A 288,358-nucleotide genomic window follows, 5' to 3' on the forward strand; every position below is an offset into this window, starting at 1 on the left:
ATATGTGCAACTTTTAATCACTCACGGTTGCTATTGTGACAGCAGCTGTTAATTCCTGCCATAGCAGCTCAGTGACATTTTATATACAATTCAAACTCTGCTTATTTTAACAATGCTTAGAATGGCTAAGAACTGCCAAAATAAATACAAGGTTTTGCTTTGCACTCCTGACAGCGAGGTAACCATTCAAGTTAATTCCTTGCTTAATAGACAAATTATTTTAAGCAATTGCCAGCACAGTAGTGGACTAATTGATCAATAGTGAATCTTTTCGAGCTTCACTGAAGTGACCTACAAATTAGAACTTGTGCATTGGAGGTTTATTCGTAGCCTGCTTTTGAGTTTCAATTTGTTTTAAGTTACAGCGAAAATGACTGAGATCCTATACAAAGGAAAAAATATGATTGTAATTCGTGTTGTTCATCAGGGGAGATAAGATAACGCTAGTCTCTAAAGAACGGCATTATTTATTCATCCAAGTGTTCCAAAGCATTAAATGTCCTTTTACTACAACTAGACCATGAGGAAAGTGTATACTGCAAATTATTACAGAACTCCTGCCAAGTATACTGGTCTCGGGCCAGTCAAACAAATCACTTGGGAATCCTGAATCCAACAGGAAATTCCAAGCATTTGCCTTGCCATTTGTTCTGTTTCCATTCCTAGAACAAGTTTAACAGTGGTTATTAAGCTTGACTCGTACAAATATTTAGAGGGTGCTGGGAATATTTATAAATATGTAATCTCTATTTTTATTACTACTACTGATAGGTTTGTATAATCAACAAAAGGCAATTGACACTCAAATATTTTTTTTTACTGCCCATATAAGCAACTCTTGGTTTAAACAGAGCTTTTATCACAGAGACTAAATCTTGTGTACCAGACACTGGAATCACTGCAGGAGTCTTGCAGAATGAGCATTTATCTGCTGTTGGTGCAGAAAGGAATGGGTTTGAAAGTAAAATCTTACGTGTATGTGTGTTAAATCGTCAAGATATAGAATTTTAACAGATTTAGATTGAACTGCTTTGTGGGACGTGCATTTAATCCTGTTGTGATGTTGGGAATCTGGGTTTCAATCCTGCTTGAAGTCATTTTCATTGTTGAGCTAAATGTCATTTGACACTTCAGATTGCTGCATCGTTTCAGTCATCAAATAAGCTCATTTGTTTGAATTCAATTGAAGAGTGAGAATTCCTTTAGATGACGCGATGCAAATGTGCAGTCCCCTGCATGAAGCCTTGGATCGAGTACTGACAGTGGATTGCACAATGAACAAGACGGAACATGAACGGTACGGCAGAGCAAAAGCACTCGCTTCAGGGGCAATGGCACAATTAACTTTCATGGGGACTGGGGTGTGCCTTAAATCTATGGCAAACTGTAGTTAGTGAACTGCCCTAACTGCCTAACCCCCACCCCCCTCCCCATCTGTGCATGTTATAGCCAGAGGATGTAAAAATAAATGATGTTTGAATAACGGCTGTTGAATACAACAGTGTGTTTTTCTCATCAGCCGTGTGGTTAACATATCACCAGCAGATGGATGACAGCCAAACATCAATGAAAAGGAATTTATGTGGAATTCAAAACTGCATTATGATTTGATAATTATGTTTCTGTTGGCATTCACACCACCTTCTTACAGCTAACTCATTTTTTTTTGGTAACAGTGCAACTTCAATGTTGTAAATGGTATAATGTTTTGTACATATGTGTGGTTACATTTGTATGTAGCTCTGCATGTACAAAGATGCATGCTGTAAGCTAAGTGTGCTGGAACCATGAGCGCATTTTCCATAAACAGGCTTATGGTTTTGCTATACTTGCCCTACCGTGCAGAGGCATTTTTTTCCCAAGAGGAAAACAAAAGTGTGTTCCCTTGGCTAAGTACAGCAGGAACTTGAGCACTGCCAGTTTTGGGAACCTTATTTAATAATTGGTTCCTCCACACCACCCCGGCCACACACTCATTTCACTCCTGCCATTGGAAAGAAGATATAGGATCCTGAAAACAGTAACGTCCAGGTTCAGGAGCAGCTTCTCCCCGACAGCCATCAGGCTATTACTACAACCTCCAAAGAAGCTTTGAACTGCAAATACTTGGTTTTGTCTATTTGCACTATTATTGTTTGTTTGTTTATATGTGGATGTATTTGTGTGTAATATATATACACACAGAATTTTTTCTCATTTATTATATTGTTTATAGATTACTATGTTTACATATCTGTTGTGCTGCAGCAAATAAGAATTCCATAGTTCTGTACGGGACATATAACAATAAAACACTCTCGACTCTTGACAGTTAGATGGAGCTCTTAGGGCTAACGGAATCAAGGGATATGGGCAAAAAGCAGGAACAGGGTACTGATTTTGAATGATCAGCCATGATCATATTAAATTGTAGTGCTGGCTCGAAGGGCCAAAAGGCTTACTCCTGCATCTATTTTCTATGTTTCTATGTTTCTTGAACCAGAATAATTACCTAATCTTAGATTGAAGATTACTAAAGGGCCTGTCCCACTGCGGGGACCTATTTTGCGAGTTTAGAAGAGTTGAGGAGAGTTTAAAAAAGTGTCATGGTCTTGTTGTATCGCCAAAGTAGACCACCTCCTATGACCTCCTTTGACTACGTAGAGAACCTCCTACGAATATGTAGAAGACCTCCTTCGATCTCCTTCGACTATGTTGAAGACTAGCTTCGACTAGCTTCGGGAAAATTGGACACCGAATAGTGGAGAGTGAAGACGACCACCTTCGACTACCTTCGACTATACTAACACTAGCTACAACTACCTTTGACTACCATTGATTACCTTCGATTACCTTTGATTACCTACGAATAACAAGCCGACCTACTACGACCTACTTCGACTAAACCTACGAGTAAAAAAAATATCGATTTTTTCCATGCCGACCAATTTTTACTCGCAGACAATTTTCAGCATGCTAAAAAAAACGCCTCTACCTAACTGAGGCCTCGAGCATGCGGGAACTTCTCTCGAGCATGAAGGAGAGTTACATAGACCTCCTAGGATCACATGTCGACCATGCTGCGAGTTTGAGTCGAGCGCAAACTCTTCTAAACTCGCAAATTAGGTCCCCGCATTGGGACAGGCCCTTAAGTATAACTCAGGACAACATTTCACAAGAGATTTGAATAGCACCTGTTGAAAAGGTGTTTGAAGCCACACTGTGTTTGACAAATCATTGCCCAAAGTTAGACTTATTTTGAATACCTTTTAAAAAATATCAACGTTTGATGAAATCAATCACACATTAGAGGTGATACATATATTTTGCTTACAACACCCATTTTATTCATAAAAAACATGTTGCATATCTTCCAAAGATAGTTCTTCATATCACAGGAGTAATACACCGTTGTGTATATCAGAAATCTGAAATCTCAGATAAGGAGAAAGAAAAAGTTTTATTTTGAAGTCGAAGATGGACACAAAAAGCTGGAGTAACTCAGCGGGGCCGGCAGCATCTCTGGAGACAAGGAATGGGTGACGTTTTCGGGTCGAGACCCTTCTTCAGACCGAAAGTCACAAGAAAGTGGGTGGCTGGAAAAAGAAAGGAAGAGGCGGAGACAGTGGGTTGTGGGAGAGCTGGGAAGGGGAAGGGAAGGAGGGAGAAAGCAAGGACTTCCTAAAATTGGAGGTCAAAGTTCATACCGCTGGGGAGTAAACTACCCAAGCAAAATATAAGGTGCTGCTCCGCCAATTTGCGGTGGGACTCACTCTGGCCATGGAGGAGGCCCAGGACAGACAACTTGGTCGGCATAGACAAGTTGAGCCAAAGGACTTTGTTTCTGTGCTGTATAGATCTATGCCTTTATGCTCTCCACATCTACATCTCCAGATTCCCAAAGCCTACAAAAATAGACACAAAATGCTGAAGTAACACAGCGGGACAGGCAGCATCTCTAGTGTTTAATAAAATTCAAAGACTTGGCTCTTGAACGTGTTATTGTTTCAAAGAATTACTTAAGTTGGTGAAGGCAGGGTGCTGAATGTGCATGGTGACTGGTGGCTGATGTTTGGTTGATAAGCCTAAAGGTGTATACTTTTAATTCAGATCTTCAGTCTGAAGAACGGTTTCAACCCGAACCGTCATCCATTCCTTCTCTCCAGAGATGCTACCTGTCCCGCTGAGTTACTCCAGCATTTTGTGTCTACCTTTGAATTCAGATACGTCAGATTCAGAAGTCTAACACTTTAATCTGTCATGCTTAATCAAAATGAGACTCGTATGCAGTACAAGCACATTGTGATTCGTCTAAAGACAAACTCAAAATGCTGAAGTAACTTAGCAGGCAGCATCTCTGGAGAAAAGGAATAGGTGATTCCCTCCAGATCTGTTAAATGGAAAGGCGTAGATGGAAGTGAATCATAGCATCAATTAAGTATCGCAAGGGAATTTTAAGGTGACTATACGTAGACTGGTTATGAGCTGGTCCAGAAAGATTTTCGTTCACAAGGCAGAAGTGAGAAATATTAATCAAACACTTGTCCAACTCCAGTTTGGTCACTTTTCTCCCTGACGTGTCTCACTTGTGCGTCACATGTTGGGAATCATGAGAATGAGCGGAGGGGAGGGGGAAAGGTGAAAAGTGCTTTGATTACGGTGATTAACAAAGGTGGCAGTATAATTTGTAGACATTTCCTGCCTCAATTGTTTGATGAAAGATTGCAAGAAGTTTACAGCTCTAGTCCATTGCTGGTCAAGAAAAGCTCATATCACTTTTCACTAGATAGGCACAAAAAGCTGGAGTAACTCAGCGGGTCTGGAATCATCCCCGGAGATGCTGTCTGACTCACTGAATTACCCGAGCTTTTTGTGTCTATCTTCGGTTTAAACCAGCAAGTGCAGTTCCTTCCTAGACATCACTTTTTTTTAGAGACACAGCGTGGAAACAGGCGCATAGGGCTCGCGCCCGCCAGTGATCCCCGCACATTAACAATATTCTACACACACTACGGTTGTTTTTTACATTTACCAAGCCAATTGACCTGCACGTCTTTGGAGTGTGGGAGGAATCCAAAGATCTCGGAGAAAACCCACGCAGGTCACGAGGAGAACGTACAAACTCCGGACAGACAGCACCCGCAGTCGGGATCGAACCCGGGTCCCCAGCGCTGCAAGCGCTGTAAGGCAGCAACTCTACCGCTGCGCCACCGCTCTGCCTGTTCAATACTTGGCTCAGATCTCTGCAGCTCGTGGTCCTTCAAGTATGTGTCCCTGGTGAGGGTTTGTGTCAGCCACTACTTCAGACATATCCTCACCACACCTTGGGTGAAGAACGTTTTCCCCAAGTGCCTTGCAATTCTTCTGTCATTTGCTGCAAATTTATATTCCATCATCAATTGATTTCTCTGGCAGGAGAAGTTGGGCCTATCTATTCACCGTGAGTGGCCCTCTCACCATTTGTACTTTGAAGTCTAAATCTGAATTAAATCTCTCCTCAGCTCAGTTATTCCAGTGAAGATAATCCAAGCCTATCCAATAGCAACATTATTGAGCCAAGGAACGAGTCTTGTCAGCATCCTCCCCACTGCTGCCACATCTAGTAGTTAGTTGGCTATCAAACTCAACAAAACATTGTTATATATATTGTAATGTACAGTAATGTATTGTATATCGTAATGTATAGTTCTGGCATGCCCTGACAGCTGTTGTATTCCACGTATTGGTCAATAAAGGCAAGTAGCCTCTAAGTCTTTTATCCACCTTGTCTATCTGTTCTGCTGCTCCTGAGAATTTGTGGTCATGCAGTCCAAAATTCTCTGTTCCTCAACATTACTCAAAACATTTTTTTGTGGACTGCATAGACTTGTCCACAAACTCATAACCTACATTTCTCCATATTGCATTTGATTTCCCACTCTTCTGCCTGCTTAACCAGTCCATTGATATTTCACCCCAGCCTAAAACATCTTCCTTATCATCAATGCCTTTACCAATCCCAATCCCTTTGTGTTTGACTTGCAGGCAGGAGAAAATAGTGGAATGATTTGCAGACTGATCAACAGACATTCTGAAGAAGGGTCTCGACCCGAAACGACACCTAATCCTTCGCTCCATAGATGCTGCCTCACCCGCTGAGTTTCTCCTGCATTTTTGTCTACCTTCGATTTTTCCAGCATCTGCAGTTCTTTCTTAAGCAGTTTAAGGCAAGAGCGTTTTATTGTTCCAGTTAGAACAACAAAATTCTTACGTGCAGCAGCAAAACAGAATATATAAACATAGTACACTGTAAACAATATAATAAACGCGAAAACAATGTTCAGTGTGTGTGTATATAATCCACAAACATATATATATATCTATATACACACACATACTGTATACATATACATTCATACATATACACACATGCATACACATATATTATATATGTCATCGTATATATATACATGATATATATATAATATACATTATATATATATACTGTATATGTATTGCATATATACTGTGATATTGAAAAATCCCTGAATACTTATAACCACTCATTTTACCACTGATAGGGTGGTTAGTCTTTTAACAGTTCTTACAACACAAAGAATTGGATGTGGGGTCAGAGAAGGCAATCCTACCCGTCTCCACTCACGAGACATCAATCCAACAGTCCTCGCCAAAGCTGCAGTTTCCACTTGCCAAAATGGCTCAAATGTTGAAACTCCTGGCTTAGGAGCAGGAATGATGTCATTAACCCAGAGGCTTATATCCTGCATTCAGTATGGCATGTGAAGCTAGAACTATGTTTTAAAAGAAAGACTTTGCAGAAGAAATGTTCACAACCACAGATACCTCACCACTATAGGTCAGAAGCAAATAGATCCTTCCCCTGTGGTGATTACTGTGGCTACAGACAGTAAATCAAAAGTAAGTTAGATAAATGCACCTTCCTTGGTTTAATAATATCTCTCAAATTGGATGCCACTATCCTTAAGTTGATTTTCTTTTGTCTTGGAGCTCCCTGTATATATTTTTGACAGAATTCTTATCTTGAAATCTTTTGCAGCCAGCCACTAATGTTCATATATGACAAAATCAAACAAAAAACAAAACACAAAGAAAAGATATATCATTTTTGCTACAGTTCCTTTTTGCATTTTGAATGAATGATAAAATCATAACTGATAATATTTCTTTATGAGTGTGAAGTAAAGAATTTGTTCAGCAAAGCAATTATACAAATTGGGATATATTGTTTCAGAAAGCAGAAATGGAAACATTTTGCATGTAAAAAACAATTTGCATTTATTAGATCATTCAAATGATCATTTCCTGGCCGATTAGTAACCATAAGGAAATTAGTCTGGACACGATTGACTTTAACACGCATAATGTTTACCCTTAACTGGACCTGCGTCTAATGACTTTATTCAATGCATGGCAGCTAGATCTGTGTTTACCAACAGAAACCGGCTGCGGCCTTCATCTTGGTTCTTCGCCCTTCAGTAAAACAAGGAACAAACCCCACAATAAGCTGTGAAAAACCTGGGCATTGATTTCTTTTTTCTCCACAGTCTGTTCCAGATATTTACTGTTTGTTACATCTAGCAAGATTGATATACATAATTTCTCTTTCATGTGATGCTCCTAGATTGTCGTATATATCCTGTATGTGTCTTGCTGATACCTCCTTATTAATGGCCTCTATTATATTTCATCACTGACCAACTTTCGGCTAACTGGCTTATAGCCCACTTCTTTCTTCAAGAGTGCCATTACTTTTGCGGTTTTCCTATCCTCAGGGAACTCCCCAGAATCTTTGACAGATTACGATCAAATAATCCATTAACCCTGCAGCCACTTCCTTTAAAACCCTAGGATGCACTAATAATGGAAATTGTTTTAAGTTCCTCTCTCCCCTCAGTCCCTTGATTATCTATTATTATTAGTTTTTTTAAGCTTCTTCGATCATAAAGATTGGTCCAAACATTATTTAGTATCTCTGCTGTTTATTTATTTCCTACGTATTCATTCCATTGTCTTTTCTTTGAATTGAACAATGTATGCATTGGCTTTTTACATACCAGTAGAAAATTGCTTATTTTCATATTCTTTCCTAGTTTCTCCCTCATTATCACTCCCTCTCCCTCAGAGGGCAGTGGAGGCAGGTTCTCTGGATGCTTTCAAGAGAGAGCTAGATAGGGCTCTTAAAAATAGCGGAGTCAGGGGATTTGAGGAGAAGGCAAGAACGGGGTACTGATTGGGGATGATCAGCCATGATCACATTGAATGGCGGTGCTGGCTCAAAGGGCCAAATGGCCTACTCCTGCACCTATTGTCTATTGTCTATTATAATCTCCGTAGTTACACTTGCTAGTTTTTCTAGTTGTACTTTACTAGTTTCTAAATATTTCATAATGCTCTGTCCATGCACTAATCTTCCAAAGATAGACACAAAAAGATGGAGTAACGCAGCAGGTCAGGCAGCACCTCTGGAGAAAAGGAATGGGTGACATTTTGGGTCGAGACCCTTCTTCAGACTGGGCACCCGCTGACTGGGCTCAGTCTGAAGAAGGGTCTCGACCTGAAATGTCACCTGTTCCTTTTCTCCAGAGATGCTGCCTGACCCGCTGAGTTACTCCAGCTTTTTGTGTCTATCTTCGATGTAAAGCAACATCTGCAGTTATTTCCTGCACATATTAACCTTCCAATGTTCTTTCAATGTAATGCCAAGCTTAACTTGCTTAGTTGTCTAGAGATGGGACACCCTTCACCTTTCTTTATTACCTGAATAAAGCTTTGCTGAGAATGATGAAAGATTTCCTTACTAATCCACCATCTTAACACTAAAGGGCCTGAGGGGTGAAGTCTGTATGGTTGTGAGTAGTCGCCCAAAGAGTAGTACCTTTTACTGGTCGCCGCTGGATTTTCAACATTTTGAAGAATTTTGGCGACCTGCTACGACTCTGCAAGTCGACGAAAAAATCGCGTAAGTGGGATAGGCCCTTAAATCTGCTTTCCCAATCCACTTCCACCAATTCTGTCCTTATACCATTGTAATAAATGGGAGAGTAAAGGGACAGAGTAATAAAGATCAGGCCTGCATCCAGAAATAGAAGGATTCAGGATTATCAGGAAAAGATCATCTTGTGGCCAAACTTTAAGAGAAGGGGAACAGGGAATCAGGACATCGAGGTGCAAGGCATTGCAGGAGGACAAAAGATCATATGTTCAGGGGATGATATTGGAGTCACAATCGTGTACTGGAGGAAGTCATAGAGATGGAATCCGTAGCCTTAGCAGCATTGACCTTGAGAGTGGAGTGGGTTTGTGAGAACAAATTACAAGATAATTCCTGAAGGAAACCTATCTCCAAACTTAGTATTCAAGAAGGAACTGCAGATGCTGGAAGATCGAAGGTACACAAAAAAGCTGGAGAAACTCAGCGGGTGCAGCAGCATCTATGGAGCGAAGGAAATAGGCAACGTTTCGGGCCGAAACCCTTCTTCAGACTGATGGGAGCGAATGGTTTCGGCCCGAAACGTTGCCCATTTCCTTCGCTCCTATCAGTCTGAAGAAGGGTTTCAGCCCGAAACGTTGCCTATTTTCTTCGCTCCATAGATGCTGCTGCACCCGTTGAGTTTCTCCAGCTTTTTTGTGTACCTCCAAACTTAGTACCATGACTTCTGGGCACAAAGTTAGTAAAATTGGAGATAGACACAAAAGGCTGGAGTAACTCAGTGGGACAGGCAGCATCTCTGGAGAGAAGGAGTGGGTGACGTTTCAGGTTGAGACCCTTCAGACTGGTCTAATGGGTGACGTTTTGGGTCGAGACCCTTCTTCAGACTGGAGTAAAATTAAAGCAGAAACGGGCTTCAGAAACACAAATGAATCTTTGTTCACGTGATATCAAAACATGAATCGCAGACTGTGCACCCAATGCCCTTAAGCATTTGTGCATCATATGCACGAAAAATCAGGAGCAAATTTTGAAAACTGGGTGACTCACAAACAAAGGACTCATCACATATAATAGTCAGGTTTTAAAGTAAATTCCTTCTCTTAGTCCAGAGAAATGTTTTCTCATGCGCGGGAATTTCTAGCCATTAATGTATCCTTTCCCCTGGCAAGTTTCGGAAACATGGTCTGCAAAATATACATTTCCTTCTTTTAGATCTTGAATTCGAGGGATTATTCTCATAATCACAGACACTCTACTGAAGCCAGTCTCATAGCAGCTTTACTGTGTGTTTCAGTAGCATCTCACAGTCAGACAACTCTTTATTATTTCCATCTTGCAAGTATTTGTAGTTACTATTGTTAGGGTTTAAAGTCACTTTCAGGTGAAGTCTTACAGCAGCAAAGAAAGCTCCTCATGCTATCTTTGTCTTGATGAAACAGCCCATGTGATCTATAAAATGTAGTCTGCTGAAGGACGCCACAATTCCTACCAGTTCCAAATTTATCGTATCAGCAGTTGAGATCACCAATGCAAATCTGCCATGCTGAAGTAATTTAAATACCACAGAGGACAAGCCATTTTAGACATCAGGAAATCAAATCCCATTTCCCAATTTAAATTGTTTATTCTCAGGATGAGTAAAAGACTCAGATTTGACCTGTAACCCTGAAGGGTGATAGTGGGGCATTTGACAAATGTTTTTTGTTGATTCTTTTTTCTTCCAGATGAGAGATAGTGCTGTATTCACACAAGCAGTCGTCTTTTCTTGAGGTGAAGTGTTAAATACGAGAATGATCTTCCCTGTGATTTTCACAACAATTATGGCTTTCTAGCTGCTACACCCCCTCAGGCAGGCAGACAACTGCACATTTACGTGACTTGATCATGCTTATTTCAAACAATCTTTATGCAAATTCCACTTTTTTTTAAATCTGACTATCTAAGTGAAAACAAAGAAAGTATTATATCTGACTGCTATCTATTAGAATAGCTCATTTTTTAACTAAGGGGCTCAGGTGATGTCACACACCAAGGAAATTAAGTGGTTTATGGACATTATCTACATCCAGATCTAATCTTTTTAAAGCCATTTTATTTTGACACATAATATTATTGTGCAATCTCAATAAAATAGAAGTATCCCGAATGAGAATTTTGAAAAGTGCTGACATTAGATTGAATGAGGACTGCAGGAAGCCATTGTTATGGCACCATGATAGAATAAATAGTATGATGAAACATATAAGGTGGCATTACAGAGGAATCAGGGATGGTCAGGATTAAGAAAGAGGGCTGTAATTCAAGTGAAATAGTCAGATGACATTATAAACCGCACACCTTAGCTTGTTTATGGTTATTATCTTCTCCTAGAGATTTAGACAAATTTGCAGTCACAGTCAACTTGTTGGTTTATAAGCTGCCAGAGGAAGCTGCTTATTGCAAAATCGTGTGTATTATCAAATGGGAGCTCAATTGTTGTAATCAAGAAAGTGGGCAACTCTGTTCAAGTACAGGAGGAGTAATCAGCACAATATGGAATTTGCTGCAGTTCTCCACTTTCGTTTGATGGCTCTAATGCAAAAAAGGTGTTGCATTCATTACTACTTTAGCTTGTGAGCCTGTAAACTTGACCTGAAAGTGGCTGCATGTTGCACGGGAAGGACTGGGATCTTGAGACTGACTGTTTCCTGTAGCCGAACTCAGATGAATGTTTTGAAAGTGCAATTAAGAGAAACAATCTGTGTGCTGACAGGGATTAAGTGCTCTGTGACTGGAGGCATTGGTTTGCATTGATCTGTGAGGCACATTCCAGTGCTCTTATGCCTGAACAATGGAAGAATTGATGAGCATTCACTTTTTCACTATAAGCAGATACTAATTTCACTACGGGAAGAGAACTGTACTATTCATTTTATTCAAAATGATCGGAGAAATCAGAAACATTTCACTAATGGCATTTTGCCATATTCCGTCTAACCATTTTTAGTTACAATGAAACTGGTAATTCTAGTTAATTGATTCAGTTGCTTCAATTAAGTGATAATTTATCCTTCCAGGTTTTGTCAGTTCAGTGACCATGGTGACATTCTTTGATATACTATCGCTCGATCTGAAAGCAGAAACATGTACAACACTATTTCTATTAAGCACACTTTCCAACAAGTTTATAGACCTTATTATTTGGGTATTTCCGTAGATAATAAATGAAATAAGGTTTCAACCTCATATTAAGGCAGAATTAAATACTTTATCATAGCCTAAAATTATAACCACATCTCATTCCACCATTTTAGGTTTGAACGTCTAGACCAACAACTGTAAGGAGATCTGAACTATAGTGAGTTCAAGGGACATGCTGGTAGGTCATAAACAGGGATTTAAAGATGACCCTGTGCTTTTGAACATAAGTGGAAAGATCAAAGGTCCAAGGTCCAGACTTGTATCGCACTCAGAAATGAACTTGAATTATTGCAACTTGCCTGGACAAGATTAATCAGCAACACAACCAGCACTTTAATTGGCAGGTTTCGTGAAATACATTTTCAGTAGTGCATATTTAAACCATTAAAACATTTCCAAGAAATCTCTTTAAACAGAAGGCTGAAATCATGGAAATCGGCAGGACTGTATAATCCACTTACTTTGTTATTATGGTAACAAACCATATTCATTTACAAATGTTTTTTTTAACATCCACCTTCGACATCTCCATTGAAAAATAAGCTAGCATTTGGAAACAGCTATAAAATACAATTAAATGTGAATCCGATATATATTTATTTCACATAAAGAACAAACTATATAGGTTTTTTTAGTAAACTCAATGGCAAATCAATGCTGCCTTTTGTGAACTTCTGAAAACTAATAGTACCTAGTGCCTTATCTTGCATTTACAAGGCATTTGCTTTTATAATGGCACTTAAAGACAAACTTGCCTATGTTTTTCAGTGATCTAGAAAATCATTCTTAAAAAGGTGGATGCACAAATTTTTCTCATTCAACCTCAACATGCTGAACCATATAAATGAAGGGGGATCGTGACGAGCTTTGATCTATGCTCAGTTAGATGATTTTCAGCTGGCAGTAGTTGGGGGAAGGGGAAGCAATGGGCTACAACTGGATTGGTTTGGGTCTGAACTTAAGGCTGCTATAGGCCTGAGAGTGGTAGCTGTAGATTTGAAAAGCTCAGCAAGCAACATTGTGCACGCCAGCCAGTGTCTGCCTTCTGGTGGTATAACAAATGCTCTCAATACTAGTCCCAGGAAATACTACGGGCAGCCTCCTCTTCACAATGGATTACAATTGTACTCCAAAATTAATTTACACAAGTAATGAGTGACAACTTTATGCAGTAAGCTTCACACAGCTTAGAGTCATAGAGTCTTACTGCGTGGAAACAGCCCCTTCAGCCCAACTTGCCCATACTGGCAAACATGTGCCAGCTACACTAGTCCCACCTGCCCGTGTTTGACCCATATCCCTCTAAACCTGTTCTATCCATGTACCCCCCATCAGTCTGAAGAAGGGTTTCGGCCCGAAACGTCGCCTATTTCCTTCGCTCCATAGATGCTGCTGCACCCGCTGAGTTTCCCCAGCAATTGTGTGTACCACCCTATCCATGTACCTGTCTAGCTATTTCTTAAATGTTGCAATAATCCCAGCCTCACTTACCTCCTCCAGCAGCTCGTTACATACACCCACCACCCTTTGGGTGACGAAGTTACCCCTCAGATTCCTATTAAATCTTTCCCCCTTCATGTTAATCCTATGTCCTCTGGTTCCCAATTCCCCAACTCTGGACAAGATGCGCTGTGCATCTGCATGATCTATTCCTCCCATGACTTTGTACAGCTTGGGTTGGTGCTTGTACCCAGCAGGCAGGTTGGGTGTAGACTCCCAACTTACACAGTTACTATCTTGGCATAACAAGATGGCATCTAGTATTCAGTATTGCAAAGGTAGGCACATATCTGCAACATGCTGTGATCTGCACCTTGCACCAATATTGCCAGGACTCAGAGTAGGTGCTGATCCACAGATAGATGACTGGAAACATTTAGCCTGATTAGAGAGCATCTGGGCTGGATTTATGCTTTGAAGCGGCATTAACTGAAAGCAGAAAGTGACTTTCAAACCAGTGAGTAATCCCACTAAATACATTCCAAATTCAAATATATGTATATTTGTTGGCCTGATTTACACATGTGAAAGAAAAATGTTCACTGAAGCATTGATGATGTTTCTTTTCTAACCAAGGGGGTAACACATTACAACTGGTCATCCTTTCTTCTAGGTCTATTTAGTCAGCTTACATCAGCACAGGCCCAAGGCAGGTTCATTGATTAATTGATTGAAAGATGCAGCATAGAAACAAGCCCTTCGGTCCGCCAAGTCCATGCCGACCATTGATCACCTGTTCATGCTAGTTTAATGATATCCCACTTTCACATTCATCCCTACACACTCGGGGCAATTTACAGAGGAAAATTAACCTGCAACCCCGCAAGTGTTTGGGATGTGGGAAGGGACAGGAACACCTGGTAGTAACCCGTGCGGTCACAGGAATAATGTGCAAACTCCACAGAGGCAGCACCTGGGGTATGGATCGAACCTGGGTCTCCCTGACTCCAGAGTCAGAGAGAGTAGCTCCACCCTTGTATGCTGATTGAAATCAAAGGATTAATTAAAAGCTTTTGAAAAATATCTCTTAAACACCTGATGAATATAGAAATAGATATAGATAGATAATTGTGTACATTTGATTTCATGAAGATATTGCAACACATGCAAAACAATTCTATACATCAGAACTATTTTTGTACTACAACGCACACCAGTTTCAATATTTGCTGTTATATTTCATCCTACTGTATTTGTCATCTACATTTTAAAATGTATGCGTTGTTAATTCTTAACTCATTCTAAAGTCAATGACTGTAAACCTCCTTCAGCCACCATCATAATTTAGTTTAGCTTATTATTGTCACGTGTACCAAGATGGAGTGAAAAGCTTGTTCTGCTTTATACATGTGAACGAAAAATGTTCACTGAAATAAGTATGTTTTCTGAAGAAGGGTCTCGACCCGAAACGTCACCTATTCCTTCTCTCCATAGATGCTGCCTCACCCGTTGAGTTTCTCCAGCATTTTTGTCCACCTTCAATTTTTCCAGCATCTGTAGTTCTTTCTTAAACTGAAGTATTGGTCGTGTCCCTTTTCTAACCAAGGGGTTAACACATCACGACTATCCAGTGGTGTATGATTTGCTATCCAGTCAAATCATATACAAATAATAGAGTGGAACAGTTGCAGGTAGATCCTCTCCTGGGACAACACTCAAAGAGTCACCACATTCAAGTGCCACCTTGCAACTTTCAAGTCTCAAAACTCTGAAAACACTAATCATGGCCACAGGTGAAATGTAATTTCTTATTTTCTCACTGTAAGGCTTGGTGCCCTGGTGGCACTAGGTTGAATATGCAGTGAAGATAGACACAAAAAGCTGGAGTAACTCAGCGGGACAAGCAGCATCTCTGGAGAGAAGGATTGGGTGGTACGTTTCGGGTCGAGACCCTTCTTCAGACTGAAGAAGGGTCTCGACCCGAAACGTACCACCCATTCCTTCTCTCCGGAGATGCTGCCTGTTCCGCTGAGTTACTCCAGCTTTTTGTGTCTATCTTCGGTTTAAACCAGTATCTGCAGTTCCTTGCTACACACTTGAATATGCAGTGGCCAGCCTGGCGCAGCACAATGCAGCTGGTTACTGTCACCACTGATCCGTGCAGCTGCTGCAGGCTGAGTTTGATCTGCTCACTCACCCAGCTGCTGTAGGGCCCCCAAAGGTCACCGCTGCCAACACCACGACCTGTGACCACTCCAACTGCGACGTTCATTAACTCCCACAGCCACCCCATTGCTTCTGTGCACCTATGTCTCGCTTCCTGACCTGACCACGGGTTTTAGGGGCTCATTCCCAAGGTATGGGACTTAACTCGCTGACCACCAACTATCCTTTCTGCTTCCAATGTCAGAATTGGGAAAGTGAGAAAAACCAAGGCAGTGGGCGAGCTGTCCAACTGGATTCCAACCCGAATGCTGAATTGGAAGGTATGTCTTCGAGAACTGGGAATATTTAAACCAGCAAGAGGAGTATCAAGAATGATCTTGTTAAAGTATTCAAAATCCTTAAGAATGTCGATGGGAGAAATTCCATTGCTAATTGATCTGATTGTAGAATCAACACACAGGCTCAACAGTCGAACGATTTACGGGTGTCAAGGGTTATGGGGAGAAGGCAGGAGAATGGGGTTAGGAGGGAGAGATAGATCAGCCATGATTGAATGACGGAGTAGACTTGATAGGGCAAATGGCTTAATTCTGCTCCTATCACTTATTACCTTATGACCTTATTTGACTGATTAGCATGCAGATTTCACTGTATCTTGGTATACAGTATGTGACAATACTAAGCTAAACTAACTTGATTAAGAATCATTGAATTGAAACTAACTAAGTTACTCTCTTCAGACGCTGCCTGACCTGCTGATTTTTATTATAGCAATCTTTTTATTTTGCTAGATGAAGATCTAATTTAAAGATGGAAAGGCAGGTTGGGTGTAGACTCAACCTAAAGCGTGAGATTCACAAAGATAAAACATGTACACATACATTGGTGGCTATGCATTTATTCTCCAATAAGTTAATTTAATAAAAGATAATATATTCTGGAAACATAATCCGACATTTAGCAGAAGAAGGATGAGAGCCCATATGTAGACGGTTTTATGGAACCATTAGCACAGTGTGTGGCAGTGTTGTAGTGAACTAGTGGGATATTGGCCTCTACACCCAAAGGATTCAAGCACAAATTTCAAGCAGTGATTGTAAATTTTACCTACTTGTTAAAGATATATTAGCAGAGGCAGACCATACTATTTGATAGCAGAAGCAGACATTATTTCTGTGTTTTGACAGATAATATTTCCACTGGAGAAAAGATTTACAACGGATAATCTTGGTGAAATATCCAAAATCCTGAAAGCCACAGATAAGATAAACTTTGATATGTTTGATGATATCACATATGATGAAGTAGGGCTTTTAGCTTCAAACATACATGTGGTTGCATAGGCAGATTAGATGTAATTACTTGATGAGAAAGTGGGGAATACATCGAATGGATACTATGACTTCAATGGTTGTAATAATTAGCCAGGCAAATTCAGATGGAGAAGGACCTGGAGAAAATGTGTTACAAGAGATATTATACAAAACTATAAATAACTGTCAAAATTATTAACTTTATTTTATATTAAACTTTTAATTTTTAAAATAAGCCAGAAAATGTTGCAAATTCTTTCAAAAATCTGTTTTGCAGCCAATCCCCTACATTGGAATCAACAGAGAAGGAGATTGCATTCTGGATTCAATCTGGCACAAGATGTTTGCATGGATTCTCCACCATGAGTCGTTGCTGCATCTTTGGGCTCTCCCTCTGGACTGCTTTTAGTGAAAATCAAACTCGTGACAGAAATGAAATGAAATCGTGCATCTTTAACTTTAGCATCTATGCAAGCTGAACCTGGTTAACACTGATGTTACAGCTGCAATGTTAATGCATCCTGGGAATAGCTGCACAGCTGAGGATCCGCTATCCTTCGTTAATCTAATCCTTGACGAACAAATGTTAACAGTGGGCTAATGTTCCAGAATATGAGAAATAAGCCACTGCATAATGGTATTTCAAGATCTAATCACTTGAATTTCTACAATTATGTTCTTTTCATAGCAGTCTTGCAATCTCATGACATATCATATCCAAACTACAGGCTCAAAATAGTGCTGTGTGGGAGTTTTAGGTCATTGTTGATACCCTGAGGAAAAGAAATCTATTGTGCATAAGGACAATAGGTGAAAGTAAGTGGGATTTTTACTGATTCGATGGCATCACCAACATTGCTAATTTAACCCAGTGGTATTGATTGCATTGGCTATTTTCCTACTGGTACACCATGCCTGTTAGTACTGACTAAAAACCACCATTGTATGAAGCTTAAGGCAAAGTGAAAGGCTGATGGGAGAAGTAGAGATTTGGTAGAGTATTGCAATAGGATTTCTTCAACCAGAATGGGGTGGGGTGGCAGAGGGGGGTGGGAAGTTCACAAATTGGTTGGAGACGGAATGTGTCCAAGATTGCATGGAGAGGAAGCATTAAGGAGTCTTGGGCCTTGGTTGTCTCAGGTGGGGTCAGTCAGAATAACAAATGGATGGTCGTAGAGTTATCCGGAATAAAAACAGGATGCGTAGGAAGGAACGGCAGATGCTGGTTAGCACCAAATATAGACACACAATGCTGGAGTAACTCAGCGGGACAGGCGGCATCTCTGGAGAGAAGGAATGGGTGACATTTCGGGTCGAGACCCTTCTTCAGAAACAGGATGTTCAGCTGACTTCAAGCACACATCTGCACTAGTTCCATTCACTAGCATTTGGCCCACAGCCTTCTATACATTTAAGTGCTATCTGTTGTGAAAGTCTCGGTCTACATCGCCCACTGTGGAATCAAGATTCCTGAGGCCATCAGTAATAAGAATAGAGGTTGAATACAACCACAAATTAAAGAACACAAAGGAAGACATACCTGGAAGGTCATGGACTCCCAGGCTGCAGTCCTGACCAAGACAGCTCCTTGACAATTGTCTTAGCCCCTCAGTGCAGCCTGCATTTTTGAGTTTGGCCTCCTTTCATTTATAACGGTATCTCACTGTGGAAAAGTCAGGCAAAAAGTAATTATCATTGAGTCTGTGCCACTCAGTCTTGCAACAAACAGGCAATGTGAGCCTTGACATGCAATGGCCCCCTGCAGCCCTATAATGCTCCCAAAGCTAACAAAAATGTCTTAAATTACTTTAAAATAAAATTATTAATGTGGTTAAAAACACATACGACAAGTAACAGTGACAATGAAATACATACAGTGTGGCTAGGATGGCTTGGAGAGGAAGCAGCTCAATCCTAAAGGGTCTTTGGTTTTGGTTGGCTCAAGTGGGGTCAGTCAGAGTAGCAATTGGATGATCGTAGAGTTATCCAGCATAAAAACAGGATGTGTAGGAAAGAACTGCAGATGCTGGTTTGCACCAAAGATAGACACAAAATGCCGGAGTAACTCAGCGGGACAGGCGGTATCTCTGGAGAGAAGGAATGGGTGACGTTTCTGAATATCGCATCAAAGGTATGCCTGCTCGATCCTCAGCCACTTCCAGAAATTTATGCAGCCTTCGTTGCAGGAAGCTGCACACGCTGCATGAAGTGACAGTGGTCAGTGATCCTTTGTGAAAAGAGAAACCGCCTGACATCTAACCTAGATCTTATTTGTGGTAATTGGGAGTTGAGGCCTCGGTGAATTGAGGAGAGAGGCATGTTTAGGGGCCTGGTGTTAGTATTTGTGTGGAAGGAACTGCAGATGCTGGTTTAAACCAAAGATAGACACATAAAGCTGGAATAACTCAGCTGGTCAGACAGCATCTCTGAAGAAAAGGAACAGGTGATGTTTTGGGTCTGAAGAAGGGTCTCAAGTTGAGATGTTGCCCGACCTGCTGAGTTCCTCCAGCATCTTGCGTCTCTCTTTGGTGTTAGTATATGATGGGTTTGGTGGTGGTTGGTGTTTCTGGAGGAGAGGGCAAGTGGGGATTGGTGCCAAAATGTTAAAAGGTAAGCATGGGACTTATCTTTGTGGGACCTAACATGCAATGAAAACTTTGTTGTTTCAGTTGTCCTGCCAATAACAGTCACTCTCAGGACAGTTTAGTTCCAATTCCCTCATTTGTTCAAAAGGAGGCTTACGCAGGCACTGGCACAGATTGTGCAAGCCCAACACCTGCCAGGAAATGCTGAATCGAATTTCGGGAGTGGCTCAAAACGATTCACAATTGGTCCTTAATAAGTTTCACTCCCTGGTAAATACAACTCCAGCAGTGTGGCATGGAAATAACAGCGATACCCAATCTAATTTTGAAACATCTGCATCAAAGTCAAATGCAGTATACTTCACCAAACAACACTAATAAAGAAATATTCTAAAATTAGATCTGAGTTTCCAATCCACTTCAATAATTGATATTTGCACGTATAACCTTCTTTGTGGATCTGAATTTGATATTGGACATGCATTTAAAAGACTGAAAAAAGACTTTCTTAATAACTGCATCCGTGTGTTAAAGATATTACTTTTAAATAGGTTTTGAAGAAAACATGCAAATAAATGCTAGAATGGCAAAGACAGATGAGAAGAATGAGTCCCTGTCCACTCCTCTGCTTCACTAATGCTATGGCATGATGTGCACTTCCATCTGTTACAGTAGAAAAATCAAAGACACTTCATGGTTTTCTTCCAAAAAAAAACATTGCCAGCTTTTGGTGTAAAGTTACAAAATAATTGCAAATATTTACTGTTAGTATATTGTGAAGTTTCATGAATCCACCTGCTGATATTTAACTGAGATTTAGCCACCTAATTCTGTCATTTTGAAAGATAAATCTCTGTAGATATCTGATGAGTTGGTCAGCATTCAGAGTCTGTCAGACTCTAACAAGTAGAAGTAACAGTGGGCGGCGGTAGAGTTACTGCCTTAGAGCGCCAGAGATACGGGTTCAATCCTATCTACGGATGCATATGGAATTTGTACGTTCTCCCAGTGCACCCCGTGGGTTTTCTCCGGGTTTTCCGGCTTCCTCCCACTCTCTGAAGATGTACAGGGTTGTAGTATCTGTACAACCTGTAGTTAATTGGCTTTGGAAAATTTGCAAATTGCCCCTGGTGTGTAGGATAGTGTTAGTGTACTGGGTGATCACTGGTTGGCGCAGACTCGGTGGGCTGAACGGACTGTTTCCGCATTGTATCTCTAAAGTCGAAATTCTGAAGTCTAAAACATGCACTCATTAAATTAAATTTCTACATGCACAGGAAAATAATTTGGATATATGATTATTAAATTTGTTCTACACTCATTCCAAGTTTAGGAATGCACTGGGTCACAGCAGTATTAATAGATTATTCATGTAGATTTTTGTAAAGTTAGCAACTACTGAAATTGGCAATAAAGCTATATTTTAAAACACCAAATTTCTGATAATGTGAAATCTTTGCAATTAGTTTAGTTTAGAGATACAGCACGGAAACAGGCTCTTCAGCCCACCGAGTCCGCACCGACCAGCGATCACCCCACACTAACACTATCCTGTACACACTAGGGACAATTTTACATTCATACCAAGCCAATTAACCTACAAACCTGTGCATCTTTGGAGTGTGGGAGGAAACCGAAAATCTCGGAGAAAACCCACACAGGTCACGGGGAGAACGTACAAACACCGTACAGACGGCACCCGTAGTCAGGTTCGAACCCGGGTCCCTAGCGCTGTAAGGTAGCAACTCTACCGCTGCACCACCATGCCACCTGTCAATTGTCTTCTTAAGGTGATGTAAGTAATGACCAGCAGGCCCAATCTTCCTCTCACCCACTTTACTGTTACACCATGAACCCCCTCTCTCCTCAACTCCCTTGTCCCCTTCCAACCACCGACTCTTATCTCCTAAACCCTCATCTACTGTAATTCCCGTCTTTATTTTTGGTGTTACATTTCATTTTATTTACATAACCTTATAGTAAAGTTAAATTGTCACAAACAACATGATAAAGAATACTGTGAAGAGTTTTTCAGCAACATTACTCCTGTCCAGAACAATAATTATTGGAATTTAAATGTTTTTTGATCTGACCAAATTGAGAATGACCAATATTTTCAACAATGAGAAGAAATATAATTCTTATGAATAAGTATCACCAAGTCAAGTACTGCTCAGTCAAATAGTCTTCAAAGATTTTGCATACTATTAACAATATCTGCACATACTTGCACCTAAATCTTGTGCACCATTGTAAAGTATAATTGGACTAATGTATACTGTTGTGTAACACTGAACAGGGCAAATAAAGTAGATTATTGCATTGTACTTCAAATATGATGCAGCTATGTATTCAGAGGTTAAAGAAGGTAGTCTGTAGCAAAACCACTCAACAGAATTTTGCAAACTATCCAAACTATCTTAAGAGCAAGACATGTTTATCCAAAAACAGTCATTTCACAGTGGCAGTGGAGGCTTTCTGTTTGTGTACAACTGAACTTGGTTTTCCTGGAAGCTGCTTCACTTTTCTTGATAAATGATTATTAATTTCCTAATGTGGTGCTCTGATAAATGTACTAAAATATGTGGGTCTACTATAGTTATGATTTACATTGTAGACATTTCAGAATCTGTGCAAGCATTTTAATGTTTGCTGAATAGATGAACAGATTTAAAGTATGTTTACAATGAATATGATTTGTTGCATGACTCAATTTGGCTCGATTTGGCTTTGTTTCATGTTGTGTAAAACCATTGTGACATAAAACCCCTATTATACAAGTTAAATACATCAATAAAGCAACATGCAAAGTATGTAAATATTTACAATTAATAAAACACTTGACTGCTAGTACCAATAATTTGAAGTGAGTGCATGCATCATAGTTCTGAGCAGTAGTCCCTCCCAGTATTCATATTACGAAAACATTTGTTTTCATACATATGCACCAGCAAACCTTTGTGATGAATTTTGTCTCAATGTTACAAAGCAGTGTCCTTTAGACCGTAAAGATTTTTCCTGATTATATTTTTTTTTTTAAAAATCACCTTATATTATTTATTGTACTGAAAAAATACTAATGGACTCCTCAAATTATTAAACTACCATCATTTTTATCTATTGACAGTGATGAAGTACTAGATATCAATAATGCCAACATGTTCAAAATTAATCTAAAGACCATTCTGACAAGGCTATCGGTAGAAATGTAGAACAGAAATATTAATACAGGTACAGCAATCTTAAGACCATGCATGTGAAATGTCTATAGAAGGCAATGTTTTAAAGTAAGTAATTTTAAAACATAAATTTTATTTTATCCTGCAATTGGATACAAAAATAGGCTATTTGGCACTTAAAGATTAATTATTCGCCTATAGTTATATTTTATTTAGTGGAATTAAACAACAGCTATTACTATCACTGCATGATGGATGATTAACCTCAGTTATTTCACATCTAATATAAAAATCTTTATTTTACAGGGTAAAAACCTGCAAAAATCTAATGAAAAATGTAATTTGTATCCAAATAAAAACCAGGAATAGAAATACAATATTTCATTAAAAGTAATTGATTTCGGAAAAAAAACATTTCAACGTGCATTGTTACACGAGGGAAAAAACAACCAGGAGAAAATAATCTTGTTTTAATATTGTGCTTTTACTGTCATGTGGCCGGCCTATCTTTAGATTAATTGTCAAATAGCAATAGCATCGGAAACAATTGAAGCAATATGCTGTGACTGATTACTAGTTTTATTATAGCTGTTGTTGAAAATATTTCTGGATGAGCAATCACAAATCCATTTTGAGAGTGCTGGAATATGTTGTTACAGATGTTTTTATTTAGTCTTATCAATATGTGTCACTTAAGAAAACTTGGTTGCAGTTTTAAATAACATCTGAAGGGAATCACACAACCTAAAAATTATCATGATAATACTTTCCTGAAATAAATTGCTATAATTTATCAGTCCCATGTCAATAAACCAAATGCGATCCTTTAATCTAGTTAAGTCCATTTGCGACATTAAACAATCCATTTTTAGACATTAAGAGAAAAATGAATAGCTGTTATATGATTTGGTTAAAGAATTTGTAATATGTTATAATTTGATAGAATGGCATAAATATTCACAATTTGAGTATTAAAAAAAAGCTTGTAGGAGATGTGTGTTGGATTTAATGCAGAAACGGATTGCTAATTTTCCATGAATTTACACAATTTTATCAAGAAGCTGAAGCATCCTGACGTTGTATATCTGACCAAGTATCAATTATAGTTCAAGGCTGTGATGTGTCCACAACTATTCCTTTTAGTAATTTTTGCATGCGTTTTATCATTATGTTTGATATTTTTAGTTATGCAGAGTGAATGGAAGGTGCAAAGACATAGAAATGTGAAGTAATATGGTAGCTGGGAACAGGCAAACAGCTGAGCTACAGTACATAATATTTACAAGCTGAAAAACATTCCAAAGCTAGCAAAAATAAGTAGCAACTTGGGGAAGTTATGATTCTATACATTATGGGCAATTGATAACCTGGATAACAGACTTTTTGCAGACATCCCATTTTTGTGTAATATGTTGAAAGATTAAACATAAATGTATTTTTAGATGAGTACATAGATTCAATACATTATAACACTGGCATCTATGCTAGCTTAGAATTTGGCAATAACCTAATGGCAAAAAGCAAAGGTCAGCACCATAATTACATAAAGTGTGTCTTTCTGAAATTAATTTCTGCTGCAAAGCTTAATATTGTCATCAATTATGGGAAATGCATCAATTAAAAAATGAATTAAGAGATTTTTTCTTTTTAAAGTATCCTTTCTTATATAAATCTCCTTGTGCCATATATTATTCCTGTTGAAAAAATTGGCAGTTTATCTTTTCCAAGGCATCTGCCGATGCCACTGTGTAAATGCCTCCTAAGAAATTAATGAAATTAGGTTGAAGAGATTTTCTCTTTCATATTATTCTCCCCATTGAAGAAAACTGCCGAGCCTAAGTGCTGTTAGGTTTAAAAACTATTTGAAATAAATATTTACAAATTTGAAAGTCCCTTGTTAAAACTTGAAATAATTTGGGCTCAGGATAGTTCCACGAAAGATTACATGAAAGATTACCTGGAATACCTTTCACTTATTTCATAAATTACTTTTAGGAATTATTTGGTTAAAAAAAAATAATAAACTAGGTTCCACTTCTGTGAAAGATGTTATCGATAAAAGTCTGGAAAATTTAGACCTATTACTTTCAGTTAATTCAATTTTCTTGTTGGTTTAAATTGATTGAAATAAATGTTAAGGACAGTACTTAGTCTTTCCCTGGAGTCATCAAATATCAGGGAGTGTCCTCGTTAATATGTTGAGTCGGAGAGATTCCCCCATTGCAGAAGTGTCTCCTGCTGATATTTTTGGCTGAGTCCAGGTTATATGTTTGGCTGTTTATTTATTTTGTTCATTTACACACTATCAACTGTGATCCCAGAAATCATTATTAATGTTCAGTTTCAACAAATTGGGTATCATCTTCATTTAGTGATTTATAGAATGTAATTAAAGACATAAAATAGATGTAAAATTCTGATAAATGCTAGAATATCTCACAGCAATCATTGTGAATGGCTTAAAAGTGAAATAGAGCAAGATAAATGTGGAGTTAAAAGGAAAGATGCCCCTTGTTGACCTTCACATGGGAGACTTTCAACCAATTTACGGTTTTAATGGATGACAACCATAATAGTGCAAACAAATAACCCAGTTAACACTATTGTGGGCTGTAATTAAATTCTGAAGGAGGACATTTTTTAATGAATTTATCAGATAATGACTAGGGGTAGATTTAAACTGAGTGCAAAATTACTTCAGTCTTTGGAAAAATAAGAGGTGCAAACCTCTTGCAAAGCTTAATATTGTCATCAATTCTGGGAAATGCCTCGATGAATTAAGAGATTTTCTCTTTTTAAAGTATCCTTTCTTTTACAAATCTCCTTGTACCATATATTATTCCTCTGCTTGAAAAAATTGGCAGTGATGTAATAAAAAGTGCTTTTTTAAATTATTATTATTTTTTAATTAAAAGTTTGTTAATATCTCACCTTATGTTTTTTTCCCCCCTAAATGGTTTTGCTGTCAATGTTGGCACAGATGAGCCAGGCCAGGGTGTTGTGTGTGTGTGTGTTGAGTGAGTGTGTGTGTGTTGTGTGTGTGTTGATGGTGAATGGCTGATTGAGGGGCGCTCAGCAGCGCCACCAGCGGGCCGGCCCCGCGTCCTGAGGCGGCCGGCGGCCGACGTTAGCCTCGGTGCTGGGGAAGGGGAAGGCAAGGGAAAGGGGGCGGAGGAAAGGAAGGGAAAGGGAAGGGAGAGCGCGGCCTTCTCCATGTGACGGCGGGGCGGCCAATCCTTGGCGGGGGAAACGGCGAGCGCCTCCTCGCTGTCGCCATTACGCCGTGTGTGTGTGTGTGTGTGTGTGTAAGTGAGTGAGAGAGAGAGTGTCTGTGTATTAGAGAGAGAGAGTGAATGAATGTGTGAGGAGAGAGGGAGCAGCTCAACCCCAGCCACAGCCAAGCGAGAGAGAGAGAGACAACAGAAGCAGCAGCAGACAGACAGACAGACAGAAGCTTCAGCCTGCAACGGCGGCAGCAGCAGCAGCGGCGGCGACGGCCAACACCGGATTCCTTTCATTTTTATTATTATTATTACCATCATCATCATTAACGTGTGTGTGAACGGACGCAGAAGACAACGCCACTCTTGTGCGTGGAAGGAAAAAAGAAAATATATATATATATATACCATTAAACCTCTGGGAGCCTCCTGAATTAAAGCGGACAGCCTCTGGGCGGACGTCACCTTCTTCCATCGCTGAGGAGATTTTTTTTTTCTCTACCTTATAATTTTTTCACCACAGAAAAATATTTATTTCTCGTTTTTCTGCCTGTGTGTCCGCGTGAGGAGGAGGTGGAGGCGCTGGGGGTCTGAATTTATTATTTTTAAACTTCTACACGTCTCCCCCCCACCACACAACCCCTCTCCTCCCTCCCCACCCCCCACCCCTTCCCTCCCTCCCTCCTCCTCCTCCACCTCCCTCCCTTCCTCCCTCCTTCCTCCTTGGATCTCGTCTACATATTTATTTGATTTTTTTATTGTCGTTGCAAAAAAAAAAAAGCAAGACGGGATCTTTAATTCGACCTCCGGAGAGAAAGTCATGCACGGAGCATGACTGCAGCAAACTGGGTGGCCAACGGTGCTAGCTTGGAGGACTGCCATTCGAATTTATTCTCTCTGGTGAGTGGAGTGAGTGAGTGAGTGAGAGAGAGTGCTGGAGAGAGAGAAAGAGGGGCCTAAGGCTGTGTGGGAGCAGCCATTTTCTGCTAATGCTTTAGCATAACCGTTTACATGGCCTTATTTTCCTGTCTGGAGTTTATTCCCCAGCCCACCCCTCCTCCTCCCCCTCCTCCTCTCTTCCTTCTCCTCCTCCTCCTCCTCCTCCTCCTCCTCCTTGCTCCTCTATTTTTGATGCTCACGCCCCTCCTCCTCCTCCTTCTTCCACCCTCCCCTCCCTCCCTAAAAAAAAATAGCCTCCACTACGTATTGCACATTATTATTTTTTTCCCCCTTAACAGTGCTGGAAGCTTTTAATCCACCATCTTGAAGTGGAAAAATGTCTGCATATTTCAAGCCGAATTAAAGCGTGCTCTTTTTCTTTATCAATTAAAAAGAAAGGGGGTGGTGGTAGCGAGCGTTTAAACGCAATCTAGATGCAACTGATGCTCTTTGGCGTTTATAGGGCAATTATTCTCCTTTTTTATTCTCCTGCGCCCCCCGCCCCCCCTCCCGTCTTTACATTTTCCGGTGTGCGTATTCTCTTTTTAAATACTGTCTGTAGTAATAAATCATATCACTTCTCTGAAGTTTTTAATTGTAAACACTTTTTGCTGCAGTCATTCACTGGTTTAATACGATGCATTCTTTAATGTTTTAAAGTATTTTAAAAATCTTGACACCCTGATGATTAAACCGCTTAAAACATTCACAATGTCATCTAATTTGCAGATAGTGTTAAACAGTAAAAATGTTTAAAACATATTCATGATAATACATTTGGTATTTTTCCAGTGATGATTTTGCGTTATATTACACTATACACTTCGCATCCATTATATAAACTATCAATTGCTGATCAAAGTATATTAAGTAACTATCGTGAGTTGCTTGACAATGACAATGTTGTTTTTTCGGACATTCATATGTTGTAATTGATTATGGTTGTAATGGTATGGACTTGCAGTCAGGATGATCCTGTCATATTACGTATTGTTGCAAAGTTCATATTATTCTTGTAACCATGTTTTGAAATGACACAATTAATAGTTTTTGCTCTGAAAGATGATTGTACACTTTTCTTGAGACGTTTTTGAAATCTTTCTCAACCAACAGGCTGAATTAACTGGCATCAAATGGCGTAGGTACAGTTTCCAGGGACTTGGGAGCTGTGGTCCCATCATCTCAGCACCAGCTCAGGATGATCCTATTTTGCAGACCTTTATTAGATGTCTACAGGCCAATCTGCTGTGTGTATGGCGACGAGATGTGAGACCTGAAGCCAAGGAATTGTGGATTTACTGGTGGGGAGAGGAGCCAAATCTTGTTGATATAATTCATCATGAATTACGAGGTGAGTTGCATCTTCTTTCTTTTATAATGAAACAGTTGAGGTGGAGCAGGCGTTTACCTGATTGATGACTGTTTTTCAGGCTTGCACTGATATTTTGAAGATTCATGTATGATGGATGAATTTGTGGATGATATTTTTTTATTGTAAAGCTGTTTTGACTTTTATTTGACATTTTCATGCTTGACTCTAAAAATGGTGTATGACTTAATTGCAGAGTTTTATCAGTAATATATTAAATAAGATTTTCACTGATTTTCTGGAAATGGGAGGAACCTTCAATAGAACTGTTCAGGGACCGTTGGTCGCAATATCAGTAATTGACTTTGTTCTTGTTTTGCGTTTTTTGAAATTAAATTGAAAATGTGTGCAGAAACCTTTCCCACTCACCTGCGGAAGCTCTTGTTGATTCTAGTGTGGTGGATATTTTTGGTGCTTTGTGTTCAGATAGAGATGCATTGTTTTAAGTGGCTGGTGTTTTACAGCCTTTGGCCTCTGGAAAGCTCCAGAGGGGCCTTCTGCAAGGTAATTTGACTCTGTCAGCAGGATAGTTGTATACTATTTACCGAGGGAATTCTTGGAATTCCTAACTATTCTCTTCAACATTTCAGATTGTCTTCCACATTATAAATGCTTCTTTATTAAATCATGTAAATTGTTTACTTGTTGCTGCATCTTGTAGTGTTTGAACACCAGATATACTATTATATTTTATGGAAATACAAAATTGCTTTTTCACATGGAAAGACGAGTAAATTGAGTAGGAACTTGGTCTGCACAGTAAAAAATTTATGGATAGTGAATTTAGCAGCCTGGAAACACATTTCAGCTGTTGTGGAGCCCCCTTACTATGAGATCAAACACTTAGCAAGAAACTTGTGGGGGATGATGTGGTCGACAACAGCTGTGAATTTATTTTGTAGCGCCAGGCCATGGCTGTGGATTTTTGCTTGTTTCTTGCACACTGATGAGAAATAGTAACGTGATGTAAAATAAAATCGAAATGTAATTTTGTTGAGTATCCTGCATTGTAACAAGCCAGTGAATTGTTTTGCCTGTTGCAAGAGGTTTTATAAGGAGTACTATGGCACATGTTGCAGTCACATGCCAAAACTAAGAACTGGTTTGGAATAGCTATTAATCAGAACCTTGGAAACAGGCCTGTGATCTCATCTGTCCTCTATTTAATATATTTTGGTAAATTGTTTGAGTTTTGGCTTCTATTACTTTGCCTTTCTGTCATTATGTTGTACTTTGTTTAACATTTATGAACATAGATGACACTTGATTTTGTGGACATTAACTGTAGATTGGTAGTTTAAAAAAAAAATTGGCTTCAGTGCAAAAATGAAATACAGTTTCCAGTTATAGTTCTGTCTGGTTAAATCTTTTTTCTGGAACTTTCTGTTAAAGAATATAGATACCATCCAAATTTTTACATGAATTGAGAATTGCCAGGATAATCTTGAAATGAAGGTAGTAGTTAATGCATTAACAACTTTTTTTGTGTACCTTTATCTACTAGGTATTGTGATATTATAGTCAGAAGCCAGATGAAATACTTTGAATTGAAGATTAGGACTCTGCAATGCTAACTGTTCTATGATGGGAATTAAGTAGAAATAGCAAAACCACAAAATTTGCTCTGATACGCAATGTGTCACCAGGCCAATGCTGATGTAAGCATTTTGCAGTTGAGGAATTTTTTAGTCTTCTAATGTGGCTGAGCTGGGTCACATTAATATCGGTATTTAAAAAATATTTACACTGCTTTTTATTTAACTGGCATTTTCTTTATACTAACACATGTGAAAATATTAAGCTTTTTAAAAATTTCTTGGTTTTGTATGTGAGCAAGGCACACGCCTTTGAAATGAAAGCATGAATGAATAAGTTTTGATTCTACGACCTGAACTTTGTTCTTTATATCTTATCTTTAAAAGATTAAATGTCAGTGACGTTTGTATTGACGTTTTCTTAATCAAGGAAACTGATGCTGTTTGTTTATCAAATTGAGTTACTTACAGTACCTTGAAATTGGGTGTTGAGTATTTTCTTGCCGCTTTAGTTAAAAATATTAGACTATTTGGAAGGCTTTTATTAATTTGGTTCTGTTTTTGGATTAGTTAGATTCAGTCTTGTACTTGCTGTGATGATTTTCCTGTTTTCTTGGTTAATTATTTACAAACAGTAAAAACTTATTATTCATGAAATTAATTAGAGAATTGCAAAGTTTCTTTTTGTAAACTTAAACAGTAATATTGCATTTGTGAAATAATTTGTTGCCCTGCTTGTCAGACACCTTCCCACATTGGATAAAGATTTGAAATAGTCTTGGAAAAAAAAGTTTAATATGTTTGAAGTTGGAGACACTATTTAGTCGCTTTGAGGAGCTGAATTAAGATGCATGGCCATAATGAGATGCCATTGTAGCTGCTCATTGTGGGTGGAGTTTGTTTTAAGGATGCAGAACTGTAAGTGTATTGTCTGAATGTGCAGTCTGTTTCATTTCCATTCAGACTAAACGGCACTACAGGGGTCACGGGGATAGCTGCAGGTATTACGTGCTATTTAAGTGAAATCATGACAGCTTCAACTATAGCAAAATGTGCAAATTGATTTAAAACATTTAAAATCCAACATTTGTTTCGTGAGTGAGGATTTTGAGCTTTCATGAAAACTATAATTTAATCTGTGAGTTTTTATATTGAAGATAAAGTAAATTGCAAAATAAAGTTTGGGGATTTGCCCCACCCATTCTAAAGAGAAACAAGAAACCCCAGTAAATAATGTTGGAATTGATGAAAGTTTGCTTGCCTTCATATTGCATTCAGCAGGGCATCACTGTTCCGTCATCAGTGTTGATCCTTTTACTTTTTTTATTCCCTTTCCATTTGAATGTTGCGGCATTGGAGGCAGCCACTAACTGCTGCAGAGGCCTTGCAGGCTCAGACTTGTGCTTCCCTTTCAATCACTGCTTTCTGAGCTCTTATGGTGCCCACCATTCCATTGGCATTTGTTGTGTTGCCCACCGGCAGAAGTCTCACAACCTTTTGATAATAATGTTCTTGCATATTTGCATTGTATTTGCTATCATTTTCTTTCTTGCTTTTTGTTTTGGTCATTTCTCGTTCATTTTTAAATATTAATCAAGCTATACAATTTAACAATTGTTTCCCCACAAGCTGATTAAAAACATGTTGATTATAATATTTTGCCTTGAAACATAGGCAGTTGGTTCATGGTTTACAAACATTATGTTGTGAGAAATTTTTAGAAACTATTAGAATTTATACAGTTTTCCAACCCAGAAAATTTGGTACACAGTAAGTGTTCAGACCACACAATCCAGACATGAACTTGTAGTCATTGCTCCAGGCTAAATTTGGGGGAATTATACTACAGACATTGGAAGATTGAGTGATATGAAGAAAGACTGGATAGACTCGGTTTGTACTCGCTAGAATTTAGAAGATTGAGGGGGGATCTTATAGAAACGTACAAAATTCTTAAGGGGTTGGACAGGCTAGATGCAGGAAGATTGTTTCCGATGTTGGGGAAGTCCAGAACAAGGGGTCACAGTTTAAGGATAAAGGGGAAATCTTTTAGGACCGAGATGAGGAAAACTTTTTTCACACAGAGAGTGGTGAATCTGTGGAATTCTCTCCCGCAGAAGGTAGTTGAGGCCAGTTCATTGGCTATATTTAAGAGGGAGTTAGATGTGGCCCTTGTGGCTAAAGGGATCAGGGGGTATGGAGAGAAGGCAGGTACAGGATACTGAGTTGGATGATCAGCCATGATCATATTGAATGGTGGTGCAGGCTCGAAGGGCCGAATGGCCTACTCCTGCACCTATTTTCTATGTTTCTATGATACATCTAATTATGCAATATCAAATTTATGAATTTTATTTAGCATATTGTATTATTTGCTGGCGTGTGTGTGATTGCTTGCTGGGGGAGAATACATTGGCTAACAGTGATTTGCAGCTACACTGACTAGATTCTGCAATCTGATGTTATGTCCTTGCAGGAAGATAGCATCTGTTTGTCACATTATGACAACTTACCTTTCAAAGTACTTTCATAGTGCCACCTGCAGGAATATCAAGTACTGCAGGTGTTTGAGTTTTCAATAAAGTCTCAAAAATGATTTTTATAAAAGATTTGGATTGGTTACCTTGCACCATAAATTTGCTATATCCGTATCCATTTTGGCAGCAATTTTAGTGTAGGTGGAAGGAACAATAACTATGTACATTTCACTATTTTCTTAGCTGTTAAAGATGTAATTCAGTTGATGCATTATCTGTTTTGCATTCTTTTGCATTTATTTTTTTTGTTCCTAACATATATAGAAGGTTGGTTAACCTAGACAGATAACTAATGGTGCCTATTTGTATTTGTATTGCCTCTAGTACAGAAACGCATTCAAAGTGATTATAGCATTATTGAATAAAGAAAAATGAGACCTGGACTGATGGGCAAAGCTTTAGTCAAATAGTTGGGATTTAGGGGTCAGCAGCATATCCTAAAGCACAGGGTTTTGACAAGTGAAAGGAGGTCATTAGTGCTGAAATTCTTAAATTTGAGTTGTACGTGGTCATACTTGGAGGAAGGTGGATTTTGATGATTATGTAGCTGGAAAGGCTTGAAGTGGGTGAAGACTATAAAATTTGACCATCATTTTCTGCATTTCCAGTCGTCTTCTTCTTTTCGTGTCTTTGAAGCTGGTTGGCTATATGACAGTTTCCCATTCCTTTACACAGTCCTTTGCGTTTTTATTGAACACTGCAAGATCCTTTGAGCTGCACTGGTTGGGTAGTAGGGGGCAGACAAGGCAGTGCTGCATTGTATGGTCCTCTTCTCCACATTCACAGGCGGTTTGGCCAGTTTCATAGCCCCATCTGGCCATGGCAGCTTTTGATCGCCCTGTTCCTGTTCTCAGGCGGTTGAGCGTCTTCCACTGGACCCATGGTGCTTCTGAGCCCGGAGGGAGGGCTTCAGAAGGAGGGATACCCATGTCAGTAGGAGGGGGGTCGTCCTCAAGCCTTTTTGTCCATAGTTGGAGTCTGGTTTCTTCCCGTGATGCTATTAGGGGCTGGACATGGCTGAGAAAGCTTCTCCTGGACTTCAGCCGTTGGGCCGGGGGTACACGTCCGTAGAGGAGGTGGTGTTCATCACTGGTGGCCTTGGTCATCTCTACTCGGCTAGCGACTTCCCGTCTCACATCAGCTGGGGCAATGCCAGCGAGGAGGTGCAGGTTGTTTATGTTGGTGGGCTTCAAGCAGCCAGTGATTGAGCGGCAGGTGTTATTCAACGCTGGGTCTAGTTTATTGGCATGGGATGATCTCTCCCAAACAGGACACGCATACTCCGCAGAGGAGTAGCACAGGGCCAGAGCAGTAGATCTTAATGTGTGTGCTGTGGCTCCCCATTTGGAGTTGGTCAGCTTCCGGAGGATGTTATTTCGGGAGTTAACTTTCAGTTTGGTGTTTTTGACGTGTTCCTTATAGGAGAGAGTGTGATCCAGTGTTACACCGAGGTAGGCGGGGTTGGTGCAGTGCTCAAGAGGTGTTCCAGACCATGTGATGTTAAGGGGTCTGTTTGCTTCCCGGTTCCTGAGATGGAACGAGCAGGCTTGGGTCTTCGCAGGGTTTGCATGTAGGTGGTTGCGCTCGTAGTAGAGGTGTAGCTCATCTAGGGCTGAGGTGAGATTCGCTTCTACAGCTTCAAACGTACTCTCTTGGGATGTTACACAGAGGTCGTCGGCGTAGATGAACCGCTCAGTGTTCTGGTCCATTGGCTGGTCATTGGTGTAGATGTTGTATAGTAGTGGAGCCAGCACACTACCCTGAGGCAAGCCATTCCGTTGTCGTCGCCAGCGACTTTGCTTGTTGTTGCATTTCCAGTGTTCAAAGATTAGTTTCTAAAATGCTGACTCAAATTTTGAGTGTTTTAAATGTTATCTGCTGCTCAAACATTCAGAAATAAGTTGGTGGACAAAAATGCTGGAGAAACTCAGCGGGTGAGGCAGCATCTATGGAGTGAAGGAAATAGGCAACGTTTCGGGCCGAAACCCTGCCTATTTCCTTCGCTCCATAGATGCTGTCTCACCCGCTGAGTTTCTCCAGCATTTTTGTCTACCTTTGATTTTCCAGCATCTGCAGTTCCTCCTTAAACATTCAGAAATAAGTTGTTTTGTTGTTAGTGGAAAAGCTTTTTGTGATCGCATAATGGTTGCCTATTCTGATGGTTAGGTATTGCAAAAATTTAGAAGATTGTTTCAATTTGTTCAGCAGCTGAAACTAAAGGGAATCCCCAGTGATTTGTTGCTGAATTTTGTTTTCTAAATAGAAGTTTATTTTTGGTATCTATCTACTGAAGCAGTATTCCTTGGTTTGTAATAGTTTTCAAGAATTGTTTCACACTTTAGGGTAGTAATTAGCTCTTGCGTTATTTACTGTTTTGGGGGCTCGCTATAAATGAATGAAACGGGCTATGTTGGTGCAGTATTGTGGGGATGTCAGTTTCTATGATGTTGAACACATTGCTTACCTCCAGATTAATCTGCAGGATTGTCGCTTTTTTGTTGGCTGAACTACATGTTGAAGCTAATTCAATAAGTCATGTCGTGGATTATAGAGCTGTAGTAATTTTTCAGTTTCTGTGAAGGATTTTATTTTCGCCCAATAAAAACACATCTAACCCATAGTCCATAAAGTAATGTTTCCCAATGCTCTGCCAATACTTTGACACAGCATTAGCAATGAGAAAAACAGTGTTTCATTTTTTTAATGGGGGAGCATTTTGCCTTCCTTCACAGAGAAAGCAATGAGAACAGCGTTTGCAAAATGATTCCTAAAGTGCTGTGCAGTGTGTTGTGGACACCCTAATACTTTTTTTGGTTTAGATTTAGATGCTTTCAGAGAGCGCGTTATTTTCACCACATAAATAATAGTGCAAAGCCTTGACTTTATTAATAGCAATTGTTGCAAGTTTCAGGAATGTCTTCGCATTATTGTGGCAAATCATGGACGTGATGACCTGATTGATAGTGTATTTAAAAAAAATTACTTGTTCCCTTATGACAAATGTTCTGCATTATAGTAAATCATAGGCTTAAAATTAGTCGATGAGGTAATGCATTATTTCGATCCACAAGACCTTCCTTGACAAAACAATAATTATCCTTTACTCTTTGGCATCTTTTATTCGCGTTTCTTGTCACTTTTCCCTTAACTCAAATATTTGTGAAACATAATCTTTTAACTGCAGGAATAGATACATCTTGTAGAAATAATCATTCTATTGTTTTGATGGTCGACTCTTTAAATATTGAATCATATGTTGTATGCAACTGCTTAAACACCATTCACAAAACTGTGGAAACGGTTCTAGTTCTGTTTAAAGAGGTGCATGCTCAAGGTTTTTTGAACATTTAAAAAATGCATCTTTGAAATAAGCTACATTTTGGTGTATATTGTTGATTTCCGCATGGTGAACAAGCTTACATTTTGGAGATTGTTGATCATTCAGGAGACAAATAACAATGCTTTGTAAGAAGGAAACATTGCAAATACAAATAAACAACTGCTACTTATTTAAACCTTAATGTGCAGTTTCTTTGTCTTGCAGAGTCAATAATCAGTCTGTTAAATTGTGATTTGCCAACCCACATCAGAATTATACTTGTCTGATCCTTTATTTTGATTCTCTAATTTGATTATGCAATGTGCTCATTCTTTTTTGATTTTTGTCTTGTGCTTACGATGGACTACTGACGCAAGGAAAATTGTAAACTTCCCAGTTGGATTGTACAAAAACTCTGCTTCCTGCAGTATAATTTTATCTACTATGTTAATTGTAGCTCGCGTTGATTAGCGAAACTGCTGATTTTATTTTGATAGGGTAATATTGCCCAGGGCACTGGGATACAATGACTACCTTTTCTACAGTTTGCTCAGCACAAAAGTCGTAATGTCTCATTCTTATCTTTTCTCAACCCATCCCATCTCCATGTCGCCTCCTTCCCTATTTCCAACAAACCATTGTCTGCAAAACTCCTTGTTGCTGGTAATAGTTACTTGGTGTGAAATTGACATGTATTTCACTCAGAGGAATAAATTGGGTTACTCTTTTGCCCAGAGTAGGGGAATCGAGAACCGGAAGACATGGGTATTTAGGGTGAGGAGGGAAAGAATTAAGAGAAACACGAGGGGCAGCTTTGTATATGCAAAAGTTACTAGGTGTTTGGAACAAGCCGCCGGATGAGGTAACTGAGGCGGGTACTATCCCAATGTTTAAAAATACATTTGGACAGGTACATGGATAGGATAGGTTGAGAGGGACATGGGCCAAAAGCAGACAGGTGGGACTAGTGCAAATGGGGCATATTGGTTAGCGTGGGCATGGTGGGCCAAGGAGCCCATTACCACACTGTATGACTGACTCTGAAGTGCAGCAATCCTCGTGATGTGTTCTATGTTCATTTTGCTTATAGTTCTATATTTTTCCTTTTAAATGATACTAAATTTAATTTATTATGCCCTTTAACATTAGCTATAAGTTTCTTATCAATGAACAGTTCTAGTGATCAAAATGAAGTCCAAGTGTTAGGGCTGATGGACTGGCATTTCTCAAATTATATGTTTTTTTTCCCAGTGGAATTACTTTGAACCCAACTGAAAAAGAACAAGGGTAAAAATATAAATAAACACAGCACTGACCAAGACTCTAGATTAAATTGCTGATGTGCTATACTTTAACATGTTTTTAGTATTTGTAAGAAAGGCTTTTTTTGGCACAAGGCTACTTGCACTTTAGTTTTAATTTGCTGAAAACGATATCTTAGACGATTCTGTGGATGTAAGATAACAAGTTTGAGCTGCGTACAGCTGGCATACTAGACATAGTAGTTTTTATATGGTTTTCATCTGTCTAATTAAAGCTGATCCATGGTATGTAATTTGACTTTATTTTAAAACTAATATTTAACGCACACACATTCCGTAATCCATACATGAATTTTAATCCAAACTTTGAAAAATCACTTGAAGATGAACTGTACAATGTATACTTGAGAGTAAAATTGTGCTCATCTGACATTTGATTGTTCCTGTATCCTGATCATCTGGCATCTGCCTCATTCATTGGTCTGGAATGTGAGCCAGGGGTTTAGTCATAGAGAATTGAAATGGGCCATTCGCCCCAGCCTGTTCGCACCAACTATCCCTATTAATCTCGTCAAGACACCGTTTAAATGTTGTTAGTGAATTCCAGCACTTTTGTGGTGTACACCAGGAATTTGCCACTCTGGGTGAAAGTGTTCCATCTCGGGTTTCATTTAAATCCCTTGTCGCTTACCTTAAATCTTTGCCATTTATTTTTTTTTCTCTTCATCTGGTAATGCTAGTCATCAAGCAACATCCTGGTGAACCTCCTCTGGTACTTATCTAGTGCTATCACATTCTTCCTACAGTGAGATGACTAAAGCTGCACGCAGTACTCCAGCTGATGTCATGATCAAAAATCAAACTCTTTACACCTCAGAAGCCCCTTTTAGGGCATCCAAAGGCCTTGAAATGTTTGAGATTAGTCTAGACCTTCTACATAGGTTGATTTACGTGAGTTTAACAAGAATTGATACACAATAATTAATGTAGGCATCGTCTATAGAAATCCATTGTGTAGCATTACAAAGATCAGATCTGGATTCAGTGATTTGAAGCTGTCGGAGGAAAGGTTTGTTGCTGCAATTTGACTGAAGAATTGTTTGGTGTGGATGTGCTTGTACGACTTTAGGACCCCATAAAGTGTTATTTAGTTTTATGGCACAATACAAGTATATGTGTCCCTCTAAATTTAAAGAGTAGATTCTGCATTGTGCAACAGCAGTGAAGTAATAGCGGGTTGTCTAAGGGTGAATTATAGAAAAAGCATTGATCTAACTGTAAAGTACTATAGTTTAATTTTATGCGCATAGTGTGCAACGCTAAACACCACTAGTGTATTGAGGCACCCGAATACCTGCACCAAGAGAGCACTCCCAACTGTAACCAAACCAGTTTAGCATGGCTTCAGATGCCTATGTCAGGATTAGGTTTTGCAGCTCCTTGAGTCATGTACATGTTACAATGTGGAATATAACGCCAGTAAACAGGCAGCACCGTGAATTGTTGAGGGCTTATTTTGCCTGCTTTTGTACCAAACAATAGAACATTTTGAAAAGCTGTGAATATATCTAGACATTGTGCTTAATTTTTGTTCAACCCGTCTAGTAAAAATAGTTTAGTTTGGAAATTTTGCAATCTTGTATGAGTAGAATAGATAAGTGTTGTGCCTTTTTAAACTGTCTGAACCTTGGTCTCTGCCTTCCTTACACCCTTCATTACTTCTATACTTGTTTTCTCTCTTTTTCGACTAAGGCATCTTATGATGTTCTTACCTCTCTTCGTGCGTAGCATTTAATAAAATGAATCACAATTTTAGCCTGAAGGGTAGGCAGGAAAAATAAAATAGTTTACATTGCCTTGGTGTGATAACTTTTCCTAGTATTTGGTTTGGGGGTGAGTGAGGTGGGAGAGTCTAATTTTAACTTGGCAAGGAGAGTGATCACATTTCCTTTAAACTGGGGAAGCTGGTGTGAATATTTATCTGTGTCGCCTATTTCCTTCGCTCCATAGATGCTGCTGCACCCGCTGAGTTCCTCCAGCAATTTTGTGTACCGTGAATATTTATCTTTTGGTTTGGTGTTAACTGGATATATCCAGGCATAATTTTGATACACCATTGAATTCTTCAATAGATGATGCATGCCCACATTAATTATTTTGGTAATCAAAAATACTGGTGCCTCACAGAACTCTAATTTGTTATTGTGTTCTTGGACTTCTTATCCAAACGCCCACAGACAGTTTGTTCTTGTACTTTGAGAAGGGAATTGGCTGCAGTAGCACGTTGTGTTGCTGGGAACTCAGTGCTATCCCTGCCCTGCTCGAGCACTACTCCAAGGAATTGCTCGATTGCTCGGAATGGAAGGCTGCCCATGAGGATTGATGATGAGTGGGCCAGATATACCCACTTGTTGCAGAAATGTGAGATTCGGGGCTGCACGTGATTAGCTGCCAATGAGCAATCTCCAATTGAGAAACTGAATTTTGAATTATCGCTGTTAGATGTGACCGAAGACTGTCTCCTCATTGTTTGGCTGTAGAGCAATATTCATTCTAATGAGCTACTATCTTAGAGAAATTCATATGCACCAGTTTTTATCCTGTCACTTAATTGTTATATTGCATTACGAAACTGGTTGCATTTGTTTTCCAGCTGTTAGCTTTCGTTTCAAGATGTTTTGACATAATTGTGCTTGCGTGTTGAGACTGCAGCGTGGATACAGTTAAATTGTAGTTTGAATTACATTCCAGTGTGTGTGTGCTTTATTGAAAGGATTGTTGTGTAGGAAACGTCAAGGGAGAACGATATTCCATGGTAAATTAAGCTTAGAGAACATCCTCTGTATCTAGGATAATAGGAAATCAACCAGGACTTTTAAGCAAGTAGTTTACTGTCTTTGTGTCTTGAGTCATTTATGACGTTGACATTTTCGAGTACTTTTTAGTGTTTCTTTTTGAAGCAATATTTTTGAAGCCAGAAGTACTGTTGAAACTTTTCCCGTAGCTGGATGCTGTCTGATCACCTAACTGATCGTCATAGTCTGTGCATTGCTGTAAACTTATCACAACTGGATCTTAATTTTGACAGGTTATTGCGTGACTGGAGGAAGCATGTCTTGTGCCGTACAATGTGGGGTGATGGGAAGGCTTTTGGAATGCGGGCACTCTTGTATACATGGTCATGAATGATTGTATGAGTGCACGTCTTGAACAAAATTGATTTGATATGTGAAAGCATCTTGTCATGTGAAGTGGACTGCAGGAAGTCTGCAGTTTTCTATTCAATGTGGAGTATTATGTGTCTGTGTGTATGAGGAACATCTGGTCTTTTGGACCTAGACTGCAGAGCAGAAAAATAACTTCCAGTTCCTCTGCCAGATCTCTGTCGGGAAGCTTCTGCTGAAGTATGCGAGCTAAATTTTGTTTTGCTTTGATGCACCTTTTAATCAAGTAGCCCACATAAATTTATGTTTTATTATTGAATTAAAAAAAATGATGTTTCAAATCTATAATAAATATAAATCGCCATCACTGAAATAAATTAAAACGTTTGAGAACATTATGAAAATGAAAGAAATTCGAGATGTTGGAAATTGCAAGTATAAACAAAATGCCGGAAATTTGTTTTTATTATTTTCTCTGTCTAAAGAAAAACGGTTAACGTTTCAGCATGAAGACCTGAAATCATAATTGGGAAAGGGAAAAAACAAATTTCAAATCGCAAATATTGAGGGAGGGATGGATTCTGTTAAGGGAATTAGTGCAGGAAGGAACTGCAGATGCTAGTTTAAACTGAAGATAGATACAAGAAGAAGACACAAAGCTGGAGTAACTCAGCAGGGCAGGCAGCATCTCTGGAGGGAAGGAACAGGTGACGTTTCGGGTGAGAACCTTCTGAAGAAGAAGGGTCTCGACTCGAAACGTCACCCGTTCCTTCTCTCCAGGGGTGCTGCCTGTCGTGCCGAGTTACTCCAGCATTTTGTGTCCATCTTTGGGCAAAAGGAATACTTCTGTGCAAGATTTCCCAACCCAGGGTGTAAATTTCGCCTACCCAGGGGGTAAATTTGTTGATTCTGGATTTGTACATATTTTTTCTCATTGACTGACTGTGTTTGGTTCTGTTCATCATTAGTTCATGAATAAGTGAAATAGCATTGTTATGTACTATTAAAGTTGCCAGGGGTGAATGGGACAAAAGGTTGCCCAGTTAGAATGAGGCCTATGTAATTTTGATGTTTAAGGCTATCTGATTAATAGACTAATGAGAGTGGTTAGAAAACAAAGGGATGTGCTAAACCTGTGATATGCAGATCAGAGCTGTTGCTGATACATGAAACCAAAAGGAAAGTGCTAGAAATGCTTAGCGAAAACAGGCAGAATCAGTGGATGGAAAAACACCGACTTAGCATCGCATTAGCAAAGGTACAGAAATGGCCAATTCTGATACAAATAAAACTGATGGTGCTCAATTCAATACAGAGTCCCTTGGGCTGAAAATATGACCAACATGTGCCTGTGTGGAAGATGAGATGCTATTCGACAAGTTTATATTGGGCCTCATTGGAAACTGCAGGAGGCTACCGACAATCTGATGGCGGTCCCCCCACGCCGGGACCCCTTTGTTCTTCATGGCGATCCCCCAATGCCGGGAACCCAATTTCTTCCCCTCCCCCCCCCACACGCTCATCGACTGTTGATCGCAGGTCAATTGCCATGGCAGGCAACTGAAAAATCATGTGTCATCCAGGTCGACTGTATGGAGATGCTTTGGAAAGTAGTAATCCAATCTGCATTTGTTTTCTCCAGTGTGGAGGCTACCATGTTATGAAAACTGCATTCAATTCACAAGATGGGAAGAAGTGAATCATTGCTTCACCTGGATGAATTACAATCTCTTGTACGAAGAAAAGACATAAAGGGGCAGGTGATATATCCTTTGTGGGTGATGGGGAAACTGCTGTGGGAAGGGCAGTACAAGCAAGCAGTTCCCACCCCTCCTGCACTGCAGGATGGTTACATTCTTAGGAAACAGTTCGTTTTGTATTACCCCCCCCCCCCAAAAAAAATTTGAAGTCACATTGTGTATGTGTGTGTATTAAGAATAAATGTGTAGGAAGGAACGGCAAATGCTGGTTTACACGGAAGAAAGACACTAACTCAGTGGGACAGACAGCATCTTTGGAGAGAAGGAATCCCTTCTCTCCAGAGATGCTGCCTGTCCCACTGAGTTTCTCCAGCATTTTGTGTCTTATCTTCTTGGGTGTTAAGAAATACGCGTTGAAAATATTTGATTTTTGATTTGTTTTCAGTGGTGCTTTTATTTTGCACGTGCAGAGTGCAAACGCACAGTGAAATTCTTTGCATACAATCAATCCAGTCGAGTATTGCCATACCTAAGCACCCACCCGATTAGCAAAGTGTACAGACATAGTCTATTGATCCCATGTGTAAGAGGCGGCATGTTTTGGTCTAAAGTCCAGTCCCTGCTCTAGGTATTATGAGCGGTGCCCGCTCCAGGCAAGCCCAGAGCTGCTGTGGGCCTCCAGCCATCACCTACCCTTGGACTTCCCAGTTGACCTGTGAACTAACGTCACTCTCCTAACCCATCCATCTTTGTGCCCTGGGGGTGCCTCCAGCAGCAGACCTCGAGGATGCGGTAGGCCAGACCCCGGTTCCCTCTACCCTCCAACCCGCTTCACTCTTTGCTGGTCGCGTTTGTCATTGTCCGCCACTCCATCCTCTCGTTCATGAGAATGAGGAAGATGACTGAACTTTATTGCCTTCCCTCACAGTGGAAAACGTTGATTCAGCTGTATGGGGATGTTTACGTTAAATTCTATTGTGTATTGTGTTTTTTTTAAAATTCGTATGGCTGTATGGTAACTCAAATCTCACTGTACCAATTAGTGCATGTGACAATAAATGTAACTTGAACTTGGATCGGCTTGGCGAGCTCACCCTTCCAGGCCTTGGTCAGCCGGTTTCCCTGGGTAGGGACTGGCTTGGTGGCTTCTCCCTGGAAGTTGTTGTCCCGGTCTTGCATTTGTCTGTGGGGACCGGCTTGGCCTTGGTGCTCTGGGAGTTTTGATGTAAAGGATATGTACGACAATATGTAGGAGGCCACATTAAAGGCACCAAAATAATAGATAAGATTGGAGGAAGTATACGTGAATCTCTCTCTCATCTGGAAGAACTGTTGATGTCCTTGGATGGAGGTGAAGAAAGAGATGTAGGGATGGAGGGTAAACCAATGTTTGCAGGGGAAAGTGTCTGGAGAGAAGGGATGACTGAACCAGGGAGTTATGGGCAGAGTAGTCCATGTGGAGAGTAGAAAGGCGTGGTATGGGGAAAATGTGACTGCTGGTTGGATCACGTTATAGCTGGTGGAAGAATGATGTGCTGGATACCAAATGATGGGGTGAAATGTAAAGAACAAAGCAAGGTCTAACCCGGTTCTGTCTGCGGGCAGGTGGGGTGAGAGCATAAATGTGGGAAATAGAGGAATAAGGGTAAGGATTTAGTTGACCACAGTTGGGAGGGAAGTGCGTTTCTTGAAGGAGAATCGTTCAGATGCACTGAAGTGGAAAGCCTCCTCTAGAGAGAATGCAGTGGAGATAATGAAATTGAGAGAAAGGGATAGCGTTTTTCATAAGAGACAGGGTGGGAAGAGGGACACAAAGCTGGAGTAACTCAGCGGGATGGGCAGCATCTCTGGAGAGAAGGAATGAGTGCCGTTTCAGGACTAGACCCTTCTTCAGACGAAGTATACTGCAGGCAGATGTGGGAGTTGGTAAATGTAGTAATTATCAGTCAATAGTTTGTCTCCTGAGGGTGATAGAGAGATCAAGAAATGGCTGAAATGGTCAAAGCAAAATTGAGGGCAGCGTGGCAAATTTGATTAAATTGATGAGACCTGCATGGGTGCAGAAAGCAGCGCCAATGCAGTTGTCATTATAGTGGATAAAGAGTTGGATAATAGAGTTGGAGTAGGCTTAGTGCAAAGACATAGCCAATGAAAGAGACGGGCATAGCAAGGGGCTATGTGATGCTCATGGCTAAAGTGGTGTGGGAGTGAAGGAGCATTTATAGGTTGGACATCACAGGCGCGTGGTGTGACTGGCTGCAGGGGAAGAGTGGCAGGACCCCCAACATTGTGCTGGGACTCTTGGCTGGGCAAAAGGGGGTGGTCGGTCCAAGTGAATTTACCCAGTACTTTGACTCTGAACAAATATCTGTAAACAACTCGTATTGCTCAGTGTTGTAGAGTAGAGGGATCTAGGATTACAAGTGCATGGTTCCTTGAAGGTCGAGTCACAGATAGATAAGGTGGTCAAAAAGGCTTTAGGCACTTTGGCCTTCATCTGTCAGAGTATTGAGTATGGAAGTTGGGAGGTCATGTTGCAGTTGTATAAGACGTTGGTGAGACCGAACTTAGAATATTTTGTTCAGCTCTGGGCACCATGTTATGGGAAAGATATTGTCAAGCTTGAAAGGGTTCAGAAAAGATTTACGAGGATGTTGCCAGGACTAGAGGGTGTGAGCTATAGGGAGAGGTTATGTAGGATGGGTCTCTAATCCTTGGAGCGTTGGAGGAAGAGGGGAGCTCTTATAGAGGTGTACAAAGTCATGAGAGGTATAGATTGGGTAGATGCACAGTCTTTTACTCAGAGTAGAGGAATCGAGGACCAGAGGACATAGGTTCAAGGTGAAGGTGAAACTATTTAATAGGAATCTGAGGGATAACTTTTTCACACAGTGGGTGTATGGAACAAGCTGCCAGAGGAGGTAATTGAGGCTGGGACTAGCCCATCGTTTAAGAAACAGTTGGACAGGTACATGGATAGGACAGATTTGGAGGGATATGGACTAGGGTAGCTGGGACATTGTTGACCAGTGTGGGTATTTATTAAACTTTGTTATGGTTCGATCCTTAACGCAACTAGTTGGTACATACCTGTAACTTGTGCTTCCACAGTATTTAGGAATCACTTTAAGTCTGGGTTAATGAGTCAAGAGTAAGCAATATAAGAGTTATTTTGTGAGTGGTATTAAACTGTGTAACAATTGTGCCTGGTAAACATGGGTGCTGTGCAGTTTTTCCCCTGAGCAATTCCATATTAGAGACAAATGTAGTTGGCACAGTCTGGGCTGGAACAAAAAAGCTGCATTGGATACAAGTAATAATAAATGGTTAATGTCATGTTATCTTATATGAATCTCTATCTTAAAAAAATTAGGATCTTAAAAACTTCTGGGAAAAATTGGTTTGTGCAATTTGTCTTGCATGCTTGGCAATGATAAAATTATTGCCCAGCTCTTCCATGCAGACCAAAATCTCTGTCTTTGCTGGTCCCATTCTGCCCATGTTTGACCCATATCCCTCTCTGCCTTTCCTGTCCAAATGTTTTTTAAATATCTGCTATCAATAGTAATGGCAAATCTGATATTTTGCATTTCCTCCTGGATTTTTTACAGATATTCATTAGGTTGCACTGAAAACCAAGTTTAATTTATAGTATGTTGTATCAGTTTTGTACATCGTTAGGATATAAAATGGAGGCAAATTTAATGTTTCTCCTTTTCTCCGTGTATTATTAGAACAAAACCAAACTTGAAATTCCAATGACTTTAATTTCTCCATTGAGGACGGTTTAGTTTAGAGATACGGCTACGATGCAGGCTCTTCAGCACACTGAATCCACACTGATCATGATACCCCATTTTCTCATACACTTCCTACACACCAGGGGCAATTTACATCTGCCAATAAACCTAAAAAAACTGCGTCTCTTTGGGATGTGGGAGGAAACCGGAGCGGTCACAGGGAGAACGTGTAAACTCCACGCAGGCACCCCCCGAGGTCAGGGTGGAATCCGGGTCACTGGCACTGTGAGGTTGCAGCTGCGCCACTGTGTTGCTCTTATCTGTATATCAAGTAGCATGAGAAAGTTAGCACTGTAGGACTAGCTTATCCTGAACCTGGCTTGGTGCTTGTAGTCCCTACGCCCTTATCTTCCTGATGCAGAATGCTGAACAAACTCGTCGCTCTGCATGATGGCTCTACAATGTCCAAACCACACAAAAAAACATAAACATCATGAATGGCTGTTAAAATTGTTAATCTAATTTTTAAATAAAAAAAAGTAAAACCTTATTAAACGTGAATTCAATCAAAATGGCACTGCGCTGTGGGAATAAAGGGCAGGAAAGTTCTTTGCTCAATTCCCACAGCGCAGTGTCAGTGACGATTTTTGTTCTATTATAATTAAGCATTTCTGTATGAAGCTTTACAGCTCCAGTCTATGTTTAGCTGTCTGGATGTCCTTGACTAATCCAGCCAATGTGAAAAACTCAATAACGTTGTCATTCCTTGGCATGCCATTCCATGCATAATGCTGAGCGATGGATGAGCAATGATTCCCTCATCAGAATCATTACTCTGCTTTGGGGTCTAACCTAATTTCTGTGTTTGATTGCAAATCTACAAAAAGTCTGAGGCCTCTTAAGACCAAAAGCGACTCACAAGCAGTTGCCAAGCACAATTCAGTCCATCATTTTGAGCAATGGACTTTTTTTTTTAAGGATGAATTTACGCTTGAGGAGGAATTTACACTTGGGCTGGTTACTGTGAAATATTTACACTAATGTTCTGCTTTTCAAAAATTGATTTTCAAAAGATAAAGTTTTAAATGATTTTCCTTGTTTTGTTAGATAAGCTTGCAAGTGTAAAAAATCTAGGTTATGTGATTTTTTTTTTTGTGGGGGGGGGGTTGTTGAAATAAACTATTGCAATTTTCTGAGCACATTATTTTTCTTCAAATTGACAATCTTAAATGTGCATTTGAGAAGGCACCCATTTGGTCCATACTGTTTGGACTCGTCATTCAGTTCATTCTACAGGGCCAATACTGCCTTCAAAAAGTGCCCTTTAAGCAAAATGCCACACAACTCTACCATTTACCATCCCTCCCTTCATACAGTGGGTTCTAGATTCCTCGCTACTTTCTGAGTGAAAATATTCTTCCTTTTATCTCCTTTGATCCTCTACCAGTGACAAATCACTGTCCCTAATATCAATTATTGTCAGAAACTATTGGAAATTTGGATTGGTAAATGATTAAATAAATGCAAAATGATTAAATCTGAACCTGAAAGTGCTGACTCGAGCTACACTATATAACTATTTTCTAATCAACTCTTGTCATGTGTGAGCTATTGTGTTTATTGGGACTTTTGTGTGGGACATTGCAGCTGGGTAACTGGGGCATATTCCATCTTGGGTTGTAGCCTGTGCTTCAAGATACGTTCCATTGGTCCTGTAACTTTGGTCCGAGTGGAATTACATAAAAAAATTAAGCCTGTTTATAAAATTGGCCCTCTTGAGTACATCATGAACAGATGTCAAATAGTTTAAATGCTGAAAATTATCCTCCCTCTAAGCTTGTGATTTTAAATTTACCAGCCAACAAAAAAGAACAATAAATTTGCATCAGTATTTTTGGGAAATAACAGTTTTGCACTTTGCAATGATTCTGAATTGCTGCAGCTGATCAACTATGGATAGAAATGGTAACCTCATCTAAATGGTGAAAGATGGGGAATGTGGTTTATCTTCAGTTTCTCATTCACAGCTACCTTGTAAGCAATTTGCTGACTGCTGCACATGGGAATGTGATTGATTGTGGGTACAGTTAAGTAGCCATCTAGCATGGCATGGTGTGATATACAGTGTATTCAGAAAGTATTCAGACCCCTTCACCTTTTCCATATTTTGTTACATTACAGCCTTATTCCAAAATGAATTACATTCATTATTTTTTATCATCAATCTACACACATCATTATATAAAAGTGAAAACGGGTGTTTAGAAATGTTTGCAAAGTAATTAAAAAGAAATAACTGAAATATCACATTTACATAAGTATTCAGACTCTTTGCTATGATACTCAAAATTGAGCTGAGGTGCATCCTGTTTCCATTGATTATCCTTGAGATGTTTCTACAACTTGATTGGAGTCCACAAGTGGTAAATGAAATTGATTGTACATTTTTTGGAAAGGCACACACCTGTCTATATAAGGTCCCACAGTTGACAGTGCGTGTCAGAGCAAAAACCAAGCCATGAAGATGAAGGAATTGTCCATAGACCTCCGAGACAGGATTGTGTCGAGACACAGATCTGGGGAAGGGTATAAAACAATTTCTGCAGCATTGCAGGTCCCAAAGAGCACAGTGGCCTCTGTCATTCTTAAATGGAAGAACTTTGAAACCACCAGAACTCTTCATAGAGCTGGCCGCCCGGTCAAACTGAGCAATCGGGAGAAGGGCCTTGGTCAGGGAGGTGACCAAGAACCCGATGGTCACTCTGACAGAGCTCCAGAATTCCACTGTGGAGATGGGAGAAACTTCCAGGACAACTATATCTGCAGCACTTCACCATCAGGCCTTTATGGTCGTGTGGCCAGACGGAAGCCACTCAGTAAATGGCACATGACAGCCTGCTTGGAGCTTGCCCAAAGGCACCTAAACAAGATTCTCTCGTCTGATGAAACCAAGATTGAACTCTAGTCTGAATGCCAAGTATCACGTCTGGAGAAAACCAGGCTCCACTCATCACCTGGCCAATACCATACCTACGGTGAGGCATGGTGGTGGCAGCATCATTCTGTAGGGATGTTTTTCAGCGGCAGGAACTGGGAAACTAGTCGGGATCGAGGGAAAGATGAACAGAGCAAAGTACAGAGATATCCTTGATGAAAACCTGCTCCAGAGCGTTCTGGACCTCAGACTGGGGCAGAGGTTCACTTTCCAACTGGACAATGACCCTAAGCACACAGCCAAGATAACGCTGGAGTGGCTTTGTGACAAGTCTGTGAATGTCCTTGAGTGGCCCAGCCAGAGCCCGGACTTGAACCCGATCGAACATCTCTGGAGGGACCTGAAAATAGCTATGCATCGACGCTCCCCATCCAACCTGACAGTGCTTGAGAGGATCTGCAGAGAAAAATGGGAGTTTTTACCCAAATACAGGTGTGCCAAGCTTGTAGCGTCATACCCAAGTAGACTTGAGGCTGTAATCGCTGCCAAAGGTGCCTTAACAAAGTACTGAGTAAAGGGTCTGAATACTTATGTAAATGTGATATTTCAGTTTAAAATTTTTTTTTAATTTCAAAACTTTCTAAACGCCTGTTTTCGCTTTATTATGGGGTATTATGTGTAGATTGATGATAAAAAAAATGAATTTAATCCATTTTAGAATAAAGCGGTAATGTAACAAAATGTGGACAAAGTGAAGGAGTCTGAATACTTTCTGAATGCACTGTAATTGTTTTTGCATGCAAATTTAAAATTATTGTGCAAACATTGAAGAAAGTCCTTGTGTATATAATTTGCTTCACCCTAAAGTTCCATTTGTTTACCAAGGAATACTTTTGGGTCCGAGGATAAGATTGATCTAGGATTTGCATACTTGCTACAACTTGGATATACACTTCAGAATAGAAGTATGTGTTTGCGTTTTCCTGGCTTTCGTATGATTATTGGATAAAATAGGATAGCAAAGTAATGCCGCAATTAATTTCTAGGTGTAGAATGCTTTTATTATAGCAAATGTTATCGTTGGCTGAGACTTCTCCATGTACAGTGCCCTCAGTAATGTTTGGGACAAAGACCTATCATTTATTTGTCTCTACTCCACAATTTGATATGTGTAATAGGAAAAAATCACATGTGGTTAAAGTGCACATTGTCAGATTTTACTAGAGGCCATTTTAATATATTTTGGTTTCACCATGTAAATATTACAGCACTGTTTATACATAGTCCCCCCCATTTCAGGGCACCATAATATTTGGGACACATCAATGTCATGTAAATGAAAGTAGTCATGTTTAGTATTTTGTTTGCATATCCTTTGCATGCAATGACTACTTGAAGATTGCGATTCATGACACCAGTTGCTGGGTGTCTTCTCTGGTGATGCTCTGCCAGGCCTGTATTGCAGCCATCTTTACCTTATGCTTGTCTTGGGGAGGCTAGTCCCCTTCAGTTTTCTCTTCAGCATATAAAAGGCATGTTCAATTGGGTTCAGATCGGGTGATTGACTTGGCCATACTGAATCGACCATTTTTTAGCTTTGAAAAACTCCTTTGTTGCTTTAGCAGTATGTTTGGGATCATTGTCTTGCTGTAGAACGAACTGCCGGCCAATGAGTTTTGAGGCATTTGTTTGAACTTGAGCAGATAGGATGTGTCTATACACTTCAGAATTCATTATGCTACTACCATCAGCAGTTGTATCATCAATGCAGATAAGTGAGTCTGTAGTAGCCATTTAGCTTAACTCAGTATGTTATAACTATAACCAGTTATCTTTAAATTTTATCTGCCTGTAATTATGTGGGTGGAATTAAACGTAGTGTGGGGCGTGGTTTGCTGCTGGGATTCTGGCACAGACTCCCAAGGCATTTAGTTTAGTTAAAAGAAGATCGGAGAAGAGACATAATTTTCGAACATACACGCGCATGACCACGAGTATGATTGAAATGTACTTATACAAGAAGAATCTTTTATGAATTATCTTACTGTTTCTACTACAATAAAGAAACTATTAATCACGAGTGTTTTAGGAAGATTTATCTTTTGACGGCATTGTGGAGAGCTCGTGGGTGCGTATAGATTACCTTCTGATCCACGGTCATCAATTAAAGTGACATATCGAGGGCTAAATCCTTGAGACGTTCTAAAAAACTGTCACTACAGAGCCAGTACCTTCAGCACCCGTACATGCCCAGGCCATAACACCCCCACCTCCGTATTTTACAGATGAGGTGGTCTGCTTTGGATCTTGGGCAGTTCCTTCTCTCCTCCATACTTCGCTCTTGCCATCACTCTGATATAAGTTAATCTTTGTACATTCTGTCCACAAGACCTTTTTCCAGAACTGTGGTTGCTTTTTTAAGTACTTCTAGACAAACTGTAACCTGGCAATCCTATTTTTGTGGCTAATCAGTGGTTTGCATCTTGCAGTGTAGCCTCTTTATTTCTATTCTTGAAGTCTTCTGCGGACAGTGGTCATTGACAAACCCACACCTGACTCCCGATGAGAGTTTCTGATATGCCAGACAGGTGTTTGGGGATTTTTCATTATTATAGAGAATTATTCTGTTATCAGCTGTGCAGGTCTTCCTTGGCCTGCCAGTCCCTTTGTGATTAGTAAACTCACCAATGCTCTCTTTCTTCTCAATGATGTTCCAAACAGTTGATTTTGGTAAGCCTAATGGTTGGCTGATGTCTCTAACAGTTTTATTCTTGTATCTCAGTCTCAGGCTTCTTTGACACAACTTTGGTCCTCATGTTGATAAACAGCAATAAAAGTTTCCAAAGGTGATGGAAAGACTGGGGGAAATACTAGGTGCTGAGAGCTCTCTTATACCTGCATTAAGGAGGCAATTAAACACACCTGAGCAATTACAAACACCTGTGAAGCCATGTATCCCAAACATTATGGTGCCCTGAAATTGGGGGGAGAGACTATGTATAAACACAGCTGTAATTTCTACATGGTGAAACCAAAATATATAAAAATGGCCTTTAATAAAATCTGACAATGTGCACTTTAACCACATGTGATTTTTTTTTCTTCTATTACAAATCTCAAATTGTGGAGTACAGAGGCAAATAAATAAATGATGGGTCTTTGTCCGAAACATTATGGAGGGCACGGTCGGTATGTGAACGCCTTGTCTATAAAATAATTTGTGCTCAAACATTCCTAGTTAAATGAATCAATGAGATTTGGACTCCCACCTAGAATGCCGTGCTCTTTGTAAATTGCCCTCACTTTTGGAAGGAATTGGATTGCAAACTGTGATCTCTTTGGTGCTCACAGTACATCAAATTGAATGTTACACAATTACATTGTTTAATACCCATGGATTTTTTGAGGGAAAAAATTCAGACAACATATTGCATTTTAATTGTTTTTGTCTTTCAGGGTTCTTATCATAGCTTATACTAATTTGGATGATACCTAAGCTCAGGAATGTGTATTAATGTGTGAATGCAGCATTCATTACAATGAATACAAATTCTATTCTGTCAGCCAGAAACGTTTACTCGCATTTCCAAATGTGAATTATAGATATTTCAATATTTTCTCTTGAATTGCTCTCTTCACATTGTCATATTCAGACTTCTAGTCTGAATAGCATGCTTGTCTGTTTTTGTATCTTCATTTTAAAGAAGTTAATGGTTTGGGTTATCCTGAGTCAATTTCTAATACTTCTATCTATCTGGCAAGGATATTCTAACATGGCAATGCTTCATGAAATTAAGCGCTGAAATTAATTGGGAATTCTGTGATGAATTCTGTCAAGAAATCAATTGGGTGTTTTTCTTACATTGTGTCTTGTGGCAGTTCAGTGAGTTATTATTGCCAGAGATTCTACTGTAAGAGAAATGCCCAAAAGCTGAATACCTGGACAGTTTTAAAGTAAGGCAAAACCCTGCTAATTTTTCCAAGCTATGAGTAGTCGAATTACAACTAAATCAAAAAATAGGACATTAAAAATGTAGTTTACTTTCTTTTTGCTTGTTGAGACACAAGCTTGCAATTCTCATTGAAATAATTTGGTGCTAGGGTAATCCTGGTGTGGTCAATAATGGGTCTCTTTCCCCCCCCCTTTCTATCTGGGACATCTTCATTCCCTGTCATGTGAAGGAGTCTCAGCAATGTATTATGGATTCCATGTAGAATTCTGTAGTGGAGTGAAAATGCAGACCAGGGCTTCAAATCTAATAGCAAATCCTTCAGTGTTTGACAAATATCAATAGGATTACACAGTGATTATATGGCAATGGATTTCATGTACTGCACATTCCAGTTGCAGGTAAAGTTTACAAAGTGTGAAGTACGTTGTTATTAAGGAAGTAGAGATTTGGGGAGATTAAAGCATCGCCCAAAATCAACACGGCAAGTGTATGCTCTGTGGAACCATTGGATGAGTGTAATTTTGTGTTTGTATTAGGACCAAAATCTACAGTGGTATTATTATGAACATAAACATATCTTCAGGTACTAAATACTTTAGATATGTAGGCTTTGCAATTATATAATGACCTTAATATGCTTAAAGTTGTCCCAGAAGTGGAATATCAACAGTGAATTTGAAAAAAGAAACCAGTCTTGCTACTGATTATGTAGATGAATAAAGCAGCTAATTTCTCAAGAGTCCTTTGAATTGTAAATGTAAAAATAATCATCAGCTCTTTGGAAGTCTTCAGAAGAGAGTATGGGTAGAGCTAAAAGCAGCCTTGCATTGAAAAATTCCTTGATTTTATTTTTCTGCTTGAAGTACACTTTTTCACTTTCGGATTTGCGCTGAAGTATTAAATGTGGAGGGAATTTTCATTGTGCTTTCTGAATGTCACTTCAGAATATGTATCAGATAACATTTCCCTCAAAGTTATCACCACAACTGTTCCTATTTAACTTGTTGGAGCAACTTTTATTTAGAAAATGTGTACAAAGTTACACCAAATACCTTCCAGAGGGAACATGGACTGGACCAATTAAAAAATAATTGGGGAGGGGGTGGTGTGATGAAGGAGGGGGGAAATAGGGAGCAAACCAAAAACATTGACTTTTCAGGTGCTTCTTGTGAGAGAAGGCATGAAAGTAAACAAAACAGAAAATAGGATCTTTTCACATTTTAATTGATGCCTAAAAGCACGGCTCACAGCATATTTAAGGGAAAGTAAAATGTAAAATAAACTGGTATCATGGGATATAAGGTGAGCAAATAGATTGATATCATATAATATCCCAAGGGTGAAAAGACTGTTAGCTTTCTGCAATATCCCAAAACAATTGAATGTCAGTTATGTTATTACTATTTTCTAGTCATGTTATTTTATTTTGAAAAATGCCTTTTCACCACTCCATTGGCATTCAAGTCTGCAATGACGGATAATTCCATGACATCGTAATTAGTGCAGAAGCATTGGTTTAAAACCTGTTTTGTTACAGATGCTCTTTTTGAATCCTGCCATGGGACATTCCTTTCTGAATTTAAATAAAAGCTGCCAAATGCGCAACCTCTCAATACTTTCTGTAAATATTTGAGGAGATGTGAGTGTGTGGAGGCTGTTGCTCTCACCTGAAAATCCTTGCCCTGCAGATTGCTGTCTTGGCTGCTTTTGTTGTACCAGATATTTGCAGAATTAGCTGTCTAATTGGAGCTGATGGCCCTTCTTGCTAGAAATACAACCTGGTTTCCACGTCCATATTTGCCTCATCGAAATAGGTACGGTCTATTTTGGTTGGGTAATACTCAGTATTTTTAGTTCGCAGTAACAAAAAAAATGTTTTTGCTGTTAAAAATAACTTGATGCAGTCAGCAGATCAGGCAGGCAGGTGCCTTTGGAAGGAGAAATGGAGTTAATGTTTAAGGTCGCTGTCCTTCCACCCTGAAATCGTGGTGGTCACTTGGTTGTGGAAGTCTCACGTACAGCGGAACAAGCTTCCTTAACCTGCCATACTCAACCCCATTGCCCCAGACCTCCCATTTTGCGCACAATCTCTGAATGTGGAAATCGGCAGCAGGAGCAACGGTTATTGCCGTTCTCAAGCTGCGCTGGACAAGGTGGTGCTGGGTCTCCCCACCCCCACTCTCCTTCCATCTATCCAGAATAATGAAATTCCTACTGGCAGCAGAATAGGTAAAAGTAATACACTGTAAACAACATAATAAACACACACACGGACACGGACACAAGCACAGACACAGATGCGCGCATAGGCACACGCACAGGCATGAAAGTGTCCAGAGTGGTTAAAAAGCATATTTTCTTTTTCCTCTGCAGCCTCGTTGAAATCCTTTGGACTCTCGATTTGTTAGAACGTTCAGGATTTTCATGTTTGGCAATGCACGTTCTGGAATTAGCTCTGTTTAAACAATGGAAGTGCTAGAAACTTTCTGGGCCACTAAATAATTAAGCTGATTTTTTTTTTCATCGTTTAGTCACGAAATGCAGTTTTAGAAATACATTTGAATGTGTTTGTGGAGGCACAAGAGACTGCAGATGCTGGAATATTGAGTAAAAAAAACCAAACTCAGTGGGAGAAATATGGACAGACGTTTGGGCCTAATTGCGGCCCTTCAGTCCAAAGATCTTATAGCGAAGCAAGATGGGTTACTCTCACGCAAATGTGTAGTACGCTCATGGGCGGATTCATGGGTGATTATATGACTCATTTTAGCAACCAGCCCCCGCCATCTTGTTCCGACATCTTGCTCCGCCATCTTGCTTCCGGCCAAAGATTGGATCCGCAGCGAGGAGAGGGAGTGCGTGGCCTGGGGCAGCAGGAGAGGGAGTGTGGGGCCCGGGGCAGCGAGGAGAGGGAGTGTGGGGTCCGGGGCAGCGAGGAGAGGGAGTGTGGGGTCCGGGGCAGCGAGGAGAGGGAGTGCGCGGCCCGGGGCAGCAGGAGAGGGAGTGTGGGGCCAGGGGAGAGGGAGTGTGGGGTCCAGGGCAGCGGGAGAGGGAGTGTGGGGCCCGGGGCAGCGGGGCATAGGAGGGGGGGAGACATTGTAGTGAGGGGGCAGGCGAGGGAGTACCGGGGGGGGGGGGGGGGGGGATATAAGGCCTAGTGTGTGTGAAGTTGCGGGGAGGTTTACAATGTTTCTTATTTACAATGTTTCTTATTTAATGTCCCTTGTCTAGTCTGAAATAAAGTTCATTATTGGATCAGAAGAAATATAATTGTGTGTGTTATATGATTATATACATTTATATAATTTTCATGTATGTGTGTTTATAAACATTTTATTCTTTAACAAGAATTAACAGAATTATGAACTAACAGAATTATGAATCTAACCCTATATCACACACAAAAAGTTCCCCCGCAATGTCAATTACCCTGCGAGTTGGGTCGGTTCCGGTTACTACAAAATCAACTCAAACATTGCTTGTGAGCCATTTAAAAAGAAATGATTTAAAAAACATTAAAAAAGACAATTACCAGTCAAATTTTATTCTTGACAAGAAGTATGAACTGACAGATTTATGAATCTAACCCACACAAACTGTTGCCCCGCAACATTGATTACACTGCGAGTCGGGTCGGGTCAGGTAGGGTCAGGTTACTAAAATGGGCGGGGAAAAATGCCCAGGATCCCCTCCATAGCGTACTACACGTCAGCCCATTGCATTTCGCAGGAGTAGCCTATCTTGCTCCGCTATAAGATCTTTGCTTCAGTCTGAGTGCATTTGGGGATGTCTTGTATCACAGAAATTTGTTTGACCACAGAGACTGCACTGCCTCCAGCAATTTAAGTGCTTGCTCCTCATGCATTAATTTGCATATTGCTAGTAGTGAGCAAATTCTTGGTTGGTACAAGTGTCAGAGGTTATGGGGAGAAGCCAAGAGTATGAGGGTTAGGAGGGAGAGCTAGATCAGCCATGATTGATGGGTTTGATGGGCCGAATGGCCTAATTCTCCTATTCCTTATGACCATATGACCTTAAATGCAACTACATACATTATGTTCACCTTACTCTCATGCTGAAGGAGAGGCGAATGAAATTATAAACTGCATTATTGGAGCAATATAGCAAATGAAAAGTTAACTGAATTTAAGTTGAGTTGCCTCATCAGGGCTCGAAATTAGCGGTTGCCCGGGTGCCACTGACCACTCAAAGCCCCCCCCCCCCCCCCCCATCCATCCTACACTGGTTCCTCAATTCACCCTGTACTTACCCCTTTCCCATTCATCCTGCACTTCTCCTACATCCATCCTGTACTAATCCACGCATTCATCTCGTACTGACCCACCCTCCATTTACCCTGCTCCTTCCCCTCATTCATCCTGTAGTGATCCCCAATTCATCCTGCACAGACCCTCCGATCCACATTGTACTGACCTCCCCCCCCCCATTCATCCTGCGCTGATCCCCCCCCCCCCCCCCCCCCCCCCCCCCCCCCATCCATCCTGTACTGAGCCTCCCATTCAAGAAGAATACGGGGAACAGTCTGAAGAAGGGTCTCAACCCAAAACGTTGCCTATTTCCTTCGCTCCATAGATGCTGCCTCACCCGCTGAGTTTCTCCAGCACTTTTGTCTGTCCCCATCCATCCCGTATTGAACCCCCCCATTCAACAACACTGACATCCCCCGTGCTCTCCCCTCACAATTTTATCTACTCCAACCAACACGTACTAATTCAGCTGCCTCAATCCATCCATTCTGCACCGACTGCTTTCTAACCCCCCCCCCCACCCGCCCGCCATCTATCCACCCCGCACTGATTCACACACACCCCCCTCCCTGACCCAATTGTGCTGAAAATATCTTCAGAGCGAACATTGACTATGTTTGATAACGGAATGCAATCAAATGTGTTTTAATTCCCAATGTTATTATTTGTTTTAATCCATAAAGATGGATTAATTTAATTGTGAACACGTGAAACATTAAAACCGCAGTGTTCGATTGTCACTGTTGCCATTGACACGTTATTACATAATTCATTTTAACGGCAAATTAATGCTCTTAATATGGAGTATCAATACTGTAGTTATTTAATGAGCAACATTCACAACTATACATACGCATATATGTTACCATGGTCCAGGATTTATTGACACAGGTTGATCATACGCTGAATAATCCAACCACATTTTAGTTTGGAAGTGGAAAGAACTAATAGAAATTGCATTAATTGCAATGTGTAGAAAGAGTTGAGATACTGTCTTATAATTTTGCTGCATGTCATTGTGGGATATATCATGTCTTGATTGGTGAATATGTTTAGTTTGTGACTTTATTTGAAGCAGAAATAATATGTGAATGCTTCATTGAGCATAATTCCGAATGGTAACTACGCACTTCGTCCGAGCACATTATGGCACGCGTCCTGCAAGCCATCTTAAATGACCTCCTAAACTGTCATTTTGCAACCTAAAAAGCTGCCAAGGTTGCCCAGCTGGCAACGGGGGAAAAAGGTTAAGCGAAAGCCCTGCTCATTTAATGTATGCTAAGATAGAGACAAAATGCTGGAGTAACTCAGCGGGACAGGCAGAATCTCTGGAGAGAAGGAATGGGTGATGTTTTAGGTCGAGACCCTGCCTCAGACTGATGTCAGGGGAGTGAGTGGGACAGAGATAGAAAGTAGTCGGAGACAGTAAGACTGGTGGGAGAACTGGGAAGGGGAGGTGATATAGAGAGAGGGAGAGAGAGAGAGAGGTAAAGCGAGAGCTACTTGAAGTTAGAGAAGTCAATGTTCATACCGCTGGGGTGTAAGCTACCCAAGCGAAATATGAGGTACTGTTCCTCCAATTAGGTACTGTTCCTCCAGAAAGGTCATATTGGGAATGGGAGGAGGAGTTAGTGCTGAGCAACCGGGAGGTCAGGTAGGTTAAGGTGGAATGAGCGGAGGTGTTCAAGGAAACTATCGCTGCGCCCGTGCTTGGCCTCTCCAATATACAGGAGATCAGGCAGGTTAAGGCAAACTGAGAGGAGGTGTTCAGCGAAACGATCGCCGAGCTAATGTATGCTAGATTGGAATTAAAAAAACTTGTGTTGATTAAACTTTTAAAACTGATAGACCAAGTTGGGTCCCTGTCACACGGGAGGCCTGGTCCCCCAATGCAACCCGTTCCCCAAAGCAATATTCCACCATTCTTTTGATTAGAGAAAAAAATATATACATATACTGAGGGGGAGAGAGTGAAGTTGTCGCGCTATTGAGGGGGAGAGTTGAAGAGAGAGAGAGAGGGGACGGGGAGAGAAATAGGGAAGAGAGGAGTGGGGAGGGGAGGAGAGGAGAGGGGATGGGGACAGGGGAGGAGAATGGGAGGACGGGATGAGCAGCCCCTTCAGACATTGGTAGAGGGGCAGCAACCTCGTAACCATTGGCAACGCCCCATTATGATGTCATTGTGGCAGTCGGCAGCCAGCTTGAGAGCCCATTGTGATTGGTGCACTGTGAGAGACATTGTGACATCAGTCAGATTTTTTTCTCAAAACTGGTTGAGTTTGGGCAGTTTTTAAAATTTCAAGGATGAAACAGTTCAGAAATATAGATGGAATGTGACGGGAAGATGTTTATCGCCTCCACGGGGGGGAAAGTGAGTAGAATGTGTGAAAATGGGAAGGCTGTGGACTAGCGTTTGCAAGAAAATAGGAATTAACCAGATTGTGCCCAAATCTCATGCACACGCACACACCCCCGGCACATGCACACACGCACACGCACGCACACACACACACACACACACCCACCCCGACACACACACCCACCCCGACACACACCCACCCCGACACACACACCCACCCCGACACACACACCCACCCCGACACACACACCCACCCCGACACACACACCCACCCCGACACACACACCCACCCCGACACACACACCCACCCCGACACACACACCCACCCCGACACACACACCCACCCCGACACACACACCCACCCCGACACACACACCCACCCCCACACACACACCCACCCCGACACACACACCCACCCCGACACACACACCCACCCCGACACACACACCCACCCCGACACACACACCCACCCCGACACACACACCCACCCCGACACACACACCCACCCCGACACACACACCCACCCCGACACACACACCCACCCCGACACACACACCCACCCCGACACACACCCCGACACACACACCCACCCCGCCACACACACCCACCCCGACACACACACCCACCCCGACACACACACCCACCCCGACACACACCCCCACCCCGACACACACCCACACCCCGACACACACCCACACCCCGACACACACACACACCCCGACACACACACACACACACACACCCTGACACACACACACACACACCCTGACACACACACACACACACACCCTGACACACACACACACACACACACACACACACACCCTGACACACACACACACACACACACACCCCGACACACACACACACACACACACACCCCGACACACACACACACACACACACACACACACACACACACACACCCCGACACACACACACACCCCGACACACACACACACACACCCTGACACACACACACCCTGACACACACACACACACCCTGACACACACACACACACACCCTGACACACACACACACACACACACACACCCTGACACACACACACACACACACACACACCCTGACACACACACACACACACACACCCTGTGACACACACACACACACACACACCCTGTGACACACACACATACACACACCCTGACACACACACACACTGACCAAAGAGTTTTAGCAATATTGATGATGTGTTTACATTAATTCTAACTTCAATAACATTGTCTTTTATATAGTCGAATATCCTGTGCCTCTTTTATATAAGAGCCATTATTATTTTTTGGGGGTGAAATAAATTTGCCTACTAAATTTAAAATAACTCTGTTTAATCCAGCATAGTTTGTGGTGATGTTTAGTTTGTGTGGCATTCAAAATGCCATTGGAACACCACTATCACCAAAATATGTCAAATGAAAGCTCAATTTGGATTTTATTTGTTAGAAAGTACCCAAAATAAATCGGTATTCTTTTTTAACTTTTCTATATATATTTTAAACAACTAAATAATATTGCATAGAATATTGTAGATAATTATTTTGTTTGTGGTAATTTAATGACTCTATGGTGGTCATGGCTACAGTTCCAACCAAAAGCTTGTTTCTGGGTTTTTTTCTGAGCCGTAAGCCTTAATTATTTGAATATACTTTTATGGAGTAGTGGATGACGTGTCTCTGCCCTTTAGTAACACTCTCCAAGAACACCGCAAATTTCACATGTACGCTGATAAACCAGATCAATTACCTTTACCAACCCTGCATGCTTGATATTCAAATCTGAAATGTGAAATTAAGCTGATGAAAACCAAAGCTTATTCCCTTGAATAAATACTCCGTTCCCTCCTGGTAAAAGGCTGAACTAGATAATTTGACGGCTTGGCATTTGAGTTGGTTCTGAAAGCTCTGTATGCAAATAATCTCGGTGACTGAATAGCTTTCCATAATGTTATTCAACCCATTCCTGTCTTCACTTCTCTGTTACTGGAAAACAGTTGTGCCATAGTACTTTGATGATTCTTGTCTCTCCATAAACTCTACCTTTGTCCAAAATTCTGCCTATTTATTTGGGTGGCCCCAAACCTATTGGGAGTCCCTTGCCAGTTTTACGAGCTGTTCGTATATCTGATGTGATAGCATTGATAGCAGGGAGTTGGTCTTTCAAGATTCCATTGATGTTGCCAGAGAAATCCTGGGAATTACATAGAGCATCCTGTTTTGTGGTGGCAGCATTGGTTGCCTTCTGCAGAGACTGAGGTGGAAGTGGTTGTACATTGTCACAGCTCTCAGACCAGCTATTTGGAGGGGGAATTCTGCAGCAGCATCTGGTGTTGGCTGTTATATGTAATACATTATGATCCCTGGAGCTTGGTAACCAATAATGGGTCACAGAGATTCAAATGAGTGCCACTGTCAGAGTACAGCTGTGTCACCCCATAAGCTACATCAACCCCAGCAGCTGTTAATCATCTTGCTGGTAAATAACACTATCCTTGCGCAATAGTGAAAACATGCCATTGCCCGATTTCTCCATCATGATTTGCAAACTAGGGTGTTGCTCATCAGTTTGAGATCAAAACCTCCCCCCCCTCCCCCTCCCCCTCCCCCTCCCTCCATTGATGAACTGTACACTGCAAGGGCCAGGAAGCGAGCGGGCAAGATCATCTCTGACCCCTCTCACCCTGGTCACAAACTCTTTTAATCACTTCCCTTTGGAAGGCGACTCCGGACTGTCAAAGCTGCCACAGCCAGATATAAAAACAGTTTTTATCCACGAGTAGTTGCTCTACTCAACAGCCAAAAATCTGTAGCCTCCCTTTGATCTGGTATTTTGTTGGTTCACATGCTTGATCAATGGTGTTTTATCATTAATGTTTTATTATTATTAATGTTTAGTGTTTTCTGAGTCATTTGTAACTGTCACTGTATGTCATGTTGTTACTTGTGGGCGGAGCACCAAGGCAAATCCCTTGTTTGTGAATACTTGGCCAATAAACGTACTTACTTACAATTTAAAAGAAGTTCAATACTTTCTGTAAATAGTGAAGGAGTTAATTTTTTCCCGTGTGAAGAACGTGTTCCTGCATTATAATTATTAGGGATTTCTGAATCTATTCTTGCACAATATGTACATTGTTTTGCATAGTTATTCTGAAATAGTATGCAATTTTCAACTCGAGTAACAGCATTTCATGGCATTTGCTTTCAAAAAGTTGTTCCTGTTTTTGCTTTTAACATATGGACATGGTGTTTTTTCAAAATTCTGTGAATGCATTTTGTTTCTACAAAAAACAAACAATGGCATGAGTGTCATATGTTTGGGCATACTTTTACAGTTCAGTTAGTGTAGACAAGAAGCTTTTGATGCCAATGATAGCTATGAACCTTTTGCTCAAGAGTTATAGGTTTTAAGCGATTCAGTATTGTGAAATTATCTTTTTCTCTTGGTGTTTTTTATTGATTAGGTTTCTTTCAAAGGTTAAAATAGCCTTACACTATGCAGAGTTCCTTCCTTAATTTTTCAAAAATGTTGAACAACTGGGTATAAGACAAACAGAACAGTGACATTTTTATTGGAGAATGTTGGTGCAGATGAAAATCGGTGTCAGGATTTGAACTAAATTTGGGTATTGTGTGTGTGTGACGCTGCAGTCTGCACTTGGTCTAGTCCCTTCTAAAACAGTTAACCATGTTTCCATGTACTGCATTTCGTTGTCTCTGTACTGTACACTGACAATGACAATTAAAGTTGAATCTGAATCTGAATCATTGATTGGTATTGTTGCCAGTGTTGGGAATTTCAACCAATTGCAAGCACTTCCACTAAACAATGGAACTGTTTTGGGAAGTTAATTTAAGGATTCTCAAAAATTCTGAACATTCGTTTCACTCCACAGGACATTTGTTGGTTAATTGAGAAAGATTGAAAAATATTTGGGGTTATGATGGCACTAGTCCTGACTAGTGACTTGAGTAGAAACAAGCCACCCCTCTCAAAATAAATTGATAAAGGAGAAATGTTTGACTGATCCTTGGAAGCAGTCCGCTTCTGTCCACCCTTTTCCCACCGTGAGATTAGGCCTTTACTGCCCTTGAATGCTTCCACTTCCACTTATATTCTGCGAGTGTTTGTTTTGACAGTGGTATATACAGACAAATGTTTTGAGCTTACTACAATTTTTACTGTGGAGAAATCTTATCTTCTTTGACCTTGCAGTAGAAAAGTATGAAAGTATGAAAGCCACATGTAAGTTAAGAATTACATAGAGGTATAGAACAAAAAAATTCATATCCGGATTTTAATCAGCTGTTCACTTTAGGGCTTTTTATTGAATCAAGGGTGTATTGTTGTCATATGTCCTGAATCCTGACACAGAACAATTAAATTCTTATTTGCAGCAGCACAACAGATAAGTAAATGTAAATAAACAAACATAATAGTGTGAAGCCAAATAATGCTCCCAGGTCTTTGTAGCTCTGAGCTTATTTGAATATTGTAGTGTTTCATACCCTGATGGTTGTAGGGAAGGAGCTGCTCCTGAATCTGGACGTTAGTTTTTGTGTAGGAAAGAACTGCAGATGCTGGTTTAAATCAAAGGTAGACACTAAATGCTGGAGTAACTCAACGGGACAGGCAGCATCTCTGGAGAGAAGGAATGGGTGACGTTTTGGGTCGAGACCCTTCTTCAGAGTTAGTTTTTGGGCTCCTATACATACTTCCCTATGGCAGGAGTGAAATGAGAGTATGGCCAGGGGGACTGTGATGATGCTGGCTGCCTTTTTGAGGCAGCAACTCTTGTAGATCCTTTCGATAGTGGAGAGGTCAGTACGCAAACTGTACAGGATAATGTTCACCACTGCAGTCTTTGTTTCTGGGCATACAATTTGCCAAACCAGGCTGTGATGCAACCAGTCAATATGCACTCTACTGTGCACCCGTGGAAGATCAAGAGTATTTGTTGACATACCAAATCTCCTCAATCTTCTAAGGATGTAGAAGCATTGATGGGATTGTTTATGAATACATCAATGTGCTGGGTCCAGGACAGATCTTCAGAGAGATGCGATCCCAGGAATTTGAATCTTTTAACACTCTCCATCACCATCCCTTCAATGAAGGCAGATTTGTGGATCTTTGTCCTACTTTTACCAAAGTCAACATTTAGTTCTTTGGTCTTACTGACGTTGAAAGCACAGTTATTGTTCTGGCACTATTTAGAAATGCGCGCAACAAAGGTAAAACTGTTATAATGGGTGACTTCAATCTACATATAGATTGGGTGAATCAAATTGGCAAGGGTGCTGAGGAAGCGGATTTCTTGGAATGTATGCGGGATAGTTTTCTAAACCAACATGTAGAGGAACCAACGAGAGAGCAGGCTATTCTAGATTGGGTATTGAGTAATGAGGAAGGGTTAGTTAGCAGTCTTGTTGTGCGTGGCCCCTTGGGCAAGAGTGACCATAATATGGTTGAGTTCTTCATTAGGATGGAGAGTCACATTGTTAATTCAGAAACAAGGGTCCTGAACTTAAAGAAAGGTAACTTGGAGGGTATGAGACGTGAATTGGCCAAGATAGACTGGCAATTGATTCTTAATGGGTTGACGGTGGATATGCAATGGAAGGCATTTAAAGACTGCATGGATGAACTACAACAATTGTTCATCCCAGTTTGGCAAAAAAATAAATCAGGGAAGGTAGTGCATCCGTGGATAACAAGGGAAATCAGGGATAGTATCAAAACAAAAGATGAAGCGTACAAATTAGCCAGAAAAAGCAGCCTACCAGAGGACTGGGAGAAATTCAGAGTCCAGCAGAGGAGGACAAATGGATTAATTAGGAAAGGGAAAATAGATTATGAAAGAAAACTGGCAGGGAACATAAAAACTGACTGCAAAAGCTTTTATAGATATGTGAAGAGAAAAAGATTAGTTAAAACAAATGTAGGTCCCTTGCAGTCAGAAACAGGTGAATTGATCATGGGGAACAAGGACATGGCAGACCAATTGAATAACTACTTTGGTTCTGTCTTCACTAAGGAAGACATAAATAATCTGCCGGAAATAGCAGGGGGCCGGGGGTCAAATGAGATGGAGGAACTGAGTGAAATCCAGGTTAACCGGGAAGTGGTGTTGGGTAAATTGAATGGATTAAAGGCTGATAAATTCCCAGGGCCAGATAGGCTGCATCCCAGAGTACTTAAGGAAGTAGCCCCAGAAATAGTGGATGCATTAATGATAATTTTTCAAAACTCTTTAGATTCTGGAGTAGTTCCTGAGGATTGGAGGGTAGCTAATGTAACCCCACTTTTTAAAAAGGGAGGGAGAGAGAAAACGTGGAATTACAGACCAGTTAGTCAAATGTCGGTAGTGGGGAAACTGCTAGAATCAGTTATTAAAGATGGGATAGCAGCACATTTGGAAAGTGGTGAAATCATTGGACAAAGTCAGCATGGATTTATGAAAGGTAAATCATGTCTGACGAATCACATAGAATTTTTTGAGGATGTAACTAGTAGAGTGGATAAGGGAGAACCAGTGGATGTGTTATATCTGGACTTTCAGAAGGCTTTCGACAAGGTTCCACATAAGAGATTAGTATACAAACTTAAAGCACACGGTATTGGGGGTTCAGTATTGATGTGGATAGAGAACTGGCTGGCAGACAGGAAGCAAAGAGTAGGAGTAAACGGGTCCTTTTCACAATGGCAGGCAGTGACTAGTGGCGTACCGCAAGGCTCAGTGCTGGGACCCCAGCTATTTACGATATATATTCATGATTTGGACGAGGGAATTGAATGCAACATCTCCAAGTTTGCGGATGACACGAAGCTGGGGGGTAGTGTTAGCTGTGTGGAGGATGCTAGGAGGCTGCAAGGTGACTTCGATAGGCTGGGTGAGTGGGCATATGCATGGCAGATGCAGTATAATGTGGATAAATGTGAGGTTATCCACTTTGGTGGCAAAAACAGGAAAGTAGACTATTATCTGAATGGTGGCCGATTAGGAAAGGGGGAGATGCAACGAGACCTGGGTGTCATGGTACACCAGTCATTAAAAGTAGGCATGCAGGTGCAGCAGGCAGTGAAGAAGGCAAATGGTATGTTAGCATTCATAGCAAAAGGATTTGAGTATAGGAGCAGGGAGGTTCTACTGCAGTTGTACAGGGTCTTGGTGAGACCACACCTGGAGTATTGCGTAGAGTTTTGGTCTCCTAATCTGAGGAAAGACATTCTTGCCATAGAGGGAGTACAGAGAAGGTTCACCAGACTGATTCCTGGGATGTCAGGACTTTCATGTGAAGAAAGACTGGATAGACTCGGTTTGTACTCGCTAGAATTTAGAAGATTGAGGGGGGATCTTATAGAAACTTACAAAATTCTTAAGGGGTTGGACAGGCTAGATGCAGGAAGATTGTTCCCGATGTTGGGGAAGTCCAGAACAAGGGGTCACAGTTTAAGGATAAGGGGGAAATCTTTCAGGACCGAGATGAGGAAAACATTTTTCACACAGAGAGTGGTGAATCTCTGGAACTCTCTGCCACAGAAGGTAGTTGAGGCCAGTTCATTGGCTATATTTAAGAGGGAGTTAGATGTGGCCCTTGTGGCTAAAGGGATCAGGGGGTATGGAGAGAAGGCAGGTACAGGATACTGAGTTGGATGATCAGCCATGATCATATTGAATGGCGGTGCAGGCTCGAAGGGCCGAATGGCCTACTCCTGCACCTATTTTTTATGTTTCTATGTTTCTATTTGATCAGTCAATCGATCTCCCTCCTATACTCTGACTCATCGTCATCTGTAATGTAGTTGGTGAACTTGATGGAGTTCGCACTGTGTACAGCTTTACAGTGGTGAGTAGAGCAGGGGGCTGAGCACGCAGCCTTGAGGTGTTCCCGTGCTGATGGTTATCGAGGAGGAAATGTTGCTGTCAATTCATACATATTGTGGTCTGGTGATGAGGATACAGTTGTAGAGGGATGCCCAGAGACCCTTTTCAGGTAGTTCACGGAAGAAGGGTCTTGACCCGAAATATCACCCATTCCGTCTCTCCAGAGATGCTGCCTGTCCCCCTGAGTTATTCCAGCATTTTTGTGTCTAACTTGGCAACCAGGTTGGAGAAGATGATGGTGTTGAGCTCCCAGCTGTGGTACTAACAACATCCTGACATATGTGTTATTGTCCAAGAACTAGTGAGATCCCATCCTCTGTAAACCAAGTTGGAGTGGATGATGGTGTTGAACGCCAATCATGGTGTCTTATCAACAGCAGTCTGACGTATGTGTTTTTATTGTCCACGTGCTCCAGTGCAGAACCAGTGAGATTGCATCCCCTGACCAATTGTGGCGGTGTGAAATTACAGTAGGTGCAGTTTGTTGTTGAGGTAGGTGTTCATATGCGGCTTAACCAACCTCTTAATGCACCATGGACATTAGCGCTACCGGTCAGTAGTCATTGAGGCACGTCACCTTGGGCACTGGTGTTCCAGAGTAATATATTATTGGTATAGAGGTTTTGAAAGGCCTCCAAGAAATGGAATTCTTGTCAGCAATCACTGTGCCTTCTGAGTTTTTTAGTGATACAGACCTTCGTAACAGAAATGTGATGGTATGTGAAATGGCAGTACTTTTCTAAAGTATTTTGTAACTGCTCATTCAACCAGATGTATAGTCCAACTATAAAGGGATATAAACACAATGAGCAAAACTGTTATATAAATCACAGATATGATTTGCATTTTTCTAGTTTCTTCTCATACTGTTTTAAGTAGGATAAGATGTGCCAGGTTGGAACTGGGAACATTTGATGTGCAGTCAATTAACAGACTACATTTTTAGGTGTTGTATCAGTAGCTTCTCTAATCTGCAGTTTCTATCTTCAGATTTGCAGTGGTTTTGTTACATAGCCCTGCCAATGGAACAGTTGAAGATTTGACTTTGAGATAATTGGGGGTTGCTCATAGAAACTAACCTCTGGAATTTTACAGTTATATTTTTTGATAGATTAAATCTGTGGCTTGCCCAGCCCTAATTAACGTTGCAGTTCGTAACTTACTTAGACATTTTTGAGGACTGTTGCAAGCCGGTCACATTGTGGGATAGATTGAAGTGAAGTTTAAATCAGACCTTGCAAGCAGTAGATTTATTTCCTTTATAGAGTACACTAGACCAAGTGGGACACGTTGGGTCCCATCCCCCAACGCGGGGGGGGCGCATCACATGGGAGAGCAGGTCCCCGAACGCGGCGTCGGCACTCACCCCGGAGACAGGTGCCCCCCGGAGCCAATCGCCCCCATCACCTGTTTCCACCGACGTAACCCGTTCCCCCAACGCAACCCGGGTTGAGCCCAGCGAGCGGGGCTGAGAGAGCGGGGCTAAGAAAGTGAATGAAAGCAAGGTTATTTTTTTTTTAAACCGCGAGGAGTTTTAAAATAAATTTTATCTTTAAACATGGTGAAAATGAAGTAGTCAGTGTCAAGCGTTGCAGGTCATAACCCGGGGGGGGGGGGGGGGGGGGCTGTGAGGGTGTGAATAACCCGGGGAGGGCCTGGGGGTCTGTGTGAATAACCCGGGGGGGGGGGGGGGGGGGAGGGGGAGGGGGCACTCGGCAGCTTGAGAGCCCATTGTCATTGGTGCATTGTGAGTGGCATTGTGACATCATCACTGGAAGCTGCTGGGAAAAAAGGCTCTTTGTGAGAAGCTGCTGTTACCATTGGCAGCGTCCCATTGTGATGTAATTTGTAAATTGAGATCCATTTTGATTGGATGTCTGAGATGGCATTGTGATAGCATCACTGGAAGTTGTGGGAAAAAGGCTCACTGTGAGAAGCGGTTTTTGGCAATTTTTAAAAAACTTTAATCGCGACTAACTTGAAATATGGGATTAAATCTTAAGTGAACCTGAGTGCGGCGTGGAGGGGAAAAATATGAGTTAGAATATGTGAATTTTAAGCGCTAGCGCGTAGAGTTTTGTGGAAGATACCACACACACACACACACACACACACACACACACACACACACACACACACACACACACACACACACACAGTCTTCTAGTGGAAAAGTGGCAGTTTCATTGTCACTATTAACATAGCTGATTTGTTAGGTCTAGAATAATTTTAATGTAAGTTTCATTTATCAAATTGCCACATTTGAAATATGAGCTTGTGTTGTGTGGAAATCTGGACTAACTACTAGATTAATTACAAATATATCGCCGGTACTGGTTGCAGTTTCTATCTTAGAACTGTTTTGAAAACCAATGTAGTTGAGCCCTGAGAGTTGGTTTATTCTCAGTTTTATTTTAATTCTAGATGGTTCGCTTCTCAAACGTATGCATTTTACCAAATATAAAGTTGGATATTTAAAAAAAATCAAATATTTCAACTTATTTCTTTCTGAAAGAACCAGGGAAACTGAGACTGATTGTGTTGATGTACGTAATATCCCAGCAAATGTGATCTGCAACCAGTTCTGGCCAAGATCAGTTTTCTTAAAGCAAATAGATTTAACAAAACAAGTGTTTTATTTATAGTGGAAATGTATGAGAAAGGGGTGGGGGTAGAAATTGTGCAAGAGAAAGGTGGACGGTAGAACTTTGGACCTGTTTAAAGTACTGTCTTCATATATCCCATCTTATTGTTTGGTGTGGAAAAATCTTAATTTCAATCTGGAACTTTATTAATGATTACAGCTTAAAATAAATTAAAACGTTTGGAGACGTACGAAAATTGATTTTTTTTTTATCATTCCAACAACTACAACTTAAATACAATTTGAGAAATAATCAATATTTTAAATAATTTCAAATCCGTGATTATTTGAAAAAATATACACAAGAATATCATAATTTGTCTCCAGACCTATTAGACGAAGCAATGAATATAAAGGCGGAATCAACTAATTTAATATCATACTTGTATAATACCATCCTAAATATAGAAATACCATCATCCGATAGAATTAGAAGAGATTGGGAACAAGAACTGGCTATAAAATTTTTGAAAGAGGTGGGATAAACACTTGCTATATGTGCACAAATGCTCGATCAATGTAAGACATATTCTAATCCAATTTAAAACTTTACATAGGCTATATTACTCAAAAACTAAAATAAGTAAACTTTTTCCAAATGTCTCCCCCATCTGTGATAAATGTCTATCAAGAAGCAACAATAGCACACTCTGTTTTTTGTATAAAAATCCAAATTTTTTGGAATGAAATCGTTGAAATCTTTACAAAATTATTTAAAATAAAACTGAAACTGAACGCAGAATTGATTATTTTTGGAACAATGGAAGCCAGCTTGGAGCTGACTTCGTTCCAAAAGAGCTTTCTTAATTACGGCTTAATAACGGCAAAAAAACATACTTAAATTCTGGAAAAACGCTCCCACACCAACGATAAAAATGTGGATTTCAAATATGTCCGAAATGTTACCCCTGGAAGACATGAGATTCCTCCTAGCAGGCAAAGCAGACCATTTCCAAAAGATTTGGTCTCCATTTATCGACTTATTACAAGTATAGGGTGCAACATAACTTTGAAAATAAATGGTTTCAGGACCTGGTGAGGGGTGTGTAAAGATACGAAGTAGGTATATCCCTTTTATCTTATTTTACTTTCTTATATCTTTTGTTCTCTATTTAAATCTTTTTTTTTTTTCCCTTTGATTTTCTTTTTATCTCTTCTTCATGTTCTACGTTTCTACGGGTCTCTCTCGATCACTTTTTCACGCACTTACTATCCTATCTAACTCTCTACTTCCCTTCTTTTTAAGGTTTAAAATAAGAAGTGGTACAGGAAATGTATTATGTTATCTTTGGCTTATATCACTATAATGTACATTACTTCTAATAAATAAAATATCAAAATTTTTATAAATAAATAAATAAATTGGGGATTTAATGCTGAGGAATAAATTTACATGGCACATTTTAGCCATCTCAAAACTGTATCATGTACTGTACTGCATTGTTCACCATATCCGTTGTATCTACCCAATTCAGTAGGAAAACCCACAATGAAATCATCAGGTATTCTTGGTGATTAAAGGAAGAAGATTAATTTTGAGAGTTTTTGATATTCTTTCGTAGTGGCTCTCATAGTCTTAAACCGTTTAAGCTTTTCTGATAATTGCAACTTAGTTACGGGTCCTTATCTAATGTCCTTATAATTTAATATGGAGACCAAAAATCTCTGTGGTCTAACCTACTTCCTGCATGAACTTAACATAATATCTCCTCTCAACAGTTCTTTATCCCTGACTTGTTTCCTTCTCTGCACATTTAAGATTTTTAGCGTACAAGGAAAATGTGGCTTCTGTATTCCTTCTACCAAGTGCAGCTTTAAAATCTGCTTTAAAAAAAATGTTTCCAGTGTAATTGAGAAATGCTTAATTATATTTTTGAAACTTGATTGTCATTGTCTTGGAGAGATGGTAGAAGTCTAAATTTGCATGTGTTTATGTTTTTTTGACTTGCTATGTCTGAATGTTCATTAATAGATCGCTGAAGATATCCTAAAATTGAATCACAAATGTAAAATTAGCAACTGCAACAATTAATTTTACAATGCAGTCTTAAAATACTTCTGGATAGATCATTAAGCCTTCAGTTAGTCTTCTGATCCCTAATAAGTAACCCAAACATACGTTGTTCATTTTGAGGATTAAGACACTGTGCTTGCCATACTAGAACCAACTTACAGAAACTATTAATATTTTGAAGAATAGTACATTTTCTTTCCTTGGTGTATCTTGCTAAATTTTTATGATTTGAGATACAATCTTTGAACACACAAACTGTTGCATTGTAATTGAGAATGAATCGGTAAAATAATTTATACATCATACTGAATGACTTGAAATTCTTTTTCTTATGTGTGACTGTACATACATAATTGCCTACTGGCCAAGATCTGATAACCAAAGCAAGATTTGTACTGACTGAATTTCACATTACCGTTAAATGCTAAATATTTTTTACAGTGCTCAGTTACTGCGCTTTCGCCATTTGAGTCGAATTGCATACATTTTTAACATTATTATGCATGAAGATACCCCCTCTGACTAATCACGTTGATTTTATGCCACATTGAGGGACTTTTTTTAACATAATCAAATATTCCAGTATGTAGTAACTGATGAGCTGTTCTGGGCTGTGCCAATGTTTCTGGATGATTAATATTTGGTGTCATAGTGTCCTTTCCTGGTGTTGATCATTTTGAAAACTGCTGATCTGTAAAACTCCCAGTGTTTTTGATGTCTTGTTTTGTATCTGTTGATTTAAGCTTTCAATTTAATTGCATTTTATTCACACGTCTCAAGGGCCTGTCCCACTTTCATGACCTAATTCACAACCTTTTTTACTCATGGACAATTTTCATCATGCTAGAAAAAACGCCCTGACCCACTTGATGCCACGAGTACCTACGACTAGCATCATGGCCTGCTACGACCTACCTACGACCTCCTACGACCTTGTGACGACCATGCTGCGAGCATGAGTCAAGGGCAAACTCGGCAGAGGTCGTGAATTAGGTTGTGAAAGTGGGACAGACCCTTTAGTGAGCATTAAAAAAAAAATCCTGTACTCGCTAGTATAGCAGATTTTTGTTACAGTTGAATCTTGAGCAAACAAGTAGAAACTGGTGTATTTCTGAGGACTTTAATTTCTAAAGACTTGTTTAAAACAAAAAAGGATTTTAATATAATCGTGCTCATGCAGAATATTCAGAATACAAAATAAATATCTAATATTTTTGTACTGAAATTCTCAAGGCAAATCTGTGGTATTGTCGTAGGTTCTACAGTCTTAGCCCAAACATGACATAGTCCTGATAGTTTTATATTGGACCTTGCACAAGAGGCAAAATGTTAAAAAATCATTTCTGAAGTTTGAAGAAACTTTTAATTTATTTTTGTTCATTGAAAATTCCCCAGATTTTCTGGTAATCCATTTGAAATTTGGATGCAATATATATTTGGTTGAAATACTTAATCTGCAATTAACCAGAATATGTGTACATCAGAGTTGAGAAATGCTCCTTCGAGATACCTTCTATTGATGGTTCTCTGGCCTCCTTTGAAGCCCTGGACTCTTTGCTGAGCTGAAATGAATTTGGGAATGTTCCATACACACTTGCTATTACTTTGTGAGCAAATTTTATTGGTACATTGAATTAGAGGTGCTCTTGCAAGCCTTTGGACAAGCTATCTTTATGAAGTGCAAATTTTCCTAATAATTGATACAATTCTAATAGCTCCGTGAAAGCTGCATTTCAATGTTGTAACAATGGTATCCTCCGGTGAGTTTGTATTTAAGAAGGCATTGCTTTAAGAGATGATACTTTACGAAGAATCTTTTTTGGACAAAATTGGTAAAATTTTCAGCAGCGAATGTAGAAACAATTTGATTGTTAGTGCTTGATAGCCATGACAAAAGCTGAAATCTGAGGCTGAATTTGTTAAGAGCCTTCTTTCGGTACAAATCATACATAAGACTGCCGAGTATTGATTGACAGTTGTATTCTGTGTAGCCTGGACAGTTTGTAAGGCAGAAATGCAGACAGCAATAGAACTCCCAGATGACTGTCGATGCCTGCATCTCCATAGATTTCGGGTTATTATTGTCATGTGTACAGGGGTACAGTGATGAGCTTTGTTTTGTATACAATCCAAACAGATCAGATGTGTCTTGCATGAATGCAATCAAATCAAACTCAATTACAATAGATAGAGCAAAGGGGAAGATAGTGTTTAGAATATAGTTCTTAGCATTGGAGCACTGGAGCATTCCAGTGACAAAGTCCAAAGTTCACAAAGGGGTAGAGGAGGATTGGACAGTACCTTAATTTATGGAAAGACTGTTCCGAAGCTTGATAAGAGTGGAAGAAGCTGGCAAATTCATCCTGCTGTTTTCACAAATGGTCGATCATATGTATGGGCTGTTCACAAGTTGGCCGTTGGCATCCCGGAGAGGATGTGTATTACAATTGTGAAGTTCAGGTTATTTCTTTCCATACTGATCTCAATCTGTAACTGTACACACCAGATTTCATAATTTATAATGATGAGAATAAAATTAATTTTTTGTCAAATTTAAACAAAACAATTTCAAAATGTTTTAAATTCAAAATACAGTTTTGTTCTTGGTAGAGCATGTGACAGTATGTCAGATCAAGCTCTTTTAGTCTTTGTACTCTCGGGTTTAAAGTAATATTCTCTTGGATGTAGGGAGATCTAAATTAGATTGTAGATAAATCTGCAGAAAAATGCTATTTGACAATAAAATGCCATTGCAACTGCTTTGCAGGGAAGGCTAGTGCATGATATCGTAGAAATAGATTGGCAGTTGACTTGTCCAGAGACCAGGACTGAAATGCATTGCTGCAGTGTGGATGTGGTGCCCCCAGGGCACAAAGGTTGAAGATGGCTGGGCAAGGAGAAGCACGGCAGTTTGTGGGATACAGAAAAAATACAGTCATCCCCATACAGTTCGACTGAATGGAGATGACTGCTGCAGCAGGCCTTTATGGCCAGCTTCAGTTGGGAATGTGAAATGGAGCAAAAACATGGCGACTATTGCATGTAGGCTGTGGGCTGTTTCTATGCATTATGTACTTAACCGGGGATTTTACTTGTGTATGACAATAATCTTGCAGATCTGTATGCAAAAAAAACAATTGCTCTACCGTGGTACATGTCATACTAAAGGAACCACTGAACCATTGATGTGGATTTTTGGGAAATTCAAATGTAGACTAGACATAATTTTCATGTGTTGGCTCCACAAACCTATTATTGAAGGTGTGGAATTCATTGACTGATGATTTGCCAGTTTCGGTATAAGTCACGAACTGTGCAAGTTATTGTTGCACAAGTTATTGAACAAGACATTGCAGACTCGTGTTGAAGAGAAATGTTCTGTCCTTGAACACGAGAAGGAGTTCAAACAGCTCTCATTTCCGTCTTTGCCCCAAGTGTTGTGTCTTTTTGCTTTTTGTCTTCTCCACTCCATGGGGGAGTAATATCTGGATGCCTTTTGCTAAGTGATTTATTTTCGCGTCTGTCAACTTGCGCAAGTCTTAGGGAAATCCTTCTTGTTAAAAAGAAAGAAAAACGTGGAAACACTCAGCAAGTCTGGTCCACATGTGGGAAGAGAAACTAGTTTAAAGATAATTCATTACATGCTGTTTCTAGCCTTTTCTGTTTTTGTCAGATTTCCAACATCTACAGTTTTTTTTAAATTTCTAATTGGGATAATGTCTTGATCAAAGTTTCAGAAATTCACTGGATGTGTGGCAAAAGATCCCTCTTGACTTCCAGCAAGAAAATAGCAAAAGAAAACATCAGCAGTCAACATCCTCTGCCACAATTTGTTTACTCAGTTAGCTGGTCAGAGGGCATTAGCCCAAGTGTCATACTCCACAACGAGGTGCAGTACAATTACTAAACAATTGCAGGCATGTTAAATGTTTAATGAGCTTTTGGGAAGCTGTTTCTATTGCATACCCAACTAAACTCCTTGGGCTGAGTGCAGGTTGACATGACATTTTAATCCAGGGCATTACTTTGGTCAGTTAGGGGACTATTTATGATTTGAAGGAGTTACAGTGCTTAGTTTTAATGCTTGGGTTGGAAATGAGACTAGGTGTTTATTTAATGTCTGCAGGAAGCTATTTTATTGTGGCAACCTTTTTTATTCTCCTTGGTCTTCTGCATTCCAGCCAAAAAAGAAATAAAATCCAAATGATAAACACATTGGATCAGCACAAGGGCACAATGGCAAACTTGGTAAAATCATTGGTACGTCTTTGAAATATTAGAATTCTCTTCTTTATAGCATCTTTAAACTGATAGAAATGTCATGATAATGTGAATGGCATACTTACAAATCTATTTGATTTACTGATATTGCTAAATGCCAATGAATGTCATTCAAAACCAAGAATTGTGGCTTAATTGACTTCTGTAGTCACTGCTATTCAAAGTATTGGTTTGGGTAAAGCAGATGATTTGAATTTGTAACCTTCAGTTTAGACTGTTACAATCGATGCAAAGTGATAATGTAATAGTTCTGGCTGGCATAAATTGGTGGCTTGAATCTCTCAGAATTCTCATCCCAATATTAAAATAATTCTGTAACATTACGGTGCTGTATTGTTACTGTTAGAATGGAAGCAACTGGCAAAAAATCTTAATGTTAGTTTAAAATCATCATATACCAAGTTTGATACAAACTTTTCAATAACCAGCCAGTTTTACTTGGTGGGCACAAAGTCCTTCAGTTGGGAAGTGTCTGGAAGAAGCATGGAGTGTGAGTTTGGATACTAGCTCCCAATTTTACAGAAATAAATGCCAAAGCACTTGAAGTTTAACCAACTTTTTATAACAAATAAATATCAATATTGCAAATAGATTTCCTACTCTGCAATAGGTTTTCAAAAAATAACTGCAGTAACCAGGTAACCAACTGATGAGTTGAAGTGAATATGTATCACGTTTTATATGTAGTTAATAACCTGAACATGGGTGTGAGAAATGTCCTGTATCCTTCCCTGGGCTGAGAATTAATAATTTGTAAATGTTTTTCAATTGCTGCCATGACATTTTAGCTTTTCTTGCCCATTTATGTTTAAACCACTGCAAGATTTAGTTTCCATTCTTGCTGCACTTTCGTTTTTGTTTTCCTGTTCAACTTTCTGCATGCACATTCTTTCCCTTTCCTCCTGGTCTTGCTTCACTTCTGTTTTTTACTTCCTTTTTGGTCTTGTATCTTTCAAGTCAAAATCATTGGATGTCTAAAATAAAACATTTCAAATATGTTAGGGAAGTCTTTAATTCGAGCAGGTTACATTTATGTATGCTACGCCCTCATCCCTCCTAGTGTTGTTGCTGTTATACATAAGGTCTTTAACTTCTTCTCCTCAACTCTTAATTGAATTGGCCACGAATGGCTTCTCTCAGTTCTCACACTGCCAGGACTACTTTTCTTTGCCCTTAAAGGGCCTGTCCCACTGTATGAAGTAATTCAAGAGTTCCCCCAAGTTTCCCGTGATTCGAACTCTGAGAATTGCGGTAATAGCCGCTCGTAGGTACTTGGGGCTCTCGTGGACATTTTTCAACATGTTGAAAAAAACTTCACGCGCTTACCGCGTTTCCCGAGTACCTGCCGTTAGCTTTACGAGCCGCTAAGGGACGTCCCGAGCTCCGACGTACCTGCTACGTACATTCTATGTACTTACCACGCATTTGATTTTTTTTTTTTAACTCGGGAGAGCTCTTGGGTAAACTCGTATAGTGGGACAGGCTCTTAAGTCTTCTGGAGACTTTCAAAACATTGTGTTTGTTATGGACTTTGGAGGTAGCACAAATTTTTATCTAGCTCAGTAATGGAAATATAGAAGCCTTTTTCTTTGAACTGTGTGCTTACAGCTCCAGGCCCCTTCTGACCACTGATGCAAGATGAGCCGTTTTGTTAGCAATCTAAGGAGTCTTTCATTATAGGTTGAACTTTCAATTTAGTTTAGTTTGGAGATAGACCATGGAAAGAGGCCCTCCGGCCCACTGTGTCTGCACTGAGCACCGAGCACCCATTCACTAGTTCTATCCTACACACTAGGGACAATTTACAGAACCAATTAACCTACAAACCTGCCCATCTTTGGTACATGGGAGGAAACCGGAGCGTCTGGAAGAAACTCGCGCAGTCACAGGGAGAATGTACAAACTCTACAGACAGCACCCGTAGTCAGGATTGAATCTGGGCACTGTAAGGCAGCAACCCTCTCCCACTGACATTGCTCTGCTCATTTGCCTGATGTTGCATGCTGACCTCGCCCATATCTTTGTCAACTGTCGACTTAACAATTTCAATGAATTCCTACCCAGTTTGCTAAACGATATTCTTTGTAAATATTCCAGACATCTATTGCCCATTAAACCATATTTCTCTCACTAGTGTGATATCTGTGTCCTGGCTAACATAATTTGGCTTCTTCACTCGTAAATTCTCATCCTTGTTTTAAACTTATTTTTTTGTGGAATTGTCATCCCTTCACAGTCATCTTCTTAGAATACGTTCCACCCTCATTTCTTTACCCTAACTCTAGCCTTTGTCAGCATTGTATTTATGGGCAGCAATGTATTTAGCTGACTTGCACACCTGCAATTTATTGTTGAAAGGCACTTATCATTGCACAGCATTTTCTTTCAAAAGAGGCTTGTCTTAAAACATGTTTTTACCCAAACCATTTATACTTGCTTGGGGTTATTTGAATCGGTTTATATTTTGGATTTAGTTTGTGCTATTTTAAGGGGTGTTTCTGGGAAGGAATATTTCAAATTCCTTGGTATGCATATCTAAACATCTGTACTAGGCCCTGAACATTGATGCAATCATAAAGAGAGCCTATCAACGCCTCTACTTCCTCAAAAACTTGAAGAGATTTTGTATGTCAACAAGTACTCTCTTGATCCTCTACAGCTGTACAGTAGAGAGGATATTGACTGATTGCATCACGGCCTGGTTCAGCAACCAGGAGAACGCCACAAGAACAAAGTTTGCAAAAGGCGGTGAACACTGCCCAGTCCATCATGGGTCCTGACCTCCCCACCTTCGCATGGATCTATAGGAGTCGTCAACATCATCGGACACAAACACCACCCTGGCCACACTCATTTCACCCCTGCCATTGGGAAGAAGGTATTGGAGTCTGAAACCTAACATTCAGGTTCAGGAGCAGCTTCTTCCCTGCAACCATCAGGCTATTAAACACTATAAGCTCCAAACTAAATAGACAGTGCGTTTAAGAAGGAACTGCAGATGCTAGAAAATCGAAGGTAGACAAAAGTGCTGGAGAATCAGCGGGTGAGGCAGCATCTATGGAGCGAAGGAAATAGGCAGCATTGCCTATTTCCTTTGCTCCATAGATGCTGCCTCACCCGCTGAGTTTCTCCAGCATTTTTGTCTAAATAGACAGTCCATTATTTTTGCACTGTTATTATTTTTTTTTTTTTTAAATATGCTGGTTATTATGGTGTTTTCATACGTGTTGTGCTGCAGCAAGTAGAAATGTAATTGTATACTTTCAGGCCATATGACAATAAAACGATCTTGATTTTCTTGACTTTTCTTTTGCTTGACACTCAAGTTAATTAGGAATCTCTGCAACACCACAGGTTTCCAATAATTATTCTGCTTTTAAAAATAGACCTTTGACTTTTCTCTCTTATCATATTTTGTTTGAAACCATCTGAGCGATTTTTCTTAAATTGGGGATAAAAGAATAAAGATTTACCGGTAATTTACCTTTTTCCTCTCGCCTATTTAACACATAATTATTGGCCTCCTAAGAGTGGCCACTGCTTTGTCCTTTGCATTTCAGGATTTTTTAATAGACATGTTATTAACTTGTGTGCTAAAGATTGTTTTAATTCATTGAAATGTAGTAAAAGGATCCTAGTTTAGCAATAGCGATCATCTGTGTTCTAGTCCTTTTGAAAAGTACTTTGAAAAATGTCTTCAGGAAATTATTTGTGTATGCATTGTAGATTGAAAACCTAAATGCATTGTTTAAAAGACAAAAATCTTAAGGATTAAAAAAAAATTTCATTTGAATAAGTGTGCCAAAATATATTTTACCATTATGTAATTTAGGACAGAGTCTTGTTCTTATAACAATCTCAAAAATATCATTTGAAATGTGTTCATTAAATCAATGTAAATTGGTGTCTCTATCTTTGGGCCTTGCTTTTCCCAGTGCAATGATGATTTGGGAAAAAAAATATTTTGGTCTCATGGGTTAAAGGGAAAGTGGTTTAATATGAGGCTTTGGCTGTAACATGTGAATGGTGTAGGAAGGAAATGGTAATGCTGGTTTAAACCGAAGGTAGACACAAAGTGCTGGAGTAACTCAGTGGGACTGGCAGCATCTCTGGAGCGAAGGAATGGATGACCTTTCGGGTTGAGACCTTTCTTCGGACTGAAGAAGGGTCTTGACCCAAAACGTCACCCATTCTTTCACGAGAGAGATGCTGCCTGTCCTGCGGAGTTCCTCCAGCACTGTGTCTAAAATGTGAATGGTAATCTCTTTTGTTGAATATCAAGACTTGATAGAAAAATATAGTTAAAAGGTCTAAAAATGTTATGCTCTGGTTGGTGTACAATGTGAGAATACATTTGGAGTGTTATTCAGTGTTGCCAAATAAAGTGGAAGGGCATTTGACAAAGGTTTGTAGAGAAAGTTGTGAAATCAATCACTTTTGTGATTGGAGAGGCGGAAATAATTTGATGTTCAAGTTTCTTTGTTAATTGATGTAGGTGAAAACAGTGTGCCAAATTTGAAGCCAATGAAAGTGGATTCAGTACACAAAATTTAAATTAAAAAATTGGTTATTCCTTCAAATGGATGGTGGTAGGAGAAGACTATTACTCAATGCATTCTGTTGGGAGGAATTGATGTTGGATTGAATTAACGGTTGTCAGGATTTGCTTACTTTATGTTCTACATTTAGTTTCCATAAACTACAGGAACAATTGTTTGTAAATTGTAGTTTGAAGGAAACTGAAGAGATTTACTTAAGCTCTTTCCATAAGTGTTGAAGAAAGTAGCACAATGAATTTCAATGAGCTTATTGAAGGTAAATTAATTTTATGCAGCAGTTTTCTCATTTGCCACAAGAGGGAACTGTAATATTATTATAAATATCAGTATCCTCCTGTGATGGAAATTTGAAGCAGCAACATATCATAGTCTTGAATCTGACAAATGATGGCTTGCCTTTATTCAAAATTGTCTTTTATTGTTTATATTCGAAGAAATATGCAAAAGAAAGTTAGAACCAAGTTGTCACTTGGTGGAGTGGAAATTGGCATTGTGCGTTCAGCGAATCCTGTCAGTTATTTATTTCTTCAGTTTAGAACTAATGTTGTTGAACTGTTAAGAATTAGAATAATTAGTAATTTTGGTTTTATTTGTTATTGACCTTCAAACCTTACAAAATCTCTCCATTAACCTTGTCTTGAAAGTTAGAAGTACTTTGTTCCCCAAAAGTGGTGTCACAGGTGGACAGGTGAAAGTTTTTGACATGCTTATCTTCGTGCTTATAAGGGCATTGAGTATAGAAGTTAGGAGATTATCATGCAGATAAGACTGTTACCGCAGTTGTATTGTGGTCAGTTTTGGTCATCCCTGTTGGAGATTATTCAGGGGTTATAAAATTATGTGGAAGTAGCAGCCATTATTTCAAAACAATAATCAGATTCTGTTCTAATGTGTTAAATGCCATAATCAATGTTTGAAATTAAAAGGACAGCTTTGCCATCTGAAGAAGGGCCCTGACCGAAATAATTACTTATTTGTGTCGTCCAGAGATGCTGGGTTATTCCAGCATTTGGTCTTTTTTTCAATTTGAGCTGTAAATAATTGAATATGTTAATTAGCCCAACATCCAACCAGAAATCTCTGGTGTTATTTCGCATCATTGTGATAGAGATGAAGGAAGCTTCCAACCGGGAGATCTGGTGGGTTTAGGCAGACTGAGCGGACGTGTTTAGCGAAACGATTGCCAAGCTTGCACTTGGTCTCGCCGATATGTTGGAGTCCACACCTGGAACAACGGATACCGTAGATGAGGTTTGAGGAGGTGCAAGTGAACCTCTGTCTCACTTGAAAAGTCTGTCGGAGTCCTTAGACGGGCTCGTGGGAGGAGGTATAGGGACAGGTGTTGCATCTCCTGCGGTTGCAGTGGAAAGTCCCTGGGGAGGGGGTGGCTTGGGCAGGAAGTTGAGGAACCAGGGAATTGCGGAGGGAACGGTCTTTGCAGAAAGTGGAAAGGGATGGAGGTGGGAAGATGTGGCAAGTGGTGGGATCCCGTTGGAGGTGACACAAATGTCGGGAGGATTGTGCTGGCTGATGAGGTGAAAGATGATTGCATTTATTTATCGGCGAGACCAATCACAGGCTCGGCGATCGTTTCACTGAATATCTCTGCTCAATCCATCTAAACCTAACTGACCTCCAGCTTGCTAAACACTTTAACTCCCCCTCCCATTCCCATACTGACCTTTCTGTCCAGGGACTCCCCTTTGACAGTGGCCTAGTTAGTCATCATCCCCTTTGATGTCTCGATTTCACAGTTTACACTTCCTCGTCTCTGTGTCTCCCTCTCCCCTGAAGAAAGGTCTCGACCTGAAACGTTACCCATTCCTTCTATCCAGAGATGCTGCCTGTCTCCTTTCTCCTAGAGTCTCCTTTTTTCCCCTTTGTCATCTTGCATTTAGTTATTGAATACTGTATTTTTTTTCTTTCTTTCATTGGTGGAACATTTTGCTTCTAGATTGTTAAAACTAGGCCATTGCCGGTAATGTAGTGTGCCTCTCAATGGCAGAGATTAGAAATTGCCTGTATAAGCGATGTTGTAATGCAGTTGTGTGAAATCATTTGTTCTGCTTGGCTGGTTTAAATTATGGATCAGAATTGGTGGTCTTGCACACAATTGCTTGAATTATTTGAGCCACTCTATATTTTCAGCATCTAAGTATGTCATATTACTGTTTTATATCAGCAATTGTAGAGGCAGTTAAAATAGTAAACCCTTATTTGCTGCAGGTTCCTTTTAATCACGATTGCAAGCACATATTGAACTAGATTTTATATCATTTGTTAAGGTTGTGCTTTGGCACAGCGCTTGTTAGCAGCACTGTAAACCTGATCAGACTTGATTAAATGAAAGGGATGGCAATTTTGTATTTGGTTCATTTGATTTTTGACCTGTGTTTTTTTTTAATCTTTGTTTTAATATTCTCTTTAAACAGTACTGCATTTAAAATGCCGATCAGGTTTTTACCAGGAGGCTGAGGTTTATAATGGATCAGGAAATTTGTATGCTGCCACATCCTCCTTTTTCATTGCTATGGGTTTGCTAACCGAGATCATGAATTGCTTTTATTAACCTATGTTTTGCACTTTCTTTCCTCTTGCATCACCAAATGAGAGAACTCAACAAAACTTGTTTTTACATTTGTAATAGATTATTAATTGTTATTTAAAAGTATAGTTGTGATCTTGTAGCAATTTTGTTGTACTTGAGTTATTAAGCAATGGGGCTGACTGTTGTCCTGAAATACATTTATTGAAAAGAATGCTCTTGTTATTCGTGGCAGAAAATTGAATGTGAAAAGCTAAATTTTTCTCCAGTCAGAGCTTTGTTACATACAGTACTTCTAGGGCTTGGTGTTTAATTTTTGTTCAATATTTTCTCGGTTTTTGAAATTTTATAGTTTCATTAAAAATTCACTTCCATTTATCAATCTTTGGTCTCTGACCATAATGTCTTCAGACTTGTTTCCAAGAAATTTAAATTCTATTTTTGCATGATTCCCATGTAAATGTAAATAGGACATTTACAACAGTATCACGAATTGTCCTGCATGTTTTTCTAAGACTACTTTTCAGTCCTCAACATGCTTGGAATGTGTGACAAATAATTTCCAGCAATCTCCAATACTTGCAGTGAATTTAACACATGCTGAACGAGGTGTTCTCACTTCAGGATCTTTTGTGAAAGTAATTAATTGGCCTGATTCATCACGCCCCTGCTACCCCTGCCAGAGCTCCTTTGCCCACACATTCACAAGTGATGTCTTAATTTTTATTACAGTTTGTACTTGTGTGTGTGTGCGTGTTTCTGATGTTGAGCCTGAATCATTTGAACTTTTAAGGCTAGTGATCTGAAATCCAACGGAATTCAGGGTTGTCCCCAATTTCTTTATCAATTCTACATTTTCTTTCATGTGGGTGAAGATTTTTCGCTCCACTTGTACCTGTTTTGGCTCCTGCATCTCACTGGCGCCACTGACAGACCACTGGCCAGCACATCAAGCTAAAAAATGTCAATATTCCGATGTCTCTTGTTTTGAAAATCGTGTGTAGCATTCTAAATGCAAAATGTGAAATCTGCGTCATTGTTTTATTTTAGAGTTCTAACAGTGGAAAGTTAGTTCACTGTCCATTTAGTTCACTGTCCAATCCCTATTCTCAAGTTCATGATTTTATTTTGTTTTATTTGCTAACGTTTTTAAAAAAAAAGCCTAAAACATTTATTAGTTTTTAGGCAGTGCTTTTAATCTTAGAACTAGCATGGAACGTTTCCCCTACGCAAAATGTTTTGCATTTTTGAACCAATTTCTGCATGTTGATGTAAATTTGTGGTTTTCAAGACTGGAAGGGATGATTTGCTTTTCCTGTTCATCTGCCTTTAATATTTAGTGCACAGCAGAACTGTCGGCATGCGTGTTTTAATGAAAATGTGTTGTAACAGTGAGCAATTTGAAAGTCACTCTGCTTTTTGATGGTTGAGGCATTTATACCGTGGCAATGAAATACTGTCAGGGATGGATATTGTGCGAATAACAAAGTCTATTGTTGCTATAGCTCCTTTAATTGCATATAAGAATTCAAGCAATCCAGCATTGCACCAATCTTACAATTTGTGTTTAAAATCAGATTAGGGAACAAATTAAAATGGTAGCAAATGATTGGCAGCTTGCAGATAACTACTAAGATTAATTATATTTTGGCACATGTGTCCTGTATATTTCATTAATTTGTAAAATAAAAGGCTGTCTTAATATCTCTATGCAAACAAAGGTTTTAACTTAGAAATTTTTCAGCATGCTGCTATATAGGGCAAAATTAAGAAAACTGTTAAATGAGTACAACCTGTCAAGTGTTGGAAGTAGCTGGGAAATGAAAGTGTTTCCATACTGAACGGCTTGCACAACATTCCATGAATGTGAGGATGGTTTGGGCACTACAATGGCGTGTGAAATTTTAATAAACATGAACAAAATCCTTTTGCTAAATGTTTGCCAAGTTAGACCATGCACAGAAGCAAGAGTATTTATTTCAGTGGAGAGAAATGGTTGTAAAGTACACCAGCAACTAACAGGAAATTGAACTTTTAATTACTTGAGTGTTGTAATTGTCTTGATTTATGAGTATTCAAAGGCCATGCCAAATTTGACAGTTGGCTAAGACTGAGGGTGTGGTTCAACTGACCATTTTTTAAACACTTTTTTTACTTGGGTGGAGTTTGTTCTAGTGCACTAATAAGTGGGCATTAGTTTGGAAGGTCTTGCTGTTGAGCAGGTTTTTTTTTTGACATTTAGTGTGGGGATGACAGCAAAGAGATGGTTGTTCAGGCAGCAAGGAGATGGTTGCAAACCCAGGAAAGAGACTCTGTACTTAGCTTCTTAATTGTATGTTCTCACCCAATATGTTATAAACATTTTTTCTGTTAACATCTGTCACATTAGAACTACTGGATGGAATATGCATAATACACACTTGGCATTATGACATTGTCATCAAATGTTGACGCAAGAAGCTGGAGTAACTCAGCGGGTAAGACAGCATCTCTGGATAAAAGGAACAGGTGACGTTGAGACCCTGCTTCAGACCCGAAACTTCACCCATTCCTTTTCTCCAGAGATGCTGTCTGACCTGCTGAGTTACTCCAGCTTTTTCGTGTCTTTCTTCGGTTTAAACAAGCATCTGCAGTTCCTTCTTACACACTTGCATCAAATATACAGCATTCTGAAGGGCAGTTTAATTGGCTCACGAGAAACTTCTCCACATGTAAAGTGGTTTGAATCATAACATTGTTATTAGCATCTGGCCGTAATTTTGACTTTAGCTCTTCCCAAGTTGTGTTATGCTCGTGGCCTGGTTAACAAAATATTTCATTGTTCATAGCAACATCTGTTAGCTAAAGTTCCAGATTACAATATGAGTTACTGGTATTAGTAGTTTATTTTAAACTGATTTTTCAACAGCTGTTAAATATTTAGTCATGGAAATGAAAATCTAGAAAACTGCAGATATGGGAAATTTGGAAAAACAAAGCTGATGAAGAAACCCGGCAAGTCAGGCAGCAGTATCGTGGAAAGAGAAGCTATGAACATTTGGGGTTTGTGGCCTTCATCAAACTGATATCTGCTTAATTGTTTGAGGTTCTCCATAATTCAAAGTCATGTAATTTTGAAACTATGGGCACTTTGTTTTGGATTGAGTTTTAGTAAGTATACAGTTCCAGGTTTCAAAGTCTAAATTTGCATAGCAGTTATTTTTTAGTAACCCTGGGTGCTAGCTTGAAAAATCAAGGCTATTGAGTTTGTGAAGCTTAAGAGTTGTCAAAGGAACATGCCACCTTGCTTTTTTGACAGCACTGATTCAGAAAGTATCAGGATATGAGTCATTGTACGTCTAATATAGATGACACTTCATTCGGTTACAGTGTATTATTCCATTGTGTGTACGTCACATAAATGAAGCAGATCCTATTTAAAAATAGAAGTGAGAGGCCTTGGTTATTCATTTCATTTGAATTGTTATTGATCTAATATATTTGTTGAGTGGTGTTCCTAAATTCAAGATCTTCCTATATTCATTTGTCAAATGTTCAGGCACTGGAGTTCTAAAATCCACTCCTTGTGAAAGTGAATTTGCATTTTGAATAACTTAAAATGTAATGTTTATGCTACTGCAGGAAGGATTGCTTTTCTCAATGCACTCTCTTTTGAAAAAATGAGTTTGGGGAATGGTACAGTGAGTCCTTGTGGCTTCAGCAGATCATTGCCTCAGTTTTCAAATATTCATTTAAAGTCAAACAAGTTGCCCATAGTTTGCAAAATGAATTTTCATTGATCATTTTTCCTGGTATTTAATAATCTAATACTCGGAGTATAACACCTGCTGCTGCTGTCAAAATGAAGTATTTGTTGCATTAGTACAATACAATTGTCATATGATCTTTACCGTCTCTCATTCTGAATTTTGCAGGTACTAAATATAAATGGGGTAATCCTTGGTGTTAAAGCATCATAGAAACAGTTCCTTTGGCTCAACCTGCCCACGCCAACCAATGTGCCCCATCTACACTAGTCCCACTGGCTCGCACTAGGCCCAAAACCCTCTAAATCTATCTGATAAACATTCTGATAGTTCCTGCCTCAACTACCTCCTGTTCTCTGGTATTCCTTTCCAAATGCAACCTAGTCTATCAAATAGAACCAGAAGGAAAGGAACAGAGCAAGGGAAACCCAATTGCACTATTATTGCTGATTATTAATGTTGAGTTCAGATTTAAAATTGTATTTTTTTTTAAATCAAATACTTTCAGTCTGGTCCAAATGTTAAACTAAGTTATTTTGTCAGTCCAATTCAAGAAAACTTGATTCAAACCATTGCTGCTAAAATCAATTCTTTTTTCTGACAGCGCTGGATAATTATTTAAACCTTCCAACACAGAGCTAGAAACTCTGGGGCAGGTCGAAAGAACTACTTCTTTGGTACAAAGGTAACACATTATATAGTATTGGGCAATTATGATACAAAAGGAGTGGCAAACTATTAACCAATCATTATGGTTTACCATACATTTAATTTATTTGCATTAACCAATCAACTAAATCCTTTCCAGTGATTGACAACACATATAGTCACACGATTTTCCCTTTTCTGGACCCTTTACAACTTTTTTTTCCCTCTTGCTTTTCTTTAACCTTGTTGCTCAAAATCATTTTATTTCAATGAAGTAAAACCACAGAAATATAAAATTAATTCTCAGAGACTACCTCTCAGAATATAACGTACACATCACACAGCAATCACACAATACATACACACAAATACATACTTACAATCCTAATTAAAACACAATATACTTCACAAATAATTTCCCTACTTCATAGTTAAAATACAGTTACTTATGGATTAAAGGTGAGTTTTGCCCCATTCTTACAAAGTGGTAAGGACTTAAGTTATTTCTACAATCCCCAACCACACAAAGGCCACTAATTGTCATACTTGATTGCTTCTTCCCAAGCTCGGGTCGAGTTTAATTACAACCTCCTCCTTCTATCTCTGGACTTGATTACCTCCTCACTAATAGCATTTGACACAGCAAATGGAAGATTATCAAAACAGAGTTACTTTCTCGGTTTTCTATAAAGATTAGAAACCTCCCTTATACAAAGATCACACAACCATCACCTATGCCTTATCTCTTATCTCAACACAAATACATTTAAACAGCACAAACCAGATCACAGACTATTATCTAGCCTTGGTGCCCACGACCCAATATAGACAACCATGAATCCCCTTTATTGCACTCCCGAGCTCAAAGATGTGCCATAAAGAAAGGACACATGATGCTCATGTCCTGAGAAGAAACCCATCAATAACCTATACTATACTCTAAACACCAAACTAAACCAAATACAACTTCTGACAGAGTTAAAGCTGCTTCAAAGCAACAAAGCTCCGCCTATTTACATCAAAATCTCCATGTAGCCATCTGTTCTCGTGGGTGTGGGTGTGGGTGTGGGTGTGTGTGTGTGTTTCATGTCATTTCGTTGTGGGGAAAACCTCAGCTCCAAGTCCTTTTCTTGCAACGTCTCATAAGTTGCTCACACAGAAGGGATAATTGGAGTAATTCTATAGTCTAATTTTTCCTCACAAAGATCAGAGAACATAAACTCATTTATGGAACTGTAAATAAATGGCATATTGTCATTAACAGAATAAAATTATATAAATTACATCTTGGATGGAATAAAGTGGTTAGCAGCTGGTGTGTTACTTAATTTTGACAGCATCTGCTGATTCACTGTTGTCAGTTGCATTGGTCAAGGTGTTGAGTTAAGATAGAACACTCGTTCTTGGCCTCCTGCATTTTTAATAACTTACACATAGAAACATAGAAAATAGGTGCAGGAGTAGGTCATTCGGACCTTCGAGCCAGCACTGCCATTCAATATGATCATCCAAACTCAGTACCCCATTCCTGGCTTTTCCCCATATCCTTTGATTCCTTTAGCCCTAAGAGCAAAATCTAAAGGGCCTGTCCCACTAACGCGACTTTTCAGCGACTGTCTTCGACCTTCAAGCTCGAGGGCACTCGCCTGAATAACCTCGAGCTAGATTGACCATCAGCGATGAAACCACGAGCCGGATCGACTGTCTGCACACAAACATATCGCAAAGGCGAGGGCCAGGGAAAGTGGGGGAGCGCTGTCTGAAATTCACACCCGCGATGAACAGGAAGGTAAAAGATGGCTGGCACAGTTATGCTATGCCCTTTAGAGAGAGGGGAGGAGGGGGAGAGGGGGGGGGGGGGTGGGTTGGGGGAAAGACAGAAGGGGGGCAGAAGAAGTGGAGACTTTTAAGAAGCCAGACAACTTTTAATAAAGTTTAGCGGGCATTTAACATTACCGGCCGGTTTACTTACCTTTTTTTTTACTCAACGAGCTTTACCTTCGACTACCCCAGATTACCTTCGATTGCCTTTGATTACCTACGAATAACATGCCGACCTACTACGACCAACCTTGACTAAACCTACGAGTAAAAAAATATTGTTTCTTTCCCCTTTTTTCTTTTCCCCCATGGCGACCTTTTTTACTTGCGGGCATTTTTCAGCATGTTGAAAAAAACGCAGCGACCTAGCTGAGACCTCGAGTACGCGGGGACTACTCTCGAGCATGAAGGAGAGTTACAAAGACCTCCTAGGGCCTCGTGTCGACCATGCTGCGAGTATGAGTCGAGGGCAAACTCGTCTAAACTCGCCAATTAGGTCGCTGTAGTAGTACAATCCCATAACTCTTGAAAACATCACATGGACCACGCTGTTGTATGTATTGGACCAGAGGTTGAGATCCCATGCATCGATACACTTGGCCTTGCTGTCAAATCAGAAACGTGTTGAGTCACGTTATATGCAAATTGATTAGTGATTAGGTACCTCGTTATAAGTGACATGCTGCCTCAATTCCTGAATCCTTTCCAACATCTATGGTTATTGAAGTGTTATGCCACACTTTTAACTTGCTTTGCCCGCGAGTGTAATTCTAATGAATCAGAAGCCTTCTGGTACGAAGTGACATAATAAGCGAGTTCGGTATTCCGACTGCGCATGCCAAGGTCATAGGTAACTAGCTATAAACAGTCTCGGCAACGGTGGTGTTGCATTGTGTGCAGGCGTGCGTTTCTTCCGTAGTCAGGGTCGGGCCCGGCTCTCCGTCGCTGCGGGTGCTCTAGAGTTGCTGCTGGGCTGTCCCCGTCCCTGTCCCTTCCCCGGTGTCCCATCCCTGTCCGGTGGTGTCTGGGGTGGCCCTGGGATGGCGGGGCGGCCCAGGACTTGCAGCCGCTGGCTCCAGTGCGGCTCTGCCTGTCCTGCCGGATTGGCCGACAGCCCTCCACCTCCACCCCCCTACCCTCAGTCCAACACCGAGATCCTGCTGAAGATGGGCAGCCGCCGGGCATCCTCGAAGACAGGCGACTCGGAACCGCTGCTGCTGGAGTCGTCCGGGTCGGAGAGAGAGTCTGCGGACGGGCTCCTGCCAGCGCCCATTATCAACAGAACCCATTGCTAGCCAATTTGAATGGCAACTCAGTTAAAGTAGCAGCTGTATGATTAGAAAAAAGTTACGTAAAAAGCTGTTTCTTTCACCAAGGCTTTCACCCCAAGGCAGTTTTGTTTCTGCTTGTCTATTTTTTGAAGTAACTTAAGTTCTCTATCGAAGTCACGTTGTTCCCGAATCCATCACTCGTGTTCTATCCAATTTGTGTTATAGAACTACCTGTACATTCAACTCAAATAATGTGAAGGTTCCTCCATTATTAACATTGATTTGATTGAATGCGATTATAGTTAGAGTGTTATTAATGTTTGATGTGAGCATTTGGTTATGGTCGGTTACCTGAAAAAAAAGTTTGAACAAATGATCTAGACTATTTGGTTGTTTAAGAACGAACTGCAGATGCTGGAAAAATCGAAGGTAGACAAAAATGCTGGAGAAACTCAGCGGGTAAGGCAGCATCCATGGAGCGAAGGAATGGGTGACGTTTCGGTTTGAGATCCTTCTTCAGACTAAATCTGGTGGAGTCTGAAGCCGGGTCTGGACCCGAAACGCCACCTAATCCTTCGCTCCATCGATGCTGCCTCACCCGCTGAGTTTCTCCAGCATTTTTGCCTACCTTAGACTATTGGGTTGTAAGATTAGTAACAGTGAACCGCATGGCCTTCTGGCTCTCCACATGAGTGGGCAGCTGTTGAACAAAAAAAGCACGGTAAATGAGAGGTGCCATTCTGAATGTAAAGGTGATGAGCGAACAGCAATTCAAACAAGAGATGGTGATGCTAAGTAAATTAATTTATTTGAAATTATCCAATGCCTTTGTCCAAAGTAGATGAATTGAGTTTTATTGGCTGATTAATAGCCTCCCTTTCCAAAGATTAACCCCACCCCTCCACCTATTGCCCACTGATGAGGTTGAAAAAGATGTGGAAGTGGTTAGACATGGCTGTGATTAGATGTGACAAAGTTTAATGGGATAATTGTGGGTCAGTTTGTGTAAGAGATGAGTGTGAATGTGTCTAATGTAACATTTGAGTTGACAAGGCTCATTAAAACCATGATTTTAAATTCTTGTCAATAAAGAAATGGTCACAGAGCTGAGGAGGAAGTAGGAGCATCTTTTGAGGATGAAATTTGTAAACACTGATGATTTTAGACAATTGGCTGAAAGGAATTTGTGTGAATCTTGGTCGATGACAGGAGTGAGAGACTTGCCAGCAGTTAACCATTTGACTGTGTCAGGATGTCAACATAGTTATTCGGAGTAAGGGAATGAATAGTAGATTAAGTTCTAAAATAGCTTATGTATATTCTAATTTGAATAGAATCTCTTCAACCTTTGCATTTTTATTATGCTGTTTGTTCCTTTTGCCATGTGTTTAAAGGAAAACCTCACGATCTTTTCACACCTGTTGCTCCAGTTTATCTTTTTAGTCTGGGAAGGCGATAGATGTTTGAGAATTCAACAATGTCTTTTTGCTGTGTGGTAGTGTAAGCCTAATTTCCCCAATGGCAATGTACACTTGCTCTGTTTGGGTCACTAATTTATCAGCTAAGACTGACTAAGGATCTTGAGGGATTGTGCTTCAGTCCTTTTTAGCAACTATAAGATAAGATTTGTTGGATGCTTAATCTTTTGCACAGTGTTGACATTAAATTTGCAAATATTTCTTCACTCTCAACTGAATAAAAAGAATGTATTTAATAGTAAGAGTTTTTTTTACACTTGTGGACAATCGTATGCTTTCTATGGTTCAAGTTTTTCAGATTTCAAATTAAATATTTTGAAAATTTAAGATTAGAACTGTCCTGTGGATTGATCAAATTGCAATAAGAATTTTGTAGATAGTTCTGCAGTGGGAAATCACTATTTGTATCTATGATCTAAGAACTCTAGATAGACACAAAGCTGGAGCAACTCAGCGGGACAGACAGCATCTCTTCAGAGATGTTGCCTGTCCTGCTGAGTTACTCCAGCTTTTTGAGCCTATCTTCAGTTTAAACCAGCATCTGCGGTTCCTTCTCACACATCTAAGAACTCTAATTAGCATTGGATGGGTACTCTGGTTTTCATTATGTAAACTCAATGTATTTACTGAAAATACAATTATGGCTAATAGGGCATGAAATTAGCGGTTGCCCGGGTGCCAATGGCAATCTACAGTCCTGCCGGGCAACCTAAAAGCCATGCCATTTTGCCCGGCTTAGCAAGCACCCGGGACACCTATCATTTAATTCTGAGCGGGCCCCCTCTCTATCTCTCTCTTGTAAAAAGAGTTGAGATACTGTATTATAATTTTGCTGCATGTCATTGTGGTATATATCATGTCTTGATTGGTGAATATGTTTAGTTTGCGACTTTATTTGAGCAGAAATAATATGTGAATGCTTCATTGACCATAATTCCCACTGGTAACTACGCACTTCTTCCGAGCACATTATCGCACGCGTCATGCAAACCGTCTTAAATGACCACCTAAACTGTCATTTGGCAACCTTAAAAGCTGCCGAGGTTCCCGCTGGCAACAGGGGAAAAAAAGTAAAGTGAGAGCCCTGGCTAAGCATCAATGCCATCACGACAAACTATTTTTCTGTATTTACTCCAGTGGATGTTCCCCCTGGTCTTTCAGATACTTTGTTTAATATTTGAATGCAATTTGCAGTGGAAGTAAAAATTAAATGAAGTGTTTATTAGAATTTTCCATCTGTTTGTGCACCACCAAGTAATGTCACTGGAGTTCAAAACAAGACAAAATAAATGAATCCCCCTTGACTGGTAATGCATTATTTTCTTTAAATTTTAAATGCTAAACAGATGTTGAAAATGTTGAAGTAAAAAATTTTGAAGTAACATTTAACCGTGGATCTTTTTCAAATGAAATATCACCATCACATCAGATAATTCAAATTAGTGACTTCAGATCACACCTGAAAGACAGGTAAATTGTTATGGAAACAGAAACATATTGTGTTGGATTGCATAGAGAATTGGCAGCTAACTTCAATGCAGTTTGGACTTGCACCAACGGACTGTGCATGAAGACACAACGTGCTGGAGGTCATATAGAGATATAAATTATCTCTATATGCAATTCACGCAAGTTTATTTTACATAAATTTATACAAGTTGAATTTGTTTTTTAAAGAGAATTCATTTTTGACGTCAATTGTCCCTGAATGCTTTATCAGGGACATTAGAAATATTTTGAAACGATTTTGGCCACTCAAGCTACCCTGAGCCCTAAAGTCTGAGGTAAATGGGCAGGGCCATTTTGTTTCACTGCTGTGGACTGCTTTGCAGACGACAGTAGTGCTGGAGCTGGGTTAAAGCAGGGAATGGCTGTCTGAAACAATTGCCACGCGCAGAAGGGTAACAAGGAGAACAGCTGGAGGAATTCAGCAGATCAGGCAGCAATTGACAATTTTGGTTGAGACCTTTATCTTGGTCTCGACCCAAACCGTTGACTGTCCATTTGCATCCACCATTGCAGCCTGACCCACTAAGTTTCTCCAGCTACTCTCCTTGTTATGATACACATTCCAGTATCTGCAGTCTTTTGTGACTCCGCTGGAACTACAGCTGTGAAAATAAGCTAGAATAGTGCTGATACTCTGCTCATATTACAAAGGGATGACTATTCACACCTATTAATCTTCATTCCATGTAAACTAGAGTCATAGTTCATTTTTAATTATTTTGTGGATAATCTGCATGATTTACGTAGCAATCAATGTGTTGCAAGGAGAAACATCTTAAAAACATTACTTTGCTTTAATGAGTAATATCTGTAATGGACTCTGGAAATCATAATGGTTTAGTGTACCAGAAGCCTGGAAAGTTCAGTTCAAGCTCTCTCAACTGTGGCCCCAAACGCTGACTACACTCAGCCAGATTTGAAATAGCAATTCTAACACATTTTGCCATGATGTTACTGTAGTGTTTTCTGGTTATGTTGAAAGTGAATAACCTTCTGGATGATTATGTCATTAGTCAAAGTGTAGGCCAATTCTAATGTTTTGTGGCATTTATGAACCACCCAACACAATTGTTTAGTTGGTGATTATTAGCCACTTTGAGCATATGTATGTGAGTGTTGTCACATCAAAAATAATTCACTGGGCTACTTGGGTAATGTGAATGGTGCTATATTAATGTAGCACATCTTGGAACTTTCTAGTTCTCTTTTCCAGTTTTTACTTTTCCTCAATAGGCTCTCCCTCAATATCAACAAAATGAAAGAGCAAATCTTCCACTTCAGGAAGTGGGTTGGAGCGCACATCCCAGTCAGTATTATTGGTGTTGAAGGTGAGATGGCAGAGAGCTTTAAGTTTCTAGACTAGATGTAAATATCACCACCAATAAATTTTTCCTCATCCAGTCATGAAAACATGTTGGCCAAGAAAGCATACTAAGAAAACTAAAACATCTCTAATGACTCTTGCAGATTTTAGCTAATACACCATTAGAAAACATTGGATCGGGATACATCACAGTTTGGTTTGGCAACTTCTTTCCAAGCCTCCAGTAGGTTATAGACTTGGCCATCATGCAGACCATTTACCCGCCTCACCCTCCCCTTCCCTACCCACCCCTTTAATTGATTCTATCTGCGCTTCATGGTGACTCCGGAAAGCAGATAACATCGTCACGTTCCACTCATCGGGACATTAACTCTTTTTTCCCCTTTCCCCTTAGAAGAAGATAACAAAAACCTGAAAGCATGTTGCACCAGTTTTATGAACCCTTTCTTGGATCCTCGACTTTCTGACCCACAAACAATCTGGAGTACAGAAAAGGGATAGAGAACTTAGTAACATGGTGTCAATCAATCAATTCAATCAATCAATTTTATTTATATAGCACATTTAAAATCAACTCGTGTTGAACCATAGAATAATTTGGGTTGCCATTCACAAATAAAAAGAAAAACACAACACTATAAAATTTAACATGAACATCCCCCCACAGCGGAATCAACGTTTCCTACTGTGAGGGAAGGCAATAAAAGTCCAGTCCTTTCCTCTATGTTCACCCGAGGTCGGGGCCTATTGAGGCCTCCGCAGTCACCGCAGCGGAGGCCCGATGTTTCAGGCACTCTCGCCGGATGATGGAGCTCCGGCTTCGGAAGAACACTCAGCGGCTTGGAGTTCCGAATCGGCCGCTTTCTACTGGAGACCGCGGCTTCCGAAGTCCACAGGCGGAGCTCCAACACTGGCGACCTTGGCGAAAGATCTCATGCCTTCGCGATGTTAAAGTCAGCGCCACCAGCAGCTGGACGCTCCGCAACCACAGCTCCGCGATGTTGGAGTAGGTGGTCTCAGCACTCCGGAACTTACCACACGGCGATCCTCGATAAGGCATCGCCCACATTGCGATGGTATTTCAGGCTGCACCACCACCGAAGCTGAAGCTCTGGCCAGTCTCCGGCAGGAACGCTAGTCCAGTTGGTAGGCCGCAAGGAGAGGGCGCAGATGCGGCTCAGAGGAAAGACGCATCTCCCACCAGGTAGGGACTGAGAAAAACAGTTTCCCCCTCAACCCCCACATAAAAAGACTAGAAGATCTCCAAAACAAAACTTTTTAACACACTAAAAATAAAAAAAAGGTGACAGGACGAACAGTTGCAGGCGGGGCAGCCATACTCAACGACGCCACCCTCCGCGGACATTAATCTCCCCGTCAATGTCAGCAAGATGAAGGAGCTCAATATCTACTTCAGAAAGTGTGGTGGAATACATGCCGCAATCAGCATCAATGGTACCGAGTAGAATGGTGGAGAGCTTCAAGTTCCTTGGTAATATTACCAATGATCTGTCATGGACTAACCTGATTGATGCAACAACTAAGAAGTCATACCAATGGCTCTACTTCTGTCGGGGACTGAAGACATTTGGCACATCTCCCATGACTTTTGCTAACTTCTACAGATGCACCATAGGAAGCATACTGTTGGTTTGCATGATATAATCAGCTTTCGGAACAGCCTTGCCCAAGACTGCAAGAAATTGCAGAGATTTGTAGCCCAGTCCATCACAAAGACCACAGACATCCCACCATTGACTCCACCTACACTTCACAAAGCCTCGGAAAAGCAGCCAACATAATCAAAGACTTCTCTCACCCTGGTCATTCCTCCTTCCTGCTCCCATTGGGCGGACGGTACAGAAGCTTGAAAGCATGCACCACTAGACTCATGAACAGCTTCTCCATTATTGGGCTTCTGAATGGTCCTTCTATAAGCAAGGATATTGTCCAAATCACCTCTACTCCACTGTGGACATCGGACTTTGTCTATGGAACTGGTGCGTTACAATGCTGAGAACTATCATCTGCACTCAATCTTCCCCTTTGTTCAAGAACCTTTGTTCTTGTGTTTGACAATTGTATTTATGTGTAGCATTATCTGATTGTATAACAATCAAAACAAAGCTTTTCACTGCACCTACGCACATGTGACAATAACAAACCTAAATCCACCTGGCTGTCATCAGATTCATGTCCAGACCTTGTATGCTAATGTTGTATTTGCGATCTCCCAATCCATTCTGTTGTGGTTCTTTAACTTTTTGTACTTTTCTGAAGCTGTAACATTATATTGTGCAGTCAGTTTCCTATCTGTTTTGCAATACATTTTGTATTTGTTTGTCGTCTGATTGTACCTGTATGGCATGATTTACATTGTTAGGTGATGTTTTGGGGTTGAACCACCTTCAGACTGATTGCTATGGCTGGGTTGAGGAGGGGGGGGGGGGGGGGGTGGGGGGGTGTCAAGAGAAGCAGGAAGATAGGATGAGTAGGACAAAGCCTAACGAGCGATAGGTGGATACATGCAAGGGATTTTTGCATTGGCAGATGGTTGGGCAAAGGCAAGAAATGAAAAGACTAAAGGTGTGAGATACAGATAGAAGAGTTGCGATCTGTGAAGGATTGTAGGTGGAAGGGGAATGGAGAAGTTGGTGCTAGTCTAGGTGGGGCACGGGGAGGGGACGGGAGGGGGAAGAGTGGATTTGGTAAATTTCCTAAAATTGGATAATTCACTATCCATTTCATTGGGTTGTAAGCTACCAAACGGAATATGAGGTGCTGTTCCATGAGGAGACCTCGGACAGAAAGGTCAGTATGGGAATTGGAAGTGGAGTTAATCTTGTTAGCAACCTAGAGATCCAGTAGCCTTGGTAGACAAAACGGCCACTGAGCGACGCTTGGTAGCATCAATGTTAAGGAGGCTACATCATTTGAGCGTGGGAGAAATGGGTGCTGATGTAGGGTCAATGAACAGATTCAATTGTCTTGGTAGACAGCCGGTCTGTTTGCAAAGTTGTGCTTTTAATTTCAAACTAATTACTGCTTTCAATGTACATTGGAACAGATATTTTGAAGACATGTTCTCGTTGTTAATTAATAACAGCTAGCTCCATGTAATGTTATAACCCCTGAATAATCCCTTACACTGGGCGGTAGGGTTTGAGTCGGGTTTAGCCAAGTGCCACATAAATAACGCTGACAAAAGTACAAAGTGTCCCTGCCAGCTCCTCCTTTCTTCCTACCCCCACCCGGCAGTCCCCCTATGCTGGTTCTCCATTGTTCTTCTCTCCCTCCCCCTCCCTCATGGTGGTCCACCCACACCGGGTCCTCCATTGCCCATTTATCCTCCCCCCCCCCCCTCCCCCCCCAAGCCGAGTCCTCCATTGACTAATTTCCCTCCATTCACAGCATACCCATGTGCCTGTCTAAAAGCCTCTTAAATGCCACTATTGTACCTGCTTTCACCACCGGCCCAGGGGCGACACGCTGCAGGCACTAACCACTATGTACCTCGCATAATTTTAGATATTTCGGTCAGATCTCCCCTCAGCTGCTGCTTCAGAGAAAACAACAGTTTGTCCAACCACTCATTGTAGCTTATACCCCATGATCAAGGCAGCATCCTGATAAACATCATCTCCACTCTTTCAAAAGCCTCATGTCTTTCCTTGAATTGAGGCAGCCAGAACAGCGCACAATATTCAAATGCAGCCAAAACCAAAATTTTATAAAACTGTAATATTCCTGATTCTTCCTGATTCTTGCACTTAGTTCTTCGACTGGTGAAAGCAAACATACTGTATGATTTCTTAACCGCTCTAATTGATTTGTGTTGTCACTTTCAGAGAACTGTGAACTTGTTCCCCAAGATCCCTCTGCACATCAGTGCTGTTAAAGGTCTTAGAGAGAACGGGCAGATTCCAGCAGAAAGGACCTGAGGTCAGGATCGAACCTGGGTCTCTGACACTGTGAGGCAGCAGCCCTACCAGCTGTACCACTGTGTTGCCCTTTTTCAAAAAAATCCTCTCTAATAGCTTCAAAAGGAAGGCAGATTGATCACATTCAGCAAAGTAAATTGTGGCTTGCTGCAGCTATAATTGCATTTTCTGTCCACTGCATTCTCTGGCAAAGTTTGTGTCACGAAGACTCTGTCCTTGAAATCTCTCGCCATTTTCTCCAGAGTTACCGAATTCTATCAGAAACATTTTGTTATAGGTAGATCAATTAACTCCACTTACATGCAATGATGATGGCAACTGAAATGTATTCAAAGTTGTAATACAAATAATGGAATGAAAATTATTTACACCATCGTCTACTAGTTGATGTTGATGGACTTTATCCTGTCGCATGAGAAGAAATGTTGATTCTCCCATCAATGGTTAAGTAGCAGCTGAAGGTTGCCTGGTAGATAGATCCAGCACTGTTTGATGGCTTAAAGATGGGTAACATTTCACACGGTGTAAATGGAAGCATTAAATTGCAAAGAGATAGAGATTAAATGAGTGGGCAGAAATGGCAAGCGGATAGATTAGTTTCTTTCCGCACTCTTTTTAGAAAATAAGGTGTTTTTCAAGACTAACAGCAGTAAAGATCTAAAGCAGTGGTCGGCAACCTACGGCCCCGGGTCCGAATGCGGCCAGTAACCCGAAATCAACCGGCCCGCAGGCGTATTTTTCCCCCCCGTAATTATCTAGCCCGCAGACTTCCATCATCACTTGGCACCTCCCTGGCCCGAGACCGCAGCGCTAAGGCGCGGTGACGCAAGGACACAAGGAGGCCTGCGCTGGCGGAGCTGCCGAGCAGCGCTGACGCCGCCGAGCACGGGCTGTACCGCATCCTGCGCAAAGCAGCCGGCACGGCCGCACACCTGTGTCTGGGCTTCACTGTTGGGATCGGGCGGGGACGAGTGAGTGTGAGTATTTGAGCCACAGCCTTCAGGACAGAGCCAAGGCAATGGTCCGTAGGTACGCCATGTTGGTGAGCGCCTGTAACTAGGGGCCAGTGCTCCAGGTGGCGTCCTCGAAGGGGCGGGATCTATGTGAACACATGATTTGGTGCCTGCCATCCCGGGCAGGATGGGGGCGGGATTCATGTGTACACGTGATAGATATGGCCCGCCATCCGCTCACAGACATGCGTCCTGGTCCCTACGCAAAACAAGGTTGCCGAACCCTGATCTAAAGAGATTGTGTTGAGGTGGTAACAGAGGGCTAGTGGTGATGGATTTTGATGTGATGTATTAATAATCTAGATGCAGGCAGTAATCAATGGGACTAATGGGAAGGGTGGCCCTGCCATCCATATGTGGTTTGCTCTCAAACTATGGGTATCACTTCTGGACTGGAGTAAGCTCTTTGAGGCACCACACTGCATTGTCTCCAATGACTTTTGAAGAAGTGCAGCGGAGTACTGTAACAAAAGCTACTCTCCAAGGAATTGGATGGAGAGACCGCAAAATAAGATTTTATATTCTGGTTTTCAGAATGAACGGTGATTTGAAAAATGTTTGAGGGTTACCCATTGGCTTCAAATTGAAAATTATTTATTTTCGGAAACCTCTAAAATGAAGTAAAAGGCAGGTTGGCAGGTAAAGCTTGAAACTAAGTAATTGTTCATGGCCATTGCACTTTACAGGGTTGCTCTGGAAATGAGGTCTCCAGCTGATTTGGCCCTGCAGTACCACAAGATGTGTGACTGCAGGAAAAACATGCATTACAACTAAAAGCTGAATGCATTACAGAGTATCAGTTGAGGTTGTAGGGGCAAAAGTGAGTAAACATACGATGGGTGATGATACTGTTCTATGTTCTCCATGGAACCTTTGGCAGAAAGCAAGTACAGTTTGGCCCAATTACAATTCTCGCTGTAACATTTATTACTTTGTATATCCATGGTTCATTTCTAGCATTGTTACTGTCATTCTCAACAGCAGAACAAAATGTTCAAGTGGAGCAACAAATACAAAGTTTGTAATCTGATTAGCTGTGTTAAAAAACAAATTTTACCTTCTGAGGGACTATATACAAGAAAATTCATTTTGATATGAAACCAAACGACTGTCTTGTATTTCCAAGGCTGGCTTTGTGAATATTCATTTATTTGCAAATTTGTCCCTGCTGCAGATTCTAGTACAGGTACATCTGCTATGACATGTTATGTAACACAAATTGGATATAATGCAATTGATAAATTAGGGAGCACTATATTATGCATGCTGAATAGGTTGTATTGTGATTTCTGTTGGGAACTGGAGAATCACTTAAAAGTTTCTTTGCAAATTGGAATGTGAAGAATAATAACTGTCTTGGATTAAACAGTGTAGCAGACAACCTCTTTACATGTAACCTTCCTGCAGTGATCAGACATTGTGCTCTCAAGACCAGTCTGTCAGTTTCACTGCTGGTGGCTATGAAATTGACTGAATCACTTCAATTGACATTTGTGCAATGAGACTCTATTAAACAATGTAGCATACAACCTTTTAGTATTTTTAGCTTGAGAAAACAACCATAAGCTTGCAGCTATTGAAAGGATCTATTTTTGAAAATCCTGTGGGAGTAATAACTCCTATTGCGAATCAGGAACTCAATAGTTCCTGACCTCAATAGCACCCTTTCCCCCATTGACATTACTGTTTTTATGTGGTTTTCTGTAACTCATGGTTTCTTCGGAACATCGCTATCGTGTTATAGCAGAACTGCCTGTACATAAAATGACTGTAAAGTAGTCATAATTGTACATGATGTGTACAGAATGGCTGCTTTGTCCTGAAGCCAAACATAGAAATGTCTTAAATACAATCCTTTTTTGTTTAAATTCGATAAGTAAATTTAAAGTTGACTTTCAACTGTCATGCTCACTGTTTTATTTTTCTTGCACATCTGAAGGCAGCAGCGCAGGTAGATACTGTGATTAAGACATGCAGGATTCTTGTCTTCATTAGTTTTGGCATTAAATCAAACACGGAAGGATAATGTCCAACTATATAAAATGTTCAGTTACAATGTGATGCCACCACTAGTTAGATCTTTTCATCCCCACCATTTGCTGCTTTCCATAAAGACTTATCTCTCCATGAGTCTTTGGTTGTTGCTTGAAATATTGTTTCAGTTAGCAGGAGAGACTTGAAAGCTGGTTTTGTTTTCCTTGAAGCGAAGGTGACTGAAAGTGGACTCGGATCGGGTTATACAAATTTGCGAGCTGTAGATGCTGGGAATCCTTTCCCCTTATCTGAGGGGCCTCGAAGAGTATAGGTTTAAAGTAAGAGGTAGGATATTCGAGGGGGGGAATACGTTCACCCAGAAGATGGCTGAAATCTGGAATGTGGCCACAACTTCTTGCACAGCATTAAAACAAATATTTAGATGAGCATGTAAGCACCATGTCATTGAAGTCTGCAGGCTGTTTGTTGGTAAATGGGATTAATTATAGATAAGTGACTGGTGACGGTCATGGTTGGCCAAAGGGCATATTTGCATACTGTATGATTGAGAACCTTTGCATTTAGAGCATAAATGGTATTAATAAGGTGCTTTGGTTTATTCTGCTGTAGTCCAATATTTCAATAATGTGTTCTATCCAATCAAGTCCCTGCCTGCAAAATTTAGACTTCACTGATACTTAATGTCATAATACTTAGTTGAGAAAGCACTAGCCTTTTTGAGGTTAATACTGTTTATTCCAAAGTTAACGGAGCACTCCATTACAATTTAATAATTATATGTCCACGCTTATTGAAGGAATGGTGTGTGAATTTGTTAAACAGGAAAGGGACAATACGATGCAGCTTTATAGATTCTCTAGTTTTCACCTAATTGGTGGATAAATGGTCCAATATGGTTTGTAGAATTCCAGTGCTCATGACTTGTTTACAAAGGCAAATTATCGAATGGCATTTAAATTCTAACATTCTCAGACTATTTTTGTTGTTATGTTGGATAGATGCAGGTGTTTTGCAGTGCAGAGCACATTTTCTCTTGGCTTATCAACAAATTGGAGTTAAGGGCCTGTCCCACTTATGCAATTTTTTTCGACGACTTGCCAGCACCTGTCACAGTCGTAGCAGGTTGGCGAAAATTTTCAAAATGTTGAAAATCCAGCGGCAACCAGAAAAAAATATGATTCTTTGGGCCACTACTCACGACCATGCAGGCGTCACCCCGCGATGTTGCATGTACTGAAATTGTGGAAAATCTTTGTTTTTGTATATAATTCAAGCATATCATAGCATACATGAGTACAACTGGTAGTGAAAAAGAGTGCAGAATATAACATGAATCGCCATTCTTAGTTGGTGAGGTTGTTAATCCCTTGCAAAATTCTGAATACCATATATTTTTACCAGAATTGACCACCACAGAGAGAGAGAGAGATATTTTTTTTAATACGTTGGTACTAACGAGGTAGATTGGATGATCAGGAATACACCTTGGCGCATGAGAAGTCTGTTCAAGAGTTTGTTAACGGTGGTGAAGATGCTGTTCTTGAACCTGATGGTACGTGCTCTCAAGCTTTTGTATGATCTGCTCGATGGGAGAGGGGAGAATTAAGAATGATGGGGGTGTGAGCAGTTTGTGATAAAATTGGCTGCTTTCCGGAAACAGAAAGAAGTGCAGGTGCAGTCAGTTGGGGGGGGGGGGGGGGGGGGGTGGGGCTGAGGGGTAGACTGAGCGATGACCACAACTCCCTGGAGTTTGTTAGAATATTGAATGGAGCAGCTGCTATACAAAGCTGTGGTGCATCGCAATAGGATGCTTTCTAAGGTGCATATTGCAAATCAAAAGCAGGCTGGCATGAAGTTGTTATGCACCAGCTATGGAGTTCAATGCCAAAAATTAAGTAGAGGATATCAAAGTAAAGTGGATACTCATTCACTTTGAAGAATACATTCCAACAGTCTTGATCATATTTACTGTATTTTTTGTATGCATTAAAAGGTGTTTCTTACTTGTGCCAGTGAAATGCAATGTTTAAATAATCCCAAATGTGTTTTCTGTGCATTTCAAGAAATGAGTACATAACATTTTAATGTAAGGCACATTGAGTAATAAATCTGGTGACATTTGTTCTATGAACCGACTCATCTGCATAGAATCTTGATATTGTAGCACTGCAACCAGTAATGATTTTCTTTGGCATCTATGCATAAATTATGTTTTCCTAGATCAGTTGTGAGCTGCGTCAACTATTTAGATAAGACGGAACTGTGAAATGTTCTAAATTTTCTTGATGAACTGGAAGTGAAGTATCAACATTAATAGATTACATATTTATATCAATTAGAAAATCCTAATGACTTGTGTTGATTTTTTTAAAATCAGTTCCAATGGTGATTGTGTTGCATAGATTTTTAATAGTTTGAATATTTAATCTGGGACCTATCCAATTTATTTAACCATTAATCATTATTCCAATGGGATATTGGTGACAGGTTTATTTCCTACATTTTGTGTATCAGTTCAGATCTTCCTGTGTATATATAGTTGAAAAGACCACAATAATATGGATTTAGGCAATCACAGTGCCCTCCATAATGTTTGGGACAAAGACCCATCATTTATTTATTTGCTCCACAATTTGAGATTTGTAATATAACAAAAAATCACATGTGGTTAAAGTGCACATTGTCAGATTTTATTAAAGGCCATTTTTATACATTTTGGTTTCACCATGTAGAAATTACAGCTGTGTTTATACAGAGTCCTCCCATTTCAGGGCACCATAATATTTGGGACACATGGCTTCACAGGTGTTTGTAATTGCTCAGATGTGTTTAATTGCCTCCTTAATGCAGGTATACGAGCTCTCAGCACCTAGTCTTCCCTCCAGTCTTCCCATCAGGTTTGGAAACTTTTATTGCTGTTTATCAACATGAGGACCAAAGTTGTGCCAATGAAAGTCAAAGAAGCCATTATGAGACTGAGAAACAAGGATAAAACTGTGAGAGACATCAGCCAAACGTTAGGTTGATCCAAATCAACTGTTTGGAACATCATTAAGATGAAAGAGTGCACCGGTGAGCTTACTAATCACCAAGGAAGACCGCCACAGCTGATTGCAGAAGAATTCTCTCTATAATAAAGAAAAATCCCCAAACACCTGTCCGATAGATAAGAAACACTCTTCAGGAGTCAGTTATGGATTTGTCAATGACCACTGTCCGCAGAAAACGTCATGAACAGAAATACAGAAGCTACACTGCAAGATGCAAACCACTGGTTAGCCGCAAAAATAGATGGCCGGGTTACTGTTTGCCAAGAAGTACTTGTTGTGTTGCGGCTGTCCAAATAACTGAAGCCTTACACCATGATAAGGGTCCAAAGACTGGATATTCGGGGCTGCTGGTAATGTGACGAAAATTCCAGCGTCTAGCAAACTCCCTGAAGTGTTGACTGGTGAATTGACTGCCGTTGTCAGTTAGCAGTCTGCCCGGAGATCCGAGGACTGAAATGGCGAGATAACTTCGAAATTACTCCGCTGGAAGTGGGGCTGTTAAGAAAATCAATGTTAAACCATGCTGAATACGAATCGATGAGTATCAGGTACTGCTTGCCATGCCAATCAAAATGTCAGCTCCCACTGTAGACCACGGGGGTGCAGGTACCGGATGTGAAAGAAGCGGTTGCTTTTGTTGGTGAGGTGCCAAACTGCATAGGATGCCACATTCTCAGTGATGTAGTCGGCCATGCCAGGCCAGTAAAACATGCTTCTTGCCTGTAGTTGAGTAGCATCAGCACCTGGTTGCCATGCATGGACAGCGTTAAAATACTGGCTGTGCAGCGAAGCAGGAACCACAGCCTTGTGTCCCTTTAAAACAATGCCATCCTGCAGCACAAGCTCATCACAGACGGCAAAGAAAGGCCGGACCGGCAGCGGAACGTTGTAGTGTTTGTCTGGCCAGCCGCGGTTAATGACAGAGGTATGCGATCGTAGGGTACTGTCTGCAGCTGTGTGGGCAACTAAATCCTCCATATAGGACGAGGGGATAAAAGACACGGACATTACAATAAAATCATCATCTGGCGAGGGCGGATCCTCGCAGGTCTTCCGGGTTGCGCAGGAGAGAGTGTCAGCCAGGTGCATATCCTTAACGCATTTGTGGATCTGAACAATGTCATTTTTTGAAGTTGCAGCAACATCCGCTGTAGGCGTGCCGGAGAGGCATGGATCGGTTTGTTAAAGATGCTGATCAGAGGATGGTGGTCAGTTTCAATCGTGACCGTATGTCCAAAGATAAAGTAGTTACATTTCTTGCAGGCGTAAACAACAGCTCTTTCTCAATTTGGGCATATCGTTGTTCTGTGTCAGTCATGGTGTGCGAGGCATGGGCAACAGGCTTATTGCCGTTGCCATAATTTTTAAGACATGCTGCGCCCAGTCCGTGTTGTGAGGCATCGCAAGTCAGTGTAACCGGTAGTTTAGGGTCAAAGTAAGCCAGAGTAGGAGCACTAGACATCTGCTGCTCAAGAGTGTCGAACACGTTCTGTTGTTGCTCGTGCCAAGCAGTGCCTTTGTGTGTAAGTTGGCGCAATGGGGCTGATATTTCGCTGAAACCTGGAATGAATTTGCTCAAATAGTAACCATGCCAAGGAATCTCTGCAAACATAGCATGTCTGTGGGTGCTGGGAGCTCGTGGATAGCACTGGTTTTCGCTGGATCCGTTTTTAGGCCATATTTGGTAAATATATGGCCTGTATATTTCACCTCATTCACTCTGAATTTGCATTTTTGAGGGTTCAGCTTGAGATGATTGTCCTTGGCATGATCCAAGACCTTTGTCAGATTGGCATTGTGTTCTTCAACCGGTCTTCCAGCAATGAGGATATCATCTACTACGATGGAGCATGGGTAGCCTGCAAACAATTGTTTCATAGCTTGTTGAAATACTTCACTTTCAAAACTTATTCCAAAGGGCATGCGAAGAAATTTATAATGCCCGAACAGAGTGCTGAAAGTGGTCAACTTGGAGGAGTTATGTTCCAGCGAAATCTGCCAGAATGAACTTTTGGCATCTAGCACCGTGAATATAGTTGCCTCAGCCATCTGCGCAGCAATCTCATCCACAGTGTGCATGGGATAGCGAGGTCGTTTAATTGCTGTGTTTAAGTCCTTGGGGTTGGTACAAATCCGTATCTCGTCTTTGTTCTTCTTGGTAGCGACGACCATGGTGGAGACCCAGTCCGAGTGGTCAGTTACGGGAGTAATCACACCCAGGGACATAGCGTGGGGTATCTTATGAGCCGGACAAACAACTGGAATTGCTTCGGGGTCAATGGTAATCATGTACCTAACAGGCAACCTGCCCAGCTTATCGTCAAACAAATCCTTGTATTGTGTTATGATTTGATCGGTAAAGTCACAGTCTAGTCAAAGGACAGACAGAAGGGCTGAAAGTAATCAGACCCATGTCTTGGCACCCATTAGAGATGGTACATTTTCACGTACCACATAGAAATCCAGGTTGTGGACACGTCAGTTAAGACAGCAGCGTAACTCAACTTGACTGATAGGGTGCTCTCGACCTACAGCGAATGGAACAAGAGATGCTGTCGTTGTAGAAACAGTCTCTGTTTTTCTTAGGTTTTGGAACACAGCCAGGCAAATTACATTGCAGCGAGCACCCGAATCTACTTTCAGATAAAGTTTTGCCATTAATGAGCAACGCAACCTTGGGGGCCAGTTGTTTATGCACTTAATAAGACAAAGCATGTACATCGACATCAACATCTTCACCAGCAGCCTGTAAATCCATGGGAGCTGGTTGTGAGAATTCTGAGATAGCGTTTTCACGGACAAGCGAATTAACAGATTGTCTCGTTTGAACTCTGTTACGTGAGCGACAGCACTTAAGAAAATTGTTTCTTTTGTGCAGAATCGACATAATTTTCCATATGCAGGGCAACGGTCATGAACAGCGGCATGTGAACCCCCACAGTTAAAGCAATTATCAATTTGTCTCAACTTTGTATCAGGCACTTGAGAAAAATGAGGAGAGACTTGGTAAGACATACCGGCAACATTAACTTCACGAGCAGGAGAGTGCTCCAGAACTTTGATGTGAGCATCAGTCATTTCATCAATATGACAGCGGTTTTCAGCAGTCTCTAGGGTGAAGTCAGCATCCCGCAGTAGCTCGTTGCGTAATTTATCATTGCGGATGCCATGGATCAAACGATCATAAACAAGGCTGTCACATATATCTCTGAAATCGCATCGACTTGCGATGTGCTTCAGTGCACTAACGTATAACTCCACAGGTTCTCCCTGTCTTTGGCACTGTGAAAAAAACATGCCGCTCAATACTTAAATTAGTCCGTAACTCACATAATTGTCGGAATTTGCGCAGTAGGATGTCAGGGTCTCTAATGGATAGAATAGAATAGAATAGAATAGAATAGCCTTTTATTGTCATCCAGACCGAAGTCTGAACGAAATTTAAGCAGTCATACATATAATACAATACAATAAAAAACAACAATAAACACATATTAACATCCACCACAGTGAGTCCACCCAACATCTCCTCACTGTGATGGAGGCAAAAGTCTTAGGGCTGCAGTCTCTTCCCTCCTCTTCTCCTTCTGCGCTGAGGCGATACCCCCCGGGCGATGTTAAAACCTGTCCTGCGGCTCAAACACCGCGGCCCGGGGTAGTCGAAGCTGCCGCTCACCAGACCTGCTGACGCAGCCGCTGGCCCGCGGCCGAACCCCCGGTCTCAGGCCACCGCCACCAGAACTGCCGTCCCAGCCCCCGGAGCATCGTTCCAGCCCCGAGCTGGATCGCCCTCACGTGAGATTCAGCAGGAGCAATCTGAACACCAGCATCGTCAAGTCTAGCCGGTTCATAGCGAAACCTTCTAGCACGACGAGCAGCTACTGTGCCTGCCAAATTAAGAAGGATTGACGCTCGAACACCAGGGTCAGCAGTAGGGTGAGCAGCATCAATGTAGATTGAGAAATCTTCTTCAAATACATGCCATTGTTCTGCGAGATCCTCACCAAATACCAAGACCTCTGGTTTTCTGAGAGAAGAAGCCATTGCAAATCAGTTGAAAAACAATAAACTAAAATAAAAGCAATAGAATTAAGCAAGGAGAGAGTTTGTATACTCTGACACCATGTTGTGTTACGGCTGTCCAAAAAACTGAAGCCTTACACCATGATAAAGGTCCAAAGACTTTATTAACGACACAGCACAGGTAACTTCATGCTAACACGTTTTTCTAATAGTGCGGGAATCAGGCAGGTATGGTTACTGTAAAGCTAGTGGGTGTAACTACAAAAGCATGACTCATAACATACGTAAATATGCATAGCACTGATGTACAGTACTTAAAAGAGCAACCACAGTTCTGGAAAAAAGTATTGTGGACAGATGAGACGAAGATGAACATATCAGAGTGATGCCAAGAGCAAAGCATGAAGGAGAGAAGGAACTGCCCAAGATCTGAAGCATACCACATCATCTGTGAAACACGGTGGTGGGGGTGTTATGGCCTGGGCATGTATGGCTGCTGAAGGTACTGGCTCACTTATCTTCTTTGATGATATAACCGCTGATGGTGGTAGCATAATGAATTTTGAAGTGTATAGACACATGCTATCTGCTCAAGTTCAAACAAATGCCTCAAAGCTCATTGGCTGGCAGTTCATTCTACAGCAAGACATTGATCCCAAACATACTGCTCAAGCAACAAAGAAGTTTTTCAAAGCTAAAAAATGGTCAATTCTTGAATGGCCAAGTCAATGAACCCAATTGAGCATGCCTTTTATATGCTGAAGAGAAAACTGAAGGAGACTAGCCCCCAAAACAAGCATAAGCTAAAGATGGCTGGAATACAGGCCTGGCAGAGCATTACCAGAGAAGACACCCAGAAACTGGTGATGTCCATGAATTGCAGACTTCAAGCAGTCATTGCATGCAAAGGATATGCAACAAAATACTAAACATGACTACTTTCATTTACATGACATGGCTGTGTCCCAAACATTATGGTGCCCTGAAATGGGGGGGGACTATGTTTAAACACTGCAGTAATTTCTACATGGTGAAACCAAAATGTATAAAAATGGCCTTTATTTAAAATCTGACAATGTGCACTTTAACCACATGTGAAGTTTACTATTACAAATCTCAAATTGTGGAGTACAGAGGCAAATAAATAAATGATGGGTCTTTGGCCCAAACATTATGGAGGGCACAGTATGTAAACAATTCGAATTAGGTGGCCCTGTTTCCGAAGTGACTTGTGTTATTTCAATTGAAGGATGCTAAGGGCTTCCCGTCCACTTCATAGATATAAAAGCTTTGCCCGGACTCGCTGCTCTTACAGTTTTGGCTGCTGCTGGTGCGACATTGGGAAGGCGGTGGAGAGCAATTCCCAGCCGAGTCGGCAGCATCTTCCACAAGGTGCACCAGAGAGCCCTTCAACGGTTGCCGCACCGTCCAGTTAACGGGGCTCCTGTTTTAGCTCGTGTTGTAGCCCCTGGCCGATTTTGGCTTTCGGAAAGATGTGAAGAGATTTGGCAAATTGTTTTTTAAGAAACCTTTTCTAGAAAGGAAGAATTGCCAATTGTAAATATACAGAACTCTAAAACAGTAAGACAAAGGAGTTCACCAGAGCAAAGAGCAAGTAATCATTTTGGTGTTTCCTGAAATTGTGAAATATAAGTACTGTAGCAGTGACCAAGTCCTGGTTATCATTGCGCTATCTACTCTATATTGGACATTTATCAATATGGCATTTGAGTCCTGATATTGTGTCAGGGACTCATTGGGCAATTAAGTTGGCAATAGTTATCTGCACCATTGCTACTCTTAGTAGCACTATTTAATATGGGGAATGCAGTCCTGATTGTAATTGATTGATGAAAGCACATCGTGAGAATCGGGTGGAGGTGTGGCTGGTGAGGTTCCTGATGCATTTGACTACGCGCCAGAAAACCTCTGAGCCAACGTGGGCATGCTCATCAGCACCTTATGGAATACATGTCTTTTTGGAGCACAGCATAATTCTAATTTAGTTTTGTTCATCATTTTAATTAATAAACTCTCTAGATTGATGAAAACAATTTTTTTTTTATTACTGCTGTGATTTCTGTTCACGTGTCCTTGGGCATGTTGCAAAAATTATACATAATTGCTGTTGGCTGACCTCCGTCATAGTGAAAATGCATTTAAAATATCTTGCACCACCATATGCATTGATATGCATTGTAAAGCTAGTTGGGCACAGGTCATAATTTGTTTTGACTGCACCCTGAAAATATTTTTAAAGCTTATCAGTTTTCAAACATTTAAATAATTTCTAATAGTCAATACCATCATTTTTGTAGAAGGGAATAATGGTTTGAAATGTGAGGTTTTATTGGAATGCCTCAATTTTCCTTGAATTGAATAGTCTTTATCAATTATGACAAGCTCCCTGGGGTGCTACATTGAACATGGGCGGGAAAGTAATTTGAAACCAGCCTAAGGGATGTTGTGCTGCCATAATAAACCATACATGTTTATGGATTTTTGTAAAATACATAGTTCAGTTGAACTATCAGGCGATTAAGTTTCAGTCCAGCTATCAAATACAAATTTCACTTACACAAGAATTGTCTCCCTATGTCATTTTAGCAATTTGTGTTATCTGTCAGAACCTTTGAATTATTTCTGTAATGTGAGTAGTTTTTCTATGTCTAAACCCCTCACTTTTACTAATAAAATCCAAGCCAAATGGCATTATACAATTCTAACTAACTTGGGCATGCAAGGACTTGATCCTTTGATGTATATCTCAATTGATTTAACCATTTGTTCCTTCTTTCAAAATTTGACAGTTCAGCTGTAGGTCATCCATCTATACTATTGCTTCTTTTTTCTCTCTCCACTAGCATGGCCTAAGGTGCTGGGCATTTTCCTAATTCTTGCATTCCACAACTTCTGCATTCCTTTGATATCATCAAACCTATCAACCAGACAACTTCAATAGCTCCTCCCCATGATAACCATGGTCTGACCTAATCAGAGATACTTTTTTTTTGTTCCATTAGTTCTCCATCCGGCTTTCTTAAAACTAACTAGTTTTCTCTTTCCTCTTTCTAGCAAAAAGAACTGAGCTGAGTGTTAGCATAACTTTGACTTCTATTTCAGCTTTACAGTATCAGAAATGTTGATTTTCAATTTCCATAATGTCTACTGATGTTTCAGACATTGGCGTTTACACTTTTTTAGCTAGCCAGTAGGTGTTTAAACTTTTCATATTGTGCTCAGAGAATTGCCGATGAGGGCCTTTTCATCAGTTACTGATTTTTTTTTTTCTTTCCCCCCCCCCACTCCAAATAAGGGTGGTGTTTAGAAATAGTATCTTGAGAGGTGTAAATGTGGAGATTGTATGACTGTTTGTGATCATTATTCAAGTTGGTGCAGGTAGTGGTACACAGTTCTATGTGTATATTCTTCTCTCTGGTCACCTATTGCATCGACCCTCTCAATGGGTGAGCAGCATTAAAAAAAAAAAAAGAACGTCGTCCTACCTTGATTTTCTTCCAACCATAGGCACACGTATTTCGTGCATCTGAAGAGGATGAGAAATGTCTAGCTTGTGATATGAAGCATGTCATGTTTTGGTAATTGTTCTCCAATCTGGTAGCCGCATTACATCTATATACAAGTAAATTACTTCTCTAATCATTGGTAAAATATACTATTATCTGTAAAATAATAGTACTATCTCCTTGGATTGTCACCTTGTCGTGGTGGAGAAGCTTGTGTGGACCTGAGATCCTGAGAGCGATGCCGTCTGGAGCTATGTTCCTGGTAGGGCCACCCATGGCGGTAAGGTCGAGGGGGAGGTCTCTGACAAAGAGTAATCCAACGAAGACCTCAACAGTGGAACAGGCGGAGGACGATGGCTGACCTTGGTGGAGCATCACAACGGCTGGGAAGGCGGATGAAGGCTGCAGCAGAAAAGGGTCTCCGGTCGTCTTGGGACTCCATGCCACTGGATCCTGACCCAGATCTGTCAAGGACCGTGGGGTGGCTGCTGTGCACCAGTCTACCCACGTTAAACAAAGTCATGCACAAGGGTCTCCATATAGGGAATAGCACCCTGGAGACACCCATGGTCAGCCATGACCAAAGGGGGCCTAAGAAGAAGAAGAATAGCACTATTACTATTAGACCTTAAATAAGTTGAATGTTTCACAGGTATTTTTAAATTTATGTCCAACTTCTGCAGGCAGTCTGCCGTAGGTAGTTGGTATAAATTATTCCGACCCATTGTCCACAGGTTAGGAACAAATTGCTTTTGAAATGCGTGGAAACATTATTGTGCAATTTAACAGCACTTTTTCTTTAAATCTATGTTCAGACATCTAAGGATGACAGAACTATTAATAACATCTTACTTATTACATTCTGTCCTGCTGATTTTGTGGATCTGAGTTAATGCCTCCATTAAATTAGAGTGGAATTTAACATGTTTAAAGATTTTTGATGGCAATGCTGATTGTGATTTCCATTAGTTTGCAAGACGTTTTTGTGTCTCTTTTACAGAGTTCCATCACCTTTTTCCACTCCTCCAACTAACCTATTTGAGTTGGTAATCGGCTTAACAGGGAACAGGCATTCTTAATAATAATTCTTCAAAGCCAGAATTTTAATGAATGTGGATGTTTGGTGTTGATGGACAATTTGACCAGGTCTATTATCATTTGCCTACTGTGCATATGCATTAATTTCCAGAATGGGTCATTGAAATATTGAGTGATGACCCTATTTCTGTTGTGTGATCTATGGTCTGAAATGGCATAGTCAGAAAATATATGAAAATTATAGTTTGTGGGACTGAGACCATTTTGTCGGCACATGAATTGGAGATAGTACAGGACTTGTAGGGTTTGTCATGTTGACATTGCTTTTTTATTTAGGAAACCATGTCCATTTGAGGAAGCTGTTTGAAAATTGTACCCACTGCAGAAAAAAAATTGTACTAGTAAAAGTGGTTGTTTTTCAACAGAATGGAGAATGTCCCAATTATCAATCCCAGTCACGAGAGAAATCACATACCCTACCATCTGACTGAACTTCTTCAAACTAATTTTGGAAAGTTAGAACTGCTGTTTGATATGCGCTATATCTGTGGCTTGTTTACGACGGAAAAAAACATTGTTTCTAAATTATGTTTGGCAATACTTCTGTGCCCAGTTATGCTGGTGCAAGAATTTCACTATTCATATTTCTTTAAAATGCAAGGCAGAGTGGAATTGTGTTTAAATCAAGATTCAAGAGTTTATTGTCATGTGTCCCAGATAGGACAATGAAATTCTTGCTTTGCTTCAGCACAACAGCATGAATACAGAATGGATCAGTGTGTCCATATACCATTATATAAATATATACACACATGAATAAATAAACAGATAAAGTGCAAATGAACAGATAAGGGGCTATCAATGTTCAGAGTTTTGTTTGAGTTGAGTTTAATAGCCTGATGGCTGCCAGCCTTTTTGAGGCAGCGACTGCGATAGATCCCCTCGATGGTAGGGAGGTCAGAGCCGATGATGGACTGGGCAGTGTTTACTACTTTTTGTAGTCTTTTCTGCGCCTGGGCACGAACCAAGCCACTATGCAACCGGTCAGCATGCTCTCTACTGTGCACCTGTAGATGTTAGAGAGTGTTTAAGAAGGAACTGCAGATGCTGGAAAATCGAAGGTACACAAAAATGCTGGAGAAACTCAGCGGGTGCAACAGGATCTATGGAGCGAAGGAAATAGGCAACGTTTCGAGCCGAAACCCTTCTTCAGACTTCTTCCTCCTTGACATACCGACTCTCCATAATCTTCTCAGGAAGTAGAGGCGTGATGTGCTTTCTTTATAATTGCATCTGTGTTCTCGGACCAGGAGAGATCTTCAGAGATGTGCACACCCAGGAATTTGAAGCTCTTGACCCTTTCCACCATCGACCCGTTGATATAAACAGGACTGTGGGTCCCCATCCTAACCCTTCCAAAGTCCACAATCAGTTCCTTGGTTTTGCTGGTGTTGAGGGCCAGGTTATTGTGCTGGCACCATTTGGTCAGTCGGTCGATCTCTCTTCTATACTCTGACTCCTCCCAATCTAGGGAACATGATGTTGGTGTTCGCACTATGACCGGCTATGCAGTCATGAGTATAGAGTGAGTACAGCAGGGGGCTGAGCACGCAGCCTTGAGGTGCTCCCGTGCTGATTGTTAAATATTTTGGAGTCCTCCCAGACTTCATGCTCTCTAGCACATACTTACGTGAAATAAAAGGTGTCCAGTCCTCTTGGACCTATTTCTGGAGTGTAGGATGAGACATGATGAGACATCTGTATCAACAAAAGTTTTGCCCGATTACCCATTTAGAAGACAAGATTGGAGGTTGAGCCTTGCCGCCGCCAGTCTGCTGTGTAGGGTATGAGTTTTTATTTCTCTTAAGTTATTAGACACGTAATATCTCTCTTTCTTGGAACATAGCACTACCGCACAGGAACAGGCGCATCTGAACACAATGTCCACGTCGAACATGAAACCAAGTCGAAACTGATCTCCGATACCAATCTAAAAGCTGCTTAAAAGTCGACATTGTATCTGCTTCCACTGCCATCCCTGACAGTGCATTCCAGGCTTCTACCATTTGTAAGAAAAATCGTGTTCTGCATTTTCCTGAAAATTTTCCCACTCTGCCCTTAAAGCTCACCTCCCTAGTTGTTGATATTTCCATCCTGGTAAAAGCATCTGATTGTCTACTCCCGTTATCTATGCCTCTCGTCATTTTATATACTTCTGTCAAATCTCCCCTCAACCTCCAGAGTTCCAGAGAAAACAATTCAAGTTTTTCCAATCTCTCCTTACAGCTAATACCCCGTCGTCCAGGCAGAATTCTGTTCAACCTCCTCTGTACCCTCTCCAAAGCCTCCACATCTGTCAACTGGCCACTAGGGGTGCCGCATGATGGCAGCCTCTGCCTACAGTCTGTCTGTTTCCATCTTTTTTTTTTAGTCTGTTTAAAAAGTAGTTTTGGAGTTTTTTTTTGTTTTTTTATGTGGGGGAGGTGGGTCGGGTTAGGGGGAAACTGTTTCCCAGTCACTTCCTGGCGAGGATGCGATTATTCTCCGAGTCGCAACTTTGCTCCCCCCTCGCGGCCTACCATCTGGATTGGCGCGGCCTTTCCTACCGGAGACCGGCCATTGCTTCAGCAGCGGCGCAGCACTGATTTACCATCGCGGACCGGGCGATACCTTACCTGGGATCGCTGTTTGAACCTCCGGAGTGTTGGGCCTGCTGCTTTAGCATCGTGGAGCTGTGGTTTGCGGAGCTCAGCCGCGGGCGGTGCTGACTTCAACATCGCGGAGTCCTGGGATCCCTTTGCCGAGGGCCGCCAGTGTGAATCTCCGCCCAGCTCGGCCTGTGGACTTCGGGAGCCGTGGTCTCCGGTAAGAAGTGGCCGATTCGGAAGTCCAAGCCGCCCCGACCACGGGTGAACAACAAAGAGGAGGATGACTGAACTTTGGTGCCTTCCCCCACAGTGGGAAACTTTGATTCCGCTGTGTGAGGATGTTTATGTTAAAGTCTATTGTGTACTGTGTTCTTTTTATTTTTTATTCGTATGGCTGTATGGTGACCACACATTTCACTGTACCAATTAGTGCATGTGACAATGAATGCCTCTTGAATCTTAATGGGATAACCAGAACTGGCGGAGTAGACTTGATAGGCTGAATGGCCCAATTCTACTCCTATCCCTTATGAACTGCACACAATACTTCAAATGTGGCCTAACCAAAATCCTATAAAGCTACAACATGACTTCTTGACTCTTATACTCAATGCCCCAACCAATGATGACAAGCATACCATATGCCTTCCTTTCAACTCCATCTACACGTGTTGACACTTTTGGCGAGCTTTGGTCCTGAACCCCAAGAATCCTCTGTACATCAATGCTGTTAAAGGTCTTGCAGTTAATTGTATATTTTCCCCTTGCTTTCGACCTCCCAATGTGTATCACCTCACACTCGCTCAAATTAAACTATTGCTGCCATTTCTCTGCCCATATCTACAATTGATCTAAGGTCATAAGTGAGTAGAATAAGGCCATTTGGCCCATCAAGTTCATTCCGTCATTCAATCATGGCTGATCTATCTCACCCTCTTAATCTCATTCTCCTGCCTTCTCGCCATAACCTCTGACACCTGTACTAATCAAAAATCTATCTATCTCTGTATTAAAAATATCCACTAATAGCCTCCACAGCCATCTGTGGCAAAGAATTCCACAAATTCACCGCCCTCTGACTAAATACATTTCTCCTCATCTCCTTAAACATAGAACAGTACAGCACAGAAACAGGCCCTTTGGCCCACATTGTCTGTGCTGAGCATGTGCTGAATTGATCTAAATCCCACTGTATTGTTTGATAGCCTTTCTCAGTCTGCAGCTCCACCAATATTGGTATTGTTCGAAACTTACATACCAAAATCTATGCAGCCAACATCCACTGCCCTACCATCATTAGTCACCTTTATCACCTCAAAAAAACCCTCAAAAAATACTTTCTTTTCTCAGGGGCAGAGTAATAAATATCCCAGCAAACAGTGTTGAAGTTACTGAGTGGGGAGCATCTGTGGAGGGAATGGATAGGCGATGTGTTGGGGTGGGACAAAATATCCCAGCAGTTGATATTTAGCTCTTTTCAGACTAATGGTAGAAATGCATATGTCCAGGTTGTGTATCCCCAGAGGCAGTTGGATGTCAGTCGGTTCCTTATAAGTTGCTGGGCAGAGCCAAATTGATTCAGTGCAATCTCTCTATTTAATATATTTAATTGCTTCACTTTGAACTGCCAGTTTGTTTACTATGTTTATTCCTTTCTATTCTTGATTGCCACTGTTTATACATGACTACAGCTATTCAGTCTTTTCATTCGTTCACCTGTAATGGATCCCCATTGTTGTAGATGTTTGCTTTTAATGAGTTGTGAGGTTTCAACTAAAAGTTTCCCACATTGGTCAATCATTCCCCAGCTGAAGAAGATAATTAACATAAAAAATTAAATATAGGTAATTTTATTTTCTTTGTTGCTTGGTTAGTATAGGTAACAAATGTTGCACATTGTATTTGAGTGAGCTAAAGCATTGCATGTATTTAAAGTGTTAACATGAAGCAATTGGTACTTGGAAAGAGACTCCGTGAAATTATTGGTGTCTATAAAATTGAACATTGATCTGTTCATATTTTGTGTTGCTGTATGAAAATGTTTCTGAAGGTAATTATTTCCCATTTATTGTCATCTGTTCAGAATTGTGTTGAAAATTATTGTAAGTAAATATTGGGAATCATTATTTTCAAAATTATTACTTGTATAAAATAGATATATTGTCTCGATTTAATTTTGTTTCTAACTTTGGAGAGAAGTTTATAAAGATTAACAGTACAATGTGTGGTTTGGTTAAATAAATAGGTTTAGCCTTTCTGAAATACTTGTTCAAGTACTGATTCAGTATAAAGATTAGTTCCCATTACATTCCCTTCATGAATACGCGCACCCATCCAATGGTAAAATATTCTATAAAAAACCAACTCCTGCATTTTTACCTTTCTTGCAATGGAACAAGCAATTTCTTGCAATTGCACACAAGCTATTGTTTAAAATGAAGACTTGCTTAACATGGCCTGATAGTTGTACTTTGCTCTATCTTTTGGTGCATTTGTAATCTTCCATCAGGCAAAGCTCCATGCCACTTAGTTCTAACTCGGCACTTTCTTCCGTATGGAATTCCCTTTCACTTCATTATTTTATGAAGAAAAACAGTATTTTCTGATCTGTGCAAAATGGCACTACAATATCTTTTTCTCAGACATTTAAAACTTTGCATTCTTGTCAATTATCAATTTTTTTAAAATCATTTTTAATGGCAACTAGACTAAGTGGGCCCTGTCACACGGGAGGCCTGGTCCCCCAACGCAATATTTCACCACTCACCCATAGCCTCCAACTGCACAGGTGCAGCTCATTTCCCCTCATCCCTAGCACTCTCTCCACCTCCTCTTCACCCTCCCTCTCCTTTCCCCTACCCTCAGTCACTCCCTCCCTCCGTCTATAACTCCTCTCCCCACCCTATCCCTCTATCCCACCTCCCCCACTCATCACCTCCCCCACTCATCACCTCCCCCTATCCCCCCCACTATCCCTCCTCACCTCCCCACTGCCCTCCTCCCTGCATTTCCCCCCCTCTACTCCCCCCCCCCCGCCACCTCCTCTACTCCCCCCTCCTCTCCCTGTATCCCCTCTCCTCCCCCTCACTCCTCGCCTCCCCAGTATCTCGAGGTTGCCGCTCCTCTCCCTTCTTGCGTGCCCCGGAGGAGCATCAGCCATCGGCATACTTAGAGCCAGGCCTCGGATCCTCGGCTCGGCCTGGAAACACCAGTAGCTACGGCCGCGCCAGCAGGGGGGTGGGGGAGTCTGCGAAAGGGTGAGAGTTTGGAGAAAAGACGGGGGAAGAACCATGGGGGAGTATCACGGGGGAGGGGGGGCGTTGCGATGGCGGTGTATTTGGGACTCAAAGCGGGCGCTGGACGCTCTCCTCCGCCGGGATCAGACTCTCCGCTTTCCGTTTGGCGACATCTCCGACTCCGGGCCGATGCGCTTCCAGTCCCTCCGAAAACTGTGTCCTTTTGGAGACCTCCGCCGGCCACCTGCAGCGTCCCTCAACTCCAGTAACGACGCAATGGTGCGGCAAAGGGTGGATCGTCTTGGGGAGTGACAGGAGAAGAGACCAATCCGTGCAGCGCTGACTGGCAGGAGAGAAGATCGATCTGCGCATGTGTGGTTTTTAAGAATTTTAAACCTCGCTAACTTTTACAATATACTACCGATCGGAAAGAAACTTGTAACACTCGCAGCACAGGAGAACGGTGAGTGAGATGACAAAAATCGTAGCGCTTATGCGTACCGTTTTTGCGCAAATAGAAAAACCGCGCAAACCAGATGAGCACAAGATCAGAGTTTAAGTTATGTATAGATAGATGGATAGATAGATAGATAGAATGCACGCTTTTCCCCATCACTCCACCATGGTGGCGTAGCAGTCGAACGCAGGTTAATTGGCTTGGTGTAAATGTAAAATTGTCCCTAGTGTGTGTAGGTTAGCGTTAATGTGTGGGGATCGCTGGTCGATAGGCCGAAGGACCAGTTTCCTCTCTGTATCTTTGCATCTCTCAGGGTGGCGCAACGGTAGAGTTGCAGCCATATTGCGCTTGCAGCACCGGAAACCCGGGTTCAATCCAACTAAGGGTGCTGTCTGTATGGAGTTTGTACGTTCTCCCTGTGACCTTGTGGGTTTTCTCCAAGATCTTCGGTTTCCTCCCTCGCTGTAAAGATGTATAGGTATATAGGTAAATTGGCTTGGTATAAGTGTAAATTGTCCCTAATGTGTGTAGGATAGTGTTAATGTGCGGGTCGGTGTGGACTCGGTGGGCCGAATCCGCGCTGTATCTCTGAACTAAACTAAACTCTCAACTCTCCTCCCCCCACCCCAACATATGTTTATGGCATATGTTATTTAATAAGTGATAGCTATTTGTAATGTAGTCATAGCTTTATTTGACTACAGGGGATATCACATTGAATTTTCACCTGAAATATGTTTGACTGAGCGGGTTTGCCAATGTTTTTGCTCCACATATTCACATTTAATACATCATGCGTCCTATTTCTTTGCTTTCTAAAGTAGCATAATATTTAAATGCAGCTGTTAAACGTCTTGCTAATATTTTGAGCGAGAGAGTTCCACATTCTGACATATTTGTTGGACGGTGGGTGGTGGTCGGGGGAGAGGGAGGAAACATTCCTCAATTCTTCAGTGGCTATATTCATAATTATCTTAGGTCCTGTTGTTGAAATTCCATCCGGTTGATCACAACTTTATTCTTGCTTAATATAGAATAAGGAATATATTCAATTTAGTATGGCAAATCACAAAGATATTTTAATTTCATTCCTATTCAGCACTAATAGGTTTTGGGGGAGGGTACTTAAAATTTAAAAACTTGATACATTTCCTGAAATATTTAATTTCCAAAACTGAATGAGGTAACATGACCAATTGGACATTTAAAAAAAAAAAGTTTGAAGAAGGGTCTCGACCTGAAACGTCACCTATTCCTTCGCTGCATAGATGCTGCCTCACCGCTGAGTTTCTCCAGCATTTTTGTCTACCTTTAAAAAAAGACTTGTCCCTTTTGCAGTATTCAAGTAAAATTGGACTACTGGATATAATTTATTTGGCCATTGTTCAATTCAGATTTTATTTAAGTTCATATCTTGAGTTTCAAGAGATAGAATTGAGAGAGATTTATTTTGTTATTGCCTATTTGAGTATACACTTTTCACCTTGATCACTTGGACTATTGTCAGATAAATTAAAACAGCGTTTGGAATCAATTGCAGACACCACAGGATCTACCTTTGAGTTGAAATTATTGTAAAGATCAATCTCATTATTGATTTTGCACACCTAGAACTTTTGCCAACTTGGTCTATTTTGGATTTAAACAATGATTTTCTTATTTTCCTTTTCATCATATAAGATTCACCTTTAACGGTTAAATGCAGTTGCAGCTTCTATGGTTATCTATTTTTTATCATTGGGTGTTTTTCTCTTCATCTTTAACTTTGTAAACTTAATACCCATTAATTTTGAAGATGCATTCTCTCATGCACATTAACTTGCATTTATCACCTACCTATTTTGCCAAATGTATTACTGTCACCAGGTGCTTATTCTCTGTTTTGGCAAATGTTTTTTTAAAAGCACTGAATGTTAACAACAGGACACTTCAAATACTTGGTCAATTATATGAGCAACCATGGCTCTGCATCTCACTTGTTTAACAGCAGTTTCCTGTGTATCCAGCTACATTTAATCTAATTTCATATGCTTGCTTTTTGCAATTTTCTGCAAAACACACAGATGCATTTAAAAAACATAATTACTACACTCTAACCCAGGGGTTGGCAACCTTGTTCTGCATAGGGGCCAATGCCGTGAGCGGATGGTGGGCCACATCTATCACGTGTACACATGGATCCCAACCCGGATGGCAGGCATCAAATCATGTTGGCCGGTGTGAGCAGGTTGGGCCGAAGGGCCTGTTTCCACACTGTATCACTCTATGACTGACAGTTTGATATTTGCCTTGGTACACCTGCACAGCCGTCAGCTGTCTGAAGGAAAAACGCTTCTGAAAACTAAAGCCTCAAACCCGCCACAAGCTCATTGCTACCAAATAGCAGTCTTCCCTCACGCACCTAGACCCTCCCAAGGTATAGACAGTAAGCATCTGAAAACATTAGAGAGGTCCCCTGCCCTGACTCCACCGTGGCTGCCTTTGTAAATGTTTCCAAATTAATTGGCAGAATAGGCAAACCATTATTAGAATCTTCTACAGATGAACATCCCCATCATTGACATATGCAGCGCACACAACTAGTTCAGTAAGCTGTATATGTTGTCCACATGCCTAGACCAGACTTCTGAAGTTGCCCTGCTCTGAGCTCGGTCACAGAATTAAATTTCTCGAGGACTCAAAATGCACCAAGGATGTTCATCGAGTCTATGAGAGGGAGAAAATGTAATTTCTTTATCGACTCATGGGAACATCTGGCCTGAGATCACTGAGTGGTGAAGAAGTATTCAAGTACCTATCCAAGCAGCACATGAAGCCTATGCACAAATATTGGAAGAGTCACCACATCCACCCAACCTGTCAAACAACATCTGGTATTGTTGTTGCAACGTCTGAGGATCACTTATGACACAAGACGATTAGTGTAGGATTCCTTTTGGATGCACTGGAATTGAAGAATGTGTGTCGTGTTGCTGTGGTTTAGCTAGTCAAATTAGAACCAAAACGTTTACGATATCCGACCTTAGACACTGGTTAAATTAAGAAAAGAATGTTATCTTGCGACAATCTCTTGACTTCCTCCACAATGTTATCAATTCTAAATTGACTGAGCCCTGTATATGGGATCTGCAGTCTTCCACTATTTAGGTGGGTGAGAGTAAGTGTACTTGTTTGTAATGTCATGCAATCCTTCCACTGTTTGTGCACATGTTTCAATACCATCCGCAATGCTGCTTTTTCCCTTTGCATGAACATTGACCAAGGATTGCCAACCCTCGGTGGAATGTTGCAATTCTCAATGTGGCTCAGAGCACAACTTTGAATCTCTTCCTTTGTCCAGTAGACAGAGCTTGAAGTAGATTGCTATGAGAGTCAAGTCCAGGCATATGAATGAGGTAAGTTGCCCAATAGATTGGCTGAATGTAACTAGGGTCTCTTAGTGGGAATGTTAGCCAGGGAGAGGTAATTGACATTGGTTCCTCTATCCTTCCAGTGAGTTTTGCAGCTAGGATGTTACCTGGCATCTCAAAATAACTAATAATATAAAGCAATCTTTCTAATGTTTCTTTCAAGAGGACTGATCATTGGGTTATGTGCGAGGCCAAGCATAGATGTGCAAGAATTGGAATGTAAAAAATACACTTTTAGCAAATCAGATTTTCCAGCATGGCACTCTTTTATAAAGTTTATTGGTTGACTTTCATTATTGATCAAAAAATATTTTGAAGGTTGTAATGTATTTTAATACTTTAAAAGCAAAGTGTTTTAAATGCTAGAAATTACTGAGATTAAAAAATGCTGGAAATGCTTTTGTCAGGTAGCTTCTGAGGAGAAAGTATTAATGTTTCGCATCACCCTTTTTCGGAGTGAAAATTTTACTTAAGGCATGCGTAAAACATAAGTAAAAATGATGCAAAGGTGGTTGATGTTGAATGGCAAACACAACCAGAGCAAAACGTAAATGAGGGCATAGAACAGAAATGTTGGACCTGCTGAACAGACCTGCACAGAACCAAAGAGAAAAACAGTGACATTTCAGATTTTCCATCATAGTTCTGAAACATTAACTGACTGAAAGGCTTTGTGAGTAGTGTGCAGAGGCCCACATTTTCTTGAATAATTATCATGTGTTGGTAAAGTGCCAGTCTACCACCAATTATCATGAGGAGGTTCACACCTGCATTGTACTATTTGCTGTTCATTGTTAGTTCAATGAAAATGCCTTGTGCCAACAACTATGGCAGCACAAGGCCCAGTTTCCATTGATGTGTCCACAAAGGGATACATTGAATTCATGGATGAAGTAGACACCAGTATTGGAGTATTGAACCGAATTTTGTGCTGAGCAGCTTTAGATATTGAGAAAGACAAGGCCATGGAGGGATTTGAAAATAGGAATGAGATTGGTGAATTAGGAGCACAGGTGAGGAGTGAGACATTGCAAGTTATGATCGCTGTAGCAGATTTTGGGTGGAAAGTCCATTTTACATGACTGTAGAATGAGGGAGGTCGGATAGGTGTAGAGGGGGGGAATCCTGAATTCTGGGGAGTACACTATAGTAGTAAATGTCCACTGGTGATCAATGTCAGTGTGTAGATTTTGGCAGCTAGCCTGAGGTGGAGTCAGGCCAAGCTATTGAGATGGTGCGCTCACAATGCAAATGTAACTTGCAGCTTATCTTGGGGTCATCAGTCTGTTTCATTTTAGATGGTTGCTTGGGAGACAAATTAAATTGTTGGTTAGGGAATGGAGTTAATGGTAGAGAATAAATAATAAAACAGCCATATTACAATCAGTGTTTTATAAAAATACAGTAGAACTTTCTTGCAATGTAATGGTCTTGTTAAAAAAAAAAGGCTGGTTTCTCAGTGGTTGCCCTCTGTTGCTGTACTTCCATTTTGTTAATAATCTATATTTTTAGATTATATTGTTGCCATAATGAAGTAGTTCGCAAATAACTGTGGTGAACTTCACTCGCGTCTCTGGTCCTTTAGAAGCCAATGCAGACAGTTTAGTGATTGCTGAAGTGGAGATGCAATAGACTGCAGATGTTGTGTTGTAGAGCAAAAAAACTGCTGGAGCAACTTAGTGGCTCCGGCAGCATTTGTGAAGATGAAGGGACGAGAATCCCAGTCCTGATGTAGACACTCAATCCGACATTGCAACCATTCCTTTGTCACCACAGAAACTGCCTGATCTGCTGTGTTCATCTAACGTTTTTTTTTGTTTGTGATAACTACATTGGTTTTCTTTTAGTTTAGTTTATTATTTTCACATGTACTGAGGTAGAGTGAAAAGCGCTTGTTACGTGCTATCCAGGAACATAAAAGACTGTACATGTTTGCAGTCAAGCCATCCACAGTACACAGATAAAGGGTACAGCGTTTAGTGCAAAATAAAGTCAGATTAAAGATGGTTCAAAGGTCTCCATTGAGGAAGATGGGAGAGTAGGACCAAACTCTTGCTGATCAGCGGACCATTCAGTTGGCTGATAGCAGCTGGGAAGGAACTGTCCCTGAATCTGAAGGTCTGCAAACTTGCAAATTGAGTTGGATTGATATTTGGCTGCCTAGTCGTAAGTGTATAAGGAGCATATCAGGGGGCTAAGAACTCATTCTTGCGGGGCATCAGTGTTGATTATGATTGTAGAGGATGATTTGTCACCTTCCCTCAGTTATTGTGGTCTGTTGGTCAGGAAGTCGAGGACTCAGTTGGAGAGGGGAGTGCTGACTCCAAGCTCCATGAGTTTGGAGATGAAATCTCCATGTTTAAATGTTCAAATCAAGACCCTAGCCCAAGTCATTAACACACGTGAGCAATGGTTACACGAGTAACAATTTGCAGTTGGAAAATTGTGCAAGATGGTCAGGGCAATAAAAACATTATGGTTGCAGCATTAATGCCCAGAGGGAGCAGATTTCAAGTCATTCTCAAGACCCAGCTAATCTTTCAGCATGGAATTTAAGGAGAAAATGTTGCAGGGATATCTGGAAAGAATCAGCAAATTGAATAAACTATATTCCATGAGGAAGATTTGATGGACTAAATAGTAAATGAGCTATTCTTTGGAAAGTGAACCAAAATGTCATGCACGTGACCAGATGGCATCACATTAAGTAATACATTAAAACATTATTGTAAGCGATTAATCTTATTCATTGCTATTTTCCTACCTACAGAACTATAATGCACGTCTGCTAAAGATATGAACATTCTAGCGTTTTTTAATTCACAGAGTTTGTTTATGCACATTACTGATTTTAAACATTTCCTAATTCATCTGCAGAACACTTTGTAAACTGTAGTCTGTAACTCAGTATCGCTTATTGATTTTAAACCGTGATTATGCTAACCTCAAATGAATTGATATGCTCTGTGCTGCATTATCTGGCCCATTTTCTTCACATTTTGTATTCTGCATCTGTTCAGGGAGTTAATCCATTCCAGGTTGAGTGAATACAATTCCCTTTTATCTTAGTTGAATGTTGTGCACAAAACCCAAAATGGAAAATGCTGGAAACACTGAACAGAACAGAAGTAATGCTTCACATCAAAGGCCTTTCATCAGAATATTAAGGTCTTTGACGTTAATTTATTTTCTGACATTTCTGCAGATATTGCCTGACATGGGAGTTTCCAACATTTTTAATTTAATATTTGATTCCCAGGATCTGTAGTTATTAATTTGTTATTGTCTATAGTTATTTAAAATCTTGGAGCTGCATTTTTTATTCACAGCATTTCTCTTTTATTACAGTGGTAGATGCTGGTCTGTGGGAAAATGGGCTCACGTATGAATGCCGAACACTGCTCTTTAAAGCCATTCATAATTTATTAGAAAGGTAAGGCAACTGGAATACCTTGCAAACTATTTAATATCTAGCTTAAATTTTACAGAAAACTGAGTGGTAATGTTTGTGTGATTATCTAGTATCTATTTCTTTTCTTGGTGGTGTGAATTGTATACTGGATCGTGATCATTTGTATTAAGTGTGCAGAAATGTGTAGTATTCAGAACACATTTCACAAGGATGTTTGGCCTTTTGCTTTTTCAAAACATTGTGATATTTGACAGGCATAAAATACTTTTATTAAAACAGTCAGAGTTTTTGAAAAAACGTGTATATAATTTAGGCTTAGAGATATAAGCCACATAAATTTTTAAGTAATTACAAAGCCTTTTAATTCCATCAAAATTTATCTTTTCTGTACCTCAAAGGTAAACAAAATTAAGACCTCATTTGGCTATCAATGGGCAGTTAAAAACTTAAAGAAGTGCTCAACTTTATCCATAGACTAGTAGGTCAGTGTATTTTTCTGTACATTTTATTTACAGTTTAGGAAGGCCTTGGACCAGTAATGTGCATTTGCTGCTTGTCAATATACATGTCCATCATATAGAGCGGTGTATATCAGATTGTTTTTCATTACAGTTCACCAACTCTCCATTTTGCATTTATTGAAATTAGAAACGCCTCCAAATATGTATGGCATAATGGCGAAAGTTTTTAATTCTTGATTCAGGAAAAGGACTTTCAGATTACATGAATCTTTTAAAACCTCCAGACTGCACCTTATGGCTAATTATTTTTAAGTCACTTTTGAATTGTAGCCCTCTAATAACAAGTTTATAAACAAGGAAGGTAATAGGTAGGTAGATGTCCCATCTAGATAATCACTTGGGATGTCCTTCCAGGTTTAATTGAGAGAGTTCGTACACCAGAAATGTATTTTCTACTGTATCTTTCGTAATGTGTTTGTCTCTGTCAACATAAAGATAATTGTTCTTTTTAAACAGCATTACTATCCGTTGAACAGTTGAGATTTATCAACAGATTTGTCTATTTCAAGCTTTGGACTTTAGATAATTGGGAAATGTTTTAAAATTAAAACATCAGGGACAGTGGGACAGGCAGCATCTCTGGAGAGAAGGAATGGGTGAGTCTTTGGGTCGAGACCCTTCCGAAGAAGGATGTTGGGACCCGAAATGTCACCCATTCCTTCTCTCCAGAAGTGCTGCCTGTCCCGCTGAGTTACTCCAGCATTTTGTGTCTATCTTCAATTTAAACCAGCATCTGCAGTTCTTTCCTACACACCAGAACTATGAATGTTTTGCTAACATGCAGTAACCCTGTTGATTGCCATGGAAGTGACAAACACATAATTTGCAGCCTGTTCAAATATTTGACATTTTAAAGATCTAAAAGAGATATTATGGGGAAAGAGGTAATTGAAGGGAGCTAGGCTCTCCACCCTCACCCTTCAAACCAACGTGATTATCTTTGTGTAGAGCCACAGGAGATACACAATCTCTTCAATTAATGTTTTTTTCTGTTACTGTGGAGAATGACATGAAAACTGGGGAACTTGGAAATGTTAATGGAGATATCTTGTGGACAATGTGTACTATAGTGGAGGACTGCTCAACATCCTAAGGCATATGAAGATAGATAAATCTCCTGAGCCTGATCAAAAATATCGAAAGACACTGGAAGCTAGAGGGGATATTGTTGGACCTGACAGAGATACATGAATTATTGTTGGATAACGGTGAGGTGCAGAAAGACTGGAGGGTGACTAATATTGTCTGTTGATTTAAGAAGGGCTGGAAAAAAAACCTGTGAACTATTGATCGATAAGCCTGACAACTGTGGTTAGAAAGTTACTTGAGAGGGTTCTGAGAGATAAGACATACATTGGGAAGAACAAGGCTTGATTGGTAATATTCAGCATTGTTTTGTGTGTGGGAGATCATATCTCATGAATTTGAGTTTTTTAAGTAACAAAGATCGAGGGCAGGGTCGTAGACGTCTATTCTGACTTTAACAAGGCCTTTAAGGTTCCACATGTAGGCTACTCTGAAGGGTTAGATCACATAGAATCCAGGGAGAGCTCTCTAAAATTGTAGATAGACACAAACACTCTGGGTCAGACAGCATCTCAGGAGAAAAGGAATAGGCGATGTTTCTTTCTTCAGTCCCTTCTGTCCAGTCCCTTCTTCAGACTGAGTTGGGGGGGGGGGGGGGGGAAGGAAAGGTGGGATATAGACATTGATATATAGAGATATAGAACAAATGATAGAAAGATAAAAAGTAACAATGATAAAGGCGAGCGGCCATTGTTAGCTGTGGTCTAGGTGAAACCGAGTTACTGACAATGAGACTCAACAAGATGACTCAAAGTAAGATTCGCTTTAGGTTAGGAAGCAGAGAGTAGTGGTAGAGGATTATTTTTCAGACTGGAGACCTGTGACTAGTGATGTACCTCAGGAATCTGATGGGCCCATTCCTGTTTGTCATCTTTATCGTTCATTTAGATGATAATGTACAAGGCATGATTAAGTTTGCAGATGACATCAAAGTACGTGGCATGCAGATAGTGAAGATGGTTATCACGAATTACGGTGTGATACTGATCAGTTGGGCAAGTGGGCTGAGGAAGGCTAATGGAGTTTAAGCTAAGAATGTGTTTGTCAGACCAGGGCATGGCCTTCACAGTGTACAGTAGGGCCCTGGGGGTTGTAGAGCAGAGGGATCTTGGAGTACAAGTAGAGGCACCAGGCGATTTACATGTGGGTTTATGTTCTTGAAAAGTAGCGCATAATTCAAAAACCTGTAAATGAAACGTATACGTGACTGGTCTCAGCGATAAATTTGAGTTTGTTATTCGAAATATATGAGCACGTAAATAGAGTTTTTGTGTTATAGGAACAAGAGCATTATTTCAAAAACACATAAATCAGACACGTGTAAAATGCAAGGTGTCTGTATATAGTTCCCTGAAAATGCCATTGCAGGTAGATAGTGTGGTGAAGAAGGCTCTCGGCGTGCTGGCCTTCAGTCAGGGAGGTGATCCTAAAAGGGACATTATGTTGCAGCTGTACAAGATGTTGGCGAGGACGTACTTGGAGTATTCTGTGCAGTTTTGGTCACCTATTCCTGTTCTCCAGATTAAATGATCCAAAATGATACACCAATATTATGTAGTTGCATTGATGGAAAATTTTAGATCATTTAATCTGATTGACTACCTGATTTGTGTATTCCTGATCGTGGTAATCTCGAATGTTGAGACTGCAGATGCTGGAATCTGGAGTTAAAAACTGTCCGTTTGCCCATCATCCATCCCTTATCTGGTTCCACTTATTACTTTCCAGTCTCTTTCTCTATCATATCATTACAAACAGGCTTCATCTGGCCTCCCCCCCCCCCCCCCCCCCCCTATATGTTTCTAGTTATCACTTTTGTCAGTCAGGATGTTAGGTGCACGATGTTCAAGAAGGAACTGCAAATGCTGGAAAATCGAAGGTAGACCAAAGTGCTGGAGAAACTCAGCGGGTGCGGCGGCATCTATGGAGCGAAGGAAATAGGCAATGTTTCGGGCCGAAACCCTTCTTCAGACTGATGTAGGGTGTGGGGGGAGGGGGGGGGGGGGTGGAAGAAGAAAGGAAGAGGAGGAGCCAGAGGGCTGAGGGAGAGCTGAGAAGGGGAGGAGACAGCAAGGGCTACCGGAAATTGGAGAAGTCAATGTTCATACCGCTGGGGTGCAGACTGCCCAAGCGGAATATGAGGTGCTGCTCCTCCAATTTCCGGTGGTGCTCACTCTGGCCATGGAGGAGGCCCAGGACAGAAAGGTCGGATTCGGAATGGAAGGGGGAGTTGAGGTGCTGAGCCATCGGGAGATCAGGTTGGTTAATGCAAACCGAGCGGAGGTGTTGGGTAAAGTGATCGCCAAGCCTACGCTTGGTCTCACCGATGTAGATCAGCTGACATCTAGTCCAGCGGATGCAATAGATGAGGTTGGAGCAGGTGCAGGTGAACCTCTGAACCTGGAATGACTGCTTGGGTCCTTGAATGGAGTTGAGGGGGGAGGTAAAGCGACAAGTGTAGCATATCCTGCGGTTGCAAGAGAAAGTGCCTGGGGAGGGGGTGGTGCGGGTGGGAAGGGAAGAATTGACCAGGGATTTATGGAGGGAGCGGTCTTTGCGGAAAGCAGACGGGGGGAGATGGGAAGATGTGAGTGGTGGGGTCACGTTGGAGGTGGCGAAAATGATGGAGGACTATTTGTTGTATGTGACGGCTAGTGGGGCGGAAGGTGAGGACTAGGGGGATTCTGTCCTTGTTCCGAGTGGGGGGATGGGGAGAGAGCAGTGTTGCGGGGTATGGAAGAGACCCTGGTGAGAGCCTCATCTATAGTAGGGGAGGGGCAGGAGTTGGGAAGTCATGTTACAACTGTACAAGACATTGGTAAGGCATATTTGAAGTACTGTGTACATTTTTACTCGCCTTGCTAATGAACTGGAAAAGGTGCAAGCAAGATTTAAGAGTATGTTACCAGGTCTGGAGGATTTGTGTTATAAGGAAGCTGGATTCGCTGGGACTTTTTACTCCAGTATAGGAGGCTGAGGGGTGACTTTACAAAGGTTTATAAAATTCTCAGGGGCATATTTAAGGTGGTGATCCACTGATTTCCCGCAGGATTAAGGAGTCTAAAAGTAGAGAGCAGGGTTTAAGGTGAGAGGGAAGGGAACTGCGTAGGTACTTCACAGAGGGTAGTGTTTGAGGTATGAGCTACTTGAGGAAGTTGTAAAGGTGGATACAATTATGACATTTAAATGGTAGACACAAAATGCTGGAGTAACTCAGCGGGACAGGCAGCATCTATGGAGAGAAGGAATGGGTGATGTTTTGGGTTGAGACCCTTCTTTAGCTATGACATTTAAAAGATAGGTATATAGATAGAAATGATTTGGAGGGATGTGGGCCAGGTTAAGGCAAGTGGGTCCAGTTTGTTTACGCAACTTGGTTGGCATTTTTATTTTGGGCTGAAGGGCCTCTCTGGCGCTGACTCTATGACCCTCCAGCCTCTGTCTCCAGACTCTCCCTTCCCCCACCTGGTTCTATCTACCTATCTCACCTGGTTCCACCCATCACCAACCATCCCCTGTGCACCCCTTCCTTTTAACTCTTTTATTACCAGCTATCTTACTTCTACGCTCGGGTTTCTCCCCCAAATGTGAACCATTCCTTTCCATCTTAAAATGCTGCTTGATCTGCTGAATTCCTCCAGCAATTTGTTTTCTTTAATAGCAATTTAGGTCTGATTCCAGGAACTGATCACAGCTTTCACTGACAGATTGTGCCCTGTTTAAAACTGGTCTTTTGCTGCAAAGTTGCCATTTCTCCAAATGCTGTCACTGTTTAGATTTGTGCCATATGCTTTGGTATTGAGTTAAAAGCAGTAAACGTTGCTCATGTTATGGTATGGGCACACATACTGGTGAATTTGCATGTGAAATGGCAATGACAGTTTCAATACTGTGACAATGTAACCTTTTGAGATTTCTTTGCACAAAAGCCACCATGAATAATCACCCCTTTAAACAAAATGTTTGTTCGAAATTGTGGCTTTTACAATGTTGAACGATATTTGCATTTATGGAAAAGACTGGTTGCTTTGTTGATATATTTCATTTGGACTTTGATACTGCCTCTTCATTTCTGCTGTGTCCCGCACATGTTTATGCTGGTGTTTCATTCTGTGTCCACATTCGCATTTGCATTTTTCAATTATATATAGTTAAGCTGCTATCCTTCTCTATTTCTTTCAGTGTCACTTGGATCAATTCTAGCATTGGCCAGCCTCCATCTTAATGTTCAAGACTTGCTGCTTCCTCCTATTTTTCTTGACTTTTATCTTTGTGGACTTTGATTTAGCAAGTACTCTTTATTCCATTGCAGCTCTTATTAATTATTATATCTGTCTAAAATGTGGCAAGACTTAGAGAGGTTAAAATAGTGTTTGTTCTTTTTTGCCTGCTACTAGGTTTCAATTTGAAATTTCATGTCAACTGCAGCCACCCCTGTCATCAGTAAACAATTTGATAAACTCATGCCAGTAGTGATGAGTGGATAAGCTTGTGTGATTGCATAGCCCCAGTATAACACATTGATATAAAATAGTAATTACATTTGGATGTGTCAGTTCATTTCATTACTTACAATTGTATTGATTGGGTTAAGTTTATATTTTTGATGATTTTAATTGTTTTGCACTGCTTATTACCCCAAAGAATACATTTATTTAATTGAATAATTGAATTATTTCAGTCTGGGTGGTAATTTGAATGGTTTTTTTTGTGCACACAATTTGTTGAAGCTGAATTTTCAAACAGGAATTTAAAATGTTGCTTGCAATTCGGTACCAAAGTAATTATAGCAGGCAATGCACTTTGTGTCGACACAACAATGACAATATTTGACTTTTCAAACACAGATTTTGCATTTATTTCTAAATATGGAGGTAATGCGGGTATTTTGGGCCCAGTTTCCTCAATTTTTGTCAGTTAATTATTTTGGTATTCATCTAAATCTGGTGTTTAAGCTTCTGATTCCGGAAAAAAACTGCTGTCGCAACTCTTTATTTCCTTCTCCCATCAAAAGTGGTGAATGGCCTGCACGTGATTTCCAGCCTGTGTGCGAATCACGTGATGCCGATGGTAAAACAAAAGTAACAATCTTTGTGTGCATTCTCTGTGCTTATCACCAGCAGAAATAGGACAAAGACTGGAGCTCTGCACCATGATGTACATCTCATGAGCTTACTCTTATGATTGATATTCCTTGACAAATTTCTGAACATTGTTCCATCACTGTAATAGTGGGTTTGAAAATTGAGACTTAAGATAGACATCAAGAGATTTCCACTAGTGGGGCTGTCTAAAATTAAAAGTCTATCGATAGCAGCACCAGCAGACATCAAGTAGTCTGGAAAATAGCATTGGGATAGTGAATCAGCCTTGATCCTCTTTTGAAGGTTTTTTACAGATAGTCACGAATAAGTTGTAAGAAGTAAAGGATACATTTCTTCCCCCCCTGGCGGTTAGAAAGTGGTTATTTGTCGTGACTAGTACAGATGGAATTTGGAAAAATCTGGATAAGTACACAAGGAAGATAGGAATAGTGTGTTGATGTGGTTAAATAAAGTAGAATGGATTGTTGCATAATCAGAGTACAGATCATATTTTTATAGTGATACAGAATGGGAGCCATTTTGCCATGCCAGCTCCCAGCAAAATAAACTCATGAGATATTATCCCATCTTTTTATTTTCCTGTATCTTAGCAACTAATTCTCTGAAACATGCCCTTCAATGCCATTAATCTACACCCGAGTCACAGAGCTGCAAGGCAGCCGTGCTAACTATCGTGCCATTGTCAATCATTTGCATCAAAAGATGTTTATTTGCAAGAATTCCTGAAGTCTCTCAATTTGTTACAATGGCCATTTTAGAACATTGTGTTAAAATAATGTTTCTATATTGAAATTGGTACTGGTAAACGTTTTCTGCTGCGTGTTCAAATGTTGCCATAAAGCTCCAAATTTTCCTCCAATATATGTTGCTATACTTGAATTATTCTCAGAATGTGTAACATGACGCTCCACTTAAAACAGTGGTGTCGGCTGTGCTTCTGCTAGCTGAAGTCTAAACCCTTTTGCTCTCTCTCCCCCTTATTCGTACCTGCCATTATGTTGTCCAGTGCAACCTGCGCAATTTAGTTTCAACATTTCTTACTCTGGCCGAAAAGTACAGATGTTGTGCAATGCTTTAGGATATTCCTATAATCCGCTGGGAGGGGAAAATAGCACTGTAGCCCACCACACATAACTGAAGAAGGGTCTCGACCCGAAACAGGTCTGAAGAAGGGTCTCGACCTGAAATGTCACCTATCCCTTCTCTCCAGAGATGCTGCTTTACTCCAGCATTTTGTGTCTACCTTACACAAAATTGAAATCAATGTTAGAGATGACGTTAATGTTGTATGTGCTTTCTCCATTTTAATAATGCTTAACTACACTAAAAGTGGCTATGACTCTTTTACGGGCACCTGAAAGGATGTTAAAAGCATTGTATAAAAACATCCATTTTAGTGTTGACTGTTACACTCTTAAATTTTGTAAGGCAGTCTGTCATTCTGCCAAGCACTGGAAGCATTCCTTTGAGAAGGTTAACACAATTTGTGTGATAGAATGTGTGTTCAATTTACATAAAGTTAATGTGTGGGAAGGAACTGCAGAGATTGGTTTACATCGAAGATCGATACAAAATGTTGGAGTAACTCAGCATCTCTGCCTGAGTTACTTCAGCATTTTGTCTTGCGTAAAGTTAACACAGTTTGGACAAACGCATAGTACTTTTCAAGTGATGAGATCTCAGCTCTTAAGGTCTGCTGCGTCTTTTGCATGCCACATTCTTGAAACGTGCGAATCAATTGCCTAAAGTTTCAGTCATTTTGAACCTCTCAGTACTATGGTCCAAGGTCCTGGTCGACTTCAAAATGACATCCATAATACACAGTGCACAAGAAGAGCAGTGTGACCTTCCTCAATGACTGCCAACCTGTGGCAGTCGTATCCATTATGTTAAGTTGTAGGAAGGAACTGCAGATGCTGGTTTAAACCAAAGATAGACACAAAATACTGGAGTAACTAAGAGGGACAGGCAGCATCTCCGGATAGAAGGAATGGGTGATGTTTCGGGTCGAGACCCTTCTTCAGACTAAATCAGGGGAATCATTTCCTTATCTCTGTATCTCCCTCTACCCTGATGCAGTCTGAAAAAGGGTCTTGACCCGAAACGTCACACATTCCTTCTATCCAGAGATGCTGCCTGTCCTGCTGAGTTACTCCAGCATTTTGTGTCTATTTTCCATTACGATAAGGTTGGTTATGACGCATAACAACTCGTTATATTGAGGACATAGATCCACTATAATATGCCTACCACCACAACAGTGGATGCGATCTCGCTGGCTCTTCATTCTGCACTGTACCACTTGGATAATAAGAGCACGTATAGCTTGGTGTTCAATATCATCATCTCCAAACTTGCTATCAAACTCTGGGCACTGGGTCTTTGTTTGTCCCTTTGCAATGGAATCCTTGACTTCCTCATCGGCAGACATCAACCAGTACAAATTGGTAACAAAATGTACTCCTTTTATCAACACGGTCACGCCAAGACTGCATGCTCAGTCTCCTGTTCTACTCTCTGTGCACATGATTGCAGCTAGACACAGCCCCAATGCCACCTTTAAAATTGCTGACAATACCACTGTTGTTAGATGAATAATGAGTAACAATAAGTTAGTGTGCAGGACAATCTAAATGGTGCCGAAACATCAATTTTGCCTTCAGCGTTGGCAAGACCAAGGAGCTGATTGTTGATTGATCAGCAGGAAGGGAAACCCAAGGATCCATTCATCTGTATTCACTTGGACAGTAGTGGGGAGAGTCAACAGCTTCATGTTCCTGGGTGTGCATATCTCTAAAGATCTGCCCTGGGTCCAGCACATTGATGTGATCACAAAGAAAGCTCCTTAACACAAAATTGAGAAGATTCCACAGGTCACCGAATGCTCGATCAAACTTCCACAGGTGCATGATAGAGAGCATACTGACTGGTTACTTCACGGCCTGGTTTGATAACTCAAATGCCCAAGAATGACAGAGGCTGCTGAAAATGGTCAACTTTGCCGGGTCCATCACGGTATAACCTCCCCACAATGGAAGGGATCTGGAGGAAGCGCTAGCTCAAATAGGCAGCATGCCATATAAAGACTCTGCCTGGCGCCATTCTCATGTTTCTGCTGCCATCGAGATGATGGTACGGGAGCCTGAGAACTGTATCCTCCAGGTTCAAGAATGGGTTCTTCCCATCAAGCTTTTGAACCACACTGCACAACCTTACCCGTGGTAACAATTTATTATGGACTTTGTTTATATTGTATTATGTACTTGTGTTTGCACTGTTGTCGCATTTTTTAGTATTACTGATAGTTTTTTCCATTATTTCTTATGTGTATTTATTTGTTATTGTGTTAATGTGCCAATAAGGTTGCAGTAAGTAAGAATGCCATTGTTCAGTTCCCAATGCGTATGACAATTGAACACTGGCTCTTGCTAAAACCTGATGTGTAATGTAACTCCACTTACCAGATTTATAACCGTAATCTTCAGTATCTTGCGACAATTCATTCATTAGATTACTGAAATTGGTGATCTTTTGCAATCCATAACAAGATTCATACAATCGGAACCGTTCGTTTTTCTTGTTCCATGTCCACTCATTGACCCGATTGTTTCAACACTCTGATTTTTGAATCTAATGACTGCCCAGGTACTCCATCAAGTAAGGATTATGTGGGTTCTATCCTCTTCCTTTCATTGTAAATTCAGGTATATTCCTCGAAGCTGAATCAATTTTGGAATTTGTTGTCCCTTGTATAAATGTCCTTATCAACATCTTGGCAGATTTTTTTATGCACTGATTACCATGCTAAAATTGACTACTGATCACTTTTGATCGACGGAGGGCAGTTTCATAAATTCTGGCTGCTGCTAAATTGGAGTTTGCATATGCAGGGGATAATTGGTAAATCCTGCCTCTACTGTACAAGAGTATTTTCCAAAGCACAGCTGGACTAACCCCCCGGGGAGGGTAACTGATCATCTAGTCAATAACTCTGGTAATTGCGGTTGCTCACACCCGAAATTTCGTGAGCAATGCCCCGCTTATGGCAAATCTTGTCACTATTGTAAAAAGAAAGGCAACTTTATCCGTTGCTGCCGCACCCGTGCCAACAGGGCCCAGTCACAACAATCTCTCTATGCACTTGAACCCACACTCTCCCGCGAGATACTGACTGAACCAGCAGAACCACAACCGCAGCACCTGCAAGAAGTCAGCCAAAACATACATTCTTGTATTCCCGAATCTGTGGCTAGTGATCCCATTGGCAACGCTCGGTATCAACAACACCAAGGTTGCCGCTAAGGTAGATACGGGGGTGAGGTGTAACGTGATCTCTCTGGCAGATTTCCAAAGAATTCACAACTACTAAACTGTTCTGAAAACAAACTTGAAGTTACATCCATTTGGTGGGGGGGGAATTGCAACCAGTTGGTATGGTTACACTGCAATGCCAGCTGGCGTCTTAAGTTTACAACTTGGAATTTTTTATCGTAAAAGGGGAAGTGCCGCTCCTGGGTAATGATGCATGCCGTAATATGAACCTAGTTTTCTTCAGCAAAACTGTGTATCAGCTGTCGACCTCTCAAAGTCCCACCCAACAACTACTCAAACAATACAAAGATCTTTTTGACAATCAGCTGGGCAAGCTTCCCACAGAATACAGCATTGTAACAGACAAGGATGTTATACCTGTCGTTCGTTCTCCTCACAAAATCCCGCACGCAATGAATGACTGGGTCAAAGCTGAATTAGACAGAATGGATTCACTGGGTGTAATAGCCCCTGTCAACGACCCCTCCTCCTGGGTCTCCACCATGTTGCAGCAGTCAAGAAGAACAAAGACGGAATAAGGATCTGCATCAACCGCAAGGATTTAAATACTGCCATCAAACGGCCACACCACCCAATGCGGACGGTGGAAGAAGTCGCTGGCAACCTGGGTAAAGCCGCAGTTTTTTCTGTCCTAGTTGCAAAGAACTCACTTTGGCAAATGTCACTAGACCATGCATCCTCCATGTTAACCACATTCGCGACGCACTTCGGACGCTACCGATTTTTACAAATGCCATTAGGCATCAATTCAACCAGTAAGGTTTTCCAGCGTACTATGGAACAATTCTTTGATTGCTACACATGTTACATAATTGTAGACGACATCCTGGTCACCGGGCGCAATGCACAAGAACATGACTCGAAGGTAAACAAAAATGCTTGAGAAACTGAGCGGGTGAGGCAGCATCTATGGAACGAAGGAAATAGGCAACGTTTCGGGTCGAAACACTTCTTCAGAACATGACTCAAACCTGAAACAGGTCCTGGATCGTGCCAGGGAGGTAAATCTCAAACTCAACCCTCTCAAGTGCAGGTTTCGGGTCGACGAAGTGACTTATGTGGGCCACGTGTTCACCAACAACGGACTTAAGCCAGACCTGTTTAAAACCATTGCCATCAATGAGATGCCAGCACCTACGGCCTTGGAAAATTCATCCCAAACATCAGCGAGCTATCAGCCCCGCTGCGACAACTGACCCACAAGGATACGCACTGTTCCTGGCACCAACACCAGCAGAGGGTGTTTGAAACCCTTAAACAACTAATGTCTTGCGCTCCAACCCTCACATACGTTAATGCTAAATTACCCGTCACCCTTACCTGTGATGCATCCCAGTATCGGAGGTTCAAATCGGAAAGGAGCTACTCGCAGTAACCTTTGCCTGCAAGAAATTCAAGGGCTTTATCTTTGGCAACCCGATCACGGTCGAAACCCCAGGTCAGTATCCTTAGTAAGCTGATCTACATGGCACCAGTGTGCATACAACGCATAATGATGGAACTACAGAGATAGGACATCAGACTAACCTACAAACGTGGTAAGGACATGCACCTAGCTGACACCCTCTCATGGGCACCTCACCCAACCTGCGAAAAACACCTGTGATGATGAGCATGAGGAGTACACAGTTATGATGGTCTCCTGCATTCCAACAGCGGGCTTAGACATCCTAGTGTCACAAACAGTTACAGACGAAACGCTACAAACGCTGGTCACTGTCATCCGCCACGGCTGGCCAGATAAACAGCACCACCTGCCGCAAGCTGGCAGCCCATTTTTCCCTGTCCGTGACGAACTCATCATTCAGGACGGCGTGATTATGAAAGGTCACAAGGCACTCATCCTGAAGTCTCTTCACAGCAAGTACTTCGACATTGAACATGAGGGCCATCCCGCTGCAGAAATAACCCTTCAACATGCGAAAGGAATGTTGTTCTGGCCAGACATGGCTAACTAAATTCTAGAGAAGGTTGCTGCCTCCCCAAAGTTGCTGGACTTACCCTGGTCCACAGTAGCAGCCGACATCTTCGAGTGGCACAGCCAACAATATCTGGTTTTAGTTGATTCCTACTCGGGATGGTTTGAAATTGACCTGCTCAGTTGCCCGACCTCAGTCATGGTCATTCAGAAACTAACTTGTCACTTCTCTGTCCATGGTGGCCCCCTAAAGCTACTCTCAGCCAATGAACCTCAGTTCCCCAGTCAGCTCTTCAGGAATTTTGCGAAAAACTGGGACTTTCACCACATTACCAGTAGCCCCAAGTACCCGCAGTCCAACGGTCTGGCTGAGCGCACGGTAAAAAGTGCAAAAGAACTAATGGAATGCTCACACAGGGCCGGCTCTGATGTTTATCTCGACTTACTCAACCTTCAGAACATCGTCCGCGACCCTCTTCTGGGATCTGCAGCTGAACGGCTCATGTCATGACGAACCCGCTCCACCTTGCCTATGGCCAAGCAACTACTAGAACCACAAGTCAGTTATCCAATCCCAGCTCCAACGCCGCCGTAACATACAAAGAAAATACTACGATAAAACCAATTCTCCATTTCAACCGCTCAACAAGGAACAAGTTGTCCGTTTGCGGTCACTCCGAGGTTACGACCGCCTCGGAGTCATTCTGGGGTCCACCTCGGAACCACGCTCGTACTTGGGTCAGTATTGACAAAGGCATTTATCGGCATACCCGGCAACACCTACTTCCGGTTAATGAACCTGCACCTCCACGTCCTTACCCGGACCAGCCTGCCGGTCTTCCGTCATGCTCTGCGAATGCTGCTCCAGCGATTTCTCTGCCAGTGTTGGTGTCATCCCTGCCTTCCCCGGTGCCCCAATCTTCACCGGTGACTTGCTTCCTCAGCGAAAGATGAGGTGTCTGCTGGAGGTTATTATCGTACACGTGCAGATCGTGTCTGCAAACCAAACCTGTTAATTGGAAAATTTACTGGCTGTACCTGAACTGTGCATGACCTGTTTAGTTTGATGTGTTCTCATATGCAGTAAAATAATAAATGCCGCACCTTATACTGGTGTTTTATAGTTGCTCTACTAACCACTCTATATGCTTTGCTTCTTTAAGAGGAAGGATGTAGATTAATTCATGCCATTTATAACCTTCATGTGCATGCCACCCATTGCATGGTATTACGGTACTACACAGACTTCCCCTCTCTCCCCTCCCCTCCCCCTCCCCTCCCCTCCCCTCCCCTCTCCCCTCCCCCATTCTCCTCTCTCCCTCCCTCCCTCTCTCCCCTCTCCCTCTCCCCTCTCTCCCTCTCTCCCGTCTCTCCTCCCCCCCCCCCCTCTCCCCCTCCCACCCCCTCCCCATCCCCCACTCGCCCGACAGCAGCTGACTGTTGAAATGTTCCTGTGTATTTAATGGAATAAAGTTGGATTTCACCATGAGTGTGTTTTTCTTATTGGGCCGCCGATAAACACCCATGTCATTCTATTTCCATGACCAAATCTTATTCCTGAAAACATATGTGTGTTTTTACAATACTGGGTACCAAAAGTGTGACATCATACATAAAACTGAAGTTCACAAATAAATTATTTCAACATGATTCAGATTAATCAAAAACCCTCACAGCGGCAGTACATGACAGGGAGAGATAGTTCATGAAGTTTGAGAAAATTTGATTAATGAACAAAATTCCTTATTGAACATGCGTTCCTATGCATTTTTTTACACTTTATGTTTGTTGTCCACCAAAACAACCGTTTTGATGGACACCAATGAAATTTGGAAAGTCATTTTTTTCGAAAGCACGGTAGCTGATTTTGTCACTTTTGCAGTTTTTCAACATACAAATGTACTTTCTTGCTATAAACATGGAGTATGTGACCAAATGAGCAATATTCCTGTTATGTACTGAAAAGTGCATTACAGTGTCCAAGGGTGGACACCAAAATGAAAGTAGCTCCTGTTTCTTCCAGTATTTATTTTTTTTGTAATTTCTTTCTCATGTTTTGAATAAACTTTATGGAAGTAATTGTTCATACATAATAAGAGACTGCAGGTACATCATTTGATGGAAATATAGCTACAGCAAAATGCTGGTGTTACACGTGCGATGGTGGACACCAAAAATGTTCACTAAATTTGGCATGCAGCAGCTCTTTCAGAATCTTGATATTAAGTTTACTTTCTTCTTGTAATTTCATTATCTATTGAGTTCTTCAAACAAGAAAAATTTCAATCTCCTTGGGAAGTTCTTTGGTCTTAATTTACCATTGTGGTGTAACGGTGGTTACTCTAAAATAGGGTGGACACCGAGTAACCACTGTTACACTCTGTGAAATATGGCCATTCAGAGCACCTAATGCCAAATTTATCAGATGTTTTGCTTATTACTGTGAAACATTCACTTCTGCAAAGCAACAAACTTGAAAATGTTTTGAATTATAATGAAATTAATGCAGAAATTGCCTTTTTATTTCATTATGTCAAAGCATGTCACATTTTTGGTGTCCTAAAATTTGATATATTTGAGATATAAACTGGTTGAATCAGGGAATTGATTTAATACCTAACAATTTTATCTCTACTATCTCTTGCACATTTGAGTAACAATCCCTGAAAGATTTAACACCATACTACTTGAAATAGTGGAGATATTACATTTTTAATGTGCTAAAATCTCTCCAATATTGTAAAAATACACATATAGAATTCTATGCAGACCTAGACTGCTTAAAATCTTCAAATGACTGGCCAAAATTTTGATGTGCAATTTCTGTTTCATCCTTACCAAAAAGCTAGGCATTGAGCAGAAAATAATATACTTTTAAAAACTGCCTTGCATTAATATGATGGCGTTCACAACCTAAAAGTGCCTTGTTATGACTTCTATCAGTTATCTTCTACAATTAACAATAACTTTTGGTTCATAATTTCAGGCTATTTATCTTTGTATATTTGCTTATGGAATTACATTGAAAACAATTTAAATTCAGAATGGTGTTTAGATTTGAGATGGAAAAAAAGAAGCAATGTTTTTTAGTTCTCATTTTCAATTTTTTTAGGTGTCTGATGGAAAAGAACTTTGTACGGATTGGAAAATGGTTTGTTAAACCCTATGAGAAAAATGAGAAGCCGGTCAACAAAAGGTAAGCATAAGAGGAATTTTAATTCCATGTTTATTACCTTCGGACAATTTTTATTTATTTTTTGTGATGCATGATGCAAATGTCTTCAAATTTAAGATGCATGGGATCCACGGTGACTTAGTTGTTTGAACTCAGAACTAGTTTATTCATAGAAGATGGAGGCTGTGGTGGAAGGGTGTGATACTGGCTGGGGGTTTGTAACTGGCAGAGTTCCACAGGAACTGGTATGTTTGCTTTTGACATATATAAACAACTTGGATGTAAATGTAGAAAGATAGGTTGGGTAGTAAACCTGCAGATACCAAAATTGGTGGAGTTGCAGACAGTGAGAAGGGCTGTCAAAGTATACAGCGGCACATAGATCAGTTACAAAATTGGGCGGCGAAGTGGCTAATGGAGTTTAATCCGAGCAAGTGAGGTATTACTTGTTAGGATGTCGAATGTAAGAAGGAACAAATACAGTTCATGTTTAAGAAGGAAGTGCAGATGCTGGATAAATCGAAATCGAAAGTAGACAAAAAATGCTGGAGAAACACAGCGGGTGAGGCAGCATCAATGGAGAAAAGGAGGAGGCGACGTTTCGGGAAGAAACCCTTCTTCAGACTGATGTTGAGGGTGGGGGGCGGGAACAAGAAAGGAAGAGGCGGAGACAGTAGGCTATGTGGGAGAGCTGGGAAGGGGGAGGAGAAGGAGGGAGAAAGCAAGAACTACCCGGTTAAGACGTGGTCGTAGAGTTGGAGGGTAGGAGGAATCACAGAGGGGGAGCAGTGGGAGAGGATGTTGCTAAACTGTCTTCAGAGAGAGGAGGAGGAGAACTTCTTCAAAGTAGACATACCTTCAGGAGATTTTGCAGTGGAGCAGACAAAATGTTTAAGAAGGCACTGCAGATGCTGGAAAAATCGAAAGTAGACCAAAAATGCTGGAGAAACTCAGCGGGTGAGGCAGCATATATGGAGAAATGGAGTAGGCGACCTTTCGGGTCGAGACCTTCTTCATACTGATGTCAGGTGGGGAGGGTGGCTGGAAAAAGAAAGGAAGAGGCGGAGACAGTAGGCTGTGTGGGAGAGCTGGGAAGGGGGGGGCGGGGGCGCGGGGGGCGCAGTGGAGTAGGCAATATTTAAGAAGGAACTGCAGATGCTGGCAAAAACGAAAGTAGATAAAAAATGCTGGATAAACTCAGCGGGTGAGGCAAACAGCATTGATATACAGATGGATCTTGGGGTCAAGTCCATAGCTCCCTGAAAGTAGCAACACAAGTAAATTGTGGTAAAGATGTATGGTATGCATGTCTTGATCGATCTGGGCAACGAGTATAAGGAAGTCATGTTGCAGCTTTATCGGACATTGGTTAGGCCGCATTTGGAGTGTTATGTGTGGTTACCAGAAAGCTGTCTGGATTAGAAGGTATTACTTACATAGGCACATGAGTATGCACACAGTAGAAGGATGCAGACCAAGCGCAAATAGTTAGATTAGATTGGCATCATGGTCAACACAGACATGGTGGGCTGAAGGGCCTGTTCCTGCACTGTACTGTTCTATGTCCAGCAATAAGCGAGTTTGGTATTCCGACTGCACATGCACAGGTCATCGGTCGCTCAGGATAAACACTCTCGGCGGCCGTGCCGATGCATGGGTGCAGACCTGCGTCTCGTCCCTAACCAGCCGCCGCTGTGTCGTCCTCGTCCCATCTGGAGGTGGCGTCGGGGGGGGGGGGATCGCCGGCTCCAGCTCGGCTCTGCATGTCCCGTCGCAGCGGCGGCCCAGGCCCGCAAGCGGCGTGGAAAAGAAGCATCAACTCCAGCTCAACCCCGCTCACCCCGCCGGCGGTCCAGGCACAGTCGAGCTGGGGCCGGTGCCACCCCTCCCCCTCCGTTCTTGCTGTGGGCCTGGGCCGACACTCTAGACAGAAGACCCTCCTCCATGACTTCCTGCACATTAGACTTTTGTGCCGCGGTTGGGGTGGATGGGAGCGGGGATTTCTGCGGGCGCAAGGAACAAATGACCTTGGAGGTCGACGAGGCAGCACCCGACCCGGTGAGTAGAGGTGCCAGTTCTTCCACCGACGTGCGGAGAGGCACAAGCTACCGCAGACCACTCACCTGTCTGGCGCTGACTCCTCAACCCCGCTGCTGAGCGGCGGCCGGCTAGGATTCCAGAGCATCGTCGATGCCTCACGTCAGCTTCTGATCCCCCGCCGCCACCTGTCTAGATAATGTGACTGACGTTGGCTGAGCTGAAGAGGGGATCCAACCACTCTCACAAAATGCTGATGTACGACGAGGACGGTACGAACTCTCAGTTCACTCAACGCAAACTTTAGGTCATTTGTTCCTTGCCCCTGCGGAAATCTCCAGCGTAGTCGAGACGAGGGGGTTCTGAAGTTGCATTCTCTCGTTTGAGGACATTTTCTCGACTCTCCTAGAAGCAACGAGCCATGGCTTTACCAGTGGTTGTCTGTCTAACTGGAACCTCTCTCTTTTGTCTCCCCACGCACATCTCCCCTTCTCTCTCACCGACTCTCCGACGGAGCAGTCTCTCCCCGTCTCCCACTCGCATCCGCCCCCTCTCTCTCGCTGTTACACCCCGCTCTCCCCCGCTACCAGGCACCCCGTTCGCTTTTTTAAATTCTCGAATGACATTTGAAAAATCCCATAATTCCTTGCGTTTTACGGAATACCGAACTCTTTTATTAGAAGAGTTATCAAGCTGTGGCTTGGCAACCAAGTAAATTAAAAGATTGTCGCATTTTATTTGAAGCAGACAGAAGTTTTATTTTTTTAATATTATGCAGATTCTAAAGAGTGGACAATGAAACATCATTAAATTAACGAATCAATCATTAAACTATGGCTCCTCCCATCCTGTTGCCATCCCTTTCTGGCAGTTTCTCCATCTGAGGCCCATCTGCTGTCTGTCTATATGATGCTTTCCACTCTAGATGTCTGACATGGTTAAGAAAGAACTGCAGATGCTGGAACAATCGAAGGTAGACAAAAAATGCTGGAGAAACTCAGCGAGTGAAGCAGCATCTATGGAGAGAAGGTATAGGCGACGTTTCGGGTCGAGACCCTTCTTGACCCGAAACGTCGTATATTCCTTCTCTCCATCGATGCTGCCTCACCCGCTGAGTTTCTCCAGCATTTTTTGTCTACCTTGGGTTCTTGAGGAATCACAGTGCTCACTACCCCCCAAGCATTTGTGGATTGAGCCCTCACCCATGTCTCCTCTGACTCTCGCAGTTCTGCTCTCTTCAGCCCCCCCTCCCCTAAACAGCAGCATAGTTTCTCTGGTCCTTGGCTTTCCCCCCATCAGCCTCCACATCACATCCAAACGTCATTCTCCGACATTTCCAATAGCTTGATTGCGATTCCAGCGATTGCATTTTCTCCTCTTCACCCATTTCTGCTTTTTGCGGAGATCATTCTACCTATGACTCTATGATTTGCTTGCCCCTTCTAACCTAGCCCTCCTGCTCCACGGCCACTTTCCCCTGAAAATGGGTACAATATCACCAGCAATATAATATTCAGGAACCTACAGAGCTCCCACAGGAGAGACACCACCTCCAACTTGTCTATTCTATTCTGTGCTCTCTGTTGCCTCCCCTACATTGGTGAGACCAAGCAACCAATTTGCCATCTAGCGCTCCAGCTTGTTAGCCATTTTAGTGCCCCTTCCCATTCCCGTACTGACTTATTTGACCTTGCCCTCCTCCATTTCAGAGTGAGGCCACACATAAAATGGAAGAGCAGTACCCCATTTTCTACTTGGCTAGTCTGCAATCCAACAGCATGAGCATTGCATTCTTTATTTTCAGGGAAACCTTCCCCTCCCCTTCTGTCTACACAAAACATCTCATGCCCACCTTTCTAACTCTCCCTGCCCCACTGCTTTGCCCAGTTGTCCTTTGTCTTATCCAGTTATCATTTGCAATCTTTGTGTATCTCCAATCAACCGCTGCAGCTCGCCACCTCCCATCCACTCCAGCCTTAAGGAAAGGTCCTGACACAAAGCATCAGCAGTGCAATTCCCTCCACACACACAAATTGACCTGCTGTGTGCTCCAACAGTTGTTGTTTTGCTTAGTTTGTCTCTGCATCCAGAAAGAATATGTGCTCAGCGAAAGAATTATAGTGAGCCACATAGGACTAACTGAGGCTCCTATATACAACATTGGACCAAATGGAGTGCAGATTGCTTCCTTCTTTATTTTTTGGTGATTTATTTAGCATTTTTTAGTTTTTTCCAAATTTCTCTATCTGGATAGAAACGCCAACTGTTATTCTGGCAGGATGTGGAGCGGTCATATTTTGGGAATGTCTATAACAGTACTTTATTTGAAAAGAATCAAGAAGCATTTTAGTAAATGTGATTGTATCTTCTATTTGAGCTATGCCAGTTTAATACTGAAGTAAATATTCATCTTTCCAATTCTGTGTCAACATTAAATCTCTTGACATCTATTCATAGTTCCTTCACATCATAAAAATTAGTGTGCAAGCTTTAGCCAGCTTTTTGGATCGGAAAATGTAGTAACATAAACTTGTTTGAAGAGAAATCCAATATCCAGCTTGTTTTAAATGGAAATAAAATGAAGATTGGAAATCCTTGAGTTGGACCGGGTCCACGGAGAGAGAAAAACAGGATTAATGTTTGGGTCAATAACCAATTGAAAGGTCATTAACTTGAAACATTAAATTTATTACTCTCTCCACAGATGTTGCATAACTAACGGAGCATTTCCATCACTTTGTTCCTTATTAAACTTAGAGCATCTGATATTTTTCCTATGGATTATTATTTTAAATTAAAATACACAAGCAAAGAAAAGATTGTACTTGCTGAATACAAATAGTATGTTGACAAAATACATTCAAATCCACAAATGTTTTCACTGTTGATCGACACAAAATTCTGAGTAACTCAGCGGGACAGACAGCATCTCTGGAGAGAAGGAATGGACTGAGACCCTTCTTCATCTCTCCAGAGATGCTGCCTGTCCAGCTGAGTTACTCCAGCATTTTGTGTCTATCTTCGGTTTAAACCAGCATCTGCAGTTCTTTCCTACACAATGTTTTCACTGTGCTGCTTTCATTTCATAATGTTGTTCCAATTATTAGGCGTAATGTGCAATATTTGCCTATGTTATAGAAATAGACAGTCCATGCTTTGAGACAGATGTTTATGTGTAAATTGATGCTTTGTTTGTATGCCACATTTTGGAATCTGTTCCCTTGACTGATTATTGATATCCTGTTGATATGTGTGATGTGACGCTTTAAGAACTGCCATGTTGTGGGTGAAGGATTCTCACCAGTTTGACTGTGTGCATGATTGTAAACCTGCCAGTTCTGTCTACTGTTGGTGGTACTACGGCATTTGCTGACACTCGGCAAATGTCAGGTGGATTTGTCGATGTCAAGACCTTGTGTGATGGCCAGATGATAAACTCAATTGTGCTTGCTGTGCAATGATTGATGAACACTTAGTGGGTTTTTTTATCAGGGTCATTAACTTGTTTTTGCCTGCAGAATTCACCTCCCAGTTTGAATTCATGTCAAACAGATGTTATTTTGTAGGCTTAATGGTTTTTAACTGAATGCTGTTGTATTAGAAATGACAGGTAGCTTTTGGATGAAGAGTTTAAGTTTGTTAATTGCTGACTTTTAAAGCCTTTTTAAAATGTAAAGTTTGAATGCAGGGATGTTAAATCCTTCATGCCAACAGTTTAACATTTTTGCAGCTGTGTAACTTTAATCCTGGCGGTCATAAACTAATGTTCATCGGAACAAATTTGCAAAGCCCTGAAATCTTAATACAGATCAGAACTAAAGGAGGGTACCACTAAAAGTTTAAGCATTGAAAACTGGGATCATTGATAAATGCTCCAATTTTCTGAAATAGGCACGCACATCTTTTTTGTTTTGATCGTTCTATTCCATTTTTCACTTGTCGGGGGAGTTGATGCCAGGGCATATCATGATAGCTGAGGGGCATTTAAGTATGTTGCTTTGGGCTCTATCCAAGAGGAACTGATGTGTCATGTACCAAACTTCATATTGGAGAAGTGGAGGATTCCTTTGTGTGATTTAATGGAGGGAAGTCATTGCACATATGCTACCATGTGGACTTGAGACACTGAGGTCTTGCTCTAGGAGCAAGGGGCGCCGAGGCGTGAGAAGGCATGCTGCATGGAAATGAATGCTCATGTAAGTGGGTGTACATGAGCACCTCTCAGCATTCACTCACACAACTCGGAAACATGTCCTGGATGCGAGTGCTCTCTCGCTTCCTGTCCACTGTCCCACCCACACATCCTCACCATGACTCCTCTCACTCTTGATCTTTCCTGTCCTTGAACTTGTCAGAAATTTCTCAGTTTCCTCTTCTCCTTCCCAAATGACTATCTTCCAGCCGTTACAATCTCTTCTCGCTCAGTGTGCATCTGGTCACTGAATTCCAACCCTGCACCATCAACTCCTTAAAAAATCCTCCTGGTTGCGTATCTGACTACACTCTGCCACACCTTGCCCTCAATAAGCATCCCGCTGAATGGATGGAACTGAACAACAGAACCAAAAGCATTTGAAAGGTGATCCACTTGCAAGAAAATTTGCTTCAAAATTACTCAAATGAGGAAATGAGGAACTTAAACATGAAGACTCGGTATGAATGATTTTATTAAACAAACTTGGGCTGAATTGTTTTATCACTTCATGATTTAATGCGAGCTGCTTCCCCAAATGTTAATCAACATTATTGGTTGCACGAAACAGCAATTTTGGCACTAAAGAAAGACAGCGCAGGGCTAGAATAAAGAGCATCTTTTGAAGCTTCCCAGCCACCTTGGTACAATATTGATCTATTGACAGTGCAGCAGACATTTGAGGCTGTACATTTTTCTGTTTAACTGTTAAACTCCCTGTCACTACCTGGCATGCCATCACATAACCTTGACCTAAATGAAGTAGCTCCTATCATGCTTCACAGGAAAATTGATCCATCAATACTATGCAACAGCTTAAGATTGTCAGTTCAAAAATTACTCCCTCATGGAATTGAGGCTCCAATAATGACAGGTAATGCTGGGAAAGTCTATGACTACAGAGTAATGACAGGTAATGCTGGGAGAGTCTAGGACCAGAGGTCACAGCCTCAGAATTAAAGGACGTTCTTTTAGGAAGGAAATGAGGAGGAATTTCTTTAGTCAGAAGATGGTGAATCTGTGGAGATCTTTGCCACAAAAAGGTGTGGAGGCCTTCAGTGAATACATTTAATGCAGAGATAGATAGATTCTTGATTAGTACGACTGTCGGAGGTGATGGAGAGAAGGCAGGAGAATGGGGTTAGGAGGGAGCGATAGATCAGCCATGATTGAATGGCGGAGTGGACTTGATGAGCCAATTGGCCTAATTCTGCTCCTATCTCTTATGATCTTATGAATGCTGTTGGGGAAAATGTTTTCATCCTCTGATACAATTTATCCCATAATTGGATCTACCTTTCCAATTCAGGCAACAACAGTTCCCTAGTCAACTTAATTTTGCCATAAGTGTTAACAAGGTGCATGGACACTCACTAAAGATTGTTGATGCTGGTTTTGACTCTGTGATTTCCCCTCAGTCAACTATGTGCTGGTTGCTCCTCAATTGGAAATAAATAATCAATACCCTTTTAAACTGGATTCAAAAGAAGAAATATAGTGTACTCTGAAGCACTTCAACATTGAAATCAAATAAATTCATATCTTGTGCATAGATACATATGACAAAATTGAATTAAATGTTTGCATACATATTTATTTTCGATGTATAGGTTTTTATTGGTAACTATAATTAAGCTAGATAATTTTACTCAATTATTTTATTCATGGAATAATCATAAATGCAAGCTAGATTTTCATTTTCAGGGGTGTTATAAAACCCATTTGCATGGATTGAAAGTAGTATTGAATTATATAATTATAATTCGTTTTGTGTTAAGAGCTATTGGAAAGCAAACTTTGTAAAGGTGCACTGCAAGTAAAATGGAAGGATTGCAGTGCATTGCAAAAATAAATCGGTCTGTGTTTAGCAGCTTTCAATGTTGAATTGTTGCTTCTGGAAATCAGTTTTAAGTCTTGGTGATTTTATGTTTGGGTATGAACTATATGACATGTTAGTTTTTTGCAAGTAGAAATCTTGTTGGCTCATTAGGCACTGAAGTTAAGAGTAGAAGCAGCTTGTGAATGGCATTACCGTTGCATGAAGCAGCATTTTCTTCAAAGTACGGTGCGGCAAGAAGGAATAATAAAGCACGAACACAACGTAGGAGCAGAAGTAGGACATCAGCCCCATCTGATGTGCCCTGCTCTTCAATATGACCATGAATGATCTATGCTCGTCTCATCTTTTCTGTGCCAGTTCCCCATGAACCTCCAATGAGTCAATCTTTCAAATGTGCATGTGCATCCATGATAAATAGATTTAAAGATCTTGCTTTCATCATCCTTAGAGGGATGGGGAGGGAGAACACACACACACACACACACACACACACACACACACACACACACACACACACACACACACACACACACACACAGACACAGACACAGACACAGACACACACACAGACACACACACAGACACACACACAGACACACACACACACACACACACACACAGCATTCAGAAAGTATTCAGATCCCTTCACTTTTTCTACATTTTGTTACGTTACAGCCTTATTTTAAATCTTTTTTTTAAAATCATCAATCTACACACAATACTCCAGAATGAAGAAACAAAAACAGGTGTTTGGAAATGTTTGCAAAGTAATTAAAAAGAAATAACTAAAATATCACATTTACATAAGTATTCAGACCCTTTGCTATGACACTCAAAATTGAGCTTAGGTTCATCCTGTTCCCATTGATTGTCCTTGAGATGTTTCTACAACTTGATTGGAGTTCACCAGGGGTAAATTAAATTGGTTGGACATGGTTTGGAAAGGCACACACCTGTCTATATAAGGTCCCACAGTTGACAGTGCATGTCAGAGCAAAAACCAAGCCACGAAGACTAAGGAATTGTCCATAGACAGGATTGAGTCGAGACACAGATCTGGGGAAGGGTATAAAACAATTTCTGCAGCATTGCAGGTCCCGAAGAGCACAGTGGCCTCCGTCTTTCTTAAATGGCAGAACTTTGGAACCACCAGGACTCTTCATAGAGCTGGCCGCCCAGCCAAACTGAGCAATCAGGGGAGAAGGGCCTTGGTCAGGGAGGTGACCAAGAACCCGATGGTCACTCTGACAGAGCTCCAGAGTTCCTCTGTGGAGATGGAAAATCTTTCCAGAAGGACAACTATATCTGCAGCACTCCACCAATCAGGCCTTTATGGTAGAGTGGCCAGACGGAAGCTACTCAGTGAAAGGCACATGACAGCCCGCTTGGAGTTTGCCAAAAGGCACCTAAAGGACTCTCAGACCATGAGGAACAAGATTCTCTGGTCTGATGAAACCAAGATTGAACTCTTTGGCCCGAATGCCAAGCGTCACGTTTGGAGGAAATCAGGCACCGCTCATCACCTGGCCAATACCATACCTACGGTGAAGCATGGTGGTGGCAGCATCATGCTGTGGGTAATGTTTTTAACTAGTCAGGATCGAAGGAAAGATGAACGGAGCAAAGTACAGAGAGATCCTTGCTGAAAACCTGCCCCAGAGCGTTCTGAACCTCAGACTGGGGCGGAGGTTCACCTTCCAACAGGACAGCGACCCTAAGCACACAGCCAAGACAACACTGGAGTGGCTTTATGACAAGTCTGAATGTCCTTGAGTGGCCCAGCCAGAGCCCGGACTTGAACCCGATCGAATATCTCTGGAGGGACCTGAAAATTGCTGTGCATCGATGCTCCCCATCCAACCTGACAGAGCTTGAGAGGATCTGCAGAGAAGAATGGGAGAAATTACCCAAATACAGGTGTCAAGCTTGTAGTGTCATACCCAAGAAGACTTGAGGCTGTAATCGCTGCCAAAGGTGCCTCAACAAAGAACTGAGTAAAGGGTCTGAATACATATGTAAATGTGATATTTCAGTGATTTATTTTTAATTACTTTGCAAAAATTTCTAAGCACCTGTTTATTGCATTTTTATTATGGGGTATTATGTGTAGACTGATGATTTAAAAAAATGAATTGAATCCATTTTAGAATAAAGCTGTAATGTAACAAAATGTGGAAAAAGTGAAGGGGTCTGAATACTTTCTGAATGCACTGTAAAGTGACGGCTAAATATTAACAGCCAGTGCTGTAAATTAAGCAATCATTACTCTAAATCAAGCCTTTCTGTGCCATGTTTGTTTGTGGTTATGACTGACTTCTACATTTCTGGAGGAACACAAGCCAAAATCAGCAGTGGGCCATCCAGCTTTGCAAATGCACTCTGCAGTCACCCACACTATGGCTGATCGTGCATCTCAAACTCACTTGTCTACCAAAAGCCCATATTTCTTGCTCCCCTTAATTTCTATGGGTTTGTAGGCTAATTGGCCTCTGTAAATTGTCCCTCGTGTGCAGGCAAGTGTGTGAAAGTGAGATTACATAGCACTAGTGGGAATGGGTGATCGATGGTCGGCATGGACTCGGTGGGCCGAAGGCCTGTTTCCATGCTGTATTTTTCAATCAATCAAGTCAAATCGCTTATCCCAAGAATCAATCTTGTGCACTGCCTTTCGAGCTGTTTTTTTTTGATGCTGAAATAAAAGTTGTGGACTGCATTATGTCTGGTTTCATAAAGCCCTTTGTGCTTGCAACTTAATCTTGTTCTTCAACCTCTTTGCAGTCAAGACAAGAACACTTAATTGTCTGCTCTGTGACTATGGTTTCTTGAACCAGCCAGCATACCATGAATTCTTTCGAACTGTTAGTGGTAAGGGACTATTTTTAGAAAAGTAATTTTCTTTTATTTTCAACCAAAGTTGGAGGAGTTATTTCCCTACTTCAAAATAATTATCCATTCACTGAATGTGGATGTAATCGGGCCAGTGTTTATTGCTTATCCCTACGTCTCTGTAAACTGGCTTACTTAACCATTTCAGAGAGCTGTTAGAGTTGAGCAAATTGGTGGTTCTTGAGTTGCTCGAAACCCAGACAAGGTAAGAACATTGGATTTCCTTCCCTGATAGACATTTGTACATTTACAATATGCTGCAGTTTCATGGTTAATAGTGAAAACGTACTCATCTGCCCTAATGTGTGAAGTACAATTGTGCATGCTCTAGGCTGGTCCTGCATATGTCCCATAGCTTCAGTGACTAGGACTAATTCTGACACGCAGAGCTGTTTGTTGTTTGCATGTAATCACTGGGGTTGTTCCAGATACTTTAATTTCCTCCCATATTGTGGGTTGTTAGATGAATTGATTATTGTAGGTTTCCTCTATTGTAAATAGGTGATGAAATCAAGCACATTAATATGGAATTTTAATGGAAATAGGAATATGAATGTTTCACAAGAGTAACTGTGGGTGTAGTGATGGGACTGTCCTGAAGCCAGCATAGATCTCCTGTGTTGAATGGTTTGCTCTGCTCCCTATTCAGTGCGCACGTTCGCACCAGGATTTGCAAGGCCATCAAATTTGGATAAATATACCGTATTTCCCGACAATTAAGACGCACCTGCGTCGACGACGCACCCACAATTTAAGTTGCTAAATTTTGAAAAAAGGATGGCGGGACAGGATCGAGGGTTCGGTTTGGTTTAGGGGTCGGCAACAATGCCTGCGTGGCCTGGGACTGGCTGCAGTTCCCAAATCCCTCGCGTCACCGGGACTAGCTGCAGTTCCCAGGTCGCCTGCGAGCCCCGGGACTAGTGTAGAGAGAGAGAGAGAGCCCGGGACGGAGCAGCCAGCCTTCCGCCCAGTAGCTACCCGCCAACCACCACCTCCACCGGTTGTGCCGGTGCCAAAGGACACCGTAGCTGGTTGGAGGGCGGGCCGGCAGAAGGCGCTGGGGTGGCGGCCGGTCCCGTCGGACGCTCTCAGCCACTCAAGCTACTTCCCTCCCCAGCGACACCGTGGGAACTGTGAGCGAGTGAGTTGCTGGAATGATCCCCAACCCCCTCCTTTTCAACGATCCTGCCCGCCCTTGACCCCTGGTGGCCCAGCCAATTTGTGCAGCCCAGGCTGTGATGACCCGGGCCAGACTCTCCACACACTGTGAAAGGAACTCTTCCCCCCCCCCCAGCAGTGCTGTCCTTTTACAGCCGCTTCCCATCAGCTGCCAGCAATGAGGGATAACTTGCCTATCCCACAGTACAGCAACATCGTTCTTGATGTTGCTGCATTGTGGGATAGCCAAGTCTATCTTTCTTGGCTAACAACCTAACCTTCGGCCTCCAAGACGGTACATTTTCGTGCCATATTTTTGGGTAAAAAATATCGTCTTCATTGCCGGGAAATACGGTAAATGTATCCGACTTAAGTGTATAACTGTCAATAGCTGAGGGTCCACTGCTGACCTTTGTGGCACTCTATTAGTCATGTCTTCTAAAACCTGTTCTTTAAAAAAAAAAAAACTTTTGTTGCTTGAAAACGCATTATGAGATTTTTCAATTTTCCTTAGATTCAGCACTATTAGTTTAATTTTGAAACACATCATAGAAACAGGCCCTTCAGCCCACAGAGTATACACTGATCTTTGAGCACCGTTCACATCTCTTATCCCACTTTCTCATGCACTTCCTACACAATTATCTAAAATTGGCAAAGTCAATGTTCATACCATTGGTTGTAAGCTACCCAAGTGGAACATGAAGTGAAGTTTGAGTCCCTGGCCAGGGACTCCTTCCAGTCCTTCCAAGGCAAGGGTTCATGTGCACCTCCTGTAACCTCTACAGCAATAGGTGCTGTTGATGTGGCCTCCTTAACATCGGCGAAACCCAATTGTAGACAAGTCGACCATTTCGCCGAACACTTGCGCTCGGTCTGCCAAGGCCAGCCGGTTCAGCCAGTTGTTCACCATTTTAACTCTCCATTGCCATGCTGACCCTGGATTGGAATGGCAGCTTTACATGCATGCTCCTGTTGTCCAATATGAGTGGATGAATTGGGATCCTTGTTAATGAATGCTGTGCCTTGAGGCAGTTTCTCATGTGGATGCCTGTGGTGTGAGGAGGAATGCCTGTGATGGAGCGGGCTGAGACCACTGCTCTTTACAGCCTCCTGTTCTTGTGTATTGGAAGTGCTGTACCAGGCCATTATGCAACCAATCTGGATACTTTCTGTAGTGCATCTGTAGAAGTTTAAGATATTTGGTGACATGTAACCTCTTTAAACTCGGAAGAAAGTAGGGGTGTTGGGCCCAGCACAGGTGTTTGAATTGTCACCACTTAATTTTTGCCTTGGGCAGGTGCTTTAAACCAGTGGCTTGCAAATATTATCTTTACAGCAAGAATTTCACGTGTTGATAAACAGATAACATTTTTGACAGTCGGAAACACTTCAAGTGTTTAAAGAAAACCCCATTTACGTGCAGGTGCCATTGACAATTTTGAAGACAAATGGCATAATGACCTTTATTTCTAAGCTCCAACAGTTGTTGGTGATCCAGAGTGCTGTGCTCATCTTGTTTAAGAAAGCATTTACAGCCATTGGCGTTAACATAGTGAAACATAGAAGATCCTGAGTGGGTGTGACAAGGCAGATGTTGGGATGGTTCTACCAGTGGGAGTTTCAAACAGCTGGGCATTGTTACACAATGAGGTAAAACTGAGGTGCATAGGAATTTTTCTATAGGAATTTACACATCTGAAATTCTCTACCCTAGAGAGCTAGATCATTGGAGGAGTTTAGAGAGGAAGGAGATGCAATTATTTGAAGATTGGGGAATTGAGCACGTTATGAAACCAGTCCAGAAGAGAGGTTGAAGCCTGCAGCAGATCAGCCGTGATCATACTGAATGACATGGCCAGCTTGAGAGGCCAGGTGGCCCGCTCCTGTTTAATGTTTTGTGTGTATTCTTAATAATATCATAAGTCTTCAATTTTGATATATCGTTATAGTGGATACAAATTGAGCCTGTAGTTTGGGAAACTACTTCAGTCCCTTTCCATTCAGTGGTTGTCATTTCCAATTCGAGAAGTTCAATAAATGCAAATTGAGTCAGGAAAAGGTTTACTGAAGCCCAAAATTTATTTCTGAGCTAAAATTAAAGCAAAGACATAAAACCTTGATGATTCACTTGTGTAGCTTTCTCAAAATCTGCATTAAGGCAATGAACGATAAAATATGCTGACTACTAGCTGCAGTAATGCCACATTGTGCTATTCTTTTGCTATAAATCATTTATTTTGCAAAAGAGCTGTCAAATTTGCCACCATGCCAAAAATACTGCAAAATTCAATATCTCTATCTTGCAATACTAAAAGGCTTGTTATCATAGCGACAGGTAATGTTCACTGATTAAAAACATATAATGAGCAGAAAGAACAATAATTATCTTTATATACAGGCAAAAGGAATAAGTCATACTTGTATAATATAATATGAAGCAAAGCTATATTGCTAAATTACTGAATTTGAGCAAAACGTTAAAGACTGCTGAGGTAGGCAATATTAGCAAGGACAAAGCATTGAAGAGTTGGTAAGATGGTCAGAACAATGGCAGATGCATTTTAAAACTAAAAATGGTAGGATCTACACAATGGTAGGGTCAGAAGGACCTCTGCATACAAGTAGATGAAATGCTAAAAGTGCAAATTAGAGATAAAATGCATCTGGGATGCTTGTCTTATTTAGCTGAGACACAGAATATATGAGTGTGGAGGTTTAGCATGAGTTTATAAATCATTGTTTATGTCACAGCTTGCATTCTGTGTACCATTCTGGTCATCACACGATTGCATGGAAAAGAGTGCAGAGGAGATCCACCAGGTTATTGTCTGAGATGGAGCATTTCAATTATGAGCAGGATAAGGACAGTAGGCAGGTTGTGGTGTATGGAACAGATAATCTTGGGGGAACAATAACCTGAAGGTTTACAAAGGGGCATAGTTAAGTTAGAAGACCATTTTTTACTAAGGAGTAAAGGATAAGTGGATGAGGGAAGAACGGAGGAAAAATGTGTTTCACCCAGCGGCTGGTTGGAATCTGGAACACACTGAGTGGAGGCAGGTGCTTTCAACATTTAAATATCCAATCAAGACATGGATCACCAAGGCATAGAAGGATATGGAACTGCTGTAAAATAAGATTAGTATTGATGTTTGACTTGGGCTGAAGGGCTTCTTCCTGCCATGTATTATACTGACTGACTTCAAGTGAAGGAGTCGACACATTTGGTGGGATTGAGAGAAGTGGAAAAATAACATATATCTGCAATGGCTGGAGAAGTTAGAAGAGGCCAAATCCTTGAGGAATTAAACACAAGATTGACTGTATTAAGTAAAATAGTCCTGCACATTAAGAGGTCTTTTGACCCACAGGTTTCTGGCAACTCTTTGAAAGAGCCTTCCAATTAGTTTCACCTGCGCTTTCACATATTTCTGCAATCTTTTCAGCTCCATTTATTCTAATTCTTTGTTGAAACCAACTGAACCCAATGTCAATCACCCTATTGAGGCTTGCACAAAGAAAGAATCAGATAAGATTCTTCTTAAGGATTAGGCCATAATGGACCTGGAAAGTCAGAAAGATGATATATGTTACTTTTAGAGAATAAGACATGGTTGCAGCAGGTAGAGATTAGAGATGGGGGTGGGGATACTATGATACCAATCTAGCTAATCGCATCTGATGGCACAAGCTCCTGTCTTTTACTGTATATAACGCTTCAATTATCAAATTGCACCCAACGCTGTAGTTAATCTCATTGGAAGAAAAATTGTTTAAGGATTGGGGTGATATGGGGGGGAGGGGAATTAGACAACTGACAATAGACAATTGGCTGGCATGGGTACAAGATTATAAGAGGTATGTCTTAAGGTAGATCGGATAATCTGGTTTATCTCGCACTAAACATTATTCCCTTATCATGGAACTAACTACACTGGATGGCTCGATTATAATCATTTATTGTCTTTCCACTGACTGGTTAGTACAGAACAAAAGCTTTTCACTGTACCTCGGTACATGTGACAATAAACTAAACTGGACTGAGACAAAGAAGGGCTCTTACTAGCACGTGGAACAGGATAAGAGGCACAGATTGCACCAGAGATACAGAGGGGACATGAATAGACTTGCCTTACAACAAATAATCATGACCTGGAATATGCAACCTCTCCATATGGTTGAATTGGAAATGATCAATAATTGAAAAAGGAAGTTGGATGGGCACTTGAGTGAAATAAACATGCACCACTGCAAGGATAGAGTTGGGATACAAACACTGAATTGCTCTGCAGAACTGGCATGGATTTGATCGGCCAAATAGTTGCTTCCTGTGTTATAATGATTCTAAATTATTCCATGTACTCATTGAATCTGGCTTGAGCAGAGTATGAAAATGATACTTTTATTTATATTGTGTTGTGGGAATAATTTGCCTTGGGGATTGTTCCTGTGACATCTTGTTTCCATTTGTGATTTAGACAGGACAGAGATAATGCTGCTGATAATTGATAATGAGGAAATTTAAAAAAAGATTAGTGTAGGACGACATAGTATGCGATGCAAATGTGATGCAAATAAATTAAAGATGATGTTCAGTACTCGCAAATGGATAGTACACTTCAGAATAGGAACAGGGGGACTTGGATTCTAATTACTTTGAAGTGGAGTAACTGATTTATGGCAATGTGCTTAAGTGGGTAGAAAACGATAAGTCTGACTTTTTGCACACGGAATTGGCTAAAACAGTGTCACCTGCACACTGCAAGGGAAATTAGAAGAACATTTTTGACAGTTCTAAAGCCTGGAGCTCTGGTCAAGAAACAATGAAGCCTTTTTACCTAAAATAATGCATGCAGCCTGTTTCTCATTCATCGTAAATTTTCAAAATAACTTGGCTAGTTTGTGTGATCGTACACAGCTTGGCTGGTAATTGGTGCCATGGTACTTGCATTGCACAAGACAGACATAAATGGCGATTGTGAATTATATGTGATGTTCCGTCTCATCCTTTATGTTGCTGGTTTTATTTCCTGTTCCATTTTGTTCTCGGAATGCCTTTGACCTCTTATAAGCTGGTGTCGAAGATTATTAATTTCTCATGCTTCAAAATTTAACATACAATTAATTTTGGATCAGTCCTGAATGAATTTTGAGGATTTACCTTTGAGGAATTTCATTGTTCTGATTGCATCTTTTCATTTCTCTTGTCATCATAATACAAAGATGGAGTCTCTGCTTGTTACTAATGTGCCCTGTTCATGAAGAAATTGTTGGCTTTTGTTTTGTAAAACACCGATCTTTTACAAAACTGTTTAAACTCAATAAAACAGTTAATATTGTTTGAGTTTCCTTGTATTTGTTATAGTCCACATTCAGTTGGTTTTAAGAGATCGTAAATCTAAGATTTGGTGCATTTGAGGAGGCGTGTTTGATTGCTGGTATTCACTGGAATAAATTTGTTTTTTTTCCCTACAATCAGCGATTTAACCAAGTAAATATATAGTTTCAAGAAAGATCTGATATTATTTCATGAATGCCTGACACAGCAGGTGGCACTCTGCATGAGCCATGTTCCAGTATAATTAGTAACAAACCCTTTGCATAGCTTACCTCAAGTTGCACCAGAATATCTTGACTCGTGTTCATTCAGTTTCACTGTCCTTTGTTATACTGAAATGGCTTTGCGAGTTGCGAGTTTTAAGTAATGATATAAATCTGGATTGGTGGAAGTGAAGAGTCCTCTTGAAGTTAAGACATCGTTTGATTAGCTGAGTCTAAATTCTATTTGGACGTCTCTTTAAATTTTCTTTGGCAAGGATGAATGTGCTGATGCTGAAAATGTGATCCTTCAAACATTGATCTATTATTTTGAACTAATTTGAATTTTTCCTAAATTGTTGCTTCGGACCAATAATAGTACAACACTTCTTTCATGCATACCTTGAGGGTTTGAGCCAACTATGAAGTGAAATTGTGCTTTACCTTTTTGAATACATTTTCTTTGTGTTTTTTTTTTGCTTCATTGGTCTCTCTTGCTTTGTGTTAACATTCCATAGGCGGTCTGTGCAATCATAGTTGGCCTGCGGGCTGTTTTGTTTCGATATAAACTAGATTCTTGTTTAGAATAGTTACTCGCCCAGCAGTGTGAAGTTATTTGGATTTTGGGCAGCCAATGAATCTTACATGATCCTTGCATTGAATGTCATGTAAAATTACTTCAGAGAGAAAATTATTTCACATAGCATTCAGCATACTGTCAAAATGCTGACTTTTTGAAGTAGCAAGTGTAAGAGGAAAGAAACATTTTGTACTGTAAGGAGAAAGTGTCATGTTGTACCACTGACAAAACCAATCTTGTGGATGTATGTCAGATATTGATTTAATATTGGGCATCAAATTGTTTTTCCATTTATTTTATTAGTGTAGGTTGCATGTGATTTACTGATCGCAGAATGGGAATGACATTTGTAATTAAAGATATTTGTATTGTCCTGTATGCAAGATTATATAATTAATCTGAAGGAGGGTCTCGACCTAAAACGTCTCTCCCGAGATGCTGCCTGTCCCGCAGTTTTACTCTAGCATTTTGTCTATCTTCGATGTAAACCAGCATCTGCAATTCCTTCCTACACATATAATTAATGCCTTAAACTTTAGCATTTGTAAAGAAACGCATTGGTATTCTTTAAAAAGTGTTTTTCTTTTCCAAATAGAACGTTAACTTTAGTGTTAATTTAGACCACTTTCAATAATAAATACACACCGACATTTTATGAAGATGTAAGTGTGGCTTCCCTGAAGGATGGAAATATAAAAATAATACTGGACTGAATGTAATGTCAGATGTTCATGATTGCAAATTTTCTTTAATCATACAGTGCCCGCCATAACGTTTGGGACAAACACCCATCATTTATTTATTTGCCTCTGTACTCCACAATTTGAGATTTGTAATAGAAAAAAAACACATGTGGTTAAAGTGCACATTGTCAGATTTTATTAAAGGGTAATTTTATACATTTTGGTTTCACCATGTAGAAATTACAGCAGTGTTTATACATAGTCTCTCCCCCCCCCCCCCCCCCCCCCCCCCCAAGCACACATTTCAGGGCACCATAATGTTTGGGACATAAAGCAATGTCATGCAAATGAAAGTAGTCATGTTTAGTATTCTGTTGCAATGACTGCTTGAAGTCTGCGATTCATGGACATCACCAGTTGCTGGGTGTCTTGTCTGGTGATGCTCTGCCAGGCCTGTATTGCAGCCATCTTTAGCTTATGCTTGTTTTGGGGGCTAGTCCCCTTCAGTTTTCTCTTCAGCATATAAAAGGCATGCTCAATTGGGTTCAGATCGGGTGATTGACTTGGCCACTCAAGAATTTATCATTTTTTAGCTTTGAAATACTCCTTTGTTGCTTTAGCAGTATGTTTGGGATCATTGTCTTGCTGCAGAATAAACTGCCGGCCAATGAGTTTTGAGGAATTTGTTTGAACTTGAGCAGTTAGGATGTGTCTATACACATCAGAATTAATTATGCCACTACCATCACCAGTTGTATCATCAATGAAGTTAAGTGAGCCAGTACCTTAAGTAGTCATACACACCCAGGCCATAGCACCCCCACCACTGTGTTTCACAGATGAGGTGGTATGCTTTGGATCTTGGGCAGTTCATTTTCTCCTCCATACTTTGCTCTTGCCATCACTCAGATATAAGTTAATCTTCATCTCATCTGTCCACAAGATCTTTTTCCAGAACTGTGGTTGCTCTTTTAAGTAACCTGGCCATCCTATTTTTGAGGCTAACCAGTGGTTTGCATCTTGCAGTATAGCCTCTGTATTTCTGTTCATGAAGTCTTCTGCAGACAGTGGTCATTGACAAACCCACACCTGGAAAGTGTTTCTGATCTGTCGGACAGGTGTTTGGGGATTTTTCTTCATTATAGAGAGAATTATTCTGTCATCAGCTGTGTAGGTCTTCCTTGTCCTGCCAGACCCTTTGCGAATAGTAAGCTCACCAGTGCTCTCTTTAGAAACATAGAAACATAGAAAATAGGTGCAGGAGTAGGCCATTCGGCCCTTCGAGCCTGCACCGTCATTCAATATGATCATGGCTGATCATCTAATTCAGTATCCTGTACCTGCCTTCTCTCCATACCCCCGATCCCTTTAGCCACAAGGGCCACATATAACTCCCTCTTAAATATAGCCAATGAACTGGCCTCAACTACCATCTGTGGCAGAGAATTCCAGAGATTCACCACTCTGTGTGAAAAATGTTTTTCTCATCTCGATCCTAAAAGATGTCCCCCTTATCCTTAAACTGTGACCCCTTATTCTGGACTTCCCCAACATCGGGAACAATCTTCCTGCATCTAGCCTAAGAATTTTGTAAGTTTCTATAAGATCCCCCCTCAATCTTCTAAATTCTAGCGAGTACAAGCCGAGTCTATCCAGTCTTTCTTCATATGAAAGCCCTGACATCCCAGGAATCAGTCTGGTGAACCTTCTCTGTACTCCCTTTCTTCTTAATGATGTTCCAAACAGTTGATTTTGGTAAGCCTGAGGTTTGGCTGATGTCTCTAACAGTTTTATTCTTGTTTCTCAGTCTCATAATGGCTTCTTTGACTTTCATTGGCACAACTTTGGTCCTCATGTTGATAAACAGCAATAAAAGTTTCCAAAGGTGATGGAAAGACTGAAGGAAAGACTAGGTGCTGAAAGCTCTCTTATACATAGAAACATAGAAAATAGGTGCAGGAGGAGGCCATTCAGCTCTTCGAGCCAGCACAGCCATTCATTGTGATCATGGCTGATCGTCCCCTATCTATAACCCGTGCCTGCTTTCTCCCCATATCCCTTGACTCCACTAGCCCCTAGAGCTCTATCTAACTCTCTCTTAAATCCATCCAGTGACTTGGCCTCCACTGCCCTCTGTGGCAGGGAATTCCATAAATTCACAACTCTCTGGGTGAAATTTTTTTTTCTCACCTCAGTCTTACATGACATCCCCTTTATTCAAAGACTGTGGCCCCTGGTTCTGGACTCGCCCAACATTGGGAACATTTTTCCTGCATCTAGCTTGTCCAGTCCTTTTATAATTTTATATGTTTCTATAAGATACCCCCTCATCCTTCTAAACTCCAATGAATACAAGCCTAGTCTTTTCAATCTTTCCTCATATGACAATCCCGCCATCCCAGGGATCAATCTCGTGAACCTACGCTGCACTGCCTCAATCACAAGGTTGTTCTTCCTCAAATTAGGAGACCAAAACTGTACACAATACTCCAGATGTGGTCTCACCAGAGCCCTATACAACTGCAGAAGAACCTCTTTACTCCTATACAGAAATCCTCTTGTTATGAAGGCCAACATTCCATTAGCTTTCTTCACTGCCTGCTGTACCTGTAAGCCAACTTTCAGTGACCGGTGTACAAGGACGGCCAGGTCTCGCTGCACCTCCCCCTTACCTAACCTAACCCCATTAAGGTAATAATCTGCCCCCTTTTTTTTGCCGCCAAAGTGGATAACCTCACATTTATCTATATTATACTGCATTAAGGAGGTATTTAAACACACCTGAGCAATTACAAACACCTGTGATGCCATGTGTCCCAAACATTATGGTGGTATGTATAAACTGCTGTAATTTCTACATGGTGAAACCAAAATGTATAAAATTACCCTTTAATAAAATCTGACAATGTGCACTTTAACCACATGTGATTTTTTTTCTATTACAAATCTCAAATTGTGGAGTACAGAGGCAAATAAATAAATGATGGGTCTTTGTCCCAAACATTATTGAAGGCACTGTATACACATGGGAGGGGTGGGGTGACTTTGGAAATTAAGCAAGTCCTCCTTCACCTTTTAACTTCCTGCAGAAGTCCCTTAAATATTTTGATTTTTGAGTTGCTTTGGCAATGATTATGCTGGCCCCTGTCTGTCACTAAAATAATTAAATCTTGTTTGTCTATTACACAATTCTACCGTAAAACTTCTTGTGGCTAGGATTTGTTTTTCATTTCGAGTGCTATCACTATTTCCAGTAATGCCGGCATGAACATAGCAACAGTTGCTCATAACAGGCACAATATGAAATTCAAAACCTATTGACTGTAGTAAATCTGTCACTTGAACTGAACAAATTAGCATATGTTAGAAATGTTTTACTAGTTTAAGGTTTGAATTTTTGCCAGATTTAATGAACAGGGCTTTTCAAACTTTGAGTCTTAGAATTTGAGAATCAAGCACAGCTGCAAAAGAACTGCTCTTGAAATTTAGAAAGAATACTAAGTTCCACTGTTGGAAATTATAACTTGATATAATGTCAGAATCAGCTACAAAGCCCTGCTGTGCCTTGCACCAGCATATCTTGGCACTTGCATTTAACTTTGTACATTTCAAAGTTTGTAATTTAACAACTAAATTAGACTAAAAAAAAAAAAGAAAAAAAGACAGTGCTGGAGTAACTCAGTGAATCAGAAGGCATCTCTGGGAGCGTGCGTAGGTGATGTTTCTGACTGGGGCCCTCAAACTGTTTGGGTTGGGGGGATGGAGAGATAACTGAAAGAGAGGGGGGGGGGGGGGGTGCGTAGGGGGAGCAGGACAAAGCTTGGAAAGTGATAGATGGGTGCAGGTGAAGCAAATGGTTTGTTAGGCAGATGGTTGGTTGAGGGCCAGAGATGAAAAGACAATAGTAAGACAAGATAGAAGAGGTGAAAATTGTGAGTCCATAGGAAGGAATACAGGGTGAAAGGGGACCGGGAGAGGGGGAAGACAAGAAATAGGTGCAAATGTGTTTAGGATGCAGGGAAGAGGGGTTAAATGATGGGAGAAGGAGGGGGGAGGGGTGCTTGTATATTAGTCTGGATAAAAAGCTACTCCAAGTGAAATATGAGCCGTTGTTGCTCCAGTTTGAGTATGGCTTAACTCTGACAATTGAGGAAGTCCAAGATGGAAATGTCAATATGGGAATATGAAGGCGAGTCAAATACAGGGAGAAGCAGCAGGTCTGGGTGGACTGAGTGCGTTTGGCAAAATGGTTGCATTTTATACAATTAGTCTCGCCAATGTCTAGGAGGCCTCATCGGGAACACTAAATGCAATCGATGAGGTTTCAGGAAGTGCACTCGAGCCTCCCTCATATCCGGAAGGACTGTTGGAGTCCTTGGATGGATGTGTGAGAGAGGAGATGAGAGGGACAGTTGTTGCATTTCCTGTAATTGCAGGGAAAAATACCTGGGGAGGTAGTGGTGTGGGTGGGAAGGGATGAGTGAGAGAGTGATCCCTGCAGAAGATAGAAAGGGGTGGGATCATGTTGAAGGTGGCAGAAATGTCAGAGAATGGAATCTCTTATGCAGATTCTGGTGCAGTGAAAGGTAAGGACCAGGAACTCTATCCTTACTCCAACTGGAGGAGTGAGAGCAGGACACAGGAGGCGAGGCTGAGAGATCCATCTATGACTGCAGGGCGAAAACCACATTTACTAAAGAAAGAAGACTTATCGGATGTCCAAGAATGGAAAGTCTCACCTTGGGAGCAGAGACGGAAAAATTGAGAGTAGGGAATAGCGTTTTTGCAAGAGGTAGGATTGGAGGAAGTGTAGAGTTGGAGGGTTTGTAGTTATGGAGCCAGATCTAGAAAGGATAGAGAGGTGTTAGAGATAGTCCAAATGAATTTGAGGACAGGGTACAGTTGTCGATGTAGCAGGAAAAGATTTTGTAGATGTATACTTTTGTATGCTGCATTTGATTCATGAAGCCATGAAATACATTTTATATTCATTTTGTGCAACCCAGTTCATTACTGTTGGATTGCTTTTTGCTAAAGAACCATGACCATCTACAAGAGTGTTACATCTAGCTGCTGCATCCAAATTTTTGCAACATTGCAATATGTTCCTGTGAAAGATATGTGAATAATGAATTCATTATAGTTATCTAAGTTCTCAAAATAGTTTTTTCTGTTCATACAAATCTGTAAACCTTTATGTATATAATCACTATTTTCTGATCTTTTGCAGCGAACACCTTTCCTGTTCCTTCACCTTCTTTCTGCATGGAGAGAGCAATGTCTGTACAAGTGTTGAGATTGCCCAACACCAACCCGTGTACCTCGTCAATGAAGAGCACATCAATGTAGCACTATCATCAGCCACACCTTTTCAAGGTGAGTTACAGAATTCGTTTTCTACATCCTGTTAATCTGTCCAGAATAAAGTGCGGTTAATAATGATTTGTGAATTAATTTATTATCAACATTATATTGGACGGAAAGAATGGGCGGCGCGACCGATGTCGCAGCGGCCTCTGCAGTCTGTCCGTGTTTTTTTGTTTTTTTTGTCCTGTTGAGGGTTTAGTTTGTAGCGGTTTAGCGTTTTTTTTTTTTTAATGTGTATGTGTGGGGGGTGGGGGAAACTTTTAATCTCTTCCCTGCATGGAGACCCGACCTTTTCCCTGTCGGGTCTCTGTTGCCGTTGGGGCCTAGCGCCGTGGAGCGGCCTCCACCAGGAACGACCTGGAGGCTCAAGTCACGGAGCCTGTGGAGCTGGGGAGCTGCGTACCTACCCCTGTGGAGCTGTGGAGCCTGTGGAGCCGCTGTGGACCTACCTCCGTGGGGCTGGCCGGCTTCGGGGCGTGGAGAGCTGCGGTGGCGCGTTGCTGCGGCCCGGCTCCGGTGGATGGTGACACCGGGAGCTCGCGGGTCCCCGGTGGGAGACTGCTTTGCGGGTCACCGGCAGCGGCGACTTCTCCCGCCCGAATTGCGGGGTTGAGAGTGACCTGGAGGGGGGCCCTACAACGCCCGGCGCGGCTTTAATTTGCCGCGGACTAGCGCCCGCCGGGGCTTTGACCTCGACTTCGGGAGGGGAATGGAGTGCAGGGGAGAGACAAGAACTTTGCCTTCCATCACAGTGAGGAGGAGACTCACTGTGATGTATGTTTATGTGAATAGTGTTGGTGTGTGTCTTGGTTCTTTTATTGTATGGCTGCAGAAACTAAATTTTGTTTGAACCTCATGTGAGGTTCAAATGACAAATAAGGGTATTGTATTGTATTGTATTGAGAAGTAAACTCACCAGTTCCATTCTGAATAGTTTTCAATGGCCAAAGTCCCTATTCATTCGGCACATATTCATTTTAAAACTTGTTGCTGTATTAAAGCTGCCATGGGAGAAAGCTTATGGTATTATACCATGGCCATATATTGAGTATATATTGCATGTTTTATAAGCTAAAGCACCTGTAAAGTATTAAAGTAGAAACAGGCTGGAGGGAGAGAACATTTAGGAGAATTAACCAAAGCCCTGGTTATATGATAGGATTTTGAAGAGAGCAGATGGAGGTTTTGGGACATTAAGCAGAGACCGTTATAGGCATGCTTGAGTACGATGAGGCAATATGAAATATCCACGACCCATTCAAGAAAAAAATGCAAGAAGGGAAAAAGAATGGTGGGTTTAACTGAGAAAGGGATTCACCAAGTCCACTGATCCAGAAACCAATAGCAGGTGATAAATGAGTGGAACTTGTAAGGGATTGTAATAGAAATGATACAAATTTTGGATTTGATTGGGTTTTGTGCAAACAGAATGGGACAAGGTTTGCATGAAATCTTCAGAAATGTGAAAGTAGGAAATAAGAGGCGTTAGGACTGAAAAAGATGTTTGAAAACCATTTGGGGTAGGATGCCATGGGTGTATACCACCTGGCCAGCCTTAAGTCGTGGCAAAAGATAGGAAGGGATTGCTTTGAAAGGTGGCCAAAATGTGTTGGTTTGAAGTGGAAAGTCAGTAGCCTGATAAAGCGTGCTTATTTCATGCTGATGCTAAACTTATGCACAGGTTATCTCAGAAGCCTGTTCCTAACATTTTTTGAAAATTGGATTATCTTATGCTCTGGCTTTAGTTTTGGAACTAATTTCTATTTTTTGATGTTTCTGTTTTGAGTCCAAGTTCCAAAACAATTATTGCACATCTTATCATTTTTGCAGTAATTATTAGTCCATTTGGGCTGAACGGCACGCTTACAGGCCAGACATACAAGATGTCAGATCCAGCTACAAGAAAATTGATAGAAGAATGGCAATACTTCTACCCTATGGTATTGAAGAAAAAAGAAATAAAAGAGGAAGAAGAGATGGATTGTGATGATGACTTCCCTGTTGCAGTTGAGGTTATTGTAGGTAAGTGTAGAATGCTACAGGCAGGAACAGTGCTTTCATAAGAACAATGTGACATCTTATAATGTACTAACACGAGGATCGGTTTAAATCACAGGCACATGGCTTTTAATACTATCATACTATCTTGATAACATTGGGATGCAGATTTGTAGATCTTTCGAGATATTTGGAAATAGTAGTATTAAAGGCTTCTGCCTATTGTAAGGCCATCAGGGCAGTTTGTGGAAGGGACCTTAGTATCCACCATCTGTGGCTGAGTTACTGTTTATGAACTGCTCTACTTTTGAGAGGGCAGTGGATCACTGGCAGTCTGATAGCCTCAAAAGTTAACGATAACTGTGGGGCGAGTTTGGGAAGTGAATGCAAAGTGGGCCAAGTTCAGCATGATTTGGCTTCATGTCTGTGAGCCATGCTTGGATTGTAATCTGAGTATTCAGCCTCTAGGGCCAAATTACTTGATCTTTTTACTGTCCATCATTGTAAATTCCTTTGTTATTTTTCAATACAATATTAAGTTTTCCAAATGTCAAATTGCTTTTGGAAACATCAGCAAAATAAATTGAATTAGTTAAAATAAGCAGCTAAAATGCTCGATTTCCAACTAAGATTTCAGGAGTTGGAGCTCTTGGTTGCTGGATAAATTCAGTTGAGTTATATTTGAGCAACCATTTGATAGACTAAACTTATTTTGAGCAATATACCGTATTTCCCGGCAATGAAGACGCAGCTGCGTCGTAGACGCACCTCTAATTTAAGTTGCTAAATTATGAGAAAAGTATGGCGGGACAGGATCAAGAGTTTGGTTTAGCCCAAGGGTCGGCAACATCGCCTGCGTACCCCGGGACTGGCTTCAGTTCCTAGATCCCTCGCGACACCAGGATTAGCTGAAGCGCCCAGATCAACCTGCCCCGGGACTGGCTGAAGTGCCCAGTTCGCCTGCCCCGGAACTGGCTGAAGCGCCCAGATCGCCTACCCCAGGACTAAGAGAGAGAGAGAGAGAGAGAGCGTAAGCTCAGGACGGAGCGAGCAGCCAGCCTTCCGCCCAGTAGCTACCCACCAACCACCACCTCCACCGGTTGCGCCTGTGCCGAAGGACACCGTGGCTGGCGGGCCGGCACAAGGCGCTGTGGCGGCGGCCGGTTCTGCGTCCTGGTCCCGGCGGCCGCTAGCAGTCACCCGAGCTACTTCCATCCCCGGCCACAATGTGGTGGCTCCGCGCCTTGAGCGCCACGGCAGCAGTGAGTTGCTGACATGATCACCGACCCCCTCCTCAATGCTCCTGTCCTCCCGCAACTTTACCCCTGGCGGCCCAGCCAATTTGTGCTGCCCAGTCCATGCTGACCCAGGCCAGACTCCCCACACGCTGTGAAAGGAACTCTTTCCCCCTCCCCCCATCTTTCATGATGTTGCTGTAATGAGAGATAGCCAAGTCTATTTTTCTTGGCTAACAACCAACCTAACCTTCGGCCTCTAAGACGCAGGTAAATTTTCGTGTCTTATTTCTGGTTAAAAATAGCGTCTTCATTGCCGGGAAATACGGTAAGTTTTTTTCTATAGGAATAACACAAATACCGTGCAACTCTCTGAGACAGGCTTGGCTTTTATAATCATGGGCTTCAACCTAAGTAAGTTCAAATTAGTTGTCCGTTCAGTTTCAGGAAATTTTCTGAATCTGTTTGAAATTTTTGCCTTAAAACAACTTGAATTATACAACGTGTGAGTGGTTTTGAGTGCCCAATTATTTTAGTAATGAGGTTAAATTTGACTGTAATTGTCTTTACAATAATAGCACAATATGAGTCAGTTTATAAACTTGTAAATGGGTTCAGTAGTATTCTTGCATGGTCTCTGATTCAAAGATGACTTTCTTCAGCTCCAGTTCTCAGGTGACTGATAAGCATAATGTTGGGCATGTCAATGAAGTGGACTGCCCTTCAGAGTTGACTAAAATTATAATAAAGGCTCAATACAATGATATTGGCCCGGATGTTGGTTTGCTTGTTCTGGCAGTGGAGTTGGAGGATTTTACCAAGGCACTGTTGGCAGAATCTCTCTTGGGCTTTGAGGTGCCTGCTGAAGATATTCCATATCTCAAAAGCAGGCAGTAAAGTGTGGATCATGGTCGACTATGAACGTAATACCAGATTTTAGGGCTTGATCAGACCGTCAAAGGTTGCATTGTACTGAAGGTAATAGTGAATGTTTGCATTCATTGAGACATGACTTCCAGAATGAAATAAGTAATCCTCCGTTTCTCTGCTCTCGTCATGACTTTTCATTATTGGGGGCTGATGTTGCACAGTTGAGACAGAAGTAATTTTCTCTTTGGAAAGGTTGTACACGACCTTGGCTGTTGTGTGATTCAGAGAATGAGTGAATTGGGTTCTGGCACAGTCTACATTCTTGCATGTGTAATGTCACCCAATAATGGAGTTTAGGTTTAACTTGGTTCTGGGGTTAAACAAGTTTCCATTTGTCTTGTTGTCCAACAAGAAGCTTGTTGGAGGTGAGATGCAGCATTGTTTCAGGTTGGGATCCTTCTTTAACTCACGGAGTGGAGTGGAGGAGAGGGGAGAAAGGTTGGGTCAAGAGCTGACAACTGATCGGTGAAGCCAGTTAGAGGGGCATGAATTGGCAGATGAATCGGGTGGGGGAGAGAAGGCTGGAGATGGTAAATAAGTGGAGAAGACAAAAGCGTGCAGATGGTGGAATCTGCTGAGGAAGGATGGTGGGGAGTGAAATGTTGAAGCAGAAGGAGGGACGATGCACAGGTGGGAAAGAAAAATGGGGGGCTGGAGTAGAGAAGAATGGGTGATGTGCAGGGCGGGGGGGGGGATATTAACTGGTAGATTAGGTATGGGGAGAGTTGGAGAGATAAAGAATGGGGAGGGGTGTGCCTGAAATTGGAGGGTTCAAAGTTCATACCATTGGGTTGAAGGTTACCTTAGTGAGAATGAGTGCCTCTATATTGATTAGATCCTCATACACAAGGCGATCGCTTCAACAAACACTTGCACTCTATCCGGCAGGGTAGCTGGTGCTACCGATTGCTTGCCACTTCAATTCCGCTTCCCATCTCCATACCGACATATCTGCGCTTGGCACCAGAGTGAGACCACACGTGAACTTGAAGATTCTGTTTGGCTAGCATACAACCAAACAACTTGAACATCGACTGTGGACATATTCTTTAAGATCGCAGCTTTCATCCCATTGACTATGATCATGTAAATTAAGAGATGGGGTAGAACGTCGAGCCTCAAGCTTTATCTTTTGGCAAAACATGCCTGATTTGATTGTAACCTTATCCATGCCTCCCTTCAGTGATCCCCTTGCTCCTGAACAGTGTACCTGTCTCTGCTTTAAACTATGCAGATTTCTGCTACCACTATTATTCTTCACATTATTCTATGAAGAATAAAGTTACGATTCTAAAAAGAAGAAAAAACACCTAATTTCTACCTTGTATGTGCAACCCTTTTTTTTTTAAAGTGATCCTTAGGTGTACTCTCCCCCACAAGAGGAAACATGCTCTCTACATTCATCTTGTGAAGTCCTCTTGGAATTTTGTTTAATCTTTTCTAAACCTCAACAAATACCGTTAAGCCTGTTCAATCTTTTAATGAATGAATGAATAAGTTTATTGGCCAAGTATTCACATACAAGGAATTTGCCTTGGTGCTCCGCCCTCAAGTGACAACATGACATACAGTGACAGTTAGGAATGACACATAAAACATTAAACATTAATAATAAAACATTATTGTTTAAACATGTGAATGAAATAAAATACCAGAGCAAAAGGAGGCTACAGATTTTTGGTTATTGAGTAGAGCTACTACTCGTGGAAAGAGAAAGAGCACTATCTTAAGAGCATTGAGCTCCAGGTTGTTGCGATGGCACCAGGATGCCAACTGTGTCACTTCTGTCTGTAGGCAGATTCCTCCCCATCCTGGATCAGTCCAATCGGGGTTGTGTCGTCCGCAAACTTGAGAAGCTTGACAGAGGTGTCTGTGGAGGTGCAGTCGTTGGTGTAGAGAGAGTAGAGGAGAGGAGAGAGTACGCAGCCTTGCGGTTCCTATGCGGGTCCGAGATGTGCTTTCCAAGCCTCACATGCTGCTTCCTGTCTGTCAGGAAGCTGGTGATCCACCGACAGAGGGGTTCAGGCCCAGTCAACTTGGAAAGTTTGGAGTGTAGTAGCTCTGGCACAATGGTGTTGAATGCAGAGCTAAAATCAACAAACAGGATCCTCGCATAGGTCCCCTGGCAGTCTAGGTGCTGGAGGATGAAGTGCCGGCCCAGGTTGACTGCGTCATCCACAGATCTATTGGCCTGGTATGCAAACTGCAGAGGGTCCAGCAGGGGATTTGTGATATTTTTCAGCTTGGCCAGCACAAGCCTTTCAAGGGTCTTCATGACTACAGAAGTCAGTGCGACAGGCCTGTAGTCCTTAAGACCAGTAATCCTTACCTTTTTGGGTAAATAAGGCAATCTGCCTAATCCAGCTATAGTAGACCTCTGAACTGCTTCCAATGTATTTACGCTATCCTTAAATAAATAGCCAAACTGTACACAGTTCACCACATATGGTCTTGCTAGTGCTCTAGTTAATTGAATTGTGACATCCCTCGTTTTGTGTTTAGTTCCTATAACAATAAATGGAATTGATTACAATTCTTTATTGGTTGCTGGGCCTCCATACTGGCCTATTATGAATCAAGCACATGAACACCCTGGGTAGCTCTGCAGACTTGTCACATATGCCTTTTTATTTTTCCTACCAAGCTGGAAAAATAAATATTTTCCCACATTATTCTCAATTTGACAAATGTTTGCCTACTCAGTCAACCACTATTCCCTTTGGCCTCTTCCTCGTTACATTTTACTTTCTTTCCTATTTTGATGCCACTTCACACGATGTGTTCTTGCGTGTTATGAATTTGAGTCTGCCATTTCTCTCCATTGAGTTTTAGAACTTCAGTGGTGATACTGCTTCCAAGGTCAGAAGGAATAGCTGTTTTCAATAACAAGATTGTCTGAGTTGGTGGTGAAATTGGACAAGATAGGTGTTGGGTCAATCTTACACTCATTATTATCTGCCATGGGATCAATAATTTGCTCATTCTTGCTCGAGTGGTAACATGCACCTGGATCAGGATTTTGTCACAAGATCTGATGCTCATCTTTCTGGTCAGATAATGAACATTTTCTCAAGAGAATGATTCCCTTGAACGGCGTTAGAATTCACTGCTCCCTCCTCCTCAACTTGCTTTTCTAGAGGTTTTTATCTCGCCCTAATCTTCCCAGGGCACTTTAAAGATAGGGTTGGAGAAGATTCAGCCGTAATTTATTGCTAAACTCACAAATAGCAATATTTGAATTGAGTATTCTGCATTAGATCTGGGATAATATAGGCTTTAGTTTATTCCTGCAGTAGCTGAAAAGCTTCTGCTTATATTAGCTTTATAGATAAGTGAGAATGGAGTTTAAATTTGTTTTGTGATGGCTTTGAAATCTGCAGTAGAATGCGTTTTGTTTAAAAACAAGTAATACAAATTTAGGATGTTAGCTTTGTAGATAAGTGAGAATAGCGCTTGAATGTGTTTTGTGATGGCTTTGTAATCTGCAGAATGCATTTTGTTTAAAAATACGGAACACAAATTTAGAATTTTATTCAACTAGTTACTATGAAATATGAAAAAAGTTCAGATTTCTATAACGTATTGAATAAAATCATAAAGGTGACATAGTTTAAGAACTGTCTTAACCACCAGCAAAGACTAAAGTTCCTTAAATTGCATTATTTTAAATTGCCGCAATTGCATGTAAGATAGACATAAAATGCTTGAATAACTCAGCGGGACAGGCAGCTGGGTAGAAGGAATGGGTGACGTTTCGGGTCGAGACCATTCTTTAGACTGAAGAAGGGTCCTAACCCTATACGTCACCCATTCCTTCCATCCAGAGATGCTGCCTGTCCCGCTGAGTTACTCCAGCATTTTATGTCTATCTTTGGTGTCAACCAGCATCTGCAGTTCCCACCTACTCAATTGCATGTAAATACTTTGATGTATTTTGAAATTAATGTTTCTGTTACATTTCTGCAGGTGGCGTAAGAATGGTATACCCGTCAGCTTTTGTGCTGATTCCTCAGGGGGATATTCCAATCATTTCAAATGCGGCTACTGCAGGAGGTCAAACGAATCCAACACAAGGACCAGGAAGTGTGAAAGACGCCAATAGCTGTGGTTTGCCACTCACACCTCCCACCTCTCCTGAGCAGACCATAATAGGTAAGTTTCCCATGCAATGTCACTGCAGGTTTATTTAATAACTTCCAGCCTTTGTATCTAGCAGGTTCACATCACATTCCTACCAGGGTAAGGCTTCTCTGTCTCTCCATCATCGGCTGATTTGATTGGAATCTCAGTTCTGAATTATCTTCAGTAATCTTTCATTCCTTCCTTTCAATGGGACTTGATTGCCACATGTACCTAAATCCAGTGATATTCTTTTTTTGCATTCAATTCAGTGGAAATCCAACTACACATTAGACACAATCATGCTAAGTACAGGAGTATAAGAGAGTAGACAACATTGATCCATACACAAGAGTCGCCACGTTTAAGGTGCCATCTTTTACCCTTCAAGTCCGAAACTTTAAAAAACATTAGTCTTAACTTGGCCAAAAAGGCCCGTTGTCCTGGCGACGACATCAGGTTGGTGTTGTCCGGGTCGCCCTGGCCAGGTGATGAGAGATCACTGTTCAAAAATAAGGTGGTGTTTGTTAATGTCAAAAATGTTCAAAGAAACTGTCTCCAGTGCCCTTTGTGGAAGTGTTTTAAAGATCAAAGAATGTCCGGAGAGAAGAAATCGTGTCCCATCTTTTTTTTTTGTTTGGGCACCTCCTTATTTTTAAACAGTGGTCCCTCATTTATAGATTTTCCTACATTCACCCAGTTGAGATTTCTCAGGATCTTACATTTTTAATCATGTCTCTATAGTTAACTCTTGACAGATACAGCCTGTCTATGCAAGTTAGCAACTCGGATCCATACTGTAACACAGTGCTGCAGAGGAAGTCATAGTCATGGAAAGATACAGCATGAAAGCAGGCCTATTCATCCCACCGAGTCCATGTTGCCCTTCAACCATCCACCTTTCACTAATCTCATTCCCCCTACATTCAATCAACTCTCTTACTCTCTCAGCTTCAGCCACTCGCCTACACAGAGGGGCAATTTACAGTAGCCAATTAACCCACTGACCTGCATGTCTGTGGGATGAGGGAGAAAACCAGAGCACCCAGAGGAAACCCACGTAATCACAGGAAAGATGTGCCAACTCCACACAGAAAATGCCTGAGATCAGCGGTGGTGCAGAGAGGCGGCACAGTAGTGCAGCGAAAAGTTGCTGCCTTGCATCGGCAGAGACCCGGGTTCGATCCTGACTTTGAGCGCTGTCAGGATGGAGTTTATACGCTCTCTCTGTGACCATGTGAGTTTTTTCTGGGTGCTCCAGTTTCCTCCCACACCCCTAAGGCGTACAGGTTTGTAGTTTAATTGGTAAAAAAAAAAGTAAATTGTCTCTCGTGTAGCATAGCGCTAGTGTGCGGTGTGAGGGCCTGTTTCCGTGCTGTGTCTCTAAAGTGTAAAGTGAAGATTGAACCGAGGACTGTAGCACTGAGATAGCACCTCTACCATCTGCGCCACTGTGCTTCCCAATACAATGTACAGTTCCTCGCAAGGTTACTACAGGGTTTGAATCCTAGAGAACTGTTTGTAGAAGATGCCTGATACCCTGCAGCAGCCAGCAAATCTATCCCACGGGTCCCATGAATGCTTGTTTGCATATGAGGGTTGTGCATTAATTGGGCTTGCATAAGGGGGGAGGACCCAAATAACTGAAGCATAATTTACCTACTTTTGAATTCAATTTCCTGAGCAATAAATATCAAAGTTGTTTTAGCTTACCTCATAACTTGCAATAATGGTAGTATTTTTGGAAATTATGCACTAGGCCACCTAGATCGCTCCACAGTTCAAAACCTCGCATCCTCTCATTACTCCGTTAATATGCATCTCTTCTGTTTTCTCACAAGATGGGAACTTTGCATTTTCTCCATATATGTCACTGCAAGATTGTTAACCTATGTATATCACTTTATATCCTGGAGTAACTCAGCGGGACAGGCAGCATAGCTGGAGAGAAGGAATGTGCGACTTTTCGGGTCGAGACCCTTCTTCAGTCTCGACCCGAAACGTCACCAATTCCTTCTCTCCAGAGATGCTGCCTGTCTCGCTGGGTTCTGCCAACATTTTGTGTGTACACCTTCGATTTAAACCAGCATCTGCAGTTCTTTCTTACTCACTTCGTACAACTTGCTTTCCTATTTTTGTTTGTTTTTAGCAAATTTAACCATTGTGTTAGCTTTTGTTCAGGTAAATTAAATAATTAAAAATCTGAGACGTCAGTTTCAGTGTTGTGGCACACTACTGTTGTGTCTTTCTAATCAGGGAAAAAATATTTCTGTCTACTGTTTTCTGTTGATCAACAAATATTTAATCCTCACTAATATGTTACCTCCTGCACAATGAACTTTTATTTTTTCATAATTTTTAGTGACACTTTATCACGTTTTCTGTAAATATAGGATTATATATCTTCCAGTTCCCCTTTATCTAGAGCACATACGTGCCCTCCATAATGTTTGGGACAAAGACCCATCATTTATTTATTTGCATCTATACCCCACAATTTCAGATTAATAATAGAAAACATCACATATGGTTAAATATGACATATTGTCAGATTTTAATATTTTTATACATTTTGGTTTCACCATGTGGAAACTGCAACAGTGTTTATACATAGTCCCCCCATTTCAGGGCACCACAATGTTTGGGACACAGCAATGTCATGTAAATGAAAGTAGTCATGTTTAGTATTTTGTTGCATATCCTTTGTCTGTGCTGACCATGATGTCCATCTAACTTATCCCATCTGTCCTCACATAGTATCTATCCCTCTCTTCCCTTTCTGATCACGTGTCTCTAAATGCCGCTTCAATATTGCTATCATATCTAGAATGTCATTGTTCTATCTGGGACATATGACATTAAAACACTCTTGACTCTCTTCACTTCATATCTGCCTCTATCACCTCTGCTGGCAGTGTTGTAGATACCTGCCACCCTCTGTAATAAAAAAAGCCTTGTAAATCTCTTTTGAACTTTCTCCCTCTCACTTTAAACATATGCCTTCTACTATTTAACATTTTCATCCAAGGAAAAAGACGATACTATCTGGACTCCTTATTTTATATACTTCAATAAGTATGGCGTCGGCCTCTCACGCACAAGCAAACAATCCATCTTTGTCCAACCTCTCCAATCCAGGAAACTTACTGGCGAGTCCTCTCTGCACCCTGGCCAAGTCCTCTTGTTATTGATTCCCTACCCTGGGGTAAAGACTGCATTCACCTTATCTATTCCCCTTATGATTTTGTACATGATTTTCTATATGATGACCACAGCTTCCTGTATTCCAAAGAATAAGTTCTGACCTGCCCAACCTCTCCCTATAGGTCAGGCCCTCTGGTCCTGGCAACATGTTCGGAAAACCTACCTTGCACCCTTTCCATCTTAATAGCATCTTTTTCTATAACGGTGACCAAAATTAAACACAGTTTATCTAATTTATCTATGATTTTCGAGGAGGAATTGGTGTTTATCACGAGACGTTCTGAGCATAGAAAGGGCTTCAACCCTTTTCTCTGGGTGAATAATTAGAATTCAATGCAGACATACTTCCAGCCTCATCCCTATGTTCAGGTTTAGTTTTGAAGTTATCTGCGATCTTCACAGTGTTGTAAACTTTAGAAAAATGTAAATAAAAAGGCAGTATCTTTCGTTCCAAATCCTTCATGGAATTAGCTTGTAGTTTGGGGATGGATTCTTCAGATTTAAATGAGATTTAACTATCTAATTGAGATGGGACTTGATCTAATTGAGATGGGACAGCTTTTATTGACTAATATGATAACATTTGGCTATTTAGTTGTTTGATATAGCTTAGTCAGAGCAAAAAGTAATGTTTTGATTTATCTTAATTTACACCTGCCTATTTTTTTTGCTCTGTAATAATGTCGTATAAAGTAAGTTACATTTCTTTTTCCCAAGTTTTAGAAAATCATACGCTAGTGGCATGCAACTTTAATTATTTTTTAAAAGGAATGTGTTAAGAATAATCGATTTGTCTTTTAACATGTGACTAAATATTTATAGTGGTAAATGAAATACTGCAAATTCCACTAAACTGCCTAAATCTTTACTGGGTTCTTCTGTTAATGGTGTTTATTGAGATCACTTATGAACTTTTAGCTCCCCCTAATGATGCAGTTTAGCATTGTCATTTTTTTTCCATGGCTTATTTTTGTTTATTTTTAAATGGTTTGATTGAATTGAAGAATAGCAATTGGTTACACTGCTTGATTTTAAAAATGTAGGATTTCTTTCAAGGTAAATGAATCCTGGCTGTGATCATCCAGTTAATCAACTTAATCTAGCAGTTTCTGTAATGATTATACCAAAGAGAAGGTTGAATTTTACATTCCCTCTTCCAAATTAGAAATTTTAAATGATTTTTGTTCATAATGCACCAATTGATTGATGTTTATTCACCTCAATTATCAAAGGGTTTTTTAGTTGGTTTCTGCTTTTTCTTTAGGAAAAGGATCGTTCACTTCAATGTTGGAGCATGAATGCTGTGGAATTGTTTATCCTTTTATCATGCTCACTGGAATTAGATATTATTTGTTCAATGTAGACTGAAGCTACCTTTGCACTGCTTTAGCAATCTGATTTACCAGCCAAGACCAATTCTTATCTGCCTGCACATAATCAATTTCCCTTCATTCCCTGCATCAGGCAAGCCAAATTATTCCGATGTTGGATGTAAACCTAGTGCTAAAGGTTACCTTAATTGAGCAGATGCCCAGTCTTAAAGTTACTTTTTAGAAATAACCCAGTCAGAAATAGCAATGGTTCTATCAGATTTTCATGGTTTGTTTCATTTTCATGGTTTGTTTCCATAAAGACTCATCACACCCCTGTAACGGACTGTTTGAACTACTTCCCTCCGGAAGACGTTACAAGGCCTTCTACGCCCGTACCTCCAGACTCAGAAACAGCTTTATTCCAAGAGCTATAGCGGCTCTGAACTGGCCCTGCTGAGTGCCCAACACACCCCATGGACTGTCTCCCTCGGATGGTCACGACACACAGCTTATTTATTTATTTTACTTTTCTTTTTCATCGGTTGGAGCTGCAGACTAAATCTCGTTGCACTGACGTGCAATGACAATAAAATATATTATTATTATTATTATTATTATTTGTCTGCTAACTGCTTTAAGTTCCAAGTAGATCAAATTTAGTTCAAGATAAATGATCAAGTTTGATAAATGTTGACTTGTGTAAGAGAAAGTGCCTTCGCTTTGTTATGACTCGTGAAATGAGTCACTCGGAGGCACTAAAGTTGGAGATATAATGTCTTTATTGATCAGGAGAAGTAGACATTCTCTGGGAGACATTCTCAATAGAATCTGCTTCAATGATAATTGTTCGCTTCAATATTTTGAGTCTTTGACAAAACGTTCCCATTGAATTGCACGTTTACAATGTGAGGCACTGTGGTTGACAAAACGCCTCCGTGTTCGAACTCCTTTGCTGGTGTGAAGTAAATTCACACGGATGGTCTAACAGCTTCTGAGAAGAGGCCCCAGGCACCCAATGTCTGTAAGGGCTGACTCTTCGAGTACACAAATACCCCAGTTATTGATAGACAGACAAATATACCTATAATCTTGCTTGATGTGCCAAGTAATGCTGGTCTGAAGTTTCCTTCTCCAACACAATAATCCAAAGTAATTTAAACTGAAGGTGCCTGATTTGATGTAGGCCCATTAATATACCCCATTGTCTTGGATTTGACTGATACGTAAGAGAAAATTCATGTTGGTAACAGTACTGTTGTTCACAAACCTGTCTTTTTTTAATATCAAACTGATTACTGCATCTTGTGTGCATTAGAAAATGTTTTTAGAAGACTGGATCTTGAATTTATGCTCATTCATAAATTTATAACTCCTAAATAATCCCTAATACACTTTGTCAATAAAATCAAAGTGTCAGGGATTATGTGGTGAAGGCAAAAGAATGGGGTTAGAAGGGAGATATAGACCAGTCATGATTGAATGACGTAGTAGACTTGATGGGTTGAATGGCCTAATTCTGCTCCTATTACTTATGATCTTATGGCCAAAGCTGTTCCTTGTATCAAGTTTGAATGACCTGATGGTACACTTGTGTTACTTTGCAGAGCTTGTTAACGGGGAAGAAAAAATTGTTTTGAAAAGGAAATTGTCGGCACTTTAGTCGTAATGGATTGTTAGTAGTCAAAATAAATGTTTTGTCCAAGAACTCAAATACTTGCTGTTATTTCATGCCAGAAGGCTATTTACACACAACGATGAATGTTACTAGTTTGATTTACTGATAGCTTGGTGCAAGTTTCAAATATTTCTTATTGTAATCTCCATATATAACAGTGAGTGGTTGCATGGACCAGTTATCTGAGTTTCTGCAGCTTGCTATTTTAAACAATCTTTTCCATTCTCTATTTCAAAGTGACTGCACATTGTAATTGACAGTAGATTGTTCTTCAAAGATTTTTTTAAATTATGATTAAAAAAAAAAAAATACTCTACACTGATCTGTGTTTAAAACAGTACATAATCAACCAATGTTGCTGCTCATTTTTCAACGCTGATTTATTCATTCAAGAACAGAATGTTTTTCAACAAATGAAATTCTTTTTTGATACAAATGAGACACCAGGCATTTCACCATCTTTATTATGGGAAACTTTTAAGGCATTTATACGTGGAGTTATAATCTCATATCAAAGTTACCAAAATAAAAAGAACTCCATAGAACAAGAGACTTTAGAAAAGGAAATTAAAATATTAGAATTAGATAACGCAAAAGACCCAACTATAGATAAACATAATAAGATTACATTATTGAAATTTAAACGTCATTCAGATCACAAAACAGGCACAGTTTGAATTTGGTGATAAACCACATAAACTTCTGGCTAGACAATTGAAGAAACAGGAGAAGGAAAAGACGATTACTAAAATCAAATCAGAGAATGGGGAACTATTAACATTACCCCAGGATATTAATAAAAGGTTTGCCCAATTTTATCAAAACTTGTATACGTCTAAAACTAAAATAGAAGACAATATAATTGTAGATTTTTTAGATAATTGTATTCTGCTAAAATTGGATATTTTGGAACAAGAGGAATTAGGAGCACAGATCACAAGGGAAGAAATAAGTGAAACAATAAAAGAGCTGAAAAATGGGAAAACGCCAGGACCAGATGGTTTTAATAATGAATTCTATAAAGGTTTCCAGGAGTTAATGGTACCACGGTTATTTAAGTTATATAAATATGCCTTTACCGAAAATAAATTACCAGAAACATTAGCCAAATCCACAATTACGTTAATACCTAAAAAAGATAAGAGAAGAACTGGGCTCATATAGAGCCATATCACTCCTAAATACAGATCAGAAAATTTTAACAAGAAGATTGAGTAAATATATTAATAAATTGATAAATCCGGACCAAACGGGGTTTATACCTAAAAGACAATCATCTAACAATTTGAGACGCCTTTTTAATATAATGTATTCATACAAAACGGAAAAGGAAGACTTGTCAGTTATATCTCTGGATGCAGAGAAAGCATTTGATCAGGTAGAATGGCAGTATTTATACAAAGTACTCCAAAAATGTAATATGGGAGAGAATTTTATCAGATGGGTTAAATTACTATATGATAAACCAATGGCAAGAATACTAACTAATAATATATTATCTTCAAAATTTCAATTATCGAGGGGCAATAGGCAGGGCTGTGTTTTATCACCCCTGCTATTTGCACTTATGATAGAGCCGCTTGCTGAAAGGATAAGAAGGCATCCGGATATTCAGGGATATAATACTAAGGATACTATTAATAAAATATCACTATATGCAGATGATATACTTTTATATATTACAAACTCCCAAACGAGCATCCCGAATCTATTAAATCTAATAGAGGAATTTGGCTCTTTCTCCGGTTATAGAATAAATTGGGAAAAAAGTGAAATTATGTCATTAAAACCCCAGAAAGCGAATCGCCTATTAAAATTTCCATTTAAAATCGCAACGGAAAAATTTAAGTATTTGGGTATTCAAGTTACTAGAAAATATAAATCATTATTTAATGCCATTTTATACCATTATTAAATACATTTGATTCACTGATTAAATTTTGGAGAACGCTCCCACTGTCACTAATCGGCAGAATAAACGCTATAAAAATGATAGCGCTACCACAAATAATATATTTATTCCAATCTATACCGATATATATACCAAAACACTTTTAAAAAAAATTAGACTCGAATATTTTAAATTTTATTTGGGATTATAAAGCACATAGAATTAAAAGAAATCACGTGTGCAAACCCAAAGAGGTGGGGGGGGTTTGCATTACCTAATTTCCTATACTATTATTGGGCAGTACATATTAAAAATATAATTTATTGGTTGGACAGTTCTGCTCAACAGTTGGAATGGATAAGAATGGAGAAAGAGGATTGGGCCCCCTACGATCTAGGAGCGATCATTTTTTCCCCCAATAAAGCTGAATAATATGTTATATAAGAAGAATCCAATTATACAAAATACAATACGAATCTGGAAACAAATAAAACTAGCTTTAAAATTAAGAAATCTATCAGTGTTAACACCAATAGTGAATAACCCAGTATTTAAACCATCTGGTATGGATAAAACATATAAACAATGGGAAAAAGTGGGAATTAAAAAGGTAGGTGATTTGTATGAATTGGGAAATTTATTATCATTTCAACAACTAAAATCAAAATTTAAATTGAATAACAATCAATATTTTAAATACCTACAGGTATGTGACTTTATGAAGAAATATATACCAAGATTCCAAAGTATAATTTTAGACCCACTGGAAGAAGTAATGAATATCAATGCGGAGTCAACAAAATTAATATCATACTTGTATTACAGTATTTTAAATATAGAATTACCATCAACAGAGGCAATTAGAGAAGACTGGGAAAAATAATTAATGATAAAAATCTCAAAAGAAACATGGGAAAAATATTTGATACATATACATAAATGTTCGATCAATGCTAGACATAACTTAATTCAATTTAAAATATTACATAGATTATATTATTCCAAAACTACGTTGAATAAATTTTATCCAAATATTTCTCCCATCTGTGATAAATGTCTTTCTCAAAATGCCAATATTACGCATTCATTTGTATCTTGTTCAAAACTTTATAAATGTTGGTGTGATATATTTGATATATTCTCAAAGCTATTTAAGACAAAAATGGAACCTAACACTGAAATGATTATATTTGGAGTAAGTGGAGATGGGAACAAATTAAATACACACCAAAACTCATTTTTCAATTATGGGTTAATAACAGCAAAAAAACTTATACTTAAATTTTGGAAAAATGCTAATATACCAACATTTAAAATGTGGATCAGTAATATGCTGGACACAGCACATTTGGAAGAAATGAGACTCCTAATAGAAAAACAAGACCTATTCTTAAGGAGTTGGTCCCCATTTATTGATTTCTTGGATTCATGTGGTGACATAGTATCATGAAAACCAACAGTTTCAGGTATGGGTGAAAGATGATTTAGAATATTAAAAAAAAAAAAACATCTCACTGTGGCAATGGAATAATCTCCCTCCTGCTTTCCTTCTTCACTTATTCCTTCTCTTTCACTTTTTCTTTATTGGTTTTTCACCCACGCTCACTAATCTATTCTTCACTTTTCACAACCTCTTTTTCTTCTCTCCTTTCTCACTTCTCTCTTTAAAAAAAAAAAGGGAAGTTGTACAGAGAATGTAATATGTTAACATCGTTTTTGTACCAATGCATTGTACTCACTTCTAATAAATAAAATATAAAAAAAAAAAAAAGAACAGAATGTTTTTGAGCAGAATTTCTAGGTTCTACATTCAGCACCTAGACCAAACTAGAATCTTGTTTTAAATACAATCTTATAAAAGATGTTTGTGTGACCTCTAGTGGCAGAAATCAGATACTTCGTGACACTTTTTCACAGTATGTTCCACAGTGGTAATCATGTGAGCAGTGGACTTTTCTCCAGGTGTTCTTGTTTGTAAGGTTTAATACAAACATAAATAATTAGAGTGTATTATGAAAGTAAAATCTAGTTCATATAATTATGCCAATTTGTCAATAAATGCTCAAATGTGCCAGGGGAAAGGGTTTTTAAATAAATCCTGTAAGATATTGAATGATATATAAAAGAAGGTAGTAGGAAATGTGGGAGCCCTTCTTTCAAAATGCCCAATTAACTTAATCATAAGGCATAATATTTATAAAATTCAGGAGCATACTGATCTGATAACATAGCTATAATTTGGTGACCAGGAAAATTCCCCTTGCAGTCGCTAACATTCACAACACTGAAATATCTTAACTTTGTTAATGATCACGTTTTTGTTTTGTTCATTGTGTCTTTTATGCTTCTGAGGGGAAATGCAATTACTGAACATAAAAAATGTTTTGCAGATGATACTTGCCTGAATGAAATTATGTAAGGTTGTTTAGAATTCTGAACACCCAAATCTTACTGGTTCAGTTTACCAAATATAGTAAACTTCCAGCTGATTTAAAGAAACCTGCTTACTAGCAGGTAAAATGTAATTATCAGCAAGGTTAGGCTATGCTCGTGATCATCTTCTATATGTACATGTTAGTTTATACTTAAAGAACAAATGGACGGTTGTCATATGTTTTATGCTAGAGCAAGAATAGGCCAATACTTCTTGTTGCCTATTGCAATGATTGTTGGTTGATTGTTGATACATTTTCATTCTGTTTTGTAAAGCAGGTGATGCAGTTGTGCAGTCTGTGGTCAGTCACGTGAGTGGACAAGAAGGATCAGTAAACTCAACAAGCCCAAAACATTGCGGTAAAATTCCTCCAAAAATAACTAATCAGATGATCCAGAAAGTCTGGAAAGAATGCAATTTGAACAAGACACAACTAAAGTAAGTTTAAATTACTATAATTTGATAATGAATTATCAAATGTTTGTGCTCGCAATTCCATTAGTGGCCTTGAAGTTTCCTTTAATATGTGCAAATCAAAGTCTGAATAAAAAGTGGAATGCGAGCAAATGCAATGCACATGATCTTTTCAAACTTTGATAGTCATATTTAACATTCCCCTCCTGAATTACTCAACAAGCTCTCGGTAATTGCTCTTGTTCAGAGTTTTTCTTCAAATGACCACATTTTCAGATGCATCAAGAAGCAGATAACTGGTACCATATGCCCGTGTCATTGCAAAAACAAGGTGGCCCTGGCTGGGCACAGTGGAAAATTTACTGTTACTCTGCACTGGTATTTGGTACACTTTCACACCAGTGCAAATACACATGTTTGTGTGTTTTTTCCCCGTGTTGATCCTGCCTATCTTATTCTAATATGTTAAATTTTTGATTGTAGAATTGCCATGCAGAGAGTTTTGCACTTGAAATTTCTCTAGTGCATAAATGTCTCTACCTCTAGATCTAAGTATTGAAACTTTTTGCAAATGCATTTGCTGATTGAAAAGTAAATTACTTGAGTCATCTAATGGGTACAAATGAGTCAGGTGCATCACATGCATTGCATTTCATTGCTTTTCATTGAAGATGTTTTAATTACTAATGAATCATTGTTTTTAAAGATTAAATTTTCAAGAACTCTTCTACCAACCACATTCCTTTATATTTGCTAATAAGTACATTGAAAAGGTGCACTTATTCAGTAAACATAAATAACTATTTGTCTTTGTGTTCTTCTGCTTTGTCGAGCACTACCTTACATTCAGTAGTTGCATTTTACAAATGCTTTCACTGTACTGCTGTTAATTTTAAGTCTCAATTACTACTGTCAAGTTGAGTCTCAATACTGCCTTGCCCTGACTTGCTCTAATTTGTTGTTAATTCTTAAGTGCAGTTGTATCAGGAGTTATCTTTTATGCATTTTTATCTCATTATCCGCCGCATTCAGAAAATTAAAGTATCTTTTTTTTAATCTGCGCCATTATATTTCTTTAGCAACATTCTAAAGTTTATCAGTAACACCGTGTGCCAGTTTCTCCCCGTACTTACCTCAAATTGCTTGCAGTTGGTTATTTTTTAATTTGACATACTCCAATCTGGTAACTTCTGTTTTAATGCCGACATTTTCTTTTCCTCCAAATATGCTGACTAATCAAGAATTGACGACTATTTAATTAAGCTATTAGATTTGTTTTTCCACTAATAACTAGATCAAGTGATGACTTAGTGGTGCCGGCATTATGCTTGATCCATAATCCCTGCATGTTTTAATAATTATGTGTCCTTTACTTTCTTTGCTGTCACCCTGTCTTGATAAATGGAGAATTGAAATCTCATAGAATAATCTATTTCTCTGCAATCTATTTGCAGATTTTATTATTTCTCCCACGTGGCTATAGATTTTTTAATTTTAATATAATAGTTTTATTAAAGTTGACTTTAAGGTTTGTATTGGATTCCCTTCCTTGCTTATGCTGCAAATCATCTTTTCTGCCTCTCTGAAATAGTGAAATTCAATATGTTTCTTTTCCTTGTCTGTCCAGTTTACAGCCATTTCCTTGCAGTTCATCCAAGACTGCATTTGCCTCTATTATTTCTTCACATAGACCTTTTTGAAATCCATGTTTTTTGTAAAATAATGATAAAAGTCCAAAAAAAAAGAAATGTTCAGCAGGATAGGCAGTATCTGTGGAGAAGCAGATGTAGCTAACTTTCATTAGAACTTGTTAATCTTAGATTCTTGTTCATAATTAAAATTATTCATTTTTCCATGCATTTCTTTTCATGCCAGCAGATAAATGAGCTAGTTGGCAGGAAGTGTATCAACATTTCCAACTACAATCGTCAGGGCAAGAAGGAGCTAACTTTTGCTTATGCTTGTTGTGAATATTTGTTTGTTGCTGCAACTTTAGTTAATCAACGTTTAGTTTAGTAATACAGTGCAGAAACAGGACCCCTGGCCCACCTAATCGGTGCCGGCCAGCGATCCCCGCACATCAGCACTACCCTGCACACATTAGGGATAATTTACGATTATACCAAACCAATTAATCTACAAACCTCCATGTGTCTGGAGTGTGGGAGGAAATGGAGATCCCGGAGAAAACCCATGTAGGTCGTGGGGAGAGCATACAAACTCCATACAGACAAGCACTCAGTCAGGATCGAACTCGGGTCTCTGACACTGTAAGGCAACAACTCTACTGCTGTGCCACCGTGCTTCCCTAAACTGCTATAATAAATGAAAAGCATGGTCTTTTATATTATCCAGTACATTTTATCATTATCAACTATATGCTTGAGTACTTAGAAATAATTTATTGTTGTCACATACTGAGATGCAGTAAAAATCTTTATGTACTGTCCAGTCAAATCATACCATGCACTAGTATAATCAAGTCATATACAGCCACATAGGGTGTGCAAAGAGGAAAGTACCAGAGTGCTTATTACAGTGTTAGAGCATTATAACATAACTGTTACAGAGATAAAGGTCCACGATGAGCTATGTTTTGATGGTCTGGATTACATCCTTAGTTTAGGTGGGGATCATTCAATAGTCTGACAGCAGGGAAGAAGCTGTACCTGAATTTGGTGGTACATGCTCTCAAGCAGAAGAGGAAAGAAGAAGAAATGACCAGGGTGTAAAAGAACCATGACTATGTTGGCTGTTTTCAGAGGCAATGTGAAGTTTAGATGGCGCCCATGGTGAGGTGGCATGTTGTGCAATGAACTGGGTTGCATCCACAACTCTGTTATTTCTTGTGGTCGTGGGCAAAGCTGTTGCCAAACTTGGCTCTAATGCGTCCTGATAAGATGCTTTGTATGGTGCATCTATAGAAGTTGGTATCATTGGAGACATGCTGAAATTTCTTGGGCTTCTGAGGAAGTGGAGGCATCGGTGTGCTTTCTTCGTTCTGGCTTCAAGGTAGCTGGTCCAAGACGCATTGTTGGGTATATTTACGCCTCGGATCTTGAAGCTCTCGACTATCTCCACTTTGACGTCATTGGGGAGCGTACTCTACTACGCTTCCTGAAGTCAATGGCTTGCTCTTTTGTCTTGCTGTCGATCAGGGCAAGGTTGTTGTCTTGACACCAAGTTACTAAACTCTCTCTCGCCTTCCTGTCATTGTTCGAAATCTGATACACTACAGTGGCATCATCTGCAAACTTGTAAATGGAGTTAGAACAGCCATGAGGGAAAAGGAGTATAGTAAGAGGCACTGGTGGTGAGAATTACCGAGGAGGATCTTTTGTCATCTAACCTCAGTGTGTTCTATAGGTGTGAAAGTTAAGGATCCAGTGGCAGAGGGGTGTGTTGCCAGATATGTGGAGTTTAATATCTGCCGGAAATATTTTGAAAATGTTTGGTAATATTTGTCATCTTTGAAAACTTTTGACTTGGAAACTCTTGCCACTTTCAAGGCATTAACCTACCCAATCTGTACTTGATGCTTCTTATGCACTACCTTATGTGGGTCATTTCATTTTAAATGATTCGAAAGACTCTCCCATACAATTATGACTTTGGCAAAGTTGACTTTTCAATAGCAGGTACTCGAGCAAATGCTCTCTAATTTTAGTTTTTGTATAACGAAATGTCTTATTTTTCTGGTTAGTAAAGCAATGGAGAAATAAGACCAGTTCATGACAAATATAAGACTTATACTGGCAATTAAATATCGTTTACATCCTGTAATTATGCAACGTGTTCATCTTCAACAAAGCCATTGATTTGTAAAATTGAACATTTGAAGAGATATTGATAAGACGACTGATTTGTTTTTTTTTAAACTGGTGTTTCAAAGAAGACATTCAACTGGTGAAAAGTCTGAGGAAGAGGTGGCCAGCAATGCTGCTGCTTGGGATTTTACAGAGCCTGGTCAAAGAGTCAATTGTTCGTGCTCAAGGTGGGTTGTTTCCACTTGTGTAACTCGCGGATCATACTTCACTCTGGTTTTGAATGATCTAACATTTTCCATCTATAGTTTTCTGTTTTGGCATATGAGAAGACATTGAGGACTATCTATTCCTGCCTCCTCCTATCCTTTCTCCCTCACTTGCTGAAATTCTAATAAAAACATCGTTAGATAGTTGAGGATGACCTGTCCAATTGATATTTTTGACTGTTCAAACTGCCTTGTAATTTAATCAATGTTAATGTAATGTAAAAATGTAACCAGGACAGTCAGACTGGTCGGAGAACTGGGAAGGGGGAAGGATGGAGATAGAGGAAAAACAAGGGTTACTTGAAGTTAGAGAAGTCAATGTTCATACCGCTGGGGTGTAAGCTATCCAAGCAAAATTATGAGGTGCTGTTCCTCAAATTTGCGCTGGACCTCACTCTGATAATGGAGGAGGCCCAGGACAGAAAGGTCAGATTGGGAATGGGTGGGGGAGTTAGTGTTTACAACCTGGAGTTCAGGTAGGCTTAGGCGGACTGAGTGGAGCTGTTCAGTGAAACGATCGCCGAGCCTGCGCTTGGTCTCACCGATATATAGGAGTCCACACCTGGAACAGCGGATACATTAGATGAGGTTGGAGGAGGTGCACGTGAACCTCTGCCCCACCTGAAAAGACTGCTGGGGTCCTTGCATGGAGTCCAGGGAGGAGATATAGGGACAGGGAATGAATGTCATACATTCACCAACATCCGATAACATTGACAGTCTAGTCAGCTGGTGAGTCTGTGAATAGGGCTTCACTAGCAGACAAAGCAATTTTGTGCATGTATCATGTTGTCTGTGCTGAGTGTGTCCATTGCTGCACTCTTAAAATGCTGGGAGTTGCGTTGCCTGGGGAAGTGTGATCTTGGGACCTTACTTGGAAAAAAACAAGATGTCCAAGGACAGGTTGCAAACTGAAGATCTGCCCCATTACATTGCTAGTTTTTATTTTAACATAACTGCAATGTGTTTTGTGGATTGGAATTGCAATTTGCTGTTATTCTCCAGTTCACAGCAAGTAGTTTGGCAATGCTGATCTCTTAAATAGCTTGAAATGCAGATCTTCAGAACCCTTTTTGTTAATGCTATATTGATGTCGTTTTTATTTAGGTAATTAAATAATCATTGAAAATGCTAAGTATCTGCTGTTGATAAGCCACGTTGGAAGAAGTATTTATCTGAAATATTTCTGTAAAGATTCTCTTAATTTCTTTTCTGAGAGTTTGCTGCGGTACGAATTGCTGTTATGCTTCCATCGTCTTTCAGAAGGTTCCAGTACCACAATTTCTTTTTGAAGAACTAAACATGTGGTTTATAATATCTTATACAAATGAATTGCAGGGAGGTTATTTGATATCTTTACTGCAGCAATAATTCCGTTTCTGGGGACCTTTCCCTTGCGGCTCAACCCGTTTCATCTGCTGCTGGTGGTTGAGCTTTCTGTGGAACAGCTGTCTAATGTTTAAGGAAATGCATAAGCAGTTTGCCTATCCAATGTAGTATTTTACAATTGTTCATGCTGTTATAATTAGAATTTATTACCATTCCAACATAAAGAAATAGTTTATAAAATGTATTGTAAAGTTTTTTATTTTTTAGTGTATTATTACTTCACTGGGAGAACTGAGCATATTGGAAAGAGTTGAACTATGTAGAATTAAAAAGCTGTTCGATCATGCTCAAGGATAACACCCATTGTTGTCCTTATTTTGTTTTGGCAGGGAGCTGCGTGGGAAAGCTCTTGAAACAATATATTTGATTATTGTTGAATATGGTCCCTCAATGGTTTTATTTTTCATATGCAGGCAAAAGCTTCAGAAGCAGCGAGGTGCAACGGGCACCAACCGACCGCCATCCATTTCCCAGCCTGGCTTTAATACTGGGCTTCCTTGTGCTTCCCTGCCATCGTCTGCCTCCTCTAAGCACAAGACAAATGAGAAGCAGGAGAAAGGAGATAAGCAACAGAAACGGCCTATGACTCCATTTCATCATCGACCTTCATTAACAGATGAGCTTTGTATGGAGCAGGATCCTACAGGACAGAAGCTTGGATTGGTTGGCATTGATGTCCCCTTGGAAATGCAAAACAACAGGAAATATGGCAAGCCAGCATCTGGGCCTCCAGGAAACCAGAGCAAGCCACTTAATTTGAATCCCATGGATTCACCACATTCTCCCATCTCTCCCCTTCCACCAACTCTTAGCCCTCAGCCAATGGGTCCAGAAGCAGAAGGTTTGGAAGGAGCTCCTGTGCCCATTAATCCATTGTTGTACAGTAATGGTATGGAACTTCAGGCAATTCCCAGCCTTGATGATAAGACTGGGCTTTTATCACAAAGACTACCACCAGTGCCGGAAGTGAGCGAGACAACTTTATACAACGGAATCACTGCACAAAATTTGGAGTCTTCGGACAAAGTCTCATGGCAGTGTTACAAAACTCTTTCCTGCGCAGAGAGAGAGTTCAGGCCACCAGAACTTCACTGTGATCGATGTGACAGCAAGATGGATAATGCAGATGGTTCAGCACTAAGACGGTAATGTTTGTATTTTAAAATTCCTTGATATGTTTTTTTTACTGAAACCCAAATTTTGAACCAGTTGAAGTGTGATATGTATTTTTTAAATAGATATCACTATTGCTTTTAAAATAATGATGCAAAGTAGCTTGCAATTCTAAAAACAGGTTTTTTGTATGGGCTATGCCTGAGTGAAGACTGATGAACAATAACTAGCGAATGGAAAAATGAACAATGGATAAAATTGGGTTTAAATACATTTGAACAAAAACGCTGCAGAACAAAATTTATTATTGCATATACTTTCTATTATTCAGTGTTGAAAACTTAATAGAGCAGTTATGTCTGATTCTCTTTTCATGTGTCTTGCCAGCAAAGACCAGCTATTTTGTTCTTTTACAGCACATCGTTTGTCTTCGTATTAAAATAGTGATCAGCATTGTGAAAAATCCCAGTTCATCATTAGCCATCTAGTGATGAACTAGTAGACATTTACAACAATCTTACCAAATCTTCTGGCAAGATGTTCGTTAAGAATTATCGAGAAAATATTGTGTTATGATTACAACTATTTGTATATTTCTTTCCAATAAGAGTGTTTTGTGGGAATTTTGGCTCGGGTTATTGTTTAAATGGCAACTGGTAGCTTGAAATTCTAAAAATTGAGAAGGTTGGGGAAAATGAGCACAGTTGGTCTTTACATTATTAATGTTAGCATAAATAATGAAGTAAACTGAGCAAATTGAAGCAAGCACAATTTTTTCCTGTCAATTTGCCTTTCCGTTCAAATTTTTTTTAAAGTCTTGTTGCGCACCCTGGTAAGGCTGTAAATATTGAAGCTGTCATTTAAGAACCTGTGTAAGAAGGAAATGCAGACACTGCTTTAAAACGAAGATAAACACTAAAAGATTCAGATTCAGATTCAAACTTTATTGTCATTGTGCAGTGTACAGTACAGAGACAACGAAATGCAGTTAGCATCTCCCTAGAAGAGCGACATAGAATATGAGCAATAAATAAATATATTTACGTGCATAGAGTCATAGCAGTGCAATTATTTTTTTCCTGGTGGAAGGAGTGTCCGGGGGGAGGGGGTGATTGGCAATCACCGAGGTACAGTGTTGAGTAATGTAACAGCCGCAGGGAAGAAGCTGTTCCTGGACCTGCTGGTCCGGCAACGGAGAGACCTGTAGCGCCTCCCGGATGGTAGGAGGGTAAACAGACTGTGGTTGGTGTGAGAGGGTGAGAACAAAAGCTGGAGTAACTCAGCGCGACAGGTAGCATCTCTGGAGAGAAGGAATGGGTGACGTTTCAGGTCGAGACCCTTCTTCAGACTGGATAGGGATAAGGGAAACAAGAGATATAGAAGGTGATGTGGAGAGATAAAGAACAATGAATGAAAGATATGCAAAAATGTAACGATGATAAAGGAAACAGGCCATTGTAACTGTTTGTAGAGTGAAAACTAGAAGCTGGTGCGACTTGGGTGGGGGAGGGATAGAGAGAGAGAATACAGGGCCTACCTGAATTGAGAGAAATCAAAATTCATACCACTGGGCTGTAAGCTGCCCAAGCGAAATATGAGATGCTGTTCCTCCAATTTGCGTTTAGCCTCATTCTGACAATGGAGGAGACCAAGGACAGAAAGGTCTGTGTAGGAATGGGAAGGAGAATTAGTGTTTAGCAACCGGGAGATCAGGTTGGTTCATGCGGGCTGAGCGAAGGTGTTCCGCGAAACGATCGCCCAGTCTGCGTTTGGTCTCGTCGATGTATAAGAGTCCATATTTTGTACAACGGATACAGTAGATGAGGTTGGAGGAGGTGCAAGTGAACCTCTGCCTAACTTGAAAGGACTGTCGGGGTCCCTGGATAGAGTCGAGGGAGGAGCTATAACGATAGGTGTGGCAGGGGAAGGTACCTGGGGAGGGGGTGGTTTGGGTGGGAAGGGATGAGTTAACCAGGGAGTTGCGGAGGGAACTGTCACTGCGGAAGGTGGAAAGGGGTGGAGATGGGAAAATGTGGCTAGTGGTGGGATCCCGTTGGAGGTGGTGGAAATTTCGGAGGATGATGTGTTTTATGCGTCGGCTGATGAGGTGGAGTAACTCAGCGCGACAGCTGCAGCAAGCAAGAATTTCATTGTCCTATCTGGGACACATGACAATAAAACTCCTTGACTCTTGACTTGGACTTAAGCAAAAAAAGGGTTCTTCGGAAAAAAGAGCTACCTTAAATTTAGTTGCGTCTGGTTCGGTACCTATGGTAGGGTGAAGACTATTCCATGCTTTAATTGTGCGAGGGAACTCCATGGAGCAGCCAGCATCTCCGGATAGACGAAATTGGGTAGAGACCCTTCTTTAGATTTCCTCTGGTTTTAGTGTTTTTAGTTTAATTTAAAGATACAGCATGGAAACAGGCCCTTCGACCCACCGAGTCCACGCCGACCACCGATCACCCGTACAGTAGTTCTATCCCACACATTAGAGATGCAAGTCAAGAGTGTTTTATTCCCTCACGTCCCAGTTAGAACAATGAAATCCTTACTTGCAGCAGCACAACAGAATATGTAAACATAGTACTTTGTAAACAATGTTATAAACGGGAAAACAAAACTCCATACAGACAGTACCCATATTCAGGATCAATACCGGGTCTCTGGCAATTTTAGGCAGCAACTTTATGACCAATGCACTGCCCCATAGTCTTGAACTGAATTAAAGCATGAAAATGGATAGATTCTTTTTTTTTGTGTTAGAAAATAAAATATAGTGGCACAGCTGGTGGACTTGCTCCCTCACACGCCAGAGATCTGTGTTCGATCCTGTCCTCGGGCACTATCTGTGTTGAATTTGCACATTCTCCCTGCAAGCAAGTGGGTTTCCTCCCACATTCCAAAGACGCATTGGCTTTGTAGGTTAACTTGTCACTGTAAACTTGCGCCTAATGTGTAGGGAGTGGGTGAGGAAAGTGGGATAACAGAACTTGTGTGAATGGGTAGACAAAAATGCTGGAGAAACTTAGCAGGTGAGGCAGCATCTATGGAGCGAAGGAAATAGTCGACGTTTCGGGTCGAGACCCTTCTTCAGACTGATGTGAGGGTGCGGGGTGGGCGGGAAGAAGAAAGGATGAGGCGGAGACAGTGGGCTGAGGGAGACCTGGGAAGCGGAGGAGAAAGCAGGGACTACCTGAAATTGGAGGTCAATGTTCATACTGCTGGGGTGTAAACTGCCCAAGCGAAATATGAGGTGCTGCTCCTCCAATTTACGATGGGCCTCGCTCTGGCCATTGAGGCCCAGGACAGAAAGGTTGGATTCGGAATGGGAGGAGGAGTTGAAGAGCTACTGGGAGATCAGATTGGTTATTGCGAACCGAGTGGGGGTATTGGGCGAAGCGATCGCCAAGCCTGCGCTTGGTCTCACTGATGTAGGGCAGCTGACACCTAGAGCAGTGGATGCAATAGATGATGCTGGTGCAGGTGAACCTCTGCCACACCTGGAAAGACTGCTTGGGTCCTTGAATGGAGTCAAGGGGGGAGGGGAGGTAAAGCGACAAGTGTAGCATTTCCTGCAGTTGCAAGGGAAAGTGCCAGGAGAGGGGGTGGGAAGGGACGAATTAACCAGGGAGTTACGGAAGGAGCGGTCTCTGTAGAAAGCCGACAGGGGAGGAGATGGGAAGATGTGGCCAGTGGTGGGATCCCGTTGGTAGACAAAGCTGGAGAAAATCAGCGGGTGAGGCAGCATCTATGGAGCGAAGGAATAGGCAACGTTTCGGGTCAAGACCCATCATTAGACCAATGTCGGGAGGGATGGGGGGGGGGGCGGGAAAAAGAAAGGAAAAAGCTGAGACAGGCTGTGGGAGAGCTGGGAATGGGAGGGGAAGGAAGGAGAAAGCAAGGACTAACTGAAATTGGAGAAGCCAATGTTCATACCGCTGGGATGTAAACTACCCAAGCAAAATATGAGGTGCTGTTCCTCCAATTTGCGGTGGGCCTCACTCTGGCCATGGAGGAGGCCCAGGACAGAAAGGTCGGATTCGGAATGGGAGGGGGAGTTGAAGTGCTGAGCCACCGGGAGATCAGGTTGGTTATTGCGAACTGAGTGGAGGTGTTGCGCGAAGCGATCGCCAAGCCTGCGCTTGGTCTCACCGAGGTTGATCATACGCTGAATAATCCAACCAGATTTTTGTTTGGAAGTGGAAAGAGATAATAGAAATTGCATTCATTGCAACGTGTAAAAAGAGTTGAGATACTGTATTATAATTTTGCGGCATGTCATTGTGGGATATATCATGTCTTGATTGGTGAATATGTTTAGTTTGCGACTTTATTTGAAGCAGAAATAATATGCAAATGCTTCATTGACCATAATTCCGACTGGTAACTACGCACTTCGTCCGAGCACATTATCGCACGCGTCCTGCAAGCCGTCTTAAATGACCACCTAAACTGTCATTTGACAACCTAAAAAGCTGCCGAGGTTGCCCGGCTGGCAACAGGGAAAAAAAGTGAAGTGAGAGGGGGACTCTGTCCCTGTTGCGACTAGGAGGAGGTGGACCAAGGGCGGAGCTGCGGGGTACCGAGGAGGCACGAAAGAATGAGGACATCTCTGATTTGGGACACTGACGTTAGTGAGTCAGTGATGTTTGAAATGGTGATGATTGAGGAACACTTATTTAGACCTAGGTCCCTCAAAGTAAAAAATGCAAAGATTGCACTGAATCAATGACTGTCCTGTTACATCCTCAATTCGAGTTGTTTATTCTCATCTGAACAAGTACGTTGAGGTGCAGGAACAATGAAAATCATGCAGCAGCTTCACATGCATATAGACTCTGACTACACGCAAACCATAAATTACACAAAACAATGTAAGCAACGACTGTGTGCAAAATAAACAAGATACAAGTGCAAAACACATTTAGAAAACAAGTTCATTGTGGTGCAAAAGATGGTCCGCAATGTTCTGTTACCAATGTAGGATTAGGGTTTGCAAGTTGATTCGAGAGCCTGATAGTTGGAGGAAAGGAGATGTCTCGGAAGTTGGTAGTATGTGACTTCACGTTTCTGTACCTTCTACCAACAGTAGCAGTGAGAAAGGGACCTGGAGATCAACGATAAGAGATGTCACCCGTTTTGAAGTAACATCTCGCATAGATGCTTTGAATAATGGGGAGAGCTGTGCCCATGATGGATTGGGCTGAGTCTGCCACTGTACAGCCTCGTGTTCCTGGGCATTGGAATTGAACCTATCCATGTTCACCAGGGATGCTGCCTGACCCACTGAGTTACTCCAGCATTTTGTGTGGTTTGACCGTGCATCTGTTGAAGTTTAGAGTATTTGTGACCTGCTGAAGCACCTTAAACTTTTCTCAGAAAGTAGAGGCACTGACACATCTTTGTGATTGTATTGCAGTGCTGTGCCCAAGACAGGCCACCTGAGATGTTACACCCAGGAATTTAAAGTTGCTAACTCTCTACCACTGACCCACCAGTAAAAGCTGGCACATGGTCTTCTGATTTCCCCTTTTGGAGGTCAAGGATTAGTTAGTTCCCTGGTTGGTTTGGTGTTGAGTGAGAGGTGATTGTTGTGGCACCACTTAGATATTTTTGTATTAAGTCATTATATACATTATGTGAGTGATCTGGGGTATGTACTTCCTGTGGGGAAGAAGCTCCATCTTTGACTACCACATTAAATTTGAGATCAGGACTACTTGGAAAATTGTGAACTGAAATCATAATCCTGCCATTCAATTCTACAATATGGCCAGGTTTTTAATATTAATTTCATTTATTACATTTTACAGTAACTTTTGTACAGTGGTAATTTTTTTATGTACTTGTATTTAATATATGTTGTGGGGTTGTAGACACTACTTCCTGTCTGCTTATAGTTTTCCAGGGTATGTTGTACCATTTTGAAGCAACTAATTGGCATGAAAAATTAACTTTGGTGCATTTATGCACCACCACATTTGAGTCGGTTAGTGGTTTGGGCTAGCTGCAAAGTAAATCTGGTTGGGTTATTTTCCTAATGGTCAATAATGCATCATTTGCAGTCCAGATGAAAGGGTCCTGACTCGAAACGTCAGCTGTCAATTTCCTCCACAGATGCTGCTCGACCTACTGAGTTCCTCGTGTGGATTGTTTATTAATCCAGACACCAGCATCTGTAATCTCATCACCAATTTGGGCTTCATTTGAGTTTCTCTTAACAATTTATTGGCATGAATAAAGCGATGTTCAAACTGAGTTTCTAAAAAAGAAAAGTCAGAATTGTCAAGCATCCATGCTGGGAATTAAACCAGCTGGTTTATTAAACATAAATTAAACAAGCTGGTAATTTTTTTAAAAATGCCTCTGGGTTGGTTGTTTAGAAACACAACAACACATTTTCCTTTTCAATGTGATCTGATGGTGACTTCATATTCCCAGATTAAATTCCATTTGCTGTGTCCTCACCTACTCACTTAGGCAAAAGAGACAAAAGTTACCTGTATCCCCTTTGCAACTCACACTGTCACTCAGCAAACTTGGATCTGTTATTGTTTGGCCCACTCATCCAATCCAAATGTGGATTGTGAACAACTGGAGCCACAGCACCGATGCCTGTGACATCCCAGTGTTAACAGCTTCCTCACCTGACAGATTTATTTCTACTGCTTTCTCTCCTCTAACCAAACCTCAACCCCACGTGCACTCATTTGTTTTAATAACCTACTGTATGGTGTCTTGTCAAAGGTCTTCAGAAAGCCCATTTGCACCACAGCCCCTTAATTCCCTCTGTTAGTTGAAGCAAAAAATTTGTATATCTATAAAAATGGTTATTTCATGAATGCATTTGACTACCCAATCCTATATTTATTTGTATGTTAGCTTGGCCTTCACATTAAATTCGAACATTTTCCATGCTACCTGTGAAAGGCTAACTATTTGTCATTCCAGTTTTCTCTCTCCTTCCTGTCTTAAATAGTGGGGTTAGAATTATCAACTGTGCAAACAATTCTAGCACCTAGAAGTTTGGAGGATGTCAACTAGTGCATCCAGCAAAACCTTGGCATTCAGGTTATCCGTTCCTGAATATTTAGCCTCGATCAGTTTGCCAAATATTTTCTTTACTAATTTTTCTCCTATATTTTCATGTTTTGTTTTAAAATTTTTGTTGAAGATGACAATGTTTTTGCTGTTTTCTTATTCCTTCTATAATATTTCCGGGCTTGGTCTGTAAGGGCCCTGTGTTAATTTTTTGACCACCTTTCCCTTTTGACATATCTTTTGCAGCCTGGTTATTACATATTCTATGTTCTATTATCAATTTTTGCTGTGTTGAATCCTGAAATGTTGTCAATTTTTATAAAACTTTAGTTTAATTTGGAGTATTGTTTTCAGTTCTGATCACCCCATTACAGGAAGGATATGATGGTATTGCAGAAAGTGCAGAAGTAATTTACCAGCTTGCTGCTTGGATTCGAGGGTATAAGCATTAAGAAGCTGCACAAACTTGGATTTTTTTCTGGAATGTCAGAGGTTGACATGAGACCTGATGGAAGGATATAACATTATGAGGCACAGATGGGGTTGTTGCTCAGATTTATTTCCCCCCCAAGATGGAAATGTCAAACACTAGAGGGCAGGGCCCTGAGGAGAGTGGGGAAAGTTTCAGGGGATGTACAGAGCAAGTTTTTTATACACCAGATTGGTAGAAGCTTGGAATGTGCTGCCAATGGTGGTGATGGAAGCAGACACTACAGTGGCATGTAAGAGGCTTGTAGATAGGCACGTGAATCTGCCAGGAATAGTGTGACTTGGCTCGTGCAGTAAGAAGGAATTCATTTAATTTGGCGTCTTGTTCAACACAGACATTGACTGATGGGCCTGAACGTGTGCAGTGCTGATCTATGTTCAGGCTTTCTCCTCTTTATATAAGCATTACAAACCTTTCCCTTATAACTAATACTATTTTAAACTTCGCTTGTTAGACAATGTTGGGCCACTTTTTTTGCCATTTAAGGTGATATATATTTGTGATAAACTATGTAGTAATTATTTAAATGTTGCATTAAAAACATTTTTGTTAACCATTCTGATGTTCCGCTTGATTTTTGGTATGCATATTTCTCTTTAGTTTTTTCACTAAGAACTGAGACAAAGTATTAATTCGGCATCCCTGATATTTTTTACTGGCTCTTATGTTTCTCAGTGGCCCTATCTATTTGCTCATTTTGTTATTGTTCTCTGTGGTGTATAGATGCTATACTATGTTCTATTGTTTGGCGTTTGTATTAATATTTCCTCTTTGCTTCTATATTAAAAAAAACAAAAACATTTTCCTGATGTTAACTGACATGTTTGATCTATATTCCACTACAATGTACACTAAATCTTATTTTTCACTTTTAGCCTTCTAGCACAACCTCATAAACGGTTCAAGGTTTCTGAAGAGAGGAGACAGGTACACATTCAGGAAATTAATTACCTGGACCCAACTAGACTAATGCAGCAGCACAGTGAAGGTCCAGGGGAACTTAATGACCCTTATACTTTTGTTGATGGGGATATTGAATACAGCTTTACGTCTATTAAAAAGTTTAAACTGGGCACCGAGAAAGATGCATCTAAGAAATCACAACAGAATAAGGTAATACTTCAAATATTTTACAAAGGTTTTATATTTATATCCAAATATAAAAGACCACATGGAGAATTTATGTTTAAAAAGGTACTGCAGATGCTGGAAAATCGATGGTAGACTAAAATGCTGGAGAAACTTAGTTGGTGAGGCAGCATCTATGGAGAGAAGGAAATAGGCAATGTTTCGGCACAAAACGTTGCCTATTTCCTTCGCTCCATAGATGCTGCCTCACCCGCTGAGTTTCTCCAGCATTTTGGTCTACATGGAGAATTGTTGCTTACTGTTGTTCTGTTGTATTCTTAACTCTTAATTCTTAAGCGAGACATTAAACACTAATTCTTCAGCCAATTTTGTTTCACAGTTTACTGTTTCACAGTTTACAGATAAATGGTTAATAAAATATCTGTGCCAAAATGAAGGGGAAAAGATTGTATCTGAGGAAGTGAGGATTATTTAATTGGGTGCCACTGTTTCCGCTCAAATATGACACTTCTCTGCCTCATCTCCCCCTCCGCCACATATACTGAAATTTCAAAAATTAATAATTTTCAAGTATCTTAAGTTTCTTGTGGAACGAGTGCGAGTGTTCGGCGAAATGGTCGCCTAGTCTATGCTTGGTCTCGCCAACATAAAGGAGGCCACATTGGGAGCAGAGAATGTAGCAGAGGAGGTTAGAGGAGGTGTGGATGAACCACTGGAAGTGATCCCTGCCCAAGTGAGGCCACACGCAAACTGGAGGAATGACGCCTCATATTCTACTTGGGTAGATTACAACCCAACAGTATAAACATTGAATTCTCCAATTTTAGGGAACTAACCTCAAACCACCATCAGCCCATTGAAACTCCTCTTGCTTGTATCCATTTGCAGCTCACCAGGCCTTGTCCTGCCTCTCCTTTCCAGTGTTCTCCCCTGTCCCCACCACAGTCAGTCTGAAAAAGGGTCTCAACCTGACACGTCACCTATCCATGTTCTCCAGAGATGCAGCCTGACCCTCTGAGTTACTCCAGCACTTTATTTACAAAAGCCCAACATGTTCTGCATGTACGTACAATCAAGCATTTTGGAGATCGGCGGGATGGCTGCCGACATCATCTGCTGTGTGGAAACTCTATTTGCAGCCGCATTTCCAATTTATAAACTGTTCATCTTATGAGCAATTCTCAGAGCAGAAACCTGTCGTAATCTGAGGAGAACCAGTACATTGTAATCTTTTGCATGTTTCAAAACCACCTGTCAAGAATGACATCTGAGTGTTTAAGCTGTCTTTGTCTGACTCATATTTTTCTCACTCGTTGATTGCGCAGATGTGAAAAAGGTGGGAATATTCCAAAGATTTATTTGTTTGAAGAGTGAAAATTATGCATTGTTATTATTGTTTGACCACGATTTTAAAATTTGACATTTTGGTCAAATGTTGATTAACTAAAATGATTTTTGATGTCCAATTTGAATGTGTTACAATGGACATGATCTTGGAAAAATTTCCTTAATTAGTGCTTCGGCTTACGTTCTAATTACAAACATAAATTGATAAAGGGGTAAAAATGACATTTTCCATCATTCTATTTTAGGTTTCCTTACTAGAAAAGATGTAGAAAATAATTTAAAAATCCAAATATCAAATCCTACGGAACGTGATTAACAAACGTGGACTTAAGTTCGACAATATGCTTCTATAGATAAACTGCTTAAATGAGAATTCATATTTTGGCAAGGAATTAAAAAGAGAGTGCATTTCCCAAGATTCAAGATGAGTATCCCACAAAAATGTGGAATTTTGCTAAAAGTTATTTGATGACGGAAAGCAGAATATAACCAAAAATAAATCTTGTTGGGAGACCATCATTGCAAGAATACTGGGAAGTCTGCTACACTATGCTTGTAGTATGGAAAAGAACAAGTACAAATATGATTGATAATTGTGTATCTGAAGCATTAACATGCATAGGCTATGAAAGCAAACATCTTGAATATCGAAGCTACAGTTTATTTCCACATAATAAAGAAAAATGTATAACGAGAATAGGCACTTATAATTTTAACACTTGTGGCTTTTTCATATACACAATAAACTCCAGAGACATTGGAAGAGTAGTAATGAAAAAATGATCATATGTAAATCGTGTTTCCATTTGGGATAGTTTGGTTATTTTTTTGGAATCTCTTCCGTCTATGTAAATTAGCAGATAATATGCCAAGTGGAACAGAATTTTAGATTACCAGTTGCATATTTAAATTTGGCTATGAGTGCACAAATCTGAAACTTTGCAACTAAGCTTTATTCTGGATATCTTTGAGTAGTTAATTATATAATGTGTATTGTTTTTAGAGGAAAAAAAATTTGGATTGAATCCAGAATATTGATTCTGATGGATAGGATGGAATAATTCAGGCAGCCTGATTTGTTCCTGCAGAGGATGTGATAACACCTTTGCAATAAAAAGCACCCAAGAATTGTTAATTCGAAGAAAATATATTGCAGAGTGATATATCTTGTAGACAAATCGATGATGTTTTAGGATTCCTTGTCTTTTATTTTCAGCTAGAAGATGGATTTGGTACGAGGGAAACTCCACCTACTCATGCCACGCAGTTGCCGGATGGAAAAGATGCCATGTCTATTTTTAGCACTGCTCCAAAATCAGGTATCCACCATCCATCCCACTGTCACTCCTGAAAAGCACCAGAAGCTGAAGTACACGTGCTGTGTTAAAGACAATTTGACTAAGTAACTTGTTATATAGCAAGCAAAAACATTTTTCATTGTGGTTTATTTATTCTTTAGAATCACGGCAGTCTCCGACTGGGCGGACATTACCTGCAAGCCTCACACGGGAAACTGATCTTGTGGTATCTTACAATGATCTGGACAATCTTTTTGACAATTCTGATGATGAGGAGAATGGAGTAAGTGGATTTGCACTAACTAAAGGAAATAATATCGAATTGAATTGAATAAATGTTATTAGCCAAGGAATTTGCCTTGGTGCATCTTGGTAATCACATGCTTGTGATATATATATTTTTTAATTTACAGGTGATTTATGATGGCCTTTTTAACAGGCTGTTTCCTTAATAAACTTAAATGCATAGCAAGATTTTTAGTTGTGGGTACAAATTAATCTGTTAATTAGCGTTATGGAAACCTGCCGGGATCACCCATAAAAAATAGTTCCACATTTTTTGTACTTTTCAAACTAAGTACTTCTGTTTTTATAATTAGTTTTGCTTAATTCATCATAGTGGAATTCAATAACAATTGAGTTCATCTATTTTGATTTAAACAAACAATTTATACATAATTATACATTGCTCATAATACTGAGAGGTTCATTATACAAAGCAATAAATTGGTTCGATCAGAACATTAAATATTCCATCAACTTTGATCAGTGATCCGTTTGGCAGCATTGTTATGTTAAACGTGTTTTGAGAGTAAAGATTTTCTTTGACTAGCTGAAATATGTACAATTTTTATGATTGTGGCTTTGCATTGATTAAATAGTAATGGCAATTTCTACCTCCAGTCAATCATCTAAGCTGGTCTCTTGTTTTTAAATTTTTTTATTGGCATCATTATCTTCCAATTCCTAGACATAACCTGCAGGATATTGTAAATAATAGTAGAACAACACAATGGAAGTTTAGTCTAGTTCAGAGATACAGCACTGAAACAGGCCCTTTAGCCTAACAAGTTCGCACTGACCAGCGAACCCTGCACATTAATACAATCCTACACACACTAGGGACAATTTACATTTATACCAAGCCAATTAACCTACAAACCTATACGTCTTTGGAGTGTGGGAGGAAACCGAAGATCTCAGAGAAAACCCACGCGGTCTTGGGGAGAAAGTACAAACTCTGTACAAACAGCACCTGTAGTCGGGGTGGAACCCAGGCTTCTAGCGCTGTAAGCGCTGTAAGGCAGCAACTCTACTGCTGTGCCACCATGCTGCCCAGTTCTCATCAAGTTTGCCTTGCTGAGCAATTTTAGGATTTTCTGTATTTATATTGGACTGCAAGTGCTGATTTAAAATGTTGACGTAGTAACTGGATGTATTGCCAGTTCATGAACCTTAAATAATTTAAAGTTTATCTATTATCTCTGTCAATTGCAGACTTGTCCGACACGGTCAAAACCAGCACATGCAGGGTCAGAAGATCGGGCTGTTGGCAAAGACGTGAAGACTACAGGGCCTTATCCTCCAAGTATGCATTTAAGGAGTCTGAAAGTTTTCATGTTTTAGTCCTGAGAATATTAACAGATTGACTGAGTTACACACTACTACAAAGACTTTTAATGTGAACTATTGTCCCTTTTTAACGTGACTAAGATAACGTTGATAACTTTTGATGAATGCAAAACAATATTGGTGGACCAATATTTACAGAAAGTTGTGTAGATTGGATGATGACAATAAGAAGTGGTTATAAATTTAGAGTTAGCAGAAATCGGCAAGATCTTGATCCAATTGTGTTTTTCCAGCTGTTGCTGACTTGCAAAGAATGTTTCCAACCCCTCCATCTCTGGAACAACATCCGGCATTCTCTCCAGTGATGAACTACAAAGATGGTGTCAATTCTGAGATGGTTGCCGGGATCAACAGTGTTGAAAATCCAATGAACAGCATCAGTGCAAGTCAGTTCACAGAATTCAAAATGGAGGTAGAAGATGGACTGGGCAGTCCTAAGCCTGAAGAAATAACGGTTAGCAGAAACAGAAGATACTTTGTTTTATAAAATAACATTTTCATTGGAATTGTTTATGCTTTATCATTTGTAGTATGTCAGTACTTAAAAAAAAAATGATTTGTAAATTTAGTCTTCAAAAGTATAGACTTATTTGATGCTCTGTTCCAGGATTTCTCTTTCGTACACAAACCTCCAAAGGCAAAAGCTTTTGTCGGGTCTTCAATGTTCGCACCACTGAAGGCAGTACCCAGTCAATGCCTTGCCCCTCTGAAAATCCCGGATGCCTGCATATACAGACCATCGTGGGCTATTCCCCCTAAAATTGAACAATTGCCTGTACCATCATCTGCTTCATTAATACGTGATGGATATGTGTAAGTTTTGAGAAAGTATTTTGTCTGAATTACATTTGTTGGAGTCATGCATTTCAAAACAGTGACTTTGTGTTTTTTTGTTTATTGTCGCGTGTACCGAGGTACAGTGAAAAGCTTTTGTTGCGTGATATACAGCCAGCAGAAAGACATTACAATGATTACAATCGTGAATGATTTCAATTGTTCAATCATGTGTGCTATGGATGGCACTAGTTACATTTTAAGATAACCAATACTTTAAACTTTAGAAACTCAGTTTTGGAATAATAGTCTTGAATGTTATGCAAATAAAATTATAGTCATGTATTTAAAATTGTATTAAATTAGGTTTTTCCTAATTGATCATGGATGCATTTCTGTTCTAATATTTCTATTCTATTTTTTGACCTGTCTTAAATTAGATGTGGCACATTCAGATGTGTTATTTATTTTCCTGCATGTTTCTTTTTAGTAATTTACCCTTCAGATCCTACAATGAAATAATTGAAATTATATTTATAACATTATTGCTTATTATAGTGTAATGGCATTTTGAAAATTTAAAGGAGGTATTGAGATTAAAAAGTGTAGGATTATAATATTCATCATTGTCGTAAAAGTTACTTTTATACTTTGACAGTGTGGTTCTGCCACTATTTAGCGTTCTCTTCCAGTACATTAATGTAACTAATTTGACCGTTAGGGCAGCAATGTATGTGTATCATGAATAAACAGTAGTAAAGACACAGTGTGTTAAGACTCCTCTTTACAACCGTGACTTTCTGAAGCACCGATTTTTCTAAGACAAGTTGTTTATCTTACAGAAATGTGCCTAGTGTTGGGAGTCTGACAGAAGATTATATACAGATGAACACTCCTCAGATGAGCACACCTTTGGCAGTCAGCAGTACTGCACCTGCTAGTAACAGCGGTGCTGGTATCTTACCGTCTCCAGCAACCCCTCGCTTTTCTGTCCCAACACCTCGCACACCAAGAACACCAAGGACTCCTCGTGGTGCTGGGACTGCCAGTGGGCAGGGGTCGGTAAAGTACGACAGTGCCGATCTCTGTTCTCCTGCTTCAACGCCCTCAACCACACGACCTTTGAACTCAGTGGAGCCAGCTACCATACAGTCGATACCGCAAGCACACAGCTTGTACGTTACACTAATCTTATCAGATTCAGTGATGAATTTCTTCAAGGATCGCAACTTTGATAGCTGCTGTATCTGCGTTTGTGATACCAAAGGGGCAGATGTTGATTTATACATCCCAGATCCAACCAATGAAGTCCAGAATCCGTGCACCTGTGGATTTAGTGCCGTTGTAAACCGCAGGCTTGGATATAATGCAGGTCTTTTTCTTGAGGATGAATTTGATATTTTTGGGAGGACCTCTGAAGTTGGGCAAGCTGCAGAAAGGCGATTAATACTGTGCAGGAATTCTATGGAACCGCAAGGGTGTGAAGGGTCAAAGAGGCCACAAGACCCAACATCAAACCTACTTTTTCTCATACAGGACCAGTCTACAGGACCTTTCACTTCGCTAAGTTCTTTGGATTACATTTCCTTCGATAGATCAGCACTTCAATCAGCAAATTGGAACTATGACAAGTTAAGAGCCGATAATAGCGATTCTTGCACAGAGTGTTTCAATGCCCTGGAGCAGGGTCGGCAATATGTGGATAATCCTTCTGGTGGAAGATTAGATGAAACACTAATACGAAGCAGAAGTTTACACCCGTGGCCCAATAGTAACGGTAAGTCTTTTTTTAATGCATTACCGTCTCAATTCTGAAAATGCTTTGTCAGAAATTACTGTAAACTTTTCTTCCCCACTGTCAAGAGCATGGTTATTGGTAGTTTTCAATTTGTCAAAATTGCCTCTTTCCCCAAGACGAAGGATTTCTCTTTTGGCGAAGGAGGTGCCTCTCTCAATATGTCATGTCACAAACAATTCAAAGTAATTATCTTGTCTTTTTTAATTTTATTCTCATTTTGGTATCGTTGGTGAGACTGCACCTGGAGTGCGACATATAGATTTCCTTGTGTAGGAAGGAACTGCAGATGCTGGTTTAAATTGAAGATAGACACAAAATGCTGGAGTAACTCGGCAGGACAGGTAGCATCTCTGGAGAGAAGGAATGGGTGACTTTTGGGTGGAGGCCCTTCTTCAATCTGAAGAAGGGTCTCGACCCGTAACATCACCCATTCCTTCACACCAAAGATGCTGCCTGGCCTGCCAAGTTACTCCAGCATTTTGTGTCTATGTAAGACATAGATTTCCTCTCCTTATTTGAGTAGAGATGCTTTTGCATTGGAGACATTTCATAAAGGGATAACCTGATTGATTCCTGAAGATTATTTTTTTTTTAAGCAATGTTTGTGAAGGTTGCATCTCTCCCAATGGAACTTTAGATCAATAAGTGATGATCTCTTGGAAACATTAAAATAAAATTGAGGGGACTTACAGGATAAGCGCTGATGATGCATCTCCTCATGCAAGTCCAGTGGGCGCAGATGTGGTTTCAAATTAAGGGGTCCTCTATTTAAAACAGAGATGAAGAGGGACAACTTTCATGGAGACATGAAGTTTTTAAAATTCTCTAACTCGGGAGCAGATGAGTTATTTTAACAACAGATGATAAAACAGGGAGTAGACTATTTGCTCCCTCATTCATCTTCTGCTCTTCGATAAAATTATAGCGAACCTTTTGACAGTGCTACTTTCTTGCACTGAATCAGAATTCCTTATTTTAATATCCTTCACGGGAATGTGCTCAACAGATTAAGCCTCCTGAGGCAGCGAATATCTAAAACCTCTGGGTGAAGAAGTTTCTTTTCATCTCAGTCCTGAATGGTAAACCTTTATTTGGGGGGAGAGGGGGAGAGGGGGGGGGGGGGGGGGGGGGGGGCTACGACACCTGGCTCCAGACATCCAAGTCGGGAGTAGACAAAAGTGCTGGTGAAACTCAGCGGGTGCAGCAGCATCTATGGAGTGAAGGAAATAGGCGACGTTTGGGCCCAAAACATTGCCTATTTCCTTTGCTCCATAGATGCTGCTGCACCCACTGAGTTTCTCCAGCACTTGTGTCTACCTTCGACTGTCCAGCATCTGCAGTTCCTCCTTCAACATCCAAGTCGGGAGAAATCTTATCCTTGATCCAGCATGTAAGAACTTCATGCTTCAACGAGATCTCATTGTCCTCCTCCTAAACCCGTATAGGCCCAGTCTGCTCAATCTCTCCCTGCCACAATACCCCAATTCCAGGATTCATTCTGGGGACCTCAAAATGTCACTTCATCCATTCAGTGAAGTCTTCATTGCAACCCCTCTATTACAATTACATACTTGGGCAAGAAGAGCAGATCTGCGCACAATATCATCATGTATAGCTGGTTGATACAGGCAAAGGTTGATTGTAGGCAAATTTTAGGGATCAGGCAGGAAAATGTTATTGCCAAGATCAGCAGTATGTTATTGAATGATGAGAAGATGACGGGTTGTACTACTTTTAGTGTTATGGTGTTAGTTTGAATTTCTAATTCACTGTGGATACTTGAGGTTCAGAAGATTGGCTTCCAGAAATAGTTGTCATTGAGCAAGTTATTGATGAAATAAAACCAAGTAACTTAAGTTCCTGCACATGTACTAAACCTTGAGTTGGTGGTTCTCCGCATTTGTGACCATATGTGTGCGACACTGCAGCTTTCCACAATTGTGAATGAATGCCATCCCTTTCACAAAAGAAATATTGCAAATGACAGTGCTATAAAGGGTGTAAATGCTGTTATACACAAATGCAATGGCATATATTTTTTCATATTGAGTTCTGATAGGCAAGGATGAAATATCTGCAGATACTTTTAAGCTCCTTTTTTTATTGGAATGGGTGAACATTTGTGCACCATATCTTTGATTTTTACATTTGATATAATTTTTTTCCCAATGATCAGGAGTTTATTCTTAAACTTTTGATAAGCCTATTTATGTATTGAAATCAAAAGTTTGATCTATGTGTTTGATGCTATTGCTTATTTCATCCATGTTTGTTGTTTCCTAGATGGTCATTCACAGGATCCCAGGATATTATATCCTATTAATCTCTGAAATGTTTAACTCTGAGATGTACCTTAATTCCTTGATATTTTCTACATTTGCTGAGTCCAGTAAGAAGGACATTGTGGATTTTAGTTAGACATTGATGAGTATTAGTCATTTGGCAGGCATTTGGGGATGAATTACTGATCCGTCAGGATCTAATTCGGTGTCAAATTCAAAAATTGATTTAATTACATGCTTTTTCCACTGGCTAAAAATATACCTGGTGCAATACATAATGTTGCAGGTTGGAAGCAGTACAATGTGTGTGTACATGCAATGAAATGAGGCTAATGCTATTTAGCTACACAGTCTCCATGTCCATTCCATCTCTTCACCCTCATTTCTCCCCACAGTAATTTTGAATGTTGGATTAGTTTACCTGAGCTAGTTATCTTGGAAGAGATTCTGAATGCATAATAATGCTTCAAGTTATTTTGCACTGTGTCAATTATAAATCTTTATCTAATCTTGTTTCTAACTCATGACCCCATAATGATCAAGCCATAGAGTTAGACAGCATAGAGGCAGTCCCCCCAAACCCATGTCTATACTAACCATGTATATATATATATATACACCAATCCCACTGCCTGTATTAATTCCATAGTTGTCTCTGCCCTGCTCATTCAAGTACCTGGCAAATGTGTCCCTAATGTCCAATATTTACTGGAAATTATCTGCTTCCATGTGCCGCGTTTAATCCTTCTATAACTTAAAACTTTAGGTGCTTTCCTATTTGGCTTTTATATTCAGTGTTACTCGTGGAGTTGAGTAGGGAATGTATTGATGTACATTTTAAGCCTTCCACCTAAAGTGTTGCCTATAGATTGATCACATTGATTGAAAAATGCAGCATGGGAACAGGCTCCTCAGGCCATTGATCACCCATTCACACTGGTTCTATGTTATCCCAGTATCTCATCCATTCCGTACACACTGGGGACCAATTACCACATTATCTTTGGGATATGGGTGGAAGCCAAGCATCAGAGAAGCCCACATGTTTCAGGGGCTCTGGAAGCAGGACTCTATTTAAATCCTAGGTACACAAAATTGCTGGGGAAACTCAGCGGGTGCAGCAGCATCTATGGAGCGAAGGAAATAGGCGACGTTTCGGGCCGAAACCCTTCTTCAGACTCACACTTTGTCTATTTAAATCCTGCTCATTTTCTCCCTTCCAGGCACTTATTCATGTAGTGTGTTTTCTGCTTCCTCTATCATAGCCCGTAATATTCTCCACGGCAACATATCTTAGCTTTAAACCTCGAACAACATGCCAACCGTATATTGCTCACTCAACCATATTTGTAGTCTCTTCAAGGAATTATGAAATTTAAACGTCATTATTTTTGGAGTGGCTCATCAAAATGTATTATCGGCCCAAGGCTTCCAGTATGTAAACAGTTAATCTCTGCTTAAGAAGGAACTGCAGATGCTGGAAAATCGAAGGTAGGCAAAAGTGCTGGAGAAACTCAGCGGGTGCGGCAGCATCAATGGAGCGAAGGAAATAGGCAACGTTTCGGTCCGCACCTGCTGAGTTTCTCCAGCACTTTTGTCTACCTTCAGTTAATCTCTGCTGTTTAGTTTGTGAGATATCTTAATTTCTTTACTGTCCAATGAAACTTTTAACAATGTCTCCTTGCTTCAAATATTTTCTTGAACTTTTAGACAGTGAAAAACTTTGTTATTCAGTTGGATCATACCATGCAATCAATAGTTAATGGTACTTGTCACCTGTATCTAGGTACAATGAAATGTTTTCGTACAGTTCAGTAAAAATTGTACTATACATAAGCACAGTCATACTAAAGCACAAGAGTCTAGGAATAATGGATTACACTGAGGCAGTACACAAGAGTTGTCAATTTCCAGTGCCATCTTGTATCCTTCAAATTCAAAGTTGTTAGAAAATGTAGAGTAGGAAAGAACTGCAGATGCTGGTTTAAATCTAAGCTAGGCACAAAATGCTGGAGTAGCTCAGCGGGACCGGCAGCATCTCCAGCGAGAAGGAATAGGTGACGTTTAGGGTCGAGACCCTTCTTCAGTCTACTCTCCTCCTGATGAAATATTACTGATTGTATGCCGCGTTGTCACCTTCCCCATCAGCTGACAATGAACCATTCTACATTTCCGTATCATTGCTTTGATCTGTTGTTTTCACGCCTTACCCATTCATATCTCTAGACTCCCTCTCCCCCGAGTCTGAAGAAGGGTCTTGAACCGAAACGTCACCCATTCCTTCTCTCTGGAGATGCTGCCTGTCCCGCTGAGTTACTGCAGCATTTTGTGTCTATCTTAGTAAATGTAGAGTCTCGATGTTGTCCTGGCAGTGGGCCTGGTTGGAGTTGCAGAGGTCGACATGGCCAGACAATGTTGCCAATGTCCTCCACCATTGCTTTGCGCACGAGTACAACAGACAGTACAGAAAGAGAAACGGTGCAGAATACAAGGTTATAACCACAGGAAGTGCAGATTAAAAAATAAATGCAAGGGCTGCAAGTTCTTTCAAGTATAGAGAAGATTCCTTCAAGTGTAGAGAAGATTTAATTTTTTCTGAAAATTGTAAAGATGAAGGAAATCTGAAACAAGTCAAGGTGCTGGGAAAAACTCAGCTGCTTGAAAAGAGACTGTCAGCATTTTGGGCCCGTGACAAAGAAGGGTTCTTATGAAAGTTTGCACACCCAAAATGGTGACCATTTCTTTCAATAGTCTCTGCCTAACCTCCTGATATTTTCCAGCACTTTGTGTTTGTTCAGGACTTTCATGGCGCATGCATACCACACCGTAGTTAAGTAATATTGCTTGTAAACAAATGCCCTATCCTCATCTCTGGGACACCTAGATAGCAAGGACCTATGTCAGGCATGTATTTATTGACTTTAGCTCTGCCTTCATCATCATAATCCCATCCATCTGAACTCCAAACTCCTGGAGTCAACAACCTTCTCTTCCACTGGATCCGCAACTTTCTGACCCATAGACCACAATCCGTCGGGATAGGTGACAATACATCCTGCACAATCGTTCTCAACACTGGTGCCCCACGAGGATGCATTCCCAACCCCTTACTATACTGGAGTCGAGGGTGTTAAAGACTCCCTATACACACTCAACTGCGTGGCTAGATTCTGCTCTAACTCCCATCTACAAATTTACCGCTGACGCAGCTGTGCTGCGACGAGATGGTGTACAGGAAGGAGATGGGCAACTTAGTAACAATGTATCAAGACAACAATCTCTTCCTCAATGTCAGCAAGACAAAGTTAGTTATTGACCCCAGGAAGTGTGCTGGAGTAATGCCCCAATCAACATTAATGGTGCTGAAGTGGAAATGGTTGAGAGCTTCAAGTTCCCAGGTGTAAATACCAAACCTGTCCTTTGCCAATCACATTAAAGCCATGATCAAAAAGGCACACCATGCCTCTACTTCCTCAGAAGACTAAGGAAATTCGACATATCTCCAACAATTCATACCAACCTGCAGATACATCCTAGAAATCATACCGTCACCGATTGGTTTGCAAATGGTTCTGTCCAAGACAAAAATAAATTGCAGAGTTTAGGTGTAGCCCAGTCCATCACACAAACCAGACTCTCCTCATTGACTCCAGGTACACTTAACACTGCTTTGGAAAAGCAGCCAACATAATCAAGGATCTTTTTCAACCCTGGATCTTCCTGCTTTTCCTTGCTTCTATCGGGCAGAGGATACGAAAGCTTAAAAGCATGTATCACCAGACCCGGGAACAGCTTCTTCTCTGTTTTCAGACTTCTGAATGAGCCTTCCATAAACTGGGGCATATCCTGATCTTTCAACCTAGATCATTGTTGACATTCATTCTATTCTCTGGAACTGCTGTGCTGTATTGCTGAAAAGCAATATTCTTGCTCTCTGGTATTTTTCTCTTCACACTTCCTGTTGCAGAGCTTTTTCCTGACCACAGCCTCAATTTTTCTTGCCACCCAAGCTTCCTTACCTGCCTTGCCCTTCACTCTAACAGGAACATGCATGCCCTGAACACCTGTTAAAAGCATTCCACTTTCTGCCCTTCAGCTGCGGCTCCAGTTCCCTGTTGCGATCTGTATGGAGCTGCACATGGACACAACCCTCACAGGTGTAGTCAACAGGAACACCAGCTGTTTCCTACAGGAAGAACATTGTACCATTCGAACCTGCCATCACTACTGCAGTAAGACCACGAGGAAAGAAAAGCACAACGATCACACACAAGAAACCGCAGACTGTACCTTTACCCCCAGTCCCCTTCTACTCAGCCTCCTCACCGAAGCCCCACACTTGCCTGTAACTCGGTCTCTCTCCCAACACAGCCGCTCTCAATAGACCACTCCACTACATCTGGCCTTTTTATTGCTGTTTAATTAGCCAATTTTAATCATTCAATCAATCTAACGGCTGTCTTTTGAAATCTGCTACTGCTGCTCTGACACTGAAATAGACTGACTCAATCTACCTGCTGCCTTTTGGCATTTGTTATCCTGAGTGGGGAGGAGAACACGTTGTGAACCAAATGCAACATTCTAATTTGGAAGTGCATGTAAATGACTGCCTCACATAGAAAGAGTGTTTCATCTTCCTTTACCAATCTGCACTTGCCGTCTCTGAGCACCTCATCATTCAACGATGAGAGACGCTAAATTTTCCATCTTCCCTTTCTGACAACCAGAAATCTGAACACATTTTCCATGCGATACTATTTGTTCTATTTCCAGCTAAGTGAAAAAGTATATAGTGTTTGAGGTCTGAACTGGAAATGTTGTAGTATTGAGGATGTGGAGTGATGCCATTGAAATGCAAGGTGGTCAAGTTTAGAAGGAGTTTAAGTTAGAAGAACAAAGCTGTTGAATGGAGCATTTGAACAGCAAGTGTCTTGGGATAGTAACAGTGTGTACGAAGGTTTCAACGAATGAATAAAATTGAAGGCAATCTTGTTCCACCAGTGTATAAGACAATGAGGGTGGTGCAATCAGCTGTGTCAGAGGTGCCTGGCAAAGACAATGCACCATGTTAAAGCCACGTAGGAATTTGTTTGTGACTGACATAATATGCGGAAACCTGTTGGAGGAAGAAAAAAGATGGAGACTACTTTGGTATACTTCATTTAAGAGCTTGAGAAGAAAACTAATTTGGAGATTGGGTCATGTTTTCCAAAAGTGAAGAAATTGGAAATGAGATATTTAGTTTGAAGAATGGAAAGTTTAAATTTGAAAGATGGAGTTCTTCACCCTTTCAGGCTAAATGCATCACTTCATATCCAACTGTTGACAGCAGATTGGATCTTTGACTCATTGCAATAACACAGTTTCTTATCTGCAGTTCTGGATGTGAGCATCCTGTCATCCCAAGATGTGGTCCGCATGCTGCTCTCACTGCAGCCTTTTCTACAAGATGCCATTCAGAAGAAACGGACAGGCAGGACGTGGGAAAATATTCAACATGTGCAAGGACCTCTCACCTGGCAACAGTTCCACAAGATAGGAAGAGGCTCCTATGGTAAACCTATCCATCTTCATATTTATATGGTGTTCAGTTTTGTGAATTTATTGGTGCTTGTTGATTCAGTTCCCCAGCTAGCTACGGGCAACATGAAATGAACTACCCAAATGTCAAATATTGCTGGATTTGTTTAGTGTTGAGACGGTGTATCATTGCACAAATTACTAGTATTTACAGATTTTGTGCTCAAACGTTTTCTTAGGATTTTTTTTTTAAAGCGTTAGGTAAAATTGTAGACACAAGGAACTGCAAATGCTGATTAGTACACGATGGGGCACAAACTGCTGAAGTACTTCAGTAAGTCAGGCAACATCTCTGGAGAGCAAGAATGGGTGATGTTTTGGGTCAAGACCTTTGGGTCATGATTGTAGTGGGGGAGAAGAAAGCTGGAAGAGGGAAGCAGGGCAACGCATGGCAGGAACAGGTGGATACCAGAGTGCGGAGTTTTCATTGATATGCACAACTGAAATCTATAAGACTCGCAAAATGATTAAAGTTGTGTCGAAAGAATTCTAATTCATAGAAAATTAACATTGATACTGAGAGAAAAAAATAAAGGTTAGGGTGACTGAGGGCAAAGGATAACAGCATCTATTTAAAAAAAAAAAAAACCCCATCAATATTAATATTGGAAGAGGAATCTACTAGATTAATTCCAATTATAGAAATGGAACAGGATAAAAATATGAACAAAATGATATCATAACCAATGTTCACAGGGAAGATAAAGGTATAATTACAATATTTAACATATTTGACGTAGACATACTACTTTAAAAAAGTCAAAGAATAAAAGGAATATAAAATAGAGCATCTAGACAGTCTTAGAGGGTGAAAGAACATTTCAATCATGCATTTCAGCAAGCGATATAAAGTTAAATGATTTATAGCTTACAGTTGGAATGACAGAGTAATGAGGCAACTCGTTGATATGAGCAGAAAGTATTGAGTAATCATTGCCGATTTCATCTCCTTTTGCTCTATCCCACCGCAAAAGGAAAGGGGGGGGGACAGCTTTTATATATTGTACACCATTTTTCTCAACTGATAACAAAGTAAACAAAAGGCAAAAAAGGTGGAAATACTAATGGGTAATGAACCAGAACATAAAGAGATGAGTATTAGAACATTTTTTGAATTGATGATAAAGAAAGTAGGTCAATGTTGAGATCAAATAAGTCATTATGATAGAGACAAACGTAATGTATTTGACAAGATGATTGAGGAAATGAGACACAAAGCGCTGGAGTAACTCAACCAGTAAGGTAACATCACTGGAGGACATGAAGACGTGACGTTTCAGTTTCGAGTGGAAATCTTGAATCTTAAATGAGAAATGTATGAAAGGATAAATCTTTTCAAAGGAAATTGCACACTAAATACTATAAATACTATAAATTAGTAAGCTGATCCTTTCGAGAAAAATCATCAGAAGGACAGAATTTATAGTCAAAATAATTGAGGCGTATGAAATGAAATATTAAAATATTGCATAGATACATGAAAGGAATAGTCACAAATGGATAACATAATCTCATAACTTGCTGTGGATTTATTTGCCCTGATGTGTCCATGCCATCAAAGAAAGATATTTAAGCTAAAGCCACCTTGCAGTTCTCCTTCAAATGAGGAAAGATTTTGTTTCATTGTTCTTTCAGGTAGAGTTAAAACTGCACTACTGCAGGCAAAACGATTTCTCCATCTTAAACTTTAACAAATATTGTTTATATTTCTTGCTAAAATTGAATGTTTTTTTGTTTTCTCTCTCTCTCCCCCTCTGGGATTTAGACACCTCAATTTACTTTTACTTTATTCTCCCCTGGTTTGAAAGAAAATAACTTTGTCTAAGCCCACCTCTCTTCGTAACAAATGTACTTCAGCCCCTGCAAATTTCCGCTGGGCTCTTTATAGTGCTATAACACTCTATCACTACAATGGTGAGCTGAACTGTACAATCTAGCTTTGCTCTTAGTATTTTGTAGTTTTAAAATAAGATTGGGCGGCATGTTGGCGCAGCGGTAGAGTTGTAGCCTTACAGCGCCAGAGACTCGGGTTCGATCCCGAGCACGGGTGCTGTCTGTACGGAGTTTGTACGTTCTCCCCATGACAACGTGGGTTTTTTCCGAGATCATCAGTTTCCTCCCACATTCCAAAGATGTGCAGGTTTGTAGGTTAATTGGCTTGGCATAAATGTAAATTGTTCCTAGTGTATAGGATAGCATTAATGTGCGGGGATCAATGGTCGGTGCGGACACGGTGGGCCAAAGGGCCTGTTTCTGCGCTGTATCTTTGAAAATAAACAAAAACTAAACTGGTGACAAAAGCAAGTATCCCTTGTCCCTCAATCGCTTTACCTTACCTGTCCTGCTACTTCTAGTAATCTGTGGATATGAACTAGCTGGTCCATCTGTATCTCTGCATTATCCTAGGATTAACTTGAGATGATTTCACAGATATGGCAGAAGTTTTGGGTAGCTACTATGAACATTAGCCAATTATGAAAATTGAGGATAAATTCCCAGGTCCAGATAGTATGCACCTACCTGCAAAAAAATAACCTGGGGAACCATTGTCTAGTTAGGATGGTCTGAATTACCGAATTCAATACTAAAATGTTGAAGCTAACGCATACTCATGCGAAAAAGAAATGCAGTTTCTTAAAGGCTTTCTTTGATGAAGACTAAAAAAATATTGCCATAGTTTTTTTTAATGCATGTTTTTCAATAATCTTTCAATAAGATAACATGCAAGTTGATGGCAGAAATTGATGCATTTACAATTAAGGTAAAATTGATGAATGAATATAAATTTCATTTGAAAATGAATAAGGGTAGAAGGATAATTATTTAGTTTAAAGAAGCAAGATGCTGCATTCCACCTGCATCAGTGCTAAAATATGTGTTAAATGTGTGAAAGATTTGGATATGGAAATAAGAACCTTGTCAATTTTCAAACTAAGAGTCTAGTGTTTTGGAAGAATTCAGGAATACTTTAAAAAGCAGAGGCAGGTGACAAAGAACTTGAGCATAAATGTGAGAAAATAAATTGGAGGAAAATGGGATAAATCGTATACAAAAAATAAAATGTGGTTCAAGAATAGAGGAGGACTATGTATAGGCATAACTCTTATTTTTTTTTAAACACCACCATTAGCAGCATAACAGGAATTCATAATTGGCCCTGTTTTGTTAGAGTTGTATGCTGCATGCAAACCATGTGGTTTGGGACTGATTTCCATGCAATAATATGGGATACAGCAGCACAATGCCAATGGGATTACAAGGGTAATGCCAGAACTGAGAGATCATTGTAAATAAAAGATTAAATAGTTTGTAGACTTGGAAAGTGATTGAGTGTAAAGTCTTGCTGCTGGAGTTAATTGAGGTAAATGGAATGGGCGAAGTCAAATACATTTGAGAGCATAGAAAAATAGGCAGACTTAGGTGGTTCAGAAATCAGTTGATGCGGATGGCTCGATTCTTTGCATTATTCTGTAATATGGATGGTGGAGTTTGTATACAAAGTAGATTAAAAGTTAAGAAATTGTGCAGCCTGTAGAAATGGCAGCTATAGGCAGTTTACATCTTTACAGGTTACTGAAGAGGTACATTGGTTTTTGTAATGTACATTTCCAAATCATCAAGTGAAAGGTTTAATAATGTATCAGAATTAGGTAAAAGTTCTGTTTGGTGATTCTATATTACTTCCAATGCACAAAGTCCAGGAGTATGAAAATGTTTGTATTTATACCTATCTTGTCTTATCTCAAAAGATTAATATGTGGTGCAATCTTTTGTTTAGGTGCAGAAGAGTCGCCAGAGCCACTTCCTATCCCCACACTGCTGCTGGGCTATGATAAAGACTTCCTGATGATCTCCCCGTTTGCACTGCCCTTTTGGGAGAAGCTGCTTCTGGAACCATATGGTTCTCAACGTGACGTAGCCTACATTGTGGTTTGCCCAGAAAATGAGGCCTTGCTCACTGGAGCCAAAAATTTCTTCAGGGATCTTAGTGCAGTATATGAGGTCAGAATAAATGTTTAACTGCATCAAATGTGCACACAATAAGTCTTCAAATTGCAAGTTTAATTCTTGTTAAACTAATTCTTGTCATGTATAATTGTATCTTCAAGCAAATCTAGGAATCACAGCAATTTTCATTTTCTTACTACCGTTTGATCAAAATATTCGCAACATTTGCTGATTGTCTTCTACGCAATTTATTTTGACAGACCTGCAGACTTGGTGAGCATAGACCTATCTGCAAAGTATTGAGAGATGGAATCATGCGGGTTGGCCAGAGTTCTGCAAAAAAGCTGGCAGATGAATCTGTGGATGATTGGTTCTCTCAAGCTTGGATGAATGATGAGAGTGACAATCTGGCCAAGTTAAAGCTCTACGCTCAAGTTTGTCGTCACCATTTGGGTAAGTATGTGAAATGAATGTTCATGCATTCTGAAGAGGCTAATCGGCACATTCCTCAATCAAAGAATGCCAACTTCAGTATTTACAATTCATTGATTTCATTTACATTTTTACTATGGAAGATTAAATTACTATTATGCTGAAGCTATTCAATAAGTTTTGAAGTGTTTTTAAAGCCACATGCTAATGTTTAAAATCCACAGTTGGTATGCATTTATTTAGTGATACAAGTACTTTTAATTACTGTAAACCAATTTAGTTTAGTATAGAGATGCTGCGCAGACACAGGCCCTTCGACCCACTGATTCCGCACCGACCAGCGAGCCCCGGAAACCTCTGGAGACTTTGCGCCCCACCCAAGGTTTCCATGCGGTTCCCGGAGGTTGCAGGTAGTGGAAGCAGGTAGGGAGACTGACAAAAACCTCTGGGAACCGCACGGAAACCTTGGGTGGGGCGCAAAGTCTCCAGAGGTTTCCGTTCAGGTTGCCTAAGTGGGACAGGGGCATTACACTAACACACACACACACGCACACGCACACACACGCACACACACGCACCCCCCCCCCCCCCCCCCCCACAATTGCACATTAGACCAAGCCAATTAACCCACAGACTGTTTAGTTTTTGGAGTGTGGGAGGAAACCGAAGAATTGCGAGAAGACTCGCGCAGGTCACTGGCACAACGTACAAACTCTGTACAGTCAAGCACCCATAGTCAGGATCAAACCCGGGTCTCTGGCGCAGTAGGGCAATAGCCGCTGTGCTGCCCCAATTCTTGAGATTCATTAATAAAATCTTCTGTTTACTCCCCAATGTCTAGCACCTTACCTGGCTACACTTCAGCTGGATAACAGCTTGCTGATTCCACCAAAACACCAGCCAACAGCATCTTCTGGTACCCAAGGACAGGCAACACCTGGAGCTGGTGGACCATCATCAGGAACTGGGGGTACTTCTGCACCGGCAACAACTGGTACGACAGTTACTTCCACAATCAGCACTGGCAGTAACACTGCAACAACTGGCAACTCTGGTGTAGGAAGTGGGTCAACAGGGACCTGCTGCACTTCTACCTCCACCACCACCACCACCACAACCACTACCCCAGTTTTGCATCAGACAGGAACAACCTCATCCACTGCAGGATTTAGTGGGACTGTTGGATCTGCTTCACTTCCGAGTGGGAGCTCGGGCACCAGTGCGGAGAGACCTCAAGGGAGTACGCCCAGTGTAAGTGGAGATTTGGATGTCCAGACTTCAGCACAGCAGCAGGAAGTGCAAGAGAGGTGGGTATCAAGTAAGATGATCATTAAGAATGGTTATAGTTAATTATGATCGATTTTGTGATTTAAAGTTGGGATGGGAATTGTTGTATTCACTTTACATAATATGTTAAAACTGTGATTGTTGTAGTTGAAGCACTGTGAACAATAGAACGGAGAACAGTACAGTGCCTGAACAGGCCCTTCGGCCCAGAATGTCTGTGCCAAAACTGATGTCAAGATAAACAAATCTGCTCCTGAAGCATATCATGCTATTCTCTGCAAATCCACGTGCCTATCGAACGCCTGTATCAGCCTCCTCCACCGCCTCTCGTAGCGTGTTTCAGGCCCCCGAACCATCCTTAATTAAAAAAACACCTTGCACATCAAACTTTGCCCCTCTCACCTGAAAGCTGTGGCCTTTTGCCTTCGACATTTCAATCCTGGGGGAAAAGGTTTTGACTGTCTACCCTGTCTATGCCAGTAATAACTTTATATACTTCAATCCCGTCTCCCCCAAAACCTCCGGCATACCAGGAAAAATAATTCAAGAGTTCCAACCTCCCCTTGTGGTTAATACTCTAATCTAGGCAGTGTTCTGCCAAACCCTTTCCAAAGGCTGGACAACATTCCTGTAATAGGGCAAACAGAACTGCAAGCAATACTCTAAATTTGGTCTAACTAAAGTCCCATAAAGTGGCACCATGACTTCCTGACTCTTATTCACAATGCCCCGAACAGTGAAGCAAGCATAACACACCTTTACCACACTATCTAGTGCTACCACTTTCATGGAGCTATGGATTTGGAACTATGGGCCTTAATTGATCTGTTTTTCTGAAGTAAATATGACATGAAATTACTGGAGCATTCATTTGCGATAAATGGCTAAATTCACAAATTCAAAATGAACTCGGAAAATTGATAGCAATTACCTATCAGACTATTAGAAACACTTAAAGTAATTGCACAGCGTGAAATTGATTACAAAATGCATAATGATGGCCTTCATTAATCCTTAAGCATGTTATCAGATGCCACATCCAGTGTAAAACAGGCTAAGATAGTCATTGAAACCTTACCAATTGGAAAGATGGAGAAGGATGAGAACAGAACAAAACAGGGCCAATTAATAAAGTGAAAGTTTTATCTGCTCCATAGGTATGGCTGTGTTCTGAGATAAATACTGATAGCAGAAATGTTTCATCTGAAGTGTGCATTTTATTCCTGAGGGGGTGGGGAGGGGGGGGAAAGGATGGTCGTAAATTAGTTGAGCAGTGTTTTCTTATTTCACGCCCATATGTTTCAATGTTGCAGTACTACAGAAAGAGAACGGATAGGAATTCCCACTGAACCAGAGTCGGCTGACAGCAATGCATATCCACCAGCTGTCGTCATCTATCTTGTTGATCCTTTCACATATTCCTCCGATGAAGAGACATCTTTTACAAGTGGATCGTTGCTAGGTCTGTTACGGTGCTACATGGAGATGCTGGATAATCTGCCAGAGCATATGAGGAATGCATTCACTGTCCGGGTAATTCAAAATTAAATCATATTTTAATGCAGTAAATTGAGTGTTCTTTTACAGCTCAATTTTATTCTAAACGTGGTTTTACATTAGTGTGGAACACAGTGAAGACTAATCTTTCTCTGGGATTTTCTTTAATGTAATTTGAGCTGTGCTTCAGCAATTAGACATGCATCTGCTTAAAGAGAAGTTGGAATGAAGCTGTTGCCTCACAATGCAATGCATAGAAAGCTGAAACTTTTGTTTTGTTTCAGATTGTGCCTTGCCAGTATCTACTACAACCAGTGAAAGATGATCACAGTTTCTATATACAGCACTTAAAATCACTGGCATTTTCAGTTTACACTCAATGTAGACGGCCACTTCCCACACAGATCCACATTAAATCACTAACTGGCTTTGGTCCTGCTTCCACAATAGAAATGACCCTTAAGCATCCAGAGGTGCGTATTAGTTTGTAATTTCCATTGGTAATTTTTGGTTTGCACTACGTTTTGCACATCAATAATCTTGCGATGCATTCGATGCAAGTTAAATATTCTTTCTAAGAAATATTATTTCTAAGAATGTTTACTTTTGTTCTAATCTTATAACTAGCTTTGGAATTTCACTTTTTACTTGCCTTCAGTGCTTGCTTGCATTTTGCACCTAAACTTAGGTCATTATGTTCTCCTTTGTCTCTTTGTTTCATTCATAAATATCTGTTGTAAAATAAGGTATGTAAAAAAAAATGTACTTCCCATCCTTGCCTGTTTCTTTAAAATATATATTGTTATAAAATGTTCAGTATTTGCAATTGTCTTAAGAATACATTGACAGTACAGGAACAGGCCCTTTTTCCCCAATGTCTGTGTTGAACTTGACGCCAAGATAAGCTAATCTCCTTTGCCTGTACGTAACCCATAGCCCTCCATTCCTGGCATATCCATTTGCCTATCTGAAAGCCTCTTAAACACCATTATTGTATCTACCGCCACCCCCACCCTGGCAGAGCGTTCCAGGCACCCACCACTTGCCTCACACACATCTTTAAACATTTCCCCTCTCGTCTTAAAGCTACGGCCGCCAGTCTTTGGCATCCAGCCCCAACCCCCCCCGGGGATTAACTGTCTACGCTATCTTTGCCTTTCATAATTGTTTATACTTCGAGCAGATTTCTCCTCAAATTCTGATGTTCCAGAGAAAATAATCAAGTATGCCCACCCTCTCATTATAGCTAATACTCTCTAATCCAGACTAATACACTCTAATCCATTATTGATTTAATTGCTTTGATTCCATGTAGCACAAGGGAATGGTTAATCAGATTGCTACATTTTCACGTCCAACGTTGATTTAAGTGCCCATAATGAAGTGACGTATTTATTTAGCGTTTATTAATAAGGGGAAGAATCTAATCACATTTCTTATTTTGTTTCTAGAGGAGTTTTTCTCATATCAAATTGTAAACTTCTTTTTCCACTTCCAGCGCCCCCATCCTATCCAAGTGTACTCGCCTCCTTATATCTTGGCACCAATTAAGGATAAACAAACAGAGCTAGGTGAGACATTTGGCGAGGCAAGCCAAAAGTACAACGTGCTTTTTGTGGGATATTGTTTATCGCATGATCAGAGGTGGCTACTGGCGTCCTGTACAGACCTCCACGGTGAATTACTGGAGACTTGCATCTTGAACATTGATGTACCCAACAGGTAAGAATATAAACTCAAAATAATGTTTGTTTTGGCAATCATATTTAAAGTGGGTTGAAGGTAACATTAACTACAATGACCTGTAGAACTGCCTGTGTAGCAAGGAACTGCAGATGTTAGTTTACACCGAAGACAGACACAAAATACTGCAGTGACTCAGCGGGACAGGCAGCATCTCTGGAGAGTAGGAATGGGTGGCATTTTGGATTGAGACATTTATTTGGACTCGACCCGAAACCTCACCCATTCCTTCCCTCCAGAGATGCTGCCTGTCCCGCTGAGTTGCTTCAGCATTTTGTGTATCTTTGGTGCCTTTTCTCTTTAAATTGTCTTGATAAAATAGCAACGTTTTGAAGTAATCTTCATAACCACAGGAACAGGTTCTTTAGTCCACCATGTTTGGCACAATCATGATACCAATCTAACTAATCTAAATTCTACATCTAAATATTGTTCTATAGTAGCGAGAGATGACACCCATTTTTCCTTGAATGCAATAAACATTCTGCTATTTAAACATTTATATACCTGCAGCCTACAAAAAATGGTCTGTAAACCTATCGATAACTTAGCTGCTTGTATGTTTGAAAATGTACAATTTGGCAAAAAAAGGGATGGCTTTTGTAAGTTTTATTTCAGTTAAATGCTGCTCAAAAAGGAGAAAGCCCTGTCAAATTTTATTCCTGATAGGATTGGTGGAAATTGCTGGGCTGTTTGAGCTTTGCCGATATGTATTAATAGACAAACTGTGAAAGTGTATGATAACTTGTAATTACTGCAATTATGCAATTGATGAGTTTAAAAAATAATACTATGATGGATTCACTTTGAATATTAAGTGATGTGAGTTAAGGCAAGTTTATGCAAAACATATTTCAAGGTTTCCTCGATTTGCAGCATAGAACAAGATGCAGGAAGCATCTTTACTTGCCTAAGAGCTGTAAAGTGTAACATGGATTGTTGAACCATTAAGAGCATGATGTTTTCTAGGTCAAGGAGAAGTAAAGTGCCTGCTCGCAAAATTGGTTTGCAGAAGCTGTGGGAATGGTGTGTTGGAATAATGCAGATGACATCCGTGCCATGGAGAATTGTAATGGGAACACTTGGACGAGTGGGTCATGGAGAACTCAAAGGTTGACTACTTTGATTTAACAAGTGCAATGTATATAGAAGTTCTGTAACATTTTGAAATATTCCGAATTTTCATTCATTTTTATTTCTTGAAGCAGTTACGTGACGAACATATTTTTCAAAGTGCTTGTTTCATAACCTCAGTGCAGTAATCTATTCCTTTTCTTTACCATATGTTAAGTGGAATATTGCCATTTATTCAAATATCTGACACTATCTGAATCATTGTTAAATATGTTGCCATTGCTGAACCGTACAATTGGATTTTGAGAAGTTTTCTTTAAAAAAATGAATTATAATATAATTTATCAAATCTCTGCGAATAACTAGTTGGGAAAGGAAGAAAAGCAACCCAACCTCAGGTGCTGTGATACCCCTGCAAGTTACCAGATGTTAACCACACTGTTCAAAAATATGCTGATACAAGAGTAAATTCATAGAAGGTGAAAGAAAGCAGACATGCAGAGACTCAGCAATACATAACTAGTTCATGAAATGGTGTACGTGAACATTTGAAAAGAACGATTTTTTCTCACGTAAAGACTAGCGTACATTTCAGTTGATGTTTCAGATTGGGGTTGTTAGTACAGAGTCAATATCTTGATGTATCGGGAAATCACAGCTACATGATACCAAGTGGTTCATTTTATTGTGTAGGAAGGAACTGCAGATGCTGGTTTACACCGAAGATAGGCAACAAATGCTGGAGTAACTCAGCCGGCCAGGCAGCATCCCTGGAGAGAAGGAATGGGTGATGTTTTGTGCCCTGAAACACACCCATTCCTTCTCTCCACTGGTTTTATTGTTATCTGCAGGAAAACCTGCTCCAGATTTTCATTTATGGGCATATTAAAGGTAACATTCTTTGATATACTGCATGGAATTATAAGAATAGTTCACTGTATTGAACCAACATATAATTAGCACGATGCCCAATTTGATTTTTTTATTTGAAAAATGCAGACTTTGAGTTCCCCTATTTGTGAACTAAATGAGCGTGTTTTTTTCAGACTGGAGTATCCTCATTGGGCGGCGTTCACTACAATCTACCAGTAAACAGTTGAAGGAGACGTGCACAATGTGTGGTATATCTGCAGCAGACTCGCCCACTATTCTCAGTGCCTGCTTGGTTGCCCTGGAACCACAGGGCTCGTTTGTTGTTATGCCAGGTATGGATTTGTTTCAATCCATTTCTAATTCAATTTCATATTTCAGGAATGTGTATTTATTTAGTTTCACTTCAATTCCATAATTTGTATCTCCATGTTAAAATTTAACTGACAGTTATTTTTTTCTGGATTTCTTTAAGATGCTGTCACAATGGGTTCTGTATTTGGGCGTGGCACAGCTCTCAACTTGCAAACATCTCAGCTAAACACCCCACAAGATGCATCCTGTACTCACATTCTGGTTTTCCCAACATCCGCCGCTACAGTTGTTGCCAATACTGAAGCTCTGGAAGGTCTTGGTAATCAAGGTGAGCAATTAATGACGGTTATTGTTTTTACAGTTCAAGAGCACTCCAATTCGTCAGCACAATCACCATGCTTGGATTCAGAAACTGAAGCAATAATTGACTACTTTTAATGGCATGAGGGGGTGAGAAACGCTGTGTTTGGAGGTGCTCCTTAATGAATTGGTAAGAATTGTCTTCTCTGCATGGCGTTGGTGGATTTCTATTCTTTAGACACCACTTAGGTACTGTCGAGAAATACACTAGTACCCTCTTTAGTGCTGATCTATAATGATACTGCTACTGTCCTCTGGGGCATGTTTGTTAAAACAGAAAGAAAAAGTCAAATGTTAACAGAATACGAGCTTGCCAAATGTGTCCAGACAGTTTGGTAAACATGGCCATGCTGTTTGTGTTTGCTCAGTTAATTCGAGCACATGACCTCATTGCTGTTGACCATTGTGTGTACAGTTCATAATGACCCCTCGTTAGAACTGATTCAATTCAATTATTTCTGGACGTGTTAAGTGAAATACCAGTGTATTCTGTACCATATGAGTGAAATACCAGTGTATTCTGTACCATATAAGTGAAATACCAGTGTATTCTGTACCATATGAGTGAAATACCAGTGTATTCTGTACCATATAAGTGAAATACCAGTGTATTCTGTACCAAACTCTGGGAGCGAAGGGGTTTATAAACTGAGCAATTGAATATAAAATCAGAAATAACTCTAGATCTTGATGATTCTCTGGTTCAGTCTCACTTCAGAAAAATATTCTTAAGATGCTGGAAAGGTTTACCAAGGCTTACAAAAGTTCAGGAAATTCAAGATAGACACAAAAAGCTGGAGTAACTCAGCGGGACAGGCAGCTTCTCTGGAGAGATGGAATGGGTGACGTTTTGGGTCGAGTTCCTTCTTCAGACAATTTCAAGATAGTTTTTGTGTTGGAATATTGAACGTTGAACTCTGAGTTGCTATCAAAATTTCAAGATCTGTCAGCCTTTCCCATTTCTCTTCTAGCAAATGAATGATTAACCAGTAAAAAATACATAGTGCTGGAGTAACAGGCCAGGCAGCATCTCTGGAGAACATAGAACACCTATCCATGTATTCCAGTCATGCTGCCCGACTGCTGAGTTACTTCAACACATTGTGGTTTTTTTGTAAACCTACATCTGCAGTTCATTGTTTCTATAATGACTAACCAGTGATTGCTTACTTCAATAGTTGGCAACAATCCGTGAGAAAGGGCATATGATCTGGAAGTTTATGAGAAGTTTGCAGAAGTTGATTCTATTAGAAAATTAAAGAAATAGTAGGCTGGATGTTTGTGAGTAAGAGTATAAAGTAGGAATTTGGGATTAAACCTAACCACGCTTTGAAGGTTAATTTAACGGTGCACGATTGCATGAAATATCTTAAAACAAAAGGAAACTTCCTTGAAAAAGTTGATTGTACAGCAGTCACGTTGAGAATAATTGATTTCATGACTTTTCTATATTTACACTAAATGTTTGTATCGAAACTTTTGTTTTTGCACGAACAGATGGTATTGGAATTTTGGACGAGGATATTTTTGCTGAAGACTTTGATAATGACATCAGGATTCTAATAACTGGTAATCTCACCTCTCCTGATTCACCAACGGGTGCAAGCTCACAGTTTCAGCACAGCAGCGAAGCTGGCAGGGTAAGATGGCGATTTCAAACTCCAAGCAATATTTTAGGTCGGAGGGAGAAATATTAACCCATTTATAATTGATTTGCAAATTTGATAGATTGAATGATTGGGACAGGAGGAAATAGTGCATGGCCGTGTGAGAATATGTACAGCTGTTCATTTTAGTGTGAGAATGGCAAAAAGGAGCGGGCTGGATCTTGATGTACCCGGACTACCACTGGCAATCATTACCTGTACCTAGCATCCTTCTGACTTACGTCAACCAAATGCAGGGGATTATCTTGCTGTCCACCTTCAACTCCGAGGTCATCGGACAGAGGGTAGACCACAGTTGGCAAATGCAGAAACACTCCTGATGGCTACCAAAACTGGGAATAGAACTTCTGGTTGTGAAAGTTGTGAATGACTTCATTCAGAGACATTTAAAATATTAAAATCAAAGAAAACTATTTTTAAAAACAGAACCAAGCAAAGTCACTAAAAGCGCCAAAATTGCATTTAAATTTCAGCAAAATAGATTTTTAAATATTATGCTTCCTTGTGCTAAAAAACAAATTGAAATCAGTGGGGTTTCTGATCTTGTGCCAGTTCTGACCGTAAGAGTACAAACAATGATATTAACAAAAAAAACAATAGTGATTTATCAATTACATTTGGTGAATCAGGGTTTGAGAAATCATCTCACTGATTTAAGATGCAGATAATTTAGATTGAGAGACATTCAAGATTCAAGATTGAAGAGAGTTTATTGTCATGTGTCCCAGATAGGACAATGACATTTTTGCTCTGCTTCAGCACAACAGAATATAGTAGGCATGAATACAGAACAGATCAGTGTGTCCATATACCATTATATAAATATATAATTTATGGATCAAGTATCAGACATTTAGAAGTGGTATTAGGAGAAATATGTTTGCATAGAATTATTTTCCACCCTCTAGTGCTATGGATGCCCGTCATGAAAGTTACCCAAACCTGAGATTGCTAGATTTCTGGACATCAAGAGAATCTACTGAGCAAACGGAAACGTGAACCTTGTGTAGAAGTTGAGGTTATTGAGTGGAGAAGATGTAACATAGCTCTTCACTCTGTCTATCTGCTTCTTTCAAACTAGCTGAGTAGATGTTCGTGGGAATATCTCTTAAATATCGGTAATTAAATAGAGAATGGGCTGTAACAAATAACAATTTTGGGGTTTCAGATCTACCACGTTCTCTGTGCATGCATAATTTGTCATGCTGGGATCAAATTTTATAAGCTTGAGTCAGTCAATAATTTACAAAGAACTCAATTGTACACTAAACTGTTCTATCTTAGAAGTCTTCTTATCGAGTCCACATCACAAGATTAGAAATTGTTCAATACAGTGGAAGGCTTGTGTTGCGTGCTATCCAGTCCATTCTTTCAATCTTGAATTCAATCTTTAATTTTAGCCCTGTGCAATGTTTTCAAAAAGTTAGTTAAATGTGGTGCTGGCTTCCAGGTTTGTTGCTTTTGCAAATTCTTCAAATGTGATCAGCCTACTTGATTACATGACTGTAATTGCTGGCTGAACCCCCTAGGGCTGACTGTTGCCTGACAGCTGCTGATGTTGGGAAAGGGGAAAAGCACGCCACACAGATTACTTGATCTTTTGTGGAAACATTCCACGAGGTGAGCACTGTTGCTTCACGCTGACCACAAAATGCTGGATGTTCAAGCTAGCAAATACAGTCGACTTTACAATGATTCCACTGTTTATAAGTAGGCTACTAATTTAGTAATATTAATTTTTATTTAAAGTTACATTTCCTTTTAATTCCTCCACTAAAGACTAACCACAAACCATCTGCACTCTGAAACTTGCTACTCAGGGGATTATATCCAAATTGGCTATTTAAAGACAAATTCAGCTTGCTTGATGGTATTAAAACAGATCATATAGTTTAAAATCTATATTAATAACTTCAGTGAATCTAAACCTATTTGTCTAAAATATTGCAATAAAATTGGAAATACACTAAACCGATTTAATCCACCATTCTGTTGTTTGGAACTCCTGATAGATCACTGACTCACAGAGAGTCGCACCCTGGCCACTCCCTCTTCTCCCTCTCCAAACGGGCAAAAGGTGTAGTCGTGTGGAAAACGTACACCTCCAGATTCAGGGACAGTTTCTTCCCAGCTGTTATCAGGCAACTGAACCATCCTACCACAACTAGAGAGCAGCGCTGAACTGCTATATACCTCATTGGAGACCCTGGGGCTATCTTTGATCAGATTTTACTGGCTTTATTTTGCACTAAATGTTATTCCCTTTATCATGCATCTGTTCACTTTGAAGGGCTCAATTGTAATCATGTGTTGTATTTTAGCACCCAGTAAAATCTTTTCACTATACCTTGGTACACGTGACAATAAACTAAACTAATTTCACATTTTTCCTTTCAAACCCAATTCAAACACATTTCCCATGCGTTCTTTAGTCACATGCACAGTTTCCAATGCAGACTTTAAAGCATTCAGCATTGGAAATCAACATTTATCATTCAGCTCTGTATAATGTTTAAACAAAACTGAATTGTAAGTAAGTAGTGTACTATGGTATAACATCTAATAGTATACGATCAAAGTACAGCGCGTGCCATTTTAACCATTTTTACTGTTCTGCCAATTCACACAACTTAACATTTTTGTTCAGGAGGTGGATTATTTTTTATAAAGTACCAGCATACTATTATTAGTTCCCAGTTAAATGAAAGTAAGTCAACAATAGAATGTTTCCCAACACATAGCTGTGAGATATGCCAGTGGGCAGGCACGTGCCGTGTGTAATTACTCAGGGTAGGCAATCAGTCGGCTTTAAAAAATCTTAAACAGCGCATGCGCAGATTGCTCTCCTCTCTGTAAGCTGTCAGTCAACTTTTATAAAATCTTCAAAAGCCATATCTCTTAATGTACCGTATTTCCTAGCAGTGAAGACGCACCCCCATTTTGAGTTGCTAAATTTTGAAAGATGGCTGGTGGGACACAGAATTTGTCACGCTCAAAAAAATAAAAATAAAGAAAGTAACAATTCAATTTGCCCAAGGCTTCCAAATCTCCTTCATTCTGAATTACTAAATGGGTGGGGGGTGGAGGGTGACGGCAGGTGGAGAGATGGTGGGGAAAACGGGAGCACACCAGGACAAGTTGAATCAGTTGTGACCTTTTTGAATGACAATACTAGTTCAAGGGACCAATTGGGGGGAAGAGTTCCTTTCACAGCGTGTGGGGAGTCTGGCCAGGGGTAAAGTTACGGGGGGGGCGGGAGCGTTGAGAAGGAGGGGGTCGGGGATCATGCTGGCAACTCACTCACTGCTGCCGCGGTGCTCTGCGCGCGGAGCCACCGCATTGTGACAGAACTGCTTCTGTCACAACCCGCTCACCTCTGGCAGTGCTCTCTGTCTGAACATCACTCACCTGCTGCTCACTGACCTCGCTCGTGTCAGCAGCTTCCTGCAAATCCTTAAATTCCGACAGCTGAGTAACCTCAATTGGTCCCTTGATCGCGCTGTCGGAATTTAAGGATTTGCGGGAAGCGGCTGACATGAGTGAGGCTGGCGAGCGGCAGGTGAGAGGTTTTCAGATGGAGAGCACTGCCAGAGGTGAGCGGGCCGGCAGAAGATGCTGAGGTGGCAGCCGGTTCCGCTGTCCGGTCCTGCCGGCTGCTCGCAGCCACCCGAGCTACTTCCCTCCCCGGCCACAATGCGGAGAGCCGGGGAGGGAAGTATCGCGGCAAGTGAGTTGCTGGCATGATCCCCGACCCCCTCCTTCTCAACGCTCCTGCCCTCCCCGCAACTCTACCCCGGCCAGACTCCCTACACACTGTGAAAGGAACAGCCCCCCCCCCCCAGCGGCGCTGTCCTTTTGCTGCCGCTTCCCATCAGCTGCCAGCAATGAGGGATAGACTTGGCTCTTTCTTGGCTAACAACCTAACCTTCGGACTCCAAGACGCAGGTAAATTTTCGTGCCTTATTTTTGTGTAAAAAATAGCGTCTTCATTGCCGGGAAATACGGTATTTAAAAACATATAGCTCAAAGAAAATTACTTTCCATATTATTTGTACACAAACTCAATTCTTCACTCTTTGTTTCTTAAGATTCTCTTAAGATAAGGACAATCCATGTTTGAAAAACCCGCCAAGAAACTTGCACTGCGCATGCGCAGTAGGCTGCTGAGCATGAGCAATACACAGTCCACGGTGCAAAGGCAGAATTTCAGCTGCCTTCAGCTCCCCTTGTCGTTGATGGCTTGAAGCAGCTTCGACGGCACGTGAGCTGCACACACTTTCATGTGTTACATGTACTGCGGATGAAAGGCACGGAGAATTATGCCTACCTAAGAGATCGATCTCTTAGGTAGGCATAATTCTCCCATGCCTTTACTATTTCTATTTAATAATTACCATTTTATAATTTTAGTCAGGGTAGGCAGTGCCAACCTTACCTCCCCTGATGGCACGTGACTGGCAGTGGGCTTGGGGTATGGAACTAGATGATTTGAGGCCACGTTGGAATCTATGGTAAAATAGGGGACATCTGTGAATATGTAAGATATATTTTAATGAAATGGCTTTCACTGTAACCCATGCTAACTACCCTCAAAAAGTGCCTGTAGTTAATTTGCTTTCCAACCTGTGTATTCAAGACTCTAAAAACACGTTACACATGTGCCAGCATACATTTTAGTACCCAGTCCTCGGATCCAACTTGAATATGTTCTTCCAGGCCAGATATGTGGGCACGACTCATCTAAATGCTGCAGGAAAGCCTCGAAATTCACAAACACTAATCTTGAAAGTTAACAGAACAAGTTGGTATGTTTGGTAAAACAAAAAACAGTCGACAACTGTGGAGACGCGCAGTAAAAAATGTTATTTAAATTGTGCATTAGGCCCCAGTTGTAACATTGTTCAATGGTACGATCCCAACATGTAAAAAGTAAGTGGACGTTTGGAGGTGGAGATTTATTGGACCGCTGGTGAATGTGAGGAACCAGTTATGTGGACAGATTAGAAAAGCTGGTTTTGTTCTCGTTAATTAAGGAAGAAGATTTTTTAAGCATTTAAGAAGTGTTCACTATTGCAGCATTTTGATAATGTACCTTGTGAAACTCTCACTCATCAGTAGCCATTGAATGAAAGTAATCAGAAATTCAAGAGGATAGTGATATTATTTTGGAATCCACTGCATGAAAGGGTGTAGGTTTAGTGTTGACATTGAGCTCGAGGGCTGTGGTGGTCTTAAGGGCCTGTCCCACTTTCACGACCTAATTCACAACCTTTTTTACTCGTGGACATTTTTCATCAGGCTAGAAAAACGCCCCAGCCTAATTGATGCCACGAGTACCTACGACTAGCATCACAACCTTCCTACGACCTCCTACGACCTTGTGACGACCATGCTGCGAGTATGAGTCAAGGGCAAACTCGGCAGAGGTCGTGAATTAGGTTGTGAAAGTGGGACAAGCCCTTTAGGCTGCACGGAATGATTCTGTTAGATGTAGTTGGCCCAGTTGGAGTGGCGGCGCCTAACGGCAGCAGTCGTCTGTCTTTTTTTTATTTCTGTCTTGTTAAATGTATGTCTTGAGTTAGTTTTTATTATTTTTTTTTTAGCTGTTTATATGTGGGGGGCTGTGGGGGAAACCGTTTTAAATCTCTTCCCTGTGCGGGGACCGGACTACTCCCTGTCGGGTCTCGGATGTCGTTGGGCCTAACATCGTGGAGCCGGCCGCGACCTCCGGCCGGGACTAACCTGAGGGCTCCAGTTGCAGAGCCTGCGGAACTGACATCGCGGAGCTGGCCAACTTCGGAGCGGGAAGAGCTGTGGTGGCGTGCGGCTGCGACCCGACTTTGTAGTTCGGAGGCACCGGCCGCAGACCCGGTGGACGGGAACATCGGGAGCTCGCAGGTCCCTGGTGGGAGACCGCTTTTCCGAGCTCCGCAACGGCGACTTCTCCCGCTGGAACCGCGGGTTTAAAGGACATGGAGCCGGGGCCTAACATCGCCCGGCGTGGCTTAAACGGCCTCAGGACTTACCATCGCCCACCGGGGGCTTTAACATCGGAGCCCCAGTTCGCCTCGACACTGCAGTTGGACTGCTGGACCACGGGAGAAGGAACAAAGGGAAGAGATAAAGACTTTGCCTTCCATCACAGTGAGGAGATGTTGGAGACTCACTGTGATGGATGTTTATGTAAACTGTGTTAAGTGTGGGTCTTGGATTGTTTTGTAATGTAAAAAACTGTAGAAATGATATTTCGTTCAAACCTAGGTTTGAATGACAATAAATAGCATTCTATTCTAACTGGGGAAATAATAAATAACAAACTCATTTTGTTGCACAGTTCAGTGTCAATTGGATCATGGACTTCCCACATTCAGCAGCAAGTGTGTGGCAATGGTTGTCCCTGACCAACACTCCCTTTACGCTGGTGAATTCTCCTCTCCCAACTTACAACAACTTGATTGTCCACTCTGGCCTGGTGATGTGGAGAAGGAGTACTGACTGAGTTGAGATAACCTGCCATTGTGTACTACTGCTCTATCCTCAGCCCCTACTCTTGCTGCCCTGTGATGTACTGGGCAGGAAGAACTGCTTCTGTCACAACCCTAGACTCCGCAGAGGAATACGGGGAAAAGGGAAGAAGCGGTGAAGGGGAAAGAGGGAATAAATTGAGTGCTTCGAACAGAGGAAATTGTAAGATATTCATTTCATGTAGTCTATTCAGAATATTGTTAATAGTTTCTCCAAAATGGCTTGTTGGACATTTGAAAGTCCAGAAAGAATTCATCATTGAATATTAATTTGCCTTGCTGTCAGAAAGTTGCAAACTTGGCTGCATAATTTGTGTCAGGCCAGAGAATTATAAAATACAAAAGGTCCATGAATGTGTGCATGAATCCCTGTATCAGATTTATTATTAATCTTAAGCAATAATGTTTCAAACAAAAATGGGGCAGGTGACAGGAAACTATCAGTAAAATGATAAATTGGAGAACATTATTTTGTCCCCATACAGTAACAATATCATTTCATTTCCTCTGCAGAAATTACTAGTTGTTAGGAATCGGTGATAACGAAGTAAAGAAAACGAATGTAATCAGTGTTATTTTGGAGTTGCAGATGTTTAGTATATTCTGTCTTGTTCCAGGGTCAGGGTGGTGAGCGACTCCTCTCCACTGAAGTTCATGAGGAAGTTGCAAATGTACTACAGCAACCACTCGCTCTTGGTTATTTTGTTTCAACTGCCAAAGCTGAGAATCTTCCTCAATGGTTTTGGTCAGCCTGCCCTCATGCTCAAAATCAATGCCCTTTGTTTTTAAAGGTAAGTTTAATTTAATCAATCCATTTGTCATACTGATAGGGTGGGGTAAACATACAAATAGGAGCCCGAGCGAATGCAGGCCCTCCTAGTGCTGGAGCATTAATAGCTGTTGTCAACCCTCTGGGGCATTTCCACATATACATGCTCTGTTTTGCTTAGTTCCATAGTCTTCCATCTTGCCATGGCCAGCTGGATAGAGGGTCACAGCGTCTACAATCATATGTCCTACGCATATACAGTATTTCTGACTGTGTACACGGTCGTACAGAGAAACAGGGCCTTCGGCACAACTGTCCACAATGCTTTTTCCCCGAGTGGTGGGTCGACATGTGTACAAGGGAGGGGGGAGCTGCCATCGATAGTGTCCCCCAAGAATCTATTGTTCTCATTATAGTATTGCCCCTCTGCACATGACTTGAAAAAGTGTCATCCATGCACACTTTCCAACACTACTACATCTCCTCTCCTGATCACTCCAATGTCGGTAAATTATCAGATTGGTTGTTCAGTATTTAATGTGTAGAAATGTTCTTTGTTATTCAGTCCCCATCAGAAACCCTGTGTCCTCCATTCCTCACCCTGTGTCCTCCATTCCTCACCCTTTGTCCTCCATTCCTCACCCTGTGTCCTCCATTCCTCACCCTTTGTCATCCATTCCTCACCCTGTGTCCTCCATTCCTCACCCTTTGTCCTCCATTCCTCACCCTGTGTCCTCCATTCCTCACCCTTTGTCATCCATTCCTCTGCTTATTGTTACCCATTTAAATAAAAATTTACTTCAAAACTCTCCTTGTTTTCATATTCCTAAATTGCCCCCCCCCCCCCCCCCCTTCACCTCATTCTCTGTAATCTCCTCCAGCCCTACAGTATTATGTGAATTTGGTATTCTTCCAGTTCTATCTGTGCAATCATTGTCCACATTGAATTGTGCAACACTTTAAGATTCCGCTTTCCAGCTGGTAAGGCCGTCAGCTCTGGAATTCGTAAATTATTTTCTACCTCTCTATACTTTCCTCTTTAAAGACGCTCCTTAAAGTTGACCTCTTTGACCAATGTTTGCACCGTATATTCTCATTGGTGATTCACTCTTAAGATTTATTTATTAATATTCCTTGGAAACTTTTGCTTTGTGTTATATAACTAATTTGATGTTGACTTATGGTGCCAGGCATCGACTGACAGACACAAAGTGCTGGAGTAACTCAGCGGGACAGGCAGCAGCTCTTGATAGAAGGAATGGGTGACGCTTTGGGTCGAGACCCTTCTTCAGACTCAACCCAAAACAGCACCCATTTCTTCTATCCAGAGATGTTGCCTGGCCCGCTGAGTTACTCCAGCATTTTGTGCCAATCATTGGTGTAAGCCAGCATCTACACTTCCTTCCAACACATTACCTGACAGATTTCTATGTAACAACCACAAAACTTAAATGCAGTTAAATTTCTTGGGAGGCAGCACATGCTCCTCTGGTAGTTTTAGAGAAAATGTTGTTGAGAATCTGATAACTGGACTTTTTGGAATTTTTACATATGCTGCTGGACTAAATACTGAAATAGCTTGCTTTATGATATAAGGAAACAGCTTGGACGTTTTGCTATAAATTAAGTACCAAAGTACCAAAGGAAGAAGTGTCTAGAACCTCACGAAATCTATTGGAAATAAGTTGGTCATTTATTTTCCCCCATAAGGATTTGGGTATTGAGCTAACTTTGTAAAAATGTTACTTTTTATATTTTGCAATAGGCCTCTTTACATCACCATGTCTCCCTGGCACAATCTGATGAACTACTTCCTGGCAAGCACACTCATCCTCACCCTCTGGATTCCAATAGAACTTCAGATGTTTTGAGGTTTGTCAACTTTGTTACTTGCCATTTGCCGTTACCTTTTTCATTCGATTACTATTGCGGGGATACTGATTATTTTTTTTTTTCTGTTTCACTTTTTCAGGTTTGTGCTGGAACAGTATAATGCCTTATCATGGCTCAATTGTAACCCTGCCACACAAGATCGCCAGTCCTGTCTACCTGTCCACTTTGTGGTGCTTACTCAAATGTACAATGCCATTATGAATTTACTTTGAAACCATAAATTGTGTTATACGCAGACCCACTCACTTTCCTGATGAAGGACATGGTGCATCATCAGCTATTTATCAGTGGTCTGAAGATCGTGTAAGGGAAAATATCAAAACTTCAGCAAGTATCATTTCAAGACAATTAAATTCACTCCACATCCAATTCTTTACAATGTGTGAGCATTAACTTGCAGAGCACTTTTCTGGGGTACTGCTGCATCAACGATCTACATTATAAAGCTCTTCCACATCAGTAACTTTTTGGGAATTTTTATGTTACAGCTTCTGAAACTGTACTTGTCATCATTGCTACAACACAGAATTTATTTTTCATGATAAATTGTACATTCTTAAAAACACAGTATTGTGAAATCGGGGAAAATATAGTGGGGAATATCAACTAGCTAGTGCTTGTAAATGATATTTTATTGTGCATTTGAGTCACCTTTGGTGACTTTCTTTGTATTGTAGATATAAACCAGATATATCAGAACAGTTTGTATCTATTGTGTATAGTGTAAAATTGACAAATTGCAGTACTATTTTTTCTTAATCAGAAAAATTTCACAAGGCCTTTTGAAGAGGAAAATCAAGATTGTAAAATTGTACAAAAAGTTAACTTGGTGAGAATTGTAAGTAGAAGTTTGTAATTTTTTCCATTTTATTGTCATTCTCCCTCCCAGAATTCATCAGACTAGATGAAAATGGGTGTTTCAATTTAAAGGCCATTTTTATCTAAGACTTTACTGATGAAGATAAATGCTCGTCTTCATATTTTTGGAGGTGCAAATTCAGGCCTCTGTCATTTTATTTAAGTTTTAAGTTAAAAGATTCTGGTGAAGTAATATTTATAGGTTTTTGTGCAAAAAAATTAAATAAATGGCAATAGATAAAATCCTATATTATGTACTTCAATGTGAGAAAGTTGTATGTATATTTCCCGTGGATATGCATATTTTAGTTGTGGATTTTTAAAAGTTTGAGCATACAAGCCCCAGTTGAACAACAGAATCCATTTACAGAAGATCTTCATTTTCTTCTGTTAGAAAGCATTCAAGGTTCAGAAACGACATACAAAACGTCTGTCTCCTGACAACCTGGGTTTGCTAGCATGCTTGTATGTATATTTCAGAACATTTTTAAATGTAAAAGCTGTACATTTCACGCCAATATGAAGTTTTTTCTTCTGAGCATTTTGCTGTGGGCTTCTTTTATATAAAATAAAATAAGTGAAGTTCATTTTAATTCTGTATTGCTGAAACAAATACACTAAAAGCGAGTTTGATAAAACTGCAGGCATTTTAATGTCATTCATATATCTTGTGGATGAGAGCTATACTTTTACACACTTTTTTAGATTAATAAATTATTAAATTATCGAAATACAATCTCTGGGTACATTTCCTTGTAATGAGCTTTGAAATAATGCACAACTTGAACGAGATTGGAAACGTCATATTGTTTTAGAAGACAATACTATGCCTGGAGACATCAGTAAAGTGGTTTGACTTTTACATTCAAGTCGGTTCCTTTTCCTGGATACTATTGGAATTTGTCACACAAATCATTTCTCTCCTGATAACCATGTGCAATTTCTATTCAAATATGTTTATTTTCGTTGAACGTTTCAAAAATAGTATTACGGTTTAAGAAAGTAAAAATAAAAAATAGTTAGAAGGAGAATATGTTGCCAAGTGGCAGAAATATCTATCTTTGTACATTCTATTCATTTATAACATACACACCGTGCTACAGTTTCCATTAGGTTTTAGTGGAATGACTAAAAGGGATGTTACATTTTTTTTAGAAACTTCACATTTTGTATCTTCTCTGTAGAAAATGTCAGATGCTAAATTACTGCAGAAAGTGGTGTACACGTTGGAATTTGCAATATGTGTGTGTTTCCACAGCAAACTCACTGGGGTTGTGAACGTAGAAATAATATTCCCCATCTAAAAAGTGAATATGACATGTAAAATGTTATAGCTTCTGATTAGGCGATAGTTCTCTGATCAGGTGGCTGTCATGAACTCTGTTGAATGGAAAACAGTGGATGTGGAGAGGATGTTTCAAGATTCAAGATTCAAGAGAGTTTATTGTCATGTGTCCCAGATAGGACAATGAAATTCTTGCTTTGCTTCAGCACAACAGAATATGGTAGGCATGAATACAGAACAGATCAGTGTGTCCATATATCATTGTATAAATATATATACACACACACATGAATAAATAAATAGATAAAGTGCAAATAAACAGATAATGGGCTATTAATGTTCAGAGGTTTGTTTGAGTTGAGTTTAATAGCCTGATGGTTGTGGGGAAGCAGCTATTCCTGAACCTGGACGTTGCAGTCTTCAGGCTCCTGTACCATCTACCTGAAGGTAGCGAGGAGATCAGTGTGTGGCCAGGATGGCGTGGGTCCTAACTTTCCACTAACTTGTGGGAGAGTCTAGGACTAGAGGTCACTAATGGGAAACCTGAAGGATTAAACATGCTTTAGACAACTGTTTACCAAAGGTCATGAAATAATCAAATGATCCAATGCAATTAATTGTTGTTATCAAATAAGTTGCATTTTAATTTAGAACTTAATTTTCCTGTGCAAATAATTTGAATGATATTGCTGATTGTTCATCAGCAGTTCCTCTACCTGGCTGCTGTCCCATCAGTGGAAGGCCATTTCTGTGAGCGTCATGTTTTTACTCTATCTTCAGTGGAAGTTAGGATCTGATCAGGAGAACCCCACCAGAGGTTTCAATCACACTTTCATGAAGGAACTTGAAATAGAGTGCTCCTTATCTTTAATTGAAGAATGTAACTGGATGAAAAGTTGTTCTTGTAATGTACAGTTTTTGTCTCCAAAAGGATATATTGCTTCATGGAAAATTCTCAGAGAAAACAATCTACTTCAGTTGGCAAGATCTGTGGAGGAATATAAAAGCAGAAACTGCTCTCAAAACCATTACTGGAAATTATGACATCCAGGCGCATTTATCAAAATAAGATTGTGCTTGGTTGGCATTTAGGCAAGAGTGAAGAATTTGGTAACCTCCTTTCAAACCTGTCCACTCTCAAAAATGCTGAAGCTGAGAACAGTACAGCACAGGAACAGGACCTTCGGCCCACCAAGTCTGCGCCAAGTATGAGGCCATTCTAACTAATCCAATCTGCTTGCACATGGTCTGTATCTCTATATTTCCTGTCTCTTTATGTTTGTTTAAATGTCTCTTAAATGTTGCTATCATATTTACTTCTAACACCTCCTCTGGAAGTACTAGGAACCTGAAAATATTCCGCTTATCATGTCTATGTCCTCTTTATTTTTTTTATATACTTCTATCAGGTTGACCCGATACTGATGCTCCAAAGTAAATAATTCAAATTTGTCCAACTTTTCCTTATAGGTACTCAAATACTCTACACAACTGCTCCTCAACCTATGATGGGTTGCGTTCCGATAAACCCATCGTAAACCGAAAATATTGGCAGTCGAAAACATGTAATACATTTCGATCACGTGACCGGAAGTGACGTGCGGCTCGCTGCCGTTGCCGAGTGCTTGCCGATCATAAAGTCGAAATATCGCAAGTCGAAGCTTCGTAAATCAGGGAGCACCTGTGGTCCACAATGCTGTAAATCTGGCTGAACTAGAGTTTTATAATATTGCAATCTGTTGCCAACTTTCATACCCAATGCCTATTCCATACTCAATGCCTATTTTATTTGTAGGAGCATTTAGGATATCAGGCTCATTTGTACCAAACTCAAACATTATTAATGTACAGATTTGATGGAAATACTTGTTTCACAGAGAATAGAATGTGGTATTCTTTAAAGCAAAACAAAAATAAAGTTTGTGTTGTAACTTGCATGAAGTGACTAAATTTGGTTTAGAGGTACAGAATGGAAACTGGCCCTTCGGCCCACCGAGTTGACTCTGACCATTGATTACCCGTTCAACCTAGATCTAAATTAGCATACTTTTGCATCCACTCCCTACATACAAGGGGGCAATTTACAGTGGCCAATTAACCTGCAAACCTGCACGTCTTTGGGATGTTGGAGGGGACCGGAGCATCTAGAGCACGCCCATGTGGTCGCAGGGAGAAAGTGCAAACACTACACAGACAGCATCACAGGCCTTGGCTCTTTGAGGCAGCAGCTCTACCAGCTGCGCCACTGTGCCACCCCTAAGAAGTTGATGATAATTGGTGCATGTTGCAATAGTTGAAAAGAAAACTTGTTTTTTGCAAATAAGTGGGTGAATTTTTGGTAAATTTGGATCGATTGTTGGTCTGGAATTGATTCATCCTTGTTTTGACCCTGTCTTGTCTCCACTTGAATTGTCAGGCAAGTAGTACAGAGATGTGACGCTGCATATATACATTAATATTGCCCAATTTGGTGTTGTATTTCAAAAAATCGTAGTAGGTTCTTGTATTGATCAAAGATGGTGGTGAAAATATATCTGGGTTTGCTGGCAGAATTATAAGTCAAAACAGTAGTGGGAGGATTCTATGGAAAGTTGGTATTGTTGCTAAATAAAACAGCAACGCATGATTTTGAATTAGATTTGTGGATTGGAGTATTTTCTAAATGCTGAGACTTGGAAAGAAATGAGGAGAGAGATTTGGAGGCCAAGCCCAGAAATTGTTAGAAGTTGAAGATAGAGAAATCATTAGAAAATAGAAGTGTATAAGATCCTGAAAGGAATAGATTAGGGTAAATGCAGTCATTTGCCCAGAGTAGGGTGGCACAGTGGTCCAGCAGTATAGCTGCTGCCTTACAGCACCAGAGACTGGTTCGATCCTGACTACAGGCGCTGTCTGTACAGAGTTTATATGTTCTCTCTGTGACATCATAGGTTTTCTCCGGGTGCTCCAGTTTCCTCCCACACTCCAAAGATGTACAGGATTGTAGATTAATTGGCTTCGGTAATTGTCCCTAGTGTACGGGGTGATCGGCTTCCAGCGAGGACTTGGTGGGCCAATGGGCCTGTTTCCACAAAGTATTTCTAAAGTAAAGCAGAGGAATCAAAGACCAGAGGACATGGGTTTTATGGCAAGAGAGGGAAAGATTTAATAGGAACCTGCAGGACAACTTTTTTCCCCCAAAGGTTTGTCGATGCATGGAATGAGTTGCCAGAAGAGATAAGTAGTGGCTGGTCCTGTCACAACATTTAGACTTTAGAAATGCAGCATGGGGAGAGGTCCTTCAGCCCACTGAGTCTGCATTGACCAGCGATCACCTGTACGTGGGTTCTATCCTACCCACTAGACACAATTTACAGAAGCCAATTAACTTGCATGTCTTTGGAATGTGGGTGGAAACCGGAACATCCACGTGGTCACAGGGAGAATGTACAAACTCCACGCAGACAGCACCCGTAGTCAGGACAGAACCTGAGTCTCTGGCGCTGTAAGGCAGGAACTCCAGCGCTCCGCCACTGTGCCACCCTAAAAAACATTTGCACAGGTACATGGATAGGATAGGTTTAGAAGGAAATGGGCCAAGCAAACTCAGGTGGGACTGGTGTAGATGGGGCATGTTGGGCAGAAGGGCCCGTTTCCATGCTGTATGACTGAGAGATGAAAGAATACTTTAAAATAAATTAATAGCATTTTTTATCTCAAAGGCTATGATGCAATGATTTGGAGCTAGTTGATCTTAAGATTTCTAAAGTAGGATGATTCAGAAGAAGGTGCATTGCAGATTTGCCCAAATGGTTACCCTGCCCTGAAAATGTGTAAATTGATTAGTTATATGAATTTAGCTTGTATTCACCTGTGTGTGGAAGAGTAAGTATAACATTTGGTGTTTTAAAATAATCGTTAAGTTGATCGGTTGTATCAAATCTTTGCTCCTTCTGCCATTTTCTTAAAAGTCAATTTATTGTCACATGCACAAGTGTGATGCAGTATAGATCAATGGAAATTCTAACCTGTAGCAGCATCACAGGTTCGGACAGCACAAAAACATAACGTACATACAGATACTATACAAATTGCTACCTACCTTCTGCAGTTCATCTTAGTTTAGAGATACAGCATGGAAACAGACCACTGAGTTCATGCCGACTAGCGATCCCCGCACACTAATGCTACCTTTACACACGAGGGCCAATTTCCAACTTTACCAAGCCAATTAACCTATAAACCTGTACATCTTTGGAGTGTGGGAGGAACGTACAAGCTCCGTACAGACAGCAGTCGTGATCAGGATCTAACCGGGTCTCTGACGCTGTAAGGCTGCAATTCTACTGCTGTGCCACCTTGCCATCTGTGGATTTTGTTAAGAGTGTTCAGTGACCTGCTGAATCTTCTAAGACGGTATCGGTGCCATTGTCCCTTCAAGATTATATCTATGAGCTGGGCCTAGGACAGATCATCTGAGATGTTAACATCCAGGAAGTTGAGGCTGGTCGCTCTTTACACTGCCGACCCTCCAATGAAAACTGGCGTGTGTTCCTCCAACTTTCCTTTTCTGAAATCAGAGCTAGGTGGTTTGATTTTCTGCCAGAAAATCATTTTTTCTATATGTGATTTTGAGACTCTATTCCTTGGAGTGCAAGATGTTGAGGGGTGATCTTATAGACGTGTATAAAATCATGAGAAGAATAGATCAGGCAGATGCACAGAGTCTCTTGCCCAGAGTAGGTGAATTGAGGACCAGAGGACATGGGTTTAAGGTGAAGGGGAAAAGATTTAATAGGAATCTGAGGGGTAACTTTTTCACTCAAAGGGTGGTGGGTGTATGGAACAGGTAGTTGAGGCTGGGACTATCCCATCGTTTAAGCAACAGTTAGACAGGTACGTGGATAGGACAGGTTTGGAGGGATATGGCCCAAATATGAGCAGGTGGGACTAGTTAAGCTTGGACATGTTGGCCGGTGTGGACAGGTTGGTCCAAAGGGCCTGTTTCCATGCTGTATCACCCTATGACTCTGAGATATTGGAATGCAGAAACTCACCAAAAATTGCAAAATTCAAAACTCCGATAATAATACGTGGCTAAAGGAAATTGAAAGGTTTTCAAATCCAAGCAGCTGAAGCAATTGAGCTACAGATCAGCCGTAATCTAATTCAATGATGAGACCGGCTTAAAGCTGAATTGCTTGGTGTGCGGTTAAATTGCAGTTAAAGGTTGTGCAATCTTGTAATTAAAGATGCTGGAGTCGTTACAGTGATTCTCTGCAACCGGAAGCCAAAAAATAGATGTAACGAGGAATTATAGTGAATTCAATGTTGATATCAACAAGTGTTTATATGTTTAAGAAACCTGGACTAAGTCCACTTCTGTAGATTTTGTAGTTGGGCTGGTTCAATGTTTGCTATGACCTTAATATTATGCCATAGTCTCAACTATCAAGTCAAAGATGAAGCCATACAGCCAACGACTGTACTACCTCCAATGTCTTATTTCCCATTCAGGATTCTTCTTCAGCTTTGACGGGGTTTTCATCCATGTGTGCCTCACTGCTCTGAGAATTTGTATCTCCTAAAGTTACTATAGGGTTACCTTTCTCTGCTTCTCTCCACCAGCCTCTGTATTTATTTGGTCATTGGTCATTCTCTGCCATCGCCAGTGGTAATGCTCTGATCAAATACATCCTCCCATCCCCTTTCAGCACCTTGATGAGATGGACCACCTACAACAGTGCTCCATTAATCTCTGAATCTCATTTCCATGCAAAACCAGAGAAGACCCAACAAGCCCATGCATAACGGTGGCAAAAGTCCCAAATGCTGCATCAATGTAAAACCAAAATGTGCTTGTACGTTTAATTTAGTGAGTTGCAACTTTCATGGACAAACCACGAATAGTATGACTGTTTTCCTGAACCTTCCATTCATTTTGACCCTGGAGTCATCTAAATGACTGATTCCAGTGGCCAGTCTCCAGCACACTCTTAAGGGCCTGTCCCACCAGCATGCGACTGCATGCGGCAAGCGCAACCAAACCGGAAGCGGGGGCCGCGCGGAGGTCGAGTGATCCCGTACGAGTTGACGTGAAGTTCGAGCGAAGTCCGCGGGAAGTTCGCGAGTGATGTGCGGCGTCAAGACTCTGCGTACGGCGTCGAGACGCTGCGCACGCCCGTCGATGCGGTGCGTACGGCCTCAATGCGGCTGCGAGCCGGCAGGCCGTTGCCGCGCGGAATTTTTGAACACTGTCAGTTTTTCAGAGCCCCGCGCGATGTCGGGACCAGCTCCGCACAACTCCATAGGGCTCCGCCGATCGAAGTGGGACCGGCCCCGCGAGGCCGTACGGCTCAAGCGACCACGTTAGGTCGCGCTTGCCGCATGCAGTCGCATGCTCATGGGACAGGCCCTTAAATGTGGCCTCTAACCTCATCTTCCCATCTTGTCCCCAGAAAGTTCAACACAATCACAGGGACTTTCCACTCATTTTCTGGTGAGGTTCACTGCATCTTCATGGTATCACATTACCTCTCTTACTCCCATTAAAATTGTCATTAGACCCATCTCTACTTTCTACTGTCCTTCTTTATCCCGTGTCGCCATCCCATGATCAATATACTTCTGCCAGTAAGCTAATCACTGCCTTCCCAATTTCTACACTTTTGCCCTCCGCTCCCTCTTCTCCACATCATAAAAATTGGCGGCGCGACTCACCCGTTGCAGCGGCCCCTACAGCCTGTCTGTGTTTTTTTTTATTTTTTGTCTAGTTAAATGTAGTGTTTGGTGTTTTTTAATACTCGTTTTAAATGTGTATATGCGGGGGGGGGGGGGGGGGCAGGGCAGGGGGAAACTGTTTAAATCTCTTCCCTGTCTGGGAGACCCGACCTTTTCCCTGTCGGGTCTCCGTTGTCGTTGGGGCCTAGCACCGTGGAGCGGCCTCCAACCTGAACGACCCGGGGGCTCGGGAGACTGCGGATATGCGGACTACTCACCATCGTGGGGCTGGCCGGCCTCGGAACGTGGAGAGCGGTGGTGACTCGCTGCTGCGACTCGACTCCTGGGGCTCGGAGGCTCCAGCAACGCAGCGCAGGTCCGGTGGACTGGGACATCGGGAGCTCGCGGGTCCGGGGGGAGAGAGAGACCGCTTCCCGGAGCTCCCGCAACGCGACTTCTCCAGCCCGTGTCGCGGGGTTGGAACGACCCGGAGCGGGGTCATACATCGCCCGGCGCGGCTTCATGGCCGTGGGACATTCCAGCGCCCGCCGGGGGCTCCAACTTCGAGACTTTTAGACCGGGAGCGGGGCCATAAATTGCCCGGCACGGCCTAAAATGGCCGTGGGACTTATCATCGCCCGCCTGGGGCGTGGACATCGGGAGAGACATGGAGAACAGGGGAGAGAAAAGACTTTGCCTTCCATCACAGTGGGTTCACTGTGATGGATGTTTGTGTGAACTAAATTGTGTGTATGTCTAGGAATTGTCTTTGTTTGTATGGCTGTGGAAACAGAATTTCGTTTGAGCCTCACTGAGGCTCAAATGACAATAAATTGTATTGTATTGTATTGTATAAAATGGTTATTTCTAACTTTCTGGATATGACCAATGCTCATCAACCTATAATGTTACCATCTTATCTCTTCATTGCGATTTCCAACATTTTCGTTTCCGAGTGTAACCATGCCTTCCAATTTCACTTAGTGCACCAGAGCTGCAGAGAATGGTGAGGGTGGAGTTATATGAGCTGGTGAATTCTCCATCAATACGCACTGAGTTGCTCCACACTGTTGATATATGTGCTGGGTTTTTTCCTGGGCCTTCTGTCTTGCAAAAATGTTAATTCCTGTCTTTATACTGAAAATAATTATCGTCTCGGTCTACGTATTTTCCTAATTTCTGGCATGGGATCGTCTCACTTCACACAGCATTTAATCATTTGCCCCTTACTACATTAGACTTTGCTTTCCCTTTTATCTGTTCCCTCCTAAACTGCTTTTCTGTAAACAGTCGTGGCATAGAAAGTTTCTTGGAGTTTTGTTTAAGTCAACATTACCCAGGCCTGGTATTGACTCTCAAACGTAGGAAAGGAATATGTACTTTTAGGAGGTGACAAATGTTCTGATGATGATATGATTGGTTAGAATGAAGAGGGCTTCATCACAAAACAAGATTGTGTGATTATTACATTGAAGAATGGTGATGCCTTTTGTCATTTTTTTAAATATACAAAATTTGTAATTGCCTCTTTGAAAACTATCCATTGAAAATTACCCAATTGAGGAGGGTTAATTCATCAAAGCCTTCAGAATTGCAAATTTCTTAATGAATAACAGCACCTTGTTAATAGAAGGTACACAAAAATGCTGGAGAAACTCAGAGGGTGCAGCAGCATCTATGGAGTGAAGGAAATAGGCGACGTTTCGGGCCGAAACCCTTCTTCAGACTGATGGGGGGTGGGGGGGACAAGGAAGGAAAAAGGGAGGAGGAGGAGCCCGAGGGCGGGGGGGATGGGAGGAGACAGCTCGAGGGTTAAGGAAGGGGAGGAGACAGCAAGGGCTAGCAAAATTGGGAGAATTCAATGTTCATGCCATCCGGACGCAAGCAACCCAGGCGGAATATGAGGTGCTGTTCCTCCAGTTTCCGGTGTTGCTCACTCTGGCAATGGAGCAGCTCTCTGTCCTGGGTCTGTCCATCACAAACGGTCCGTGTCAAGGGTGAAGAAAATCATCTCTGATCCCTCCCACCCAGCTCACCACATCTTCCACCTGCTGCCATCAGGAAGGCGCTACAGCACACTGCCCGCCAAGACATCTCGATTTAAAAACAGTTCTTACCCACACGCAATCGGAATTCTGAACACACTATGATAACAGCACATATCCTCCCCATGCATGTACTGTATATTGTATGATGTTGTGTTTTATGTTATGTTTGACAGGAATCAGCCTACCTTGTAACATCCTGTACTGAACCTGAATTCCACCAGCTTGACTGTGTGGTCATTAAATAATCTAATCTAATCTAATCTTATTTCCTTCGCTCCATAGATTAGGTATGTTGCAAAGCCTACCTGAAGCGTCTTTGAAAATCTGCCGCTGCGGGTGTGCGCGATTTTGACGCCGTTTAGAGGGGGCGGGTTTAAAACGCGATTTTCTCTAGGCTGTTCAAATCGAAGATGTTCAGCCTAGTTAATTATTAACGAAAAATCGCTGGAAGACCCCGTCGCAAAAGCTATTATTAGGTTTAAAGGCCTTGAATAATAGTTATAGTAGTTTAAAAATCAATCTCTAAACCCGCGACCGCCAGCAACCGCAGGGTCTCATAAAGCAGACAGCTGATGGTAGGTTGTATATTTTTACATTAAAAAGGGCTTCTAAAGATCCCTTTATACAAAGTTTAATATTGCGAGCAGCTCATTTTGGGCCCATTATATCGCGCAGTATTTTTCTGGGCATTTGGGGCACAAATCTACCGCAATGTGAACGTTCTAAACCAGCACGTTCCACAGGGACCCACTGGAAAGCTGATTTAAATGGACATTTATTTACAGCAATTGAACACTGAATTCCTTCCATTTGGCCTATAAATGAATGTAAATGAGATTTAAAAATCATGTTTTATTGTGAATTATTTGTGAATATTATTTGGACATTTAGGCTATTTAAAAATGTTAATCATTTATTAAGAAATGGATAGATGTTTAGATCTAGTAATTGAAGTCTGAAATTAGCTACAATTAGGTAACTAACTAATTATATGCTTTAATTTCAGGTCATCCAAGTAAGATTATTTTATATTTGTTTCAGAATGCTTCAATCTATGATAACTGAAAATTTCATTCAGTTCTCTTAATTTTTAAGAAAGTTATGGGCTTTTGACTGTTCACGATCACAGCTTCTTTGTTATGTCCATAGAAAATCAATAGGGAACAAGATGCTCATTTCCGAGTATGAAAATGGCCATAACTTTTTAAATACTTGAGATATGAAAGTGAATTAGGTGTCAAATTAAACTTATTTTTATGCTTTATCTGATGGGATAAATTACAGACTTGATTTTTAAAATCTCAAAATTTTGTAACATTGCTACATAGATGCTGCTGCACCCGCTGAGTTTATCCAGCATTTTTGTGTACCTTCGATCTTCCAGCATCTGCAGTTCCATCTTGAACACATTGTTAATAGATGTTAGCAGGCCCTTGTTCCTTTTCGAACGGGAATAATTTGCAGTAGGTTAATGACCCGTTTACGTGTAAACTATGTAATTTACGTGTTCTTAATGCAATCTCTGAAGGAAGAGTGAGGTGTTTGCCTTCAAGGCAAGTGTTTAGGATTGTGCAAATTAAAGCTAGTGACTTTATTGCAAGCACTGCGCAGAGCGTGTAAATATAATGAGATAAGTAGTCCTTGGGTGTCTAAATTATTATTGGCTAAAAATGGTTGAAGTTCTCAGTGCTTCCGACATATGACAATAAAATGCTCTGTGGAATCCCAAATGCTCTAAATGATGCATTTGTTTTGATTAAAATAGGAAATTGAAAGTTTTGAAATAAGTATTTTCACCTTTGGGAAGCAAAAAGTGTTAGATGAAAACATGATGTCACAAGTATCAATGGAAGAGACAATATTGCACTTGAAACGTTTTGGAATGACAGTGGGAAAACAATGGTTACAGTATGTTTCCCACTTCACATACCACGTCTATTACTCTGAGATATCCGTAGTGCAAATGCTTGTGAGGTGAGAATTGATTTGAAATCATAGCCGCATGTGTTAGCAATGAAAACATTGAGGTAATGACGCTGATCGGAGTTGCCTCAACAGCCAGCATGCCGGCCGCTTCATAAGATTACTGAGGTATTGTAATTACTCGAGTAGTTATTTTATCGAGGCACAAGGAGCTGCAGATGCTGGTTTACAAACTAATGCCACCCTGCTGGAGTGACAGCAGGTCAGAGATACAACCTGATCTACTGAGTTACTCCAGCACTTCGTGTTTTTGGTTACTTTATCTACTTGCAGAAAAAAGTCCCACTAGCTCCTTCCCCCCAAAAACCACAGACGCATGTAAAACCTCTCCTCACATTAGGCAAAACTCTGCGAAGTTAGGTCTTTGTGGCCTGCGTTTGTTCAGTTTTTCCATCCTATTATTTATAAATTGGCTTGCTGCTATTATCATAGCTCCCAGATTCTCCTTAGGAAGTTGTATATATTCCAAATATTCCAAATTGCGGGTGGCTCAGCGGTAGAGTCGCTGCTTTACAGCGCCAGAGACCTGGGTTCAATCCCGACTATGGGTACTGTCTGTATGGAGTTTGTACGTTCACCCTGTGACCGCGAGGGTTTTCTCCGGGTGCTCCAGGTTTGTGAGTTCATTGGATTCTGTAAAATGACCCCTAGTGTGTAGGATGTGAAACTGGGTTAACATAGTAGTGTACGTTGATCGGCATGAACGGTGGGCTGAAAGGACTGTTTCCACCCTGTATCTCCAACCAAAAACAAAAATGTGATCATCACTGAATTCTTAGGTTGCTTGTTTCAACAATATATTTCTGCATGCATAGGAAGGAACTGCAGATGATGGTTTACACCGAAGATAGACAGAAAATGCTGGAGTAACTCAGCGGGTCAGGCACCATCTCTGGAGAGAAGTAATGGGTGATGTTTTGTGTCGAGTCCCTTCTTCAGACTTAGTCAGGTGAGAGGGAAACTAGAGATATGGAAGGGTAAGGTGTGAAAACGACAATCAAGGCCTTGATCTGTAATATATTTCTGCATCATGGTTGAATTCACTCTGGAGGTAAATATATTGTTCAAGTCTTAATCTGTTCTTTGGGATTTCAGGTATCTTGCAGCATTGTGCATCCAAGTTGGGACATAGAAACATAGACAATAGGTGCAGGAGTAGGCCATTCGGCCCTTCGAGCCAGCTCCGCCATTCAATATGATAATGGCTGATCATCCAAAATCAGTACCCTGTTCCTACGTTTTCCCCATATCCCTTGAACTAAATCTAACTCTCTCTTGAAAACTCTTGTGTGTGTGAATTAATCATCTGTAGTTTCCTTTCTTTTTTGATGTTGGTATGTTGATGAATGGAATTTCTACTCGTATCAAAGAAGGTGGTCTTATTCAAGGGCCTGTCCCACTTGGCCGTCATTTGCGCCTCATTTACCCGCCATATGTAAAATAGGTCGACGCGTCGTGATGCGCGACGTCGCGCGCAAATCACGCGTCAGCACAGCCGTCTGGTGTGAGTGATGTCAATAGAATACCCTACGGTGCGCGGCAGGACAAGGACGGAAGGACGTTGATGCACGGTGACGTAACCATGCTTCGCCACACGATACACGTGAGACGTCGGGACCCAGCATACAACGCCAATGCATCAGCGTGCGCACCCAATGCATCAGCGATACATCACGCAGGTGGCGCGCAAGGATTTTGTTCCTGTACTAAATCCTGGAGCGCCGCGCGATACCGCGCGCCACCACAGATGATTCCACGCCTCACCATGCGCACCCCACGCATCACGATGCGTCAACCTAATTTGCATATAACGCGTAAATGAGGCGCAAATGATGGCCAAGTGGGACAGGTCCTTTAGTTTTTTCCTTCCACAAATGGGTGATAATTGAATTTCACATAATTTAGAATGCCTTTCAAGAGTCGGCACGCTGCAACTATATCTTCGCACATCATTGTACCCTGTGTTTCAGAACTTTCGTAGCATTAGTTTTGGGTCTGATATTTCTCAGGCTTATCCAACACACAATTACTACTAAATCCTAAAGTATGTGCTATAACACCAGGATAAGCGGTCAACCCAGAAAACCAAGCCCAAAGCCAACTATGTTGTAGGACAATAACTGACTCCATATTCAATCTATCGAGAGGATGGGCTGATGATTGTTGCACTGAAGTGAGCAGAGTTTGGAATGGAAGCCACACAAACGTGTAATTTATTGCAATTTATATTATGTATTCTGAAAATGATGATCAGCAGAAATTGAGGGGGAGAAAGTAAGAAGGAAGGGGATGGGAAGGATGAAAAAGGAGTTTGAAGCATGAGGGAAGGTGGATGTTTGAGGGGAGAGAATGATAATGGTGAGGGAATAGGGTTATTGGGCAGAAGAGGTTGGTGGAATCACATACTGCGGGGAAACTAAAGGAAGGATATCTCTTTTAAAAGTAAACACTTGACAGCTTGACCTCAACGAGATGAGGAGGGCCAGAAGTGTCCAACAGCTCTAAATTTTCCATATATGACAGTTACTTATTAAAGCTTGAAAAGCATAAATTTATGCCCAGAGGGTGGTGAATCTGTGGAATTCATCGCCAAATAAATATTTTTAAGGCAGAAGTAGATAGATTCTTGACTAGCAACGGTGTTTGGGATGAAGGCAGGAGAATGGGGTTGAGAGGGAAAGATAGACCAGCCATTGAATGGCGGTGTAGATTGATGGACCAAATGGTCTAATTCTGCTCCTATCATTTATGAACTGATGCACCTTATACATGCAAGGTCTCAAGTGGAGCTTAGAACTCAGCCCATCATTTATGGAAAGGGAAATCAATTTTGGAAAGGAGGAGTGGGGAGAGAGGGATTGAAAGGAAGGTTGTTCTGTTTTACATTGGGCCTCGCTGTGGCAGTGAAGGAGACAGTGGAGAACAGATAGGTTGGAAGGAAATGGGTTTTGCGAATAAAAGTGCCATTTCCATATGCTGTGTTTTTGGTTGTAACTCTCAATGTTAATTTGTGAAGCTGTTAAGTGTGAACTGGACATGTGACCATCTTCCTACTATTCCAGCAGTTATTTCTATTGGGTTTTGAACTAGCTTTCTTTGAGCATATTTCAAATCAACCCTCGAAAGATTTTTGGTTCTTCCATTCGGTAAAATGCAACGCCATCTATTGTTTTAAACTAATGCATCACCTCAGCCTTACCTGGTGCTGCAGATGTTGCTCTAAGCTGGATAAGGCGCTTCATTGTACCCTGTTATTGCTTGATGAATATTGGTAACTAAAGTTTGTCGGGCAGGTCATGTACACTGTATTAGCTGTCATCGTTGGAAGTGGGTGAGTATTGCATACATCCAATTATTACAGAGCCTCAATAATTGAATAATTAAGTTGTTAAATTACAACATTAGGAAAATCATCTGTGACTGTATTTCCATTTCTTCCACAACAGATTGAAAATAGTCTCCTACATCAAATACAAACCCACTTTTCCTTTTTTTACAGTAATCCACTTTTGTAAAATTATTAATATTCTTTCCATAACTAATCCATCCCTAATAAATGAAATTAAGAACGAGTCAAAGCATGACAATCTGTATAGTCCATAAAGGGGGGCACTTTGGCGCACGGTAGAGCTGCTGCCTTACAGCGCCAGAGACCCGGGTTCGATCCTGACTACGGGTACTCTCTAAGGTACACAAAAATGCTGGAGAAACTCAGCGGGTGCAGCAGCATCGATGGAGCGAAGGAAATAGGCATCTGCAGTTCCTTCTTAAACAAAACGGGCACTCTCTGTATGGAGTTTGTACGTTCCCGCCGTGACCAACATGGGTTTTCCCCGGTATCTCCGCTTTCCTCCCGCACTCCAAAGACGTACAGGTTTGTAGGTTAATTAGCTTGCTAAAGTTGTAAAATGTCCCTAGTGTGCATAGGATAGTATTAATGTGCGGGGATGGCTGGCCGGTGCAGACTCTGGGCCGAAGGGCCTGTTACTGCACTGTATCTACAAACTAAACTAAATTTGCCAGGATGCCATGCATGCTCTTATCCCAGGTGGGTTTGTGCTCGGAATCGTAAATATTCCCGGTGTTCAGTGCAGCATTTAAATTGCCATAACGTGGTGTTCAAAGGTGTTTTATTGTCACGTGTACCAATTAAGATGCAGTTAAACACGATTTACCATATAGCCACCCTAAAACGACCCACAACTACATAAAAGTTACCATAAACATCCACCACAGTGGATTCCCCACATTCCTCACTGTGATGGAAGGCAATAAAGTCTAATCTTCTTCCCTCTTTATTCTCCCGCGGCCGGGGGAGTCGAACCGTCTGCAGTCGGGGCTGTCGAAGCTCCCGCGAATGGGCTGTCGAAGCTCCTCGATGTTAGGCCGCAGTGCGAATGGGGATACGATACGGAAAAAAAAATCGCATCTCCGTCGAGGTAAGAGATTTTTTTTTAACGTTTTCCTCCAACATATTACAAAGCAAAAGAGCACTAACACATACTAAATCACAACAAAGGACGAGACAGCCACTGCGGCGCCACCCAGTGGTTGCACTCATTGGCGCTCATTCAGGCCAAAATAGTGTAAGTGGGAACTGCAGATGCTGGTTTAAACCGAAGATAGACACCAAAGGCTGGAGTAAAGAGGGTCAGGCAGCATCTCTGGTGAAAAGGAATAGTTGACGTTTTGGGTCAAGACCCTTCTTCAGACAGAAAGTCAGGGGAAAGGGAAATGAGAGATATAGATGGAGATATAGAACAAATGAATTAAATATATGCATCGTTACTTTTGTGCATATTTTTCATTTGTTCTATATATCTGCTGACATATATTCCTGCTGACTTCTTCAGTCCTAAGAAGGGTCAGAACGTCTCAAAACGTCAACTATTGCTTCTCTCCAGCGATGTTGTCTGGCCCGCTGAGTTACTCCAGCTTTTTGTGTCTATATTTCGGCCAAAATAGTGATTGATACCACACTGATGATTTTGGGTTGCTGGAAGAATACTATTTTCAATTGGCCAGCAGATGGCAGAATGGTACTGTACATGTGCAGAGAGTAGCGTGTAGCAGTTCCCTATCTCACACAGGCACAAATGCTGACACAATGCTCAGCAAAGTTCATTAAAATGAAATCTAATTACAAGACAATCATTATTTTACCATGATTATCTTCCCCATAGAGATATTCGTTATTTCAAAGGTATAACTACATTATGATGTGTTAGTGAGCAGACAGGGAAGGGATCCCAGAATCACCTTTTCCACATATCTTCATGGCATGCTTCGGGCTGATGTTGGAAGTTGCTGTAAAATCGCTGCCCCTGTGCCCTTTGATCATGAGAGATGATGTGGGGGAGGGATGAGCAGAGAGGAAAGCAAAACAATTATTTTTGAACTATGTTCCTGCTATATGAGTAACATTGGTAAGACAGTTTATCAGCAAAACGTCAATGTGGAAAGGACTTTAATAGCGTACAGATGGCCAAACAGCTGAATACAATTAAGATTTTTCCCACCCTGTCTGTAAAACCTGCACTGCTTTCATTAGAGGTCAACTGGTGTTCCAAGTTTGAACAGTAAATGTTGAAAATGTTGCCATCTAAACAGGCCAACACGACACAAGGCACCACTATTTTCCCTTGGTGGGAACTTTATTGGTATGCTCTTCAAAGTTTAAAATAATGCTGCAATCTTGAAATATGTTTTTTTGATTCTGGAGTACAAGCCTCTGAAACCTTTATTGCCTAGATGCTTAGAACAATATCAGAAGTGCCTTAAATAATTTTCTGATCCCAAGTTTCAGCACTCCATCTGGTGGCCCGGTCAAGGACTGGTGACATGAGGTGATCAAGAAGGGAAATATTTGAATGTCAGTCTGTTGGAACAGTATCTCGTATCTCGCTTGGGCAGCTTATAACCGAGTGGTATTAATATTGATTTCTCTAACTTCAATTAACCCTTAACTCTTCATCGCTCACCATCCCAAGTCGTACCAGTGGTCTTGTTCAGTCTCATTGTCTGCAACTCGTTTTCACCTAGGTCATAGCTGACAATGGCCTGTTCCTTTATCATCGATACATTTTTCATATCTCTCATTCATTTGTTCTATATCTCTCTGCATCACTGTCTATAACATCTCTTTTCGCTTTCCCCTGACTCTCAATCTGAAGAAGGGGCTCGACACAAAACGTCACCTATTCCTTCTCTCCAGAGATGCTGCCTGATCCGCTGAGTGACTCCAGCTTTTTGTGTCGATCTTCCAGTTGGATGGAGTTTCACTCTACTTGTTCTGATCATACATTTGCTCTCTTGCTCCTGTGCACCCCTGCATCAATACAAAGCACCAGCTGTTGATGACAAATTTCTGCTTACAATTTCACTTGGCAAGAATTGTGTGTTTGCAGCCTGGACCAATTTCTCTTCCCCCTTTGTTTTCCCCCCCTGTCTTTCTTCCAGGCGGTCTTCAGCCCTGCCTTGTTTCCCAATACCACCACCATACTGCAGCATCAGAATGCCAAGCGTCACAATTGTGCGTCCATTGCTCAATGCGGTGTTTTGAAGCACACTTCCACTGCATGCCAGCTAACTTAACACCCCTTCAATCAGTTTAAAAAGAGTGCCTGGGAGGCACAACAGGCAGCAGCAGCAGCAGCGCTGCTCACTCCTGACTGTTAATGTTTGAGCACAACTCTTGCTGCAGAGTAAATGGAGCATGACTGTAGCTGGCTAGATTACATCTTGGGCACAGTGAATCACTGCTTGCAGGAAGGAAATTCCTTTGGTCTCAGAGGAACCACTGACAAAGGGGTTAATGTACTATATCACCTCTACATAATAAAATAAAATGAGAAAACCCTTGAAAGGGATGCAGTAGAGAGTTTGCACAATGTTTTGACCACACAATTTTGAGAGAGTTTGCAAAAATAAAACCACAAATAATTGGTGGAGCATGCGATTGTAATTGGAAAATTAAAATCCATTGATTTGATCATGAAGCACTTTGTAAAGAGGTGGGGCAAGCTTTAAAACATTTTTTGCAGGTTTTGTACAAAATTGTATGCGTTGGGGCTGTGGGTGCTTCAAAGTGTGGTCTGCAGTGGATTCATTACTAACCAGTGTTTCCACCTTGTAGATGATAAAGTCTACTGGATTATTATAAGTGCAGGATAATTATTAATAATCGGGTAACTGTTTGCCGTGCATATCAGCACAGTATCTGGTGTTTTACTTCATTCTTTACCAAAGCCCAGTTGCCTTCTGAACTAACTATAATCACATATCAACAGCACTCTATCAATCAGAGCCCTGTTTCCGTATTCATAATTTGTAAAATGCCCTAGTGGGCTTGATTAATGGAGCAAAGAGATATTCTTCCCGTGTATACATCTGGTAACCATATTGTGTTCATGGGTTGCTTGGTTGCTCATATTCCCAGTATATATATATATATATGTTTATTTTTACATTTTCATACTAACACTGTTCAAACTAGCCATCATTTCAGTTGATTTCATTTTAATGGGTAATGAAATGAGTCTTGAATCGAGCAGCTCATTTTACTGACAATATCAATCTAGGTACTAATAACAGAAATAAATAGCTGGAGTAACTGAGAGACTTCTTCAAACAGTCTGAAGAAGAGTCTCGACCCGAAATGTCACCCATTGCATGTATCCAGAGATGCTGCCTGTCCCGCTGAGTTACTCCAGCATTTTGTGTCTATCTTCGGTGTAAACCAGCATCTGCAGTTCCTTCCTACACACCAGGTACTAATAATATATAACATTATAAAGAGGCAAACAGAATTGGCCATGGTGGCTTATTATTGGTACTCCAGGCTGCCTTGCGTTTTATTGAAGAATCATCTTAACAGCATGAATAAAAGATTGTGACAAAGGTCGAGCTCCTCACATTTCCTGGGCATGTGTCCTTAAACCGGCTGCCAGGGGATTACTCCCTTAGTTTGGGATTTTCAACAGCTCCCTCCTACAAATCTCTGGGCTCCCAGGGTGCTTTGTAACTGGTTTGGAAGCAGATGGTTGAAGGAATAGCAAGACAATTATTTTTACTCCGGTGTTTTATGCCCGGGTTTAATCCTGACTACGGGGGCTGTCTGTGCAGAGTGTTCTCCCTGTGGCCGTGTGGGTTTTCTCCGGGTGATAGACACAAAATGCTGGAGACCCTTCTTCAGACTGAGAGTCAGGGGAGAGGAAGTCTAGAGACATGGATGGGTATAGTGTGAAAATGACAGAGCAAAGCAGACAATGAGAAGTAATTGTTGAATGGTTCATTGTTAGCTGAGGGGAAGGTGACAATTTTCCAAAAGGGGAAGGATCAACAAAAATAATCACAAGGACTAGTTGGAGAATGAGGGTGGTGGGGGGGGGAGAGAGAAAGAGAGAAGGAGAGAGAGCGTGCGCGCCTCGGCCTGAAACATCACTTGTTCCTTCTCTCCAGAGATGCTGCCTGTCCTGCTGAGTTACTCCAGCATTTTGTGTCTATCTGGAGTTCTGTGCATTGGATATTTGTACCAAAGGATGATCAAACATGTCTTGGAATTTATACATCATAGATTCTTTGGATGAGGCAAAATAATATATATCCTTGACAATTATTGAGGAGTTATTCTACTTAATATTGGAGGTAAAAAATGTGCCTCGTTTCCCTTCCCCTGACTTTCAATGTGAAAAAGGGTCTAAACCCGAAACGTCGCCCGTTCCTTCTCTCCAGAGATGCTGCCTGTCCCGCTGAGTTACTCCAACATTTTGTGTCTATCTTCACTTTAAACCCGCATCTGCTGTTCCTTCCTTCACACCTCAATTGATGTTGTCCACAGAGGTAGTCACACCGTTGGCTGACGGATGTGACTGTGACCAAACATAAGTCATTGCCATGGCGTATTTCTCAGTTGTGCGTCTCTGTGTTGGTTCTAGTGACATAAAGGAAAGCTGCTTGTATTTGGAATGATTCAGTGGAACAACTAACAATGGCCTGTTTCTTTTATCATCGTTACTTTTATGTATATTTTTCATTCGTTGTTCTTTATCTCTCTACATCATCATCTATATCTCTCGTTCCCCTTATCCCTAACCAGTCTGAGGAATGGTCTTGACCCGAAACGTCACCCATTCCTTCTCTCCAAAGATGCTGCCTGTCCCGCTGAGTTACTCCAGCATTTCCTGTCTGTCTTCTCTCTCATCTCCATGAAAGTGACCAAAAGTGAAAATTTGCCGAAACCAAGTGAGGAGATGAAGGAACAAATCCATGTGCTTGGATAAACACAAAATGCTGGAGTAACTCAGCGGAACAGGCAGCATCTCTGGAGAGAAGGAATGGGAGACGTTTTGGGTTCCCTTCTTCAGTGAGTCTGGGGAGGGGGAGTTGCAGAGATAAGGGAGTCTCCTACATACCCATGCACCTGATATTTTTCCTTCCCCAAAAAAGTGTGAATCGTGCTGTTCCGTTTATTTTTAGTGTAGCCGTGACGTACTTGGACATATTTACAAATGTTCCTGTGCTACTTTATCTATAATATTCAGACAATATTCAATAATTGGCTATAGTGCATTTAAAGTGTCCATCCAAAAATATAACCACCCTGCAAATCTCATAGATGTTAGTTTATTTGTGGAGGTGAGCTTGCTGATAAACGGAGGCCAAACTGACCGCTGAACACAGATGTTTGCAACTACATTCTTAGCATGAAAACGACAACAAAAAAAAGTTTTTAAAATTATATGAAATGGCAGAGAGCAAGTAATTTTTCTTTTCGAGTAGGCTGGAGAAATGCCATAAAGGAACTGTATTCCATAATTTATTGTTAATGCTAAGCAAATCACTAAAATTCTTTTATCAACAATTTGTCAAATCAAGCTTTTTTTCGGCAACTTGACCCTCTGTCCCAGAAAATACATGAAACTGGGACATACACTCATGCCAATGCCTCGTCTTTCACTGTCTGACAAACCTGAATTGAAAGGAATGTGCAGCCTTAAATCATGTATTTTATTTTAATTGAAGCTACAATATAAATCTTCACCATTTCTTTCCTTCTGGCCTTGCTTAGTTATCAAACCAAGCAGCAGTCATTCAAGTAACATGCCACCAGGCAATCTGTTCATGCTTCTGTGAGGACCATCAGTAGTTTTGACAATGAACAGTCCCATAACAGCAGATTATGGATTTGGCCATGTGGGGATTGAACCAGTTCCTTAGCTTTGAGGTGGTCTTCAAAGGTGAGTCAAAACACCATGCGTGCATTTATGTATGAAAATGTCCTGAGACCTTCCACAGAACCACCGGTGAATATTGATAGGATTATCTAAAAGGCCGCATGGTGGTGCAACAGTAGAGTTGCTGCCTTACAGCGCTTGCAGCGCCGGAGACCCGGGTTCCATCCTGACTACGGGTGCTGTCTGTACGGAGTTTGCACGTTCTCCCCATGACCTGCGTGGGTTTCTCCGAGATCTTCGTTTTCCTCCCACACTCCAAAGACGTACAGGTTCGTAGGTTAGTTGGCTTGGTAAATGTAAAAATTGTCCCTGGAGTGTGTACGTTAATAAGCGGGGATCGCTGGTCGATGCAGACTCGGTGTGCAAAAGGGCCTGTTTCCACACTGTCTCTCTAAACTAAACTACACTTAATGAGAGGCTGGGAAAGCTGAAGACTTTTGAGATTAAACTCTAGAGTAAAAAGTGCATGCGGATGAAAGCATGACCACTGACAGTAACGCGGAGGTGTGGAGATGCGCAAGATGCCGTAGCTGGAGGAAGCTGCAGCTCTTGCCAGTCAGAAGAATATTGGCAATATTTCTCGAATGGGAGGAGAAAGGAGAATGACTTGGCAGTTAAACATGGCAGTATGGATAGATTGGCCTCTGAGAGACGAGTAAAGAAATACACTAGGATGGTAACGGGTATTGAAATGAAATTTTGACAATAGATTGGAAAATAAATTGCATTTTTTTAAGGTTGAATGGTCAGTTCAAAAACTAAAGTAATTTAACGTGGAACATGTGGGAAAAATGTTTTGCTAGAGAAATCCAGAGCTTCAATTAAAATAAAATCCAAGGTTTAAAATTAAGACGTGTCTAGTTAGGAATATGAAACAGCACAAGTGGTAAATACTAATGGCATTTGTGCTCAAGGGATAGTATTTAAAAAATAAGCAAATGGGGGAGCGATTCTGATTTACTTTGATCTCAGAATAGTTCAACAGGTTAGAGGACTGAATGGCCTCTACTATGATCCTAACAATACATGTCGGTACAGACTATGTGGGAATCACAGAATTCTACATTCCTTTTGTCGCATTGTTTGGTTAAAACAAAAGTTCTGATACGAATCACTTGACAAAATGTATGATTTCTTGATCGATATTGCTTTAAACATTATCAATACTCATTCAATATTTATTCAAACAGAATTCGGTACAGATTAGCTGTTGCCTGCCTGCATATATGATTCAATGACTATGAGAACGTAATGTTAAACTATTAGATCTATTGCTTCAAAGTTGGAGGAAGGAACTGCAGATGCTGGTTTACACCGAGGATAGACTAAAAAACTGGAGTAACTCATACCTTGAGGAGATTTTGCAATGGAGCAGACAAAGTCAGTAGGAAGGAACTGCAGATGCTGGTTTACACCAAAGATAGACACAAACAGCTGGAGTAACTCAGTGAGACAGGCAGCATCTCTGGAGAGAAGGGATGGGTGACATTTTGGGTCGAGACCCTTCTTCAGAAAAAATATGTGGGTTGCAAGAAAAGATTTTCTGTTTAACTTGATGGTAATACTCTGTCTGTGACCTGACTTCAAGTCATGCTCCAGAAGATCGGGAGCACAACTTAAGGAACTATGATGGGAGACCTCCACCATCAGGATAAATTGCTATAATACTTTGGTCAAATTAAATGCCCATTAAATCTCTCCTGATCTGCATATCTTGCAGAGCTGGGACTGACCACTGTTGTTTATTCAGGAAGTGTCTAGCCTCAGTGGTCTTAGACAAAGTTGCTATCAACATATTGTTCGTGAGCTTGGCCATCACTTTGTGGACCACCAAGCATTCCCATAGCAGCAATTAATCATATTTATCATCTGCACGAGAGGTTTATCTCCTTTGTGAGTAGACATTTTAGAATTCAAATGCAGAAGTCTTGTCTCTTGAAGGAAAATTGATTGTAAACAATGTGCCCAAGAGTATGATCCTTAAGCTAGTACATTTAAAAAATACTAATGCTGGAGTAACTCAGCGGGTCAGGCAGCATCCTTGGAGAACTTGGGAGGTGCCATTTTGGGCTGGGACCATTCCTCAGATTGATCAGTCTGAAGAAGGGCCCAGACCCGAAATGTGAATCAGTCTGAAGACTTGAAACGTTACCTGCCCATGTTGTCCATGAATGTTACCTGACTCGCTGAGTTACTCCAGCACTTTGGGTTTTTTTTCTCTAAATCGTCCATCTGCAATTCCTTGTTGCTACAGTATTCTACTGTTCAAATTTACCATTAGATCCTTTTGTTCCTGAAACAGAAATTACTTTATTCCAAAACTCCTCTTGAATAGAACATGAAGTCCTTTCGGTGACCTCTCGTTCTTCTGTGTTTGTCCCTCTACCACCACTGTAAGTTGGCTGATAGTCAGTGACTGGGTCATTCACAAATGGATGAACCATCACCAGCCACAGGGGAATAAATAACCACAGTTGATCCTGGGTGATATGGTCTTAGATACAAGTATCTCAACGTAATTTCATAAAGTTTGCAAAGGCTGAAGCAAGATTAATATATTTTGGTATGCATCGCATGCATCATTACACAACAAACTCTTCCTGACCAGAATGCCCGAGGTATTGTTTTAAACTAAAATGAGTCCCAAATCTCGTTGCACTTATGTGCAATGACAATAAAATATATTATTATTATTATTAATAAAGTGCGATTGTTTTTTTGGATGCAAGGAAACGTGATTTGCCAGAATAACCAGTGTAGCTTCGGTCTCTGAGCAGACCCAGTGAAAACAATCTTCATGTATTCTACAAGCCATTTCACTGATTATCCAAATGCATGATTTTGAGACAACCTCTGTCCAATGGGCTTTGGACTCATCAATATGCCTAAAATTAGATTAAAAACACTTGCCATTTTATTTTCCCCAAACTCCACCAGAGTAGGGATAGATGAGATACGGAGTCCAAATGAATGAAACATTTCGCCTCTGTACAAAAGATTCACTTTCCATCTTAGTAATGAAGCTTTCGAAAGGCTTGAGTTACTGATGTATGATTTTGCACAGAAACAGCTTTGCCAAGTTTTATTAAAGGATATGAATCAATTTGGCAACATCCTTGGAATCGTATAAAAAAAAGCTTTAAAGTAATAGACACAAAATGATGAAGTAACTCAGCGAGACAGGCAGTATCTCTGGATAAAAGGAATGGGTGACGTTTTGGGTTGAGTCCCTTCTTCAGACTTGCTCTTCCTTCTCTCCAGAGATGCTGCCTGTCCCACTGAGCTACTCCAGCTTTTTGTGTCTTTCTTTGGTGTAAACCAGCATCTGCATTTCCTTCCTACACTTTAAACTAATGCATGATTTTATTACATGAAAGTGGCACGGCTGGTAGAGTATCTGCCTCATAGTGCCAGAGTCCTACATTGAATCGTTGGGAACTATCTGTGTGGAGTTTGCACGTTCTTCCTGTGAATGGGCGGGTTTCCTCTGAGTGCTCCCCTTTCCTTCCACATCCCAAACAAATACCAGTAAATTGTCCTTGGTAGGGGCAGCACTGTGGCGCAGCGGTAGAGTTGCTGCCGTACAGTGGTTGCAGCATCAGAGATCGGGTTCAATCCCGACTATGGGTGCTGTCTGTACGGAGTTTGCACGTTCTCCCCGTGACCTGCGTGGGTTTCGTCAGAGATCTTTGGTTTCCTCCCACACTCGAAAGACGTACAGGTTTGTAAGTTAATTGGCTTGGTAAATGTAAACATTGGTCCTGGTGTGTGTGGGATAGTTTTAATATACGGGGATCGCTGGTCGGCGCGGACACGTTGGGCCAAAGGCCTGTTTCAGCACTGTCTCGTTTTAATTAATAAATAAATAAATAAATAGAATTATGGTGCTTGAGAGGACATGATGAGAAAGTGGTAGAAAAATACAACAGTGGAATTAATGAAAATGGATGTTCAGTATGGAGTCAGTGGGCTGAATGGCCTTTTTCCATGTTGTAGCTCTCTGGTCCTGATAAGGACGAATGTTAAGAATGTGATATTGAAAGTGTGCTCCGTTTATTAAAAGACAACAGTTTGGGAATTTAATTTACACATTCACCATTCTGGGATAAAAACAATATGCTTTGTTTTCTCTATTCCACTGAAAGCAGTAGCTGCTGTAATTCAATGAACAATTTCAAGTACTTTTGCATAATAGCATGAATGAATACTGAATTATCACTAGTTGCCAACAATTTCATGCTGTACCCTAGTTACTGATATACAGTATGCTGCAAGGCCAGCAGCATAATCAAGGACGAGTCGCACCCTAGTCACTCCCTCTTCTCCCCTCTCCCATCGGGCAACAGGTATACAAGTGTGAAAACGCACACCTCCAGATTCAGGGACAGTTTCATTCCAGTGGAATATTTTGGAGGACCAAGAAACCAAGAATCCTACCACATAGTCACGGTGGTGCAGCGGTAGAGTTGCTGCCTTACAGCGCCAGAGAGCCGGGTTCGATCCCGATTACGGGTGCTGTCTGTACGGAATTTGTACGTTCTCCCCGTGACCTGCGTGGGTTTTCTCCAACATCTTCGGTTTCCTCCCACATTCCAAAGACGTACGGGTTTGTAGGTTAATTGGCTTGGTAAATGTAAAAAATGTCCCTAGTGGTTGAAGGATAGTGTTAATGTGCGGGGATCGCTGGTCGGCACGGATCCGGTGGGCCGAAGGGCCTGTTTCTGTGCTGTATCTCTAAACTAAAAATCTAAACTAGAGAGCAGTGCTGAACTACTATCTACCTTATTGGTGACCCTCAGACAATACATGGTTGGACTTTGCTGACTTTACCTTGTACTAAATGTTGTTCCCTTATCATGTATCGATACACTGGAAATGGCTCGATTGTAATCATGGATTGTCTTTCCGCTGACTGGTTAGCTCGCAACAAAAGCTTTTCACTCACCTCCGTACATGTGACAATAATCTCAACTGAAACATAGACAAACTCATTACCACAGCTGCCAGTAATTGAATTGAGGTCTAGTGTTACTGCAAGGCGTAGAACTAGACATAATCACATTTAAAACACTATTTGTGTACAACATTCAATATCCAATGTCAAAGTCCTCAGTAGCGTTGAGTATCAATTGTTTAAATCTACAGAGGTTGTAAGCATTGGGAACAAACCTATTGGAACCACAGAGCTGATTGAGATGTCAGACTGCAGGGTCATGGAGCAGAATAAATAATGGTGAAACAAATCGAGCCACATACCATAGCCTGAGCCTCATCTGATGTAAATGTTGGAGGATGAGAGTCAGGAGATCGAATATGTTGAAGGCCCCATCACAAGCCGTGACTTTGTCTGTACCAGACTTGGAATGTGGCTAGACCTAGATCAGATATGTTGGCACGATGGCGCAGCGGTAGAGTTGCTGCCTCACAGCGCTTGCAGCGCCGCAGACCCGGGTTCGATCCCGACTACGGGTGCTGTTTGTACTTTCCCCCCGTGACCCACGTGGGTTTTCTCCGACATCTTCGGTTTCCTCCCACACTCCAAAGACATACAGGTATGTATGTTAATTGGCTTGGTGTATGTGTAAATTATCCCTTGTGTGTGTAGGATATTGTTAGTGTGCGGAGATCACTGGTCAGTGCGGACTCGGTGGGCCGAAGGGCCTGTTTCCACGCTGTATCTCTAAACCTAAAACCAAAACTAAAAAAATTAAAACTAAAACCTGACTGTAGAATGGCTAAGCTGCGAGCTACAAGTCCTGGGACAGTATTGAGGGGAATTCCTGCAGCAACCTTAACCACATTCCATGCTGCCAGAGTAGACACAAAATGCTGGCGTAACTCAGCAGGACAGGAAATGCTGCCTGTCCCGCTGATTTACTCCAGCATTTCGTGTCCATCTTTGGATTTTAAGCAGCATCTGCAGTTCTTTCCTACCCATGGTGCAAGGGTATAGACATGGCAGCAAATCTGCAACATTTGGGACACATTGCAGTTTAACAGATATTTTGCATAGAAGATAGACACAAAAATCTGGAGCAACTCAGCGGCTCAGACAGCATCTCTGGGGACAAGGAATAGGTGACGTTTTGGGTCGAGACTCTTCTTCAAACTTTGCATACGTGTGTCAATATAATTTAGAGTTAAAAATCCTTCCTCGGTTTTTGTATCAGGGAGTTTTAAATAAAAGTAGTTTTCAGAATTGAAAGGAGGTTTTTGAATCCACTGTGTGCTGTTCAGCTGGTGACAGCAGTGAGCAGGTAAGTATCCAGCAAGGTTGCACTGAAACTTTCTTGCTCAGAGAGTCGAGGAGGTGGGAGCCACTGTCAATGACGGACGCGAGGAGTGAGCCGGCAGGAGAGGGTCTGGGGCAAAGATCCTATAGCGAGCAAGATAGATCCCTCGACGAAAAAGACGTCGTACGGTCATGGGCAGATTCATGGGTAATTTTCGGCCCCATTTCCATAACCGGCTTCTGTCTCGGCACCAAAGATCCCATAGAGGAGCAAAGATACTATTGCGGAGACGGAAGCCGGTTACGGAAACATCCTCGTAAAAATAAAAGTTATCTGGTAAAAATCTTCTCCTTATTTTCAGAATTATAATTTATTAACACAAACTGTTCCCCGCAACGCTGATTACACTGCGAATCGAGTCGGGTCGGGTCGGGTCGGATCGGGTTACTGAAATGGATGAATAAAAGGCCCACATCCCGCTCCGTTGCGTGCTACACGTCAGCCCATTGCATTTAGAAGGAGTGGTCTATCTTGCTCCGCTATAGGATCTTTGGTCTGGGGTATTGCCTCCGGATGCGCGGCGGCAACTGCAGGAGGCGCTCACGGGGACAGCGACGGCCGGGAGAGGAGTGGAGAGGGACGTCTGTTTGCAGGTCGAGATGACGGAGGTCACCCTGCAGCCACCTGGGGCTTACCTGGATCCGGGGCGCTCCAGTACATCCAGTATGTGGACCGGACTTTAGACTTTATCTTCCTCTTTTGTAAATGATGCCAAAATATGGCGATGGGTGCAAGAATGTCACAGTGCAGCACACACGTGACTATAAAGAACCATTGAACTACTGCTTATTAACAAGACAAATGGGGAAACTCCACTCCAGATCTCTGGTCAGCCCAACCTCTGTCTTTGAGGTGCGGTACAGCCAATGCATGCAGAGGATGTATTCAGAGGCTATGTTCCTATTCATCACCACCTAATTGTTGATGCATTGGACTTGCAGCTCTGCAAAATATAGGTTCCCTTGCAAATGGAACTGATGCATGAAACTGCTCTCAGCAGAGACCACGGAAACCATGTTTTGCAGAGCCTTGCAACACAGAAACAGGCCTTTGGTACAACTTGTCCAGGCTGACCAAGATGCCTCCTGTTTGTTTGCATTTGCCTCATATCTTTCTCAACTTTTCCTATCCACGCACCCGTCCTAATGTATTTTAAATGTTGTTACTGTGCTCGCCCCACCTACTTCCTCTGGCAGTTCATTCCATGTACCCACCACTGTCTGTTTAAAAGGTTCCTCCTCTCACCTTAAACCTCCACCCTCTAGCTCTCGATCCCCCTATCCTGGGGAAAGAGACTCTGTGCATTCACCCCATCATTGTTGCTCATGGTTTTATCCATCTCTATAAAGGACGTTCTTGCTATTGAGGGAGTGCAGCGTAGGTTTACCAGGTTAATTCCTGGGATGGCGGGACTGTCATATACTGAGAGAATGGAACGGCTGGGCTTGTACACTCTGGAGTTTAGAAGGATGAGAGGATATCTCATTGAAACATATAAGATTGTTAAGGGTTTGGACACGCTAGAGGCAGGAAACATGTTCCCGATGTTGGGGGAGTCCAGAACCAGGGGCCACAGTTTAAGAATAAGGAGTAAGCAACTTAGAACGGAGACGAGGAAAAACTTTTTCTCACAGAGAGTTGGCGAGTCTGTGGAATTATCTACCTCAGAGGGTGATGTAGGCAGGTTCTCTGGATGCTTTCAAGAGAGAGCTAGATAGGGCTCTTAAAAATAGCGGAGTCAGGGGATATGGGGGGAAAGCAGGAACGAGGTACTGATTAGTGATGATCAGCCATGATCACATTGAATGGAGCTGCTGGCTCGAAGGGCCGAATGGCCTACTCCTGCACCTATTGTCTATTGTCTATAAGATCACCCTTCAGCCTCTGGAGCTCCAATAGAGCATCTCTTTCAGGACTTTGGTGGGGGCCTACCACAGATAGTCCACAGGTTGCGACAGGATTCCATTCCTGAGGGCTGGTCTTAACCCAAAGAGGGCGTTGCAATTCATAGTCAAGGATAGACACGGAATGCTGGAGAAACTCAGCGAGTCAGGCAGTATCCCTGGAGAACGTGGATAGATGATTTTTTTTCAGGACCCTTCTTCACACCCAAGTCCATGGTTATCTATGTTCTCCAGGGATGCTGCCTGACCCTCTGCTTCTTTTCCCATCCTCCCCCTGAAGGTCAGACCCTCAAGTCCTGGCAACATCCTCATTAAACTTCTCTGCACTCTTTCCAGCTTCAATGGCATCTTTCCTGCAGTTGGATGGTCAACAGTTCTCCCAAAAGTCAGGCCTATTGAGGCCACCGCTATTGCCTCTACGGAGGCCCGATGTTCCTGGCTGTTCTAGCCGGGTGGAGTTGCCCCGGCGTCGGGAGAGTCCTCACAGCGGCTGGGCCACCTGGAACGGCCGCTTCCTAGCAGGGGATTGTCGGCTTCCGAAGCCGACAGGGACGCACCGAGTTGGAGCTCCCAGGCTCCCGATGTTAATGTCGGCGCCGCCCGCTCCACTCCGCAGACACGCAGCCCGGAGGTGTTGCTCTCGGCGGACACAGCTCACCGGAGCTCCAGCGCGTCGATCCAGTGCGGCGACCCAGGCAAGGCATCGCCCGCTCCGCTCCACGATAGCGCTCCAGCGCTGTGCCGCCACCGAAGCCGAGGTGCTGGGCGGTCCCCGCCAAGAAACGGCGCTCCACGCCCACTGGTAGGCCACGAGGACGGGTCGACGGGCAGCCCAGAGAAAAAGCTGCCTCACCGAACAGGTAGGGACCTAGAAGTAAGGTTACCTCCTTCCCCCCACAATAAGAAGTCCATTTCTCCTACAAACGAAAAACAAGACTTACTAAAAAACTGGGGAAAAAATGGATTAAACGGACGGCTGCTGGTTAGCAGCCGTTCCCCAAGATGGCTCCTCCTCCCAATGAAGAAAGGTCCTGACCCAAACCGTCACCATCCATGTTCTCCAGGGATGCTGCCTGATCCGTTGAATTACTTCAGCATTGTATGCCTTTCCTTGACAATTATGAACTTGCCCTCTTTGGGTTTATGAGCAGTTCTCAGGAACTGAAAGATAGACATGAAATGCTGGAGTAACTCAGCGGGACAGGCCCCATCTCTGGAGAGAAGGAATGGGTGAGGTTTTGGGTCGAGACCCTTCTTCAGACTTTCTTCTCAGGAACTGGATCTCTGTTGTAATGTGCGAACTACCTGTAGTAGGCACCCACCTGTCACCTGAAAGAGAAGCTCTGTTCCAAGATCCTTCATGGCAAGAAATTATCAAGTGGACACAAGAACAGATTTAAGGATGTTCCCAATGCCTTTTTTTAAAAAAGTGCAACAAGCTGGAGTAACTCAGTGGGTCAGACAGCATCTCGGGAGAAAAGGAATAGGTGATGTTTCGGGTCTAGACCCTTGCTCAGACTGTGAGTCAGGGGAGAGGGAATGAGAGATGCAGACAGCAATGTAGAGAGAGATAGAACAAATGAATGAACCAGCATCCTAGTCTGAAGAAGGGCCTCGACCCGAAACACCACCCATTCCTTCCTCAGAGATGCTGCCTGTCCCGCTGAGTTACTCCAGCTTTTTGTGTCTATCTTTGGTTTAAACCAGCATCTGCAGTTCCTTCCTGCACACATCATAACTGATCATGATACCAGTACAGACTACAAACGGTAAAGTGAATGCAATATGAGTAATGAGGAAGTAAGTGGTTAGCCATTTAGAACGGAGATGAGAAAAAACTTTTTCACCCAGTGAGTTGTGAATCTGTGGAATTCACTGCCTTAGAAGGCAGTGGAGGCCAATTCTCTGGATGCTTTCAAGAGAGAGCTAGATAGGGCTCTTAAAGATAGTGGAGTCAAGGGATATGGGGAGAAGGCAGGAACGGGGTATTGATTGTGGATGATCAGCCATGATCACAGTAAATGGTGGTGCTGGCTCGAAGGGCCGAATGGCCTACTCCTGCATCTGTTGTCTATTGAACACCTTGAAAGAGGTAAAGCTCGCAAAGGTACAGCTGTTCTGTATTTGGCGAGTAACGACTCTCGTTAGATATCATTACCGCTTCACAGGCGAGGGTGTGCATTATTCTGTGAAGATTAAAACAAAAACTGCAGATGCTGAAAATCTTAAACAAAAGCAAAAAAATGCTTGAAGTACTCAGCAGGAAAGGCTGCGTCTATGGAAAAAAGAAATGGTTAGCATATCCTGTCGGAAACCCTGCGACAGAACTCACTTCAGATTATTCCGGTGGAGGGTCTTTGACCTGAAACGTTGGCTCTGAATCTCTTCCCACAGATGCAGCCTGACCCACTGAGTATTTCCAGCATTTTCTGCTTTGGTATTTGGCCTGCATCAATTGTGGTTTCCATATCAGTCCGTGGGAAGTGCCTATGTTCGCTTCAGAATTTAGGAACTGCTGGCACGGTGGTGCAGCGGTAGAGTTGCTGCCTTACAGTGCTTACAGCGCCAGAAACCCAGGTTCGATCCCGACTACGGGTGCTGTCTGTACGGAGTTTGTACGTTCTCCCAGCGACCGCCTGGGTTTTTTTCCGAGATCTTCAGTTTCCTCTCACACTCCAAAGACGTACAGATTTGTAGGTTAATCGGCTTGGTATAAATGTAAATTGTCACTAGTGTGTGTAGGATAATGTTAATGTGCGGGGATCGCTGGTTGGTGCTGACTCGATGGGCCGAAGGGCCTGTTCCTGCGCTGTATCTCTAAACCAAACTAAACTGGTACATAACAGATGCAGTGTTTCAGGTGTTAGTGTAATGTTTCTCGAAGGCACTGTCTGAAAATTTCAGAATGGAAACCATTAATTGTGTGGCATCAATCAACAGGCCCATTTGCAGCAGAAACCCTCTGTGACCTTTGCTCTTTCCTACACGCTGCTGAATGTTTTACAATACATTTAATTGCACTTTCATTTCATTTTTTTCGTTTTGTTCTGTCAGAGGCTTAAGGGCTAAGACTCAAAAGCATTCATGTTCAAAAAGTCAGAGTTGTGGCAAAACATCATTTTTCAAGACTTTAGAGGGGCCCTCAATGAAAAAATGTCCTTTTAGTTGTCCGCTGAGAAATCATAAGTTAGTGTGAAAAATTACTGAAGTTGCTGATTGTCAAGATTCCGTGTCCCATTGACCACTAGAACATGCTGCGAACACTTTGCAGACAAGGTGTTTGGGAACATTCTGTCAGTACAAAGTGCAAAGTTTACAGATGTCAGTCGCAGTTTAACCGCAGCATTCCCTCCAATATCTGAATGGAAATATATTGCGACTGCTACAAGGAGTGTAATAAATCTGTGTTTCTCCAATGTGGTAACTTCACATTGTTTCCTCTGAATTAATGTACACTCATTATCTTGCTTGGCCATTTCTACTTGTGACCAACGTTAAATAAATATACGTAACTTTATGTCGCTGCTTTCTGATCATTTTTTCCTCTTGATCTTCAGACCTATGATAATTTCTTATGATTTAAACTAAAGTTTGCTGGCTTAATATAAACACGAGACCAGCACAGGGAACTCCTGAGCTTACCTCAGTTCCTCATTTACTGTATTTCCATCAACACTCGTACCTTGAGGGAATTAATATTTATCCAGATATTTTATGATGATAAAAAAAATGAAACGGCTGAGATAGGCAGAGAGGCAGGCAACATCTGGGAAGAGATGAGATCTTATAATTGATATGCTGCCAGAGATATTGGGGTATATTTCAGATCATTTGGATCATTCTCCCAATGACCCCTTTGCCTCCTCTAGAAAATGTCATGATTTTTATTTTTTGTACTTTGTGTTCATCTGTAATTTGCTATGAAACATGAAGTCAAGGATATTGACATTGACTACTCTTTAAAGTCATTCTTCAGAACCCTTTGGGTTTCTTTTTTTGTTTGGTCACCTCCTACCCCATCCCTCTCTACCCCCCTCCTCTATTCAATATCCCTTTAAAAATATGACTTGTATCGGTTGTGGTTCTGCAAGTCCGGGTTAGCATGTGTAACGTGTCCACTTCTCTCATCACTGCCTTTCAGTTTAGTTTAGAGATACAGTGTGGAAACAGGCCCTTCGGCCCATCGAGACTTCGCCAACCAGCGATCCCCGCACATTAACACTATCCTACACACACTCGGAACAATCTACATTTATACCCAGCCAATTAACCTACAAACCTGTACTACGTCTTTCGAGTGTGGGAGGAAACCGAAGATCTTGGAGAAAACCCACGCAGTTTGCGGGGAGAACATACAAACTCCGTACAGACAGCACCGGTAGTCGGGATTGAACCTGGGTCTCTGGTGTGTGCGTGTGTGTGTGTGCGTGCGTGTGTGTGCATGCTTGCCTTCTGATGGCTGAGCTTGCTAGACTACTGGACCAGAAAGGGAATCATTACTCACCGAAATCCAGGTCGACTCGATGTGTATATAAGTGCAGCTTTCTGGCAGGTATTGCTGGATAGCATTTACTGAATAAAGTGAATATTCTGCTTGGGTAGCTTACAACCCAACTGTACCAACATTGAATTCTCAATGTTTAGATAACTCCCCCACCCTTTTCTCCCACCACCCCCCTCCATCTCTTCCCTGTGCCCCATCCAGATGCGCACCCATTTTTCCCAATAATTCCCCCACCCCTGTCACCTTCCCCCAATCCTCTTCCACCAATATCCCTTCCTCTGGCTTCACTCTTCTCTCCATATCATTCATTCTTTTGTCTCTTATTTATTCTATTGATCTCTAGACCCCCCTACCTCTCCCCCTACCTCCACCCCCCCCCCCCCCCCCCCCCCCCCCCCCCCCGATCAGTATCCACCTATCTTTGGCACTTTGTCAGTCTTTGCCTGCTCCAGTTTTCTCCCCACCACAGTCATTCTGATGGAGTGCCCAACCTGGGTGATGGTGAGTAATCCATCATTCACAACAGTCTAGAAATGGAAGGTGGACTCATTGGGACAGGCAGCATCTCTGGAGAGAAGGAATGGGTGATGTTTCAGGTTGATACCCTTCTGACACCCATTCCTTCTCTCTAGAGACGCTGCCTGTCCTGCCAAGTTACTCCAGCATTTTGTGTCTACCTTCGATTTAAACCAGCATCTGCAGTTCCTTCCTACACGGTGAGAAATGGAGTTGAGGCCAAAGACTAGATCAGTTGCAGTCATCTACAATGGTGAAGGCTCACTAACAGACCTCATGACCTACCCTCGCACCCTATGTTTTTAGAAAATTCACCCTCTGTATTTTGTCCGACATATTTCACTGTATTGCAGAAACTCAGCAGGCCAGGCGGCCTCCGTGGAGGGAAAAGGACAGAAGATGCTTTGGATCAATCTCTTCTGACCTGAAACATCTCTCATTTCCTTCCGCAGATGCTGGCTGACTCACTGAGTTCCTCCAGCTCTTTGTTTATTGTTTAAATATTTCAGCATCTGCAGTATCTTGACTTTTATCGTAATGATGTTTACCCTTCTTTAAATGTGTTTTCTTCTGCTGGAAGTGACTTTTTATACTGCATTTTTTTTTCATAGTTTGCAGCTTATTGTAATAGTTCAAAACAAATTGAAGTGAGATAATATACTTGTAATCCAAATTAGATGTACGCACTAAGTACAGACTGTTTGGTGCAGTGTGTGAGGAGGCTATATTTTCACATTTGGCACGTAAGCCTAATTGTAATTAGATGGTTGACCGAGGTCCTGGGAAAATATCACTTTTCATCGTTCCTTGCGACATTCGTGCAACCAGTTAGCCTGGCAGACCTGGGTCTTATTGAAAGGACCGACCCTTTGTGAAGAGAGCACCTCCTCAATTGTGCAGAGAAATGTCAGTTTAGATATGTGTCCACATCTAGATTGTGTCTCTAACCCATGGCCTGCTGATTATCTGACAACTCGCATCTGTCCTATTTGTCAGACTAATCAATGCAATGAGTTATCCACTTGCCTCCCCTCCCCCCACCACTCCCGATACTTGCCTCTTCACAAAATGTCACTTCAATTGAGATAAGGTAGAGGTTTGAAATTAGCTGGGACATCTTGGCTCCACTGTGGCCAGTTCTTATTGACTTCCCATCAAGCATTGTTAATGTGAAGCTTTCTCATCTTTGCTTTAACACTATGCAGCAGTTGACAACAAAGGCAATTAGTTCATACTCAGCCTTGACTGACTGCGCCTGTGTCTGTAAACGGCTTCCCAATTGCCCCACAGTCTCTTTCAGCCCTGCCGTTGCTGCCATTATCTTCTGTGGTGTACAAGTCGCCAGTCCCTGATTTTCTGGATGGTGTGTCTTATCGTTCGACGCAGAATAAATGTAACCTTTTCTAGCTTAAAGCACACAAACAAACCTCTTGTGCTGTTGTTAATTTTACAAAATCTTCCCTTCTTTCACCCATGACCAACTGTTTCAAAGCAACTCCTTGATGTAAGAGTCGGTGCAAAATAGCCCCTCTGTTTTGGAGAAGTCAACAAGAGAGTTAAGTTATTTGTAACAAGCACAAGATTTTTGATGCCGTCTTTTGATTTATACGTGGGGCCGGGGTTACAGATGACATGACTGGGAAATCTGACTTTTCCCAGACATTTCTAAAACATTTCTCAATTTCTCATTTCTAGTAATAACAATAATAAAATATTTCATGGAGTTCATTAACGACCGGATGCAGCATATATTCTAATAGTTTAATTATGAGCAGCTTTAGGGTGATTATTCAATGCGGTGAATGAATTATAGTGAGTATATGTAAGGTGATATGATGTGGGCAGCTCCAGATAACTGACATTTCTGATGAAGAGGAATCGGCTTCATGCTGAACCTTGGGAACATGTCCCATGAACTGCCTGCGCTGAAGCCAATGGATGTGCAACACATTATAACCTTGTCATTCATGTTCTCAAATCTCCAAGTTTAGTTCTTGTGCTAAAATGCTCGGTGTCCCTGCCCTCTCATGCACAGGCACCGACACAGTTGATGAAAGCTGCCGGCAAATAAGGACAATGTGCTGCCTGGAGACACTCAGTGGCTCAGGCAGCATCTGTACAGAGAAACAGAGAAATCTTTAAGAAGGAACTGCAGATGCTGGAAAATCGAAGGTAGACAAAAATGCTGGAGAAACTCAGCGGCTGCAGCAGCATCTATGGAGCAAAGGGAATAGGCAAAGTTTCGGGCCAAAACCCTTCTTCAGTTTCCTCAGTCACCCAAAGAGGAGTACCTTTTCCCACGAGCATCTGCAGCAAGACGAGTGGAGTGCAGCAAGGCTCGGGCTGCAACGGTTTACCAAATAGTTATTAAAAAGTAAAGTAAAGTAGCCTTTATTGTCATTCAGACCTTGCGGTCTGAACGAAATTTTGTTGCCTTGCAGTCCTACATATAGTAAAAAATGACAAAAACACACACAAAAAACACAAATTAACATCCACCACAGTGAGGTGAATACTCCTCACTGTGATGGAAGGCAAAAGTCTTAAGTCTATGTCTCTTCCCTTCTTATTCTCCCTCTGCGCCGAGGCGATCCAGGCTTCGGATGTTGTGATCCCGCCGGGCGATGGTAAGTAATGTCAGTCCCGCGGCTGAATGCAAGCTCCGCCAATGGGCCGGTTCAGCTCCGCGGCCCGGGGTGGTCGAAGCCGCCGAAGCTGCGGCCCTCCAGTCCAGAGGACACAGCTGTTGTCGCGGGAGCTCCGGAGAACAGGTCACCAACCTGCGAGCTCCCGACGATGTCGTCCACCGGGCCCGCGACCGGTCCTCCGAGGTCGGATCGCTGCTGCTGCCGCTGCCCGCTCCGGGGTCGGGTCGCCACTGCCGCTGCCGCTGCCCCAGCTCCGAGGCCGCCAGCTCCACTATTAGGCCTCGGCGGAGACGGAGACAGGGGATACGGCAAGAGAAGTCGCATCCCCCCGAACTAAGAGAACAAAACCATGTTTACTCCCCCCCCACCCACACACATACACAATAAACCAAAAATGAACTAAAACAGAACAAAAGAACAACACAAAAAAGAAAAAAACAGACGGACTGCAGGCGAGCCGCAGCTGCTAAGGCAGCGCCGCCATCCACATCCAAATTAATGATTTGGAAGAGGGAATTAGGAGCAACTCTAGCAAGTTTGCGGATGACACAAAGCTGGGTGGCAGTGTGAACTGTGAAGAGGATGTAAGGATGTTGCAGGGTGACCTGGACAGGTTGAGTGAGTGGGCAGATGCGTGGCAGATGCAGTATAATATAGATAAATGTGAGGTTATCCACTTTGGTGGCAAAAACAAGGGGGCAGATTATTATCTCAATGGGCTTAGGTTAGGTAAGGGGGAGGTGCAGCGAGACCTGGGTGTCCTTGTACACCGGTCACTGAAAGTTGCCGTGCAGGTACAGCAGGCAGTGAAGAAAGCTAATGGAATGTTGGCCTTCATAACAAGAGGATTTCAATATAGGAGTAGAGAGGTTCTTCTGCAGTTGTATAGGGCTCTGGTAAGACCACATCTGGAGTATTGCGTACAGTTTTGGTCTCCTAATTTGAGGAAGGACATCCTTGTGATTGAGGCAGTGCAGCGTAGGTTCATGAGATTGATCCCATATGAGGAAAGATTGAAAAGATTAGACTTGTATTGACTGGAGTTTAGAAGGATGAGGGGAATCTTATAGAGACATATAAAATTATAAAAGGACTGGACAAGCTAGATGCAGGAAAAGTGTTCCCAATGTTGGGCGTCCAGAACCAGGGGCCACAGTCTTAGAATATAGGGGAGGCCATGTAAGACTGAGGTGAGAAAAAACATTTTCACCCACAGTTGTGAATTTGTGGATGGTTTTAAGAGGGAGTTAGATAGAGCTCTGGGGGCTAGTGGAATCAAGGGATATGAGGAGAAGGCAGGCACAGGTTATTGATTGTGGACGATTAGCCGTGATTACAATGAATGGCGGTGCTGGCTCGAAGGCTCCTCCTGCACCTATTTTCTATGTTTCTAAGATGGAAGAATAAACATTCAAGAAATTGTAATAGATTTGCAAGAGCTTCTACCTATGTGAGAAAATAAATATGATTCCTTTGAGGTAAAAGTAAGAGAAATTGTAACGGGAAATATAGGAATGTTTAAGGCACCATGACGCAGCGGTAGAGTTGCTGCCTCACAGCGCCAGAGACCCGGGTTCCATCCTGACTATGGGTGCTGTCTGTACGGAAGTTGTAATTCTCCCCATGACCTGCGTGGGCTTGCTCCGGTTTCCTCCCACATTTCAATGACCTGCAGGTTTGCAGGTTAATTGGCTTGGTAAAAATTGTAAATGTCCCTAGTGTGTGTAGGAAAGTGCGGGGATCGCTGGTAGGCATGGATTTGGTGGGCCGAACGGCCTGTTTCTGCGCTGTATCTCTAAACTAAACTAAAGAAATGGTTGAAAGGTAAACTTGCTTTTGATTTGTGATAGAAGATACATTGGCCTAGAATTTGCAGCCAGCAATGGTGATGTCCGACTTCTGAAGCTCCTCTTCGGCAGATGGCACAATGGGCTAAGTGTTCGGCTGGCAACCGGAAGGTAGCCGGTTCGAATCCCGCTTGGAGTGCATACTGTCGTTGTGTCCTTGGGCAAGACACTTCACCCACCTTTGCCTGTGTGTGAATGTGTGTGAATGTGTGTGAGTGATTGGTGGTGGTCGGAGGGGCCGTAGGCGCAGATTGGCAGCCACGCTTCCGTCAGTCTGCCCCAGGGCAGCTGTGGCTACAGAAGTAGCTTACCACCACCGAGTGTGACTGAGGAGTGAATGAATAATGCGATGTAAAGCGCCTTGAGTATTAGAAAGGCGCTATATAAATCCCATCCATTATTATTATTAGTAACCTTTGTAGTAAAAGGTTGCCCTTTACCAACACTGGTTATTGGATTACATTATGATCGCTGGCACACACTGGCAGTCATGTCATCAAAACAGCTGAACCGACAGCTCTATCAGAGTTCTCACAGCAACCCAGAAAACAGTAAGCATGATATTTCGCTTGGGCACCTTACAGCCCAGTGGTATGATTTTGATTTCTCTAACTTCACTAACTAAACCCTTGCTTTACTTCTCTATCCATCCATCCTCGTTCTCCGACTAGCTTCACTGTTCTCCTGATTAAATGTTACCGATCGTAGGCCCCGTGGTCACCTTCCCCTCAGCTTCTAGTGATCCATTCTATATTTTCCTGAACTTCATCCCCTTTGATCTCTCATTTTCACACGTCTCCCTCTCCCCTGACTCTCAGTCTGAAGATTGGTCTCGATCCGAAACGTCACCCATTCTTTCTATCCAGAGATGCTGCCTGTCCCGCTGAGATACTCCAGCATTTTGTGTCTATCTTCGGTGTAAACCAGCAATAATTATGGATCCAATTAACACTACACATCACAACGCCATGTGATGAATGAGCATGTTTAAGGTGCAACTTCTTAAGTAAACACTTCACATTTTTAATTTTAAAGTCAATATTTTAAAATATTGTGGCAGGCCGACCTCTTCAGATGAGACTGTTTTTGTGAATCAGCTGGTACAGCTTGAAGGAGAAAAGGGACCGAAAGGCAACTAATGCCCTGGACCTAATGATGTGATTCCTGGCCTTCCACAAGAGGTAGAGATATTAAACTTATTATTGTGATCTTTCAAAATGTCCTCCATTCTAATATGCTGTGTTATCTAGAAATTGATTTTTGCATTCATTGCAATATCTTCACCGTACTTAATCAGAGTCAGAAACAAGGCTTTAACTCGAGTAAGATCCAACATTTTATGAGACCACTGACTGAAATACCATTGACAATCTAATGCAAGGTTTGTATGTGCATGAATATGTTGAAATGGCAATAGGTGATCACTGATGATAATTCAATACATTGATGAAATGCCACATCCAAGATGGCGTCCAACCCAGGCGACTCTTTGCATGCTACCTATAGAAGTAGGTCTACACTCACATCTTACAATCGTGCCGCATTCTTAAATCTCTACTCCTACAGCAATATTTCTCACTTTATCCTCGGTGTATCTTTGATCGGACTTTCCTGGCTCTACCTTGCACTAACCGTTATATTCCCTTACCATGTATCTATACGTGTGTAGTGTAAATGTAATGTAAATGCCAGCGCCCCTTGAGGCCAAGAGCAGAGGCTGGTAAATGTGCCTGTGCCTCGTGACTGAGGTCAAGTGACCTAGAAGTTTCAGTTAGTGGTTGAAAATAAACTCTTCTAACAAGATGTCGTGGGTGTCGGATGTGTATTCTTTGTGCTAGTCACAATGGGGTCTTACAGCAGACATTACATGGTGTCAGAGTAAAAAATGGCAGGACTCGAGCCACCGGCACCACTTTCCACGCAAGAAGAAGAAGAAGAAGAATGAGTGACTGCGAGCCGAAAAAGAAGAAAAAAAAAAAAACTCAGAGCCGAGGACAGTCAACCAGTCCCAACGCTCGGTTAAAGGAAAGAGAGAAAAACAAAAGCAGGTCACAGTCCAAGTCAAAGAGCAAGAAGAGAGAAGCAAGAAGAAGAGCACGAAACACAGGTGTGGCTGCCCGAAGAGTAAGCGCGCGGCCTCGCCTCACGATTAGCCTCATGAGCCTCCACCACATCCCTCAGCTCCTCACACTCACCCAGCAGGTCTGAAAGCCCCGTTCGGAGGGCCGGCCGATCGTGGCTTCCGCGAGGAGAAGCCCATCCACACACGTGACAGACGATCGTGCGGGGGAGACGGAGAGAAGGTCGCCTTCTAGAAGTTTCAGTTAGTGGTTGAAAATATACCCTTCTTACAAGATGTCGTGGGTGTCGGACGTGTATTATTTGTGCTAGTCACAATGGGAGTCTTACAGCAGACGTTACACTGTGTAAATTGCTCGATTGCAATCATGTATTGCCTTTTGTGTAGGAAGGAACTGCAGGTGCTGGTTTAAACCGAAGGTAGACACAAAAAGCTGGAGTAACTCACCAGGACAGACAGGAGAGAAGGAATGGGTGAGGTTTCTGGTCGAGACCGTTTTTCAGACTGTATTGTTTTTCCGCTGACTGGATAGCAAGCAACAAAAGCTTTTCACTGCACGTGAGACTCTACAAAACTAAAAAAATGATTACCGATCAACAATTCCTGTTGCCATGGTGAAATTACACTGCCTCATGTAGTTTGAATGGGTTGCATTGTCTAATGATGCCGTTATATCAGTCAGCTTGCCAACTTGCACTGTGAGAACTGCATATTTCTGCTTCTGAATGTGACACTGTTCACCAGTTGGCTCTGAACGGCATGTTGAACGGCATTTAAAATCATTGCATTCAAAGCTTCTGGAACTGCTGGGTAATTCTGTCGCTCCACACAAATGCAGTGGGGCACTTTGTGGATGAAGTCGTGGCAGGCAGTGTTCTAGACCTGCTGACAGTTACACAACAGAGAGCTGGGAGCCACGGGGAAAGGTGACTCTTTCCTCATCTGGACTTTGTAATCCTTCCAGTCTCCCTGTTCCCGAGAGTTAAACGAAAAGATTGAAGTGGCTGCAGGGTGTCTGTGCAACACTCTGGTCTTGATGTTAGTGTGCTCTGCTGTTTGTCAGCACAGATGGAATTCCTGTGGCGTTATTGATCAATGATGGGCTGAGAGACCCATTTCCTGTGTGTTGCCGTTTGGTCCTGCGACACTAGGGAGTAACTCTCTCCCATCAACTATAAATCTACTCATTTAGCGTGCACTTGCCCGAGTGCTTCTGCCTCACTCGAACAAAATCAGTTTACCAGGGGAAGTCTGAATAAAAGATACATTGTTGGAAGAGACCAAATTAGGGCTAATGGGCCTGTACCACTTAGGCGACTTTTTTAGGCGACTGCCGGCGACTATGACAATGGAATTCACCGAGGTCACCGGCGACAACCTACGTCACCCTGGCAACAACCTACGACAGCACTTACGTCAGGAGAAGACAAGCTACGACAAGCCCAGGGTCGCCGACTGTCGCCGAAATGTTTTGAACATTTCAAAATCCAGCGGCGACCAGAAAAACGCTACGACTCTTTGGGCGACTGAGGAGACGACTCACGACCATTCAGGCGCACCCCGGCGATCGTGTGGCGACAGCCTAAAAAATGTGACAGGCCCTTAAACCTTCCCATTAAACATTCCTGCGGCAGGTGAGAGAAGCACAATCTGCCACAGGCAATGATGGTCCAATTCTATACAGCCATCGTAGAGTCTGTCCTCACCTTCTCCATCATGGTCTGGTTTGTCTCAGCCACCAAGCACGACACCCGGAGGCTGCAGCGAATCGTCCGATCAGCTGAGAAGGTACCTCTAAACTTAAAAAATAAAATAAAGGGTTTTGGTTTTGGTCGGAGTGGGCATGTGTCTTCCTGCTCCATGACGGCACTCTGGTTAGAAGATCATCTCAGACAAAGAGTGAGACAAGCTAGCTCTTCACCTACTCCTCGTCGCTTGCACTGGCTACATCAAGAACAGATTCTGCAGCTTTTCTGGAATAATTGTGTTCCCCTTTAACTCTCTCTAGTTTTCCAAACACCCTTGAGGATGAAAATCCTGGACTGTTTCCTTCCTGAGCATTAGAAACCCGGGCAAGGAATTCCCAGTTCCGCTCAAATAACCCTTGCAGTCCCTCTCTCTCTCTCTCTCTCTCTCTCTCTCTCTCTCTCTCTCTCTCTCTCTCTCTCTCTCTCTCTCTCTCTCTCTCTCTCTCTCTCTCCATCCCTCCCCCGCCCAAGGCATACCAGCTTCTCAGTTGTCTTGTTGATTCTCATTTTCTGTACTAGTTCACACCTCGCACGCAGCTAACAATGGCCTTCATCATCATAACGTTCATTTCTTCTACATCTCTCTACATTACCGTCTATATCTCTCCTTTCCCCTGACTCAGTCTGAAGAAGGATCTTGACCCGAAACGTCACCTAATCCTTTTTACGTTCACAAGTTATAGGAGTAGAATTAGGCCATTCGGCCCATTGAGTCTACTCCACCATTCAATCATGGCTGAACTCTGCCTCCTAATTCCATTTTCCTGCCTTCTCCCCATAACCCTTGACACCCAATCTAATCAAGAAATCTCCACATTTGCAGTTTGACCTGTTAAGTTACTCCAGCTTTTTGTGCCTATTCACAGTTTCCCATCCTGCATAATCCCTTCTAACTTGATATTGTCTGGGGGCCAACAATTTCCTGTTCAGCTTGTGTATCTCTGAGCCATTCTTCTGGTCTTTCGGAAGCCGACAATGCCGGCAACAGGAGGCGGTGAACAGGGAAGAGCTCTGGTATGATGTTGCTGGATCTGTCTGGGAGTTTTTGGACCCTAAACAGGGAGTGTCTCCAGGGTCAGTCTCTGGTCGACTATTTGGTGATGTTCTGTGGGCAGGTTGGTGGAAGATGTCACACAGCTTGGCTTCATTGACTGCTTTAGTCAGGAGTCTGGAGGTGACATCCAGCCGACTGATGTTTCTGCTGGAGTGCCAAGCAGATGATGCCGTTGAAGGCACTGGCCAGAACCCGAATCCCCTGCCAGCAATGATTCAATAATGTGTATGATCTGGTTACTTAAACACCTTTACACAGCCCATCATCAACTCTGGTCTGTTGCGGATGCAAGGAAGGCAAATGAACCCTGACCATCCGAGTGAGGGAACCAAGGAGGTTAATGCCTTGCGGTGATTTTGGACGGAGATCGACATATTTTGGACGGGGTCTATCAGTGTTCCCATCGTCATTAAGGTATGGAGAGGTTGAAATGTGGAGTGATGTTTTGTTCTGCTGTTTCCAGAACACACACTCTCACGTGACCCTGTCAGCAGATATCCCAGAGATTTACCAGCCCATTATATTAGCTTTGAATTGCTTCAGGTCAGAGATGCACTTTTTCTCAGTCAACAATTTCAAAAATGGTTTCTATTTGACTATGTTAATGACACAGATCTTGCAGTTTGGTGACATATTGATTCACTAATGCTACACCATCGGAGAGCAGAGCGGACCGAGAGAGTCTCGTTGCTGATATCCTGATCGCCACCAACTCTTCAAGGTGATGATCCTTGATGTTGTTTTATTGAGGCTTCAGGTTCAGTTTAGTTTATTGTCACATGTACCGACCGAGGTACAGTGAAAAGCTTTTGTTGCGTTGCTATCCAGACAGCAGAAAGACAATACACGATTACAATCGATCCATTTACAGTGTATACAGATACATGATAAGGGAATAACGTTGAGTGAAAGGTAAAGCCAGCTAACTCCGAGGGTCACCAAAGAGGTGGATAGTAGTTCAACTCTGCTCTCTGAATGTGGTAGGATGATTCGGTTGCCTGATAACAGCCGGGAAGAAACAGTCCCTAAAGGGCCTGTCCCACTTGGCCGTCATTTGCGCCTCATTGACGTGTCATATGTAAAATAGGTCGAGGTGTCGTGACGCATGGGGTGCGTGTGGGTGATGCACGCATTGCGCATGGTGAGGCGTGGAATCACCTGCAGTGGCGCGCGGTATCGCGCGGTGCTCCAGGATTTCATAGTGTAACTAAATCCTTGCGCGCCACCTGCGTGAAGTATTGCGTACGCACGCTGACGCATTGGCATCGCACGCTGTATCGCATGGTGATGCATGGTTATGTCACAGTGCGTCAACGTCCGTAAACATGCGCGGCCGTGCGCCGCCCATACGCAGTCGGCCCGCCTTTTACGCATCATGTAACCTCTAACCGCGTCCATACAGACCTCTTCTTGGGTTTCTTGCTAGCCTTTCTTGTTGTACTCCTGCCTGGCTGACCTGTAAGTATGAGGGCTGATGCTAACAGAAGTCTCTGTTGTTGCTGTAGCAATAAAATCTGAAGTTCTTCCATGATGATCATGATGCAGAATAGGGAAGCAGGGTATTCTAATGACGTCACGTGCACCAGGCGGCTGTGCTGACGCATGATGATGCGTGATTTGCGCGTCACGACGCGTCGACCTATTTTACATATGACGCGTAAATGAGGCGCAAATGATGGCCAAGTGGGACAGACCCTTGAATCTGGTGGTGTGTGTTTTCACACTTCAGCCTAGATAGTTATGTTGTAGCTCCATCCTGTGGAATGACATGAGGAATCTACAACTCCCCCTCCTCCTCCAGCCCCGAGATTTCAACACCTTCCTCGTACCATTTTACAACCACATTTTAATTATATATAAATGTGCAGTAACGTTAAATGCTCTGTGGAAGCTGAATATGCCACACATGAGAATTATTATGGCATTAACTTAGATCCTTAATACATTTTTAATGTTTTCCTAATTTTTCTCTCGTTGCACCAAATGAAAATGAGATTGCAAAGTCTATGACGGGGCTCCATTAGTGAGAAAAATAATTTCAATCACTGAAGAGAATTGTGGAATGATTTAGTGATACAATGAAGTCACAAAGGCAATTCAGCGCACGCCACCGCTGGGCATCAATGGCTTTCCCATTCTTCATTCTCCCTGAACCTAGGAGAAGTGGAAGTGTCTGATGGGGGTTCCAGAGTCTAGGTTCCAGGGTCTGGTGGACGTTGCAGAGTCTGGTGGTGGGCAGTCTAGATTCTGGTGGGGGTTCCAGTGTCTGATGAGGGGGTGGGGGTTCAGGGTCTGGTCAGTTCCAGAGTCTGATGGAGAGGGTCCCAGTGTCTGGTGTGGGGGTCCCAGAGTATGAGGAGGTTCCAGAGTAGGTGGAGGGGAGTTCCAGAGTCTGGTGGGGTCCAGGGTCTCACACACATCACACAGGGCAAGGACGGCAGATTGCCTTCTTATATCTAGAAATGCATGAACTTTGTCAACCAGACTATGAACTGACTTGCGGCAAACAAGCACTGTACTTTCCTCCATTCATTAACGGAGCCTCCAGTGGTACGACAGTGTTGAGAGAAGCCCCTCAAAAGCAGCATCTCATGGAGAGGTTGAAGGGAAAAGGAGATGATGAAAGAAGGCCGAGTTAGAAGATATCGAGAGGTGGACTGGAGGTCCACTCCCTGAATTATAGCTGCACATGTTGAATGTCAAGGTAGTAGGGGGATCTGTGAAGGGGCTTTGACCACTGTGTAGGTCATGGGAATGGGATTAGCAGCAGAGTGTTTCCTGTGGCTGGTTTGTGACTGATATTTCTTGTCCACGCAGATACCGAGAGTTGTCCATGAATCAGCAGCTACTTAACTAATTATTTAAGATGACTGCTATTGCTTTATCCCCAATTTCCCCAGGGTGCTGAGTTGGCGACTGAGTTGCCGTTGTCAATGCTTTTGAAGTGCCTCCCCCCAATACGCAAAGACATTTTAAAACTATTTAAGTGGATTTAGATTAAAACAAGATTTAAAAAAAAACAAAGGTACAGCAAAATATAAGCAAATAATTTGGAATAGCACAAAATATTCGATAGCCTGAGTTTCCCTTGTGATTTCAGTTTGCCAATTACCTCCATTTGACATTGATATTTTCATAATTGACCAATTTCCCTCCTGGGATCAATAAAGTGTTATTGTATTGTATTAAGGGCCTGTCCCACTTATGCGACCTTTACAGGCGACTGCCGGCAACCGTGATAGGTCGCCAAAATTTTCAACATGTTGAAAATTCAACGGCGACTAGAAAGACACTACGACTCTACACTACGACCATATGGTCGTGAGAGGTCTCCAAAGAGTCGTAGCGTCTTTCTGGTCGCCGCTGAATTTTCAACATGTTGAAAATTTCGGCGACCTGTCACGGGTGACAGCTGTCGCCTGTAAAGGTTGCGTAAGTGGGACAGGCCCTTAAAGAACCTCCATCTTTATCTGTAATGATACAAACAATCATTGCTGTGGAATGTCACAGCACAGAGCTTCATGAACAGAGTATTATGTTATTCCATCATTTCATAGATCATCAAAGGACGGCATCATCCTACATGTTGTGGTCCGTCGACGATCTGCACAGATTTTTATATTCTTAAGGAAGTAGAAATCGGGTTTGCAATTAGAATAACTGGTGAGAAGAGTTCTGAGTGGTGAGGTAGTTAGACCGGCAGATCTTGAAAGGCATTTATAAACATTCAAATTGGTCATCCTTCAGGATTCTAGATTTCCTCGTCTACCGACCACAGTCTATCCGAATTAACAGAAATACTTCATCCTCAGTAACAATCAGTACGGGAGCACCTCAAGGCTGCGTGCTCAGCCCCCTGCTGTACTCACTCTATACTCATGACTGTGTAGCCGGACATACTGCGAACTCCATCAGCAAGTTCACAGACGACACCACTGTTGTGGGACGAATCACGGATAGTGATGAGTCAGAGTATAGAAGGGAGATCGACCGATTGACAAAATGGTGCCAGCACAACAACCTGGCTCTCAACATCCGTAAAACCAAGGAACTGATTGTGGACTTCGGAAGGTAAAAGATGAGGATCCACAATCCTGTTTATATCAACGGGACAATAATGGAGCGGGTCAAAAACTTCAAATTCCTGGGCGTGCATTTTTCTCAAGATCTTTCCTGGTGCCAGC

General features: G+C 41.2%; 1 protein-coding gene across 3 annotated transcripts; it reads left to right on the forward strand.

Moving 5' to 3' along the window:
- The first annotated feature begins 26,761 nt into the window (after nt 1–26,761).
- On the forward strand, nt 26,762–240,061 carry med13l (mediator complex subunit 13L). Of its 3 annotated transcripts, none has more exons than XM_033043124.1 (31): nt 26,762–26,916; nt 28,069–28,306; nt 126,527–126,611; nt 142,665–142,748; nt 166,875–167,020; nt 168,842–169,033; nt 175,141–175,326; nt 186,086–186,248; nt 190,117–190,218; nt 192,060–192,791; nt 201,169–201,406; nt 203,946–204,048; nt 204,189–204,310; nt 205,525–205,615; nt 205,893–206,113; nt 206,267–206,472; nt 207,276–208,210; nt 215,891–216,067; nt 219,872–220,095; nt 220,302–220,494; nt 221,315–221,780; nt 223,074–223,293; nt 223,542–223,730; nt 224,756–224,979; nt 225,970–226,112; nt 227,121–227,279; nt 227,420–227,587; nt 229,117–229,259; nt 236,428–236,601; nt 238,345–238,451; nt 238,552–240,061. In XM_033043124.1, exons 1-31 carry the CDS (start codon nt 26,848–26,850, stop codon nt 238,682–238,684), a joined length of 6,633 nt encoding a protein of 2,210 aa, XP_032899015.1. In that variant the 5' UTR covers nt 26,762–26,847; the 3' UTR covers nt 238,685–240,061. The 3 variants fall into 3 exon arrangements, with proteins under 3 accessions (XP_032899015.1, XP_032899016.1, XP_032899017.1); XM_033043125.1 differs by having other exon boundaries at nt 186,089–186,248; XM_033043126.1 differs by lacking the exon at nt 190,117–190,218.
- The last annotated feature ends 48,297 nt before the right edge of the window (nt 240,062–288,358 follow it).

The sequence above is a fragment of the Amblyraja radiata genome, chromosome 25 (genome assembly GCF_010909765.2).
Source record: "Amblyraja radiata isolate CabotCenter1 chromosome 25, sAmbRad1.1.pri, whole genome shotgun sequence".
NCBI lineage: Eukaryota > Metazoa > Chordata > Chondrichthyes > Rajiformes > Rajidae > Amblyraja > Amblyraja radiata.

Excerpts from the sequence above, each read along its gene's own strand:
- med13l (XM_033043124.1), top strand. The coding sequence starts at position 26,848 with ATGACTGCAGCAAACTGGGTGGCCAACGGTGCTAGCTTGGAGGACTGC. Across the intron at positions 206,473-207,275 it reads TTAATACGTGATGGATATGT|AAATGTGCCTAGTGTTGGGA; the intron begins GTAAGTTTTGAG and ends TTTATCTTACAG. Across the intron at positions 208,211-215,890 it reads CCCGTGGCCCAATAGTAACG|TTCTGGATGTGAGCATCCTG; the intron begins GTAAGTCTTTTT and ends TCTTATCTGCAG.